The following is a 233,315-nucleotide window of genomic DNA, read 5'->3' on the forward strand; positions in this document are numbered from 1 at the left end:
GCAAAAATCGGTAAAAAAGGTTGCAAATATTAGAAGTTGGTTCATTGAGATAAGCAGTGAATGGCACTAATTCTCTAGTGAGGTGCCATTATACCGTTGTAGAAGAGGAGGGCGCAACGAGGCGAGGTAATTAAAAAGAGAGCCAGTCAAACCTGAAATGGTGAGAAAACATTTATGGCATTTACGTTTGCTTCATGTGTTCATTTGAGGAAGGTCACAGTCTCCTCATCCCTCCACCCAGATCTGATGTTTTTCACCTGCCGACTTTTTTAGTTTTTTTAGAGCGGAAGCGTCAGTGGACGTTTAAGTCACATGCTGCCTGTATGTCATGGTTAACTCACCGAGTCTGTTTCCATTCCACTGCTTTTATTGATACACCAACTTTTACACCTCAGCCAAGCATAAAAACGTTTTTGCGATATTTGTTTTGTGTCTTTATTTTAGGCGTTCACACGCGTTTTTTTAATGACAAAATTGAAAGTGCTGGATGGAAATGTACCGACTGTACCAAAATAATTTGTGGATAACATACTTACTGTACATACTTACTTACTTACATACTGTCTGGACTTGTGATTATAACAAAACTGAAATTTCATGGGGGTGAAAAGCTGCCTACACACATAGCCAGCTTCCTGGGCTTCACTAGTAAGGCTGTATTCTAGTCGTGGCGGTTCCTATATCATTGCTTAAGACTGTGTAACTCTCTCTACACCCAGAGGCAGAATGCAATGAGTTGAAATAACAACAAAAGAAACCGTGTTTAGACTCTGCAGCCTTCCAGTGCTTCCAGTGTCAATAAGCTCTCCCACATTAGATCTGGTGAGCTCCACAAGTTGTCTTGGAGCACCGACACTCTGACCGCTGTTATTGATTTATGTGAAAGAGGGCCAGGGATTATACTGTTGTCGACCCAGTGTAAAGTGGAGGCGGTGGATGAGGCGTGCCTTGACCTGATCATTTCAGGGGTTTGTTCACATATGCCGAGATGAATTCTGTGTGCTTGTGTGTGTACTTATTTGTTCATTCAGTGTTACTGTTGACGCTGTGTCTTTGTTTATGTGTTCATTTCCAAGCCACTGTATTTATGAATACATTTCATCTTTGTGAGATTTGAGGTATCCGATATTTATTGTAATTTACCCTCAACTTGTCTTAAATAGCTGCTAATCTCAATTTGGAGAGGGTCACTGTCCCATGATGTGCCAGCTGAATGCAGGTTCAGATGCTTTCCCACAAAGCTGATTATAAAATTCTTTGGAAAGCTCTTTTGAATGTTGAGGGCAAAGTATGCAATTTCAGTCCGTAAGTATCACATTTAAAACACTCTTAAACTTGCATGGCTTTTAACCCATTCCAGATGTTCATAGAATAGCAGACGACGGATTGTGTTGTCTTTGTCCTATTTTAGGGGTATTTTGTTTCAGGTTTCCACTCCCCTGTAAATTATAAGGCCACAGCCAGTTAGTTTAGCTCAGCATAAAGACTGGAAACAGGGGAAAACCACTAGCCTGCCTCTGTCCAGAGTTCTGAAAAATCTGCCCAGTAGAACCTCCAACGCTCAAAAATCCCTTCAAAAAGTGTGTTGGACTTTCTCTGCTTGGTGCCTGGCAACTTGGACACAGCCAGGCTAGCTGTTTCCCCCTGTTTCCAGTCTGTGTCCAATGCTAAGCTAAGCTAACTGGCTGCTGGCTATGGCTTCATATTTAATGGACAGACATGAGAGTGGTATTAATTGTCATCTAATTCTCGTCAAGAAAGCAAGTAAGCTTATTTCCCAAAATGTCCAACTATCTTGCAACAACTGGAAGGGAATGAAGGCAATCTGCATGTAAATATACAGGTGTTTGAGTGTGTGTTTGTGTGTGCATTTCAAAATGACAGGTCTTTGCCACCCTCTCATAGCTGTAATTGCAGAGAACAGAGAGAGAGCCCCTCTCATGTACATGAGCTCTAATTTCAACAAGCTCAACACTGAAGTGACCTGCAGAAATGTCCTCTATTATCTCCAGTGGAAACAACAGAACAATGCACATGAAGAGCACTTTGTATATGAAGGGCGCACATATGGGTCAAGAAGGACTTTAACGTTGTCGTGATGATGTATCATTGGACTACAATTTGGCTACACCCCTGAAAATGTCACGTATCGATGTGTTTCTTCTATTTACACCAAAGGAACTGGCCAGTAGCAGCATAGTCTTCCATCGATCAGCTCCGCTGTTGCAGCCGGTGGGTAAAGTGCTTCAGTGAAGGATATTTTGTTAACAGATACAGAGGGGAGCACCAGTTTATTCTTTCCCCTGATAAATTCTTTAGTTATTATCTTCCGTCTGACTTCGATGACTGTTTTTTTTAACAGACAAGGGAGGATCAAAACGTAACGCCGTGACGTCTTCTAGGCAGGAGCTGTGTCTGTTTGATTGCTGACGGGTGACAATTTCCCCCTTCACTGACTCCCACTATGGGCCCACAGCGAGACCTCCGGGCTTCAGAGGGACCACACATGGAGGTGGATAGGGGAGGTGGAGGTCGGCGGAGTCTCTGCCTCACAGTCATTGGTCTCTGTCATCCTTTTCAGGCGGCTTGTAGGCAGCTAAAGACTTATGCATGCTACACATTGTGCACGTCCGCCAACGGTCGATTTAGAGCTTTGGTGGCCGTGTCAGTGTCAGAAATATAGGATGTAACATTGTATGAGCCGTTTTTGAATAAGGTAAAACATAAAACATGAGATCGGCGCAGAGGAATGCTGAGGCACCACAATCCACAAGGTATTCATTTCACAATCTGACAGAGATTGCAACCAAGATTTTATTAGGCCCATCTCACATAGTGTGACACGCAATGAACCTGCAAGATTGCCGTTATCGCACAGTGTACAGTACAGGGGCCCATCTGTGAGTGTGTAAAGCTTGGGTTTAGAAGGAAGCACATGGTCAGATTGTCCAGTAGCCAAAGCAACACAACACTGTAGTTCATCCGACCAGGGCTGATCGTTTTCTATCAGCAATATTTCTACATCAGTGCACATTCTTGCATGCGTAGCTTTAAAGGAGAACTCCAGTGATTTAGTGTTGCACTCATACACAGTTGGAGGACTCGCAAAAACACTTTGTTTGTAGCACAGGTTTTCTGTTAAGAATGTAAATAGTCTCCAATAGACGTGACACAGCTCCTCCAGAGCCACTGAAGACATTATACCGCCATGGTACCGCCAATAAAGAGCAAATTTGATCTGTGTGTGTAAAAACCACTGGAGTGCCCTTTTAACATTACCTTTTGAAATAGAGAAGGAATTCCCATAAAGGGCCGGTGTGGTGAAGCATCACATGTATTTCAGAGGTGGTGATATCCAATAAAAGGGCCAGCTGATATTGGTCTTATGTGCACCTGTTCTCCAAAGCCAGATGATATAGAACAGTTAGAGTCCGACTGAAGGACCCCTCCCTCCTTCTCTCTCTCTCTCTGAATGAGAGAAGTGGAGTTGGGCCAGGGTTGACCGCTCCCCTTGATCCCCCTCACCTTCATTGTCCTCCCTTTATTCCCCCTCCGCGCTAAACGCCTCTGACGGCATCACCGCTCACATAGATCCCCCCCTCTCTGTTCTCCCCGTCCCCAAAGACCCGGAGTGGCCACTGAATGACCAGGGCGTCAAAAGAAGAGGAAAACAAAGTTCAGAAGTATTAGTGTTACTTCCCCTCATCTCCTGGGATACAGAGGGAGAATCAATAGTTTTTCATTAACCTGTCTTCCTCCCTGTAAACGAGTAGGTGTAGCCTCGGGTGCCAGTAAATGCTCCAGTGATAGTGTTGGGGGATGATATCTCTCTCTCTCTCTCTCTCTCACACACAAGCTACTATCCCTCTCCAGAAATTCAACTCCCTTTTACTGACATGTTGTTTGGAAAAAGTAGTGTCAAACCAGAGCGGTATAGTCTGTGATTCAATATTTGCAACCAAAGTTTACGCATTCCAACCATGCTGAGACGACATAATGTGATTTTACAGCCCACAAATATGCGTAAACTGATGGCAGTGGAATCAAGTCTATTAGTGTATTCATTTATATTATTATTATTAGATTATTTTATTCATTTTCTCCCTAAAGAAATAGATGATGAACTGAGAAAAAGTGTGTATAGAGCTTTGTGTGTGTGTGTGTGTGTGTGTGTGTGTTGCTTTCTCATTTAGTACATGTCTCCGTCTCTCCCTGCCAGGTCTAACATTATCTCACGTCTCTGTCTCTAAACACAATGTAGCCAGTGTTTGAGAATGACCTTGCTCCTTGTACAGCGCCAACCTCCCCTCCCTGTGATGTATTCATCTCCCTTTTTCCCCCCATGTGGGCTCGCACACTGTATCCCACGTGTTGCAAAAACAAGGTGACGCCGCCCGGCTTCACATTCTCTGTTAATGTTGTTTGTTTTGCTCAAGGCTCTCCGAGGATTGGCGCTAGCGGCACGTGTTCTAGAAACAGCATCTGTCACACACCTGAGTGTAGGGGAAGTGGTGTGTTTTGTTCGGGCACACCTGTCGCAGTTGTTGCAGCTGGCGTCGTCAACAAGTGCTGCGGCGATCGTGGCGGCGCAGAGTGGGTTTTATCTGGGCGTGCATGACCGCCGCTGCTTTTTCCTGTCCTCTGCCTTGTCAGCGCGTCTCTACTGATGCCACACACCTTGGGAGTGCTGAAAAGGGAGGCCAGACAGATCCCCTTGTCTGTTTCATAAAAACCAAGGGGGGGTGGAAAAAAAAAAAAAAAAGACAGAATGTCACTATGATGAGAAACCAAACATGGAAGTGATGCAGAGGCTGAATCATTTCTCACAGAGAACAACTGGTGAAATAATGAGTTCAAATGATCCAAGATGGAGAACTGATTCAGAGGAGGTGATTATCACAGCCAATGAAGGCTGAAATTGAGCAAATGATTAGGAATGAATGCATTATTAATGCTTACACAAGTGTGTGCAATACAGGGAGTCATGCCGCTTGTACAGAACGTTAGCCTCACACCACAATGGCAACCTCGACAACACGGGATCAGGACACCTGCTTTGACACGGAGCCCACAGCTCGGTCGAGTAAAGAAACTACACCGACTCATCCAGCCTTCAAAATCTGCCCAAAACTTTCGACATTTTGCCAACCGACTAGATTTTTAGTATAGAAAAGAACCTCCGAATGAGGTTGGTGACCTGCCAAAGTGGCTGGTAGAGCAGACAGATTTACTGGCCGCATCCAAAATTTATCAGCATTTGGCTGGTGGTAATTTGCTGCCCTGAAGGGGAGATGAAGGCGGGATGACTGCCATGGCATCGCCTGGATCCAGATGGCCCAAGACAGAAGGGGATGGATGCAAGCACTTTATCAGTAGCCTATGTTCCATAAGCCACTCAAAGGATCAAGTACAAACAAAGGCAACTATATGTAAGTTTGCCAAAGTTTCGCCATTCATTTCACTCTATGCTCTGCTGCCTGTTGAATGGCTGTACATAGTGTTGCGCACTTTGTCTTCTGTCGTCGTCTCCTGGGGAAGAGGTTCACTTTAATTCAGGGGGACATTGCACCCTTGATTTGATTTCAGGGGCATTTTGGAAGACTTTTACTGAACAATAAAATGACACACTGGCAGAGCACATTGGCCAAAACCACTTTGTTTAATTTAATCACACGCCTCACTTATTTCCCACTAGTGGAAACTGGTGAGTGTGGGGCTGGTTTCCCACCACACCTACTGTTCTGTGGTCGTCTCATCGACAATACTGGTCAATTTTTTCACGTTTCATGTTAATACGGTTGTTTGTGTCTGGCTGGCATGATTTTCTACTGGTGGTTGCGTGGTGCCAAGATTTCCTCTAGCCTCCGCCTGTGATTTCTGATCAAAAACCTGCTTTGTTTGCTCACCAAAAACACTGGAAAGAATTTCACAGTCATATGCTTCAATGATTAACCTATAGTGACCCAGCTAGATTTCTTCATCTGTATTGGCCATCTCATCGTGTACATTGACAACAGAGTTCAATGCAAAAATGACCAAGAGTTAGCCATGAGTTGTTTTTAATTTCACAAGCATTTAATGAACGGTCAAGGTGGGTTTATTTATGTTGCACATTTTCATAGAAAAGGCAATTCCAAGTGCTTTACACAACCCATGACACAAGATGGAATGAAAGCCTGAGGAAGAGAAATCAAATAGCGGCGAGAAAATATCGGCCAAAGTGCAAAATAAGGTTGGCTGAAATTGTCGTAAAATGCAGTGAAAAACAGAAACGTTTTAAACATTAACGTTTTAAAAGTAATCAGTGTTAGGGCAAGTGTCAGATCAGAAGAAATGCACAGACGGCGATGAGGAGAGCTCTTCAATCCAAAAAGAGTGAATTTTGACTCACAAAAAGCTTGATCATGCTTATCAGATTTCTGTTATATGACTGAAATGATAATCTGATGCTTTGAATTGTATCGTTATGAAACAAAGCAAACTCATTGCACTTACTTACACTATCATCAGTGGTGGAAGAAGTTTTCACATTCTCTTCTTCAATAAAAGTATAACATTACCACATTGTAAAAAATCCTGCATTCAAAATCTTACCTAAGTAAGTGTACAGAGGTATTATCAGCTAAATGTACTTCAAGTATCGAAAATAACGCAGTATTATGTGGCGAAACTGCTGCTGTCAGTGTTTTATTATTATATATTACATTATTAGATTCATTTTGTAGCTATTCCAGGTTGAGCTCCAATATTTTACTGTTGGGTAGTTTAATCTATAAAGACGCATCATATTTTATAATACAACAACAACTAAAGCAGTTAAAGGAGTAGTTTGACATGTTGGGATATATACTTATTTGCTTTTGCCGAGAGTGAGATGAGAAGGTTGATGTGGCACTCGTGTCTGTCTGTTAATTAGCTTAGCTTAGCATGCAGACTGAAAGCGGGGGAAACAGTAAGCCCGGCTCTGTCCAAGTGCAAGTTTTAAGGTATTTTGGCAGCAAGAGGGGCGGAGCAGTCTGACTCAGTGGGACGTCTTCGGGGATCACAAGGAGCATGAACTCACCTCGCAGCTCCCTGAGAGATGAAGCCTGTGTGAACCAGTCTGCACATCAGTATGGGTAATCTCCAGTCGTGCTCTGTGCGGCGCTGTGCCCCCGAGGACGCCCCAAAATAAGACGCCCGAGTGTGGAAAACAAGCGAGGGCGCCTGCATAACCGCGACTTGGCGATGAATGCCAGATTCAACCTTGCGTGACTGATGCGGAGGAGCTGAAGGAGAGCTGCAACCTCCGTCACTTCACATACCCTCTGTGATCTTAATGCTAATTAGGAGTTCTTTGTTTGCATCAACTTCCATTTGGGATTTACACAGTCTGCCGCAGATTTCACTGTCAGCACTTTGATCAAAGTGATTAGAATGAGGCCTTCTGTCTCACTCCTTCCCGGCGAAAGATATGAGCCTAATTTGTGTTTTGTTTTGGTGAAGCCCTACAGCTGCTGACTCTCAACCAGCTGCAGAGCCTCGCCATTGCAGCTATGGGCTTTCAGCTCTGATAAAGACGCTGTACGTGCATCATGTTGAAAGTGATGGCCATGTCTTTAGTTTGCCTTTATTTCCCCGGACACTTTGTAATTTGCCATTCTCAAAATGCTCTTTGATTCCTGTTGCCGTGTCGGGCAGCAATGTGCTATTGGCTCCATGTCAGGAATCGTTTTGGCTCATTTACGCTGCAAAACAATGCAATCCCATATTCCAGTAGTATATTGTCTGCCTGTTGTTTTTGAAAGCGTGAAGCATGTCTATCTTTGTTCTGATTTGATTGTGGGAATACGATACAGTGATGAAAGCCGATATCCTTTTTATAATCTGCGTTTGAACTTTTATCTTTGTCATCAGAGGCGTAATTCGGCTCCTGTGATTGGATTCGTCATCTCCGTGAGTCTTGAATGACGTGTTAACGCAGCTCTGTTAGACCTATTTCACTGCCATTTGCAACCGCAAAGAAGCTCCCTTTTTAACTAATCAATACTGTACATTGTGTGTGTAATCACATTTCGTGTAAAACATTGCCACAGTGCTGAGAAAAAAAAAGCTTTCCAAATCCAAAATGTGGCAAATGGCCTCCTTAAGATTCTGTCAATACTTGCTCTGTACTTAAGTGTAAATCTTTGATTTTTGGCTTTTGTTTCCTGCTGCTTTCCTCTCGGTTTCTGTTTGATTAGACCTCATTAAAGAGTTTCTCGCAGGTGCTGCTGGGACGCGTGCCGGCATTGCTCATTGCCGTCGAGACAGATCGGCCACGAGCGCGTGGCAGGTTATCCTTGTTTATGAACGAGGGCGGACATGCACTAGTTCAATCAATGCCACTTATGTCTCGGCTCATTTCCTCCTCCTCCTCCTCCTTCCTCCCGCTGCGGTGTTTTCTCCTCTTCCTCCTCCTGCACGTGCAGGGTAACAGTAGCTTTGCCGATACACACACAGAGTAATCCAGCTATTGGCCATACTTCGGTGAAGGGTTTATTTGGATTATGTTGTTTACACGTATCTTTTATGCTGTGTGATTGAGTCTCACTGTTGCCATGAATAAACCAATTATTAGAGCATTGCAGCCCACCGTTTCTGCTTCGACCGTGCAGTGGTTACCTGTAATACATAGAAAATAAGTAATCATCTTTATCCTCTTTGAGACATGCACTGTAATCTGTAAACATTATGGCAATTTTACTTTTTGGCTTCATGTTTGAGTCATTCTTCATAAAAGTTGCTGAAGCAATCTGCCTACTTAAAGTGGACCTATTATGCTTTTCCTTATTTTCTGTCATATATATATATATATATATATATATAATGTTACAACTTCTGAAGTGTGTCTGAGCACAGTGACGTTGTCAGTAAAGGCGCGCACGAGATTACAACTCTATCGATGAATTATAATGTGTGCTATTATAATGTGAGGCTACACCTTGATCAGGTGTGGGTCACGTTGAAACCGCAGATTTCATTCTGAAGGTACACTTTTGCATACGACGCAATACACAAGCTGAGCACGTTCGCTGTTGTAATTAGCAGCCCTGTCTGCCAGAAATCATATTTATGCTGCTAATTTGCAACAGCAATACGTTGCAATGCCCCTGGATTCCTTTTTTTTTTATTAACATAACAAGGAAATGAAAAACATTTAATGAATGTATCTACAAAGTCCTAAAAATGTTCATACAGAACGTATCTGAAGAACATTCACTGACAATGTAGTTTTCATTTGCTCGCCCTCTAATATCTGCTCTTGCAATACGATATCCACTTGTAGCAAGTAAAGCGTGATTCATGTCTTCATGCTCATGTTGAGGCCCCCACAGCACTCGGTTGACACCAAAATCGGCTGTTTTGCCGCCCTCTCTGGTTGAAAGTTTCAAAAACAAGACTTTCAGGGAGAGTTGAGTTATTGATTTGGTGAAATAGTGAGAAGGTTCAATCTAACCATATTCTCAGGATGTAAACCTGGTCTCCAGTGTCAAACGTCCTGTGCTTTGTATGCCCCCTCCCCCCCTCTATGACTTCTGTGTGTGGTACAAAAACGTATCCCTTCCTTCATTTGAAAACCTGTACTGTAAGAAATAGTTGTATATAAATGTAATTTCTGGGTGCTAGGGTTGTAATTAGAGAACTGCCCAGTATATTGTGGTAAAAATACTGTATTGCCTAATTTCACATGCCAGATACCAAATATTGTGTAAATATGATTCTGCATGAAACTTTTCCAGAACGAGGGTCCAACAGCTGTTGCTGTAACCCGACAGATGAACCCAACAATGTTTTCCGAGCAGATTCCATGTCTGAAAGGGGGTTTATATTAACAATAGTAATTGTTGCCATTTTTGACAGTAAAAGGAGATAATGACACCTTGAGCTTGCTCGAGAAGTGGAAGGAGTGGGTTGTTTCCATGCCGCAGGAACAGCAGGTAAAGGAAATCAAACAAAGGTTCAAGTCAGACACAGATCCATGTTGTTTGAATGGAGTTCCTAGTGTACAGTGTCTTTACCGTTCACTGCGAAAATAGGCCAGCAGCTGTTTGAAGAATAACTGGCATGTTGGTTATGCACAGTTTATCATAGGAATAAAGAGGCCCTTTAACTGTGTTTGAAGTCATGATGTCGGCTCATTTCATCCAGGTGGCTAACAGTCTGATCTTGATAACAACAGTTTTCATATGTGCTACTTTGTTCACTTTAACAGTTTGAGTGTCATAAAATTTAGCCTCTTGCAGTGTGACTCCATTAATCCTTATACTGAGGTGTGTGTGTGTGTGTGTGTGTGTTTGTTGCACAGTCCCCTTGAAAAGAGCAGCGGTACATTTTATTCCAGGAGGGGGCAAAGCTCTGACCCCAGGGGGAGCCGAGGCAGTGCAGGGTCAATCGAGATGTACCACCTCAGCTGCACAATCTGACAGACCTAATGAAGCTATTTGTAATGGGCTTCTCTCCCTTCAGCCCCTGTTATCAGCGGCCAAGCAAGCTTGCTGCTGCAGCGGGGCTGAGGCCAGCTCATCGCTGCGCCGTTCTCCCAGCGTCCTCTGGGTGCTGAGCAAATGATCAGGTTAGGCTGAGTGGACTGTGGCTGTGACTGCTGGTCACAATGTCACATCGATTCTTTGCAAAGAACGTCGCTGTCGCTGTTACAATCAACACATCTATTGCTCTGGTTTGGGACGAGATGCATTGGCGGTACTTCTTTACGCTGAACTACGTCTGCACATAAATAACACCATATGGTGCATTGAATGTAAGTGTCTTTTAAAGGAATCATTTGCCATTTTGGGTAATACACTGTAAATAAATACACTCCACATAAATATGAAGCTACAGCGAGCAGCTGATTAGCTTAGCTTAGTGCAAAGACTGGAAACAGGGGGAAACAGCTAGCCTGGCTCTGGCATACATTTCATCGTGAAGAATCGGCTAACTTCAACAATGAAATGATATAAATATATATATATATATACATATATATATACACACTTTGATATGGTAGCACTGGTAATATTGGCTCTCTCTGGCTCTCTCTGGGCTACAGCAGAACTGTGGTCAGCAAGGGCTGCTTGTTTTTCTCCTGCACGTTTACGGCGCCGGGCAATTGTTGATAGTGAAGACAACATTAAGCAAGTTGAAGAGAGACTCCGTTATCTGCTTCTTTTCAACAGCACATATCTAGCAAAGTCATCTCCACTGCAAACCTTCTGCTCACTGCAGCCACCGCTCTCTGTCACGGGAAACGAAAGAACGTAAACAGGGGGCGGTATTCTCCTATTCAGTAGTGAGAAAGGTGACCTTCCCATCGTCCCCCTGTATGTGCATGAAAGAATGTAAACCTAATTAATGTGGGTTAAATAATTAAAGCACAATATGGCCTGATCGCATACAAAACATCTGTCTGGTTTTACAAGAGTGCTAACGTGGGAAATTGCCGGTTTATATCCAGCTTTAGCGTAAATACTGTTTCCATTCCCTCTGTGTCATTGTCCCTGCACCGGCTGTACTAACCTTAGCTTACGATATAAACGCATTCTCAGATCAAATGAAAAGCTGAATTGCTCTCTCGCTCCGACAGGACGTTTTATCTCTCGAGAGTATAATTCGACATGTTGGTAAGTCTTGATTCGCCATCAACATGTCAACAGTATTGTGAGATTAATGTTTGCGTTCGTGGATCCGGGGTCACTCCCGGTGTTCACTTCTTCCGTGCCCACCTTGGCGAGGCTCTGCTCATCTCTGAAATATTAATTGCAGCCTCCAAATCGCCTGCCTGCTCCTCTCCATTGTAACCGAGGAAGCACTGTTTAATCACCCAGATAGTGCTGAGAGAGATTCTTCTGGGCTTTGCGCAGATTAAGAGGACATTACCTTGAAATGAGGGAGAGAAAATGGTCTGTGGGGTTTTAACTACTCACTGGGGAGCCTCAGTCTTAAGGTCTTTCATTTTGGCAATTTTGCTTTTTTTTGGGGGGGGGTTAGGTGCCTGGCTCAAAGGAGTGTTGCAGTGTAAAGCCTGCACTCTCTAGGCCTTCACCTCACGCGTTTGAGGACTCCTAGTGCCAAAGAGTACAGTAAGATGTTTTTGATCTTCCACACTGACAAATTTCCTGAAACACACGTCTTGTTTGGTTTTTTTTGTTGACATTTCTTCGCTGTGTCGATTTGTTATTGTTGACGACTGTTAAATTTGGGATGAATTTCTGTCATTGCCTCTCGATCTCTCCTCTCTGTAATGGCCAGTTGTTTGTCAGCGCTGATGCGTGTTTGTCACATGATGCCTATCGCGCAGCAGCGGCCAGCTTTCCGTCCGGCCCGATAAAGCTGCAAACACCAGCCAGAGAGCACAACAAAGGAAGGATGCAAATCTTTACAACGGCATTTTTTGGATTCATCACTCTGACTCTGGCGAACACTATCAACAATAGCCTTTTTGTAAACAAAATGGCCGGTAGTAGCTCTTCACCAGAGTGTTTTCCTTTTTCCAGAATGGTTCACGATTCATTTGCGTAAACAAGGATTTAATTGTCTCTCCGTGTGCAAAGCCCTGACATTTGATGTCAAATTATAGCTATAAAACTCTGGGCAACACTGAGGTTCACCTCAGTGCCAAGCTGGCATTGACTGTGGGACCTGTTCAATTCAAATCTGGACTGGATGGAGGTAAGGCAAAACGGTCGCGCTGACCTCACACATCTCAGAAGAGAAGGGCATATCGCAAATATTGGTTTTCATTTCGTTTTCTTCACCGGAGTTCATGATTTTATCTCAGAAACATGTAGTATAATACTCAATGCAAAGAAAGAATCAATCATTTTAATGATGAAAAACCCACATCGCCTTTGTTGGACAGCAGTGACATTTAGATTCAGCTGAATCTAGGCTGGACTGATTCGAGGTATGACTCTGCAAACACACGCGAAGGCAAAAAGGGAGTAGATGCGGGCCTTTGGTTTGGAGACTTTTTCGTCAATAGCGGAGGAGCAGAGCCGGGCGGAGCAGGCAGGACCGTATTGAAGACTGCGGAGTGATGGATTGAGGCTTCCTGTCTTGCAGAGTGACGGCTCAGAAGCAGCGTGTGTGCTACCTTTCCATCAGCCCCGCTCTTTCTCATCGGCCGTCCTACCACTTCCTGCCACCGCCCCGGCCCGCACGTCGGGAAAGAATATCGATACAATATAAATGAGAAGGTCTTTTAGCCTTCCCTACATTTCTCATCTCTCCCTCCATCACCTTCCACCTCTCCAAACTGAGGGCCGTCTCCTCCATTGCTGTCTCATAGAAGCTTGAAGGTGAAGGAGTGCACAGTGAAACTGACGACAGCAGCACTGGCGAGGCGGGCTGAAGTGTGGGGGGGGGGTGGGGTGGTCGACATGAATACTTCATAAAGCATTTCTCATCAAGCTGTCTGCCTGAAGAGCTCCATTTGCAGGGAGAAGTGCTTGGAATTGTTTCTTATACATATATATTAGAAAATCATTTTACATAAAACAAAACACGATAAGCTTGTAAAATATAATGTCTTGTTAAAGATTAGCTCAGCATAAAGACCGGAAACAGTGGGAAACCGCTAGCCTGGCTCTCTCCAAAGGTGACGTAGGCAAATAGTCGACCACACGACCCCCTGTGAAACCACAATATGTCACTTCCACACTTTGGTTTTTGTACAGATTAACCAAACGTGATATAACGTGTTGATTAGTGAACTTGGAGGTGCTTTTAGGCAGATTAGGCCTTTGGACAGACAGAGATAAACTCCCTGACTGTATATAAAGTAGCTCCACCTCGACCAGCTACAACAGTAAAATGCTGCATTCACAATGATGCTTGTGTAACAACAACGTAATAATATCACATATAATAATAGAACAGTCACAAGGGCCATTTTTTTTTTACACTTTGTCTTTTGTGTGGATTAAACCAACAAGATATAACATGTTATTAAGTGCTTTAGAGGTGCAGGTAGACGCATTTTGTTACCTTTGAGAGCTAACTGTTTCCCCCTGTTTCTAGTCTTTATGCTAAGCTAATCCAACCGGCTCCCAGTGGTAACTTCATATTGAATGTACAGACGTGAGAGTGGTACCAATGTCGAATTATTCCTTTCATCGGTATCTTGAATGCAGGACTTTTACTTGTAACAGTGTATTTGTTGTTAAAATTGTTGTATTGGTGCTTTTACGTAAGTAAAGGAAGTAGGAGCAGCCGTTATTCCGTCATGTCTGAAATGTTGCTGTCCAACAAGTTCTGCTCAAAGGTTTCTGTTTCAGCAGGTCTTCATATAGGCCACCGCCTGAGTAAGAGTGGTAATACCGGTCCCGAGTATATGAAAATGATGCAGAATGAAGTCTGCTCGAGTGCCCATATCCTTCAGAGAAATCCCTTGGCTGAGAATTTTCATTGTTGCAGTGAATTACTCCCTGAAAATGGAAATATGCAGAAGTCAAATAATTAAATCCGAGACTATGCGGATGCAAGTCTGGAAGTCTCATGAGTGGAGTTTTTCTTTCTGCAGGAATGAAAGGTGGCTGCGGGTTAGCCATGTAATCATACATGACTTGAAACGAGACAAGGGCCCCTTGTGAGACGCTGTAGCCGTTAACTTTGGTATGTTCTTCTAGTCTCCAGTGGCCAGTTTCACTCCAGTTGAGCCGCCTTTCCCTGCCCAGTTCAGGAAATTGGGCCTTATTCTCGTGTTGCTAAAAATAGCTGCTTTACTTTACCAGAAATGTGGTGGTGGCCAATTACATTTGGCTGAACTCCCTTCCTGCCCCGAGGGGGGAAAGTGCAGTCGCTTCGAGAGCCAAACCGTCACTCGGTGGATGTTAGAGGCTTCGACTGATTAGTAATCGCGTCCTCAGTCCAAAGCTGTCTGACGTTTGTTAGATGTAGATGTTGTATTTTGAGATGTAATTACCGCTTCCTTTTTTTGGGCACAGAAGTTAATTATCGAGGCTGACTTGACGACGAGAGATGCCGCTGTCAGTGTGGAGGCTCCAGTGGTGACCTTCACGCTGGAAGTCCACTCCGCACACACGCGCATGCATGTGTCAGGCCTCCCCTCGCATGAATGGCTGTGTTGTTGTTGTGTTTTTTCACCAGTTAACTGCAATTAGACTTAGGATTGTCAACAATTAATCAGTTGTTCTCCCCTGGAGTTTCCATCCGCTTGCTACTGCTAACAATATGTCCTTCTTAATTACACAGTAATCGGCATAAACAAAGTGTTTATTGTTGTGTAATGAACTGTGGCTCATAGCGAAAGAAAAACAAGAAAGAGAGGCAAAGCGGGAAGCATCTCGGTCACCTTTAATTCGGCGATGTTGGCTGGGATGTAGTGCGCCACTTAAACACACCTAGAGCCTTTTTTTATTTGCAGAATATCTTTTATCAAACATTTCAGACTGACATAAATGTTAATTGCTTAAAGCCTTTGCACATATGGTTTGGAGTCCCATCAGTCAGGGTCCATTAAGAGCACGCTTTTCTGAGAGTGTAATCCAGTTTTGGCCATATCAGTGTTTGCTCTATGATGACTCCAGTTCATATTTTAACCCACGTTTCATATACATTCAGTTATAAGAGTGTGACTTGCTCGGTGTGACGGCGCTTCTCCTCACCGCCGCTGCAAATAGAGGCAGCCGATAACATCCCAGAACAATGTTTGATCTCTTCACAGCTTTGACGTCCCCACCAACACACACACACACACACACAAACACACACACCTGCCTCCCTCTCTACCCATCTCACCGTCCCCCTCATCCACTTCTCATTCCCTGATACCCCAGATAAACTCCTCTGCTGTCTTTGTGGATAGCGATGAGAGGCGAGCGTTTCTCCAGGCTGCGGTGGTACCGATTACATAATTGACGAGCGCAGGGTTGGGGCTGCCCGCCATTCGCAAATCCCAGCACGGATCTTTTATTCAAAGCAGCAGTGCGTGAAAAAAGTCCTCCTCGCCAGGTTCTGTTGTTCCATCAGGGGGACTGAGCCTCCATATGCTTCATACGATGCTGAGGGTGACGGAGGTTGAATTCACAATAACCCTCCCTGGAGTGGACCTGCACACACACACACACACCTAAAACAAGTTCCAAAAAAATCTATACTTTAATCAATCATCACCTGAGTCTTATCATTCAATCCTGCTAAAACCGAGATTATCTGATACGCCAAAGTGTTGTCATGCAAGGGCTTTGCGTTACCTTCCATTCATCAGACTGTCAGGATTTGTTTTAGGTTGCTGCTATTAATCATTTTGAAGGAAAAGGGTGTCAGCTTTTTTCACCAAGGTTAGATGACTTAATTTGTACTCTCAACTGCAGGACATTATATTCTTTCATGCGGAAAAAATGATGGTGACTGATTTCCTGACAGTGAAGAGTGGAGAGCAGAGACTCCGGTAGTTACCGTTGTTACTACCACTGCCTCTAATCATTATACATCAATGTAAACCTACTGTAGAGAAAAGGTTCCCACTAACTTCACCTGCCAAGTCGAGTTCTGAATCTCTGTCCGTCAGCTGACAGAGTTATAACTCCGTGTCAGAGGAGAGATGAGTGGACTCAAGCAGCAAACTGACACGGTTCAGGTGGCAACAGATTTCTCACTGTGCCGGAGGTCTTATTAAGCCCTCTGCTCCGACCGGACGAAAGGCAGAGAGGATACTGTACTCAGTATGCGGCGGGTTACTGCTCTCTTAGGGCACAACCAGGAAGTTGGAGATGGGCCGGGAATTAATTAGACACAACTGTCTGTGGAAATGAACGCGTCGCCTTCAGCGTGATAATCAAATACCATGTGGTTTGTAGTAAAAATAAATTAATGACATTGTTTTTTTAATCAACTAGTAGTGAGAACAGATATAAAATATGTATGGACTACCTTTTGTATGAAATGTAACTAACATATTACATTAATAAAAATGTATAATTTAATAATCAAGTGGAGATACTGACGCACCACACAGCAATATTTGAAAATACCTTCTTTTAGAAATTGACTTGTTCTACAACAGATTAACAGCATTGTGAATTAGCACTACTTTTCAGCGGGCTATGAGACTATAAAGCTGTGTTCAAACCAACATCAGCATCCACCCGGCAATGCACACGATCTCCAAACAAACACTCATTTTCCAGCTGACTCTTGAGAAAGAAGAAGCCGATGAAGCATCACAAGTGAACGGAGAGCTAACTGACCAATTGCAATGAATAGCATAGAAGGGAGCTGTAAAACAAAGCAGTGTCCCTGTTTGCCCCTCTTCGTGCATTATCATGGTATTAATGATCGTGAAAAGTTAGCAGACTAACCAGCCGGCTTAGCTGAATAGCTTCAAGCTAATGTGGACAGTTTCACCCGAGATATTATATGGCAGGACTGCATTCTTCAAGCAAGTAGCACCAGGCTGCATAATGAATCTCCAGTCTGCCACTAGCTTCAACATCATTCTCTATTACAAGTTAAGTAAAAATTAATGACCTTCAGTCCATGCGTAACTAGTTCAATTTCCTTCACTTCCATAAAAATATCCACTTCCACGCTACCGGCTTCAGTTGAACAATTTAACAAGCTAATGGGTTTCTGCAGACATTTTCAAACCATTGTGGTTAGCTTAATCAAGGGCGGCATTGGACCACTGTGGTTGACGCGATTCTACTCTGGACGGAGACGAAGGTGACTTCTCTTTGACTGTTTTGCCAAGAAACTATTGTTGTGAATGACATCGACATGTTTTTCTGTTACCAGCTGGTCACGAGGTCAGTGAGTGCAGCGGGCAGCTCAAACGCTGCTGCATGAAGCAGGATGGTTCATGTTATCGTTAGGTGATGATGCCAAGGCCGTGGCCTGTGGATGGCATTGCTGATCACAGTCCGCCTGTAATGAACCCGTACCCAATTCAACGTTCACCCTGACCTGCTGAAATATGTAAGAAGACTGTGCACAGCCCAAAGAACAAACAATCAATGTCTGCTCTTCCTCTTATACCCTTCAAACTTCTCAGCGAGTGCTGTTACTTTGTTCTGGCAGGAAATCCTTCTGTCTTTGCCAGGGCATTTTTTTTTTTTTTCGACCAGTCTTTCTTTATTTACATCTTGAGAGGCGGTAAGCTCTGATGGGGCAGAATCACTTCTTCCTGCCTCAAATTAAAGGAGCGTGGGCCAGGGTCAGCTCTCGAGGACGAGTGCACGGAGTTCTAAAACCTGAACCACTCTTCTTTTCTCGTGTGACGCAGGCCTGCCTGTTTGTCTGGCCTAATGATGATGGACTGTCATTTTCTCGCAGAATATACAATTAGCCGCCGCTCTCTGAAAACACAGCCCGCGCACACAGGAAAGAGCGTTTGCGGTACAATGTGTCTTGGCTCTGCTTTCAGCTGAAAAATCGCCTGGAAATATAAAGAGTTATTAGGGGATTCTGTCGAAGCACAGAGTGCTCCAAACCACCTGCAATAAGTTGCAAGTTTTTCTGTTTTATTAGACTGCACACTGAGGAGAGATAGGAGAGAAGACGGAAGCAAAAGAGGCAAAGGATGGAATATGAGTCATATTTAAACCCGAGGCACAACAATACTCCGTGCCCTGGCTTTAGCTGCTGAGAAATGTCCACAAAGTCTGTAGATGTGTGTGTACAGTGGGGCTTCGTTATGGCTCAGTAAGCTAATATACATACTGTGGTGTGCAGATCCCTTCATCCCCTCTGTTGAGTTGACTCTGAATCCCGACCGCCTCCTGGTTTTTGTAGCTTGACATTATTATGCAGGTCAGAAAAGGAGAAAGATTCCCAGGTCGCTCTTCTTTTGGTATTGTTGTGTGTCATTCTCCACTGTATACAACTGGGAAAATACAGTTTAAAATAGTGTGGTGATTACACAGTAGTAGCTTATACAGAATACTTGATGTATCAGATTCATTTCGACATTAACCCGAGACTGTCCTCAGCAGAGAAATAACAGCGCTAGCCATATTTTGAAACACCCAGTGTATACTTGTGGTTGCAGCCTGTATCCTACCAACATTTAACATTTGTTTATTTCATAGGAATACTTTGACAGTTTTTGGAAGTACATTCATTTTTCTTGCCAAGAGTCAGGTTGAATGTGAGTGATATGGATCTTCTCATCTAACTCTCGGCTAGAAAGCTAATGAGTGTATTTCCCAAAATGTCCCAACTATTCCCCTAACCATTACCACAATCTTCCCACAACCGCGTTACAACCAAAACCTATTAGGGACGGCAGATCAGAAAATGCAAAGTTTTGTAATATTTTGTCATATGGGTTTTGCAAAGCACTGACACAAGATCAGAAACACTGTATGTGTCATTTTGGAGAGCCATGTCAAACTACGTGTTTTGTCATTTTGGTTGGAGGGCTTTTTGGAGATTAACCCACATGCACAGCAGTCTTGCATAATTAATGCTTCCACTTACATTTTAATTTTCGCATTCACATTTGGTGTTTCATTGACATAGTTGCCCAAACACTGCATTCACAAGTAACCTGTGTACAGAGGACGTATGGAACGACGCAGCTTTATGCATGCACAGACGCACACAAGCAGCGTCTGCCTATCCGCTCGGCCATTTATACGTGACTGCAGTTCTTCTGTGCGAGTGTGCAGAGACACTGACGGCTGAGGAAAGACGCTCATCAGTGTAGCATTCCCCAGACAGTCAGCCCTTCCGCCAGTCAGCCAGCTAACCCTCACTCTGCGTTCATTATTAATCACAGAATTACACTGGGGCACTCTCCGAACGATGTGGGTTGACGGGGAACAGGGTCGCGATAGAATATGCAATTGTCTGCATAATGCACAGCAGGTGAGATGAAGCGCAGATATTGCGCGAGGGTTCTGCAGATATTACTGTCAAACGATGGGGGCGGCGTCGGGGGGCAGTGGGGAGGATATTCAACACGTCGCACAGAACCAAGAGCAGAGAAAATGTATCTAAGTGCTGTGTAATGAATCTGATTGGACATGGGTATTGGGAGTATGAAATTCTATCTGCCTCAGGCATGGCCACTGATTTTTTTGTGTCTACATTTACCCCCGGAAGTGCTTTGTTGAGCATACGAGCTTCTTTACATCAATGTTATGTTATCCACACCATTTGGTTTTTTACCAACACCTCCTTAGCCACAGGAACCCTCGACTGCCCCCCAGAATAATCACAGTCTCTCACTGTTGACCTCTGATCAGCTCCACGGGACCGGCTGGGAGGTTAAGTGCCATTAGCTGAGGGCGGCGGGAGCATCGTTCATTCATTTATCACCATCACTGACCACCAATCTTACCGTCCCCAAACCTGCCAAAGCAAAGTAAAAACTCACTTACAAGAGCACTGCGTCATGCTAAGGAGAATAAAATGTGTATTAATCACTGTGCTACTGCGAGCTGCGACTGTGTGTCGAGATAATCTCCATTCAGGAGCGATGTAAGGACTCGCCCAGAACCGGAGAGAGAGAGACGGAGAGAGACGAGGTGATAACTAATGCGGCCGGGCTTAGCCTCACCTTTGATGTTTTTACCAGAAATCCAAGGTGCTCAGAGCCTATCTGTCCTTGAAGTGAACACACCCAGGAATCCCCGGAGAGGGAGATATATTCTAATCCCAGAGCCGGCAAAAACCTGGAGAGGAAAGTTGACTTTGTATCGATTTTTTTTTCAAACTCACTGTGGGTGTCCTCTGATCATAGTTAATGAAACATTGCATGGCTTCGCTACTCACTGATGTGTATTTTGCCCGCAGTCAGAGCTGCATCTGTAGATACTTATCATGTGGAGAGCTGCCTATACATTAAAACTTAAAGCAGTCGTCCATATTTATGATTTTAAGTATGAATTCATGCAGTTTAAACTCATGGAAGGTCAGTTGGCAATATTTGCTGCTTCACAGGTCTGTTTCAGTATTGAAAAACTGTGATAGAAATGTCACAAAAAAAACCCCAAGTAAGTAGGACATGTAGCTGTTGCTTTTTTTAAACAGTTTTTTTTTTTATATCAAGAATCAGTCTGAACCCCAGTTGCATCTATGCATAACAGCTTTGATATGAACTGCTGATGAACTCATTTGGGGATTTATATTTTTTTTAAGTAAATGTTTTACTGGAGCAAAGGGTTGCTTGAAATATGAGGCAATTTTTAAGGAACCATTACATCTTATTAAAACCATAGTCTTGAAATGGAAGTTGCGAGGACGCGTGCGTAAGGGCGCGTTTGATTTCATCATCGGTGACATCTTCAAGGGTGCAGTCGATCCAGCGGTTTTGCTGCCAGGCTTTTGTTTTCTCAGCCATCAAAGGCGGCAGAGCCTCTGGACAGGTTGGTGTGTATGACAGAATGATTCATCCCATGGTATGAAGCGTCAAAACCAATTTGCGCTGCAGTATTGGACACTGGTCTTTTTCTCTTTCTATGTGCCTGTGATGTCTATATTTCTGAGGTGGTGTGAATACTGAGCTGACATATTGGTTTGTTGAAAGTATCGAGTAAGTGTTGCCTCATTATTAACAATCACATATTGGCCAGACAACCTTCCACCTCACATATTTGCTGAGGAATTTAGCAGTAAAATAGTCCCCAAGTTCCTAGCCTGAAATTATTCTTATTATTCTTATAACAGCAGTAATAGCCATCATATTACTTGTTGCATACAATTGCATATTTGTATAATTATTCTCCTGGGTTGCTTGGAGAATATTCGTGTCTGAGATATATATTTTGTACAAAAATAGTAATAACAGTAACATTAATAACAAAAAAATAATTTAATTGATTTAGTACAATTCAGGGTACAAATAGGGTGCAAAATAGATCAATAAATAAATGAATAAAAATAACTAAAGATAGAAATAAAACATGTCTGAAAAACATTGATTAAATGTTTTGTTTTCAGACATCAGCACAACTTGTATCTACAGCAAACACCCTATGAAAATGCCCGTCTGAAGAAATATGTATTATGAATGGAAGTTGCAAGCCTAAGTTCCTCCGGTAAGGAATTCCTATGCTGGGAGCGTTCACAGCGAATGCGTGTCCGTTTCATACAGAAAATAATTCTGAACTCCAGATCAGAGGATAGAAGATGTCTATTTCTGGATAGGTTTTTTGAGTGAAGAAAGCTTAACTGTACAATGTTTTTGACTTGAGCATCAAAACTGAGGTCAGGACCAGATTTCTAGCCACAGGTTTAACATTCATGATGGCTCAGGTGAATGGAGGTGGTATGGCCGAATAAAATGATCTCTGATTTACTGTACACCAGGAAATTGTTTGATATCCAGCAGTTAATGAGAATGTCAACACTGCTATTATCACCAGGTGTTATGGGTGCAGCAGTGTGTCATCGGCATACAAATGAAAATGAATATTACATTTGCGAATAATGTCTCCAAAAGGAGGCATGTAAACAGAAAGCAGTAGTGGGCCTGAACGTGGGCCTTGTGGGACACCACAAGTGATGGACATAGAGGATGATGATTATCAACAGCTATTGAGATCAACTATCAGATTACAGTTGTGAACCCACTGTAATTGTTATATATATCTATATCTATCTATATCTATATGTATATATACATATATATCTGCATTACATAAGAGCCCTACATTAACAATGCACTGTCAGTGGGTTGGCTGAGTACTTATTTTCCATGTCCTTGTTTTTTTATCCACAGATCTCCCCAGGCGGACTGAACAAACGAGTCGACTCTAACAGAGCTACGCCTGTCCTCAGTCTACTTGTGGTCTGACGGCACTCACCAACATCAAAGGTACACCCGCCTCTCTCTCTACACCTCCAGCCTCCTTTAATCACTTTGTTCAGCTCATCATTGCAGTAATTACATTTCCTGACAGTTTTTTTGGTTTGCAAATCCAAGACTTCACTTTCTCTGTTATCTCTCCTCGAGGGAGCTTCACTTCACTTCACTTCACTTTGTCGCTGAGGTGCCTTGTATGATTTTTATTTCAATACATTCAGGAGCTCTTTCCTCCAGGAAATATGCTCTGATTTCAATAATTCACACAGTTGAATCAGCTCAGGTAAAAAGTCAGTTGAAAAGCGGTTTTAGTTCTCTTCACAGTTTTTAGTCTATTTTAGAGCTGAACAGGAGAGGATGTTTGTTCCGGTCCAGTTTCTGAAGACAGACTCAACTGTGTAATGGAGAGTTTGAAGTCTGTTACCTGTTGTGAGATACAACCCTGAGACACCTAATTGCAATTTGGATGTCTTATGTGCTGCAAAGGACTTTCTTTTTTGCCTTTTCTCTCTTAAAGAAGTAGGGCACATAGTGTATCAGGGCTAATTAAACATACTGGCTGATGTTCATGTCTATCAAAGCTTTGTGCATTGATTTTAGTGTGTTTCTTTAATCATTTTGATTGGCCTCACAATTAACAAACTTTTATCACATAAATATCTGGATGCTCCTCCACTCTGGACCTTGACCCTCTTACTGCTTATAATATAACTTCATTCTATAGTTCCTGCACAAGAATTGGGGTAAAACCTCAGAATGTAACGCAATGTTAATATTTGAAACGGAAGAGAAGGCATAAACAGTTTTATAGATTAAAACGGATTTTTGGAAGCTTTGTATATCCCAAGTACAGTATTCTCTTGCATGTTTCTGTTGTGATAAAGTATGAGTTTCTATAGGTCTTAGTAAACTGTTCCGTCTCTTCAAAGAGACTAACAAAGACAAGCATTTGCATGTAAAAGTATTTTGTGTATGTAGTCGTGTGTATGTGTGTGTGTGTGTGTGTTTGTCAGTGTTTTCCAGCCTGAAATCCTCCACATAGCTAGGCAGTTCAAAGAAAAAGGATAAAATAAAATATGGATGGTAAACAACAGCTGCGTTTCTTTTCTTCTAGCTGTGAAAGTGATCAGCTATGGACTCCACGCACCTCGCTAAGCTTTGCTTATCCTGGCATCACTCAGCAATACCCCTCTGGGCATTAACACTCACTTTAATGTTCCTCAAAGCCACGGCGACTGGAATCCTAAATTGAAGCGAGTTCATTCCTGGTGACAGTGCATTTCTTTTTTTTTTGTGTTCTGTTGCATAGCTTTAAAACGTTTGTCACTGACTGTGGCAGTCCAGTGCTACTTAGAACATTAGATATTCATTGGAAATGACAATCATCTTTCGTACAAGGTAGCCTGTGGAATATGGCGATTTTAGCTAATTCTCTGTGGTAAAGCTTGGACCCATTGTGCATTGTGTTTTATTTTCTTAAAATCAACCGATTAATAAAACATGTGGCATTCTTTCAAAGACAGTTGAAGGCTTGGCTTGGCTTTGCTACCGTTGCGCTTTAACGTTTTAATAAATGACAACACTTTTCGTGCAATTGTCATGTCTGTCGTGATGAATAAAAGCTTTGTTGGAGAGCTACACTGACTAAACTGACTTTCATGTGTGGCACTTTTAAAGCGTGGTGAACAGAAAGTCCCAACACAGCGGACTGTCATTATGATGAATCACTTGACTGTCAGTCACTCTCTGTAAGAGCTTTGACATATTGGACAACTCTCTTAAGAGCCTGAAATTAGTGGCTCTGAAATGACAGGGTTAGGCAGAGCAATGCCCCCTAATATCGCCAGTTTGTCTTCTGACTTTATGAATTTATTATCAGCACATGCAGGTAGATTGAAGACTGCTCCGCCACATCCATGCACTCACAGTAGGAGGAGGAGCAGGTGTTTTTAAGTACCCAATTGTGCCACTGAGAGCTGCATCCTCAGATGGGCATCAGATGGGTTTAGACAAGGAATTAATTTGAGATGCAATTACAGCCTCTGGAAAGGGGCAAATTGGCGGTGAGGGGGGAGGAAGGACCCCACCACCCACCTAGTCCCTAATCAGGTGAATGTTTCTAACTCAATATCAGGCACTGATGGTCACACTCAATTATCTTCATCCTTTGCCTCCCAATCTGGTCCTCCAACCCCTAATAACCCCCGACTCAAACCCCTCAAGACACACACCACATGCCGCTCCTGCTCTGGGCGTCCCCCTGTAGTCCTCCTTTGTCTCTGTTTTGATTCCTGATATAAGACAAAAGTTAAAGCAATGGTTTACATTTTTGGAAATACAGTTAGGCCCAGAAATATTTGGACAGTGACTCAAGTTTTGTTATTTTAGCTGTTTTACGAAAACATATTCAGGATACAGTTATATAATCAATATGGGCTTAAAGTGCAGACTCTCAGCTGTAATTTGAGAGTATCCACATTCAGATTGGAGGAAGGGTTTAGGAATTACAGCTCTTTAATATGTAGCCGCCTCTTTTTCAAGGGACCAAAAGTAATTGGACAATTGACTCAGAAGGCCGCATGGGCTCGTCCCTCGTTAACCTGTCATCAATTAAGCAGTTAAAAGGTCTGGAGTTGATTCCAGGTGTGGCATTTGCCTTTGGAAGCTGTTGCTGTGAACCCACAACATGAGGTCAAAGGAGCTCTCAATGGAAGTGAAACAGACCATCCTTAGGCTGAAAAAAAAGAAGAAATCCATCAGAGAGATAGCAGAAATGTTTGGAGTGGCCAAATCAACAGTTTAGTACATTCTGAGAAAAAGTGGTGGATGATCGCAGGATCCGTTCCATGGTGAAGAAAAACCCCTTCACAACATCCACCCAAGTGAAGAACACTCTCCAGGAAGTAGGTGTATCAGTATCTAAGTCTACCATAAAGAGAAGACTTAATGAGAGTAAATACAGAGGGTTCACCACAAGGTGCAAACCAGTAATCAGCCTCAAAAATAGAAAGGCCAGATTAGACTTTGCCAAAAAACATGTGAAGAAGCCAGCCCAGTTCTGGAACAGCATTCTTTGGGCAGATGAGACTGAGATCAACCTGTACCAGAATGATGGGAAGAAGAAAGTATGGAGAAGAATTGGAACAGCTCATGATCCAAAGCACGCCACATCTTCTGTAAAACATGGTGGAGGCAGCGTGATGGCATGGGCATGCATGGCTTCCAATGGCACTGGGTCACTAGTGTTTATTGATGATGTGACAGAAGACAGAAGCAGCCGGATGAATTCTGAAGTGTATAGGGATATACTTCCTGCTCAGATTCAGCCAAATGCAGCAAAGTTGATGGGACGGCACTACACAGTACAGATGGACAATGACCCAAAACATACTGCGAAAGCAACCCAGGAGTTTTTTAAGGCAAAGAAATGGAATATTCTGCAATGGCTGAGTCAATCACCAGATCTCTCTAAATATGAAGCTACAGTCAGCAGTCGGTTAGCTTAGCTTAGCCAAAAGACTGGAAACGGCTAACCTGGCTCTGTTCAAAGGTAACAAAATCCAGCTAGCAGCACCTCTGAAGCTCTCTAAACATGTTTAAATCTTGTTTGTCTGATCCATAGTCCCTGTGCCCAGGCAGCAAATATACATACATATACATAATCCCTCGCAAAATGCATTACACTTTTGATTTTGTACGAACAACATATAACAAGTTAATAAATAAGCTTTAGAGGTGCTTGTAGGCAAATTTCGGACAGACCCAGGTTAGCTGTTTAAACTAGGTTAACTAGGCCTGCTGGCGATAGCTTCATATTTAGCGTACAGACATCAGAGTGGTATCAATCTAATTCTTGAGCATAACATAAGAATGAGCATAACTAGCTTATTTCCCAAAACGTTAAACTATTGCTTTAAGATCAAATTATTGACAGGCTGCAAAGCATGAAGGGTTTAACACCAAGTCCTCAGTGGAATGACTGGTTCTCTTCAGAGATGTAGGGTGGCCTTGTGGTTAAAGCTGCATTTGGGATCTTTCCCCGTTGGTAGTTTCAAATGGCAGTGAAAGGGTAACAACCATAAATCTGGTTGTATAATGGCAGTCGACTTGCACACAGCAGACTCATACCAACCGGCCCAATTTGTGATGCTTTTCACCAGAGGAATGCCAAAGGAAGAAGAGAGGGGCAGATCAAGTGTTGGTTATTCCAGCTTGCTGTGGTCAGAGTGCTTGCATGCCGCTCAAGGCAGAAAAGTTTCCACATACACAAAACAAGAATTCCATCTTGGCAATGGGGAAATCACCAAGGTTTCAGTTCAGGCAGATAGGACATTCTTCTCCCTTGCAGCCCTGTTTTTGTGATTTCGTCGGTGTCATATTGCAAGATAACCAGACCTCTAGCTGCTTTTTGAGAATAACATCGCTTAAATGCTTGCCAGCTTACTACAGAGAGGGGTATGACGGCAGAGGGTCTTGTCACGGGAAGATTTGTTTTAGGGGAGTCCGGTGAAGCTGATGAACAAGGTGCCGTGGATTTATTACCGGGTTTTCCGGTAAGCAAGCCTTTGAAGTGAGCGAAGGCTGCATCTCATCTGCCGATCCACACTCAAAATTGTGGCTGCCTGTGTGTGAATATATTTATTGCTTGGTCTATTTTTAGAGCAGGAGGTTTGTGCCGAAGTGCATTCATACTTGAGGAAAAGCCTTGCAGCAGCACAAGTGAAGCTGGAAGTGAGGTGCTGCATCAACTGTACTCATGGAGCATGTTTTTTCTTTTTAATTAAAGGTGTTGAAGCCCTAAGAGAAGTCAAATCTAACACACTTCCCTTTGTGGATTTTTTTTATTGCATGTCTTTGATTAGTGATCATCCCTTCCACTCATAAACTTTCAATAGTGGCATCCACCAGTGACCCTCCTGCTCTTGATAGGTTTTCACCATATAAAGTTGGTACCAACTAGAGCGTGTGTAATTGGGGATGGGGTTAAATGTGCAGACCTTGGCAAGGTTTTTACCCCCTCTGATTCAGGCCATTAGCAAACATCTGCTGAACCAAAGCTTTAAAAGAACAGGGCCGTCATGGTGGCAGAGGGGAATTCTTCAGATGCCCCTCCCTGTGCTATTTTAAGTAGGCCCAGAAGTTGGTGTTTAATGATAAGCTGTGGGGCGTAGCTGACATGCCTGCCATATTATTCCCTTTATGACTCAGGAAGCAATGGCCATGTTGCCCCCCAACCCTCTAGGGGTGTGACTCATTAGAGTCCGTCATCAAGTATGTCCAATCAACATGGCTTATGGTGCCCTATTGCTGTCGGTTATCTCAAGTAGTGGATAGCTTTGGAAATAGACAAGGATGCTATTTTTGCAAGTAGTCATTACCCAGCGCTGTTTCCTTTTTGGAACTAAATCACCAGCTGATGACTATAATATATATATATATATATATATATATATATATATACATCATGCCAGTCAGGAATATTATTGAACGAGGATTTCAAAATGGTACTCCTAGACTCGTGATTTGAGAATGAAAAAAACCCCAAAAACAAGCTAAGAAATGAGAGCTCACTTTCCCATATAGAGGTACAGATAGAAAATGATCCTTCCCTTCCATTCACACGGATGTGGGGTTTTGCTCTGAAAACACAGGCTCCTCAGCGAGTGAAGGAAGAGTCGTGTCAGACGAGACTCCGCTCCAGATAAATAAATGATCAGCGTGCAACAAACATCAAAGAGGGATTGTGTGCTTCAAAGGGAATAAGGGCCTCACGCTCACCGGGTCCTATAGTGAAGAATGAATCCTGTGTATGCGCACACACACACACACACACACACACACACACACACACACACACACACACACACACACACACACTCTGTGTCTGTAATCCGACCTGTTTGAGATTCTAATGGTTGCATCTGCATTGATCATGCCCTGCTGAGCCAAACCACCCCTCCTCAATCTTTGTCTGTTTCGGTGGCAAGATCAGCTAGAAAATGCCCAAAATGCTTTGCTAAAATGTGCCTCAGTGGCCTTTCTTGGGTTTTGTAAAGTACCTTCTTGTTTAATAAATCCCTCTGGTGCCAAAATAAGCGCTCACCTTACATTTGTGTTTTAAAGCCTGTAATTCCTAATCACAATATCGGAGACATCTATTCTTCTCACCATAGTGTCACTCTCGAAATGATGCTGATTGGCCTAAGTTGACCCCAGGATGTTGGCTACTGCCTTGTGTTGTCACCCCCCCCACCCCCCATGACTGACTGCTTGACAAACGTGTCTTTCACTCTCTAATTGAGCTGTCTGGTCCAAGGCCAGAACATTACGTCACATCCTTACAATAAGTAGTGCGACTGATTCTTGGGGTCCGGGTCCCTCGGGTAGCTGCTACCGCTTTGCCAGCCTTGACAACAGACATGTACTTTGAGCAATGAAGATTTATGAAAACAGTAAAAAAAGTATTCTCTTGAAGATTATCTAAAGAAATATATATATATATATATATATATATATATATATATGCAAACTATGGATGTTTATTTTGAAATACTTTGAAATACTTTATGCACCTGTTTCACCAGGTTTGGGTTTACCATATAGTCAAATACAACCCAGTCAGAAGAACCATATGCTGTTTGTGGCTTTTCATTTCTGTTTTAACCTCTGGCTTTTTCTCTTTTGTCTTCCCTTTGTTTTTCTTCCCCCTCTCCCCCCCCCCCAGCTCTCAGCTCTTCTTGCTGTCTCATCCTTCTGCTTCTGTTAGAGTGGGGGATGTCTGTTTTCTAACACCTCTCAGCCTGCTTATCTACTAGGTCTGTATTGCCGTGGATTGGTATTTCCAACCCCATTTGTTCTTGTGCCGTCAACCCCCTTGATATCACGCCACCATCAGTTATGGATATCAGGGCGCGTGTGACAGTGATACGCATTGTGGCTTGCAACTGTTATCTAGAAATCATGATTGTTTATGATAGACAGTGTGTGTGTGTGTGTGTGTGTGTTTGTGTGTGCGTGCGATACCAGGCCCGGGTGTCCGTATGGCTGGCTGTGGGAAGCTTGCATGTGTTGGATTCGTGCCTGCAACAGCGCTTGTGTGTCAGAACGCATTATGGCTCTGTGCATGACTGTATCCAATGACAGCGCCACTCCTCCAAGCTGGCTATGATTGTTCATTTGTGGTCGGTGAGATCATTCCTTTTCCACCTTTTGGATGTCCAGGAACAAGAATCTTTGCTTTTGTGAGTGTGCACCGTGCTGTTTCATTCCCTTTGTTGTTGTACTTGCAATTGGTGGATGATATTTCCATTTTGCAAAACTGTATTTTTTTTCTGTGGTGCCAGGATTGTCTTAATTACAAGACAGGCTCAAACTTCTGAAAGCAAAATCATAATTGGCACCCAGCAGAGCATCCTCATTAATGTCTTTGCTATGCTGGGTTGGAGTATCAGAGACTTCCCCATGCAGTCACCCTTTGTGGGGAGAATTTGAGCTTGTCCCTTCAGGGTATTGGCTCAAGACACCTCAGTCTAACTTAAACAGATTTGACTGTAACAGACAGACTCTCTGTACTATGACCCTACTTCTCCATTCACCCAGTCAACCATCCTAATTGTTCCATTCTGATGTGTCGTGTTGGTCTTTTATTTAAAGATGATTATTTAAAGCGTGTGCTGTGTCCCATCTTGGCCAGTAAATAAGTCTTGTATTTGACTTCAAATTTGAGGCATGCGTCAGCCTGTTGATGCCACTCACCCAGCCTGCTGGGTCAGGGTGTGTTTAATGACCTGGTGCACCCCCCCCCCCCGCCCCTCTCTCTTCCCTCCCTTTCCGACTTGGAAGATCTGTACAACTGTGACCAACATTGGACATGGAGGACTATGATGTTCGCTCGGCCGCCAGCATCCTGGCCTCAGTGAAAGAGCAGGAGGCGCGTTTTGAGCAGCTGACCCGAGCCCTCGAGGAGGAGCGTCGCAACGTCACCCTGCAGCTAGAGCGCGCCAACCCCCCTACCAGCCAACCGCTGGCATGGCAGCAGGTGGTGATGCAGGTAAATGATGCCAGCCTGCTGGCCAACCTCCCGTCATTTCCAACCACCAACATGCGCTACCACGTGTCTGCCTCCCTGCCTGCCTCTCTAAATTCTCCTGCTCCCTCCTTCCATCTGAGCAAGCTCAGTCCATCGTAGTGTTTGCTCTCAGTCATTGCTTTTCATCACTGGTGGGACTCAATAATCTCTCTGTTCAATTTGTCTGTGATTTGGGACACTTGTTCCCTCTGTCTCGTACCCACTGTCCTGGATGTTGTGCAATAATCTGCCCTGTGGTGACTCATCTTTAAACGCGAGCTGATGAGATTCAACCTCTCATTCTGTCTTCCTTCGCCTCCTCCTTCTATGCCACTGCTTGCCATCCAATCCCATCTCCTCTCGCCCACTGGTCTTTGATATTGTCTGGTGGTGCTGCTGATTGGATGTGGCCTTTCGCCCAGCTCTGGCCAGCGTCTGGGTTACATTAGAGTCCTGGCCGGGGCTCCTGTCAATGCTGGCCGGCCCCGCAGGAACAGGAAATGTAAGATGTAGAAATGAGACAGCTGTAATCCCCTAAAAATGTCAACAGTCACAACAGCTCATTGATACACGCTTCAAACTGCTGGCTGCATCATTGACTGGAAAATGTTACAATTACAGTCAACGCTTCCTCTGCTAATAACTACGTATTTTCAGCCTGCTCTGACGGATGCACGTGCTTAGATATTCTAAGAGCTTTCTCCTGTTTTTACTCGTGGGTATGATAGCTTCTTTGAAGAAATCCATTCAGACTGTACACATGTTTTTCTAACGAAAATTTGAAAGCGCAATTTGGCGATGCAGCACCTGTAGCACTTGGATACGTCACCTTTAATCACGGCAAGGGAGGCAGTCTCATGTATTATTGATACAGCAAGACTTGCAGAGATGAAACTGTTTTGCCTACACTTGCCTGCAGTTGTATTTGCCCACAGTCACATTTTGTAAGTCTGTGTCAGTGTTAATTTTTAAAGGGCTTGCTGCCAATTTGGCTTCATAAAGGGATAATGAAGAGGATGCAGGGAAAGTATAGCAGGGTAAAGCAAACTTGTCATCCCCTCACCCCCCACAGGGGTAATGTTCTGCTTCTATATGTTTGTGTGTGTGTGTGTGTGTGTGTGGGGGGGGGGGGTGTAGAGAGAGAGAGTGAGATACCCTCCCCTCCTCATAAACTGATCCATGATTTACTGGACAGTGCTTAACATGGCAGGCAGTGAATTAACCTGCTCTCTCACGCTCTCACTCACAGATCAGATGCACAGATACCACCCCCCCCCACACACACACACACACACTGGCTGTTCGCACGCTGGGGGATCAGTTGGCCGTAATGGGGTACCGCTCACGTAACCATGCCCCATTTTGCATCATTTTAAAAATGTCATTCAGTCACCAGGCATTGGACCGTCCGCTTTATCTTGAACACCTATAAATGCCAAAGCAAATTGGATGTGGGGGGGTGGTTCATCAGTGTCTGCTCTAGGACAAACAGCACCTGAGTGCGTGGCACAGAAGGTGTGAAAGTGTGTGTGTGTGTGTGTGTGTGTGTGTGTGTGTGTGCTGCACCATGAGACCCACTCCATTCACATAATGAGGTGGTATGAGCGATGAGGAATGCATCAGGTTGTTCACTTTCTCCCTACCTCCTCCTTAGTTCCCCCCGCACACAATCCCCCGGCTGCATGATGGATTAAAATGGAGCATGGATCACTAACTGAAGGTTCAGATTCTCATCCCCAGGGCCAGACTCAATGAGGCCTGCCATTATTTAAAGTTGGGGTCAGAAAAGGAAAAGTGGACCAAGTCTGATTAATGAAATCAGATGGAAGTAGACGCTTAATGAGAGTGATAAGCCATTGATCTAGATAGCACTTCTGCTACACAGCGTTCACCTCGGAACGGATCGGGTCTAAACACCAGCAGGCGGCTAACACTTTTATCTGCCTTTCATCATTTAGATCAGTGTTGTCAGCGTTTTAACGGGGGCGAGCTAGAGAGAGCGGGCCCAGTGGGTAGCAAATGAACATGAGAAAAATGATCTTCAGTTCACAGAGATCGGTGCAGATTACTTCACACACATAAGCACAGCGCCACGCGATTGGTCACTTCAAACAGCCCCCAACCTCAGGGTGTTGACTTTACAGTAACACAGCAAGTTCTTCTGCCCAGTACAGCCTGGATGTGGAGCGAGGCATGGCCCTGGACAGCAGCCAAGTGCCTGAAGTAAATCACACAGTGATGGTTTGACAGTGTTATGCGGAAATATAGCAGTAATTTCCTCTTCAAAGTTAAAGTCATGAAGATTTGCAGCCTGTCTAGATGTTGAGTTAGGTGTCAAATCTTTTGGCTAATGTTCATGTGAACATAAACATTTTGCATAATACTGTGAGGAATCGTTTTTTAGCCGATGTAGAGGCGCCAGAGATGGCACTTTTGGTTGGTTGGTTGGCCGGTCCACCACTTTGGTCTTGACTGAAATATGGGATGAATCGCCATACAATTTTGCCATTATCAGGTCAAACTTTTCATTTGTCCAATACTTGGTCAATGACAACATACATGCAAAAAGAATGACATTACCATCAGCTTCAGCTGTACATTGTGTTAAGTGTTAGCATGCTAACACGCTAAACTAAAATGATGAAAGTGGTAAACATTACCTGCTAAATGTCAGCATGATAGCATTGTCATTGTGACAATTTTAGCATGCTGGAGTTAGCATTTAGCCCAAACCTCCACTGATCTTAATTACGGCTTCATAAAACCGCTACAGTAGCGTGGCTGTAGACTCGGCCTTGTTGAACCATAAAGAAAACTTGGGACTAATGTTGAAACTTTTCAAGAATCCCATGTTGTTTTCTTTGGCTTAAGATGCTGCATGCAGCTCACTGGTCTCTATGATTTGTATTTGTCCTACAGAGAGTGGAGACAACATAATCCCGAATAAAAAATAGTCCCGACCGTAAATATATCACTCTCTGATATTAACACAGGTCACCCTGCTTAGCTGGAGTGCACACAGCTGAATAGGTTTAAAGAGAATGGTGGTTCAGCATGTTTCAAATATAATTTTATGATATTTGTTTTGGCTCAGCATGATGTTAAAACAAGGTATAAAAAGGTAGAGCGCCACAAGACGCTTTGACCATTGTATTAGAACAATGAGAGTGGGAGAGCTTCTGGTAAACAGCACTGCCCCACTTTCAGAGACCGTACTAATTGAATTATGATCCTCATTCACTTCAATATAACACTTTATGAATTGCTGCCAAAGAGGAGAATTAGAGTGTTTACGCCGCGCCGTCCTTTGAGAAACATCAGAACAATGCTGTCGGACACTCCATTAGCTTTCATGATGAAATTATTAGTGGAGATTCAGTGACACGGACTCAAAGGCGCCTTTGAATCCGCATCCATCGAGAGCCCCAACATGTGCTAAGATCCTGCCCTTTCTTCATTTGATATTGCGTTTGCCTGTGGTAATAGATTTTTGCCTGAAGGAGCGTTATCGCCAAGGCTCTGAAAGGTCAAGTGGTGCATGGTGACAGTTCTATGTGTGGAGAAAGGCAGACAGCACTCAGACTACCACGTCTGTCTGGAGCTAAGGGAGAAGGTGACCTCATTTCATATACACCAGACACCTAATCTACCCACGGCCGCTGCCCAGCGCATGCACAGATCCCATCTCGTGGTGCGTATAATCACCCGGCTTCATTGAAAAGGAAACTCTGGATAATTTCTCGCACTCTGGATATCATTAAATGTTGGTGTTTGGTATTCAGATGGTACGTTCAGCTGGCTTCTAGCATTGCAAAGGCATATCATCCCCTTGTGCAAATGTTGAGGCAAGTTTTCAAAGGTTTGTGAGCTTTAAAGCGAGGGAACAGTGCAGCCTTTGATCTGCGCTGCTGTCTGTGCTGAAGATGTACAGGCCCTGCGATGGCACTACAGCACTCAACCAACAATCGCTCCAGCCGCCCTCCACCCACTTTCATCCGCACAGCCCCCCCAGCCCTGTGTAGGCACAATGGACACAAAGGGCTGAGGGTGCTATAGCGACAGAAGATCTATCCTTCCACTGGCAGGGCCCGGGAGCCCCTGTACCCTCGTAAATCACCTGCCTAACAATGAGCCTTAGTTTACCCCCTCCCCTCCTCTATCTTCCCCTGTCTTCTTCCCTCGCTGTGCCATCAGGAACCTTCTCTCCTCCCATAAACACCCTAATTACCTTGGTGTGAAAGTGCCTCCTTTGTTTATTTTTGTACACCACACTGTTACACCAGGTTCCTCTTATATTGTAGTTTCGTGGAGCAGCCTGCAGAAAAGTCATTTCAATTTTAATGATGTTGCTGCTTGTTTTCCATGTTTCCATATGGAACACCTAACCACGCTTCGTAGGAGTTTAAAGGTTACTTGGTCCTTTGGATATCAGGGCTGTAAAGGAATACAAATACATTGCGCATTCTGAACACACACGAACATCATCCGAATTTAGTCACACCACTTCTTCTCACAGTCACTGCTCAGTCAAATCGAAAAACACAGACCAATCAGAGAAGAGACAACGATATGCAGTATTTCATAAGAAATCCAGAATTTTTTTTCTTATTTTTCTTATTTTTTCTTATTTTTCTTATTTCTTTTCTTCTTTTCTACCTGTCTCTTGTGAGGGTCCTGAACTCCAGGTTGGGAATCACTGCTTTAGAGGCAGGTGTAAATGTGACAGACAGCGCTGGAGTTGAGGTGGAAGACAGGATTGTCCAATAATCTCGGGGTTAATTCTCGGGCTCCTCCTAACAGCGTGTCAGGGCCTATAGGACTCTAAAGGCAGTGCAACCCATTTACAAATCTAATAAATGTATCAAACATTTAAGGAGCAAAAAGCGACTGGCTTCTTCCCGCTACACTGCTTAAACTTAAGCTAAAATGCGTAGAGCGTGCCATTTATGTTCTAGGTTATCTTTTATTCACCCTGCTCCGACATTAGGAGTCAAGTTTGAGGCGAAGGCCCATGAATCACACAGCTAACTGCTCAAGGTAGAGGAGAAGTCCAGGGGCTGACATGGAAGGACAGGAATTTTTACTCAAGGTTGGGGTTTGAAGGGTAAGAAGCAGAAAAGCCTTTTGTACTGTGGGCTATTTATATTCCTCGGGGGCGGCTCAAACCTTCATCCTTCAAATCAGCCCCAATGTTGGTGGACTTAATGCCTGTCCTGGTGCACCTCCCTGCCATTTGATCACAATCCATTAAACCATTATGCTCACTAAAAGCACTAAGAGGGGTGTCCAAAGACGACTCCCATTTCCTTTACCAGACATCCTCTCCGTGCGCTCGCATAGGTGAACACACACAGGCGAGATATCTTTGAAGGGCACTGCCTCCGTCTGAAAGTTTCTGGAGCGCATGGAAGTCTGCATATGTACTTGAAGTCTAACTATGACCCTGTTAGTCTAAACAGACTGTTGGGCTTGGCCGTTCAGTCCAGAGACTAAATTGTAGCCCATGTGTTAAAAATAAAGCCTCTGTCCTTCACAGGACCCCAGTGCCACCTGAGGAATGTGACCTCACCCCTCCCAGTGTCCAGCAGATAACCAAACAAGGCTGGATGCTGACCCCTTTCAACTGAGAAGAAAAAAAATAAATTGAAAACAGTCTCAGAACTTTGCAGCAGGGCTGGAGGTGTTCTTCAAAGCCTTCATTTAATTATCCTCATCAGTTTAACATACTGGTGTGACATTTTTACTACTTGACTTACAAGCATATAAATGGTCATCAAATGAGGAACAGAGGCAGCCACTGAGTCTTGTTTTGGGAGGTTTGCAGGAGTAAATCTGCACTTTATTGGACAGAGAATTGCAAATGCAGTAATGGCAAAAGTTTCTTTTCAATTTCACCCCAGCGTGTTCTTCAATAAAGGTTGCTGCAATGTGAATATTCAGGTTTGTTGCCAAGTAAAGCAAATCAAAGAGTTTCGGCTAGGCTCTCCACAGTATAAACGGTGTCTCTCATATTATTGCCGCTCAGCAAATGCGTGAACTGGCTGTGGGATCTAATGTTAATTAAAAAAGTACAAATGGGCATTTGTGGAAAGCGTTTGGATGCCAGAGTTGCATCAACTATTCCCGAAAAAAAACAAAAAAACACAGCTAAAGCGGACAAATCAACGAAAGAAGTCTGGCAGTGTCCCCCCCAAGACCCACAGACTAATGAATCAACTCAGAAGGGGCAGCCGTAACTCTCAGCTGGGTACTTTACCTGGAATTAGCCTAAAATCTCTGTTCTATTTAAAGCTGATAGAGGCAAACCTCTCGGTATTTGCTGGCTCCAGTAAATCCACCTGTGTGCATTGGAGGGATTATCAGCACGAGTGTATGTGCAGCAACAGTCGTCTACAGGTGGTACACCATCAGATTAAAGCAATTAAGTCACCATACAGCCATTGATTTTGCACTCTGACTGACTGTATGTGTTGGCGATGCCTCAGGCTGAGGCACACGCAGGAATTTGCAAACCTTTGCTGCTTCGTGTCACGGAGTTGCACACACACACTTCGTCTTAAAAATTGTGTAATTTGTCTTCAGCTGAAGACAGGCTGTGGGGCCCTCTCTATATGTTGGCGCATTTGAAAAGGGTGAAAGAGGAAAGAAACGAGGCTTGGTATGTGAACTGTCTCACACGGAGTGTCTGAGAGTGATTCTCGTCGTGTCGAGGGTGTGCATTAGGCCATGGAACAACTGGTTAAATATGATCATTTTAAGACATACCTCTGAGCAACCAATAGAGTTGATGACAAAAAGTTGATGATTAGCTGCGTGTCAGCCTCAGACTGATTCAGATTCTGTTGTTTGTGCCTCATTCAGTGTCCCAATTACGCATGACAAGATAAAAAACTGACAAGCCTAATCCGGTTATAGTTGTATTACAAATCTCGCTGTGCAATTACAGTATTGCGACATAAAAACTGAAAATAGGACCTTTTGATCTGAAGTGATGTCATTTAAACAGAGCTTCATTTGCCTAAATGAAGGGAAAATTGCCTTTTTGCGAGACAAAAGCCACCAATAGATTGGACTCTAATCCTCTGCATCGCTGAGTAGCCATTTTTCAAGGGGAAAATAAAACATGATTGTAAGAGTCATTAGATAAGGGCTTTTTTTTTTTTTGCAGGCTGTGCCATTGTTAGAATAAACAGCAGTTAGCCTGTAGCAGAGCAGATCATCTTGGCCCTATAGACTCTCACACATACATCACTTTTGCATCAGGGCCCCAACACTGTGCAGTGATTGTCCTGAGGAACTTAGAGCAGCAAAGTCAGTATTATCTTTAAAATCACTTTTTTTTGTGGACCTGCTTTGTGTATAGTGGGATATTTGGTTGAACCCACTCACCTCTTGATTCAAGTTTGAAGGTTAAGTAGTGCTTCCCAAGAAATGTATTCTTGGGTGGCAGGGTGGAAAAGCTTTTGAAGTACAATTCGGAATTAAAGTCATTAAAGTCTCCTTTGAAACTGAAGATTACAAAAACAGTATTTTTTTGCATTGAAACGTCAGATACATTTTCCCGAACCGCTAGTCGCTCCTCCCTTCAGTCGACTTTGTGCATCTGCTTTTGCTCCCCTTTCGTTCTCTCTGTTTTTCCTGTGCACCAGGCATCTTGAACGGAAGCGAAAAAACATGATTTTAACAGATGCGGCTTCATTGGAGGTGTCTGGCTGTCAAAGCGCGCCTTGTCGCTGAACATTAACCTTTCCACCATCTGTTTCACACCGTACATCCTGACAGAGTAAAGCTGACTTCACCAGCTTTGATTACAACTCCTGGATTATTCATACACCTTGTACATTTATTTTACAAGGCCCAGGCGTGGGTAGGCTAGACTCAAGAGAATCTAGCTTTTGTCTGACAGTGGCAGGTATTCCTGGAAACACATTCCAGGAATTGTTTTGAAATTAAATATTCAATATTCTTCTTTTTTGGATACTTAGTTAACCTCAACCTGTCCTGTCTGTTTTCGTTTCCTACATTTTCCATGCCAGCAAGAGGATGAATCCTAATGACTGATCCGTGATCCGTTGACTTTCCATCTTGCTCCACCACCAAGTCAAAGTTTTAATTTGGCCAGTCAAATATCTCAACATGTAATTGAAGGATTGGTGCAAGATTTTGTACAAACATTTATAATTCCCAGAGGATGAATCCTAATGACTTTCCATGAAATTTGGTACAAAAATTCATGTTCCCCTCAGGATGAATTGTATGTTTGTCGATCCTTTAGCTTTCCATCATGCACCATCATCAGGTCAAAGTTCCCGACGTCTGACTTCAGCCTCGGCTGCACTTTGCGTTTAGTGGTAATTGACAAACGTTAACATGTTAAGCCAACACGTTAAACCAAGATGTTGACCATGTGAAACCGTATACCTCTCAAACATTAGCATATTAGCATTGTGAGCACGTTAGCATGCTGGCGTTAACATTTGGCGTGGCAGTAGACTTATAGTCCTGCATAAGTCGAAATGGTAATGGGAGTTTGGAAAATGTTCCTTCAAACTTTAATCATGACATTAAACTATGAAATGGACGTGGCAAAACACACATGCACAGATTTATAGAGAAAATAAAGAGTAACGCTTCTTTTCTCACCCGCTCCCATCAGTATTGCAAAGCACTTAATGGATTTTTAAACAGGGTTATGAAACTCACTCAAACCTTAAATGGCTCAAATGGAATGTGATATTGCAAATCACATAAGAGAAGGCAGCTGAAGTTACGAGACGTCTTTTTAAAACCACTTTTTGGAGCTAATGTTGGTTGGATGAAATCTTAATGGTATTGTTGAAAGTAAATAGATCTAAATGTAATGGTGCATGGCGGCCCAGGTCTTTCATTAAGAACAAATGGAGCAGTAACGTTCGGGGAGATGAAATGCCAGGCTTGTGGAATGCAAAACCTCAGCCATTTCCCCTCCGCTTGGGATTTCTCCTTTCTCTGTTTTCTCTTTTTAGTCCAGTCATTCTTTTTCTTTCTTCTGTAAATCCAGACGTCTCTCAAAGTTGTCCTTAGTTAAGCCTCCATCTACGTTATTAGATTAACATTCCTTCCCAGTCTTGGTCACAGTCATAGATATTTGAATGCGAATTCTTTCACGTAAGTCCCACCCCTCCCTTATATCAAGTGCAGCGAGAGGAACGGGACAAAGAGGTGGAGAAAAGGAGCTGTGTGTGCAGTGTGTGTGTGTGTGTGTGTAGGGTGTAAAAATTTGCAGAGTATTGGGTGCCTTTGCCTCAATAGGGGCAACTTTTGTTCAGTGTGTGAGCCCCTGTCCCCCACACCCCCCCCCCCCTTTTTTTTTCTCTTCTTCTCTCTCTGTCCATGCCAACAAGGGGGAGGGGTCGACGGGTTGACAGACAGACGCAGCTGGAGTGCATAGAGGGAGCTGGTCCCACCCCACTAAGATGCCAGACATAGGCCCAATGTGAGAGAGAGAGAGAGAGAGCTGCTACACTTCTAGCTCCTGCTGCCTGTCTGGGAAACCTCCTTTCTATTAGCACACCTCCCCCCCCCCCTTCCTCTCAGCCCTGGTGGGTTTTGTTCTCTCTCTGGCAAACTTTTTTATTGCTGAGTGAGTGCGTGCGAATTCGGTTGATTCCATTCCTTTTCTTGGATTCCTGCAGAGGCAACGTCTCCTTTTGCACCTCATCTCTCTCCTCTCCATACATGCATCCATACATCCATACATCCATACATACACACATCCATACATACATACATACATACACACATCCATACATACATACATACATACATACATGCATACACACAGCATCTCTGCAAAGGAGAAAGCAGTCCCTTTTTTTCCCTCAGCGGTGTCAAACCAGGCAGAGAGAGCCAAGATTGCACCGGATGTGGGGTGGTTTGTACTTTCAAAATAAAAGCATTACTGTTTCGTTTTGGAGCTCACACTCGTCAATCATGCTGCTTGAAATGATCCACCGGCCATGCTGCCACGGTTTGGTTATGAATCTTAATTCCTCGCAGTCCATTCGACATTTTTTGTGTCATTCAATGCAAATGCCTATTGTCAAGAAATAGTAATATACGCCTACTGCATTGTCATAGGTGTATGTGTCACCTGACCTTTAGACCTCCAGTATGGCCAACAGCAGGTGCATAATGTCACTGTTTTTGGAGAACGTCCTGCACTTGGTCAATGGTGACAGATTTTCTAATACCTCTGATTTTGTTGTTGTTGTTGTTTTTTAATGCAGGCGTTAGCTTTCACAATAAAACATTCACACACGTCTCTCAAGAAACAAAGTGCACCAACCGCTTTATAAGAAACGGTATTAAACTCACCCTTTTACTACAGCCGACATTTGTATGTGTTTGGTTACATTGGTTGGACCTGCATGGTTTGGTTTGTTGCTTTCTTTGCTAAATTAGCTTGTGGAACATGGTTGAAGGGTTTTGGATTTGAGACCTAAAGACATATCTTATACGACCGTTTTGACAACAACTTGTGACATAGTCTCAACCTACAACTTGAACCGTAAAAATGTTTTGGTTGTTTCAAATGTAACCGTTGTTCTGCAGTCATTAGCGGACATTCAACACAATATCTGCAAAAAGCGCGTCTTTCGCGGGCAGCGCGTGGTGGCGGCGCCTTTATTTTGAAAGGCGGCACTGCCACGCTTCCGGTGCTCCTCTCGCTGACTGTGCGGGGGCTGGACGCGGCTGAGCAGAGGATGGCTGCCCGCGTCTGAGCTGCTGCCTCTGCGCTCACAGAGGGGGGAGAAAACTCAACGTCAATAGACCAGGAGACGAGAGGAGGAGAGCAGGGAAAGTTTTTTTTTTTTTTCCTCCCGAGAGAAGGAAGTAGTTGTTCCACATTTCCCCGGGAGGTTTTTCTTTTTTCGGGACCGAACGGGGGGGATTTTGGACCATGCCTGCTGAAGTGAAACAGGTTAGTGCTGCTGTGCCTGCCGGTCTCTCCTCTCTCTCTGTCCTCTCATCGTATCTTCAGCCTCTCTTGACTCTTCTCGTCTTCCTCCTGCTCCTAATTGGTTCCTCATTGTTTGGATTCTGTTGCATACCTGGAACATCACTCTTTATGTCTTTTATATAGCCCCCCCCCCCCCATCGCAGTTTAATTCATGAGAGTAGACATTCTCAGATGTGTCGATGTCCTTCAGGAGGATAGTGCGCGTGTGTGTCATGTGCGTGCACATATGGACGCGTGGTTCTGTGCGCGTGCGGTGTTCATGCGTGTGTACAATAATAAGGAGGACCATGTACTTCCAACACTTGGTGACCATTTCATGCTGTAAATAGTAATGAGCCCGCGATATGTTTAGTGTGTGTGTGTGTGTGTGTGTGTGTGTGTGTGTGTGTGTGTGTGTGTTGGGCCATTGCCTTGCAGTTAAGCAGTGCTGTGACTTATGAGTCCCCCTGACACATTCATGGGTTCAGCCATGTCAGTGCCACCTATAGAATGACCGGTGTGATCCTGGGTCACGCAGTGAAGTATTGAAAGTTTGTCCCTGATCATCGCCTGTGAGGCTCTGAATGAGCCCAGGCCAGGATTTATAGCCCATGGGGCTGTAGTGCCAATTGTGTGAGAGGCATGGCATTAAACCCTTTTGTCTTTCACTTGCACAGATACCGCAGGAATGTGCTTTTGTTAGCTCTTGCGAGTGTGTTACTGTGCCTGCGTGGGTGTGTGCGTACCCGGGCATGATGTGCATACATTATTGGAAGTGTTCCCTGTGTTTGAAGCGCATCCACAGGCAGCCTACACCATTACAACGCTCTTTTCCCCGCCAAGCTTGGCAGCGCTCAGACGCATCAACAAAAAAAGAAAAAAAGAAGCAAGACAGACATCCAAAAAGAAAGGAGGAAAAAAAATGGAGGAAAAAAAAATCTGATTGAATAAGGTCAACTTCTCATCGGTGGCGCTCTCCTCTGCCGGGCTGAGAGGGGTGGAGTTATCAAACCCCTGTCTGGCAGACAGAAATATTCTGTCAGCTCTCCACGTTGCTCTGATAATAATACGTTAACAGTTGCCCCCGTGGATGAGTGCCACTAGATAACTGGAGGAGCCTCCACTAAAAAAAGACGCTGTTTTTCGCACACTCTTTGTTCTTTCCATCCCTTGGTTTTGATAAGGCTGTACTCTGAGTGCCAGCCGATGGGTCAAAAGCAGGGCAAAAGTAGCCTGTTGGAATCCTGGGCTTGGATTGTGTGTATGTGGTGAAATGCATCTGGAAAGGACAGGCTGTCATTGGTCAACGACATGAGACGTTGTCCTTGCATCCCAAAATGGGCCGGGGGGGGGGGGTTCAGGATCTCCCCGATGTCCGTGACCCCCGTAAGACCAAGATAGTTGGCATACTTGAGGGCAGGCCGGCATCGTGGCGCAACCTTTTCAACATAGCTTGACATTCCTCAGCTTGGGAACACCTGCTTGGGTGGTGCTATAGGGGAAAGGGGGTCAACGAGTGTCCAAGTCACACTGAAAGAAATAAATGGACTATATTTCAGTGTCTATGTTGTTCTTTTGGTCATTCTTCTTGCTCAGTTTTCGCTGTTAGACTTTTAAGATAAGTTTAGAACAGGAGCTGAGATGTCATTTGAACCTCTTCCAGCTGCCGCTATTAGCAGTGATGCTCTATACTGTACTCTATGTGTCTCTTAGTAGCCTAAAATCTTTATCCTTGGAAGTCTGTAGATAGCAAAGGGAGAGAAATGCTGATCTGCCTTGACCTCATCTTACTGCTGCTGCAGAGCTTACGGTACAATGAGTTTTAGCCCACTGAAGATTACTGCATAGCCCTCAATTAGTGGGGGAGCCTGCACCAGACCACGTCTGAGTTAAATATAAACCGCTTTTTATTTTAGAACTTTACACCAGCGGGGTAGCGCCCAAATCCTCCGAATTTAGTCGCAGGGCCCCGTAGCGTCTTCTGCTCATGAAAAATAGAAGAACAGATTTGTCGTGAAGGAGAAAGGAAAACATTATGAATAATCCAGTAGTCATCATCTTGCCAAGGTCTATCAAAACACTGACTTTACTTCTCCTCCGCAAGCTAGAAGGACCCGTCTGAATAACAAAATAATTCATCAGTGATTCAGCCAAAGACTAAAGGAGGTCTTGTCTTCAGACTGCGGGTTACTGCCAGATTCCTGACAGCTAGCGGGGCTTTCAGCTGCAGCAACTGAGTATCCCCCCCCCCCCCCCCCCCCTCCTGATGATGTTTGATTTCTTACGGAAATTAAAAATCCGTCAAACTCTTTTTTTTCTGTGGGGGTGTTTTTGTATGACAGCTCGACCTCGTCCTTGCGTGCTCTTTTCCATCCCTTTCCTCCCCTTTTGTGACGGCAGAAGATTTTCAGCAGATCAATACTTGAAGACATGTAGAGCATGAGGAGGGGCATTGTTTGGGGAGTGGAGGTCAAGAATAATGCCAGTGACCGGAAACATATGAACAGTCAATAGCTGTGCAGACTGCATCGATGCCCTTGGCGATTACTCGGGTGGGGGGGGGGGGCAGGATGAGAGAAAAGGGGGGGGGGTCATGAGTGCTGTAGTGTTTTGAAGGCGAAAGGGTCTTGGAAGAAGAGGCATGATCATATGGTGGCAGGTGCCTGGTGACTGGTGACACCAGATGGCCTTCCCGTCACACAGCCCGGCCATTCTGCCCAGTGTTTCCCATACCGTTCCCACGGCTGCTCTTATTGCATGACCCACGACACAACGTGGCTTGACATGTTAACGGTATCTGCCGCGCCGCCCACCGTCCACCCCAGAGCGGCCTGCCTACCACCCAGCCCGCCGACTTATTTCACTTGCCGCCTGTTTTTGGTTTTGAGTAACTGAATTTACACGTGAGCAGCTGAGACCATATATGCACCTCCACATGATAACTACACCCCCGCCATTCATATGGCACCCTCAGCACCCTGCATGTACTGTATATGCCCCTCAGTCCAGCATATAAGCAAGTACCAAAAGATGTATTATGGACAAAAAAACTTTATTATGCATGGTATCATAATTTGTCATTCGCAATATCAAATGTTTCATTACCTCAGTGTGCTTATAATTTTTTATTTTAATTTTCTTTTTTTAATCTGTTGGCTGAATGTTTCTATCCTCTAATGGCACATTAAGTACAAATGCCAAAATAATTAATTATTAATCCAGCTTCTCAAATGTATGGATTTGTTGCTTTTCTCTGGTTTATATATTCAAAATCAAATATCTTTCAACTATCCGTCAGACAGAACAAGCTATTCACAAATGCCACCTTGTGTAGGGCATTTATCACAATTTCTTTATAAGCAATTAACCAAAAAGCAACGAATCATTATTTTCACTATCGACTAATCTGCAAATTATTTTCCTGATTAATCCATTCATTGTTTAGTCCATGAACTGTCAGAAAATATTATAAAAAATGCACCTCACAAGTTCCCAGAACCCGGGGAACAATTGCACCCTTATTTTACATTGTATATTGTGATGGTCACATAAAGTACCGTGCTTCTAAAAACTGTGCTACAATCGCCATAGTTATTTTCTGTATTATTAGAAATATGATTGTTATCAGTTTGATTTACTTTATCTGAAATCTCCCGATGCAGCGTCATACCAGACATCTGGTCCACCAGCTGGGTTAAAACAAACACTAAGATTTATTTGCAAATTCTATTTGACCCCGGCAAGTATTACTCCTTACTATATATATATAACACACTGTATGTTCGGTGGAGCATTAGGGGTTTATGCCACTCAACCCTTGGCACTTCAGACCCCCACGCCACCCCCCGCCTCTGCCTTGGCTTCCCCTCTCTCTGTCCTAACCCATTTGGCGTGGCTGACAGTGTGACCGATGCAGGCCTGCACTCGCTCACTCACTGTCTGACCACTGGCGAGGACCGTAATGCTCTCTCAGCTTTCATCATCACGCTGATGGAATTAAAAAAAGGTGAGTGGCAGTAAATTGGAAGGCTGGAGGGGGTGCCAGGGATGCTGGAGATGGATGCTTTCATACTGCTATGTTTAGAAACGGCGTTGGGGAGAAGAAGCAGCGCATTAATGAGATGGCAGCTTATTATCTTGCTTGAGCTGCTGTTTTTTTACCTATTCAGCTCTACAGCGTGCCTGTTGTGGGCAGGGCTCATACAGTATGAATCCTGTATGCATGCATGTGGTTCATGCACATCCTTGAGAACATTACATGTGTGTTTCCCTGGATTACATTGTACAATTAACTTCCAATCACTTGTTAATGACTACTTGGCTGATTGAGAGTTTCTTGTGCTTTTCCTGCTGCCAAATACATTAAATCCTCCAGCGGTGAGGTGTAGACACAGTGTCAGCCCACTCTCCCTTCAACACACAAACACACACACACACACACAGGAGGCTACAGAGGAACATCAATTGGATCCCCGGCTTATTTACTCAGTGTTTGTCTGCAGGCTACGGACAGGGTCGCCCTGTTTATAAGGGAGTGGGATACATGGTTCCCCTGACTGTGTCCAATAAACACCTCCCTATGTGTGCTGCTAGAAGCCAGCAACAAGAGCCATGTTTTCGATCGGGCAGATAAGAAAGCTTCTTGCCCCAGAGAAAGCAGACGAGGCTCAGGCGCACAGTGGCAGAGGCTGACCGAAAAGCCGGGGAAGAAGCACTCATCACGCTTGAAATAAAGTTGTGCTTGTGGGCACATCAAGGCTGTAATTATTGTGGTGACAATATTTACAAGATAATCTCATATCCTAATGGGTGGGGTGGTTACATAACGGCAACAGTTTGGTTATTACACAACCTGATGCTCTAATTTAAGAGCTATAAACACCACTTTCCTGTTAGGAAGAAACCATGATCAGTCAGGTCTGATTATTAGTGATGCTGTCAAAAGACGTTTGTAGTGCTAACGATGGTGAAAACTGAGTTACTGAGCAGAGTAAAAGCAGTTTTATACAGGAGCGGTCTGAGGGTCACAAGAAAAGGACTCTTAATGAGCCAATATGCTGTCACTTTGAACTGTGCACATTTTCCAGCGCATATACTTGTGTGTGTGTGTGTGTGTGTGTCACCCCCGTAATTGGCTTTCCTGCTTAGACTGTAGGTAAAGTTGCAGACATGACAGTTCTTTGGGCAGCACCATGGACGAGTGAGGACCCCGGTGATCCTTAAAGCCGGTGATTGATGACACCATTGGCTCCAAATTCCCACTTTATCAGCATCTAGACCATAGAAAAACAGCTGGCAGTGTGAGCGGTGACGTGTAGAGGTGCTGTGGCTGAATTGATGACCAGACTGGACCATACAGGAACTGTCTTAGCATCACATTACAAGTAAAGATTTGATTTCTGCTAGGGGAAGAAAAGAATCGGTCAAGTGCATTAGATGGACTGCAGGAACAGAAACAGTACTCATGACGGCCCATAGGATTAGTGGATTCATTGATATGATATGTGCTATTTATTTTGGAGGGAGCATAAGACCATACAGAGTCCGCGAAGACCGTACAGGAGAAGTTCTTTCCTTTTTCCCTATCGGCGTGCACTCCACGCTGGGAACACTGCTGCCACCCAGACGTTCAATTGGAGAGGGGTCTGGTTCTGGGGCCTTTTCAAAAGAACTGGGGCTTCTTTGACAGTTATGTATAGTTCATATAGGCTCCACCCCCTCTGTCCTGCAGCTGGGGACCTCTTAGAGGGGCCCTGAGGGGGAAGGTCAAAGTCCTCCTAAAGCTTCCCTCAACCAGAAATGCAGGAACAAACGCCTCCCTACTTCTCCCTTTCTCTTTTTAACCCCCTCCAGCACCATCCACATTGTACTGGGCAGTACGTGCAGCGCAGCCGTGGGGGCTGGGGGAGCGGGAGATGGCTCAGGCTCCTCTTGCGTGTTTAGTCTGGAACTTTCTTTTGAGGGATTAGCCCACTTCCTGCCTCTGGGCTGGCCGCTGGAAGCAGTCGGGATGCCGGGGGAGAGCATCGATCCTCCATCATCGTACCATCTGTCTCATGCTGCCTTTGGGATTAATGATTCCCTCTGACAGCTCTTTAGTAGGGCTCTATCAGTGCCGGCTGACCATTCAGATTACACTGACATGTGGCAGTGCGAGGAGCTCGCGTGAGGCATCTCCGGGTTATTTAGTTCAACTATTGTAAGGAATCTTCGCAGTCATTGGGCTTTTAAAAACCGATTGAAGCCAAAACAGATATTTTTTGATGTAAAGCTGCCAGCTACAGACGTGTACAGTAACAGTGATACATTTCAAATCAAAATGAAAGAAAAATGAATTCAGTAAATCCACAGCGTTTCATCAGATATGTCATGTCATACGTACCTGACTAAATGTTGCCAAAATGGCCAAACCTCAACTTTTATCGAACATCTTATTTGTTCAGCACATTCATTCTGTCACAAACCTGGAGAGATATATTCCACTGTCTATGTGAACTCAGCACACTCAGAGTTTTGTTTTGTTTTTTGATCACATGAGGTAACATTCATCAGCAGTTGCAGTCAAATAGGTGAGAAGCTCATAATTGTAGACATTATATTGAATCAGTGTCTAAATTCTTTTTGTTTTTAGCTAAAGGCTCATATAGTCCCATTGCATCTCAAAAAAACAGTATGTATGTAACGGCAGTCGATCAGAGTTTTGCTTACTCAGAGCTCAGTCTCAAAGCCTGCAGGGAGTTTGAAGTGAGGACTGACTGTTGCTGCCCCGCTGGCGGTTGAAGTGCTCTGATGAGGTCCGGCACTTCATTAGAATGCTGCTCTGGACCTCACAACACACAATAGTGGCCGTTACTGCTGATGGCTTGGGTCCAGGGAGAAAAATAAAAGAGAATGATGGAGGAGGAAAGAGGGAAAGTCCAAACCACTGTAAACTGACCGGCCTTTGCGCCACAGCGGCCCCCGCTACAGGCAGCCTCTGCTGTAGCAGCCACAGCTCTGGCACCAACACGGCCTGCGCACAAACATTATGCTAACCAGTGGCAAGAGTTCAGCCAAACCAGGAGCAGAACCTCCAAAAAAGATAAACGAGTTCCTGGCATTCTCGGCGCTGATTCTCCACGCAGACACCGGTTTGTACAGTTCAGTGGTTTCTACAACAGAGGCATCGAGACACTGGGCTGGCTGTCATATGCCATTACATGTGATGGCACAGCATTGTTACTCATCTCCTCATCTTCTCTTAAAACGTGTTTAGCCCATTCCCAGAGGAGCCACTGGTGAACAATGGAGTGATGCGCCTCCTCGCACATTCCACAAGGCTCTATTGAGCAGTCTAATGAACCTCTACCGCATGCGCGGCCTGCGCTGGCTGCTGGGGCTCCACGAAAATACCATCTCGTCCCGTCACATCCCCTCATATTTAATTTGTTTGGAATGTGTAATAGGCTGTGAAGTGGAGCGTGGTGCAGTGTTGATCTGTGCCAACCAGGTCTGCGGATATGGAGGGACAGGTGCCAGCCATCCGTGGAAGGTGCTGTACTTAACACTCTGCGCTGGGTTGGAGAGTGTACAATCCTGGCCCTGTGGTGTAGGCTTTTAGAGCTGCCAGTATCCTGTCGCTTCAGCCAAGCAAGCTTTTAGCCTGGTAATAGGACATTGTAGCTGTGTGTTCCTTTTCAGATGAGGGGGGCCAGCTGAAAGTTGGAGAGAGGAGGTTGTGTCAGGATTCAATCGCAGGCTGGTAGAGCAACAGTGGGCATGAAACACAGTGTGAGTTACTTTCTTTGTGCTGCAACTCAATCCTGCACGATTAGAGGGACACGTAGAGGGAACATGGCGAAGGCAAAAAAAAACAAAAAAAAAACATTCTCAATAGTGGTCCCATTTGTCTACAGTCATTATACTCTGCTATCAGCATTAATTTGCAAATGATGTATTGATGTATCACTCTACATGCAGCAGCTTAAATGGCATTTTTGCTTTATTCGATAATGATATACTGTGAGAGTGTCAGTGTCTGAGAGAGAGGACAGTCATGACCTGATGGCGCAGGTACATTAGCTACTCAGCCACTAGAACACCCCGTTTTCTATCATTATTTGTGCTTTTACATGTCTCAAAAAGGCAGGCGGTGACACAAATAGCTCCGACCTCTGTACGTCTGCCGGCGTCAGTGGTTTTAACTGTGCTTGTAGACTTTGTGGAAGACTGCAAGTACATTGCCTCTAAAACACACCGAGCGCTGAAGAATCACAGCCTATATTTTCCTCAGTGGACCTTTTGGCTGCCATCACCATTACACTCAAATGGGTATTTATTTCCCTATGGCTGTTCTAAGTTGCCATTGGTTACCAAGCTGCTTTCCTTGATCCTTAGAGATTCAAAGAGGGTCTCAATTTAACACCCTGGTTGGTCAGCAGCTGTACTAAGGCATGTTTTTTTTCTTTTTCTTTTTTACCTCCTCAGATTTAGAACATGTGCAGAAAGTGCACTAAATCCTGCGACATTCTCAAAGTTAAGCAAACAAGGCCTGTTGACACAGACCTCCTTGGGTTCCCAAATTCTTTCCATCATATTCTAGTACAGTTAAGAGTGGCTTAATCCAATAAATCCACTCTTTGCCTGTTTTGTGCACTGTCTCTCTTGAATCTGGCTCTGAGTGTGAGTGTGTGTGTGTGTGTGTGGGGGGGGGGGGGGCTCTGTTGTTCAGGCCACAAGGGAACTCAGGGAGTGTTTTTGGGGTCATGGAGCAGCTACATTCCAGACTCGAATGCTCAGATGGGAGCACACATTCCTCAGTTTGCTCCAAGCCATAATCCACCTCCGCTGTTTTCCCTGTGTCACTTATCCATAGTCCTTGAAGCATAATGTCCCTGAAACACTGGTGCTAATTAAGGCTGCTGGTGTCTGTAACTAGCCAGCAGAACACGTATCAATGCCCTCCTCGTCTCGTCACTTACTGGTGAGCCTAAAGTCACGGGAGACCAGACTGAGTGCACCCTTTCCTGGATCCGTCATGTTCTCACACCGGTCATATTGTGACTTTAAAAAGGCTTTGTTATGGTCTTATACTGCTAATGGTGACGAAAGTGAAGTGCGCTGAGTGCTTTACTACCGTCTATGATTACCTGCAGAAATGCACTCAGATTGTACTTTCTACAGTTTCTACATTTGAAGGGGGGAAATGGAAATGTACTTTAATTCTGTGGTCTTAAGTGCAAGACACACCAGCAATGTCATATAGTGTTGCGTTATTTGACACATCAGACCCGCCATACATATAAGTAGCCAAGGTATGGCGGGAATGTGCTGACCTGGGGAGCAACTGTGATGAAATTGCTGCTTTTGTGGAGCGTTGATGCACATAGATGCCGACAAGTAGGACTGTGGTGTATCCTGACTGTTGCGCATAGTTCGGTCTGTTCATGTAGCCAACTGGACTGAGAAACCTTTTAGAAAATAAAACAATCTAATGGAAATGCTTGTTGATCCAGTGAATCAAATACCTGACTAATCAATGTACATCACTACATTGATGCGAAATCCCAATACTCCCATTATTCCGTCCACCTGCCCATTGATTGCCACCTTGCCTTCAATGGCCTAACATTAGCTACCTCATATCACAGTATATCGACATATATCCCAACCCTACCTACAACAATAACGTGATTGTGAGTTGTGGAATGTGAAGTGAATAAAGTGCATTATTTGCTGAGAGCATGGCTAGCTGTGACCTACTGAGAATGTTAGCGTATTACATTCTCAGTAGTGTGGGTAGTGTACCCACCCATGGCAAGTGTGTCAGTTTTAGTGTTTCTTGCAGCAATGCGTTAATCCTGATATATTGATTAAAAAACATTGTGGGCTTCGCCCCCTAAATAATTCATTACTGCTGTGTTTTTTGTAGTGCTACACTTTTACAAATGATGAATATGCAAATGTGTTCATGTTCCGCTACATTAGCGATGACAAATTGCCTGCGTTCTCCAAAGAGTCCAGAATTATTCCAACCAGTCTCACTGAAATATGGTCAACGCAGCAGGGGCTGAGAGTTGGATACTAAATCTGTGGGACGGCCTTCAAAGGGAAAGCTATTGTGTCCCCTGCTACGTTGCGGTGTGGAAATCACAGTGGGCACGTGCACAGAGACGATCTGAAATTACAGGCCTCTATCCGTGCTCTGCAATCTGAGGCTTGCAGGCAGCGGGACTGGCATGATGTCCCCCAGCCCTCCGACCCTGGAGGCCCCGAAGCCACAAGCTGCTGCTGTTGCGCTGCTATCCAGTCTCTGTGGCAAGCAAGCCTACCGTCTTCTCTATCCAACATACACCAACAAACCTAATTAACTTTCCCTTTCGGCTGAGCGCTCCTGCCGCTCCTCTACCACAGCTGTGCACTTTGAGTCCCCGCTACTTTGAATACTCTTTCTTCCTGAGCACTTAGATTCCCAAACGGTGGCTTTCCGGTGCCAGTTCATGCTCTCAGAGGTTTGTTTCAAAGTCAAACTTGGGCATATTGTGTTCGACTTGCCCTGTTTTGGGTGCAGAGGGGTGCCGAGGTCTGCAGTGTCTCGAGCAGGTGCTGCAGAGAAAGACTTTCTCTGTCTTTTCACTGCAGATAACCTCTCAAGGGAGGAGTTGAAGTCTGCAAGATGGAGTTTAAAACTAGGTTTCTTTGGTATGCTTACTATACAGAGGCAGCGTGTTTCTGTGTTTTTGTGCAGTGCAGATGCTGAGTGAATGTTACAGATGATTCTATGTATGAATTCCTGTGTGCTGTGTGCATTTGGCAGTGTTTGTGAACTTTGCTAGCGGCAGCACTGCAGTATTGTGCAGTGAGGTTTTGAAGTGGGTCAGCCACTCTGTTGTGCTGAGGCTCTTGTTAGCTCTCAGAGGAGCATGTGCATGTGAGAAATCCCCCCCCCATCCCCAAAGCGTATAGCCAGGAGAAATCTGCCACAGGCCGACTGTACCATCACTGTGACGGGGCACATTTCTGTCCCCTGTGGACGTAGTGAAGCTAAAAAATGATATAAGACAACCTAATGCTCCCTTGATGACTTATTCAGGAGATCTGTCTTTGCCATGCATATTCAAAAGTTGGATGTGCACATACTACTTCTCTACTATTCTCCCTGGTGTCACAGTAGGTCCAATTTGTTGAAGTGCAGCTTTATTTTAATTGGAATTAGAATATTGTCCTTGGGTTGCCTGTGAGCATGTTTCATAATGAAGCGATTGTAAACGTGCAGCAGAATCACTGCAGTCCATATGCTTTTTTTTTGTGTCTCTAGAAGTTACATCTTTTGGCTTGGGGTTTCAAACTTGGGTGCTTTGAATGATGAGCACTTGGCTGCTCATGGATCTTCAAGTCCTCCCTGGCAGGCAGAGCCTCCTTAATTGTTGCATGCCTCTGGAACGTGCCTCGCTAATGTGGCTGTTGGAGTCCCAATCAGTCAGCGGTGTGTTTTCTCTATCTAATATCCCGTCTTGAGCAAGCAGGGCAGCCTTGATGATGCAACAAACTGCTTTGGTTTGGTGACGACACTCAGGAGGCTGTGGCCTGAAGGAATGATATCTCTTTCATGCCTTTCTCAGGTCGTCTGGTGTCAAACTGGAATCCAGCAGAGATGGCGTTTTGTGTTAATGTCTGCTAGGTCTGTTTTTGTGTTTGTCGCCGGGACGGTCTTGTGAAACAACGGGTGTGATGAAATATGACAGCCGTGCACTCAGACGGTTACAGAGACTAATTTCTCAGACTGTGACAACCTAATTCAAGCTGGATGCGCAGAGAATCTGTTTTGATGTTACTTCAGAAAAGCCTCAATGGGTGGGGGGTGGGGGGGTGTTGTTTATGCCATTACTGATGCTGCCATACTCTAGTAAGGTAGCTCGATCATAGCCACTAATCCTCTTCCACATCGCTGAGCACTCACACAGGTACGAGGTCCTCCTCAGATTGCTGTCAGGGTAGGGCTTTTCCCGTAAAACTCCAGAGATTTGCATAACAAGAGCTTATTGCTCATTCCCTGGATTCATTGGGGATTGAATTGCGGGAATGTCACCATCTTTTCATTGAAAGTGTCCAAGGGCTGACTCATTGTGTTTTGTCCCACAAGTCTATAGAGGTGATTTGGGAAACTGGAACAACAGTAGCCTAATACCTCAAATGAGTCATGATCCATGTGACGGGCCCCTCCCGTTGCCCCTCTCCGTCCTCCTTTACCTACTTTACAGTCCAGGGCCTACTCTCGGAGCAGCGGATGATTCACTACAAAACTGCATGCCTTCTCCTTGCTCCACTCCGTTGCTTAATCTTTATTTTGGCTTTAGAACAAGCACTGGAACTCCTGGCAAGGAAAACGGACATCTAATAGGGGGAGATGTGAGCACCTTGTCACCATATGGGGCTCGGAATTCCACGGAATTGCTCACTAATCTCCACAACATGTTAGGAATTTGAAGCCTTTGTTTTTCAGGAGAAAATAGCAGTCCGCTCACCACGTGGCTTCTCTCTTGGCGTGCAGTGTGGAAGTGGCATTTGTAGCACCCCTGTAGGACTTTGACTTTTGAAACACGCACATGCACACACACGCAGGAAATGTAGCGTGTCTGTGTTGTGGGACACTCCTCTTCTTCAGGTTTGTAGTTTCGACTACTTTTAGCCCCCTTTCATCTGCTGTATGTTTTGAATCGAGTAGCCCGAGAATCTTCAAAAGCTGACAAGAGAACAATAGTTCATATTATATAAGTTATTCCTCTGCACAGGCCCTACATCTTGTGCCGGCAGATGCGGGCCGCGACGGGGCAGAGTTGGGAGTGCTGGTAGGGTTTATGATTTTGCTTTGGCTGATAAGGTGTCTACTCTGCTGAAGTGAAGAAGTTATGTGCCAGATATCATTGCCCCGTTCCTGTAGTGTGATGCACTGCCAGGCAGCGAAGCAGTTTATTAGCTTTGCTATTGTTCGGAGAGATCTTTCACTGACTCGCTAAATGGCTGCTGGTGATTCAAGGCTGTCTGCTTCCCAGACTAACCGATGGCCTCACCTCTAGCTTGGCTTTTCCTCCAGCTGGTGATCGTTAGGAGATTTTAAGTGAGATGGACTGGGTCAGCACAATGTATTGCATTACTTATCATTCTCAATATCTTGATTGTGCGATGGGGTTACGTTTTATGTCCTAGAGGGATTTCTGATCTCTCCCTTTAATTTTCCAAGTCTATTTTTGTGGTGATTTAAAATCAGTTCTTTGCAATCTTTTAGCAACATACAGTAGCTGTTATAGTGCCATTATCGACTTGGTGACATATTTGCTGTGTTTGGAAAAGACATTGCAATATTGCTTTCCCATGGCACAGTCAGATACAGTATGGCTTCTGTTGTGGTACAGCCTAGAGTCAACACAGATGCAGTTTATGTGACACAGCGTCAATCTTTGTTGTGAGATGCTGTTATTCGTGTGGGCATCGAATCTGGAGGAAACATTTCTCAGGGTTGTGTTTTTGAGGCTTTTAGGGTGGGGGTCTGTTGGCTTCTTATTACACGACACAGTAAGCTATGCGTAAACAGCGAGAGTCATCGTTTTCTTTCCCAGTGTGTGGAGAGCCATTTGTGGTGTTGTTGCATACAGTTTCTCTTTGCATCCTTGAGTCATAATCTGGAACAGGCTGTTCCCTGTTTGATGCATTCCACAGGTTTTACTGAGGTCCTCAGATATCATCCTTCTTCAGTCTTTGTTCACTGCGTCACTGGCCTGAAAAAGTTGTTTTCATCATTTTGAGATATTGCCTAGTTCCTTCCTGAGGCCAGTGGACTAATGGGCTTTGGTCTGTGGAACCCACTCCAGTGTTTTCTCCCTCATTGGGCCATTTGCTGAGGCCCCAGTGGGGCAGACAACAATAGGCTTCATATGAAATATTCACCATGACTGGGGCATTCCAGCAAGCAGTCGATCTGTTCACAGCAGTTTAGTGGTTGGATAAAAATCTGCTCCTATTGAATAGAAAAACACAACTGCAATGCTTCCAGGGATCCAAAATAAGATTGAGTGTTCATTTTGTTATTGGATTGTGCCTGCCTGCTATCTATCTAACCACTGTCTGGCATGCAATGCTTATGGCCCTGTCTTGTCTCTCTTTGTCTCAGTCAGAAATTCAGCCTAATGAAATGAGGGTACATCCGGAGTCCTGAATTAGAAGTGAAACAATTGTTGCACATCTTATTTATTTGCTGGAATTGCTGTGGCAGAGGGACCGGGCCCGCAGCTCTGCCGGGCGACGTTCCACAGTGCTCAGGTGGTTGCAGCCTGGATGGCGTGCAGATGCTCAGAGTAATTGCAGTGAAATCTGGGGACGTCTCAGGTAGGGGAGGTGGTGCGAGTCCCTTTTGGCGTCAGAGTTGTGTCTCTCTCCATGTTCCAGAGTCTGCTGTCAAACAAGAACTCATTCTGATTAAGCAACCGCCTGCATGGCTGAGCTGATGCAGACCAGAGAAGTCAGGTGTTGTTGCCAGTGCTCATAAATGCTGCAAAAACACTGCCTGCCGGCTTTGATGACAAACCCTCTTACCCGTGTGGCTATGAAGGGTGTAGACTGGAACTGACTTTAAAATAAATCAGCTGCGTGTCATGTCAGGACATGTATTTGAAGACTTAAAGGATTGAGCTTGACCAATGTAGATTTATTTATTTTTAATCCAAGAACTGAGTGTTTAGTCGAACGTTTTGTTCTGAGCCATCACCATATAGAGGGTTTCGGTGGGGGGGGGGGGTTGAAAAGAAACCAGAATGACCTGAGAGGAGAGCTCAACATGAGAAGTTGTTTTTGTGCCATACACTTGCAAAAGTCATCCCTAGGTCGCAGTTGATGGCACAACACAGTTCATTTCTCATTGCCTGCCAGAGCTAAATTCGTGTAGTCTGTGTTAGCGTCATCACTGCTGCTAGCTGCTGTTTGTCACTGGAATTTAATGTGCCAAGTTAGCTAGCTGGAACCAACAGATGTCTATCAAAGTGTGGTGGGGAGTAAAAAGGGTTTGGAAATGCGAGGATGAGTTGCACCTCCAAATTTTGCTCGAAACAGTCATTTTGCTGGTTTAACCAGTTTGAGCGCTGACATTTTCTTTTACCCCCCTGCCCAAGCATCGGGCACATGCTCGATATAAATGGGAAAACTCATCTACCTTTTTTTTTATAAAAGGACAGGACAGGACAGGACCGTTTTTTCATGCACATCATGTACAGTACTGACATGTAAATATCACCTCAAGAATACAGTATATCAGCGGGCGGTGTTGTTTCCTACACGGTTTGCAATATGTCAACGACCACCTTTGTGTGTGAATGAAGTTCACATTCCTGCAGAGGCATAAAGGAAGAGGACAATGCTAAGGCCACAAAAGCACAGGATGTCAGCGAGCATTGTAGTTCGCGCTGTTGGTGTCGTTCCAGCCCTCCAAGTCAGTTCCTACGCAGTGCTTTTTGTAACCTCTGCAATCCTGTGTGAAAAGCTGACTAGGACCTTTTCACAAACTTGCATATCTGCCTCCTTTCTAGCAGTGTAAAGCTGACAAAAAGCCCTGTGGTTATATTCCGTTTTCCCAGAGAAAGATTTGCTTTCGATTGTGTGCCTGCTTTTCTTTCTTCTCAAAGCTGGCTTCCTCAAGGTGGATTATTGGAAAAGGCTGTCACTGTCCAGTAAATATTTTTTTTATACTCGCAAATAAAAGTACTGTGGCAGTGGTCTGTGTGTGTGTGTGTGTGTGTGTGTGTGTGTGTGTGTTTGAGAGAAGAGAGAATTGCCCTACTGTTTGGCTGCTGCTGACAGAGATATCTTGTTAGAGAGAACCCCAGTGTGTTAGCCAGTATATTTAGACTTTGATTAAAAATTAGATATTGGCCAGTCACCCATGGATATGAAGGCTGTTCCTCTGTGACCACAGCTAGTGAAAGTTTTTATGATTATTATGATAATCATAAAAAACGATGTCTTACAGGGCAAATTACTCCGGTGTGGAATCTTTTATTCAGCAGATTGAGGAGTCTCGGTCTGTAAAACCCGCAGTGAAAGCTGCCTCACCCTGTTTTAAGGAGCTCCTGACACACCTTAAACAATTTCATGATTCTGGCTTTATTAGAAGTTTTTAGTGTCTGGTTTTGTAAATGCAGTTTGGGAAAGATTTTCCAGCCAGTCTCGCTTTAACCGTGAGGGACTTGTCTGTCTGTGTGTGTGTCTATGCAGTACGTGGATCTGGATCTGGATCCAACTTTGTAGTGAGTTATTTTTGGGCACCACTTACACGCTGCAGAACTCATTGCACAGCAGTAAGAGTTGTTGAATGCAGCAGCCCCCCCCCCCCCTCTCCACCACCGTCTGACAAAAGCTCTCCACACAGTCGTTCTGGCTACAGTCATCTCACACCCTCCACTCTATTTTAAGCCTTCAGACAGAGGCCCGCTCCCCCTTGAGTGGACCCCACTCTTTCTGTGTGGGCCAGAGCATGGGCCTCTGCTCACCCAAGACATTTACACACACACACACACACACACACACACACACACACACACACACACACACAAAGCAGCAGCTCCTGCCAGCTGGTGCAAAGGTAAAAGCAGAGGTTCCATTCCAGATGGTGCGGCCTCACTAAACCTCTGCCCTGGCCAAACACTGGAAGTCTGAGGATGCTCATTAAAGTTTGCAGGGGAGTTGACATGTTTGTCAGGGCTGTACCAGTCGGTCAGCACACAGGGGTGCACACCACGCTCTGAACAGCTCACTCTCTTTATTCAGTCTATGAATTTGGACTGAAGTAGGCTCAACTTGGACTGAATTTCTATGGACGTTTTATTTCGTTTAGATGGGAAATTATGGTCTTGTGTTATAAGGTAACAAACCATTGGTTAAATTGCAACTGCAGCAATAGCAAACTGCTATAGCCTACTCCTTCAGGACATTACTCATTTCCCCTGACAACTGGGACTGCTTTTTTTTCCAGTTTTTCCATAATTGTAATACTGAGGATACCAGCGTTGTGTTACTTCTTCAGAACTGTACCAGTTAGCCCCTCTTTCTTTATGAATCCAGCCTACCAGGGTGGGGTCGGATTCCACAGCGGGCAGACAGCAGGAAAGCGACGAGCACCCGTGTTTCCTTCCCGTCTGCGTACAGTTTGCTCAGCTCCTACATTGCCTAAGATACACAAGTACCCAGGGTTAAAGACATAGTCTGTTCCCACTCTGCGGACATTAGTATGAGTTGTCACAGCATGTTGACATGGCACAATAAGTGTTTCGCATTCACAACAGTGTTTTAAGTTGGTGGACAGGGCCTTTCATCGGATGATATTTATCCACTCCACAAATGTTAGGTGTTTGGAAGAACTTTAGGAGATTATTTGAACAGTACCCTTACAACTAGTTCTTAAATACATCTATAGTTTCCACAAATACACTAGAGTGAATAGCATACTGTGTCCTGGTTTCAGGTTTCAGCAAGTTTGCTAAACAGCCTTGGTCATCGACCCTGGGAAGTACCCGTATTTTGGTCAATTAAGAGAGGCAGATGAGGTTAAACTGATTTTGAGTGGCTGCACGGCATCAGAATTGTGGGTAATCAGATAGCTGGCGCGCACCGGACATCCTCTGTCTGACAGAGACAAAAACACACAAGCTCCTCAGTGTTCCTGGTAATCACAGCTGTAGACAGGGAGGCGCAGTGGCTCCATCAGCTGCTGGTGCAGTCGCTTCCTCCGGTGATGGACCAGCCTACAGCACCACTCACTGTAGTGTGCGATCACTGTTGTTCTTTGCATGATTACTATTAGATTACCCATGTTCCCCTGGGTTAAAATAGTTGTGCCGTGGCTGTATTACGAAGTGGAGTCTGGAGATCCCCAAAGGACCTTGAGGAGGTTCCAGGGGGTTCCCAGCAAAATGAGCAATAGTTCAATGTTTTCATTACTCGCTCCAAATGATCGTCAGTATAGTCTGTGTAAATGTGACTGTTATATTCACGTGTTTCCCTTCTTACAACTGTCATTCCCTCGTGGGCAGTGTACAAACTTTTTGGTCTGACAGACACTGAATGCATCGAATGCCCACAAAAAAATGTTTGAGCGCTCCTCATTTAATAATGTATGTGGAGCTCTGACACAACACAGGTTTATGGCTCTAAAATGAACCAGCTTTTGTTTGTCTCTACCTTCATCTACTGTAGATTCATTTGACGAGGGAGAGGTGAGTACAATGCTATTATTACCAATATTAATGATTGCCAAAATTGTGAATAATAACACTTAAGTTAAATCCTCCACTGTTAAGCCTCCGTAGGCAAAAAAATCAGAATGATTCTTTAATGTAAGTCCAAAGTGTCAGCAGTTCTAGGTAATATCTAGAAGCCAAGTACCAGACCCTGTAGAGCTGTGTGGGTTTAGGATTAGGAGCAGCTCTGGCTGATGTCCCAGAGGGCTCTGAAGGGCTGGGTTGAAACTTCCTTCCTGTAGGGAGTCTTCACCACGGTTTGGATGATATCTGTCGTCCAAACTACCCTGACCCATCTCTTAATAGGGCAGTTTAGAGTGTGTGGGCTGTCATCACTCCTCTTCCAGTTAACGGCTATTTTGGGTCAAGATCCTGTTTACTGGATACCTAAATCTTCAGAAGTCAGCATTTCCTGTTGCACAGAAAGCAGCAGTTGATGCAGGAGGGGATTGGGGGGGGGGGGGGGGGGGGGTTCATCATGGTGGGAGATGGATAGAGATGTTTGTGTGTGTGTTTTTGGTTGATTAAAGGCTGGGTGGGGGGTTAACAGCCAGATGCTAGGCCTGCAGCTGGCTGGCTGAGTGGGAGGGGAGCTACATTGAAAAGCAGCGGTGCCAGCAAAGTGGGGCTTAGCCAGACACTGAGAGGAGATAATCCATATTTCATCTGCATCCTCCTCTTCCTCCCAACCACCTGCAGAGCAACACAACACAGACCCAGAGCATGAATAGTGCATGACACAGAAATAAAATTTGAGAAGTGCCAACGCTTGAGTGGAAGTAAGAGACGCCCTTTCATATCCAACACCTTGGGGAGCTCTTCAGAGCTCGGGAATGACTCTATTAGACAGTGAGATACAAAGTTGCCCCACCCGCCAAACAACCCCCCCCCCCCCCCCCCCCCCCCAAAAAAAAACCCAACTCCACTCCCACCCACTCGCCCTTCCGTCTTTTGCAGCAGTGCAGCAGGCACCTCTTCAGGCTTTACTCCACATTCATAATATATACTCTCCTGATCATTCAAAATGCAGTTTTTCTGATATTTTTAATTCACCCAACAAATGTTTGGGATGAAAACCACACTTCACAGTGAAGGAGCCACAGCTTCAAAGACGCTATTTATTTTATACCGTGGCTCTTCCTCAAAATGTACTCTGCTTATTTAGCATGCGAAAAAAGGCATGGCACCAAAACTATATTTCAGATATCTGCCTCGTTTTAAATATTCATGATCAGCTTGCAGCTTTGAAAGTAAGCTTAAAAGACTCGCTCCCTCAGCCTCACGCACACGCATACACTCACACACACACACACACACACACACACACAGTCACACAGAACCAGAATGAGGGCCTTGTCTATTGTCTCTCTGCATTTTTTATCCCCTACTCAATATTCAGGGGAAATCAGGTAGACTTGTTTCCATTAGCTTGTAAATGAGCTGTTGTTTTTTTGCGGGCGCTATTAATTTCTGATTAAAAATCTTAACTGCAACACAGTGTCATCTGTAGCAAACCAATACAGATCCTGTTCAGATCCAATTTAGCCCTGTTTACCTCTTCAAGCTTGCCGTGGAATACATCAGGTGCAGATATGGTGGCCTCGCCTTTCTCTCCCTCTCACTTGAGCATTTTGCTACCATGAGGTGTTTCATGAGAAATGCTCTTTGTGCACACTCAGACTAAATGTTTTTCACTTCCAACACTGAGAGGGAGCTCTGTCTTTGTTTTGCAGTGATGTGGAGGGCACGGTGTGTGTGTACTCTGGTTGACCCGCAGATTTCAGATCTGTGGTAGTGTTTTAACAGTAAGCTCTGGCTCCAAACTGCTCACACTCTGATTGACTGTGTGTGTGTGTGTGTGTGTGTGTGATTGTGTGTGTAGGGGACTGCTCCAGTCCTCGGTCATTATCTGACTGTAAACGACTATTTTTTTAACGTTTAAAGTAATGGCTTTTATGCTATCAGACGGTAAAGACTGATATTAATGCAGAAACATCAGTCAGTTGATTGACAAAAAGGTCAAACGACAATTTGGCTGATTCTTTCATTGTCAAGTCAAGCAACATTTGTTGGTTCCAGCTTCTCGAAATGGAGGATTTATGTCATTGTAAATGGTCAGACAAAATAATCATTTTGAAGAAGGCTCCTGGGGCTCTGGCTTGTGATGATTTTTTTCACTTTTTTTTTTTTCCCATTTAAACAATTTATATATTCATCTAAAAATAATTTGTAGAATAATCGATCAGAAAAATGATTAGTTAGTTACAGCTCTGACTGATGCATTGGGATGTATTGTTCATATAGTTATTATTGTCGTTGTCATTTAGTGGACTGTGTCTGTCAGGTGATTCGGTTGCAAAAGTCCATATTGGCGTATGATGTATGCTCCTGTGCACACCTAGCTTACCTACTCTACCTACTCTTCACCACACAAGGCCTTTCGAGCCCAGCAGGGCAGTGTAGATGTAATAGCACATTTCTTTTCATCTGATTGAGAGAAAGAATAATAAATAAAGTAACTGGGCTGAAGCTCAAGCCTCCTCCGCTGCACAATGGTTCCTTTATGGGACACATATACATCCATCCTCACCTTATCTCAAGACCCGTTGAAGGTTAGCAGTAAATTGGTAGGGATTTCTCCGTCAGCCAGTTCTCGGGGCTTGTCCTCCGCCGCCGGCTCTGACGCCACGCCATTGCCCGCAAAATGAGCCTAATCCTTTACCAGGCTGTTGGCACAAGGCCGTAAAAATATCCCCAGAGGGGGGGTTAATCACGTTTGACTGAGTGCATATTTGAAAAGCAGTCGCAGTTATTGTGATTGACTGCGTTAGCTCTGCGAGGTGTTATCTATGTGTGCAACAGCGGCTTTTCAGAGCAGGGTTCTGGTGATGGCGGAGGAGCCTTGGGGTTCCAGGGCTCCTTCAGAAGGTTATTGGGGTTTCCTGTCAAGATGAGGAGTAGTTTAATTTGCTCCAAAATGTCTACAGAATGCGTTTGGGTGAATGCAGTCACAAGTTTCAGACTCGCGTTGATTACTTCCCTGGGGGCAGTGTAGATATTTATACAGTTTGGAAGTAAATCAGTAAAATCACAGATTTTGCCAAACAAGTTCACAGGGTCTGTTTTGGAGTTTGTGACATAAAACAGTTTGACAACTCTTAGCTTGTACTAAGAAATATGTCCTGCCTTCCTCTTGTAGAGAATCCACAACACACCACCACAGTGCCAAAGCAGGACATTTAGTATCTTTTGAGAGCACCCTGCTAAGCCTGTTAGTAGTCCCCCATTATAACTGCCCCAGGCTTCACTGTTTTCTACACAACAGAGACAGTCAGAAGCCAGTGATGGGGGGGGGGGGGGGTTAAATATCTGTTAAATGGGAGACCCTGCGGCTGCACATACAGATAGTTTTTGGAGAAACGGTGTCGGGGGGGGGGGGGGGTGCACTGGTCGGCCTGACAGGAAGTGGAACATATGTCCCCTTTCCAACTCCCTAAATCTCCAGTAGACCTCACATGAACTGAGCTTCTGGCAAAGCCTGTCTCATTGCCTCCTCCACACATTGCAACCCCCCCCCCCCCGTCCAATCACCAGTCCTCTGACAGAGTCATGCTGACAGTGATCCGTGAAGCAGAGGCTGAGGGGAGGGGCACTCCAAACAACCCGCCCTCCGGGAACCCAGAGTTACGCCACCACTGCAAACCCACCACCACCCCGCACTCCACCCACCAGCCGTTGACCGTGGCCAGCTACCGCTAATCTGCCTCTACACTGCTGAATCCTTATTTCTCTCTCTCTCTCATGGCCGCACCCGCTGTCCAAACAATCAAACCCTGGCCATGAGCACCGACCCCTCTCCAAGGCTCATTGTTTTAGTTTTACTCTACTGGCTCCATGTGGTTTCTCCTCCTTTTGTTTTTTCATTTATCATCCTCCTCCCCCTCTCTGTCTCTTTGGCTACTTACTGAAAATCTGCACAACTTATTTATCTTCCTCCTGCTGGAGTGCTACCATGAATTCCGTGTTGAGAGTGACTTTCTGCGTGCTTGACTCCTAATCTGACTCCAGGCCTCGAATTGCGAGGAAAACATATGTGGTATGTGACTCCATGTGTGCAAGTGTGTTTGTATGTACCGTGTATAATTGATGGCATATGTAAGAAATTACCCAAGATTTCAAAACATCTCCCTGCCAATTTGAATGGGAAAAGCAGTCTTTTCAGAGATTAAGGTGGTGTCGAATGTTGCAGAGGGTCGAGCTGGGGTTTCCATCTGTCACTACATAGTTGGTTCGCAGTGGGAAAATGTGGTCGCGGTGCCCCGTCGGGATGCAATCAAGCTTTAGCTGCAGGTCTTTTTTTCGGCTGGTCGGTCGGTTGGTTGTGAGGCTCGGAGATGGCCTCTGTCTTTGAGGGTCTGAGCCTGTCAAGCGGTCTGGCCAACCCGAGTTTTGTCTAGGCACTGGCGCAAAGGAACAAAAGGGCACGTCGACGGAGGCTTCAGGGAAGAGGTAGAAAAAGCAGGCAAGAAGGCTTGGGTGGGAAATGATGGAGGCGTCTGAAACCAGGAGGCCAAGCGTGAAAAGAGATGAGAGAGGGAGAGAAGCCCAGATTTGGCCCAGGATCAGTCGCCAGAGAAGGAGAGATTAAGGTCCCATCTTTCCCAGCTGCATCATCAGGGCATTGGCCCTCTCCCCTTATATGTGTGTGTGTTTGTGTGTGCTTTACCCCTACAAACAGTTGACTAGAAGGATCTTTAAAACTGCAGCACGCACATGAACACAAATACACAAACATCACCACTGCACACCCCAACACCAGGTCAGCTGGACTTCCAATCATTCCAGAGAGTTGGGACCTCTGCCCTGGCTGTAACTGAGATGAGGCCTGCCTGGCTGGCCTTGGATGGGACTGAATGCCCCTCTTCTCTTTTTTCACCCTGGGAGAGCATGCTGTTCTGGGCCTTTGCCATGCATTGTCAGCCTCTCTAGTTCCCCTTCCTCTACTTGACTTCCCTTCTGCCTCTGCTTCATCCCACAAACAAGCCTTGTTTTCGGCTGGATGTTTGGATCACACGGCCACGGTTCACAGTTGTTGTTTTTTTTTTTTACGGGTCACCCTAGTGCACTACGCTCTCACATGCTCCCTCTTTCTGTCTCATTTTCTTTTGAACTTCATCATGTGATTATTCGCGGTGGAGAGCTGCCGAGAGGGCAGGTGGTACAAACAGAAGGGGCTGATGGGAAATTGGACGACCCAAGGTTAGCCAGGCGATCTTTGCTGGAGGATTAATTGTGTAAGAGCCATGTAATGATTGCTGGCATGTCTCCGGAGTGAAATCCTGTTAGTCACTGCACAGGGGTCAGGCTAAGACTGAGCTTGTTGTGTGTGTGTGTGTGTGTGTGTGTGTGTGTGTGTGTGTGCATGCATCAGGAATGAAGGTTAGTCTAATCACGCCGGTATGCATGACCAGGTGTCGATCTGGCAGGTTTTGTTGTCTCAACCTGAAAGTAACCACAAGCCCCCTCCCACTGTGATCATCATCACAGAACATCATGTAATTTATGCTCACTGAGGTTGTGTAGGAGTGAGAGGGAGTTGTCCTCATGTATACCCGGAGTAACCGACAACAGGAAACATGTGGTGCTGTTCAGAGGAATCATTGCTTGTAGATGATTGGCTTTCTATGTCTCTTTTGTCTCCTCCACTAGTTTTAAAAGTTTAATCTCAATTAAAACGTATTTGAAGTAGTTTTCAGTACTGATCAAAATGCACATTGTCGCCCCTTGTATAAAAGACTGCCAAGTACCGAATGCCAACATTGAATGTCTGGTCAGATTCCTTTTGCTTTACTCATTAAGTAACAGTTCCTGATATGAATAATAATCTTGCCAGTTTTAGATTGTATTTTATTTCAGTCAGCCAACTCAGATTGAATGAATGATTATGTTAATAAGTACAGTGTTGATCTTTGGTGTCTAGCCTCATTACTCCCCACAAAGAAACTCCAAACTCAGCACAACAGGGAGTGGAAAGTGATGATGATAACTTCCCAAGAGGGAACTTATAATCAGAACTTACAGGTGGATGCTGAGGTGGAGGTGGAGCTTATAGTGAAGCTGGGAAATGCTATACAGCAGCAGTGCACGGCAGCAAAAGACTTAGCAGAGCACCGGCAGCTTAAGAAAGCTGTTTGTGAAACTGTTTAGACAGCATTTAACCTTTAAGAACCCTGTGAACTTGAACTTGTTATTGATACAGAGACTCAGGTATCGTATTGGAACTAGTTCTCAAAACGGATACCCAGCCCTTACTGTATGGCTGGGAATTGTTTGAAAATGTTGCAGATAAAATACTGGAGTTTTATTACCAATGCCGAAACAAGGTTGCTTTTGACACCTGAGTTTGGGAATATATGACATTAAACTCTTATTTGTCTTTCTTGGGGTATTTAGCCTTTATTGGATAGTGACAGTTTAGACGCAAACAGGAAGCATGGGGAGCGAGAGAGGGGTAGGACATAGAACTAAGGACGCTGCAGTTATACTGTCTGCGACGCGTCCTAACCACTAGACCACCAGGACAGGTCATTTAACAATAAACAACAACCTGCTCAATGTGGCAGTGAAGAACTTTTTTTTCTGAGACAAATCTGAAATTTGAAAAGTTGCCTGAGATCAGCAAACATCTGTTCAAAGTAAAGTGGAAAAGACATTTTTATAGTCAATGCTACAGACACATTTCAGTCAGTAGTACTCCAAACTGATTTTTAATACTAGCGCTATCACTACAACATCAGTAAAATGTGTGTACTATTTGTACCATACACCTTGGACACCTTCTGACGGGATGACTCGTTCTCTTAACTCCAACTAAAGTTGTCTTGTTGTGATTCAGTCCTGGGGAAAGGAAAGCCCCTTATCTGCGCGAGTTCTCTCCTTTTCCGTCATTTTACTCTATCTCGCTCTCCATCCTCAGACAACGCTGCGCAGCTTATTGAACACAGATGATGAATGGGTGTGGATTGGTGGCAGATAGCAGGCCACTGCTAATTGACACCGCTGTATCTCTTCATCTCCTGCCTTTGTATATCTTTTCGCAGCGCAGCAATCCATTACGGTTCAGATTAGTCCCTCTTGTACTCAACAGGAGATTGCTCAAGGGCTCTTTTCAAGGTTTTTTTTTGGAGGCATTGATCATTTTGTGCGTTGTTGAGTTATGGAAGTTCTTAAGTCCCCTCTCACTGTTGGGCTGATATACACACTGCTTTAATTTAGATCAATGTAGTGTTGCAAAAGTAGCTAGGAAATGTTATTTTCTTAGTGTAGTACAAGTACAAGCGCACTCATCCATCCAGGAGTTATCAAGTGTAATAGTCTTCTCTGGCACTGTTCAGAAAGGTGAGGTTTCATTATCCACCAACCCAGCCCTCTTCCTCATACTGCCAGCCTGAGCCAACCACACTGGACCGAGTAAAGTGCAGGGCTGTACAAATCCTCAGGCCTCCTTCAGAGCCAAATCCTCGTCTGTTTGACGCCTCAGCCTCTCTGATACCACTGGCCGAGCAGAAGTGATTTAAACTGGCAAAGCTCTTGCAAGCTCTTTTCTCCTCATCAAAAGTGGGGTCCAGCTCTTGGCAGGGCTTTTTAGGTTAGGCAAAGTGACACATATTCTCTCACATTTTCATGACATGCTGTTCAATGCAGCCATAGTTGCTCCAGGAGAACTGGTGTGTTGAGATGCTCTGCTCAAGGGATCCTTCGGGTAGTTTTTAGCTGTACTGTACAGAGCTGATATTCAGGCTTTCCCTTTTGTTTTTCCGATCCAGCTGATTGGGAATTTTAGGTCGCAACCATCGGATCACAAGCTCACCTATCCGACCCTGAGGTTTCCACTATTTTGCTGATGGCTAATACAAACCACCCTCACAAGATTTGCATGTGCGCAAACTTCCTCCTCCTCCCTTACCACATTCTCTTTCGTACCCGTACCCTTCTTCTGCTTCATCATTCATCTCCCTGAGATCAACCATTAACTCACTGTGCTCCTCTTCTCCCGCCCTTGACTAAAGGGTTTGCTTTCCTGAGTCTCCTCGACTCAGAATCAGCCTCGCAGTCCCCCGGGACCGGCACACAGCCGTGCTAGGCCACGGCCAGACGGCTTTTAATCATTTATTTAGGGGATGTAATGTCGAGTTCAACTCCACTCTCACTTAGTGCGCGCCAAGAAGAGAGGGAGCGAGCGAGGGAAGTGAGCGAGAGACACTGCATTAAGCTTGGATCAAGAAGCCGGTTTGTCAGCGAGCCTCTGAGGATCCCTCCTTCCTCTCTGTCCACTATGCGTTTTAAACTAGTGTAGGATGGTGCCGCTTTTATTGCACATTGCTGTTTTGACGGCGTCTCCTCTGGGTTCTGTGAGCCTTCAAAGGAATGAAACATCATAGGAATGCAGTTTACTTGTCCAGATTTCATTAGCAGAGAGCCGAAGAGGTGGAATATTCACAGTGATGGTGCTTACTTAGTAAGGAAGAGTTTATACAAATAGTATCTGCCTCATTCTGTACAGAAGGATAAATCATTTCAAACATGCGTATGTATGAATGTATATTCCGTCCATTTTCAGTGAACCTTGCATTTCGGTGTCTGAAAGAGACCATACTTTGCTTTTTAACTTGATCTTTAATTCACTTCCACGCAATAAGGCATTATCCATTGTTTTCAATACCGGGTGCCATGTCAGGAGGGTAATTCACCTTTATAATTGAACAGAACAAGGATGTTGATTGGAGGCAACTAATCGGCACTGACCTTTTCTGAATACCACTAGAAGGCCCTTCCCCGAAGAACAGGGCTGTTTAGCCTGAGGTCAGTTGTAAAAAAAAAAAAGCCATTTCCTCAGCTCAGCAATGGTTGTGTGTAAATAAATCTCTTTCTATGCAGCAGATCCCAGCCATTAACAGCATTAATGGGACTTAGGAACCTTTCTTCAAGTGTAGTGACCGAACTCAGCACAGTTGAGAGAACTAATTGACTCTAGGTTACTGGATAGAGTGGAGCAGGTACATAAAAAACGTTTTCATTTGCTTTGTGCTGCTGAAGGAGGTTGCACCCAGCGGGGGACATGGAGGCTGGAGGGTTGTGGGATATAGAGGAAAAGATCCTCAACATAAAAAGTGCAAACTTTTGACTGATCAGCAAGACGGACTGGAGATCAATGAGGTGTTTGTGGGGCTTTGAAGCCTGAGAGGAGTTGGCCAATCAATAGAGAACCTTTTCACTTGTTAGTGTCTTCCAAGATGTGAAGAAAACAAGCAGTCTCCCTCCATAAGGCGTCGCTTGTAGTGTTTCCACAAAACACAGTGGAGAACAACACTAAAACTTTTCCTCTTGGAGAGAGTCCTTGGCCTTCACTCTCTCCTTCCAGCTTGGTGTAATTGGTCAGACAAAAATAGTCTGCCTGGTTTAGTCCTTTTTTACTCTTTTTCTACATGAGGTGAATTTTCTAATAGTTTAAGATGGTGGGGGGGGACACTGGGGGAGGTTTTTTGTTTTACATAGCTTTGATCTTTTATCTAAGATTAATGGGGGTCAAAAAGTTTAAATTAAAAAACTGCATTTTGAATATAAATTGGTGTCTTGTCACATTTCCGAATGAAATGACATTTCCCCCCCACGCACTTAAAAGACCAGGAAGGGCATACAATAGAAATGGCATGTCAAACACCCTGAGAGAAATCCTTAAGGTCAGTTATCTTGACTATAAGTGTACAACACCCTCGCTTCCTCTTTTTCCTCTTTGAAAGAAAAACTCTAGTTTCTCCTACATCCTTTCCCTCTCCACCCTCTCCATTACTTTCAATTTCCTCTCCCTCCCTTGGCTCCGAGCTGTTTTGGTTATCAATGATTACCTCAAATGCCTTCCTTCCCCTCTCCATCACGAGAGCTGTAATTTTGTCACACTCATGCGCGGCAGCGGGCCACGCCAGGGCATTGCTCCTCCGACCCCTGACTTCATCTTCATTTTCTATCAGCAGGAAGCACATATTTCTCACGCATTCACACAGGGTCAGGTGGGGGTTTGAGGGACTCTATACTCACCTTCATCCTTAGCCCATGGACACTTCTTCAAATCCATGGCCTCCCAATGAAATATGAATCAAAAACAGTCCTCCAGGCTTTTACTCGCCTTGAAAGAAGCTTTAACTCAATTTGAAGTCTCAAGAGGTGGTGAGTTGCAAGCTACCCTGCATTGCAGTGTTTGGATATAATATCATGACCAAATAAGTTAGGACGAGAAAAACAAACTACAGAAACTATAAATCATAGTTTTCTTCTTGTATATTATAGCCATTGTCAAGAGTGTGTGAGCCTACAGGTGTATTGTTTTGTTCTGTTTCAAGCTATATTCTGTGGGACCTAATCTTGTTACACAGCAGGTGACAAGAAAGGTTGTGGAGATCAGGGATGTTGACTCCATTCCCCTACCTTACCAAGTGTTGTACTTCCCCAACCTTAACCATAGTTTATTTACCGTAGTCACGATCTTTTCATGACCATAACCTTTTTTTCTCTGCTGAATTCTAACATTTGTTGCTGCAATGGTCCAATTAAAGTTTCATCTTGTCATATATCTAATGGGGGATTACCTGGATGTTGCTGCTGTTTTTCTCCACGCTGGCTAACGACTGAATATGAAAATCGTATCCGTTAATTCCTGATTGCTTAACTCATCTCTCCCCCTGTCTGTGCAGGAGCAGAGCCCCAGTAACGCCACATCCCTGGCTATGATGCAGGAGCCGCAGGAGGTGGTGGAGGAGACGGTCACCATAGAGGAGGACCCCGGCACCCCCACCTCCCACGTCTCGGTGGTCACCTCCGATGACGGCACCACGCGGCGCACAGAAACCAAGGTAAGACACTGAGAGGTGCACTCAGCTCAGTGACAGTGTGTAGGCAGAGGGTGGCGCTGATCCTATGGAAATGTGATAAATGAATACTAGAAAAAGACTGTGCTCAAATGTTCATCGATTCCCAAAGATACTGTATTTTCAAGGTGTTGATTAACCAATTTTCATATCTGTTAGCTGTCAACTTTGGAAGGCTGCTTAGCAAAAAGACAGACTTAGAAAGTTAGCTGTGACCCGCAGGTAAAACTGAAGGACTGATGATCCTTTATATAATCTACTGTACAGTCGATATTCAGCCTGGTACCCACCATCCCACGTGAGCAAGACACCTCAGAGCAGTTGCATTGTTGTGGCAAAAAAAGATCATAGCTGCAAAACCCCCCAAAAGTCCCTTTGATCCATTTCAGTATTGCTTCAAATAATGGCTACGCTTCCAAACAGCGCGGTACTGTACCTCCACTCCCAGCCTTCAACCCCCGAAGAACTGTAAATCCCATAATCCTACAGCCCAAAGTGGTTTCGTCTCCCTCTCATGGCTTTATTTATTTGATTGTCGTGTTATTACGAGCCAACTCCCCTTGTGTTCTCCTAGTTTTGTGCTTCTTAAAAGCTCTTTTGTTGATTCGTCCTCTACTGTGTTCTGTTGTTTTTCTGTAAGGACATGTCGACTAACGTGAAGGTGAGTGGATCTTTATACCAGTATGGCTTTTCCCCACCATGCCACCATTTTATGTGTGCCCATACAGGCTACGGCAGCAGTATGCAACACAGTCTGCTTCATCACAAGCCAAACAATGCTCCAGTCTGTACTCTAAAGTACCTCTCAGTTCACTGCTTGTTGCTTTCACCTTCTGGGATGAGACCCATTCTCCTTTTTAGTGTTTCTTTTGCATGGTCTTCTGTCTCTCTCTAGCTCTCTCTCCCACCCTCTCTCTCTTTCTTTCTTTCTTTCTTTCTCTCTTACAAACTCTATCTTACAAAATACAAAATACCACTACTCAACACCAATAACGCGTTATACGTCCCCCTACGTAGGAATGTTGATATGAGATAGAAGGTGTCTCTAATTGGTAACTATAATCTTGCTATTACATCCATTTCGGTTATTTTTGAATGCATTTTGTACAACGGCGCTCCAAATACTGACAATTCATCTGTACAGTAATCTGCACTTGCTCGAACAAGAACGTCGGCCTGTTCATTGTGTTTTGGAAGACAGTAAGCCTTTCACTTCTAAGTTTGAATTCATCACTCTCTGTGCACAGAGAGGAATTCCCACCAGAATCCACACCAGTTTTCCGGTGAATCGACGACATCTCAGGAGTGAGGTGGGGGTTGGAAGCGCTTCCTTTTTACTTCTGCATTTCGAGACATCAGAGATAAGCTCATATTGCAGCATTTTGCTCGGGTTTTCAGATGTAAACGTGGCTTCAGTCAGCTGCTGCTGCTGCTGCTGCTGTAGGCTTCCAGAGGAGAGCACTGTGTGGAGCTCCTACTCTAGGGACTGTGAAACTGTAATTAAAAAGCCTGGTCTAATCCCTCATCAGGGAGGGCCCATTGCCCTCCAGCCTGTTTACTGCGAGGGGATTGGCCACACACACTCACTCACATGATTTTATGTATTCATACACAGAACTTCTTAGGGATTACGCACAGAAGCATGTGCAGTAAAACATCACACTAATCACGGGCTTTGCTGCTGAGGAAGGACGCTCCTTTAAAAGGCCCGCCATCCTGCTGGGAGGGATGGCGTGTTTTCTGGAAGTCACTTTGAGGAGAAAAGCAGATTAATGTTCAGGGTGAACTTCTGGAAGCCAACTTCTCTGTGGTGGCAAATGGATCCAGACCCAGCCGAGAGTTTACTCAAAGAAAACCCCCTCCACTTGTCTTCCTCACTTTCCCTCTGTCTTCTTTTCCTTTTCTGCGTCTCCTCTCTCCGACTGACTTTCATGTGTTGTTTTTCACTCTTTCCTTTCTATCTCTCTCTCTTCATTTCGCAGCAACTCACAGTTTTATTTATGTGCTTATCTGTTCTTTTGAACCAAAGTCTCGCCATACTGTCTAATGCTAACACACTCCTTTCCCTTGATGGTTATCCCCCATCCGACTGCTGGAAGATGAAACACAGCTTCTCCCATCTTCCTGATTTGCAGGCAAGAAAGTTTTATTCGGTGGTAAACATATTTCTAGCTGATTTAGTATCAGCAGTATTATTAGTTAGAATACTTGGAAAGGAGCAGAAGAATTGGAGCTACTGTATATGAGAATGTGTGTGTTTGTGCAGGTGGGGTCAGAGTTTCAGCCGACAAATTCAGTTAATGTAGAACGTTTTTCATATTCATCTGGAAAACAACTATTAATGGCCTTTCAATAGCAGATGAACTGCTGGTTCTATTTACGTTTTCAATCAATTCAACTCAAAGTGAATTGGCCCGGGCCCTGAATGTGTGTATGAGTCTGGGCGCATGTAGGCGCTCAATTAGATCCACGTCCGTCCTCCTGTCCCAGCATGCCATGCTTTCCCTTGGCCATCGTCCAGCTCTCTTTTCCTGCTGGCAGACACTCTGAATGGAGCAGCAGTCATGTAGGAAGAAGAGCGCAGTCGGGCCAATAAAAGCAGCGATCCTCCTCTTTCCTCTGGATATGAGCTAATGAGAGTCGAGGCAGGCCACACAAACAAACAAAAGCACTTTCACTACCCTGTGCACACTGGGGAGCCAACCTTGAGTTGGTAGGAATTAGTTTATCAGGCATGGCTGTTGTGAAAAATGTGTCACTGTTGAACAGACAGTGCATTACTTTCTTTTTCTTCAGACAGACTTTCTCGACTTCAGCAAGCAGTTTTTAAAAATAGTTACTGGAGCGCAGCAAGAACACACTCTATCCTCCCTCAACTTGCAAACAAGTCTATGTACCTCAAAAGTGTGCCAGGATGTCTCGACCCATGTACCTTACGGAGCCAAAACAACAGGGTCGATGTACATCCGTGCTTAATGAAATCTAATGCAGTTTTGCTGAGAGCTCTACCCACCCATCCCTCCAAATCTAGGTGACCAAAGTGGTCAAAACCATCACCCGCCGCACCTACCACCCGGTGATGGTGACTGACAACTTGATAGCGGAGTCCAGGCCTGCCACCCGAACCCCCACCCCGGTGTCCATCTCGACCCCGACGCTGTCGGAAACAGAACCAGTAAAGGATGCCGTACCCTGTGGGGTTTTTGCTGTGCCCCCCCCCCCCCCCCCCCCCCCCCCCCACCCTCGCCTGCCTCCCTGCTCCTCTAACATCATGTTTTAAAGAGGCCCACATTTATCCACTTGGACTTTCTAGCATTGCAAAGAAACTAACAATTTCTACTTCCGTCACCTTTGCAGATGGGATGAATCACGGGCTTCACTCTCACAGGCTTCTTTAACATCTGAATTACTACCTCATCCTCTCCCACTAACCCCCGGCCTCCATGTCCATTGAAGCTCTCAATAAAGCGAATGCCACAGAGGTTGTGAAACCTCTTACAGTGCTGTAAAGTGGACAGTTTGACGCCTGCTGCCTTTCCCTCCGTTTTTAACAGTTCGGTAAACAGTTAATGCCGGTGTCTGTGGTTGTTCCGAGCCCTTCTCAGGACAGCCGTGACTTTCCATGCACCCACACACGCATACAAATCTGTGGTGTTTCTAAACGTGCACATGCTCATGTTTACTCCCTATCCACAATTTTAGCGTTTCTCTTTTAGCCCTGTTTACCCCGCTTATGCATATTTCAGACGCCCCTTTTGAATCACAGGTCCCTCACCTCCCCCCACTTCCCCTTGCGCGACGGTTTTAACGCCTTGTGAACTTGAGCGCACATCAAAGAGTGTTTGAAAACTGTGTGATGGCTCCCTTCGCAGCCCTTGCAAATCGTCTGAGAAGCAGTGTTAGTACAAGGCAGCTGGGCATGTCAAGGCTGGGAAGCGGTAGCCTTCCTCTCAGCTCTGACAGCCATAATAGAATAGAATAGAATAGAATATGATGATAAATAAAAGCTGATTAAAATGACCAGATATGAATTGAAGCATTCTGACATTATCCTCCATCTGGAAGGCTCGGTTTCCCTTGTGAAGCTATATCTCTCAGGAAAATCAATAAAGCGTATCAAAACATTTAGTGAAATTGTTGTTTAATAAATGACATTTATTATGCCGACGCAACCGCTTCATGCAGGGTATGACATTCAGCCCCGGCCCCTGTGGTCCCCTTGAGGCCACGATGTGAACACCAGAGCAGTCTAGTTTGGGTTCCGTCATGCCTTACCACTGTGAATTAAGAGGATGGAAGTGAGCTTGTTATTCCCAGATCATACATATGCTTTAGCTAATGTGAATCAGGCAAATGAGTTCTTTATTTTTAACTGCACAAAGCCAAGGCGGAATGGCATCAGAAACAAACGTAAATTACTCAGTAATTACTCAGGACATGGAAATGAACCTTGGCGTTCCTGAAATAGGCTTTGTTATGTAGCTCACAGTCAGGGTGTAATCAAGAAACAAGGCCAGTGAAGATTTCTGTTTGTTTCAACCAATGAAGACGCTGTGTTGAACAACCGACATGTTGTTTGTGCTTCGGCTCTTCACTCCTCTTCATCGTGGTTTCTTGATATTATGACAGTCCGGATTCAAATCTACATTATGGCATTGATGGGAAAATAGAGAAAGCTTAATACAAATGAAAGTCGAAAATTAAACCCATCAGATGCGGGAATGAGCGAAGGGTCTCCCCCCAAGAAATACAGACTACGCTCGTCAAGTGGGAATGAACCTCTCTGCAACACCTTGTCAGGCACAACACGAATTGCATCAGACCTGCACCCTTGCAGATGACGATTAATTTTCATCAACCTCATTAATTTTGAAGATGAATTTATAGCCGCGGACAAAATAGCCAATTATCGGCCACAGCAGAATTCACTGGGCAGCAAATTGGTTTCTGTATGGGCGGAGAGCCCAGGGAAGGGGGGGGGGGGGGGGGGGGGGGGCTTGCTGTCTGTAGTTCTCCAGTCAGGCGGCCTCAGAGACGGCGGAGGAACTGGAGTTCTTCAGCTATAGGACGAAGTGAGCGTGAGAGACAGACGCATGCAGCTCTGGTTGTCACAGTCCTCCAGCTACAGTGCGATGCTACCCTGCTCCCTTAGGGACATGAAGGATTCAAGGTCCAGTGGAGCTGTAGCACGTCAAGATGGCTCTGTTACAACACAACCCAGGAGACTCAGTCTGTCAAGACACTTACTGTGTGTTTGCAATCAGTTTAGATTTGGCCGACAGATTATTATAGCATGTGTACGGTACTTTTTCCACTTTATAATTGAAGGTCACTGAGTACAGCCAGCACTTGTTTCTGTTATAATAAAAATTTTGTGTTGATGATCAGAGAATTAGTCCTAACCATAGACCGTATATAAAGATGGGCGACATGGCAGCTCCCCAAAAAAGGGGGTGTGACGTCATGATTGACAGCTGACTGTGTTGACTGTGGTGTGCTCGCGATTGGGTTGGTTGGGTGGGTGTATGCGTGGGACCTCGATACCGCGGCTCCTCTCGCCAATCGCTTCTGCGCAGACTCTGGCTCCAAACATTCGATTAACAAACTCCTAAGTTTTAAGAATTAACGTAAATGGATGAGTTTTCCTCTGCACTGGGTTTGAAATGCATAATCTGGACACCAGTAATCCTAATTTATCAGGTTTTTATTTGTCTGCTTTTTTCACCGTGTGGCATTCTAACACAGAGTCCTTTTCAGATAGCCAGAGAAGCTAAAATCTTTGTTTAGTAGACAGCACTTTAATCTGTGTATGTGTAGCCTGAAGACGACATATCCACATATCAGTTGAATCCAAATATAGGTTTGGTTAAACAGCATTCTGTCATGCCAGGCCATACTGTCTGACAGGCGTATCTGTTCCCCTCTACAGGTGACTAAGATGGTGAAGACGGTGACTACACGGACAGTGCGTCAGGTGCCCCTGGGCCCCGATGGCTTGCCCCTGCCTGAGGGCTCGTCCCCACTAGGCAGCTACACCGACTCCATTGACCGGCGCTACATGAAGAATGGAGGCGACCGCTTCATCACGCCTCAAGCAACCTCCACCCTGACGCGCTCCTACAACAACTCCTACAACGATTCATACGGCGAGACGCCCGAGAGCCAGTACGTCCGCCACTACGGCCTGCACGATGGCTACGCCGACTTGGTGGACAACTACGGCAGCCTGTCACGCGGTGTCAACTTCCGACCGCCGCGCTACCCTTACTTGCCCAACAGCTACCGGCCGGAGAACAGCTACACGCTTCCTATTCGCAAGGATGACTATGGCCATGTGGCCCAGCCCCAGGTGCCTATGGGTAGCAGCACTGTAGATCTGAACCGCTCACAGCCAGAGCGCTTCCAGCCCGAGCCATATGGCCTGGAGGATGATCGCCGCAGCTTGGGCCCTGAGGAGGAGGAGCCATATGAGCTGGAACCCGACTACTCCACTGCCAACCGACGCACCCTGCAGGGGGCCAACCGGGGTCGCACCCACCGGGAACCTCTTCGTGATGGGCCCCGAGTCAGGTGAGGATAAATGCAAGAGACTTTTCTGCTTTTAAACAGGAACACATGGTCTGCTATTCTACCTCAGAGCAAAGATATTACACAGATAAATATCCATAACAGTTGTTTTTATACACCTGATGTTATTGACAGATTGTGTTGAAGGATTCAGCCTACTGGAGCCTGCAGGAGATAATGGTTCCGTGAAGGTGTGCAAGTCCGTACAGTATCCATGTTATTCTTTTTGCATTGGACAGTGAGTTCTTGTTCATATGCCTGAGCGCAGACTTGACACGAGAGGAGATCAGGCCTGTTAAGATAAGAGAGAATAAAGAATACTTGTCTTGTTCTCGCCATAAAAAAGACTACATTACACCGCGCGCAAGTAAACAGATGTCTCTTGTCCTTGAGCAACTTGCTTGAGACAGGAAGCGAGGAAAAACAAGTCTTTGATTGCCGCTTTCCTGCAAATGGATAGTGAACAAGTGTCAGAGGTAAAGAGGCGGCAATGATTTGAGACGTGACAAGGGGGGGAAGGGAGGACGGAGGGAGAGTGGGAGAGGACGGGAGGCTTTCGTCAGTTATCTCTCAAAGCCTTTCCGTTTTTGCGAACCTTTGTTGAGCGGAGTATAACCCCTGGCTCCAGCAAGCCAAAAAAAAAAAAAGCCTGTTAGCCTCCAACAATAAGATCCCAAAATGGACTCTTGTCTCCTAATAGCTTCCAATCATTTCATTGCTGCCCAAAGTAAACCCTCAAGTAAATTGAAGCAGGGGTTTGAAGTTGAGTTTGTGCGTCTTTTTCGAGCAGTGATCTGTGGCAGATGGATATTTTTGGAATTCTCTGCTTTTTTCTTTCAATGTGAGGGCAAAATGTTTGGGCCAGAAGCCAGATCTAGAGGAGCAGAGCTGATAAGGACGAGAGGTAGGAAAGAGCAAGACAGGAAAGACTGTGTATCATAGTCTGCGTGTGTTTTGCTTTTTGTCATGATCACAATGAATCCAGGTTTCGTGAGTTTCACTCTTGGACCCTCCTTACAGATACATTCATGCATTCGCAACTAGCTGGATTTAAAGGCTCCTGCATTGATGTGCACGAGGCAGAGCAGATGCCTCATCAGACTTTTAACACTTTTAACTTAATTCTGACACTTACACATAACGTATCTCTCTCTCTCCCTCTCTCTCTCTCTCTCTCTCTCTCTCTCTCTCACACACACACACACACACACACACACACACACACACACACACACACACACACACTCTCACTCATAAAAAATCCACATCTTCAGAAAATGAGTCACTCCCCCATCCGCCTAGTGAGAGGTGCTTGCTGTGACAGGCAATTTGTAGCCTGCCTTACATGTGTCACAACACAGCCCTAACAGCCACATACACCCCTTCAGACACACACACACACACACACACACAGATGCACAAACATGCACACAGTGACAGCCGCTAACGTGGATGCCCAAACACAAACACGTGCGTTTGAAGCCACTCTTGACTGACTGACTGCTGCCTGGCTAATTGCGGCTGAAAATAAATCCCAAATATTCCTGTCTTTCGTCTTTCCTTCGTTTCCCCTGCACTCACGTCAGCTGCCATCAAAAAAAACTAAAAAACATCCGTTTTTCGTCTCACAGGAACGGTGACAATCAGCCCTCCCAAGGGGAGCCTGGGCACTCACACCGCGATTAGTATTCTTCCAAGAACGGAGCGGCGACTCCAAAGTGCTGTAATGAATCTGAGAATTAAAGCAGTTTAATTACAGCTTATCATTGCATTGCAAGCCCTCAATTATGCACAGACAAAAATGAAGATGTTTAGTACTAAAACAGCTTCCTGCAAACGCCAAGTGCTCATTTTGTGTCCGCCATGGAGTCCATCATGTGCTGGGAATGATGATGGATAATTTCTCACTGGAGTTCCTTGGATGCCTAATTCTTGGACTGTGGTGTTAAACCTACCTCTAATGTACAGATGGGTGACAAATGAGAGGAACAAGCTGAATGAATGAGTGGACACACATAGCGAATGCAGAGGTCACAATTTCTGAGCATGTGAAGATGACGATGTCGCTTAAGTCACCGCTCCTCTTGCAACAGCAGCCAGTTGAGCGGTCTCTCTGACAGAAGCCTCTCTCAAAGTCGCTTTTCTTCTTGCCATCTTGAACCAAAAAGCTCAACTGGCCTGTTTTTTTTTTCCTTCATCGCCTGTCTGTCGATAGTCAGGTGCAAAGAAATGGAACACATTCGGGGTCCTGCTGAATTTCTCTTCAGCAGGGCGTCATTAGCTGTGTTACCAGCCAGGTACTATATGTTTTTTTTGTGTAAGCTGTAATGTGTGAAATTAGAAAAGCTTGATGAAGATGGCAGAATTTTATTTTGAAAAACATTTTGACTTGAGGCAAACAGTATGTCAGTGCCTTGCTTGGAGGGCATCTCTTTTTCCCTTTATCCCTTCTCAGGTTTTGCAGATAATAAACTTTCCCCCCGTCCCAACCAATCCTTTATGTGTGTGACAGTGTGTGTGTGTGTCTGTGAGCACCTTTCTGCGTGTGTGTCCTCATGCCAGCGTGATTAATTGCTGCTTTTGAACTCAGACTACAGGGGCGTCTTTAAGCCAATCTCTAATGGCCCATCTCTCCTTGGGCGACCCGCTCCGCTGCACCTGCCCGCCTGCATCCAGGGGTCACCACACACATATATAGCCATATAAACACACACATGCTTAAGCACTTGAGCACACACACACACACACACTTATCCTTAGTTGAGAGGGGGGCTGTCTCATTCTAATCCAGTGGCGCCTGTAGGGAACGGCTCGTGGAAGTGATATGACACTAGCCAGCCCGACCCCCCTCCCCGTCCTCCTAGATCCTGCCAAGAGGCTTTCGCTGAGTTAAATACTCCATTTAATATTATACTTCCCTTCTGTCATGTTTGAGGTTTCTCAGAAGCATCTCCTAAATTATAGAAGAAACTTCTGAGCGATGTCACTCTCCTTTAATTGAATGAAAACAAGCAGTGGTGGCAGTCGCGAATGGCATCAAATCAGCCTGAGAAATTAGAAAGCAGCAAGACATAAACACTCCAGCTTTGCTGTTCCCCCCCCCTCTTCTTTCTTCTCTGTCCCGCAAACCCTCTTGTACATCATAAAACAATTATTGCCCATAATTCAAAATGAGCAATCTGCTCGGCAGGGACAGTCAGTGAAAAGCTCATAATCGCTGCGGAGATGTTAATGTGTACGTATGAGATGCAAACATCTTCCTGCAAGAGTCTAATCCTTTTCAATTGCTCTCCTTTTATGGGCCTGCCGAAGAAGAGGGTCAGGCACGGAAGAGATTGAAGGATGATGAAAGTATTTGACAAAAGATGAAGGAAAGGAAGAATAGCGCGGATGTGACAAAGTCCAGATGAATTAATGGGAGCTGAAGTTTGCGGACGTGCATACATCTCGTATCTACTCCATCTGTTTGTGTCTGTATCTTGTCTTCTATTCTTTGTGCACGCGTTTATAGACGACTGCACAGATATACAGAAATACCCTGGACATTTAGCAGCTCGATTAACATGAGGAGAGTGATCTGCTGTAATCATGCGCGGAGCATCGCGCCTGGCGGCGGAGAGCCCTTTCACATCCTATGAATATACCCCTCCCTGTACACACAATGGCGCCAATTTAAATGCAAATCCTGACATTCCCATCACTCAGCCTCACGACGCCTGCTTCACCAAAAGCCCCGCTGCATCGGCCAGATCTAAATGAGCCACGATCTGCACAACTGTACATCTTATCTATCTGTGTGTTGTGTGCGAGAGAAAGTGTGTGAGAAACACAGTGTGACAGATAATGAGAGAGAAAGTCAAAGAGAGAGAGTGAGAGACACTGTTCATGAAAGAGATGGTTGTTATTTATGCAGGTCTATGCGACGGTGGTGATGCTGAGATTGTGTACTGCCCTTCCTCGAGGAGGGTTATCCCTGCCCCCCGTTGCCTTGTCATGTCCAATATCTCGCAGCAATCGAACACTGCATGATGGCCCTTGAGTGTGGGAGTGTGTGTTTAGATCTCGTGTGTGCTAGGAAGCATTTAGTAACCACAAACACGTGCATACATACTCGCAAATTTCCCTCTTTTTCCATGCACACTGTCATGCCAAACCTCAAAGTTGTAGTCGTTCTCCAAATGATATGCTGTAATCAAGCTCTTGATTGGCCCCTCCTTCCATACTGTGGTTACAGGCTGCCTATAGAGGTTTGTGGCCCTCCAACATGGTTCCACAAAGCTGGAAAAAACTACTAAGAACAATAAGCAGCGATGATACACTAGATCCACTCACACGCGTTTAGGTTACCTGCGTTCTATTCAATGTCTTCTCTTTTTTCCCCTGGACGAACTCCTGTTTGAAAAGACATTCGACCTCCAGAGTCACAGCTGTTCTTGACATGTGCCCATGACACCCAAAACTTGTCCTGCAAAGTTTGCCACAACCTCTCAGCACCGTGGTTCTTGAACTTGGTTCATTTGCAGCATTTGGACATGGCCGTACTCCACTGCGGTGGTGCCTCACTCCATCTCTATTAATCCTCTTTCCACCCATCTGAATAGGGGATTTAGTATCTTGTTACATTGCTCGGGCAGGAGTTTTTCTCCCAGTTCATCTTGTATTGATTTCCCTGCCAGTAAAATGCACAAAGTCGTGCTATAAAAGCCAATATGTTACTGCAAGGCTTGTGTGAAAGAAAAATCAACAGAGGGATACACCAGAGCCGAGGCGAGATAGCATGCAGAGTCCCCCCTCCTTCCTCAGTGTGCCTGGGAAGAACTGTAAAAACACATAATTAACATAAAACTCATTAAAATTAGAGCTCGGTCTGGAATTCCCTGCCAACCACCGGCGTTGGCCACCATTTTGTTGCACCACCAACCACCATACATCAAAGATGGTGAGAGGAGACCAGCTGGATTATGTAACGAGGATAAACAAGTCTCAAGCTGTGGGGTGGGTGGGGGGATGATAAAGGCTGTGTACACAAGTATACAACCCTAATTAAATTCCTCTCCCCATGTCATAACTTTTCCTAACATTCTCCCACCCTTTTAGACAACTCAGTGTACTAAAAGAAGAATTTTTGTGAAAGAGATTCTATGCAACTTTTCTGCCAGCGTAAAATGTGACTCCCCTGACTCCATCCTAGGAGCTGGCCCTGCAAGAGAAAAATCGTTCATGTGATTAAAGAGCCTTAAGTAAAATAAGTAGCCTGCAACAAATGATCTGTCATTGGAATTGAGCGCCTATATTTTCACCCATGTTCCAGTAGAGAATTGATGAGACTGCCTTTGGAGTAAAGAACCCTGGAGAACAGAGCGTAAGTCATAGACTCTGAGAGGCTTGGGCAATAGAGATTCACTAAAGGGAACCCCCTACGAACCCTCAAAAAGCAACTCCCGTCTTCCTCCTCCAGAGGACAACACCTGTTTCCATCACCGAAAATGAGTCGAGCTCAATGCTGTTGAAGTCCCCATCCCTAACAGTAGTAATGCAAAGGAGGCTAATGCTAGCAGAGAAGTCCCAGAGAGATGGTCATTAACATTTTAGCAACTGCATGCTAGTGTTCGGCACTGTGAGGCAAAGGGAGCCCTGGGGGCATCATAGGGGCTCGTAGTCCTCCCAGGGGGGACAGCACAGCTCTTTTCTCCCTTCCCTGGGGGAAAATACATCAAATCCCTTCTCTATTTTATATGGTGGCTTCCTAAAAAAAAAAAAAAAAAACTTCACAAGACTTTCCTTCAAAGCATTTTCTTTGGTGTTGCCTTTGTCGCTGATTCTTTGTGAACTGCCTGGTTTTTCTTTGTGCAATCTCTTCCTGTTTCTCAATCACTCTCTCTTAGACTTTATGTTTGTTGAAGTCTGACATGTTTGTTGCTACCACCTGACAGGGAAGAATAATAAATGATAAGTAGAGTGTTGCTTACCGTATCATTCTTATTGCAAGGAATTGCCACCGCGTTCCCTCTGACAGACCTGTTAATAATAGATCCAAACCACAAATCACCATGTTCCCCCTTCACTCTCTGACCTGCACTCTTTCCTTTTCCCCCTCCATCCCCCACATCTTTTCACCTCTCACTCACACTGTCCTCTGCTTTCCCTTTTCCCCCCCATTAGTCAGTGGCTCTTACCTCAGTTGGCTTCTCTCTTTCCCCCAGCTGCCTAATTTTTCTCTCCGACAAGTCTGTCTGAGTCACCCTCGATTTACCTCGTCCATCTTCCTTGTCCTCAACGCTCTCTCTCTTCTTTCGGCTTACAGAGGGTACCCAGACGACCCCATTGAGGCAGAGCTGATCGATGAGCGCCACCCTTACATCCATGGCATGTATTCAGCACCGCTGGCCCAGCCGGAGAGGGGGAGCATGGCCAGTCTGGACCGCATGGGCGGCCGGCGCTCACCATCCATTGACAGCATCCGCAAGGACCCGCGTTGGCGTGACCCAGATCTCCCCGAGGTCATCGCCATGCTGGGCCACCCCATTGACCCGGTCAAGTCCAACGCCGCTGCCTACCTGCAGCACCTGTGCTACGAAAATGACAAGATCAAGAAGGACGTGCGTCAGCTGAAGGGGATTCCTGTTCTGGTGGGGCTTCTGGACCACCCCAAATCTGAAGTCCACCGCAAGGCTTGTGGTGCCCTGCGCAACATCTCCTATGGCAAGGACAATGACAACAAGGTCGCCATCAAGAACTGCGACGGCATCCCGGCCCTCGTCCGCCTGCTGAGGAAGACCAATGACATGGAAGTTCGAGAGCTCATCACCGGTAAGAATGAACATTTCTCAAAGTAATGTGATGAGGTTCACAAGCACTGTAACGTTATCCTTATCGAACTGTTAATCAATACGACTCATTATTAAAAGTACCTTGTCATCAGGAAACAAAACCACCTGTTTCATGTGTGATCAACATCAAGTTAAAACAATCCAAGCAGGTGATTGTGGTCTGACTTCTTGTTAATCCACTTTACTCCCACATCGCCACATAAAAAAACATTTTCTGATTGGATGAAATGATACAACAGATGTTGCACCGGAAAGCATGGCTGGCCAATAATTTGTCTTGGAATTGTGTCGTGTTCTTGTTTTACACACGAGAGTTCGGCGTCATTTTCGATAATGTGACACATCAATGTCAGAAACATATTCGACTAATATTGTGATTTCTGTTGTCTTAACCACATCACCCAGTTCTACAGCAAAACAGAGCATTTCATGAGTGACACATACATTCATATTTTCCATCTGTCATGTGGATGAAATTATTTGTGCTAAGGATATGTCTGATTGCGTATCCATAGGTAAAGGATTCTTATATTATGTAAAAAGCCACCCTCATAGCACTGTCGCAGCCAAGCCTGTTGGCTGCCTTCTCCACTAACTGTAGGATCCCTCTTTCTGTCCGCCTAATTAGTCTCAACTCTCTTTCACGTGTAGTACGTATAAAAGTGCTGCTTTGAAGACTTTTAAGCTGATATGATAGCGCCTTTGTATGCCAGTCCTTTCCAATCACTGGCTGCATACGTTCCCCATCGCTTATATATATATTCCATCCAGGAATATACTGAGTTGCCTGCCATAACCCCACACTCTGCATAGTAATGCGGGGCTGAGTCATACTATATTAAGAAGCACAGTTTTTTTTGTGTTTTCCACACGTCACACGTTTGCAGCAGTATTCACAGTGTGCCATTTTCTCATCTTAGGCGCCTTACATTATTTGATAAGTTTGAGCCCACAGGCGTTCCATATGGAAAGATACAGTACTTGCTGAATTATCATTGGATAGTGTAACTCCCTATATACCAGTGAGGGGAGATAACAACGCATTCAAAGCTGTAATTATTCCGCCATTCTTTTAATTCTAATGAAGACACATTTTGAGTGTATTGTCTTGGCCCTTCTTACCACTTGTGAAAAGAGTAACAAACGTTAATGAGCTAATTAGTCAGTTATAGAGCCATTTTCTTTCAATGAATGGTGACCAGGATCACAGTTAGAGTCAGAAATCAGAACAAACATTGTGATATTTGATTACTTTAGCCTTATCACATTGTACTGTAAGCAGAGAGAGACAGATAGAAAGTGGAGTGATTCTCCGTAGAGGAGCATGTGGCATATAAACATTGATTTTAGAAGGAAAGAGCTATGCATTGTATAATGAAATGTGTTTTAATTCCTCTAAGAGGAGGTATTGATTCAAATGCCATGATAGGGTTTCTTTTCCTTGACCTGGTAAGTGTCACAGCTGGGGAATACAGTGGTGTGTGTGTGTGTCTTTCGAAGTGCTCAGCTAATCCCCAACATGATTGGTTTGACCTGGCACACTTTGGCTGGTATGCACGCTTTGCCATCTGAGAAGGAGCTTTTGTTTTCAGCGCACGCGTGTGAAAAAGGAGAACCACTTTAAAGTGAGATACTTGACCTTTGCGAAGTAGCCGCCAAGTGTAAATGTACAGTATATGCACCACCCGAGACACAAAGGGGATTACTTGTTCGGTAGTTTTACAGTTTAGGGAAGAAATTATGTTTTCAAGCTGCGTTTTGGCAGCTGTCAATGGTTTGTGGCTGGATGTCATGCTGTGAAGATTGGCGAGGCTGTGGCCCTCAAGAGTGAATGTCAATTCAAGATATTGAGGTATTGATAGTCATACTGGTCCTTTAGTAAACATGTTTGTTGAACTGTAGTGTGCATGCATGTACAAGTGTGTGTGTGTGTGTGTGTGTAGCTTTCCTTTACTGTGACAGAGATGTCGCGGTGAGCGATGACTGTGCCGCAGCAGAAATGATTGCCTTTACAGCAGTGTGTTGCTCCCCATCGTAGCTAAAAATAACCCTGCACCACAAGACAAGGAGGACAGAATGGAGGGAGGGTTTTTTTTTTTCTCTCACTCATTATCCACCATCCCTCGCAAATCTAATTTTTTTCTCCCCTTCATTCATTATCTACACTCTTTCTGATTTTCTCTCTCTCTCTCTCTCTCTCTCTCTCTCTCTCTCTCTCTCCCCCCCCCCCCTCAGCTTTAGGTTTCCATTGCCAGTGCTCTGGCCCCGGTGAAAACAGTCACAATGCAAGCTCAGCTTACAGCCTCAGCCTGTGTGGCTAGAATTGGCCGTGTTTTTCTACAATTAAATATGGGTTTTAAATATAGGCCCCTTTTCTTAGTCCATGTGTTTTAAGAGTTTGCTGTTGGAGTTTCTGCTGTCCCTGTAAAACCACAGAGAGCTCTGTTTTCTGTGGGGGGAAACGGGTGACGTGGAAGGAACCAAGTGATTTTATTTTCCAACACACAAGACAGACAGACCAGTCGTTCATATTTTTAGAGCTTTGTACCGTTCAGAGCAATTCTATTTCCCCTCCCGGTAGGCTCTGGGCTGTTTGTGCCCTCCAGCAATTCCCACCCTGGAAATGTAGATTATTAAGCGGATTTGTCTCCTGTTTTCCCTGCAGGAGACGTCTGAGTGTTGTGGACTGACACTCAGGCAGGTGCTCGCTGCACGCTTTTGTCGTTTGAATGAAAAATGCATATAGGGCAAGTTGGCAGGCCTTTCAGCTAGAAGAGAGATGATGTCTAGACAAGCGTGTGTGTCTGTGCCAAGATTTTGTGGGGCTTTGTCTGGGTTTAACATAATGTATACAGAACTATTTTAGTGGACGTTTTGGTCTGAAGCACCTAAATGTTTTTTCTAAGTGCCCTTCATTTTTTGGGCTTCCGAGAACTAATGAAGAATGGTCAACTGTGGGGTTAAAGCAACCTGCAAAAACTATGTCTTCCAGTGTTTTTGAACTTAATTAAAATTCTCTTAAACCTGCATCAATTGATTTTTGGACAGCTTGGGGGCAACGCAGTAAGCTGTAAACACAGACTTATCATCTAATAACGCTGCTATGGCTAATGTGTTATCAAAAAGTTGCCTATTTACAGGCGCCGTGTTCGTGGCTACTCAATGAAAGTAAGCTCTTTAGCCGCAAAATGCTCCACCATGTTCACCCGCTAGTCGCTAACTTTTTTCTGTTTGGTCAATGCAGGTAGTGCACAGTGGTTTTATCAGGGCGTTGCTACATAGCTACGTGCTGCAGCTGGTAATGGGGTCGTTGAGAGCGGTGAGACTGAGCCAAAACAGTTCAGTTGCTGGCCGTAAAAACCAAACTAGTACTGGTACTGTAGCATATAGAAAAGCACAGGTGCAATTAAGAACATTAACTAATAATGGCCGCATTCCATTTACATGTTATGAGTCAAAATGTGTGCCGTGGAAAAGGTCTGTCATCGTCAATCCAACACGTGGATGCAGGGCTGCATTAGAAATGAGCTGGATCAAAGCGTTACTATAGGTAACTAGCGTAGCACTGAGCAGTGAGTTGACAGTAATTGTGTGATCAAACAAACTGCCGCATCTGATTTTCAACAGCAGGGTAGTTTGGGCATTTGGCGTTTATACAGTGTGGTCCTCGGTGTGCTGTTACACGGGACACACACACATGTTCACATACACGTGCGTGCGACTAAACCCCATGGACATGGTTCTTGCGATGATGTCGAGTACGGTGAAGTCATTTCCGAGAAGGGCAACATACCTGAGGCCCCCCACCGTGATTCATGAGACAACCTGCTGAGTTCATCATGGGCATGTGCTGTGTGTGTGTGTGTGTGTGTGTGTGTGTGTGTGTGTGTGTGTGTGTGTGTATGTGTGCTTTTTGCCTTGCCCTTCCTACCTCATTTCATTAACTGCTCTCTGGGAATCGACCTCAGCACCCTGCCTGACACACACACACACACACACACACACACCTTCCACTTCCCTTTCTTTAGTGGACGTTTGCCATAGCAGACAAAAGAGTGAGTCCACTTACTGAAGCCTCCTCCTCCTCCTCGTCTTCCTCCTCTCGTGTCTTTCGCATGCCCTCTCACTTTTTTCTAAACTGTGTCTCCCTCCTTCTTCACCACTGAGAGTGTGATGGATGGCACAAGGGGTGAGGAGGAGAAGGACAGGAGGGAGGGAGGAGGAGGAGGAGAGTGGTAATGGACAGAACTAAGTTAATAGCCCTGCTGGAAGAGCAACATGCCTGCCAGTGGTGCCTGGAACATTTAATTAGCCCTAGCCTCAGCTCCAGTCCCATTCCCAATCCTGGTCCCAGTTTCAGAGAGAGGGGGGATGGAGAGGAAAGGAAAAGGAGTCAATAGAGAAACAGGAGGTAACATTTGGTTAATACTCACAAATCGTCTCCTTTGCTTCCCATGTTGTCCTTTACTTTGACAAATACACATTTGGATGTTAGTATTGTTGGGTTATGTCAAGCTCTGACAAATGAAAACCGTCAGGTGATAATGTTCATGTTCCACTTGCCCTGCGGCTGGATTGGATTTAAAACAAAGGAAACAAAGGCAAATCACAGGTTTATGGGGAAACCCAAACGTAGTGAAAGATTGTTGTTACATACGTATCAGATTGCAATGTTTTTCTTCATGAGCTTTTTCCTGTTGAAGGAATTTGAAGCATAGCGTATGTATATAAGACTTGGGATCTATTTTTATAGCTGAATGAGTTCTATTTACGGGGATAAATCACAATGTATTTTACAACTTTCATTTCATTCCATGCTGCTTTCTCGATGGTCTCTGACTGTTGGCCCCTTTGTTAGCAGATAAACAGCATTAATAAACCAGAAAGGAATATCATTTTTAGATCTTGAAAGCAGTTTGAGTTAATTATGGACGGTCATGGGAAAGTCTTGGAATTGTATATTACAGTACAATTGAACTTGTGACTCCCTTTTCCACTGGGCATTAACATCCTGGATCTTACCATCCCGTATTAAGATGTATCACTGTATCACTGTAACACTTCCAGAAATCAGAGCTAAAAGTTTTTCTTCATCCTGCTGCTCAAAATAATGGCAGGCAGCCTTGACAGCATCGTTGTGTGAAGAAGAGGTGCGTTTGTTTGGGTTGATGAGTTCGTTGGTCGGTGTCAGGTCAGTTTCAGTAAATCGAATGCTAAGAAAACCAAGGAAATCATTTTTATTTCGGAACAAGCAGATTCACCAACACGTCTCTATTAATGGGGAGCGTACTTCTTGTAAATAGGACAACTTTAGAGTCACTGGGAGTTGCATTTCTCCTCTTTTGGTCGAGGTCAGCCGCGTCCCCCCGCCTTCAGCAGCCTGTCCTCTGAAGGCATAGAGAGAAGACGCTGACATCAACAAGTAGATATAACGTTACTCGTCACTGAAAAAGTGATCACAGTTACTAAGTAATCCGTTCCTGCCCAGCGCTGGTTACATGCTTGTTATTATCATATTCAGGATATGATTCCATGTTTACATGGAGCACACAGTAACCTTCATTCAGCTCCCTTTCTACTTGATTCTAATATTATCCAGGTCTCTGATCCTCCTCCTCCACAACTTAGACACTTTTTCATTTCTGGAATCACCTAGGTGCAGAATCAGAGTTTCACTTCCTGACCTAAATTTTCCCTAAACCAATGTTATTTTTAAATCAACTCTTGTTTGACTTTTTCTGCCTGATCCAGCTCACATGCATAGCCTACAAAAGGTCTATATTAAATATGAGTGAAGCTCAGTAGCTGTGCATCTAGAAATATAACCTAAATGATATCCTTTGCTGGTGTTATGGTGATGGTATAATATTTGTCCTCTGTATTTTGATTATTATCTGCTGACAGAGGAGTGTCATTGTGGATCTTGTGGTCATGTCAGAAAGGTTTGGACAGGATCCCGACATCCTTGTGTTTAACCCCCGGCTTGAAGATATTTATAGCAAAATGAAAGTTCCTCAGTTCCCAAGCAGCTCTGCATCCCTTTCACTGACGGTCGCTGTTGTTTCATCAGTTTAAACATTTGGCTGCTGTTTATCTGTTTGACAGCTGACATTCCTTTCTGTATGGACAGTAAACTAAAGCAACTGCAATAGTCTCCATTTTCTGACTGAAAGATAAATGTGGTTAGACTGCATGTGTTCTTGATGCTTTTTAAAATCAGATTTTGACGTGATCTAACGAATCCAATCACAGTCCTGAAAGTAAGATGTTTAAGGAGCCTTTGACGTCACAATTGCATGATGTCTGCCTCTCAGAGGTCCCCAACACGCCCACCTCTGACAAGCTGACAGAGGACAGCAAGCGGACTAAACCTGATATAAAGCCACTGGCCTGAAACAGTGGACGTGGGATGGAGATCGTCACTTCCACAGCACTCTGTCATCGTAAATAACATTGTGTCTGTGGGCTGTATGCCTGTCATACTTGATGGATCACAGCCACGGCAAAGACATACCTTTTCCCACCCCTCTGGCATATGTGATCTGTGTCGATCCGACTGATTCCACCGGCCCGAGCAGTGTTTCAGCTGGTATACTGGAAGTGTTGTCGAACACCTGGAGGGTGACAGAAAAAGTCTGCATGGTTGCACGGTACTTTTTGCATCAAGGCTCAGGTATCTCTCTTTACTTTGAAACATTGAGGTTTATAACTGAGCTATAAACTGAGCTTGTTTGTTTTTTTTGCAAATGGCTTTTTTGCTTATGTGCTGGACAAAAAGATAGATGCTGGTATATTTTACGTTTTACATACAGAAATACATTCCCAGCCATGTTGAATATGGGCTGTTGAACCTGTTTTACGATGGTGTAGAAACAATAGCGTGCAGAGCGTAAATTAGAGGCATCACGCGCCATTAATCTGATAGCAGGGCGTACACAAATGGATTTTACATCGGGCTTGAATGTTAAACTTTTTATCATACAAATGAGTGAGGAGGATTTATTTTGTGGATTATTAATGTACTGTTTGCTTCTTCCTCCTCAGCTCCTAAGTACTAAACATTTCCCGTGCAGTGTATGACCAAGACACCTCAGTCAGAAGCTTTCTGTCTTCTCTGCTTGTCTTCCTTAAGCTCACATTGCTCCACATGTGTTGGCTGCATGTTGAATGTTGCTGATGCTAATGACACAACAGTGGAGGTAATCAAGCTGTCAGCCTGGCAGGCAGGCATGAATGTTAGCTAGCTGTCATCATACCGGAGTACACGCACACACACACACACACACACACACACACACACACACACACACACACACACACACACACACCACCAGACCACATTTGTTTTTAATGTGATTCATGCCTGGATGCAGATACTTCCTCTCATAAGCTCTCATGCATGTGGTTGAAGTAAATGACAAAATTGACCCTTTTAAAAAGAGAGTGGACAAAATGTGCAGCAGGGAAGGAGCGGATGTTTGGCTAAAACATTAGTATGTGAGCGCCAGCAGTCAAATAATCACCACAAATTATAGATGTAGGCATAAAAGACCAAACAACCCCCCTTCAGATTTTAAAATGGCTTCCTTTGGACCAAAACATCCCATCTTGTTAACTTTTGGGTCATTCACTAGCAATCAACTCATAATTCTCAATAGTGTAGCTTTGGCTCTCTCGCTCCTGCCTACATGCAAATGTTTAAATTTAAATGCATGTGCTAATACTGTGCTACACTTACATTTTCATTTATTAATGGCCCACGTGAACCGTTGACAATGCGCAATGCGGAGGTTTCTGTGATACCTGGGTTGCTGATGTCTCGAGTAAAAGTTACAGGGTCCACTTTATTATTATCAAACCAAAAGCATGTAAATGTGGCAGGAAATAAAGGGGCACTTGAAGGTAGAATAAGCTACAACCTGAACCACTGACTCAACGCCTACACACACACACACACACACACACACACACACGCCTGGGTTGAACCATGGGTAGATAACAATATGCAATAAAGACAAGAAAACAAGCATGTAACTAATACTGGTGTAATTTCTTCAATCAGAGCTTCAATTATGCTGATTGCAGAACATCCATATGTTTGAATGACATCTCAGCTCCTTTCCGTTCAAGTTTAACGCACCATGAAAGTGCCTGTAAAAAGAAAAATCAATTTTGAATTTGTCGAGGTATGAAATTTACAGTAAACACATGAAGCACAAAATGAAACCAGCCTTCATTCAACGATGTAATTACCAGAATATTGCCCTGAAATGAGACTGTCAGGCAATGTTTACTCTCAGGACATGGTGTGTTCCCAACAAGCTCTGTGAATCAAGTGCATAGTTTGATGATGTTATTGATGGTCATAGACCTGGGTCTACAGGGATCTGTGAGGAATAAAAGAATTTAGTCAAATTACAGCAGGTCATCCACACTGTCCAACACGTTCAGTCTTCTCGCTGCACTGGACACTTCAAAAGTCCCATAAACATGATCTGTTAAGCACGCAGGATTATATAAAGTTGGCTTGAGGCTTTAATGTGCGTGTTCGATGCGATGTCCTGATTTGTGTGTGAAAGTGGCCCCCCGAGCGGAGCCGCGCCTCAGCTTACACATCTAATAGCTTCCCAGTAAGATACTGGTTGCCTGGTAGCCTCTGAAGCCAGTCTGGTCAACAACTGTAACCACAGAGAGAATAGAGGTGCAGTGTCGGGTTGCTTGGTTAGGTAATGCAGTTACCATAGAGATGTGACGGAGAGGGGCTGAAGTGACAAAGGTCATGGGGCCGCCCTCAAACTTGAAATATCACAAGAACACAGTATGTGGATTGGTCTAATGAGGTTTTCTTTTTTTTCCTCCTTTTTTCACTGTGTCGGTGAAGGAAACCAGTTTTCTCCAGGCACAACCACACCAGAAGGACTGGATTTATTTTTAGCGCGGGCCTGTCTGCCGAGACAGTTTTTTCCCCCCTGTGTGCGGAGGGCATGATTTAACAGAGGAAATATTGACCATCTGGAAAATGTACAGAAACCGTTTCGAAGAACAGGGCGAGGAAGTGTGACAGTTTCACTGCTCTGCTGATGGTCTGTTGTTGTGGGGCAAGAGGGAGTCACAGGCTGTGTCTGGGTGTCTGGGTTTCACTGCATTCATATATGCAAAGTGCACGCGTCTCTGAGCATCTCCGCGTGTGAATGTGTGTGTATTTAAACGTACTGCTCTTGCTGGTTGTTGTTCCTTTGGACCCCCCCCCCCCCCCCTCCCACAGCACAGGAGAGTTGAAGGCGGGTGTGTTGAGGGAGAGACGTCCGCCAGCACTGCCAGCAGTACTGGCTTTGACACACGGCTCATGGAGCCAATTAAGGCACATTAAATCCTTTAGCGCCCGTTTACTGCAATTTAAGTCCAAACTAGTACTTCTCGGAGTCATTACTCAAATCGAATCTGAACATTGAGACTTGACACGCATATTTTTAGATTCAGTTGGACTCTTTGAGGATAAACAAATAAATGTTCATAAATCAGCTCCTTATAACTCCGGAATTTGCCTGACAACCATCACGTTTTTAAGTGTTCTTCAGTATCAAAGTAATCTGGTGATAGTTATCTGTGCTTCCATAGGTACATTGCTACTTTGCTACATACTTTTAATGATGCCAATAGCGTCGACGTTGTAAGCCCCTGCTTTGGACTAACAAATCACTCGTTGTAAGTCGCTTCAGATAAGAATGTCAGCTAAATGCCTGAATTTAAAAGGAGACAGGAAAGACGGCGATAAATGATGAGAGACGGAGACAGAGGGAGGCCTGGGAGATGGGTTAATAAAAACAGAAACTCAGTCAAACATGGACTTCAGAGTTTTTTTTTTTCCTTTTTGGTGTAACATTTTTGTTCTCCTCAAACCAGAGTTCTGCCTCGCTCCAGAGCTTCCATGTGTCTTGAGTGAAAACCCATCTGATGCTGATGCTTTAACACAGCATTTTATTTTTGTGGGGTTGGCTGCCTGGCTACGCTGCCAAAAATGTCCTCCTCTGTGCTTTGTCTGCCTGCCTGCCTGCCTGCCTGCCTGCCTGCCTCTCTTTTGTGAGACCTCAGGATGCAACATACCCAGCTCAATTTAGTTTACCTCTTTTTGCAGAAGTTGAAGATAGGCTGCCTGTTGTAGAGATGTGCAGGTAAATAGAAAAAGCTCTTTCTCCTGCTTGGATTGGAAATGGAGGGAGGTTATGGGTACACACCATCTGTGTGCTAGAGTAGTTCATTTACATTCGTCCTGTACACACACACACACACACAGTATCTACAGAATATGTGTGCTTTAAGGTCCAAGTGGTATATTACGCCATTAGTGATGCTTCTCAAGTTAAAAAATGACATAAGGTATCATAAGGTAAATGTAACATCACTTTTCCTGTAGCAATATTATGAGAATATCATAGAAAGATCACTGTGATACGTCTTCAAAAGACTTGATTACAACATAGTGGTAGTCAGCTAAGCCCTCATAGGAGAATAATACAACTATTACAGTTATACATTGCGATGTGGCCGACTGATATTATCACTGGCTAATGAACAACCAATTTTCTTTTCTTTTTTTTTTTTTTCAAATGTGATTTTTCAGCCAATCTACAGTAAATGTGGTTTTGATTGCAATGAAGTCTGCACTACAGTATGTTTGCCTGCCATACAGTTGTCGTTACATTGCACCCCCCCCCCATCCTTTTGTCAGTTTCTTTCATTTTTCCTAACCTCCCTCCTTCTCCCTCTCTTTTAATTTCTTTCTCTCTATATATCTGTCCTCCTATCCATTCCTCTTTCCTCATCCCTCCTCTTCTTATTCCTCCTATAGCCTCCATTTTCCTCCCCATAATCCTCTTTCCAAATTACCTGTGTCTTTCCCCTTATCGCTGTCCTCTTGACATGTCTTTTAATTTCTCTCTCCTCTGCCCCCCGCCTCCCAACCCGCAGGAACCCTGTGGAATCTGTCGTCCTATGAACCCCTGAAGATGGTCATCATCAACCACGGCATGCAGACCCTGACCAACGAGGTCATCATCCCCCACTCGGGGTGGGAGCACGAGCCAAACGAGGACTCAAAGCCCCGCGACGCAGAGTGGACCACCGTCTTCAAGAACACCTCCGGCTGCCTCAGGTAGGGTTAGGGTTGATAGTCTCTCAATCATTTCAGTGATTTTTCAAGCAAAAATACCAACCACTTGCTGGTTTCAGCTTCTAAAATGTGAGGATTTGATGCTTTTCTTTGTTATATGTGATAGTAATGGATTTTGGACTCATGATCGGCTACAGCAAGCCATTTGAAGATTTTACCTTGGGCTCTGGGAAATTAAAATGGGCATTTTTTCACAATTTTCTGACATTTTACAGCCAAATTGATTAAGGGATTGATTGAAGAAAATAATCCACAGATTAGGCGGTGATAAATGTGCAGCCCTACACTAAATATCCCCTGATTATAAAGTCTGAAGTGGGAAAAATCAAGAAAATCTGCAATTTAAACAAGAAGTTCAAAACATACTTCTGAATATTGAACATGAAAATTTAGTAGCAACGATTGTTTGGCTTGCTTCTGTTAAACGGAATCCTGGAAGCTGTCTTTTGTCTTTTAGAGATCATCCTGGATTTTATGTAAGGGGACCCTTTGCACGTCCAGGGCCTTGAAAGTTTGTTTTTTTTCCTAAGATGCCAGTTGTAGCTGGGGACAGGTGTGACATATATGAGACTACATGTGTGCTCTTGTTGACCCTGGGCCATGGTCAGATGTAACTTCCTTGGTTACTGGGAGAATTTATGATGCGGCAGATGCTGTGTTCTGTGTGTATGTGAAGTATGTTGGATATCTGTCTGCAGGAGCGTTGCTGGGGGACTTTGGTCTGTCACTTTTGACCACATACAGGTGCAGCACAGTGTGTTACCACTTAAGATGTCTCTCCAGTCCATATCGGGAAATCGTTTGTAAATGTTTCTCTATTCGTCTCATGTCATTCTAATATGGGCTCACCCTGAGGCTTAGTTTGCAGCTAATGCTACTCATTGACAAGTTGCAATTAAATAATCACACATGAACCGGGAATGACTGAGTCATGCTGCTCTGCTTTGACTGTTTTCAGTGACTGCAACTGAAACCTCGAGCTGTTCTTAGGTCAGTCATCCACAGTGATGTAAACGTCTCCATTTCCATGTGGGGTGACTCACACAGCCACACCGCTGACCCTTTCTGGTCCGTTTGTTTTCAGAACCGAAGGTCTGCTCCAGTCCCCGGGGGGCTTGGGGGGGGGGCTCTAGTCTGAGATAATAGCTTGAATGTGCCCTTACTGAACCCCCTTATATACACATAAAGTGGAAGGCGACATAACAATTGTTCAGGCTTTGATGGTCTTTGCAAACCAGTCCCAGTGCTGATGAAAGAAAGCTACAGGATGATTGTTTGGCGTAAACCTGATAGTCATGACTATCACTGGAAGGTGCTGAATCCATTTTAAGTTTGACCTGTAGTCAAACATTGTCCACAATAACACAGGGTCATATCCACGCTGGTGTTTTCAGATTGTTTTCTAAAACTCAGGAACACCAAAAGAACACAAAACCCTTTTTCTTTCTCCTGTTTAGTTTATAATGTGTCAGTGGTTAAGTCACTTTGCAACGACCTTGGTTTGAAGGTTATTGTGCTCTTTGTTAATCACTGAATGTTCTGTCTATCACTGTATGAACCTATAGCGACAGCACCAAGGAAGCAATGGTCACAGGTTTATCTTCATTGGAATATTTCATCTTTCTTCTGCTATGTTGATGAGGCCCAGACCCAAACTGTCTGTGGTCACTTATGTTGTGTTTCAGCCAGACAACATGTGTTCTTACTGACAAGTCTTTCTTTTTCCGTTGTCACATGACCTACCTACGCTTCCTACCTGTTAGCCAAGGCTAACGCAAATGAAATCAATATTTTGCACTCATGTGGTTGTGTGACAGCATTAGCATATAGTGTTGCGTGATTGGCTTTATGGACATAGCAATGAGCAGTCAAAGGAGAAAGAACTATGGCCAAAGTCTTTGATAGGTTTACAATCAATACATCAGAGTGGAGCTGAAACGATTAGTCAATTAATCAATCAGCCGATCGACAGAAAGTAAATCTGTTTTTTCAGCTTGATAGTTGATTAACCGTTTCAAGTAAAGATAAACATCCCCTAGTGCCAGCTTTGTTATGAATGACAGTAAACGGAGTATATTTGGGTTTCAGACCGTCAGTCGGATAAAACAAGCTATTTGAAATGTTTTAAGAAATTGTAAGCGACATTTTTCACAGTTTTCTGACATTTTGTGAAGCGATCAATCTAGAAAATAATTGGCAACTGAATCGACGATGAAAATAAGGGTTAGTTGCAGCTCTACGTCAGAGTTATCCAAAAGCTTCCCTGTTTTTGAAATTATGGATTCGGCACGTTCTGTGGGAAAGAGCGTCAGCTTGAATACCTATTATTCAAATCGAATGCAATTTAAGTGTCAGGCAAAAATCAAGTGCACCTGAAAAACTGCAGAAAACCTCTCTGCCTCACTCTCTTACATGCTGTCATCAAGTGAGGGTGACAACTTGAGTGCAACGATCTTGAATTCCTGTTATTAACTTCCAAGTAGTCCCCCCCTCTCCAAGTATCTCCTCTCTTCTGCCTTCCCTGCTGAATCTGTCATTTTGGCTTCAACTCAGGATGACAGCCTGTAGTAAATTGAGAAAGAAAGAGAGTGTGTATGTGGGTTATCACGCCTGGCTGTGCTGTCTCCTCCCGGACCGGCCAAGCCCGTCTAGACTGTAATCCGGGGCAGAACGTCTCCGGGAGTAGACGCTGCGACGTGCTGGTTGACATCCAGAACAATATAACATCCAAATCCAGCTCAGACAGAAAGTACCAGAATGTATTTCACACATTATTGCTTTGCATTAGATGGTTCCAGACAGTTTTCTCGGGCTGTAGAAATGTGGAGACCTGCCGGAGATTTTAGAACATTTTCTGCTGAGTTGAAGAGCAGCATTAACGAACCAAGAGGGAATAAATGAGAGCGCTCTGTTATAGCCGAGGAAAGTCATAAAGAAGTCAAGGAAGCCTCTCACTGTTTCTCATTGTCTTTCTCCTGATTTCTGTCATCATCCGTCATACTCTGTCTTTCTGTTTGTGTGTGTGTGTGTGTGTGTGTACTGTATGTCTTTCACTATATCCCAACCTCATCATCTCTGATGCCACGTATCTCAGTGCTGTCACATATCACAATATCTCCCCGTCGCTCTCACTCCCTTGACCCTCGATGCAGGCACTGCTGACGAGAATTCGTCTCCATGGTAACTGGGACCAAGCCCACAGTTGCCTAGACGCAGGGTTTTGTGCGCTGGGGAGAAGTGCTGATGCCAGGGAGAATCTGTTTACTCACACCAACAGAGACGCAGCTTACACCTCAATAAAGCTGCGGATAGCTTTATTATAACGGCCTCCTCTGTCGATAGGGGCCGGCTTATTTACAGTGTTTACGCTGTGGGCTCAGTGAAGGGGAAACGTGTGTGTGTGTGTGTGTGTTGGTCATGTTGGGGGTGGGGGTGCACACCAGGGTTGCGTATCAAGATTTGGTTCTGAATTAGAACTGGTCCCAGTACAAGAATGGAAATGGAAAAGTGCTTTGCAGTTCTACAGTCAGCTGCTGGCCTTCCATGTGCGTCAGTGCTTGCACATGTATACTAGTGTGGCTAATTATAACAAAACAATAGAAAGATTCAGGGAAGTCTGTCATGGCAAGACAGACTGCGTTTATGTTGGTCTTGTTAGCTTTGCTAGCAGCATGTTTCTCAGGGGAAGGCGATGTTGGTACGTTCGGTTGGTACAAACATCCAGGTTGCCCAGACGATGAACCATAATCGTGAGGATGATCCCCTGAGTTTTCATCCAGCGCTACCAGCAGGTTAAAGTTTTCACTTGTCCAGTGAAGTATCTCAACATGTACTTGATGGATTGGCGCAGGCATTCATGGTCCCCAGACAATGAGTCCTAATGACTTTGGTGATCCCCTGAATTTTCATCTGGTGCCCCCATGAGGTGGATGGATTGTCATAAAACTTGGTTCCGACGTTCACGTTGGCCTCAGTATTGTAATAACTTTGATGAGACCCTGTAACTTTTCATTGCGCCATCATCAGATCACAATTCCACTTTGTTCAACACTTTGATACTTTGGTTTATGATGAAAATACCTGCAAAGCTAAAGACATTCTCATCAGCCTCAACTGTTCTTTGTGTTAAATTGGCAAATGTTAGCATGCTAACACGCTAAGCTAAGCGTCAACCATTACACTTGTTAAAGTAAGAATTATCATTGTGAGCATGTTAGCATTTACTCAAAGCACGGCTGTGCAGAAGTGCAGCCTCACAGAGGTGCTAGCATAGCTGTAGACCTTTGGCCTTTTTTTCACCTTAAAACTAAAATGAATCACCTCTGGTGTTGTGCTGTTGACTGTGTTTTCCAAACTGAAAAGGCTGATCAAAGCCTTGTAGGCAGGATTAACACTGGCGGCAGAGAAATGGTGACAGGAAAATTGCCACAAAAATGGCGAGAAGCATGGATGAGATCGAAGCAGCTGTAAGTCGACTTTACAAGTCGAGGTTACAACTCATATTTCTTTGATCAATATGACAACCTGTCCCAGCGACGACTTCCCAGCTTCTGTGTCAACTGAAAATGACGTTGCTGATTTTAGAGCAGCATAACCCCCACCTCCCAAACAGCAAAAGGCCCACATGAACACCATTTCAGACGGAATAACAAGCCTCCTGTTAACAGTAGCGATGGCTCTGTTCTATTCAAGTGCCCCAGTAAGCCACGACAGTGTGACAGTGAGCCATCATGCACAATACCGGGACCCAGAAAGTGAAGCAGCTAAATGGAATTCAGACTTCATTTTATTATTTAGACTTGTGCTTTTCCTACTGTGACATGTCAAAATGTCTTCAGTGAAGAAGGCCTGTGTGAGTTTCTATCAGCCAAAATCGGCTTTGGCTTTTAACATATTTTAGTTTATTTTCTTAGAATTTTAACAAGGATTAAATAAGAGGCGGCATCCACGAGCTGAATCAGAAATTAAATCAGAATCAATAAAACCTAAAGGATACCCAACCCCAGGGTGCACATATGGTCCCGCGGTGTTGCCATTGACCTTGCAGGGCGATAGCAGAGGTCAGCCATGTCTCCATCCATCTCCATCAGTCTCCGTCAGTCCTGCTCCAGTCTATTCGTCCCAGCTGCTCTATTGTCCTCTGATGGCCACATGACTCTGAGTGACCTTCACACCCACACTTCATCTGATAAAGCAGACACACTGAAGACACATCCAGATCACAGTGGCAGGCTGTCAGTGTCTCTGCGGACACGGACAGACGTCTGAATGCACACCTACTTATTCTTTAGCCTCTAATATTAAAATACTCCTCTCAGCTCTGTCACTGGGACAGACATAATGAGACCAGAAAAGGGACAAATTGTCCTGTTTTGGGAAATGCCACCAAAATGGTATACATGTACAATTTGATGGCCTGAATACTTTCAGAATGCTGCTGATGCATTGTGCTGTCCCCTTTTTCCCCCTGCCATTAAAAAAGAATGACAAGAGGGTAGCCACCATGTCTGAAAAACATTATTTTTCACAAAGCTAATTATTTCCTGATTAATAATAAAAGGCCTTGCGCTTTGCAGGAGATCTTTTCTTTAATTTCAGCACTCTTTCTCTTAGAACTGCAGTGTCATTGTATTTTGGTATTTTGTCATTGTGTGCTTTAACCATCAAAATATGACAGTAAACATGATGTCAGCGATGCCATGGGCCGAAAATCAATCTGCTGCTGAAGGAGGGGGAAGAAATGAAAAGAATCTCTGAAGGGGTGCCATGGTTTAAAATGATCTAAAGTGATAATGGATATGGTCGCTTGTATGGGGAGAAAGTGCAGTAACACAACAACACCACCAGATAACCTGACCAGTGACAACAGCACCGTCCCTCCACTGACAGATGCACCGTCCATAAACCTCCCACCAAGACAACTGCTCCCTGAAAGACTCCTGGAAATGAAACAGAAAACTCTTCTGTCTGTCTGCCCTGAAACACACTCCTGTCAAATAAATTTTCGAGGCCGGCGCTCCTCTGGATCCGTTTACAGGGGAGGTGGTGACCATCCTCTGACAGCTGAAGACGGACGGCTTTGGTTTTATGAGCGGGTCCAGATGGCCCGGTGCTGCCTGCCTGGTCTCTACCAAGGATTAGTTTCAGTTAGCACAAACTGCAGGTCGGTTCTGTGGGTCTTCACTCCATAGACAGATGGCAGAGATACTCAGACGCTGGCCGTGAAGATGACAAGCTGTAAGGCAGATGATGTGCTTGTGTGTATGGAGTTCTTCTCATTGTGGAGGTCAATAGGTGGAGGTGTACATCCATTGTGACTTGTAAATGAATAAAAACAATTCAAATGCAGCACAATATGCAGCTGTGTCCTTTCTTGTTAAACTGGAGTCTCCTCATGTGTAGCAGTGTTGGATGTGATATGCGTTTCAGTCCACACAGCACTATAAAGCAGCGCTGCTTACCTCCACAAGGCTGCCACTCTTCCACAGGACTAACTGGGGGTCGGCTAATGGGATTATGTGGGTTGGAAGCCCTCATAAATGAAGTCCCTGGTGAGGAGCGGGGAGCCCCAGCTATCCCTTAACCCTCTTTAAAGCCTCGCCTTTCACAGTCAGTCAGACAGCCGCGCTAAGACTGCACCAGCTCTGCTGCTGTGCTTATAGGAGCTGTGCTCCTGGCGCTGGCTGACGTAGCATGGATGGCATTTTCCTTTGTAATTTATATTAATCATTTTCCTAAGATTATTCATAAAGCCGTCGAGCTTTATTACATTTACTCGCGAGGCAGACAGGGAGGATAAAGGCCATAGATCACATGCAAACCCAGAAGATCACATTGTTGGGTTAGACTGGAATTGGTTCGCTCATATTGGGCTTTTTGAACTGTCACACATCTGTCAGTCATTGTCATCCAGCCTGTAAACGTCTTCCTGTGGGAGTCATTAAATCTGAGATGACAGTAATGATGCATACTGATGAAAAACAAAACAGAATACCAAAAAACAACAACTCACATCCTTTATTTTGTGTCTTGCTGTTTTTATGTTGTGTTGGTTTTTTATATCCGGTTCCTGACATTTCATTGAGCTATATTTTCAATGATTGCAATGACAAAATAAACTTAGGAAGAAGAACTTTCAAGATTCCTTGCAACTATGCAGAACGTAGTAGTAATAGTAGTTGTAGTAATGCTTGTAGTAAATCTTGCAAATGGAGAATTGTAGTGTGCTCCCTCTCAGATTTTGGGAGTTGTATGTGATAAAAGTGTTCAGATTTAAGATACTGACCATTGCCTCAAATATTATGGCAACTACAATTAAAAAACATCAATAAAATCTTAGTATGTTGTGCTGTATATACTTATAAGAAGTCTGAATTGTAAATAATACAATGCATCTGATTTGAATCATTGCAGCTGCTGCTGTTGCAGAAGAGCTGTATTGTGAATCCTATTTCTGCAGGTTTCACAGCAAGTTCAGAGCAGCTGCATGTCCTGACAACAGTGTAGTCATATCTGGTTGATGCTCCTCTACATGCCTCTCTCATGCTTACTGACAGAGTGTGTGTGTGTGTGTGTGTGTGTGTGTGTGTGTCTTTTTTCCTAAAGAAATGTGAGCTCGGACGGGGCCGAGGCTCGGCGCAGACTGAGGGAATGCGAGGGATTGGTGGACGCCCTGCTGCACGCTCTCCAGTCAGCTGTCGGGAAGAAAGACATGGACAACAAGGTAGGACGACGTTTGACTCGCCCGCTAAAACACAACTGTACAGGATTGTAGATAATAACTTCTCCGTCTTTGTCCCCCCTCAGTCTGTGGAGAACTGTGTTTGTATTATGAGGAACCTGTCCTACCACGTCCACAAAGAGGTGCCGGGGGCCGAAAAGTTCCAGGACCCCTCAACACTACAGGCCCCTGGCTCAGCGGGACCCCAGAGGAAGAAAAAGGATGATGCCGGCTGCTTCGGAGGCAAGAAGGCCAAAGGTGAGAAGGAGGAAGGAGGGAGACAGATAAAAATATGATCACTGATAAATTTGAGGAATTCCAAAAGAAAGACTAATAATCGTAGAACATTAAGATAAATGATTGTGATTTTTTTTTGCATAACAGGCAACTTTTAGGACAACAATTGGGAAAATTGAAGTGAAGTACGTCTTGCTTAAATGATTGGCAGGAGCTGCGTGTCATGTTTTCATATTCCTCACTATTGTTTTCACCTGTTTTTGCCTTCTTTTGCATTATTTTTCTCATGAAATCAGTTGGATGTAAAAAAGAGCAAACCAGAGAACAGAGCAGTGATTCAAACAGCTGGATCGCAGAGATACCATTCTTCCCTTTGTTGTTCCCGTCTCCTTTGTTTTTCGTGTTTCAGTTCTTCAGTTCATTGTTGGTTGTAGACGAGCGCTGGGCTCATACAAGTCCCCTCTGACAACAACATGTTAGAAAACGTGACGTAATCGGTCACATCTAACATATTAATACGCGATATATTTTGGATGTCCCAAATGCAATTCTCTCCTTCCCTTCTCGACATTCTCGTGAAAACAGGGTTTAAATTTGACATGAATTTGTTCAACTGTTTGCTCATTCGGTGACTGAGCCAGAAAACAAATAGCAAATTTTTTTTTTTTTATCAACTACATTAAACAACTCCACTTTCAGCGTTCTCGGTGGCGTTTGGTTTGTATACCAGATTGAAATGCTCTTTAAAATACATAAAACAGTAAGTAAAGACATCTCATATGGGGACACTTAATGCAAATCAGGTAAACAACAAGTGAAGGCCATCAGTTCTATATTTACTGTCACAGTAACCTCTCAGCAGCTTCCATACAAGACTATGACGAGACATACGTGTTGCGCCACTTCAGTAATGGACGTCTATCATGGCGCCGTCTGCCGCATCAGGAGAGCTTTTTGTCATTATTGACTCTCCTTAACAGATGTGCCATGTGCGCACGTGCTGTTAGCGGCGTCTTAATCAGCATCCTCCCAGGCTGTTAGCTAAACGACACTGTTATCTCCCTGCTGTACAACAATAATGGCTGCCATTAATCAGTCAGCCAATGAGGTGTGACCACCGGCCAGTGACCCTCGACTTCTAACGACTCACTGGAGGATCTTTGTAGTTCAGGGGTCAGGACAACACACTAGCTTACATGTACACAGATTTATAAAGACGCCAATTAACCACATGAATACTTCCATGTACACACACACACACACACACACATTGAATAATGAGATGTGTTTTGCTGCTGCATACCCTGAAGGTGTTCTTTGACTAAGCGGGGCTCAGGTACAGAAACATTAAACGCAGCTATAAAGGAGCATGGAGGCGGGTAGTTAAGCAACACTGTCTGCAATATGCTTGGTAATTTGTTACCTTAAGTGGGCTAAGTTTGGCCTCCTCTTTAGTTTAATGTCACATTCTGCATAAAATACACCATTATGATCAACACGCGCGTAGCAGCCGAAGCTTTGTTTTAGCTAATAAACCCTCTGATTCTTGGCTGTTACTTCCATCTCTTTGGGCACATTTCTGTTCTTCTCACGCAGAGATTTTAATGAAGCACTTGTACAGGCGCTGGCAGTTTCTGCAGTTTTTGTGTATATTGTTTACTGTGACTGTGTCTACGCTGCCCTGCTATCTGACTGTGGAAGCTGATTCCTTTCTTTCTGAGTCTTTTCCTCTCTTCCCTTTTCATTATTTTTCTTTCCCGCCTGCTAGCTTGTCTTCATATCCTTTCCTATTTTCCTTTATGCTTCACACTTCTCTGGCTATTTGACTGTGTCTCTCTCCCTCTCCCTTTCTCTCTAAAAAGCCACCCCACTGATGCCAACTCTTTGAACTTGCTTCCCAGAGAACACCTATGGACTGCTAATGGCTCCCCTCCCAGCCTCTTTCCTACCTCAAAAGTGCTCTTTGCTCTCTCCTATGTTTCTCTTTTCCTCCTTCGCCTTCACTCTTTCACCTTTCCTGTTCAGTAAAAGATGACTTCTGTTTGTGGAAACTGCTCACATCTATTGCACAGCTCCTTGACACACGTCTTTTTCACCATACCTCTCTCTTCTCCCTGCTTTGTGTTTTTTTGGCATTGCTGCTGCTTCCTTGGCTAACTATAGAGGAATGGTTTAATCAAGGTGAGTGTCCCCCCTTCAACCCTTCTCACTTCAGCTCTCCTCCTCTCCATACCGCCCCCCCCCCCCCCGGCTATAGAATATAGTTAGAAGTAGTTTTGGGTGTCCTCCAAAAACCTGAGTTTTCCTTGAAGGACTTCAGATAATTGGGGTGTTTCACTCATTCACCGTGCATTCCTTCACCATACACAGTATGCACAGTATTATAGACTCCACGCCTCCCAAGCTTACTTTGTTAGATTGTTAGTTGTTCCTTGGTCCTCTAAGATTGGTGGAAGGTAAAGCCAACACTTGGGGGAAAGAGGTAAGTCCGTCAGTGTCTGTCAGGATGTAAAGTAGAGCTTGACTGATCAAAAGAGTCAAAGACGCAGAATGGAAATTAAAACCTGAAGTCTATCCCCAACACGGGGTTTTGTCTGAATCTATGATTGAACTGAGGTGTACAGCCCGTTAGACTCGAGATAAAACTAATCCCAACAGCTGTGACAAACTGCTACTAACTGTATCCAACTTCACCTCTGATCCCTTTCTGTTGTGTTGAAGCATAAGTGTCAAGCTCTGCTGCAGACCCTGTTAGTGTGTGTGTGTGTGTGTGTGTGTGTGTGTGTGTGTAGAGGCTTTGATTGAAATGGATTATTGATACTGAAACAGATTTGCAGTGGCGCTGCCAGGATGTTAAAATTTGGGGGTTTCCCTGCAAAAATTTGGCTGTCATTGTTAGACCCAAGAAATACTCTAATAAAAAAAGGTCCTAAAGGAATATTCTGAGGTTTTGGGAAATACTCCTATATTCTTAGATGAGAAGAACTGATACCACTCTCATGTCTGTGCATTAACTATGAAGCTAGATCCAGAAGTCAATTAGCGTAGCTTCTGTAAAGATTGGAAGTGGTGGAAACAGCAAGCCTGGCTCTGTCCAAACTTTTAAAATATGCTAGGAGCACCTCCTAAAGCCTTTTTTTCAGTTTGAATACATGTTTTCCACAAGAGCGATACTGATATTATCATGAAACCCTCGACAAGTCAGTAAGTAAGTGTGTTTCCCAAAGTGTCGGGCTATTCCTTTGAGGTGCTGTCAGACAGCAGCGCTTGTGTTCTGTATTTTGAATGGGTGGCGGGGCACAGTTCTGTCGCCGTGGCTACTAACCACCCGTCCTTCCAACAACCTGTGTCATACAGTACGGGTTGCCGCTGTCCATCTCTTTTGGCGTGTAATGTGCGGACAGCCTCTCCTTTTCATTAGTTTGCCTCCCTCCTATCGTGGTGCCACTGTTGGTGGTGGAGGTAACTGCTTGCGGTCTAAAAGCACTTATAATTCATAATAATAACTCATAATTCAGATTGATTCCCATCATTTGTGTAATTTTGATCATTTATATATGAATTGCACTGTTAACAAGTCATTACATACATTATACTGGAGGAGACGGCACTGACTACACTGTTTCCCATTGATTTAGGCTTTTTAGCTTAAATGTATGAGCTTGTTGCAGTGACCGGAAATTTCACCTCCATCTAGTTGAGGAGCCTTTTTGTCTCTGCGTCTCTGCACTGTCCCATGGGCATGTCCATGTGCATGTGAGATGACCATTAGCTGGCAGAGCTGCAATCACCCGCACCCCTCCTACTCATTTCCCCCTCTTCCGCTGCATTATTCAAGGTGTTTGCCTGCTCAGGAAGTAATGCTGTTACAGTGGGAGAGTGAATGTATGTGGCTGTGGAAAGAAGGTGTATGCAGTTGTGTGTGTGTGTGTGTGTGGTCTTGGTATATATGCCAATCCATCTTTGTGAACACACTGGTGTTAAAGCCAACAGCAGACAGGGTGGAATTGATGTGTGTGTTTGAACATATCATGCTTCTAGCTCTGTGTACTGTGTATACATGCAAACTTTTCTTTTGTGGGTGGTTGTGTAGACCTGGATTAGGCCGATATGTCAGTTCAGAGATGGAGAGGCTCTTTTACCATAAAAAGAATGCGGTTGTTATGAAAACGGTTCAATTTAAAGACGCTGCATATAAGCTATTTGCAGCTTCAGTCCAAAAATATACATGTATCAGCCTTCCAAACCCATATCGGTCTAACGCTGGCGTCAACAACACTGTCCTTTATAATCCAGTTGTCTGAGGATGTGACACTGACATGGTCTTCCCTCCTCTCTCCTCCGCCCAGGCAGAAAAAACGGTGAGAACGACAAAAACTACGACACGTTGGATCTGCCCAAGCGCGCAGAGCCGTCAAAAGGTAGGCCTCTTCTGTCAACCAAAGCATCGCCCTGTTAACACTTTGGCTCCCGAGTGAGAATGCAAGTCTGAAAAGAACTGTGTTGGTCAACAGAGACAGAGGTGGTCTGTTAATTTAGCTTTGTTTTTTAGTGTGACGGTCGATTGTTGGCAGCTCATGAGAGCATCGACTGTGTAAGCCATCTTTTTGTTAAATACTTCAACAATTCAATAACAAGGACTTAACTAAACAAGTAGTCGATGGGCAGAATGGCTACGTTTTGGATAATCCATTAATCATTTGAGGCATTTTTCGAGCAGAAATGCATCATTTTCTGGTTCTAGCTTTTCATTTGTAATTTCTTTGTGTTTTAGACTGTTAGTTGGACAAAACAAGACATTCGATGAAGTCACATTGAGCTTATCTCCCATTTTATAGACCAAATGATGAATCGATTAGTTGGTAGTTGGAGATAGTTAGGCATATAACCCCTCACAAAGCAGCACATTTCTTAAGCTTCGGTTTTTGTACAGAAACAAACAGGATTGGTAGTTGGATTTTGTCCCTTTTGGACAGAGCCAGGCTAGCTCTTTCCCCCTGTTTCCAGTCTTTGTGCTAAGCTAAGCTAGCCAGCAGCTGGCATTAGCTTCCTATTAACCGTACAGAGATGAGAGCGGCGTCAGTCTTCTCAACTAACTCTCTACAAGAAAGTTAGCAAGCGTATGCCCAAAAAGTCATGGTATCCTGTAATGAAGACAATTGTTAGCTGCAGCCCCAGTTGGGCAGTTGATAAACTAACTAGATAGGAAAGTCTGTGGCTAATCTAGTGATTTAAATCCCTGACAAATCAAGGTACTACATCCCATTGATTCTAAAATCCCATAAATCTAATCCTACCACAAAGAGGGCCTGCTTATTGATTTGGGTTAGCCACCTTGGAAAGATTAGGCATGACTAGCTACCTTGGTATAAACAGCATAGAAACCCGTTGATGGTTGACACATTTCTATCATCTCAGGGCATGTGTCATCTTATTACCTAACTCTTATTACCTAACTCTAACAGACCTTAAAAGCCATAGTGCAGTATCTGCAGCCTTGGACCTATGTTGCAGAAATTATATGTCAGCAGCACGCAAAGCTGGATAGAAAAAGTTTTTTTTGCCGTTACTTGAAAAGTTGAATGCTGCTGTGGGAAAGATGTGGCTGTCTGAGGCCCTTATCGTTGGTCAGGAAGTTCAAGGAAGTGTGCTTTTATTCAGAGAACAGTGACAGATAAACGGACAAATCCTCCTCTCCGCTCCTGGTTTGTGTACCCCGCTGGCATGCTTCTCCTGCCTATCTACCATGTCTATAAGTACTGTGTTACAACATCAGTCATCAGTGATATGACGTAACGTAACCTGGCAAACTCACCATGTGGAGGTGCAACTGGTGCTCTCAAACTGTGTGTACGTGCACTCATTCTCTGTTTGCTTTTGCTTCTTGGCTCTGACAGGCAGTTGTAACAGTCATAAAAGCAAATTAGCATGCGGCACACATCAGTGCATCCGGGCGGTAATAGAACGCGCGTTTGCTTGTGTGTGCGTCCGTATAATACCTTCCTCTGTGGAAAGGTATGTGTGTGTGCGGCTGTCCATCTGTCTAGTGGTGCCTGTGGAATTTGCCTGCACTTGTTACACACCCCTATGTGGTATTTACACATCAGCACCTTCATCAATGTCTAGTGGCAGGCACTCAAAGTCAATACCACTTCCTGTTTGACTGTTAATTAGCCACATTAGCACAGCAAAGTGGGCTCTCATTAAACTAGATCACCATTAATTGCTGTGCTTTTCCAAGTTAAGCCGATTTTGCCTGTTTTTTTTTCTTTTTTTATCACTCCTAAAGTAAAGGAGAGCTGATGAGCTCCAAGGATGGTAATTAATATTTTCCACTCACCGGGTTTTTCATGGGTAAAAGCCAAGCTGGCATGCTGCAACCGTGGATCTATAGCGGTTACAATTGTGGTGCGATTACGTTACACAATGTGATAACAACACCCTTCGGAGTTTTGAATCTGGAGAAAGCAATTATCATTATAGGCCTAAATGTCAAACACAGTTGAAATGTGTGTGTGTGTGTGTGTGTGTGTGGGGGTGGGGGGGGTTCACGTTGGAGAGAGCGCTCGGCAAATCACATTTGACGTTTATTAGCTCACACAGGCCAGTAACAGCAGCGAGGTGCATGGATAATAAGCTCAATCACTAGAGCAAAAACCCACATTGACTTTTAAAGCTCATTTGTCACTTTTTCCTCTTCGGGAAACATCAGAGGTGAGACTGCGAGACCACAAAAGTCGCCCGGGTGCCTTGTTTGTTTGTTTGTTTGTTTGTCTATGAAAATGTATGTTTGGGTGGGTTCAGGCACGCACTCCACCCTCGGCCACCACATCCCCCTGGTCATCTGTGGAGAGTTTGCAGAGAGAGAGAGAGAGAGAGAGAGAGAGAGAGAGAGAGAGAGAGAGCAGCTCGCGTTCGGTGGCAATGGCTAAGGGAGATATGGGAGATTACATGTGTATCCCGGACCTGATCTGATGTCAGACAGAGAGAGGTCAACACCGGACCAGGCTGGACCTGGCAGTGGGCAATGATTAATCTTTTTCTTTGTGTGTGTGTGTGTGTGTGTGTGTGTGTGTGTGTGTGTGTGTGAAAAGGAAAGGAAATAGCAAAAGAACAAGGCAAGAGAACCGTACCTGACGGGTATATGTAGTTTCCCAACTGTTTTGAACGCAGTGCAGCTTGATGCGTTTTGAAGGTTGAAGCCAGTAGTCTTTTAATTGGAGAGAGCTATGAATATCTTTAAAGATGATTGATTTTTTTTTTCTTTTCTGCCTAATGAGGGCAGAGGAACAACATTGACATATTATCACCATATAAAGTTGTTGTGGAGAACAAACAGGCAACGCTTGCTTATTTACACATCCAGCAGTCACTGAGCAATGCCAGAATTTATTTGGGAGTCATGTTTCTGGCCACCTGGTGAATGTAAGTCCAATATTTTCTCTCCTTTTAGCTCTGTTTTGGTCTCCAAGATCTCCCGAGAATAAATATCTGTCTCTTGAGCTGCTCCACCAAATTCACCATCTAGTCCCTAACTGTGTGTGTCTGACGTTTGGTGCTGGGCAGGTAGCGTACAGCTGCCTGCTGTGCCTGGAATTGAAGCTATTGAGAACAGTGAGACTGAACAGTAAATGTGAGGGCTATAAAACATGTGAAGGAGCACTACTGTGTTTTGAAACCCAGACCTATGATGATTTTTCAGCCATTTTTGCAGCTTCTTAAAGAAATAGCGTGACATTTTTGGAAATAAACTTGTTCACTTTCTTGCAGAGTTAGATGAAAAGATCGACAGCACTCTCATGTCCGTACAGTAAATATGAAGCTACAGCTAGGAGACAATTAGCTTAGTGTAGCATTAAGACTGGAACCTCACCAATCAATAGATTTGTAATTCGTCAATTTGTAGTTTTATAGGGGGGTTATGTGTTGGACTATTTCTATTTTACAGTGACTTCTTGCAGTCTTGTCGTCATTTCACATGCAACATTGGTTTCTTTTAACCACGAAGTCCGACTTCAGCCCCGGGGACTGTGGTTCGCCTAATGTCTCCTATCAACAGCCAGTGTTAAGTTTCTTTTAACCATGACCTTCTTTTATCTTTCCCTAGACTTAGCCAAGTAGTTTTAGTTTTAGAAGGGACTGAAAAAAAACTATTTTGTCATTTAGATGTGGTAGGACAGTCTGACACCCCAGAAGCAACAAATTAAGTCAGCATGACTGAAGGTTGAAGGCCTATGAGCGTGAATCCAGACCCACATGCAGACGAAGCCTGCATATTCATATAAGCCAAATATCAATGGCTGCACTTATTAAAAACTCAGTTGACTATATCTCAAAAATCAATGCTGTGTTGCCAGTGTCTCAGTTGTTGTGATTTGTCCTTCTAGTTGATTTTGTCGCCACTTTGTCCGCCCTAATTGATTAAGTGAGTTATTCTGTCCATGCAGTTGCACCACCTGTTGCAGGCACGTTCGTCATCTGAGAAGTCCGGAGATACTGGCATTCATGTCGCCCAGAACAGAGGCAGACAAAGAGAGAGCACGCTGGCTGTAACAAAAGTAATTAAGAAGTGTGAAGAGACGCATTTCATTAAAGAGCCGGTGAGTGCGGCAGCCCCTGAGATTATGAAACGTTTTCCCAGCAGTTAATTGAAACCCCAGCGCAAGCCTTTAGACAGGAGAAAGGTCAGGTGAGGGGAGGAGGTGGTGTGTGATGAGCGCGTGCACACATCCTGCCTCCATTTCTCTGTGAGTGGAGGTACAAGAAAAAGGGAAGAAGGGAAAAAAAAGAAAAAGCTTCAGTACAAATGATGAGGTTTTCCTTTTTGCTGAGGTTTCCTCCAACCTGAGGAGGTTGAGAGAATGCAGAAACAGTTGTTGGCTGTCCTGAGAGAAACACAAATTAATTCGCTTTTACCTTTTATGCAGCCTTCATCTCTTCTTCCCCTCCCCTCTTCATCTGCTCTCTCTCTCTCTCTCTCGCTCTCTCTCTCTCTCTCCACTGTATTGTCAGAGCGGTGTCACGATGCAGGAGAGCAAAAAGAGCCTCGTATCCTCTCCGAGCATGTGGGTGTGTTTTTAATGAGCTCCAGCAGCCAAAGTAAATGAGTGCAAGCGCTCAGATCCCGGCAACACTAGGACGGGAATCATTTGACCTTGACAGATGAGGAAGGCGGGCTTTAGTCTTTTTTCTTGATGTATGTACAAAACACCTCAGCTTGTGAAAGCTTTTTTCAGAAGGGTTAAAATGACTTTAATTGTTGTCTGCAACAAGCCGACGTACTGTAAACACATGTTTGAACGTGTCTCCAGCAGACAGCGTGTACATTTCATCAGCGAGATCAGACTGCAGGGTGTACTCATTCAGCATCATCTTGTATCTTTTGTATTTTCTTTTTTGATCTTGCACATTGATGCAGCAACCATAACTTAGCCTTAAGAGCCTTAACAGCCAGCTCTGTGAAGCTGCACCCACAATGACAAAAATAGGATTGTTATTGTTTACCGTTTGGCGTGGTAGCGTGCATGTATTTGCTAATTAGCACTACAACAGTGAATAGCTGAAGCAGATGGAAATATGAAACTAAAAGACTGGACAAATCAAATATTCGACCTGATGCGTTAGATAACAAGTCAGGAGATCATCAGAGGTATTCAAATTCATCCTGTGGGGAGCATGAACGTTTGTACCGAATGTGACGACGAGATCCATCCGGTAGTTGTCGAGACAGTTCACTCAAAACGTCACCCTCGTGGTGGGGCTAGTCAAGTCAAGGGATCACCAAAGTCATTGGGACACATCCTCTGGGAACCATGAATGTCTGTACAAAATTGAACGGCAATACATTATGGAGCTTATATTTCAGTCCGGACCAAAGTGGTGGACCGGCAACCCACCTTGCCATCCTCAGAGCCCTTGTCTCTGACATTGCTAAGATAAAAAAAATGAAATGTGAGTTGTGGGTAGAAAGGTTCCTTTCTTACCACGTTAAGTTCATATATCAACCTACCCTTGATGCTGCATTATAGTGATGTTAATCAAAAGTACTTGAAAAATCCACACCAGTGAACTCCTGATTGCCTTTTACCTTTTACCTCTTGGCCAGCGCGCTCCCCACTAGCATATTCTTTATATGAGGAAGTTATTGGAAACTTTGTGGGTGAACGAGTCCTCTGGCAGAGCTTATTCCCACCGTGATGCGTCTTTTTGTCAAACTGCTTGTAGTTTTCAGTGAGGCCGATTGATCACAACTGCATTAGGTGGTCTGCGTTGGTCATATCTGACAATAATGGCAATCTGACTAAGCAATAAAAGCCTTGAGTTTGAAAGGCATCCGTGCTTTCCATGAGCTCTCTCTCTCTCTCTCTCTCTCGCTCTCTCTTTCTCTCTACCTCGCTTACTGATTCTCATTTCTCTTGCTCTCTGCCACTTCGGGTTGCTCTCTGCATCCCCGGGAGATTTATTGTGCTCCCCCTCGCCTCGCAAACGCACGGCGAGCAATTGAGAAAACGGCGGAGTTTACCAAGACTGCAGCTGTGTAGCGTGCCTCGCTGCTTTGTCTTGCAAGCTGAGGATTTAATGTGCGGAGAGGTCTTAGCGTTGACAAACAACACTAGTGCGAGTTGTTGTGTATTGCATTGTATAACCCTCTTTGATATCATCCCACTGGAGATCTCTATTTGTAGTATAATGAACACTGACTGTTTTGCTATCGGAGTCATCTCTGCCTCTGATGCATCTCGGCTCTTGAAGTCTGAGAAGTCAGAGGCTCAATTGAATTAAGGAAAACGGAGCTACACTTTCATTGTTTGCCTGCTGTTGTCACCGCACATGGAGGAGAAATATTACACTTAATATCTTCGGCGTGAATCGGATTCTTCTAATCCTCCCCGCAATATCATCATGGCTCATAAGCTATGGCAAGAAAAACAATCGTCTCGCCCAAGGGCACGATGAACTTCCTGCTGCAGTGAGCAAATATGTCCAAGAAGATCCATTTTTCAAAATAAAGCATCTCAGAGTCAGAGTAACACAATTCCAACGGGAGGGAAAGTTTTGGCCTGCTCTGAATCTATTTTACACCCCAAGTTAAAACCGAATATCATGAATAATTCCAAGTCTTATGTAGTCGCTCTCCGGAATTTAACACCCAGATAGCGAATGCTGACTCCTGGCCTTGCTGAGTCCTTGAGTCCTGTTGTCCAGAATAAACACGAGGCTCAATTGCTCCACTTGCGTCCCTCCTCCACCTCCTCTTCCTCACTTCCTGACGCCACATTTCACAGCGAAGTGAGACCTCCGAATCACGGCGGCTATTTCGCGAGCGTCTGCACCCCGGACGCACGGAGAATGGAATGTCACGCACACAAACAAAAAGCATGCACATAAACATGTAGCACTTACTAACATGTACAGACACACACTCATGCACGTTCACACATACTTTCTCGCTCTCTGCTTCTCTGCTATCTTGACACGTAAGCGTACCACTCACAGGGTTGGATCCAGACCGTCTGGCACCTTATATCACTTTCCATCCCTTTGTAGCCTCGGTCATTACATTTCCCTCGGCATTACACCTTCCTTATGCCAAATATACAGTGTGTTGCATCGCCTCTACCGTTTTTTTTTTTTTATACTGGATGTCGTCACGTCCAGAGAGAAATCTTATCTTCCTCTAAGAAAAGGAGGCCAGTGTATCACGAGGTGCGATGAGTAACTAATTGGTTCTATATTTTAGTTCCATTTCTGTCCTAACCTTCAAATGGAGAGGCAAAGCTGTATGGGAAACAAACAAACTAAAAGAGATATTGTATCTCAGGAGACTCTCTAGTCAAATAAAGGATGAATAAATACAAACTAAAACCTACAACCAAAACGTCAGATATAATCATGCTGTATGTGATTAGTTTCCTGCACTGAACAACTTTGCACGGGTGTGCCCCTAGTGGCAGCAGGAGATGAGTGACGCCTGGGAGTGAAGGCACGGATGTTATGTTGCCCCTTTTACACCCACTTCATGTATCCTGGGCAGATTGGATAGCTGTCTGATATCAAAAAACAAGTCAAGTGGAATTGCAGCCAAGGAGCATTCTAGCCAGATGTTGAAAAGATGTGGATTCATCCATCGTTGCAGGTTTCACAAGTAATCTCAACTCTGTCCAACTGTAAAAGTGGCTTCTTGAAATGAAACAGAAATGAGTCCCCTTTCTCCCTGTCACACTGAAGTGTCGGTCAGAAAAGCAACTCCGGCGATTTTGAAACTTGTGATCGCACAGTAGGCTTTACATGGATATGTAGTTTTAATCTGACCCTTGATCAGCCATTGAACGGGGCAGCACAATGATCTCTATCGGTGAGAGAGCGGCCTCGAGTTGAGTGCCCATGATGGCCAGCGGAACTTCAGTCGTTGTCGCCCACCTATGTGTTTGTTTGAGTTGTTAGCTAGCTAGCTAAACTGTATTTTTCTACTTCTGATCATTTCTGGCAGCTACCAAACAGCGTCAGGTGCCACCACCCTCTGGTGGGAACAGCAAGTTGGAGGCAATCAAATCTGGCCGTATAAGTGGTTAAGTGTAAACAAAAGTGTAGTAAATTGCATCTAGATGTCTGGATCTGGACACAAGATTCTGGAAATGTCAAGTGCAAATGAGTCCTCTTACCTTGATGTCATTTTAAGTAACCAGACCTAATTGTCTTCTTTGTGCCTGGTAATGGTGGAAGGACATACCGTACCTAGCTTTCACTGGATGGAGAAAGAACTATATCGGAATATATTTGTCTGTGAAGTATGACGTCATGTGGTTATACTGTATGCCAACATGTTAAAAGCACGCTCCAGAAGCTAAACGGCCCATTCACCCCACCCTCACCACCTCACCTGAGATTAAACCACCAGCTGTTTGGAGTGCCACCTGAGCCTGCTCAGCTGGCCTGACACTCCTCACATGCCAATCACTTTCCCTCCTTTGTTGTTGATAATAAAACTAAGCACAACAACGGAAAAAAGGGCTAATTATGTCAATAGCCGGCGGCTCGCAGCTGACATTTAAGCAACTGTAACCCCCCCCACCCCCACCCCCCTCCAGCTGCCCACCGTCTTCTCATCCGCCGTTTCACACAGGCGGTGATGAAAAGGAGTCATAATAAGGCGAGGAGGAGTGAAAAACAAATGAGGGGAGCGAGAGGTTTTATTTAAGTGGGACCACCTTGTGTTTTGTTGGAAATACAAAGAGTTTGCATAATAATACTATTCCTAGGAGGTCTCGTGGAGAGTGGCTGCTCTACACATCATTAGTGGAATGAAGTCCTTGCAGATTAGTGTGTGTGTTTGATGCATGGCAGCGTTTATCCACCTGTGTTTGGCAAAGGATAGCGGGGCACCTCTAATTCCCCTCACTCTTGTGGCCGTGCATAAACTTAACAGCACAGCAGCAAAGCAAGTTCTTTAAACTTTCTTTACCCCCAAAAATCTCAGTAGCCCCGATCACTGCTCCCCCTCCTACGAGGCTCGGTGGGGATGCTAAAAAGTGCCGGGAAGCCGGCAACATCAGGCTCTTCAGATGATTAACCATGTCGTTCGCCTCCCCCATCTCGCCGAACCTGAGCAGTTGGAGCAAAGTGATAATTATGAGACAACGACGATTCCAGGGAAGTAGGAGGAAGCGTGGTGAGATTTACTTGCCAATTGGAGCCTTTGTTTGGCCCCGTTTGAGGCACAAGAGCGCTGCTTCCTGTTTCTGCAAGAGACGCTTTAATCTAATTAAAAGCAGATTAATGGCGCTCTGACTGGCATTGCTAGTGCTACAACAGAGGCTTAGTGAGGGGAAAAAAACGCCACCCCCCCTCAAGAATTTGCCACTGTGCTGTTACTGGTAAACAGTAAATGCAATATTGGTCGTAAACAGTCTAGACTGTTGTAAACAGGAGCGCCTAAATGCACCCTGAGGACCGCTGTCCTTGCATACAATCGAAGGAGAGGGTCAGGTGGAGCAGAGACGAGTTCAGGCACCGGCAGGCGTCCAATCGAACTGTCCCTCTGCTGAGGTTTTACACTGAGAGTCAGAGTTGCATGGTATATCAGGCAAGCATGAAGCTTTAGATTATGTTTTAGGGATTTAACTGACGCTTATATATTCTACGGGACGTAAAATGTGTGCACTCCTTGCAAGCAAGTAAGCCGCAGAGTGGAAAGGCCAAGGTCTCAGTGCTTTTACAATATTCCTGTGACTATAGGACAGCCATGAAAGAGATGAGGAGAAGAAGGCGAAGTATAAACAGTCTAAGGAGAAAGATGTAAGCTTCTATTTATGTAAGGGAGCGAGAGGAGTGAGTGGGAAGAGGGCGACATGAAACGCTGTTTTGGTGGTGAGTTTTTCTGCATCCACAGCCAATCTGTTTGACTGGTCTATAATCACAAGTATTTTGGATTTTAATGTGCATTTGATTTGACGATGGGCTCATTTAAGCCGGCGGGGGCAGCTCATCTCATCCTAGCTGCCTTTCATTTGACTCTTATAAGCACACAAAAGCACACACACACACACACACACACACACACACACAAATCCTAATTCATACAGCTGTCCACAAACACAGTCACACACACACACAAACTCATTTACGCACACAAATGCTCAGTCAAACTCTGACAGTGAGGGTGGTATTATGTGGCTATTAGAGGTGGTGTTGTTTGTCAGGGTGTTGCAGAGAGAGAGAGAGTATTACCTGGGAAAACTGACCACAGCATCAGCTATGTGCCTGTGTGTGTATATGGGGAGAAAAGCATAGACTGTCATCCTCCAAGGCGAGAGTTAATCTGGAGTATCCATCACACTTGAGCGTGCCATTTCACGCGGGGGGGGTGGCTGGAGGGAGCGTTAAATGAGAGATGGGCGCTGACACCGACCCAGACAAAGGAAATCCCTCCACCGTCAAACACCATCACAGCCGTCATCGCGCATTCCAGATGCAGGCTGAAGCCGCAGACAGAGGGTGCGCTCGTGTAGGGGCCGCTGCTCGGCCCACCTTTTGATTAGTCTGAATAGACGTCGTGTGTAATTTCCTCATATTTGGTCTTGATTTATTGGGGTGCATAGCTTGTACATCAACACTCGGCAACTCCTCACCTCCTCCTCAATTTGTCACATAACGGCGTCGATGTTTACCATCGCCGTTGAATTACAGAAATGATTGCCTCCAAAATTTCGCGCGAACAAAACAACCCAAGCAAAACACGGTCCTGCACACCCACAGTTTTTGTTTTTTCTTCAATGAATTGGATGGAGCTGTGTGAGGCTTTAAATACTGTAGACAGAATACAGGTGGAAAACACACGCTGGGAGACGAAACACAAGTCGAACCACTAAACCTCAACTAAAGAGGACCTCCTGAGACAAAACATTCACCATTTAGAGGACATGAAACATAAACATAAATAAAGAAATACAAACTAGTTACTATTGTAGTTAGTTAATAATGTGCTGCCTGGCTTTGGAGTCCTGCGCAGTCACCACTGTAAGCAGTGAGCTCGTTAGCAGGACACGCTAGTGATTGCGGCTTACTTTACAGGAGATAAACATGACAAGTAATCCATTACACTTTTGCTCTTGTGTTTTTGGAAAGACTGACAAAGACAGCGCCTTCCAAGCTCTTCGAACGCAGAGTTTTGCTCTTATTAATCCTTAATGCACACCGCCTTTAATATCAAATACTTTACTTATTATTTTAGTTTTAGTTTCTATTTGTTGCCATCCAAACATCCAAGGATAGACATTAGTGCAACCCTAGTCTGTGTTTGTGTGTAAGCCTTATTCCTTTCCATCATCCGGACCACAGGCTCAGGCCACGATCAGCCCCCAACCCCCCCTGCCCCCACCCCACTCCATCCCCTTACTCCACATCTGCTTCAGTCTAAGGCCTCTATCTTCAGTCCTCGTTCCAGTCACTGCCATATCTCCATTAACCCCCCCCAGACACACACACACACACACACACCAGCAGTCCACAGGATTATCTAGGCTTATTCCCGAAGGATGGACACCCAAACTCAAAACCCCCATCCCAAACTGCCGAGTACATCGTTTAGCTTGTGCTGCAGTGCATCACTTTTTCTTAAGGTAGGCTGTAGATGGCTTCTTGTTTTTTATTTCCCTCTTATTACTGTCTTGTAGCCCTGACATGATCCACACATCTCTGTGGGCTATTTACCAGACAGCTGTCCCATCCACCATACAACATTCATAGCTCAAATCCACTCAGTCACGACTTCCTCCATCTGTATCCATCCAGCCCCCTTTACGCCTTCTACTATATTATTCCGTTCCTCCCGACTCCCTGCTCACCTGCTTTCCTTTCCTCCTCTGTCACTCTTGTTTGTTCCTCCTCTCTTCCTCTCTGTTTCTCATTCCCCCTATTCTCCTCCTCCTCCTCCTCCTCCTCTGTCCTCGGTTGATGCACAATTTCCCTGTGAAATCCCTGTCAGATGTAGGCAGATGTAGCATGTTGGGAATCGGCGGCACGTTGGAATTGGTGAAAGCACAACACCGCCCTGACAACTTAAGCTTGTTTTTCAGCTTTTCAGGCTCAGGTGAGCGACTAAAACTGCCAAACAGGAAATGGGAAACGTTGTCCGCCGCCCCCCAAAGCTTCTCTCTGCCCCCCCCCCTCTCCTCTTTATCTTTATCTCTTGCTCTGTCTACCTTTTTTCGTCCCCTCTATCGCTTTCTCTCTGGCTGACTCTTGGTGTTGCCTGAGTTTCTAGTTTCGTTTGTGTCTGGCTGAGGACGTGACTTGCCTGGGTAAAGACAGCAGGCACTCAAGGTGATGCTGAAACACTTTCTACTCTCACACACACACACACACGCACACAGTCATACACACTAATACTCTCCAAAGCAGATACACACGCCTCCCCAATCTGAAGCACTTGAGCGTCTGAGGGAGCTGCTGCTGCTAAACACAAACGTACATGGAGCATAAGCAGGGGCTCGGCCACTAATTGCAGCCCTCAGGCTAGCATTTTGGCCAGTCTCTGTGGAATTATGGGAATTGTAGGTGAGGTTGCGAAAGGTCTCCATTTAAAGCTACTTTGGTTGCCAGTCACTGTCTTCAACACATCACTTCTGAATGAAGCGCATCACCGAAATGTCCACGTTGCTGTGTTACGTGATAAGCAGTTTGTGCCTTTTCCCTGTGTCACTGCTGCTCGCCCAACTGTCTGACATGAGCGTCGACTGAACAGATTTGTTAGTGGCGTTGGAGAGGGGTTTCCATAGCAACCCCAGCGCTACCATCATGTACCCTTTCATCTCCACGCATTGTCTACATCAATAGGTAGAGCAGTTTTGGCCTGTCTGCTGCTTTTTGTGTTCGTGGAGGAGACACTGGAGGTTATGAGAGGGACAGGCTGAGAGGAAAGTAGAGAAAGCTGGTGGGAGAAGGCGAGAAAGGAGAGACGGAAGAGAGAAAAGAGAAACGGGGAGAGAAAATAAATGTTCTCAGCACAGCAGCAGGCTCCTCTGTATCTGTTCTCCATCTGCAGCCAACTTAATAGCGTAATCCAGACATGTATCTGTGTGTTAGTGTATGTGCGGTGTGGTGGATGCAGAGTCGTCTGGCAGCATCAGCTTCATGGTTGAGTGCACGCCAGTATAAGACCAGCTCTAAAGCTGCATTCACATCATTAGGGATGGAAGGTAGCAATAGGAAATAGCAGCGTGTTTACGACCTGCAAGGGTTCACATCATCCGACAGCTCAAGATGGCGGCAGTGTAGTTCCATCCACTTGACTGATAAACCAGATAATTGCACAGAAATGACGTCAAACTCTCCTTTCTCTCTCACATGCTTTTTTTCTTTTTCCTCTCTCCCTCTATCTTCATGTAGTTGGTTTAATGTGGGTGCTGAAATCACCCCTGCATTACGATGACTCCCACATAATGTGAACACGGCGTGACAACGATTCAGTGATGGTGGTGCTAGCTGTGAAAAAAATAAATGAATAAATACCAGCAGGATGCACACTTATCATGATCATATTGAGTATTATAAGCTATACTTTCACTTTTAAAAGACTCTAAACTGTTTGGTTACAGCGCTGTGTTCAAGTGCTGTGACACATATCGTAATTCAGATTTGCTGCACATGACTGGCCCAACAAAGTGGTAAATTCAACTTTGAAAATGGAATTTATGCTTTTCTCCCTCAGTCCATTCTGTTATTATTTCCACCACTAAAAGCACATGGATCCATGACATGCTGCTTTTACCTGTGGACAACATGGAGGTAGCAGCACTGTTAACAGTGTAAAACAGAGAGAGAGAACTTGTATCTTTGACAGGCAACTATGTCTACACATTAGACATTAACTTTGAAAGCCTTTTGTTGCGGCAAATTGTTATTAAAGGCTTTTTCATACTCGCAAAGTGACATATCTTGTCAATATGTTTTTCATCCGAAGGGAAATAATATCTCCACCTGACAGAGATTCTAATATAAACTAACACCTTCACCTCAGGCCCTGAAACACTATTACATTAGCAGGAGGAACATTGGAAACAAACAACCAGAGCATTACCACTGTTGATCCACTGAGAGGCCAGATAGCTGCGAGGCACATTCTTGAGCGAGCCGCAGAAAACGTAATACAACTATTGCTCAAGAGCTCAAGAGCCACTGGCTCTGTGTTTCTGTCTAAAGTTCAGGGGTTTCAGCGGGGGTGAGACGGAGCATTTCCGATGGATTTCGTTAAAGGAGTGCTTGGACGTTTCAGACAATTTGGTGTCACTTTGTCAGCGGGTTTTTGCTACCGGTGTTGATGTGTCCTCTCTGGACTAAAGGCCCACAGCAGGACTTTGCTGGCCTATCAACACAGGAAAGAGGAAGTACTCCCCTGTCACTGCAGTAGCAGCTTGCTGAATGGGGTCCTATTGTGCTAAATGGTAGGGAACGAGCTTTCATGGACTAGACTTTTGGTAGCGCTGGAGCAGGACCCCTGTTGTGAAATGGCAAAGAGGGAGGGAGGGAGGGAGGGATGGATGGAGGGGTCTGTGCTACATATTCGCCTTGTGCCTTCGGCGATATCTATCTTTCCCCAACTCCCTCTACCCTCTCTTAAATCACCCCATCACACCAGGACATCTTTGTGGCCCAAAGCTGATGGGTAGCTGTCCAAGAGATGGGCCAATTGCCACCTTCTGCCTCTCTTTGTCAACATCCAACAAACTAAGGCCAAACCACCGTGTGGGTATGCTAATGTGTGGTGGCCTGGGGCTGCCCATAGAGATGCCAATCTGGGGCAGGGGCCAACCGGGTACGAGGAGAAAATGAAGCTTCAGCTCCTGGAACCTGTCAGTCTGAAGGGGTGACCGGGGGGTGAACGGCCTTTGCAGCATGGCAGTGCACTCCGTTTTGGCTCCGGTCGGCTCCAAGTCTGACGGGAGGGCTGTGGAGAGAAAGGGAATGTGAGCCTCCATCACATGTTCTCCCTCCGGCTCAGGTTGAGGACACTTGCGTGTTTTAAATCAACTGAACCGGACATGGGTCAAACGGTATTTGCAAAAGAGTGTTTTGTTTTCAGTGCAACCTGCGTGGAGTAGCAGATTTACACGATGGTTCGCTCCACCAGAAAGAGCAGCGGAAAGAGAATTTCAAAGTCAATTAAGTGTACTTTTCTGTGATTTATACCCGGCATTCACATGCATCTCGTGTCCAGGCCTGATTACATTCACGCCTCACATTAAGATGCCTCTCCAGAACACAGATGGAATGAGAATGTTTCATCCCCCTGTCAATACTCACTTTTCAATGCATGTCACCTCCTCTAGTAGAATCGTCAGTAAAGATCAATTGTACCCAAATATACTGCCATCCATTCTTAACAAGTATGTTACGACCTAAACTGATTTATTGGCATGCGTTCCTCAATTGAAACCATTCAATGACAGTTTGTGTATAATTGCTGCCCCAAAAGAAAGAAATGGAACACTGCAGTAGTAATAAAAAGGGTCATGTCTTGATCAATTTGTGGTCATTTTATTGGCAATTTGACAAATAAAGCCGTCATCAGAGCATTCACTGTTTGTCCTTCTTATATGTAGATAAGAAACATAATGTGGCCCAATGAGACTCCAGAGCTGGTTTGTGTGTATTTCCAGATGATTCACATGCATTATGCCCTGTCCAATCATAATTAAGCGTCATGCATTTGAATACTGACACAGTCTGTCAACTCCATCCATCTGGTGCTCCTTCAAGCAGCGTAAATAGAATAGAAAAAAATAGAATGAAGCATAATTTGCAAACACTATATGACTCGAGGCAGAACTGTTGAAGGCATTTGTTGTGCCCCTGGGAACCCTGCCAGTTTACTTGTTTTGTTTACGTGGCTCCACCACTCACCTTTTGGTTTTTAATGAACCTGAGCGAGTCCCGGCGATTATTATACCGGTGGCATACTACTTTTAATGATGTGCTGTTTTAGCCATCGCCCCACTGTGGCTCTGCCCTGCGAAAGTCTTCATTAGCACTGGAGCACTCTCCTATGTGCCAGCATGTGCTTATATAAAGACAGTCTTACGTAAAAATGGAGCTGACGGGGTTAAATGTGCATGAGTTTCAGATGTGGAATGAGACTGGAGACTGGGCGACTTCAGGCTTCCCCACTGGAATGGCCTCATTTATTTATGCATGTGTTTCATAGGGGTAGAATGTGACCCTGTGGTCAGCACTGAGAGACAGAAAGCACCTTCTCCTACAGTGTTGGACGTCACCAGAATTTCAATGAACCAATAGTTAAATTAACCAGGAGTGCAAAGGTCAAAGTTTGTGCGTTATGACCTGTGTACCTGTGAGGCTAGAATGACTACACAGGAGAAAAAACCCGCCTTTACAGAGAATTGACTGAGGACGACAGACAGGAGGGATTTCTTTGTGCTTTCTGCTGCTTGTTTTCTATTTTTCCATCTGCCACTCTCTTTATCTTCCTCCATCTCTCTCTTTCACAGCGCTGTAAAACTCCCCCATGAGTTGTAGAAAGTGATACGCCATTATGTCCCCCTGTTGCGATGGAAGTGCTGTGTGTTGTAAGTGTGCTGGAAATGGAACAGTAAATAAATGGAGCTTGTGTAGAAGGAGGAAGAGACCCTGTACACAGACTGGATCGATGAACATCACTTTTTGACATGCCCGGGCGAGGGCTTAGTGTGTTTGTGGACTGGTGTGTGTGTGTGTGTGTTTGCAGAGTGTTCTGCACGAATGCAGCCAACTATCCTAGAGGAAGGCAGATGACCGAGAGAATTGAGTCAGTGAGGTGTTGAGGAGTGTGAGAGTCTTCATTATGTTCACATACATGTATGTGTGTGTATGTCCCTTCCTCACCCATCAGTTAATCCATTATCATTTACCAGCCTGTCACACCGCTACACCTAGACTTTAATCGCAGCCAATAGCGCAGCTACTTGAACCAAATGAATGCTATAACTCTGCACTGAGCATCACTCAATCACTTCAACTTAACTTTGTTTCTAACACAGTTTTCACGCACTGCAGCGCCACAGAGCCCCTTCTCTTCAGTGCCCGGGCGCTAATTGAGCTTCGCCTCAATTGCAGGAGTTGACACCGTCGTCTTCTGCTTTGAAAAGTAACGTGCTGCTCCTCCCCTCTCACCTCGTTGTGAGGATGAGCGTAGATCTCCTGAGCACTTTGTGCGTGCGTTGCCGGCGGTGCCAATTTGTATTTGCGTAGAGGCAAAGCCGGGTGTCTGTGTCTTTGTGTGTGTGTGTGTGTGTGTGTGTGTGTGTGTGTGTGTGTGTGTGTGTGTGTGTGTGTTTGTCCCTCAGCACGGGTGATGAAGCAGAGCTCAGCAGGAGTCTTGTAAGGGGGCCACAGTTGTGTGTGATGTTTGCCACTCCAACAGACAAGCAGGGGAAATAGACACGCTGGGCTCAGCTCACTGGGAGTTGGCACCATATAATATTCATTTATAGATGTTTTTCTATTTTTGTATCGTTGACTTGGTGTGTGTGTGTTAGGTGGATGAGGTCATTGGCAGCTTTGTGTACACGTGCCTGACAGTGGTGGTACGTAAAAGTTGTTTTTGGTTTTTTTTACTTTTTCCTCAAATACCATCCTGAAGTAAAAATCTTTGGCACTAGTAATTTTGTACTTTTTTACTCTCTCTAAGTGTCAGATTCATGTCTTTCATACAAAACATTGTGATCAACCTATAAATTGTTTGTTATAAATCAGTTGTTATACGTTATGTAAAGTAGTTAATAGAAAGCGCTCCACCTCGATTAAATGCTGCTTACACATCAGTGACAATCCAATATTAACATATATAATACAGTAATATACATGTAGCATGTATGTAGTACACAATGAGTGCTTTGACACATAATCAGCTTTGAAGTTGACATAGCAAACTTCTTTGCAAGAACTTTTCTTTCCTGTTTATGCATCCAGCAGATACGGAGCAACATTAGCATTCGTTTGGAGACGCGTTTTTTGCTTTGGCCTTGTCTCCACCTACTCCTGAGGGAAACATCTGGCTCTTTAGTGGCAAAGTTCTTCACCAGCTAGCTGCTAGCTTTGTCCGTCCGGTGTTTGGTGCTGGCCAGGTAGCGTAGGTTTATCAGAGCTTTTTAGTTGTAAAAAGCTGGAACGACACTGATGAGAGCGGTGAGAGTGAACCAAACCCAGTAAAGTTGCGGCCCGGAAAATCAAACAATGAGCTGAAAGAAGCTAAAATGCGCCGTAGAGCTGAAGAGACCTGCAGAGTCGGGTGATAATTCCCTGTGAGTTTGTCCCTTTCACATTACACGTCATTTGAGCCATATCAAAACATTGATTATAGCACGTTTAAACACATTTTGTCAACACACACAATCTTTTCAGTACAGAAATCTTTCTCCACACTGGTGCCTGAGCCTGTACCATATGTGTGGCTATTACTGGCTGTATGCCCCATGGATGCTTGAAAACAGGGTATACTCAGTGGTCTGTGCTAACTAAAAAAAGAAGTGCACCGTCATACACTCCACACTACACCACTGGATACATCCACATTTAAGTAATCTCATCATGTTTGCAGTCTGTCGCAGAATGTAGGGCTGCGGGTTGCCCTGAGCAAAGCCAAGGTCACGTCACACTGACAGCTCATCTCCCCCTCTGAATGGTAATTCTGCCTAACAAACTGACAACTAGCAGGCGAAAAGGCTAGCAGGGGATGACTGATGACAACAACAACACTAGAATATACGGTTGCCAACAGAGCTCGACCTGGCCAGTGCTGCTGGGAGAGACCTACAGCGCTTGGTGCTGACATTAAGCCCCCGCTAAGGAGGCTGATGAAACCTCTGGCAGAGATATTCTCTGGCTCAACAGCGAGAAATTCCACTCAGGATAAAAGAATTAGTTCAAAGGCTCAGTGAATTTCCCTCCTTTCTCATCTTCCTTTGTTGAACAGCACATGTCTTTTTTTTTTTTTTTTGTCTTGAGTCCTTCATTTGCAAAACGACAATTTCATAAGTCGCTTCAGTTGGTTGCCAGACCAAGACCCCAGGAATTACAAGAAGGAGGAAATGTGGATTTGCAGATTATGTGACAGAAATGCTTTCATGAAAAGGCACAGTCTTAGAGTGCAGGCGAACTTGGCAACAGAGGTTCAACATGGCTGACATTTTGTGCAGAGAGAGTCTGCCTTGGAGATGGAGTGTCTGTCAACAGGGCTGCCTGCAAGATGGTCTCCAGTTTGCTGAGTGTGCACCCAGTAGGCCCAGAAATATGAGGAGCATGCAGAATGTTGCTGAGTGTCTGGTTTGCAGACGCTCCCCTCTTGCGTTGCCCCCAAGAAAAGTGTGATTCATACTTTAGCACATGCTTATAACCAGGGTCTTGTGCGTGGCGGCTCCTGCTTCTGCTGCTTCTCTGAAAATAAGTTCGAGATTTCTCAAGCAGCACCTACAGTACCATGCTCCCGACCTGGCAGTCCCTCCCACACACATTCTGGAGCGGGCTTGGCGGTGATCTCAGGGTGGGAAACGCCGCAGGGATGAAAACCCTGCGTTTTGAGTGTTAACAACTATGTAGCTGTGTCTGAATCTGGCAATCTCAGAGCGCGCCCAGGCTTCCGCTCTCTGCAAATTACGGGTATGAGATGTGGATTTAGAGGCACAAATGTCAGTTTGTGTGTTTCCGTTGTACCTCACAAGCACACAAATGACACTCTTCCCTCTTTCACTGTTTCCTTTTCTTCTACTGAAAAAAAGTAAGTCAAAAAAAAGAAGGCGATGTTACCTTAAAATGCCCTCCTAAGGGTTTTGATTCATGCTTTTACACTTGGGCCCAGGTCACACTCATATTACAGAAACATTCTCTTTTTCTACAGCTCAAAAATGTACTGAGGGCCTTGTCAGCCCTTGCGCATCAATCAAATAGGGTTACTATATATCCCTGCCCACATAATACAGGGGTTTTCAAATAGAACCTTGGAAATACTGGCCTCAGAAGACATGGGAAGAAGTAGTTATATTTTCTTTAATTTGAGCCCGGAGGGATAGACGAAGAATTTGAAAGCTGCTCGTGTGCTTTTGTAGAGGATAGGAAGGAAGCTGCTGGTGAAATGGCATTTCTGTAATGCCGCCAGTTAGCATTAGCTAACTTGTGATCCGGACTGCAGAGGTCTGTTAAAGCCTTGGTGAGTAATAGCAGTGTGCCCCCCTGTTGAAGCGCTATGGCCTTACTCCTGGCTTTGTTTTGATTCCTCACTCTTAAGACATTTGCTTTGCACTATTTATACACATAGAGTGTCAATGTGACAGCCAAGCATGCATGCAGCAGAACAAGTATGTAGTCATCAAAGGTTGCCTTCAGGGTCATCACAATAGTCAAAGAATTGATTTGGCTCAAGCCATCAAAATCTGCCGAGATCTCTCCACTTCCTGTGCAGATCCCTATTATGAACAGCTCAAAAATGACCTTGACAGAAGAAATCTCTACCTTTTAATTGAATCGTCTCGTGTCTCGTTGATCCCTTGCAAAGCACTCACTGACGAACCTGTTGGTGCAAAATAAGAAAAACCCTGCATGAATAAATTTGATTTGATGTGATTCGACGCCTCTGCCTCTCCCCGTGCCGGTGCTGTCTAATAGCTGATAATGTAATTACGTTTCCATCAGAGGGAGGCCTAATGATTGACTGTGGTGGAATGTGTTATGTGCTAGCGAGATAAACCTCCCTCTCAAATACTCAATCAATAATTTCTCCTTCTTGTGTTGGCCTCATTTATAACACTGGAGTGTTTTCAATCATAATGCTTCAGTACTACTAAGAGGAAAGATACCAAGCAATGCTCCAGCGTGTCTTTGTGTAACCAAGTAGACAGCTAGGACTTGAATTTCCCGTCCTATGTATGCTGTTACCAGAGGTATTGTGCAATATGGTGAACCCAAGCTTCTTTCCTGTTTCTCCCTGCCAAAGAACTCTCCCTATGGTCCGAGATAAACCTCAGCACTGTACTGCCGGCACCTTCTCACAGCCTAATTGGCCCGTCTGTCTTCCCAGGGAGTCTAACCAGCGTCTGTGTGTGTGTGTGTGTGTGTGTGTGTGTGTCTCTGTATTTCCCTGCAGGCTTTGAGCTGCTGTATCAGCCGGAAGTGGTGAGGCTCTACCTATCTCTGCTGACGGAGAGCCAGAACTACAACACCCTGGAGGCCGCTGCCGGGGCTCTGCAAAACCTCAGCGCTGGACAGTGGACCGTGAGTCCAGGGTTGGGAAGGGAACGACAAGTAGACACTATGTTCTGTCTGTCTTATTGATTTTCTTATTCTGTCTCATTTTTATTTTTTTTTATATATGGCATTTTAGCAACTTTATTGACCTGGATTGCGATTGGAGCAAAAATACAGATTCTGATGGGCTTAGAAGGAAACAAGACCTGCCCCCAGAGGTGCTTAGGGTCACTTTAACAAGGTGCAGATGCACTGTCTCCTGAAACCATATAGCAACGTGTAACCTGACATAAACAAGACTGAGACACAATTGAATCAGGCAGCAGGTAGCTCAAACACGATCTTTTAAGTGATACTTTTCTTGGCCAACTAGATAAGGGTTAGATAACTTATACACACCAAACTTTCATCCCTCTCCGATGCTTCTGATAATGATATGAGTAGCTCTTCAGCCAGGATCAGACATTTAGTCCAGTTAGAGCGGCCGTGGAGCTGCTGAGAGGCTGTCTGGCTTGCAGGCAGCAGTGAATTATCAGCCGGGAAGGCTAGTTGTCAGATGCCAGTTTACGCGCAGCACCTCGGGCAAGAGCGGTCACTTATGTTTTCCAGCTCCTCTTAGCACCCGTGTGTCAGACTGTAAACACATCCTTCAGTGCTCTGAATTCATCTGCAGCACCGAGCCTTTCTACCTCCAGTGGGGGAAAAAAAAAACACCTGAACTCTTTTCATTTCTTTCTTTTGTTTCATGAGTTAACATCCAGCAGCCCTGAGTCTCACATTTAGTGTTAATAATTCAGTAGTAGTGATTTCAGCTAAGGTGAACATTTGGAGGAGAAATCCTTCTTTCCTGTAGCGTATTTTCTTTCCGTGTTGAAGCTGATCAGAATGCCCGGCAAGGCTCAGGAACCCGTGGAGCCGCTAACCCGTCACACTGTCACATCTGGTGGCTGGACAAAGCATGTCCCTGCTCCCTGGGAGGATATCAGAGCTTCTTCTTAAAATCCTCCTCATACTTTGCTACTGCTTAGTTCTGTGCCACTGGATTCACCTGTTTCTCAAGGCTTACTACTGCCACCTGGTGGTTCAGCTGGGCTTGTCCTCTGCTTAATTACATCTCTTGGGGTACTAGTGCTTAGAAGAGAAAACCCTTTTATGTCAAACTTAATGTTTCATGTTACAAAAAAAAAAAATGAGAAGTAAAATCCACTGATGTTTAAATTAAGACAAATTATATCACATGTCCATTCAGAGCCCCACTGTGTAATGTTGTGCATTAGTCAAGCCCAAGGAGCGGTGCTGAGCCATCTTGTAGTTAGTGAGTGGATGATTGAGTGTGTGTACAAGTGTGTGTGTGGGCAGGAAGGCATATATCAAAAATGGCCTCCCCTCCCTTGACTGGTGTCATGGAGGTGACCTGGACTCCTCCAGCGGAGCTTTCCCAGTGGTCCTGAGAAAAGATGTGTGTTCATGCTGGGCATCTCCCAGGTGGGAATGTGCAGGTCTGCATGAATGTCAAACAGGATGTGGCTGACAGCGTGTGCTCACTCAGCCTAGCCTAGTAAGGTTAAAGGTCGGAATTATAAAAAGCAGTCACGCCATGCCCTCCGTCTGCCCTCCCAGTGGTCCAACTACATCCGAGCCACGGTGCGTAAGGAGAAAGGCCTTCCCATCCTGGTGGAGCTGCTGCGCTCCGACTCTGACAAGGTGGTCCGAGCTGTGGCCATCGCCCTGCGCAACCTGTCCATTGACCGCCGCAACAAGGACCTGATCGGTACAAACCATGAGCAATACCGCACACACTGATTTGAGATCTAATCAAAAAGCAGATTTGTTTCATATTTGTTTCAAATGAACTCAAATATAGTGGGATCTTTCTTGTCTTAGGGTTAGGGTTACAATATTCACATGTACACTGGTTAACCTTAAACAAAAAAACACTTCACCTCACAGGAAGTTATGCCATGCGGGACTTGGTGAGCAACCTGCCCAGCGGCCAGCAGCGGCCTGCCAAAAACCTGGAGGAGGACACTGTGGTCGCCATCCTCAACACCATCCACGAGATCGTCACTGACAGTTCCGAAAACGCCCGCTCCCTCATCCAGGCCCAGGCCATCGAGAAGCTGGTCGCCATCAACAGGACCAGGTAAGACTTCATCGATGCAGTGCATCACATATCGTACCGTGAATGTCATTAATATGGCTTTAAAACATGTAAGGAATAACTATTAAATTCATTTTGTTGAGGAGTTCACGTATTAATTAGGCTATTTTTCCACAGAGGCAGCCCCCAATGTATACCCAATGTTATCCAAATACTCACTGTGTTCAGCGTATGTAAACTAAGAAGTGTGGGTATACCATGGAGACATTATACATGTAATGATTACAGTATGACCTCGAATGCAATTTGCATCATGAGCCTTTATATTAGTATTCGTGGAGGATAATATCATGCGTCTCTAATGGCCCAAGCTTGGCTACCACAATACGATACTCTTACAAGCCCACAGACACCACCTCGCACCACCCACCACACATTAATTAACAGGCTTGTAGAAGTGGAGGGCATTGTTATAGGGGTTACCTCTGAAGCTACTGCTTATACAAGTAGTCATCCACTTAATGCCGGCGCTCTCCTCAACAACTTGATAATGACAACTAACAGTTCTTAAGGCAGATATTCAACAGGTGCCTTACGTTACCACAGTGTCAACCATTCCAAAATGAAGTGCGTCCACGCCGCATTTTCAATTTAAGATCAAGAGCACTTTTCAAAGGCTCGTCCTTGTGCGGCGAAGTATTGATCATACGGAGAGTCACTCTAACTAGCATTGAACATACATAGTTCATTCACAGACCAAATAGCTGTGTTTCCTCTCAGCCTCATGAGATTAGCTTCCTTTGAAATGAGGGCCCCCACCCACGTGTAATTAATACTGGTGGCTCAGAGGTAGCTAATGAAAGGAAATGTGCACTCATCTGGCTGTGAATTAAAAACTAGACCCCGGAGCTGCTCAGGGGACTCAACGCCTTTGAATGAAGAGATTGATTGCAGCAGCGGTGTGCCAGCATGCCCGGCCATCACTGTTTTTGGGGGTTAGATGGTGTTTCTGACTTGAATTGCTGTCGTTATTTCTTCACCTATTTCCTCCTCCCCTCAGCCAATCGGCTCGTGAAACCAAGGCGGCGTCCCACGTGCTGCAGACAGTCTGGAGTTATAAGGAGCTGAGGAACGCTTTGACCAAGGACGGCTGGAACAAGAGCCACTTCCAGGTACAGAACTGTCACCATGTGGAAGTTATCCTTCGTATTGCTTCATATTACAGATATTACAAACATCAGAGCATTACTAACCCTTTCACACAGTCTTCATATTCTGTTGATATACGCGGACAGTTGATACTGACGACACCTTCTAAGATTTGTTTTAGTGCTTGTAAAATGTTAAGAATCAGTCTTTCCAATCCTAACCCAGCGTAAAGAGAGTTTTGCATGTGCCTGCGTGAGCTTTACGATGCTATGTTCACATGCTGCTTGCTCTGCTTCTTCTCTCAGCCCACAGTGACAACCACCCCTAAAGCAACCAAGAATGGTAAGCCAGGCTATGACGACACGACTCTACCCCTGATGGAGAAGAACCAAGGTCAGTTAAAGTGTCCGTCTGTTTGTACTTGTTGCTGTTTCCGCCTGTTTAGAGGACCAAGTGGGTGGGATAAGGTAGATGGTCCTCAGCAAATTGACTATTAAATGTCACTATGATTTAATTCACTAGAGACTTAAGACCACATGGGGGAATTTAAAGGAGGAGGCTGGCGATATTATAGATTTTTGTTACTGTCAACAAATCCCATGAAAAGACCAAAAACCTTCGAGTTCGTATCTCTTTTAGACTTCCCTACCTTGTCTTTGGCACTCAGCCCCAAGCCCATCGGTTCCTACTGAAGAAGTAAATCTTTAAAAACAGGTTATGAACATTGACTTCCATTTTTAAAAAAAAGGTTAAAGAATCTCCTAAAATAGCTGGCCACTTAAATGTTTGCAAATGTTACTCAAAGTGAAGTAAATAGTTTATTTTTTGGGGACTATTTTCTGTCACGGATGAATACACATTTAGTCCCATTTGGCTCTAATGAGGATTTTCAGCAGCAGGATGGTGTCAATGGGATTGACTCAAACAGTGCCCATGTTTATCGTAATGAGGTAACATGTCACCCAGTACAATGATGTTGTTCAGTGATGTGTTTTTAATAGTTTTTGGACACAAAATAGAGCAATAAGATATATCAGACTTTTGCTACACAGACAATACTTAGTAGCATCAATTCATTGGTAGTTTTTGTCTTTTCATGGGATTTATTGACAATAAGAAAAATATAGAATGTCACTAGATTCTTCCTTTAAGAAGCCCTGCATAACACAGTTAATAAATATATAAAGTATAGAAACTGTTACTTAACTGTATTTTATTTGTCAAATTAGTCCTGACATGAAGCGTCCCACCCGTATAGTCCTCAAAGCAGGTTCAGAGTAAATACTAACAGTCACTTGAAAACAGCGTGTGATTGTGAGTGTCCACTTTGCTGAGGACATGTCTCTCTTTTTTTTTTCTTTTTCTCATAGCTATATTGAAGCGCTGTGCTTGCCACATTACTACTCTCATCCTCTTTGTGGTGAAGCTGTGGTGTGTTACGTGTCGCAATAATGCCGTTCATAGGGGTCAAAAGTAAAGCACATGAAAGGGGAGACGGAGCTCTGAACAGCATACTGCTGCTGTTGAACCAAAACCTTCAACCCTCAAAACAGTTCTAAAGAAATGTCCGTATTACAGATGCTGGACTCTTTTTTTTTTATTTTCATCGTGGGTTTTAAATTGACGTAATAGGGTCGGAGATAATGAAAATTTCCCCACCCTTAAGAATGTGTCTATAGCTGTGTCCACAATCAAAAAACTGGGATAGGTTTTCTATAACAGCAGCAGTATATGTGGGGGAGGGCGGGGGACTTGTGCAGTACATTGGCCCAACAACAAACATCTCTTTGACAGAGGAGTCAATAGCATAGCAGCAGTTTAATGTCCTGATTTTTGGCCTTGTGCCCTCCCTTTTTTGTTTTGCATCCATACATGCACATGAATCGCGGCCCTCATGCCTACCCACTCTCAGTTCTGCATTATTCAATCACTGGCCGAGAACCATTATCCTGAAGAGCAGCAGCGTTTTGGCTCAGTGACTCAGTTTGTGTGTGTGCCTCTTTTGTACAAATGGCATATGAATGCTTTTCAGGCACCAGGAAATGTGGCAGTGGTGATATGATACCTATGGATGAGCTGGGTCCAGGTAAGAGCCAGACTCTGCATGATCGTCCTTCGCCAAACAGGAGCTAGCTCTCCGCTCATCATCTCTCCAGTGTCCGATAGTGTCTCATTTGATTCGACTTCTCTTCCACTAGCTCTTCACACGTTGCCAAGATGTTATTTTTAATCTGAGCATTCAAACCACTGAACACTCTGATCCCGGCATGATCATGACAGAGCTTCAGACATGACGCTCTTTGATGCTGTATGCAAGACCCCTCTCTTAACAAGATGTTTGTACAAAGCTGGGCCTTCATTAGAAGCTCAACCCCAACATATGTGGGTGTTTCCTTCAATAAATGCACTCTTAATGTATAATGTATGTCATAGGGCGGATTTCTTCTGCTGCACTTCTTTCAAAGTCAATAATCCTGCTGGTGTTAAAAATATAGAACTGCAACTTTGATACTTTTTTACGTCGGTGAAATCAAGAATTTTGTGACTCTTGGGGGTGATAGATAGATAGAATAAGAATTTTTGTCATGAAGGAGTAACCCCCCTCAGGGTATAGCATGCTGGTTTTCCTCCAAACCTTATTTATCAAGCGTCTAAGAAGCCCTCCAAGGAATTGTGCGGAAAGATAAACTAGGACTAAAAACACTCCTACTACAAAGTAGGGCGTGTATGAAGCTTCCTACATTGACTTTCAACAAGGAGAAGCACTCCCAGGAGAGAATGTGATCTTACTGTTTTACAACACTCACAGCTGTTAAGCAGAACTTATGATGACGTATGGTAGTTTTTCTTTTTTTTGTTGTTGTTTTTTTTTGCAGTTTGAAATATTGAAGTGGTAAAATGTGAAATGCAGAAAAACAGCAACATGGGCACCGTCTTTCGGCGACTCCTAACGGGTTAGGAAATCTCTGGAGCTCTCCTAATGATTTGCTATGACAGGAGGTCAAGGTGAAGAACGTTTAGGGATGACTTCTTACTCTGATGTTATTTATTTATTATTCATTATTAAGTTATGAGGACAGGGTCAAATACCACTTGTAGGTATTTCATCTAGTTTGTTTTAAACCTGCTGTGGTGGTAAATAGAAAGTTTAGACAAGCACAATGTGGAGGCATGTTTAGTCTACTTTTCTGCGTCCAACAACTTCCTGGGTCTCTCGTAAGTGTTCCAGGACAGAAAAACCTCTCAGTCCGTCACTCCACACAGGTTCAAACGACACTATCAATTATCTGGCACTGTTTTTATTTCAACGGGGGCGGAGAGCGAATTAGCTGATCGTTGTACTCTGACCTGACTTTAGATGGTTACTCCACCATTGACCAGAGGGACAAGGACTGCAAATACAAAGCAGGCGACGGCTCAGTGGACCTGACAGAACGGGAGCCATTAAAGGTACAGGCAGACCTCCTCTGGTCTCTCGGGGGGATCGGGGCGTCGAGGGTGAAATAATGATGTCTCATTGAAATGTTATCACATGTTCTCTCCCTCTGTGTCTCTCTCTTTCCCTCTCTCTCTTCGCGTTTTCTGTGGTGGTCCTCATTAGAAGCTCTTAATCCTATCGATTCTCTAAAGAGGCTGGAAGTTGTCGCTCTCTGTTAATATTGCCCCCCGCCACAGCTCAGCGCTGTGGACAGCCTCAGATCTGCGAGCCGCCAGTTAATTGAGCGTAAGCTTTTGGTGTCTGTAAAGTCATTAATCTGAGACTGATTAAAAGAACCGCCAACAAGCGCTCCTCGTGGGGGCGACCCTTGCCTTGGCAATGAACAGACTGCTGCATTATCAAGTGGTCGCCCGCTGATTATACTGCCGCTTCACGCTGCAGCCAAAGTTTGTTTGTTGTTTGAGTTGATTGGCCATCCAGCCTCAAAGAGGAGCCACAGGATAATGGCCTCAGAGGGTGTCCGACCTGTGTCAGATGACTCTCAAGTACTTTTTGTAGTTTATTTTTGATCCACTTCAGTGCTGGATGAAAGGGATTTTCCCTGTGGGATTTTAAAATGAATGCAATAGGACTGCACGTATGGTCATATATCTGCTTCTCCAGGCAGGTTACAACTAACTCCTAATGAATCTTTTACGAGGCACTGTCAGGGTGGCAATTAAGTCTGGAGCAGAGTTAATAGTCCTGTTAATAATCTGTGGCGTTTGTCTTTTTATCTGGTTTACGTCAACACATTATTTCACTGTTGGTATGTAGTTATTCATGTTTTATTCAAATGAAATGAAAATAGATAATTTACCCAGTTTTCTGGTTGCATTTCAGAATTTATTTTCTTCTTAAAGTTAAAGGCGCCGCTACAGTGATTTGTTTTGCTTAAAGGGGAACGTTTGTTGCATCTCTGACCTTTGGCTGGTCAGGCGTGTGCTCTGTCGCAGCCGTAACCACACCCAACAGTGATGTCACGGTGCACTGACCACACCCTGGAGCGCGCGTCGACGTGAAACCACTGGAGATCTCCGTAAACGAGATTTTCATCTGGTGTTAAGTTGCTCTCACAGCTTTCATTTTCAGTGTTGATTTGGATTTCAAGCAATGTCTTTCCTACGTTGACATTGTGTCAATATAGCTGTCTGCATTGAGAAAAACGTTTCAGATTCAGAGCTAAGAAGGAAGTGTACTTTTTAAGAATTATTACAAATCTATTTTAGAAACGAGCAAGCTCTCCGTACACAGCTTATGAATACATAAAACTTAAAATCAGGGAGATCATCAGTTTTGCGCAAGAGGATTTTACTCTTCAGGGTGTCCATTTGTAGAACCCTAATTGAAACCTGCTTTGTAACACAACTTTGTGTGGTTTTTAGTGGCAGATTTTAGAGTGGCACGGTAACTTATAGGCTTTTCCACCAAAACAAGTGCAAATTCTGTCCGGTTTAAAGATCAAATAAAGTAGCTAATATAGCAGCAAAGTATAGCGGCGCAGAATAGCAGCTATTGGCAGCTTCAGTGCTCAAAGCTGACCTCAGGCTTCAATAATCCATTTTGGTTGACACCTACTCGTCATCGTATTTAGGTCAACTACTAAGGCAGTTAGAGCCACAGTCATACTGTCACATCTTGAAAGGGCACATTGCAGGAGTAATCGCAGCAAACAGCCGTGTTTGTCTTCCGAGCGTACAGGCCTTCTAGCGTTACTCCAAAGCTGTCTTCTAAGTCTGCCGTCTGTACTTCCCAGAGGTGTTCTGCCCGCTTTGAATGCAACTTGGCTGTTGAAACTGCTCTCTCCCTCTTTCATTTGCATGGTTTGGTATGCTGTTTTGTAATCACTCTGACTTCTTTCCAAGCTTTCCTTAAGGCAGGGAACTAACACTGGTTTCTCTGATCCTGGATGCATGTGTGTGTGTGTGTGTGTGTGTGTGTGTGCGCGTGTGAGTGTGTTTGTGAAATGTATTGACCTCTTTTTGTTTTGCTGTGTTTTTTTTTTGTTTTTGTTTTTTAACCCGTCCTCCTGTGGCCACAGAATGACACAAATAGGAAACACTATATCAGGAGTAACAGGCCTGCGGTCAGTCTGGTGGACGCTTGTGATGTTAAGCCCCAGCCTGTTGACTCCTGGGTCTAAATGCATGCATGGTAGGTCTGAAAAATAAAAGCACAATTAAAAATGACGACCTTCACGTCTTGGGTCGGATTGTAGCATCCTTTTCATTCCCTGTTTGTTCATTGTTTTCCGCCTGTGTTCCTTTCACCCTCACACTGTGCCATGCAGACCCGCTGTCACCCTGCACCCAGACCAGTCAGCTGGAGAAGTCACCTTGTTCTTTACATGGCAATTTACACAATCCACTTGCAGCTCAATTGAAAACGATTTCAAAATGGTTTCGATTTTATGTTGAATTTCATAAATTCATACGTTGTATTTGAATTCTTCGTATTCACACAGGCTCTCACGTTGCACACACCGAAATACAACCACAACTTGAGGTCGATGTGCCAGGGTGGATTTCAATTTAAGCCTCATTTGTTATGCTTTAATTGACCGTTGGCCGTTCGCCGAACAGCAATTGTTCAGTCATAGCCTTAGCAACCGTAACTAGGCATAGAAGGCCTATCAAGCTTTGGCGTTCTCCACATGTTGAAGCAGTTTGCGTGGGTCTGTGATAAGAGTGACACTCTGCCCTTAAAGACTGCAGTGTCGTGGCTTTTAAAGTCAAAGCCGCAAGAGATAAAGTGTGAGGACTGCCGTGTGTTTATCTGCTAACGTACGCTGCAGTCTTAGCACTGCCAGCCGACTAGTTTGTGGGGGTTACAGTTTAAAAAAGACTTGGCCCTCGACTTGCGCACTCCACTTTATCTCATTTCACTGTGTGGAAGCTGGTCACGGGTGCTGTCCTCCTCTTTGTTGTATTCCAGCTGCCCTAGATAGCGTCACATTAACTGTTAATTAACTTCTACACTGTTATACAAAAACAAGCTGTTTCTTTATTCCCATGCCTTCTACGTGAATCATCAACCTGCGACGGTGCTCACTGTTTCCTGGAACATGAAGCTTTAGCCTCAGTCTTTTAGCATGATTTCATTTCTTGCAAGGCAGACAATAGCAGGCTTCTCATTTCTCGCTGGAAACTGTCGGTTTTGCTGTTAGAAGTGTAGAAATGAGAAGCCTGTACACAGGCGGTGGTCTCTGTTTACAATTCAGCAGCACCTGTCTGATTGAAATGTACGCCTAGCCTCACCGCATATGCTGAAATTGGTGGTAAATGATGAAGGGGAGTCATTCTTCTGCACTTCAGGTGGATCCTTCAGGGACTCAGTTATCCCTTAATGAAAAGCAGTAGGCAGAAAGATAAAAAAAAACTATGCGCACATAATCTCCTCTCTGACCACATTCGTCGTACACACCATTTCTTCCGTCAAAGCAAGACGACTTCAGATAAATAATTCATGCAAGTTGATAAGTTGATGATGGAAGCAAACACATATAATGTATGCACACACAAATCCTCACATTATCGACTCACATATAATATGTCAAAGGCAGAGATGTAATGGGCAGTGAGCTCGCATGAATTCAGTTTACACGCATTTGGAGGTCTGAATTGGTTGATTTGAATATTTTGTGTTTAAAAATTCATGGCATAAATGATTACTAAGTGCCTTATTATGTAACGTAGATGGGCATATTCCCATGTAGGTTACAGAAAGAAAGAAATTCAGCTTCTCTATGTGGTTGAGAGGTTCCCTGAAATGTCTTTCTTAGCGGAGAGAATCCAGTGTATTTCAGCAGAAAGCTTTCATCAGTTCCAGTGAATAGAGCTGCAACTGCAAACCTCTGAAATCTAATCAAGGCTTTCTGTTGAAACCTCCATTAGAAATACTGTTAGAACATCCCCCTGCATCCAAGAGCAGCTAAATTTCTCCTGTCTTCTCCATGTTTTCATGTCCTCAGCTGTGAGGCAACAGTTTGTCACACGTCACAAGGGAAGACATCTAAATTAGTAATGGCTGATCCACTATTTATTGTCCCACTGAATGACTTTCGCAAAGCTGCAAGCTGATCTGGGTGAGCTTCCGTAGTTGTCATCCCTCTTCCGCCAGCATGTATCTCCTCCTGCCTCCTCCTCACTGCTGTTGCACTCTCCTTTTGCAAGAGGCCTCTTGTCGGACTTCCCCGTCCTCCTCATCGTCACGTTCTTGCCTTAGTCGTCTCTGTAGGTGGCACCCGTTCATTCCTCTCATCTCCATCCATTGCATTATCATAGGAAACACATCGCAGGATAGCTATTGAGCCATGCAGTGGTATGATGCGTGGCATTCGTTGTGATTTTAGTCAAAACAAATGTTACATGAGCTATTAAGAACCATCAGGTAAGTCAGTGATGCATCCGTCTCTTGCCTCCATTCTGCCATCTTGACTGACAGGAAGTGTTTGTTTTCGTCAAGTACTGTGAAAATGCCAGCTGATTGTTGCTGTCCGACATAAAAGCACAACTGGAGAGTTTCATTCTAAATTCACAACCCAACATTGATTGCAAAAATGTGGCTCCTACTGTAAAAAAACCCCCAAAACATTTTAGTATGGAATGTTTAAGGAAAAGGCTGGTGATGTTTTTAATTGTTCTTGTTCTTGTCAACAAGTCCCATGCAAGGACCAAAACCAAAAGTGGTATATCGTATTCCTCTGTACCATAGAGGTCCACTTAAAAGCACGCCAATTGTGAAACCAGAGCAACATCATGGAATTTGACAGCAACAAAAAGCATCGAAATAATTCCACCTTATCCTTTAAATCACTGTATTGTTTTTAAGTTATTATTCGTCATGATGGATGTCTTTTTTTTTTTTTTTTTTTCTTTACAGTGGCTATGTAGCATTTTGGAGTGAAACTCTTTAATTTGTGTAAAACTGTATGGATGGTCCTCCTGATATGTCTCTCTCTTGTCCACGTGCTTCAGGCTTAAAACACGACAGTGCAAACGCCCCAGCTAGAGGAGGATCTCTCATATCACCACTGCCATTTCACGTGGAACTCATCTTTGGAGTTGGACTTTGTACAGAAAAGAGGATTTAAAAAAAGATAATAATCACAACAGCGACTACCCAGCAGCAGCCAGCGTTCTCTTGCTTTTCAGAAAAAGAAAAAAAAAGTGTTGAAAAAAAAGAATAAAAAGTGACTATTCCTACTACTTTCTCATATCTACATTCCCACTGGACATCATGTGAATTTTACAGTGTTGACTCTTGTTGAGCTCTGCCGGTGACGAGAAACGGACAGAGGCCGGTGCTGGTGAAGGACTGGACGTATGAAGGGCGGAAAAGGCGAGGTGAAGGAAGTGAATGGAAAAGGAGTCGAGAAGTGTGTCAGAAAGAAACCTGTAGGAGAGGAAATGGATGTTTTTTTCATTTCAGTTTTCACATCTGGAAGAAGCTCATGCCTCAATTTCGTGGGTTTGAGAGCATTTTCCTTTCAGTTTGTGATCAAGCTTTGGTATTTTGATGTGAACAGGTATGGGCTGGTGTGTTTGAAGGTCACAGGATGTTTGTTTTCAGATTGGTGGGACGGACACGAGGAAGGAAAAGTGAAAGGAGAGAAGCCGAGCCTGAGAAGAGCTATAGCATAGTGGATAAACATGTACTCCCAGCAGCCTGCGCACATACACTTACGATCCATTTGGTTCACTGTGTTTTTTCAACAACAAAAAATGAAATAAAATAAGTGCACTGAGATGCTTTTAAATCAAAAGTGGTTGACAGATTGATGTCCATTTTATGAAGTGAGGAGTCTGCAAGTTGTGGTCTGGAGAATGGAAAGTGAGATATTGTGTACACGATGGAGTAACAGTTTCTGTTCACGCTAAAAACGGAAAGGACACTTTCTGTGTATGAGCCAAGTGGCATGTTGACCCTCACTCACAGAGCTGTGGTTACTTGTGTAACCACTCAGGTTGTGTAGCAATGCAGTTTCACGAGTATCCTGGCCGGTTGTCAGAGATGTGTATTAAAGAGGATGTAAGGCATTTTGTTTATAGGTGATTTGTGTTTCTGAGAAGAGAAGCAGAAGATTGTTCTTCTTGTTGAAAGGATAGATCTAAAAGCATTTTTTATTTTTGTTGGGTTTTATATAAATGTATATAAGGGTCAAAAGGAAAAAAAATGGAAAAATTAAGGAAAAAACACGACAAAAAAGACAGACTTCTTAGTTGTATATTAATATCACATTGTTTGGAAAGCACATCTCATTTGATAAAGGCTCACCATGTTTGTAAACAAGAAATAACCACGTAACTTAAATGTGTGTCAAATATTGTCAAGTTACGCCGACGACCACCTATTTATATTTTGTATTTGTCAAAAGAAAAGTTACAGAAAACAAGTTTATCTGCAGTGTTCTTTCTAAAGGCGATGAATTCCCTGTTGTCTGACAGCCCCTGCATCTTCAAAAGAGAGGGCGTGGTGAAGGGGTCAGAGGTCAGACAGAGGTTATAGAACAGACAAGAGATGGCAATGTTACTAAGAGTCCCTTCATTTTTCTTCCCGATGCATTCAGACCAAGTTACCCTGAAACCCTCCTTCACCGGCGCATCTTAAAGAGACATATTCAGTCGTGAGCATGAAGAAAAACTGTACAGATGTTTATATTCTATTCTTTCCAAGTGCCAGTTTTTTTTGTGGTGTCATTTGGATATTAACTAATTCATTCGTGTGCAGGAAGAGAGTTCAGGTGGACGAGTGGATCCGGATGTTTGAGGCAAAATAGAAGAGTTGCATCACACTGTACAAAACAAAACATCAAGTTTGGTCATATAGTATATATTTTTACAATGCTTTAGGGTGGGCAGTGGAGATGTAGAAAAGCAGAGAGATACAGAATCATATTGCCATGTTTCTCTTGCTCGGTGAGACCGCACACAGAATCCAGTGATAGTGTGTACAGCGTCCTCTCCAGCCTCAGTCTGTCTCCTGTCTCAGCGTGGACGGGAGACAGAAAGAGAATCCCAAGTTGGTATCACTCATGCGTCATCAAGGCGAACGGCATGTGCCTGCATTGAAGTCTGATTTTTCTTTGTGGCGTGTGTGACTTTATAAAGCTTGCATATTTTACACAGTGTTTACAAAGATGTACGTTGTGGTAAAAATCAATAAACTACAAAAAAAACAAAACAACTTACTGTATAAATTTTAATTTCAGAGGTTAAAAAAAAAAAAAAAAGTTATAATGATACCCAGCATCCCTTTTGTGTGTCCTCAGAAGTGCGTGCTTTCATTGGACAATACTGAACCCTTGCAACAAAGACCCACATGACTGTCTATTCCCGACTGCACTTTGCAGTACCACAACCAAAGGATCTGGAGTTGTATTTACATGCATTCATAAATGGGGGGGGGGGGGGGGTGTTGGTTTTGTGGATGTGTAGCTCGTTTGTGCATTTACAAAACAAAGAGCCAAGCAAACTGTGCTGTAGAATAAATGCAGGACTCGGACACACATCGAATCAAACGAACCTACCTGTGTAGATATAACTGATTCAAGACCGTCAAAATAAAGTAACTGTACTACTCAGTAGCAGATGTGTTTGTACCTATCATGTGCCTTAACCTTTTCCATGGTAGATAAAGATAAGTGTGTTTTATATAACTTTATTCCTCCCTTTCAACTGTCATCTCTCCATCCCGTCTGTTCACCTCTCCCCCCTTCTCCTCCTGTGTCATCTTTCCTCCCTTCTTCCTCCACTCAACTCACTCCTTCATTCATCCTGCACCCCCACCCACCCCCACCCCAAACCCCAAGTAGTTTAGACTGTTGGTGGGTTTCTGCCTTGTATTACGTTGTATTATAAACTTTTAAAGAGATAGACTCATTCGAATAATGGTTTTGATTTCCTAGAGGAGTAAAGTTGTTGATGCTTTCGTAGCGAGCAGAAGCGATGCCACAGTGACAGAATGTATTATGTTAATTTTACTAATACCCAGAGGCAAATATTACGCTTGTTAAACATAACGGAAAAATACTGGTTTGTAGAGTATAAATTTGGTGTGTTTTCAATAAATCATGCCTGGAAAGAAGATGCTGCTCGACTCTGTGTCTTTTTATATTATGTTATTAATTTCCAGTTACGCTCAAGGTCCAAAGTCATGATAGCAGCCCCTAGAGGCTAAAATGCTCTTTACAACACACCCCAGAGTTTTGTAAGGGTCAGCTCACCCAAATTACGAAAATGGAATTTCATTTGTGGTGCTCACAGTTTTTGTTTTTGTTTTTACCAAGGAAATAGTCCTTATGATCAGTGTTGACTGTGGAGTAATGGGGAGGACACTTTCTGGAAAAAAGACGTTGCTGCTGAATTTTTACATTTATTTTTTCCAATGCTGTGACCACCACAAACACTATCCGGTTCACCTCCAATGTGTTGAGGCGGAAGCAGATATGTTAAAACCTGTACAATGTAAACCAAAGCTCTCTGCATGGCCGTACGGGCAAGTGACAAGATATGTCTTCTCAGCATTCAGGTGGACAGACCCTTTAAAGGGTTCAATCCAAAATGATTTAAAGCTCATGATACATGCACTCTAAGTTGTTAAGAACTATTTTCCTCAATTCGTTTATGTTCTTCTTTTTTTTTTTTTTTGTGGGTGTAGGTTGAGTAATCCACTCGGACAATATGATGTAGTGTATATGAGGTAGTGGGGGTGGTGTCATAACAGGGCAGTGTCAGTAAACCAGATGGCCGGGGTTCAAGCCTCAGTGTTTGAAAGCATTAGACCTAATGAATTATCCCTGAACAAGCCACTAAATTCCCTCCGGCAACCTGCACTTTCACTGGTGTGAGGACCTTTATTTCAGTTGGTTCTATTTTTAGTCTTGAAAGAGGGAAGTACAAGACCTGCCAGACAAAATGTTAGGTAATATGACTTTGAGCCAACAAGCGACAATTAGGAAATCCTCATGAAAGGCAGTGACGTAAGAGTGGGGGTGCGTTTGGAAAAATGTCTTCAAAAGCCTCCTCTCCATTTCCTGTCTTGGTGAAATTATTATGGGTGTAGATTTTTGTGTGAAACATATGTAAACTTGGGAGTTACAATGTTTGACTTTCAAAAGCGGTTACTGCTGTTTACCACTGTGAGTGAGAATATTAATAAACATTGCATCCTGTATCCCACAGGCCTTTGTAACAGCTGACATTAGGATGTTACCATATGTGAGGTGGCATACTCAGAAACCAATTAGCTTCTATAATCATTTTCAAGCACATTAGCTGATGTTTACAGCCTACATTTCCTTAGTATTATTTACACGCACTATATGGGAAACTGTGAGGCCTGCCAGTGTAACAGAAGGGACCATTTTCATGGTGGCCATGTCCTACAGGCGTATTATGTACATACACAATTACATCACATCTCAGGGTTATCCCGTCATATTTACTGAGAAATTATTTTTTGATGCAAAATGAACAATATATTATTCATGGACATATTTTATTTAATAGGCCATTAAAAAAAAAAAAAAGTTTAATTACAGTTTGAGTCGATTGCGTGCGACCCATTTCTTTTCAGGCACTTCTCTGGCCATCTCATACCCGGACAGGGTCCTTTCGTAACAACAACATGGCTGCCCTCTGTAGGGGCAGACACCGGTGGAAAGGGACTAACTTCTTGCATGTTTTGACAAGAAACCTGACGGGTAACACAATATGTCGTTCATATGTTATTTGTGTAGAAACGGTGAACAGAAGGGAGTTAGCTTAACGGTCGGAGGTGTTTCTGTTGGCGCGCTGCTGTAAATGAAGCCCTGTGGCTCTTTTTTAAAAAATGTTTTTATTCACGTTAATGACTCTAACTGACATTCAGCTCGTGTCCTCGGACACCCAGACCACATCCATGTCAATAAGCCGCCTTAATGCGAAAACGCAAATGACATTGGCCGAGGGTTTGGATGGTGGGGGTTTAGTGTGTTAGCCCAGTTTGTTATATGGCATAAAATACTGTAATATGTGAGGTAAATGTAACACTAATAGGATCGTATCTATGCTATTTACATCAGTTCTACTGTGGCTACTATTCATCATCCAATGTGCTCACACAGGGAGGTATGACTATGACCTGGTGGTTATTGGTGGTGGTTCAGGAGGCCTTGCCTGTTCCAAAGAAGGTGAGGTCTTTTGAAGTGTCTTGTTATTCCATCCATGCTTTACACAGTGATTTCTGTCCAATAATATTAATACGCTTTCCATATATTCACAGCGGCACAGTTGGGACAGAAAGTGGCTGTGTTAGATTACGTGGAGCCGTCTGTGAAAGGTGAAAATACATTGTTCTGGGCCTGTTGTACAAAAGCTACTACTTGTTGTTTGAAGATTTGAAGACACCATCGTGAAATGCTTTTCCAAACAGGTACCAAGTGGGGTCTCGGGGGCACATGTGTCAACGTTGGCTGCATTCCTAAGAAGCTCATGCACCAGACTGCTCTACTTGGCGCTGCAGTCAAGGATGCAAAGAAGTATGGCTGGCAGATCTCAGGGCCAATCTGCCATGACTGGTAGGTCAGGGGAAACCTCTTATCAGTTTAAGGGAGAAGTAATCAACAGATTATGAGAAGCCAAACGGCACCATCTAGTGGTGAAATCGCAGTAGAACAAATACACAAATTCTGTTCTTGGTCACTTCATTTATTTCCTTTTTGGGTGACCTTTTATGAACACAATTCATAAGGGAACAAGAGAATCCTTTAAGAAAAAAAAATGTCAAAAGAAAAGCAGCCAAAACCAAAACTGTGCATTCATGGTTCCCAGATGGCCAAAGAATAAGCAAAAAATATGAATATATGGTGGTGGTGTTTGGGCATTAGTTCCCATTGTTCCGCTATCCTTGTGAGCCAACCAAAGTGCCTGCTTGTGACCGCAGGCACTGCATGAAGCACTTTTTTTTTCTGTGCAGTGTCAGTTTGGTCAGGAATGCAGTGGCCAGGTCTGTTTACATTATTACCCTCTGGTGTGTTTTCCAGGGCCACCATGGCAGAGGCCGTTCAGAACCACGTCAGGTCTCTGAACTGGGGTCACAGAGTTCAGCTCCAGGACAAGTGAGTGACACCAGATCTGCTTGTTTTATCCGGACTTATTAAGACATTTCAGTGGAGAGTTTTTATGTCCCAGTGTAGTCGATGTAAACATTTAGACTCTAAATTTTACAAGAATAAAGGTGTCTATTCTTGTATATTTTTTCATTACTAAAAGAATGTCCATAAAATAATTTATTCATATATGCATATTTATATTCATGTCTATTCTACTTTAACTTTTTGCTCTTATTTTTATGACATGAGATATTGCTGAAGGCTGTACATTTCTGTTGGTACACAGCTGAAGGATTGATAGTCAGCGACCACATGTTGATTGAGTGGCTGGCTGGAGGGCAAACAGGTGTTAACCTTTATGTGAACGTGCCCAAGCTTAACCTTAAGTGTTTTTTCAATCCAGTGATATTGTTTGCTTCGACTCAGCTTATAAGTAATGCTTCTAATATGATTCAGTTTCCTTTTAATTAACAATTAGCCCTGAGAACAGCTTTCAGAACGGCTGAGAGACATTGTTAAACACAGTGCAAAGCAGTAATTTCACACAAGTGTATTAATTACAAATCTAACAATAAAGGGGCACAGATGTTAAATGAATGTCCCATATTTAATCAGAAATAATTAAGCTAGATTTCCCTGCAGCAATTAAGTTCTATTGGTGTAAGTAGCACTTAACAGTTGGCACATGAACATTTAAAGTAGCAGTTGTGGGTGAAGAGATTTGTGTGACCAAGAGTATCATTGCAAGGCACAAATTAGAATTAGTTATGCTCGTGCTAAATAATGAATTCAGAAAGGTATTTTTAAACAAATTCGTTTTGAAAATTAAAACCAATATTCACTCTTTAAATTAAATCAAGTGGATTGAAGCGAAACATCTAATCATTTAACGTCCAACAATCGATTCCAATCAAGTGTTTGCCAAATACAATCTCTGCATGGCAACAGCACAGCTTGTTTTTATTAAGTCCGAATCAATCAAATTACAATTAAAGCGCAAAGTCTGCCAGCTCTCGCCTCTCATCCTCGGCCCCTGTGCACTGTAAAATGTGTTTGCTTCTTAAAGGGGAACAGAGGCTGTGTTTATGACATTATAGTGGATTCTCGTTGTGTATTTTAGCTTTAGAATAAAAGTATCAAAAGGTCCGCAGAAACTTGTGAAACCACCCCTGTATTATAATAATAATAATAATAACAAATGCAGAACATAACCAGTAACAAATATTCCATAATCTCCTCCTCCATGCAACTAGATCATGCTTTTGTTGGTGTCCTTTTAAGTTAACATTGCAACAGTTCCCTTGCATTTCAGCCGATTAAATAATGATGAAATGTAGCGAGTGTGCAGTGGGAATTAGCAGGATATGAGTGAGAGAAGTGATGATGGGTGTTCCAGTTGCTGTACGTGATCTGCACTCCTCCAGTAGCTTAACGCACCGCCAGGAGCAACCAGCTGTTTATCCTCTGTTTTGCAGGAAGGTGAAGTATCTGAACCTCAAAGGAAGTCTGGTGGATGAGCACACTGTCAAAGGACTAACTAAAGCAGGGAAAGAGGTGGGCTGCTGATTCATGTTAAGACATTTACTTTATACTTTTGGTCAGTCCCAAACTGATCATCAGAGGCTGCAATTGAAAATGTATGAATTACCTTGTAGAGCATGTTTTTAATTCTTTTTTTATGTAGCTTATTATACAAGATCTATAAAAAAACGTGCGATATTATAGCATCCTGCTGTATGTTTGCATACAGTTCCCTTTTGTACATGTTTATAATGTCTCCTTTTCTCATTAGTACATTGTTAAATCTGCATTTAAATAAGTTTTTATGTGTTTTATTTTTATAATAATTATTATTCAATGATTAAATTGAAGCGTTACCTGTAAATTCAATCAACTTTGGAATCCTAATGTCTTAATAATATTCCTTATCTGGACACCTCCATACCTACTGAGAGCTGCCGTTACTTGTTTCAGTGTTTCCATCATCACCTTAATGCAGAATACTGTGGAGACCACTTGCTTTCATTTGACATTTCCTTGTTTTTTGACGGATATGAACAAAGGCTGTTACTTCACGTTTCCCCTCCTCTCGCACCCAGATGATCCTGACCGCCAAGAACATTGTGATCGCCACAGGCGGACGGCCCAAGTACCCCACCAACGTACGTACCGCTGCTCTCGTCGTTCCCCCGGGGTGTTTCTCTGCCAAGTGTGTGTGTTGTTTGGCTGATTGGTTACCGGGTAGACACACAAATGAGAAGGAGACAGAGTAGCCAAAACCGCCGAAGTGATGCAGAATGTGGTTTGGAGGCAGTGCCACACATGCAAGCCCTAACACACATAAAGCAGGTTTTTAGAGAGCATCATTGGTAGATCTGCTGATAGTTGTGTTCACAGCTTTAACTCTCATTGAAGGTCCCTGGAGCAGTGGAGCACGGCATCACCAGTGACGACATCTTCTGGCTGAAAGAGACGCCTGGGAAAACGTGAGGACGCCCTCCACCTACCTACACACACACACACACACACACACACACACACACACACACACACACACACACACACACACACACTCCTGTATATTAAATTTTATTATTAAGCAGATATTAACTAGTCAGTGCCCTCTACATCTGATTATATGCTACATCTGTATTTTATGATGCAGCTTTTATTTTGGTGATTTTTCTTCTACTCAGCTTCACAATAATAACATCCCTCTTGAATGCCTGCATTTTAGTATGTGTGGTTGTTGGCGTCGTTCTCTATACAATGAGCCACAAGGGAAACGGAACCCCTAACCTCTGCAGTATTAATGCCTTGCTTTAACTCACCGCGCCGCCTCGCTCGCTGACACGACACGTCCCACTGCCACGCACTGTAATCATTCATCAGTGACACGCGGTTTGTTTTTCTCCCTTCCTGTCAGCCTGTCCTCGCCTCATGATTCAGATTAGCGGCGTGCATCCTGACCTTCACAGAACAAGCCCTTTAATCCAGCCTTTTAGCCCCTGTCATCACCTGGTTAATTGGTCTTTCCCTGACGTTTCCTCTTGGCATAGCGCGCAGACGGTGACTAGTGGTTGTGGTGTACCTGCCTTGTGGTTGTTGTTTGCTTCGCGGTGACAGATGAGCGGAAATAATGATTCTGATATTTAAGCTTCATATGTATCTACGCAGTCTGCACCTGGGGCATGGAGTTTTTAATTGTTTTTAATTATATTCTTTTTGTCTGTTTTGGTTGATAATCAGCGCTTGTGTATTTTTGCCGATGGGCATGCATCACCTAATACCATTTGTTTTGTCTTGTTTTAGGACCGTCAGTTCCTCTATACTTTTAATTCTAATCTAAAAAGCATGGTATTCCAATGTAGTATGTGTATAGTAATGTATGCAGTTCCACGCTTTGACCACTTGGTGGCAATACAAAATAATTTACATCCACATGAGCGCACTGTAACCATCCTTAAACAATTACCCCTGTAGCATTCACCCATTCAACAAAACACCTTTGTACGTGAAGCAGAGTTATCCATTCAGAGAGACCACTTGAGCTCAGGAAGTCCTTTGATGTAGAGTGTGATGGTTAGTGGAGTCCTCTACCTCCCCGCAGGCTGTTAAGGGGTTAGCTGTGGGTTAGCATTAGCCTTAGCGTCCTCATAAGGGCACTCACCCTGCCGGAGCTGGAGATGCTGTCAGCTGTCAGCTGTGCAGGTGAGGTCCGAGAGGCTGTTTCTGCCGGCAGGGCTGGTGTGTGAGGGGGGTCCAGGTGAGTGATTGGTGTCTAATGGGTCTTGGAGCACATACACACCTGAGTGACAGATTTGGCCCCGGAGGCTGAAGCCCAGCGCAGGCTGCCATCATCATGCTATCAGGAGGAGGCCCTGAGCACGTGCCAGCAGGACTGTGATACTGGTCTAGGGATAGGCCACTACTTGAATGAGTTGGAGCAGTATGTAGGTGTGTGTTGTATAGTGGACAACGACGCACACTTCCCAGGAATATCTTTCAGCACTTTATTGCACAGCAACACAAGATGGCTCCAGTATAACTTCCCACCAACTGCACCAAAACAAAACATTCACAGGGTCTCTTTTGCATATATGCTCTCTGTGTCTGTGTAACACCATGAACAGAGTAACAAAATGTCCCATGCCAGCCAACAAGGTCTCAACAGTACGCTCAAGCATTACAAGCTACACAGCAGCTCTGCCACACAAATACCGCTGAATAGAAATTCAGGTCTGAAATGTAAAAATGTAAGTACATTTGCCAGACAGTTGTTTAAAGTCACTTCGAGGAAGTAAAGCTTTTGCAAAGTTTGTAAAATGAAACAGTCAGTATACTGCTATACAATATACTTTCTCCTTTATAGAAAAGCGTATGAATTCCACAAGAAAACACATTCAGAACTCTCCAGGAAGCCTCGGAAAGGTAGAAAATATGAACGTGGACGTGTTTTTATGTACCTGTCAAAATAAAAGGCTCTAAATCGACAGGCTTTCACAGGGATTTATAATGTTCATAGTTTATGCCAGAATAAATGCCTTTTATGAAAATTTTATATCGGCCAGTTAAGTGTCGTCCACTTCAGGACAGTAACTGGATGTGTTACAGTTTGTTCAAGTACAATATGCCTTAAGTGTATCAGAGTAATACTTTGTGCCTATCAGAAGCACTTTCAGAAGTTTTTCTTTTACTGACAAACATGGAACAAGAAAAATATTTGGAATTAAAAGTGGGGTCATTGACAGTTTCAGTGCACAGATCTGAAGTATTCCATGGTGACGTGCATGTAACTTGTTGTGTGGCTCTTTGTCCAGTTTGTTACTTCAATACAGTCTAGGCCGCCTTTCACAGTGATTCCCTTTATCACACACATTTATCGTTTTGACAGTTGATAGCTGGATTACCTTTTTTTGGGAGGTTGAATATATTTACTGATTTTTCCACAAAACAATATAATGCATGAAGCGTCCCCATGTTTTTGGGAATGTCTGTAGGGTGGCCTTTGGTGGCATCAGTTTTTCCACAGCCAGGCGGCTTGAGAGGCTTTTCAGTCATTGATTAACAGTGTTTCAGATTTATTTTTTTCCATTGAAGAAGAATATAATATCTTTCCTGTAGGATACAAAGATGCGTTCATGTTATTACTCTGCCGCTGCTTCTGTTTCTTGCCTGCATGCCCACCCCCCCACCCCAAATGTCATCTATAGCATCATCTTTTAGTTGAAAGATGTAGCAGCTGTAAAGACTTCAGACCAGTGTACAATGAGAAGGAAGAAGGACTAGGGGAAAGGAGACAGTTTCTCAGTGATGAAAGTGTAGAGTGGAGCTAAAGCTTTTTGCCTAATCTTCTTTAATCCACTTCACAATACGTGCTAAGTGCAGCGCTGCATTACACAGACGTAGAGAAGATGGGCACCGGGGCTTTTAGTGGTTCGTTTAGCGTGGACAGGGGGCAGGATGTGCCGCAGGCAGCCCGAGCTGTCAGGTGGAGCAGACCTAAGGGAAGGAGGCCTGGGTTGAAGAGGTAAAAACAAGGGAGAGAAGGGCCTCATCCATGCGGGTGACGGGCATCACTCAGCCGGCTGATGTGTGGCTTGAGCCCTGAACATGGCACACCCCATCTGCAGGGATTAGCCTAAACGCTGGCAATTAGCCTTCCTCAACGCCACAGATCTCAGGGCTGCATTAGAAGTGTGATTCACCTGGACCACACACACACACATACACCGACACTACACACACACATAGCTTTTACCGTCCCCGTTTTCTACATTTTCTTCACACCTCTTCACCTCCCTCTGAGGTTATGACGTTTAGTAATTCATCACCTCTCTAATTCTAGGATTTAAAGTAAACACTTTTCAACTTTGGACTTGCTTTGTTTTATTTGGCCAAAGTCTGCTGCACAAATGATGAAATGTATTTTTATTGTATTATTCGTTCAGCCAAGAGCTTCTCTTTATTTGTGTTTTGCAGGCTTGTGGTTGGAGCCAGCTGTATCCTTTGTCGGCCGGAGAGCTTGTAAATGGAGCTACTGTGTTATGTCCACTGGTAATCAGTAGAGAAATAGTGAAGTTATTAACTTAATAAAAAAAGTTCAAATAGTATTTCTGAGTAACTCTTGTAACGCTTGTTTTAAAGTCAAGGTGCCATATCTGCAATACTGCATGAAGACTCCTCACACAAGTCTTTAGTCTGATCCGATTCCAGTTTAACCATCATCTTTACCATTGTTTATATGCGAGTTTCCCTTCTTTTTAAGCTACCTTCATGTTGTGCCTTTAATGTGTTATGGTCACACATCAAGACGAGCACTGTAATCCTCAGCGTGGTGTTGTTCAGATGTGGCTCTGGAGTGCGCAGGCTTCCTCACTGGCATTGGCTTGGACACCACAGTGATGGTTCGCAGCATCGCCCTCCGGGGGTTTGATCAGGTACTGCTCCGTGTGCTACAGTCTGCACAATCTGGACATCACGATAGTGATTTTTGTTTAACGGCGGCTATTCTCTCTCGGGTTCATGCAGCAAATGGCAGGTCTAGTGACAGACTACATGGAGGCATATGGGACCAAGTTTGCGTGGAAGTGTGTCCCAAAGAGAGTGGACAAACTCTCCACAGGAGCCCTGCAGGTGACCTGGACTGACACCCACACAAACAACGAACACAAGGACACCTACGACTCCGTGTTATGGGCAGTTGGTGAGTCTGTGCGTTTCGCTGTGTGTGAATGGAATATTTCAGTAATATGGTAAAGGAACCCCTCGCACCCCCCCCCCCCCCTCGGAGGTCAGAGGTTTCAGGTTTAAGTCGAGAACAACATCCCTGAAGTGGCAGTGGCAGGCATAGACATGCTTTAGACCTATTTCGATTGACTTCAGACTTGACTTGGACTTGTCTCAGTTGAATAGAGACTTGTCTTGAGCTTGTCCCGAATTAACCTGACACTTGACTCGGACTTGTCTTGAATGGCTTGAGATTTGACTCAGATTTGTCTCGACTGACTCCAGACTTGACTGAATTTAGTTCAGACAGATGATTGAACCTTTAGTCGGGTACATTTCTTTAAATTATGAAGCCACCTTTCTACAACCATATGTTCGTTTTTATAAACCAGATATTAAAATGCCTGAACTTTTACAAAATCTCTATTGCAAAATGGTCAAATTGATAATGAAATTTTAAAACCTCTCTAGGGATTACATGTTTCCCACACTTATATCTGAAATAAAACACTGGTGTGACTTTTCTCCCTGCCACCATCAATTTCATTGTCATCCTCAATAGAGTGCAGTGTCAGCAGATAGCAGAGGAATCAAGGCTGAAAACAAAGTAATAAAGCCTGAGTGATGGGACTGGCCGGGGGAAGTGTTAATCACCCGCCGCTGGCTCTTTGGCTCTCTGGCTGGAGAGGGCCAGGACGGGGCAGGATGTACCCAGGCACAGGGTCACCGCGTTCCCCTCTTTGTTCTCCCTCACTGGGCCTTCCTGCCCGTGCCAGCCCTGCGGAAACCAGCCCCGCATCTGTCACTGCCATCCCTGCCCGCGGGCCCTCTGCCTGCCATTACTGCCAGCCCTCCTCCTCCTCCTCCTCGTCCTCTTTCTCATCCATCCATTCTCTGTTCTATCATTTCACTTCTCCCGTCCCATCGGCAGCATGAGTGACAATGGAAGGGAACATCCGTCAGGGCCTCTGCCGCCGGGTTTATTTGTGTTGAGCGGTTTCAAAGACGGGGCAGTGCTTCTGAAAATCTGACTACCAGCCTTTTCCAGTGCCTACTTCACCAGACTGTTGCTCTAGTTGAGTGCTGTGGGAGGGAGAGGGGGGAGAGCGTCCCCTCTTGCTCTATGCGTGTGACAGCGACAAGGATGTGCGTGACCCCGCAGCTGAGATGACGTTCGTTCTTTCCTCCTGTGACTCAACTCCCACATTGTCTCAGCGTGAGACGGCTGGTGAGAATGATATTTGCATTGAGTGCATGCATCAGTAGGTACTCTGACGTGCGTGAGATGCTGCAACCCTTGTGTTTCCTATATTCATCAGAGTGAGAGTTCTCACCCTAACTCAAAAAAGCACTTGACATTTTAGGACCCAGCAAAACATTCAAGTTGTTTTCGATTCTAATCCACAATGCACCAAACTATTAAGTATTTTAGCCTGTTTTTAGCCTCGTTCACATGATATTTTATATTAAATGCAGCAAATATTTTGTTTGTTTTTGTTATTCCAACAGCACCAGCAGCTTGATCACCACACGGTCCTCCATCTTATATCAAAACAGAGCTGCATATTAAAAGGTTTTCCCGGAATTGTCACAACACCAGCAGCCATATCCTTGTGTTAGTGCTACTAGCTCCAACCTTGCGAGGCCCCAGCTATATCCATGACACCTTTCGTTCCCATACAGCTTAGTGAGAACCAGTAACAACGTGGCCTCTGCTCTTTGATGTGTGCATGCAGGAGTTATGAGTACAAGGCCACTTCCCTTAACTGTGACCTTACACTAGGGGCCAGGCAGGGTCCCAGGCCTCTGTGGAGTTATTAAAGGCCAGAGGGGACCGGGGGACAGTATCACCACTGTCTGCCACATCCTTCTCCACGGCCCTGCCTCCCTCCACCTTTCCCCTGCTCCTTCCTGGCCTCATGGCCGCTCCCCTGTCCAGGTGTGCCTGCAGAAACACACCAGGAAACAGGACATTTCCACTCTTCCTGTCTGTATGTAGTCAGTGGGCACATTAGTCTTCCTCCTCACTGCGCGCTACAGTACTCAAGGATGCCATTTAAAAACATGTCCTTTTTTTCTTTTTTTTTGAGGACATTTGCCTGTCTCAGTTCTAAGTTACTGATGACATCGCTGGATGTTGCTCTTCTGTCTCTCAATCTGTCTGTATTACATCTGACATGTGGGTTTGCAAACACCACATCGCAGTGCAATTGGGAAATAACATTTGTCTTATATATAATTCCTATGAAAGAGATGGGTCTTTAGGCAAGAACACGGTTACAGCGAGGCACCTAATATCAGCTCCAAAATACTGTAGCAGTACTCAAAACCAAATACTGGCTGAACAGTAGTATATATATATATATATAACTGAACATCTAAAAATATATACAACACAATTCAATATTACTATCAAATTAAGGTGTGACTCTCAATGTTTAGCATTTTCGTTATCATGGCATAGCGTAGGTGTTTGATGAAACAAACAAGTGCATTATATAAAACTATTGTATTTTGAAGGCATTGTCCCCTTTCCTTCTAAGCTTCCATCAGTGTACAGTTAAACTCTCGCCGTATGAGTTTAAAGGTCTGAGGCGATCTTGCTGAGTCCATTTTAAAATCAACAGCTGTACTTGAGTCCTTTTAAACCTCCTGAACATTTGGTTTTAAATCCTGTAGGATTACTCTGTGGGCCTGATTTGATCAGATTTGATCGACAGCGCTGACGACATGAGCAAAGAACCCCACAGTTGTCATCACATTTTGATTCAAATGTTGCTTAAGTGTGATTGGTGCTCGGAGGTACATGACATCACCTTTTTTCTGACTGAGCCCCGCCCACTTTGAGCCAGTAAGAGAGCCTCAGACAGAAACACAAATGCAGAAATCTCTTCTTTGAAATAACCAAACAGTTCAAATACCATCTTGCTCACAGGAGAAGAATCGTGTTGTGATCAGTGAACAGAATGAATGGAACAGTGGCAACACTAAAACACACCAAACTGTCTAGAGAATAAAAGTAATGCGATGAGTCTTCATGACATTTCCCTCGACATCTTCTGGATTGCACTTGACGCTGCGCGTTTTTTCTACAGCTACAGAGCTCTTTATCGATTTGCATCTTAAAATCTTTCTTGGCCTGAAATAAAACACGGAATCAATTTTTGGCATCCTGTACGATCTATTCCCCCAAGAAAAACAGCCCCCCACCCCACCCACACACACACACACACACACATTGCTCTCCCTTTTGTCTTTGTTCATTCGATTGATCAGATAAGCGTTCAGCTCTCATTTCGACTTGTGAAGGGTTGTTGTGGCTAATTAGCCTAGCAGCTTCCTCTTAATGTCACAACAGGCTTTGTTCTGATTGACCTATCTTTTGGACCACTATGTGTGTGTGTGTGTGTGTGTGTGTGTGTGTGTGTGTGTGTGTGTCAGCTCCAACCAAGTCCCTTATCAGCCAGCCACTGTTGTTGTGTCCTCGTGATACAATGGAGCTACAGTACAGCACTGACTGGAGCTACAGACAGGAAGGCCAGATATGTAAAGAGAGGGCCTATACTTACCAGTCAGATTCTACAGATATGGCTTTTTTTTGTAGGCCAATGCTGATATTTTTGCTGTAACTGATGCTGAAATTCAATATTTTCAAAGCAGAAAATATCAAGTATTTAAGTTTTCAGCTGCAGAAATGTATTCTTGTCAGGGAGGTAAAGCCTCGACAGGATGTAGACCATTATGGAACACAAACTCCATGGAAACTCACTTTATTTTAACCCTCCCTTTTTAGCATTTTATATATAAACATTTCAGAAATTGTTTAACACACTTTATTGTAGTGTATATGTACTATCAAATAATATATTTGAAGCAACTGTAACTGGTGTATAAAGGTAATAAATACATGTATACACTAACATAGCTGTAATCATATTTATTGGTTTATACACACCAGCAAATATTACAATGTGTTATAAAGCATTTATTAACAGTTTATATACATGTATAAATCCTTCACAGGCAGGTTTAACTGTTTATAAATGTGTTCAAGGTCAAGATTTGAGGTTCATTCTTGACCCTGGAATTAATAGTTAGACGCCCCCCCCAAAACAAAACTTATGGTCCACATACTTAATTTCTCCAGGAGCTTTCACCCGCATCTCATGGCCTTCAGCAGCGGATAGAGTGAAGACATAGTATTTTTAAATAAATACTTTCGCTGGACAGCAAAATGTAAATAGCTGGAATTCACGAGAAATTCGGCCCATTGGAGAATGACATGTGTATGCAGACTGCTCCAGTGTTTTGAACGTATAGGACAAGAAAATATTTAGAGGTCTTGCTTGGGAATTGGTCATGCCTGCCTAACTTCCCCTCTCTTCCTTCTCTGTGCTCTCCATCGCCTTCAACCACCCATGCTGTGGAGCACTAGACAGGTCCCTGTAGCCCCCCTGGTCTGAGAAGAGGGGGAGGACGTTGTTCTTCGGCTCCAGCCAGGAAAAGGGGTCTCGGGGGTTTGTTATTTTTGCTGTCCGATAGCATCTACATGGGTAGCTCAGGGCTGGGTGTTTATTATGCTACCCAGGCAGGTTGTGAGGAGCTATGGAGAGGAGGAGGGGGGGTGGGGGGTGAGTGGTCCATGCACCATCACCATAGAGACTCCGTGTCGACAGTATCAGTCAGCTGTCCCCCAGGAAGTGTCAGAAATCACACCTTGGGGTGTCCCTGGGGTCGATGGGAGACCGATTCCCAGCTGCTCATCAGTTTCTCGTCCTCTGGAGCTCTCCCCCTCAGCCGGCCAGATGTTGTTGTTTTCTAATTCAAGAATTCCAAATTAGGTTTGAGCATCATTTGTATTGGTGTTGTACTGGTAATTGTTGATTAGTTCATTCCTTGTTTTCCCCAACCAGCAGTCCAAAACCCAGAGATATTAGAATTCTGTTCAACTCAATTCAATTCACAATGACATGACACAGAGAAAAGCAGCAGATCCTCACATTGGAGAGGCTGGTACCGGCAAATGTTTTTAGCCATACTAGTGGCATGGCTCTAGGGATGACAATGTCCGTCCACCACTTTTGTTCGGACTGAAATATCTCAACAACTATTGGATGGATTTCAGTGAAATTTGCTAGGGACAGTCATGGTTCCCAGAGGATGAACCTTAATGACTTACAAGCATGTTAGCATTGTCACTGTGACCATGCTAGTGTATTGACGTCAGCATTTAGCTCAAAGCACCACCGCGCCTAAGCTTCACAGAGGTGCTAGCATGACTGTAGTTGCTAAATAAATGAAAACAATAAATTGATGATCAGAACTGGTGGCAGTTAACATTTTTGTCAATTTGTCTCCAGAGTCTTATCGCCAGGTTGGGAAAGCTCTTATCATGCAAGACAATATGATGTTTGGTAGCTCCAGTTTGGGAGGTTCCATTGCAGTTTGGCACAGATAGTCACCAATGAAGATGAACCAGGGAACCTTATTGTTTTAGTAAGTCCTCTCACTTCGTGCTCCAGCTGTACAGATAACCCCCCTCTTTGCAGTATCTGCTAGGCTTTTGATATCTCCCGTAATTCTTTTCTGCGTGGGATAGGCAGTGGTGGCCTTAAACCCTCAGCAGAATGTGTTATGAACCCTGTACAGAGAGCCTCTCTCCTCTCCCACACGTCTAACTCTCCTGAGCTGTAATGTAATATTCTCCTCGTGTTGTTTCCTTCCATTGACCCCAGGCAGAGCCCCTGAAACCAAAGCCCTGGGTCTGGACAAGCTTGGTGTGCAACTCAACAAGGAGACAGGGAAAATAGCCGTGGGCGCTGACGAATCCACCTCGGTGCCAAACATCTACGCTTTTGGTGACATCGGCGAGGTAGGCACCGCGCGGCAGAAACAGCCCTGAGAACAGTCATGGTATTTATTAGTATTCATTTAGACCGTAAAAATCAACACTGTGCCAAAGTCCACACCCATCACAGTCAGTCAGCTGTATGAGAGGAATCTGGAATTAAACTTTCATAAACCCATGTAAGCACATATCAGATCTGGAGAATTTCCTCTGCACCGTAACAGAAAATGCTGCCATTTGCATGTCATGAACTGATTGGAATAAACCGTGCAGGGCAGATCTTGTTGACACTTCAGAGAGTCAGAGATGTAATAGGTGGTAAACAAACGTCGACCTCCAGCTTATGCGCAACACGAGGTAAATAAACGCCAATATGAGTTTTCCTTGCATCTGTTTTCTAGCACCAAGATATCGGTCCTGACCATGAATTAAAGTCTTAAAGATTTGTTGAATTGTTTCCTTTTCCTTTCCTCTGAACTTCAAACTCAATGCACAGAAAAGTTGAAGCGGTAACTCTTCCCTTTGCCACAAACTGAGCTTTGACCCTTTGATGAAGTGTGAGGTGACAAAATATAGAAGTGAACACAGTTATTGCGTATTACAGTACATTTCACCAAATAATAATCCTTATCTTCAAGGTAGGACATTTATTTGTGCACACACTATAAGACACATTGTAATCCAGCAGTACTTGGCAGAAGACTGAGGCTCTTCTAGCCCGTCTTCATGTCATCACTGGCGTTGCCACTGTGTGTTCCGAGCTGAAGCAGCCATGTTGATACTAGTTATATCTGCTGCATGTAATGTCAGTGTTGTTTTTTCACCACAACCAGCTGTGTGCTTCCTTCCTGCCTCCCAGGCCTCAAGACACACACACACACACACACACACACACACTCTTTTTGATTGACAGTTCACTTTGATGAGTCATGCTTCACTCCAATCTGTCTGTCAGCTTTTCACAGCACCAGGGAGGCTTTTTTTGTTGTTGTTATTATTCTTTTCAAAAGCAGGACGGTTGATATCTCAATTTGTCCGGTGCTTTCTTTTCGTTAGTTTTTTTTCTTCTCAGAATTTCGTGCCAAGAAATTCATTATAATGACGAATGACAGTTACTGGAATACCAGAGCACACATCCACATACATGCAGAGGTGCACGAGATGTTTTGGACGACAGGATGTTTGGTGGTAATTTAACAGGTTTAAGTCATGCCTTTAGAATTGCCCCGCAGCCCTGCTGTTTCCTGCACCATTCAGTTCTGTGTGTGTGTGTCTGTGTGTGTGTAACTATGTGTTTGTGTGTTTTGGCAGACATCCAGAACAATAAAGACAAAAACACAGAATCAGAGAAGTTTTTAACCGTGCCAAATGGTTTAAATGTTGAGCACTTATGTCAGTCACACTATTTCTGCACTATATTAGTATTAATTAGTATTAGTATTAATGTGTGTAGTCAGACGTTTTTGCAGATGACCAAATGGTTTAATCTAAACACATTTTTTTTAAATGATTTGCAGCTTTAAGAACTAGACTTGGATCTTATGTGTTCGATATACTGAAATTAATTCAATTGTCTCTCGTTTTAGGGTCGTCCTGAATTGACCCCAACGGCCATTAAAGCGGGAAAGCTTCTGGCCCGCAGACTGGCTGGTCACACCACTGAGCTCATGGACTATGACAACGTAAGACACACACACACACACACACACACACACAGAGGCTGACCATCTTTCCACAGCTTGTGTCTGTGTGGCTTTTTGAGATCCCTCCATAGTATGGAAATACATAGCAGAAGTAATCATTACTCCAAAATACATGGTTTAGCATTTTGGCTTGAAAAGTGCCTGAAACAAATATTTCATTATTATAATGGTTGCCGAATGTAATTAGCCAATTTAAGTGGCTAATTGTTGAAGCTGTAGTTTGAAGTTCTGTGTGTGTGTGTCTGTGTGTCTGTGTGTGTGTGTGTGTGTCTGTGTGTCTGTGTGTGTGTGTGTGTCAGGTGCCCACCACCGTCTTCACCCCCCTTGAGTACGGCTGTGTGGGTCTATCGGAGGAGGAGGCCGAGAAGAGGCATGGAAAGGACGGCATAGAGGTAAGATGTGTAATATGTATAATAATAGTATTTTCAGTAAAAGCCCAATAAAATGTTCAAGTTAAAATACAATTTAGTTCCTTCATAGTGACTCATTTCAATAAATATAAATGTACTTTTACCACTATATAGAAAATATAGTGGTAACAGAATGTTCATAGCTTTTTAATTCCACTCCAGAAAAGCCTGCGTTAAGTCGAGGAGGCCTTAGCGAGACCTGAATCCGTAACTTGGCAGTGTTAGTGGCATGTAGCAACTCCAGGGCCCACAATATAATTTATAATATGTTATAAAGGAAATAGCAGTGTTTGGATGAAAACTGCAACTTTAATTTTGAAATACAAAATGATCTGAAATCATATTTTTTATGTTAAAAGTCCTCAACTTACTGTGGAGTTAATTAAACAACAAATCTCATGATATGAAGAAGGAATTACAATTTGTAATATAACAACACAGAACTGGTGTAGCGTCGGCCCACAGTTGTGACTGTTACTGTCCTTTATTGTAAGTTTTGTTTCTTCACCAATAACTGAATGAACGCACGCCACACATGCACAAAGAAAGTTACTCAGGCAGTGTTAGTGACTTGTTGCTGCCATCAACCTGCATAAAAAACACAATGTTCCATAACCCCTAAACAAACATTGACACACGCATACAATGCAACAGCAAGCATGCATGCGTACGTGAGCTGTGTGCCAGATGCTAGCCAACACCTGCACGGGGCCGCCGATAAATGGTTTAGCCGGCGAGGTGGGGCTCCTTGCTGTGACTGACAGGCGAGCAGGAGGCCTGATTGAGGTGTGTATGGGGCGATGACAGGCGCGCTGAGATCTGAGGAGGAGCTGTAGCACCGCCCCCCCCCCCCAACAGCTGCATGGCCCTCACAACTTGTGTCGGCACGTTCGCCCGTAGAATCAAACGCACGGCGCACACGTTTTCAGTGAGGAGTTTGAAATCAATCACTATCGTGAGCGAGCATGGATGTTTTTATATTTATACAGTGTGTATGAATGCCGTGCTCGTCAGAAAGTGGTCACCATTAAACAAAATACAGTATGTAACTCAGGGGCTTTGTATTTGCCTGTAAAACGTATTGTCTCATTAGGCATGCACGTCATTATTGTCTGCAAAGTCTTATTTGTTTACCGTCCTTATTTTATTTCAGTTGCCATTTTAAGAAAAAGTGAATACATCACTTTGCAAAATGTGCTTAGGAAGAGAGTTCAGAGAGTAAGCTCTGCTGGTTAAAGCAAAGATCCACCAGAGGCTATCACCGCACAGTAATAATACATTATGTCCTCTGTTTTCTGTGTAGGTCTACCATGCTTTCTACAAGCCTCTGGAATGGACTGTCGCAGAGCGCGATGCCAGCCAGTGCTACTTAAAGGTAGGATTGAAGTGCAGACCTTGTCCTTCTCTACCAACCAAAATAATCAGAATTCTCCAAAAACGTGTTGCCTGGCAGACGAGGAAGCCATGTGCAGCAAAACAAGTGCAGGGTACAGCGTGGTTACCACTGTGTAACACCTCCTTCGCTTAAATTCAGTTTTTCTACCTCCTCAGGTGGTATGTGAGCGGGGTGGAGACCAGAAAATCCTGGGTCTGCACTTCACCGGTCCAAACGCTGGAGAAGTCACGCAGGGCTTTGCTTTGGGCTTCCAGTAAGTTCAATAAATCCGAGATTTTGTTTAAGGTAAAGTTGGGTGTTTTTACAGCATTTGTGTCCCATGGAACAACCATCCGAACAATTCTGGAGCCGAGTTGAGTTGATGTGTTTTAACTCTCTCAAAGTCACCAAGGTGTGCAGAATGGAATATTTTCGTAGGATTTGACTTCTTCTCACGCAGCGCTGATGCTTTCAGTTTATTTCTGTTATGTGAACGATGAACCGCCTCAATGAAACACGGATACACTTTATAGTCAGTTGTAAGCGCGCCTTGTATGACCTCTATGTGTGTTTGTATGTTTCTTAGATGTGGAGCAACATATTCCCACCTTCTGCAGACAGTAGGCATCCACCCGACCTGTGCGGAGGAGGTGATCAAGGCCAGCGTCACAAAGCGCTCCGGCTTGGACGCCACGGTCACCGGCTGCTGAGGTTAAGCACCTCGGCCACTGAACGCTAGTGAGCACACGGGGTCCTCTGTGATAGTAGCCTGGGTTTATCCTGCTCTCTCTCCTTGTCCCTCTCCTTCTATATTGCCCCAAAATGGACCCCATTTTGGGATTCTTCGTAGTCCAGTCATGCAGGTCATCGCTGGCTTCCCAGGTTAGCGTCACTGACACATCATGTGACAACCAACCGACTATGATTATCCCACATACGTCCATGTTGTGAGTGTATGCTCTTGAAGCACGGGGCTATAGATCAGGTTAGTGATCGCCCTGGCCGCAAAGCGAGCGTCCTTTAAACAAACAGGCTCATCAATCAGGATTAAGGCCTGCGCTCAGGGTTTTGTCGAAATCGTACGAGAACCGTGGACTGAGCCCTAAAGTTTTTTGAATCTATATTCTGCAAATATTGTTGTTTCTCCGGCTGTACTTCCTGTCCATTAGTCTTGGAGGTGACACATACCATACACCCCCACCCCACCCCACCCCCCGGCCCCGCATGACACTGATGGATAGCCCCAGGGCCGTCGCCACAGCGACACCGCCCCATTTCCCATGGACACACACAAACAGTCGGTGGGCCGCCTGTCAGTCAGCCAGCCGAGACTTGGATTGTTTAGGGCCCAGCAGACCTCAGACCCCCTTTCTTTTCCTCCCATGCCCTTCTCCACGCCAATGTACGAAAGATACAGTGGCACTACAAACATGGGCTGTCAAAAGCTGTGTGGATGCCACGGCTCGGGCACAGGGCAGCTCTACCTGTTGGTAACAGTGCTATAGCTGTACTACCCAGCCTCACCCAAAGGTGGCACTATTGCCCTCCAATTCTCCACTTGTTTTTTCTGAGCCAAGAACGGAAGACAGGATAAAGTAGTCACTGGATAAAACATAAGCCTGAATACATTCAGGTGGCACATTTAATCCCTTTAATCCCTACAACAGATATGTGCTTTTGGATGAAGTTGGAAAGCAGACTGGCTTTATTCTTGCCAAACTGATAAGGGTTATCTGTTGTGTATTTACATGGATGGCAGGTTAGGCCTAAAGAGTCATCACCCCGGAAGATAAGGCAAGTTGTTTATATCAATAGAGCAGTAATAGACCCCCACTGTTTCTGCTCAAATGTTCAACCTGCTGGCTGTACTGGACATCTTGGGTTTATTAAGTAGAGGAGGAAGAGGACTGTCAATAAAGTGGGTTGCTACAGAAATCAGGGGTCCTAAGAGGAGGCTGCTGGGCGTAGTTTATTTTTATTTGAAGGCTAATCTGCCCAGTCTGATTAATGATTTCAATGAGGGGAGTGACAGTGTGCCAGGAGATGGAGAGAGGAAAAAGAGAGAGAGAGAGAGGTACCAGGTTTATTTGGACCTGGGCCAGAGGAGGGAGAGCGCTGAGTTTCAGCCCTGGTTAGGGAGGGAAGGGGGATTCCTGTGTGCTCTGTTCAGGGCCGAGGTGCTGACTGAAGGACCCTGACCTCCGCTCAGCAGGAACAGCTTGACTCTATCACTCGGAGCACAGAGGGCTCACATGCTGCAGCGCTGCACGGCAGGGGCCTCGGGGTGTGTGTGTGTGTGGGGGGGGGGGCGCGGGGTAGGATGGCCAGAGAACGGACAGAGCCAACCAACCAGCCAACCAACACAGCACCGAGCGGTAGCGGTGTGTTTGCCCAGGGTAATTGAGTCGTTGTTCCTGTGCTTAACGAGCCACTTCAGAGACCCCAGGGTGGGCCCAAGGCAACCTGAGGGAAGTTATTGAGGCCATCAGTGTGACTGTAATGTCTGTTTGCTTTTTACCCTCCACTTCCCCTCTGCTTTTTCTCATCCGCTCTTATTATTTTATGCACAGTATGGCCGCTCACACGCACAAAAAAAATGTTTCTTAACAACATCTGTGTCATTTCAATGATACCTGTTCATTGTTGTTGCTCAGTCACTCCAGGCCCAAGACTTGACCAGTTAGCCTCAGCTGTGCCCCTTGGCGGGGGGGGGGTCAGGGTTCAACTTTCAGGTCGGCCAGCTAATGATGACCTGCACTAAAACCCAAAACTGGGGAGTGCAGGTCTGATGTCACCTGGCCGCCAACTTTAGTAGTTGTAAATAGAGAAGTGTAATTTTCCATTAAAGCTTTGTCATACATAATTTATACATGTTGGGTAATAACACATCGGAATGCACAGTGTCACCATTAAAGTAATGATGCCCGCTGACTGAGTGTCCTGTGTTTTTGTGCATGAACGTGTACACATTCACATAACACGTGTGTATAAAAAGTTCCTTTTCACTGCGTTTATTCTGTAAAAACAATGTATATACTTTTATACCTTCTGAGGGAAGATGGAACTGATGGCTGTGTTACAGAAAGAAAATAGCAGTGGGATGCAGTAAAAATAAATAAATGTAAGCACTTAAAGGAATAGTTCAACATTTTTGGAAATACACTTATTTCTTTTCTTGCCAAGAATTAGATGAGAGGATCAATACCAACTACCGCCAGTAGTCACTTAGCTTGGCATAGCAGAAAGACAACAAACAGCTAGCCTGGCTCTGTCCAAAAGTAACAACAACAAATGAGATGTAGCGTGTTCATTCGTGAGCATCAAAGTTGCCGGTATGTGGAATTTGTTACCCATGGACAGAACCAGGCGAGCCGTTTCCCCGCTTCCACTCTTTGTTCTAAATTAAGCTAAGTGGCGATATTCATCATTCATCATCTCAAAATGTTGAGAGATACTTAGAAAATCCCAGCTAAAAAAAAAAATCTAATCCAGACAAACACTGACAGTGTCGACGTAAATGTGCACCCCCGTGGATCTATACAGGTTTATCTTTAAAAAAAAAAAAGCTCTATGGCTCAGTCTTAATATTAAGCAGTGTCTCAAGGTGGGGGTCACACTTTGCCCCAGAGTTGTTTCTGCTGACAGGCAGCTCTGCTATGCAGCCCTGTCACTCAACCGTCTGCACCAACAATGGCAGAAATTCCACTGTGTTTGTTTGGTTAAGGACAGAGCTCTCTGAAACCCCTGAACCTCCTCAGGATCCACAGCAGCCTCACTCACCCTGAGAATGAAGCCGGTGTCAGTCCTAACCCAGACAGCGGGAGTAAAGTTCACCCGCCATCTCAAGAATAGTCAGTCCCATTTAGCAATTGTGTCTCTTCTGTCCCCCCCTCCACAATGGAGCAAACAAGCTAAATCCACCTTGAAATGCACTTAGTAGAACATGTCAACATGTCAGGGTGCGCTCGGTTCTACGCTCCGTCTTAATCCAGCCCATTGAACGCTGACAGTTGTCTGTGAGTCAGACATTCACGGAGCCTTTGTCACTCCGGGTCTTGAGCCCTCGCAGCCACGCTGGAAGGGCAGAACCCTCAGACACACGTTAAAACACACATGCTGGGTGTGCAGCCCCACAGCCGGAGCGAAAGCCTCAGGAGGAGAAGAAACCGATACATACCTTGTGTAAACATCAGCGAAAAAATAACGCTAAGAACAGAAAAGGCTCAACCTAGGTGAGGATTATCCCTGAGAAATGAATAGGGGCCAATTATGACTGCTCTGTTGTACTGCCAGTATCTGGCTCAAGAGCTGTCAGCCTGAGATGCCTGCAGGGCCTGGACAGGGTGGGGCGGGCCGGGAAGGGGGTCCTCGGGAGGCTTCATGTAGAAAAAGGGGCCCTCAGACTGGTAAGCCAAGGTGAGTCTCCACACTAGGTTTTGGTGCTCTCTCCCTCATCTGGCCTCCCAAGTTCAAGACAATTAGCTCAAAGAACCCGCTGAAGCCGCGCACTAAGCCTAATGGTCGGCGCACAAAAACAACCACGGCTGTCGAGACGAGGTTGTGTGCTTCTCCTGTCTTTCGCCGTACACATTTCCACAGCTTAGACACCACTTTCTTCTGTGGCGACTGACCAAAGGCATATTTTAATCTTGATGCTGGACTGTGACTGTGAGTCTGCAGTCTGAATACTCCCCATCAGGAATGTCAAGGTTGTCTTGTTCGTTTCAAAAGGTCTAAAGACTCCGCGTTTGATTTTGCTACTGTAGCTTCTAGAAAGATTCAGTCAACGTTACCACCCCCCCCCATCTTGACTCCTCATTCAACCGCAAACATTAAGGAAAAAGTCGATGAGGTCAGCTCTTGTCAGAGCGGGGTGCTGCTGGTAGCCCAGTAGAAGTGAGGGCCTGTGAAATGAGCTTATCTGACCCCTGATAAGAACAGGATACCCCCAGGAATGGTCCAAATTCAACACACATGGCTGCTCCAGTGGCCTTTATCTGAGGAGATGTGTGTGTGTTTGAAAAGGAGCTACATGTAGCGCTGCGGTTGGGTTTGGCCTATCTCGATCGGTCCAGCCGACCACAGCCCTGCGCAGAATACCAGTGCCTGTGGCCAACAGTAAAGAGGACGTGCCGCAATGTCATAGTTTGTGGTTCCGCTCCCAAGACGTCACTAAGAGAGCAATTACGATCAGCAACCTCAGCTCTTAAATCATTTAGTCAGATCTTTTCCCGCACAGGAAGCTACACAGAGATTTATTGAGAAAATGTTTGATGACCAAGCCACGCCGATTGGGACAATAGCAGTCTGCATGCTAAAGCCACACAACACGCTCTGATGTTTGGATCTAAACAAGACACATCTGGCACTCCCAGGAACTATGATTATGTTGCTGCACCTCTAACAACCTGTTTGATCAGCTACACTTAAAATAAAAATAAAAAAAATAAAAACAGAGTGACATGTAGATTCATTGCTCAGTTAATTCCATAGCAGTTCAGCACTGCGTTGCTTTGTTGTTGTATATGTTAGCGCTGGAATGAAACTTATTGCAAAGTACTGAAGTGTTGCAGCAGGGCTTGAAGTGGAAAGCCCGGCCTCAATGAGGCAGCTAACCTAAAGCTACTGTGATCAGATGGAGTAAAGCCAGGTTTAAGAACTGACTCATTAGGCCTCAGACAGGTGACAATATTTTACAGCAAGAAAATAAGGAACCAGAATTCAGTGTGATTTTTTTTTTTTCTGTTTGGTTTTACAGACATTCATTATCCTTTGGTGATCCTCTGACTGTTCCTTTAGCGCCCACCGTGAGGTTCACGTTTTAGTGTTTTTTCACGTCAGCCTCAGAATTAATGAACAACTCTGGCGACCCCTTATCTTTTCATCTCGCACCATCGCCAGGCGACAACTTGAAACACTTGATGACATTCCCATCAGCCCGTCGGCTGCATTTTGTTTTCACCGCGAATTCGCAAATGTTAGCATGCGAACGTGCTGAACCAAGACGGCTCACGTGGGAAACGCCCGCTCACATCGGCATGCTCGCATTGTCATTGTGAACATTTAGTTTATCGCATCGCTTTTTTTGTCAGATTTACCTGAAGCGAGCCAATGGTTAAAATGCTGCTTTTCGCTGCAAGGCTGCAAGTTTGTTATTTGTATTCAAATATTTTTTTTCAAGTTCATGTGGAGTCACATGAGGAATAGTGTGCAAACACCTGGGATTGACAAAGGTTTTCGGGTTACATTTTATGTCGGCAATAACTGCAGCCCACAGTGTGTCACATTGTGATAAATTAGAAAGGAACTGCAGTTTGATTTGAATCCTGTCCGCAATCATTACCGTAAAAAACAAAACAAAACAAAAAAGCGTGCTTCAGTCGGTCAGATTGATCATAAAACTGGTTAAGCCTTGGGTGAAGTTAAGTCTGACAACCAGCCTGAGTGGGAACAGCATCACACCCAAACGGTTCCTCAGAAATGACTCTAACGTGGCTGGATGCCACAGTTTTCTAGGCTTTCAGAGGATGGTCCCAGAGTTTAAATGCTCAGCTATGTTTATCAAATATCATCTTTTGATGTCTGAATTTGAAGACATGACCTTTAACATTCATCATCGCATTGATCCAACCCTGGTATTGATGGAGATAATCAACTTAACAAGCCGCTGCACAGGAAATAACAAACTACTTCATTGCATGTCCTAAAGGTTTTTCCCCAAACAATAGCAGAGCAGAGAGAGCATCAGTATAAACACCACCTTGACAGTTTCCCTCTGAGTGTGTCTGCTCAGGGGCTCTGGTGTTATCAGTCTGAGTCACATCACATAAATCATAGTGCCTTCCAGTGCCATGATGGCTTCCCGCTCTGCAGCCAAAACGTCTGGCTGGAGATGTGAGGAGCTGGCTGGACCTGAGCTGAGAATGTAATTGGCGCAGATTGCAATTCCTGCCGATGGCCCTGTCAATGAACATGCATGTAGTAAGAATGCACACACACACGCACACACACACACAGATGGACTGCGCGCTGGGCTCGCCCTCCGGCTGCTGTCGATGCCTCTCTGACTGATTCTGTCTTTCCTGTTTAGCCAATAAAAGCTCTGTGTGGTGGGACGAGTAACACACACACACACACACACACACACACACACACACACACACACACATTCTGCATGCAGTGTGTATCTGCCAGCTCTGCTTCTGCAGCTCACAGTTATGCCTGCCTGTATTTATTTGTTGGTCGCTGATCTAATGAGAGATGGCTTGCATGGTATGTTGCGTATGTGTGTGTGTGTGTGTGTGCGCGCTCGTATGAGGTGGTTTGTGTGGGGGCAGGTGGGAATGTGAATGCGTGGGTGTGTCTGCAACGTGAGCCCTCTTGTGTACGGCCTGTATTTGAGTGTCCACACACACTGCATGTTTGAATGGCATGGTGTGGGTATACTGTGAGCCTGCATTCAGTACACATGGACGTCCCCTAAAAATAAAGCTGTGGAGAGTTATACCTCTGCTTTGTCTTTCCAAAACAAATTCAACATTTTCTATAAAAGGAGTGTCACTGTCACAGCCAAACTATGGTATACACACACACACACACACACAGTCCAATGTATATATAACCTGCTCAGTAATTAGCCGTCACAAAGTAACCTTTGGCCTAAATGTTATCCTGTGTGACAAATGAAGTTGCGGCAGCAACATGGAGAGTGGTCATTACTGTATGAGACATGGCATGCGTCTCCACTCACTGATCTGGGTTCTCTCTCCACCCAGTGTCATTTTTAGACTGTCTTTATCGTTGCTCCTTTTTAAGTCTGAAGCTGGAGTTGGGGGGTGATTAGCTTAATTTAGCTAAAAATCTGGGAGCTAGGGGAAATAGCTAGCCTGCTTCTCTCCAAAGTTCAAAAATACAATATAACTTTTTTTATTTTGTGATTTTTCTACATTTCTGGAAAAACAAGATTGTTTAATAACTTCTTCAGTTAATTAGTGATCTTACAGGTGTCACGGTAGGTGTATTTCTGAACTTTGTGCAGAGCCAAGCTGTTTCCCCACGCTTCCAGTCTTTACGCTAGGCTAAGCTAATCGCCTCCTGGCTCCAGTTCCATACTGCGTGCTGCACCCGCGCACTCCCGGCAGCATGGAAAGAGCAGGACAACCTCCTGTTATTCCCGACTTTTTTTTGACAGTCCCGCATTATTCCAAGATTAACCTCCACGGCTAGCATTGTTGTCACAGCATCTAAATAACCAAAATGAGTTTCTTCTGTCTGTCAGCAGAAAGCTTTTAACCGTATCTTGGTGCCAAAGTTGAGGCAACATCTACAATCTTCACTGACCTGCACTGACCTAAAGAATACAGGCAATTGAACAAACGAGCAAGTTAAATACATACGTACACAACATATTGTTTCATCACATTTACGAGCGCGAGCTTGACATGTATTGATATATAAGACAGACTGTAATGGGTGACTAGGATAAACTTTTAAAAATGCTGACTCCTGAGTATAATTTTAGGGGTCAGACAGAATAACTTTCCTTGCCTGCAGCTCCCTGTGGACATGACCATGAGAAACAGCTCCATGATTAAAGAGCAGTTTCAAAAAGAAGTGATAAGAACGTCACTGTTCCAAGGGAGGATGGTTTTAGTGGTGCTGATAGCGCCGGTGCATCTGCTTTCTCCATCCTGCTACACGCTGATTCATTAAAGTTGTTCTTTATTCTGCGCCTCAAAGTGACAAGGCCAGTCACTCCTCGCCCTCCCTGAGATTTCTCCATTCACACCTGCACAGACGCCCAAGGAAAACATGAGCCGGGGGAGGCCTCGCCATCACATTTCATGACACCTGCACATTCAACACGCACTCCCACACACAGTATCTTCTCCTTCTGTTCTGATAACTTAATGCAGACTTGTCCACTGTCACGTGGAAAAAGTTCAGGGAGACATAAAGTTGCATATACACGTTCATTCTTGTGTCCAACTAGAAGTACAGCACCATACTTGAGGGGACCTTGAAATAACTCCAAATCCACCCTGTTTTGTTGATTGGTGGTGTTTTCTAACATCTAAAACATAGAAGACATCAAATCAATATGTTTCCACTGTAGCTTGCTCGAAGATAAATCTCTTTTTGCATTCAGTCCCCAAGGATACCACTTGCGGAGGTGCTATTTTGCAACAACATTAAGAATACAACATGTTTACAGCCTCAGTCACCCAGAATTCGATGCAATGATAAACCTGTTGTGTTTTGAGCAAGAGTAGGTCTGCAATGATTTTAACGCTTGTTTGTATTCACAGACCTGTTCATCCTTGCCTGAGGGAAAGACGACTCAAAATCACTTGCCTGTGTCGCTGCTGTAATGTTTTCTATTCAATTCAAAGTTCGCTTCGGTCCTTCTGATTGAGCCCACATTCTTCCCCTACATGATATTATTTTATGACAATGCCCTTATATAAACTGCTACATAGATTCATGAGTCAAGTCAATATGTGTCCATTTTGCATTCATAAAAGATGTCTTTCACCATCCCTTAAGTGAATAGTTTGACATTTTGGGAAATGCACTAATTGGCTTTCTAGCACCTCCAAAGCTCACTACAATTCGAACAAAAAAAAAAAAAAGCGTATAAATGACAATTTGGACAGAGCCAATCTAGCTATTTCCCTCTCTTTCCAGTCTTTGTGCCAAGCTAAGCTAACCAGCTGCTGTTAGGAGCTTCATATTAAGCGCACAGGTGTGAACTTCTCATCTGACTCTGCAAGACAGCCTGTCATTACATTACCCAGTGTCAAACTTTTGCTTGGTCCAATATACACAGTTTAATATTGAATGTACTTACACTTTATTGTTAGCATACTTTTTTTTTTACTTATTGTCTGGTTTGTAATAGTTTCACGTTTAAAAGCCCACTAGAAAAGCATTGCGTACTGTATTGTTGAGTATCTTATGTTGCTTTCATTCCCAGTGTGTCAGTAAAGAAAATTCCTCATGCTCATCAGTCTCCTGGTGCAGTAGCTGTCTGTGTCCGCACTATGTATTCATTACTTTATGGTCTGTCCCGGGGGACTTAAAAGCACTGTCTAGTGTTCCTCCCTGGAGCTTTGCCCTCCACGGTGCACAGCGCGGTCCTCTACCTCTCCCTGATGAGAGAGGAGCCTGGTGGACGAGCGCCAGCAGACTGCGTCGTAGCACTCCCATCTATTTCTATCTCTCTGTGGTCTGGCTGCGGCTCAGGCTGACCCACAGCCTTTCTAATTTGGTGATGAGCTGTAAAGTGACCTGCCTGCCCCCACGGCCGGGCGGCTGGAGCGAGACTGGGATTCCAGGGATTTCCTTACCATGGCAGTCTCTTGGGTTGGATGGATGATACTGTATACACACCCCAACCCTGTCACGGCACCCCACCCTCCTCTTTCTCCTCCTCAGAACCCCCCCCGCCCTCCCTGCCCATGGGTAAGCGGAGATGCCAGGAATAATTGATGATGATGTAGCCATGGTATCTGTCCAGGCAGGGCAGCAGACACTTTCTCCCACCTCCTGCTGAGGGGTTACTGTCCTGCCACCTCCATTTGCACTAATTGGTTTAAACTCACTGCTGCTCTACAACTGAGACTCACCCTTTCCATGTATGTCATTAAGTGCTTATGTATTTCATCGAGCCCATTAGTGAATTAGATACACTGGTAATCCTCCACTCTAAATCCAAAATATTGTATGTCTCGTTTAGTATAATTTGAGCACAGTATGTCCAGAAGGTAAGAATGTCATTCAAGTGGTTTCACATGTACATTAAAATTCATGTGCTGCACCCTAGTAAATACACCAAATACTATGGCTGGGGTGAGGCCTTGATGAAGGCTGCCTCGGCCAAAAATCACTTGCCCAAATAAATTCACGTGTACCCAAAATATTAATCCTCCCTGCTTTTTAAAGTTAAATGAGTTCTATCCTTAATCTTTGAGGGTTTTTTTTTTGTTGGTTGGACAAATAGATTATTTGGGTTTCTGACCCACTGTGCTCTACATGCTATGCACCTTCTCCCACTGAGGCATCCCATACTCCTTATTGTTTCATTTCAGAGTGCTGGGGGACTGTCTGACTCTAATCCACGGCCACAGAAGAGGTTTAAAACACTCTGGTTTCACCTAATCTTCCAGCTCAGACCTAGCCGAGCTTGAAACCCGCTTTCTCCATGATAGGAATGGACAAATAAAGGTCTCTCCCAGCCCTCCCATGAAAGGGCCCTGTGTGCTCTGTGGATTATGGCCCTGTGTTTTCTCTGTCTCTCTTTCTCCATTAGACTGAAAAGGATGAAAAAAAAATAAAGACTCTCCTGTTCGTGCAGTATTGTAAGGCTTTGCAAGTTCTATAGTTATCGTTTGGATGGTTTTGTAGGTAGTCAGAGTGTTTAGAAGCCCATTATAGACATAGTCGGAATTTAAAAGAAGAATGAAGGTTTTTTTTGAGTCTGAGTTGTCCAGTGACAATCAAACAGTCATCATAATCAGATGTTAAGGCCTATATCAGAGTTCTGTGCTGCTCTTTATTTATCCTACCTGCACCTACCTATTTATTTTTGTAGCCTAATGTTTAATCTTGAAAGAGATACCTCCTATTAGAAATACCCAGATGCACAACTCCTTGAAAAATGGAAGTGAACGCACACACACACACACACACACACACACACACACACACACACACACACACACACACACAGGCAGGGAGTCATACCAGTGGGGAGAGAAAGCTACAAGCTGAGCAGAGAGAGAGAGACAGGGAGCGCTGACTCTTCTATACAGGCACTTTCATGGACAGCTCATCTGCTGTAAATAGAGGTCCTTCAGGTCCTACGCGTGTTTTGAATCCCCTCCTTGCTAGCTGGGTCTTTCTGACAACTGTCAAAACGTCGGTGTCTCACTGAGTTTTTTTTTAAGTTTTCTGAAAGCTTCTTTTTTACTACAGTGACACCACGTTACCCGGCGTTAACGCCTGTCACGTAATAACAAGGTATATGTGTTGTTTGTAGCTGTTGTTGTAGGTAGTTGCTAGCTTGTTGCTAGCTTGTTGCTAACCTTCTTCTTGATAACAAGTGCTTATAGATGTAAGTTGTAGCCTTATCTTTTCTGCTTTCAGCCCAACACTTTAGTTAATGCTTACGCTTCAGCTTGGTAACTAATGAAGACCGCTGTGAGTATAATTAAGCCCTGATAACGCCCAGTAGAGTCGCATGTAGAAACGAGCATGCCAAACTCCATTCAAAACTGCGGCTGTTAAACGATCATTTCCACAGTTCTCAGCTCCGCTTGTCGTACATATCCCTTGTGTCCCTTTTGGATTGTTTGCGTCAGCAATACAAAGCAAATTGATCTTATTATAACGTTGTGACTCGTAGGCTAGTCGACTTAAGAATACTAGACAACAGTAAATGAAAATATGGAAGTAACAGACAATGAGTCTGTATGTAATATAAGAACAAAACCAGAGCAGTTAGCAGGGCGTATTATCATGAAAGTTGAGCTTAATTTAAAATAGTGCTGCTTGTGAATCCAATAGGGCTATATGATGACTCTCACCATTATTAAACGGCAGTGAGGTACATGCCTGCCAATTTCCAAAGCAACAGAAACTGCCTAATTTTTGAATGAAGTTTTGCGTGACTGATAGATAAGCACATGACATGTCTTGGAAGTTGCTGCAATGCAACCTAATTTAGGAATAAAGGTGTGTGTGTGGCAGATCCAAGTCCAGATGCAAATGTAAAATGTAAAAGCCAATTTAAATGATTGCGCCACCTTGATGGAGGTATGCATTGTGTGCTTTTTGGTTATGAAATTGATCATGGAGCGCCTGTATCCAGCTCACAGTATATCCCAAAAATAATGCACAAATGCTTAGAGTTGTACTACTTTTGGTTTTGTTCAGCTTGCCCTTTTATAGGAGCTTTTTAAATTCGGTAGGAGAGTTCTGGCTGAACTCCGGAAGCTGTTCACCATGTACAAATACAAATAGTTAGCGCTCTGTCAAACCTTTCACAGTCCATTACTTAGTCTTCATGCAATCACTCATCGCCCCCCTGAAGATGACTGACAGTTGTAACACTAGGGGATGTTCTGTTTGACAAAGTGTAACATCTTGTTGTCGTCCGTGTTCTTTATCCCCTGTTGCATGATGTCTTATTTGGACTGTGGCACAATTAACATGCATTTGTTTTCATACCTTCGCTGCATGGACAGCAAAATCCCTATAAATCTGATTTCCATCACACCCCTAATGCATGGAGATGTATGGCGACACTTGAGCTGTCGACTCTCTTGTGTCCCTTTATCCTCCAGTGTCCAGGTAAATGAACTCATGGAGGAAATGGGTGATAATGCAAACAGATAAGGCTCCTGGCACCTGTTGACCACAGTCAGGACCTCCTAAAACAGGACCCTCTGACACAGTGCTCCATCAGTGCCTGCCTCAATGACACCCACAAGGCATTTAACTCTTATCTGCTATGGCCCCTGCTTAGCATTCACGCCATTCACGCGAACAATGCCACCTCTTCCCACTCATTGGATCTGTGACTGACAGTGGGTGTTGGTGCGCTTGTGTCTGACTTCAGCCTCTATCTGACGCTGGGCTGTTTATCCAGTCCAGATAACCCCACCAAGACACAATAAAGGGCGTGTGTCTTCCTCGCCACTTCCCATGTTGTTTGTCTAACTGGACTTTTATAATAGACCTCGCTCTCTATTTGGAACGTTGGTTTCCTCCTCAGAAGGATCTGTATTAGTTGGGGGAGGGTTAGGGCAGGAGGGCTGACTACTGATCGTAGGGCTGGCTCACCACCCACTGACCAGCCAGCGAGGTGGAAATGCCCCCTTGGCGAGACGGTGAAAAGCAGGGAACCAGCAGATAAGACCATTGCCTGTGATAAACAGCTGAATGACTAATAGCTGAGGCATGATGTGGCAGCAATGGATGGATTTTGGGTCTTTTTTTTTTGAAGTTGGCAAAGATGTTACAGAAAAAAGAAAGAAATCCTATTGGTTTGAAAGGTTATGAAGTTGGCTTTTCATTGGAAGGCCTATCTAGAATGCAGCTTTTGAGTTATGTGTAATCTACTTTCATTTTTCATCATGCAGCTCAGATCTCATATTTGACGAGGCTGATATCAGCAGGGGATCTCGGGATCCCATGCCTCCATAATGGCTCCTGTGAAGCTGGGGCATTATAAAGCTTCTATAATAAACCCCTGTGATCAGTATATCCCTCCCTTTCTGCTCTTATTTATGAATGGCAGAATTTGACAAGGGGGGCAGCTCAGGTGGGTAGCTGCCGATCACATGATACCAGCACTAAAGAGCCAAGTGAGGAATGTGGACAGGACTCTCCCTTCACCTCAACTCAAAAAAAAAAACTTTGATGCCCCATATCATAACGAATACCCTCTCTGCCCCCTCCCTCCTCAATCCCTCATATGTGCAGCGATGTTGAGGAGGGGAACGAGGGCTGCAGTCGAGAGGAGAGGGGGGGGGTTGCACAGATAGTGGCTACGTTTGATCTGAAGGTCGCCAGCCCCTTGCTGGTGTTGAGAGATTCTTGGCGGACGAGGCTGGCTCTTATTTAATAACATGAAGGGGAAGCGGACCTTTCTCTCATAATTAGGCCTAATTACCCAGTAGGTGTGGACAGACGGCCCAAGAAGAGACAAACTGCCTTTATCCACGGACTTAGAGTCAGATTACCCCAGAGCTGTCTTATCTGTTACAGGGCCAGCAGGAGCCTCAGTCCTCCTCTCCTGCCTCTTCCCACTGGCTCCCATATCCAGCTCGAGGTATATTAGTCAGTCAGTCTGATTTATTATGCCCTGTCCAAGACACACAAGTTTCATTAAGCCTAGCTAGTTACCCCATTCTGTAATTTTCCCTGTGGACATTTTTAATAAGGAAGTTCACTGACCTATTGGTCTGTATGTTATCTGTTGCTCAATCACTTTATGTAAGCTTCTTAGGTTCATTAAAACGGCTGGGTGCAGAGAATCTTTGAAATCTGAGGAGAGTTAGAGACAAGTTACTTGTCCTTGAGGATCTTTGAGGATCACATTTATCCCAGCTACATACTGCCTCTGCTCCTCCAAGGTATCTTTGCTTTCACTAGAGATGGGGGTTTTTTTTCTGTCAAACATACAAACTTGACAAGTGAGGGGCTTGATTGTTTGCTGTCTTTGTTTGCAAGGAACAATTTGAGGGTCCTTGCAAATAGGACTGAGTGACATCCTGCCACCGTTTTGTTTGTTTACAGTGTCCGTCTCTCCCTTCCTGAGCTGCCTGCATGTTTGTATTTGGGTTTGCGGGTGACTCACTTGCAGCCACCACAACAGACCCATTGTTGGGGGCAATTCAGACGGTGGAAATGCTGATGCCTGGAAAACAGAAGGAGCGGTCCACTGGGGAGGTAGCGGCAGGAGAAAGTTGCCATTATGCTCATCTTTTGGATATATTTTGCAGTCCCCAAGTGACAGCTCCATCACTGTCCCCAATTGTTGTCTGTGATTGGCAGTGAGCAGCGGAAAGTCTCACAGCCCCTGGCCTTGAGACAATGAAAACAGCCGGTTTCAGACGGCTGTGTCCGTGACTCACAGCCACATGCAGGCCCGCCGCATCAGGACAATAAGGGACGCTTAATCCACCTGTTATCAGGGTGAGCCTCACCCTGTCACATACTCACACAGGCACAGGACTCTGGCTCAGGAATGCAGCCTTACCCACCCATTCACAGGAGAAGCAGCTTAACGGCGATGGACCCTCACAAAAACACTGTTGACGGGTTTTTGCCATTTTCTTCATACCACACAAAAACAAGTTTGTACAGTTGTTGGCCAAAGGGTTTCCTGTTGGTTTAGTTCAGAGATATGAGCGATACCTTACGGTCAATATCTTGTGCAAACAGCCACAGCTTGAACCATTTCAAATGCAAACCTATTATTGTCATGTTACATGTTTGGAGGGATGATAACGCTATCGTTTCTATAGTGAGCAGTGGGGGGAAAAAATGCTCCAGTTTGAGAGCATGCAGTACGTCTCTCCTATAGCGGTAAATTGATAGTAAAGCCGACGTGTTGACTGTTTCCTTGTGAGTCCATCAGACTGCAGCGTTGTGTCCTTAATTAGGCAGGCTGGTCAAGGGTCTCTGCCTCTTCGCTTCACAGATTCACATGGACAATTTAACCACTAACCTCCTGAAATGAGTTGCTCCTGAATGCCTCAGGCTCCAGTTTCAGCGTCTGCTGATCGCAGGGAGCAAGGGTTATGATAAGTAAAAGTGGGGGCGGGGGGGGGGGGGGCTCGTTAACTCAGATGACCTAAAATATATAGTTGCTGACATTGTGCTAGAATTGTTCGACATTTTTGGAAACACACTTACCCCTTTTCTTGCTGGACTTAGATGAGAAGATTGATACCACTCTCACATGTGAGAGCTTGAGTCAGGAGACAGTTAGCTTAGCTTAGCACAGAGGTAAAACATGGGGAAACCGCTAACCTGGCTTTGTCCAGATGGAAGCACACTAATCAACACATTATGTCCTGTTTTTTTTGTGTTGTTTTTTTTAAACTAAAGTTTAACAAGTTGTGGTTCTGTGCTGGGCTATTTCTTCCTGGAGTATCTGCAAGTATCACTTTGTTTTTTGTACAGATTAAACAAATGAAATTTAGAGGTACGGGTACCTGGATTTTTAGGCCGAGCCAGGCTAGTCTGTTTGCCCCTGTTCCCATTCTTTATGCTAAGCTAAGCTAATCGTCTCCTAGCTCCAGCTCCATATTGAACGGAATGATATATGATATAATCTAACTCTCTGCAAGAAGGCAAATAGACGTATTTCCCAGAATGTCAAAGTATTCTTTTAAGGTAAAGCCAGCTTGCATGTATTCTTGTGCGCGACTAAGTGTGGTTAGGCTGATCTCTTTGTAAAAGTCATATTTCCAATTTGTTCTGGTGTAGTTGGTGTTGTTGTTGTTATTGTTGTTTTTTTTTTCCCTAAAAAATGTCAAACGGGTTCAAGCCGTCTGTGATTCGAAACATGATAAGCAGTTTAGAAAATGGTTGTATATTAGCCTTTTGAAGCCAAACACCAAGAGTCACTTGTGATTGTGCCGCAATGTAATGTTGACGCATCATTTCCTTGCAGCATACCTGCGGTCGGTTGGGTTTCCTCGGCTGCCCGGCCTACAAACGACATAAAAGCCTGGGCTGTTGCCTCTGCCTCTGGGACAACGGCTGTTGATCACAAGAGGACTGAGAAGCCTGAATCTCTGTCTGTTTACTGTAATTAAGCTGTCGGGTTGTGATTTATGACGTATTGAGTAAGAGAGGTGTTATCATGTAGACTGGAAGGAGGAAGACAGAGAGCCAAAGGGTTTGTAGCTGCAAACAATAGAGAAAGCACCGACAGTGCATTAAACACAACTGTCTGCTGCGTGGAAGAGAAAGGCTTCCAGGCAAAATGGAGCTCCTTTCTGACAGTCTTTGCTCCGTGTTTGCGCACAAACAAAATGAGATGGAGTTTAGGCCTACACTTAACTTTCATCTTACTGTATTCTTCTTAGCACTTCTGCTGAAATGGCACAGTGTGTTTTTTTTATTTATCAGTCACAGGAGTTACTGTTAGTTACTCTCTTTTCTTGTTGTCTGTGTTTCAGTGGGTGTCATGACATGGGTCCGCGGCCTCCTTGCATCCATACGTTGATTGCATGACCCAGGGATGTCTCGTCCTGCTCCGCCCCCCATCTACACCCTGAGGGGGGCTGGCGGGCCCCTCAACACCCTCCACTTTAGCTGCCGTGGCGGGGACACTCCCCTCCTTTTTTCTGGGTGAGTCATTTGTCTCAACATTCATATTTTGACTCTTTATCTTCCTCAGACAGTGAAGTTTTTTTTGTTTATGGCTTCCTTGTTTTGTTAAGAGTTATGTTGTGAGTTTCCTAATTTAGTGCTTCATTAAGTCCATCATAAGAGACACACTGTGTGTGATAAGCAGATACCAAGCCAGCCAATCAGGATTCCCTTCTGTTTTAAAAACGGTTCCAGAGTTTGGGTGTGTAAGGCCAGCTGTTAAAGCACCACACGCCGAAAGCTTCAGTGTTATTTCTGTATTTGTTGGAGAGCAAATGTGAATATTTGGTATTTTCTTTCTATCGGGTGTCGGTGAGAGCAGAGCAGTGCTGTGTGATATGTTGCATGTACTGTATGAGTGATGTAAACAGCATCCTGTTGGGTTTTACAGGTCAGAGAAGGGTGCAATCCATATCTGGAACCTAAACACCAGGAGGGCGCAGAGGATTGTAGAAGGTCATTCTGGGAGCTCAGTCATCTGGGTCAGCACGCTGCAGGCGACAGATACCCTCATCAGGTGAGGATGACGGGTCTCTTAACTTCCTGATAAGATGTCTTATTCATCTTTCTCTCACTGTTACTGCTAGAGCATTTGGGAAAGTGAAATATTATTTGTACTTGGGATGTTGTTAACTACAAATGTATGGTTTTCTTTTTCAATAAGCTTTTCAATAGAGCCTGTGGGGATAACATGATTTAATAGCATGTGTTTTGAGATGACAGCCAGTAATATGTGTTTTGAAATCTGCAAATAACTGCAGCTTTTGTCTGTTTTTGTCCTGTCTGTTGGTGGAGCAGTCAGGGACGGGACATGCAGGTCTGTCTGTGGGATCTGAGCGGAGGTCGTAGTGAGGTGGTGGATTCTCTGTGGACCGGCAGCGTTGGATTCTGTCAGTGCTCCTTGCTGGAGACGAGCCCCGGGACGTTTCTGCTGGCCTTCGCGGGACAACAGACAGAGGAGGTTAGACGTCAGGAAACTTTAAATTCCCTGTTAGTGGGGATGTGAATGTGTGCAAAGTGTAGCCCATTTATAAATTAGCGAGAAATCCATTTTGTATCCTGCCTCTCACCCAGGATGAAAAGGATTAGTGCATATAAGAGACGCAGAGAATGCCACTTTTCAAGCTAAACGTTCACCAAAACTGCACATTCCCTGTGGAGTTTTACGCTTCAGTTTGGGGTTAATGGCCTGGAATAATGACAATATCAATAAGTTATCAATAAGTTCATATGTATACTTCTGCCAAATGTTGCAGTTTTAAATTCAGGTGAAGGGCTTTCCTCAGGCAGCCATTATAAAACTGATAAATACTACAATATGTATGGCTCAGTTTTCATTTTTTTACTTGTATGGTCTTTAGATATTTGAGAATAGTTTTCCATTTTAATGAGGGGAAATGAAGTGTCCACTGGCACATGTTGCTCTATGTTGAGCAGGAGGAAACATCCTTGAATGTATTGGCAGGTGGGAGGTGGGATGGTTAATTGGTTAAACAGTCTGACTTGAGTATAAAAAATGCCAACCTGTATGAGCCTGGCCAGACTTGCTGTTGTCAGTTTGCTGGATTGACTTTAAGTATTCTCACATATTTGTGGCTTTTAGCCCTGTTTAGTAAGTTACTGGAAAATTGGTCCCACAGCAAGAGTTCCAACATCAAACCCCTGTCTTCTTTTTTTTCTTTTTCCTGTTACCACACTGTGACTGTTTGCATGCCCTCTGAGCCATAAATATGAGATGACTTGAATGCAATCGGGTGTAATATTTTCAGCCGATCGTCGATGAATCAACAGCCAGGGACTGTCAAACAGCAATCTAAACGGCATCATTAACAAACCAGCCTTCATGTCATGAGTCAGCATGCACATTGCAAGGATAGGAACTTAATGCCAGCCACCAGCTAAATGTCGGTTCATGTTGGCTTTGATTAGCAACATGCCATTCAGTGAATCAGAACTGCTACTCTGGCTGATGAAATAGTCGAAAGTGGCTGTTTACATTTTTGATGTGTGACTGGGTTAAAAAGAGAGTTTCCCAGGCCTGCAGAGATTGCGCACTGAATTGAAAGTTCTGTCTGCACAGCGTGTCTCGAAGTTAATGCTCGACGCCCACGAGGATGGGGAGAGGGCAGCCAGCGCTCCAGCCATCTTTTATTGCCTCCAGATTCATGTTACTTGCTCCACTGTGGAGGAGCCACACTTGAAAGGGACAGAGCAGTCACCTGATCCAGCCAAACGTGCCTCTGTTAACCCCAGTCCAGCGGGCCAGGCATCAGGGCGCCTGTGACTCCCAGCACCTCAATAATGCCATTGTCCCAACAGACACAGACAGACAGAAACACACACACCCATACAAGTTGGACCAAAACAGACCACAGCCGATTTTGTCACCCGGTCTCCCCACCCCATTCCACAGACACAACTGGCCAAGATGAATGCTTATCATTTATCCGCTACAAAAAACACCCACATAAATGCATTCCCCCACGAAACAATACATATGCACTTGCCTCAAAACCTGCACAATGGCGTGATTTAGTGCCATAGGCAATATGCAGGTACGTCAATATTTAGGTATGTAACCAAGAAAACAGAATAACAGTTTCCTTCTTCTTCTCTAGCTATTTCTGGTGGTTTTACTGTTTACTGCTCACAGGGAGATTCCTGCCAGCAGATTGCTGCCATGGCAGGAACATTAATTAATAGTGTGGGTGTTTTATTTATGGGCAGCGTGATGCCACACAAGAACAGTGATCACCTGAGGCACAGAGAAGTCTTTAAAGGCCTTCTTTGTCAGGCACGCAGAGGTAAACACGCAGGACAGATGTGGCCTAGCGCTAAAATACAGATCGCTCCCTTAAAGGGCTGTTTAATCTGAGGCCTAATGAGGACGAATATGCGGATCATCAGCACGGAGGAAGTCGAAGGAATGAGTTTTGGTAGTGATGTGTGTACACACATACAGGCCCACACTTTATCACTGGCTTCATTAGGCTGTGTATTTTATCAGAATCAGTGCCAATGTGTGCAGGAAAACACCATTCATGTCGCGCGGTCGGGCTTTAGCAGGATTTATTATAGACAGTGGGGCGGCTGCTCTGCACTGATGGATGGTACTGTACTGCTGGTTGGAGGCACTCTGATCTGCGGAGGTCCTGAACCACAATGACAGATTCAGGTTGCGGCTTTGTTATTTGAGTTCAGAAGACAAACAAATCATGACTTTGGCAGACAGCTTGTAGGTATATATCCATGTACAAAAGCAGTGTGTGTGTGTGTGTGTGTGTCTCATAAATGAAAACATTAGAACAAAAGTAATGAAAACGGTTTAATTCAAACAAAAACACACCAGGATATATTGGATGAATTCCAAAGAAAAAAAATGTAAAAGAGGACTGATCACCGTTGGGTTCAGTCTAAAAACGACGCCGCTGGAGAGTGTGAGCATGTGCAAAGCAGTTGAGCATGTTGACAGCAAAAAATGTGTGATGATGCATAATAAGAAAAACAAAAAACAAAAAACAAATTAAAATTTTGCAATACTTTGGTTTATGACCAAACACCTGGAACCAGAGATATTGTCTTTTTTTATGTCACGCATTCTGGCGCCTGCATTGCAATTTGTCCAACAGCAGTTTGATGTGTTGTGTTCTTTGCAGATCAAGATTATTGAGCTACCCAGTAAGACCCCCGTCTGCACCCTGGAACCAGACGCTAAGCTGGGGATGGTCATGTGTATCAAACTGTGGCAGGTAAGCACCAGGCAGTCAGTAACGTGTCTCTCTATAACTACATCTCAAGTTCAACGAGTTCACCTTGGCAGCCATTATCAAAAGCAGGACATTCTCTACCTTCTCTTTCCTCCTCGTTTTAAATGGTACCTCTTTTTTTCCAATACTAACCTGCTTCATTCTGATTGGCCAGCGGCCCACAACGTGACGCAATAATAGAAAAGTCAACACAAATGCGCATGAGACGCGGCACATGATTTACAGCCCAACAACTCGTCCCGGGCCATTTTTCCGAGCGTTTCTTCTCAGCTGGCAGCGAGTCCCAACACTGTAATTAGAGCGTTTGGAAGGGCCGGGGGTTCACAGCCATATATCAGCCTGCAGCTGTACATCCAATCTGATCCGAGCAAAAAAAAAAAAGTTCGCTTTCTGTTTTGTAAATGCTGTCGAAAGTTAAGGGACCCTGTAATTATTTTCACGCTTAATTATTAACTCTTTTGGGTTTTGGGGCTTTGGGGGACGAAGCGGGGTTTTAGACTCATGCAAGACTGTGGATGGTTTGAATACATTTTATGGGATGTACAGTTTACAGGCAACAGAACTCCAAACACAGCTTGTGACTTTAAAGCCAGCGGGAGGCGAGTTGCTGGCTCATGCGCATTCAGTCCTGTATTCCTGTAATACTAATTAGAGTTAATTTAATAAGGTAACTACAGAGGCCCTTAAGGTGACATTGTGTGTGTGTGTGTGTGTGTGTGAGATTATTATAGAGCCATGTAGACAAGTTAGAGAGTCTCAGAGTGCATGTGGACATTGTATTTTTGTTTTTCTTTCTCTCCCTTTGATTTCACCGTTACACCCACCTTTCATCATCTGATTTATGAACCGGTTCAGCTGTTGAGTGCCAGGAAACATAATGCTCAATTATATCATTATGAATGATATAATATCATTGTAATACAGCACAGGCAGCTGTCTGACTTCAAAAGCCGAAGGGACCAGGTGATTCTAAATCGTTTCAGGCTGATTCGTTCACACACACACACACACACACACACACACACACACACACACACACACACACACACACACACACACACGAGCAAATTGGAAACCCACACATTCTGTCAGTCAGTCAGTCATAAGGGAAAAAAAATGCTCGTCTTGTCTTTCACTTCAAATGCTCATATGCTACCCACTGTTTCCTTAACCTCACACAGCAGGAGGCAACAACTGACACCGTCATCCTCCCTCTCCACCCCGTCTCTCTCTATCACGCACACACACACCATGAAGAAGCCACTGACAATTATCTCCCCTCTCCGTCTTCCCTCTCACCATCCCTCCCTCTTTTCTTCCCGCCGTTGAGACGAGAAGTGATTATCCTCCATTATTTCCAAGACAGACTCACCAACAGATTTATTGTCGGCCTTTAAGCCCTCTCTGCTGGAGTTTATGGAAAAGATTAAATGCGGTGTTAAACTGCGCTTTCTTCTCAATTCAGCCTCCCTTCAGCAAAATCCCACCCAGCCCTTAAGTCGATACGCTGGGATGTGTCTGAAAGGTGACAGAGCCTTCCATCTGATTTCTCTGAATCTGATTGCCTGTGAAGCGGTGAACAATACGGCGGACGCGGAGGAAGAAAGTGGCTCCACATGTGGGTATGAACGTGTGCGGGGGGATGCAGGCCTCGGCCAGGGGGACAGTATTGATGTATGATGTGCAAGGCTTTTAATGTGAACAGAGGCTGGCGGGGAAAAGGAAATGTTCCTATACAGATATCCATCACTCTCAGCTCATCACCTAGCTTCCTCGTGGCCATGACATCATGGTGGAAAGGGACGAAAACCGGAGGAAGCGATTGGTTCCTTATGTTGAAGCAGTGCCTGCCTGAGGCCTGTGGCGGCCACATCAGCAAACAAGCTGCTGGTCTCTGGGTTGTTCATGATTTTGGAAGGACTTACCACATAAGGAAATGAAATCGAAGTGTTTGCTGAATATACACTAGATGTCAGCCACATATTTCTCTCTAATTACATTTAGATTTTATTTATTCACGTTTTCTTTTTATTATATTTGTTTATTTGACAGGGACAACGCTCATTGATCAAAAGAGAACAAACATGTACATGAGCCAAAATTAGCCTAATATCCAGCTGTTGCTCCTGGCCAGATGTTAAAAAGGCACCCTAGAAATGGAATAAAACATCATATCCTTTAAAATGAATATATACAATATAATAAATACACACAAAATAGTACAGCAGGGCTACTGTAACAGTGTTAGAGTACTTATGTTAAGAGTTGATGACTTTATTCAATTCAAATCTTTTTTGTCACGCAAAACGTACACACAACAAAGTCACAGCTTTTTGGGGTTTTTTTTGCAAAAAACAAAAAAAAAAGGTGCAGAAACTGTGGAGGATTTAACCAATACACAAATTGTACATTTAAAGCTGCATTTTTGATCATTTTCAGCGTTCATGTAATCAGAAAAATAGCAACGCCTTCAGAGCGTCGGTGTGTAAAAAGACACGACATTGTCCTCGCGTGTCCTATGTCCGTGCCACAAACTGAACGGATCTGTTTTTTGAGAGGCCGCAGCTGCGCTTTCCTCTTCCTCCTCGCTCCTACAGCCGTCGTCCACTACACTACAGAAGGGTCCCTTTCAAAACGGGCTGAAATTCCCCGGCGATCACTTTTTAAAAATAATCTTCTCGAAATTAAAATTTATTTTGAGTTAATTACTGGGACAAAGTGTGTCTCTCTGCTGGGGAAAATGCTTGACATCATGACTTTCTCTATTTAATCAAGATGTCCGGTCATGCACGCTGGAAATGAGTGAAATCTAATAAACATGTTGCAGTAGAATTCAGTTCAGCTCAATTCAAGGGCTTCTTAATGAACGGCGAGCGTAGGAGCATGTAAGGAAAGTCTTTTGATTTATGACTCCAAGATAATGACATTGAGAAATTTTGTTTTGTATAAATTAGGAAATGGCAAGAAATAGAGCCGAAATGATTAGTCAACGAACAGTTGGTAACTTTATTGATAATCGATCGATGGTTTAAGCCATTTTTCAAGGCTAGAAGGCCAAACATCACCTAGTTCCATCTTCTCAGTTGTAAGGATCTGCTGCTTCTATGCGTCTTATGTGACAGTAAATTGAATGTATTTGAGTTTTGGGCTGTTGGTCAAAGACAGAACAAGGAATTTGAAGATGTCATCTTGGGCTGAAGGAAATTGTGATTGGCGTTTCCCCTCTTCTTTTCTGACATTTTATAGACCAAACCGTGAATGGATGAATCGAGGAATAATCAGCAAATTAATCCACTAGCAGAAAAAAAAGGTGATTATGGAGTTCTGTGTGTGTGCAGGGAATTTGTCTTGAGCTGGAATCTCGGAGGAACTAATGGTTCAGTAATTATAGTTTATGTTGTCTCTATTTGTTAGAGCTTATTTTAGTGTCTCCATTGGGTTACATCTTTGTAGTTTTTGTTGCCTCAGCAGCAGGGGGGGTTGTTCGCAATGCATTTTAACACACATTATGTACACAGATATTGTCACTTTAATGTGCCCCATAAGTACAGTTCAGTCACATGACTATTAACAGGTTAAGCCCCAACAAGTAGCCATTCTGGAGAAGACCCAGCTTCACGGCTCTCTCCACTGGTCCTGCCTCTTCAGCCAGCTTCCATCCATCTGTCTTTCCAGCTGTTCTGCGGTGATGAATCTCCTCCCAGAGCCCCAGCCCCACTCCAGCAGAGAGCCCTCTTGTAGAGAGGCCTGTGGAGGATATAATGAATTAGGTGTCTACCCAGGGTTCCCCGACCTCCGACCCATGACATCATCAATCAAGGAGGTCCTATACTTAAGTGAAACGGTGGGCCCCAAGCCTGGAACGCTTAGCCCGGGCCCTGCCAGCAAGCAGGGGCCACTGATTTTCACTTGTTTTTATTTGTTTTCATAATACTTTCGCGTTCGTCCTCGCTGATGTGTTTTGGAAGGAATACACGACTCTGTCTAGAATTTGTTTAAAGCTGGAAGAAGAGAAATATAGAGCGTTAAGTGAGAAGGGGACTTGAAGATGGATGAAAAAAATGGCAGACATGGCCCCCTCGCACATATGGAAAACATTTCTTCCCCGCCCTGCCTCTGCAGGGCACAGCGCTTTTTGCTGGGGGCCTATTTTGAAGCGAAAGGCTCGAGTCGGGACAGGAAGTGTGTATCTGCGCTGTGTTTTCATAGCTCTTCTGCAATGTGTTGTGTCGTTTCACAGGCCAGTGTGAAGTCTTTAAGCTTGAAAAAGTTTCAGTCATTGTTTAGATTACACCCCAGGCATATGATGATGTGTAGGTAGCAAGAGTCATGGTGCTTCATATATGTACACAGAAGTATTGTGGGATTTCTGGAACGCAGGATGGAGGTTAGATCTCACCAGTTGTCCCTCCCTTTTTCTCTTCATCCCTTCCTCCTCCTTCCCTTCTCTCTCCCCTTCAGTCCTCCTTTTCTTCCCTCCAGCGGTGCAAAGCTATACGAAGCCCCCAGTTTTTTTTATCAGTTCACCTTTTATGTTCTCATTCACAGAAGTGATTTACAAGCTCACTGTATACCTCCACACATCCTCTGTGCCTGTTTGATCCAACACACTCACGCAGAAGAAGCTCGCTAGCACTGAGAGGTTATCTGTGACTCCCACCAGTGGGAAGGCACCGCTTTATCATTCTTTTGAAATGTCATACTGCTTACCTTTCTCTTGTTTTTGTGCATAGAACTACTTTTTGTGCTCGGTACAGGTTGCTATATATATATATATATATATATATATATATGCGTTTAACAGAGGTAGCGTGGTTTAGGTTTTTGCGTCATATGCCTGTTTGTGCACCTGGTTTCATTTCATTTCATGTGATTTGAAAGATTTACTCTGATGGTTTCACCAGTTGTAAACATCGCAGCTGGATCTGTAATGTCCTGGGCTGAAATGGGGATGAAGCAATACTAGTGTGTTGTTTTTTATTTTGTATGTGAGCATGCGTAAGGTGTTTAGCGCTGAAACAGTAGGTTGATTAATCGGTTAGTCGATTGACAGAAAATTATTATTTAAGTCATTTGTTGAGCTAAAATGCCAAACATTTTCTGGTTCCAGCTCCTCCTATTTTGGGATTTGCTGCTTTTCTTTGTTTTATATGATTGTAAATAGATTTTGGGGGATTTTTAGGCAGTTGTAGTAGTAGTAGTCAAACAGCTGGGAATTTGCGACCAAATGGTAAACGATAAAAATCTATCACTTATGTGAGTTACACCTCTAATGTTGTGCCTCTAATTGTTGTAATCACTTTTTACTCAAGAATATTTTTTTTCATTTAGGTTTTTTTTTGTTTTTCGATAAAACTTGCAGCAGCATTAATATTAAGGATTAAGTTTCAGAAAATAGACTGCACATGTAAAAATATTGTAAATCAAGCCAATTTCAGCATCAAAGCATAAAAAAAGGAGGTCAGTAAAATAATAGAAAACTAACACATTAAAGAAAAATATGTAAAAATAACATACAATGAATTGAAAGATATGTTTTAAAAAAAATAAATCAATCAATGACCACTACACTTGAAGAGAAACAGTATTCCTGCAGTATTTTTACTCCTCTATACTTATCAGTGCCGGCAGCGAGGCCTGTGGCTCAGTAATATAGATGAGGAGCAAAGTGAGGAGTGGTGTAATGGAGTGCTGGAAAGGGAGAGCAGCAGGCTGACGAATGGAGCCCGCAGCGTCTCTCCGAGTGTCAGCGGGAGCTTCCAGGATGATAACCTCTGCTCCGCTCAGCTTCCAGCACCACGCAGCGGTTTCTGCGGTTTCTTACCACACAGCTCTCATCTCACATCGTACCTCACGCTACTCTTTGTGTTCTCTCTTCCCATCTTGCTGTCCCTCCTCCTCTCCTCTTATCACCCTCCCTCACTTCCAGCCAGACTCGGGGACCAGACCTCTCCTGCTGGCTGGATACGAGGACGGTTCCCTGTTGCTGTGGGACGTAACCCAGAGGTCCAAGCTGAGCCAAGCCAAAGTCCACCCTGAGCCTGTCATGTGCCTGACCTTTGACACCAAGCGTCTGAGGGGCACATCAGGCTCTTCTGAGAAGAAACTCTCCTCCTGGACGCTGGACAGACAGAACAACCTGCAGGTCAGCAGACGAAAGCCTTAGAGAGGGTAGTGGTGTTGTCTAAGTCCAGTGGTTCCCAAACGGTAAACATCAATACACAGCAAAATGGACCAGAATATGGGAGAGCATTCCTTTGGAAGCCCAGTATTCAGTGGATATTGTTACAATAGGTTTTGCATACATTTGAAAAGCTGATTTTTAGGTTGGTCAAGTTAGCTATCGTACTACTACCGAAGCCAAACATTTCAACCATGTATGCATTACTTTTAGCTTTTACTCTAATTTTCCAACACGTTAAGCTAACTTTATAACTGTTTATCCATTACTTTTAACTCTCCGTTTATTAATTGTCTTTAGCTACCTATTTCTACCATGTATCCAAGACTTTTAGATTAATATTGAAACGGTTTATCCATTACATTTAAGTTACTTAAAAATTGTAATAAATAGTTTATTGATTACTTTGAGCTATCTAGCTATGGAGTCTAAACAGTTAGCAGAAGTACCTTCTGTACGTTGGGTAACCATTATAATGTTCATGTGGCCTACTGAAGTGTCCCTGTTTAAGGTCCTGAACCCCCCCTACCTGCTAACTAATTGTTGCACAAGAGAGTCAGCTAAATGCCATAAAATCTTTTAAAAAGGTAAAGGTGGAGATGGGAGGAGAGGAGTGTTGCCTTTCTCCAGGCTCTCTTGGAAAACATCAGGGGCCAAAGAGGAAGAGGCTCAGCAGGGCTCCGGGGGCCATAAATCAGCTGCTGGTTACACAGCGTTGGCAGGGCCAGGGGCCAAGGGCCGGGCTGAGGCTGTCACTCCAGATTCAAACCACCCACACACACACACACACACACACACACACACACACACACACACACACACACACACACACACTGACACATGGTCACACATCGGGCCTGGATAATATATAGTCCTGGATGAAAACACATCACAATTGTTTTTTTTTAACTTATTATTGCAGAGTAATAAATAGGAAAAGGCATGTGTGCTTCATTTAGAAGTTAAAAAAAGTAACTAAGACAACGTTCCTCTTGACCGAGATACTATTATGATGCATACTTACCTTGAAAACACAGCACATACAGGTTCTCACACACACGCATACATATATATATACATACATACTTGGGAGTGGTCCAAACTATACACTAAAGCTCATACCAGTACATCTTCTGTCTCCGCAAAAGAGATCACATCAGCTTTTTACCATAATTCATTTTACATAACAGCCAACGCTTCAGAGACTTAACGCCTCATTTGAAGCTGTATTTTCTCTTGATTTCATGAGCAAAAGGGAATGCTCCCATTTTGCAGCCAACCCTCATGAATCAGAGCAGAAAGGAACCTGAGGCTGATATAGTACACTCCTGCACAGTGAAGGGCTATTATTCTTTCCAAGGCTTTTTACAAATGAATGCTTGAATTAGAAATATATATTTTTTTTCACCCCGAAAATGCGTCTAGAAAAACACTATTCAATATACCAAAAACAGGAGGAGAGTGGTTATTTGGTTTATTTTGCTCAAGCAACAAAATATTGATTCAGCATGTAATCCAGGATGAGGATGACAGGAAAAAAGCACAAGGAGAGGGAAAAGATCCAACAGGGGCTTTTAAATTATCCTGAAGTGCAGCTCAGTGTGACGTCCAGACAGCTATCCTCAGTTCTTCCCACAAAAGTATTTTTGTGTGGCAGCAGTAAGGGGGGGGGGGGTCTGCCGGGTGGCGGACCCGGGCCCTGGGTCCTGACGGATGACCCGTGAGAGGTAATAAAAATATCAAAACCTCGGAGGCCCCTTAACCAAACAAAAAACACATCTGCAGTAAAGGGAACAGTAGTTCACAGTGGGAGGCTGCAATAAAGGCTGAGGAGGCTATAAGTGCCACAGCATCCCACTTCCCACAAATTACCCCTGCGATACAGTCCAGTGTTGGAGCTGCCTGGGAAGGCAGATAGATGCTTTTTGTGAAATGGAGGGGAAACTGAATGTGACACAACACAGTGCAGTTATGATTTAGTGAAGCTGAAGGGCTGTGAAGTGAGCTTATCAAGCCCAGATAAAGACAGATAGCCCCAGGAATGGAGGTTAATGTATTACACATGGCTCCCAGAGGCCTTTATCTGCTGTTTGACCTGGCTGGCCTGATATCTTCGCATAGAAAGGAGGCATCATCTTCAGGTTGTTTTTTTTTTCTGCTTTCCTTCTAGCGTGCATTTTTGGGAATGTGTCAGGGTGAGACTATGAGGGCGTGGGTGTCGGGGTTTACAAGCTGTTAAGCCAGATGGACATATATTTAGGCGGCCACTCAAATGTATTGACAAGTGCAGTGACGGGCTCCTCCAGGACGAAGACAAAGGCAGAGGTCACGCACTGGAAAAATGGAAAGCAGCTATAGACGGAGGAAGATTAGCAGTGTACATCAAGCACGGCTGACAGCAAGCTGTTTCTGAGACTGATGACAGTTCTTTACAGGTGGAACTCCTGCCCCTCACCTTCACTACGATGTAAAAATACCCCCACTGTCTCCCCCCAGTAGTCACCTGCATGGTGTCTTGCACCCGTCTGCCAATCCTGATCTGACCTGACTTATGGGTCGTATCAGGCCCAACTTCAGCCTTCTATTAGACTGATGTATTTATGAGCTGCTGTCATAAAAATGATGGCACTTTTTTATCGAGCCCCCCCCCCCCCCCTCCCCCCTTCTCTCTTTTCTGAATGGGACTGCTCACCTGTTTGACACATCCATCTCCTGTCAACCGCAGCCAAGCTCTGACAGGCAAGGTGACAAAAGGCTGTAATCTCCCTGCTGCCGAGTGTGATTCAGGGACGTGGGGTGTGTCAGAAATACCTGCGAAAAGCTTCCCAGCCGTTAGGCTCGAGTGAGTGAGCGATGACGGGACGTTTCAGTCGATGAGCGTGAACGCCAAGATCCGTGCCAAGACTGAGGGGAAGGACGGGGGGAAAAGTGGAGCAAGGCTTGAGTGAGATCTGCCAAGTGGACGCTCCTTTTGAACGTCTCCTCTGTCGGTGAAAGGCTACAAAAGAGGATCCCGAAGTGTGAGTTTGTGTTGGATCTGTCGTAGGCCACAAAAACTGCAGTGGGCTCAGCTGCTGAGCAGAGCTGGTAGCCTCCTGACAGCTGAGAAAGCTGGCGTTCAGACAGCAAGCCTGCTCTGTGTGTGTGTGTGTGTCAGCATGCTGTAACACAGGCCAGGAAGGAGTGTTCAGACAAAAAAGCGATGAGATAGTAAGGAATCAAGAGGAAGAAAAATGGGACGTCAAATAAAACAAGCCGGCTAGAGCTAATGGATTTCATTACACACTAAGACCTGGTTTATGGCAGCGCTTGAAGAGAGCAGCGTTTTCTTGGTGTTCATTCAGCAGTGATGTGGCTCCACAGCAAGAACCACAATGCTGCTGCCAGAGAACATGGAATTAAAATAGTAACATTGAAAAAACAGAAATACGCTGCTTCGCTTTCTTGCCGAGAGTTTGTCGAGAGTATCGTTACCTCTCTTGTCTCTGTAGGATAAATATGTAGCAGCCCAGCCTAGCCTAGCCTGGCTTAGCTTAGCACAAACACTGGAAACGGGGGAAACGGGTGGCCTAGTGTTAACTAAACTATTACTTCAGAAAATGCTTTAAATGACTTAAATGATTAATCCGTTATCAAAGGTGTCGTCGATTAGTTTTCCGTCAGCCAACTAATTGATCGTCCCGTCGTTCCAACTCCAATGTTTGATACTATATTTGCAAAGAACTGTATGTCTTGTGCTGCAGTGTTAATCAAAACATGGGCAGATGCTGTATATGACCAAAGTAATATCACTGTCAGGCGGCAAGTAACGTTTGTTTTCACGATTGATTCATCTATTGCCTATTTTTGCCTTTTTGATGATACCGTCACATGCATTTCTTTTTGTCCAACTCACAATCCAAGAAATTCAATTTACGATTATATGAAACAGAGTCAAGCAGCAGAGCCGGCACATGTTTGGAATTGTACTTGATGAATGACGTTTAGACGATTAATTGAATTTCAAAATAGTTGGCCATTACTGTTTCTGTTGGTCAACTAATCAAATTGATTCACTAATCGTCTCGGCGCTGGTGCTGTCGAGCACCGCTGCCACATGAAATCATAGAGTAAACACTGATCCCTGGCAGCTCAGGAACCAGCATAGCTGCACGAGAGCACCATCAATTTCAAGTTATAATACAACCTTTTTTTTTTTCTCACCACTTGTCTTTTCGGCTTTCTCAGACTGTAGAAAGTAAAAACAGTTAGCCAGCCAGCCCCGCTGAATGACCATTACCACATCATTAGCCATTTGCTGCTTACAACTGACCCTTTAATGAAACAAATGCCTTTTCCTGACACAAACTATGGGAAGCAAAACAAACAAAAACAGACACTTAAACCCATCATTATCAGGCCTCTAATGCAAACCAGATGGAGAGAGGAAGGGGCATACCAACTTCTTGAGGTAATAACAAAGCTCCAAACGATCTTTCACCCCCCACCCCCCCCCCCCAGGTTTCTTTGTATCGGTGCATCTGGCTTGTTTGGTCTAACCAGCCATACTCTGTTTTCACACTGGTGGTACCGGCGATGATGGTTTGATGAACAAAAGAAATGAAATCACATCGCTGCCTGCTCTGAACTGAGCTTTCTCGCCCCGTTTTGATCAATGACATTCCTCCCCGCTCCCTCTCTCCCCTGCATTCCACTTTATCCACTTGGGCTATGAGTACCTGGTTTATATCTTCCACATGCAGCTTGCGGACGGTCCCTGCCCGGAACAGGAACACGCAGATAAATTCTCCCAACGTCTCCTCCCATCCAAGGCCATTAGTCTCCCCAGACACAACTTATGAAGTCAATTTTACGCTGTCCAGTTTGATTTCAGCTCCCACATCCAGATGTTTGTGTCCCATCTACAGGTTCAGCAGAGATCCCTAGCCCACAGGAAGAGCACGTTCGCTCCCCAGGAATGCCCACCACAGCAGGCCCTTTAGATAGTGATCTTAGCCGCCATTCATTATAATATGTCAGAATGTTGCCCCTTTAGAGAGATTGATACAGTCCTTGGGACACTGTAGATCACAGGGAGAGGGAGCTGTGGCTAATCATTAGCAGGCAGACGTTACAACAGTGTATTTATCGGGTCTCTTCTCCCGCTGACCAGACCTTTCAGTGTGAGTGTAATTCATCAGAGGCGCTTAAAGCAACAAGGCCTCTGCAAACAAGTATTTCAGCGAGACGGTCTCTCTCTCTCTCTCTTGCTCTTTCTTGCAAACTGTGACAAAGGTAACTCACGTCGCGCTTCCAGAACAGGCCTCCCTAACTCCAAACCAAATAGTGGGACGCGGAGAGATTTGCTCGCGGCCCTCGTGCCATAATGTTTTATGGCTGATGATTGAGTCCCAGGAGTCTACAGCCAGGTTCAACAGACATCCAGCCTCACACTTGGACCTCAGTCATCAGATCAGCTGATAGTCTCTCCCTGTCCGTGTTTGTGTTGGCCTCAGTTCCTTAGACGGCAGTTATTAATCGGCTCACTGACCTAATTAGTTTGATGATTCTTTTTCTCTCCTTATTTGGATGAGAACAATAGTTTAATTTGGTTTTAGATTTCTGTGACAGTTACCTCAAAAAAGTGTGCGTGGAAGTGCTTGTAATACATGTAAAGATGTCTAGGCGTGCAATGTTTGGTTCTAACCTGCAAGCACCTGCTGAGATCCTCTCCCTCTTTGTGGTTTTACAGCTCCAGGACTGTGTGACGCTGGTCAACCCTGGGGTTTCCCAGCTGTGTATCAGGGGGGACGGTAAGCTCCTGGCGTCGGCGGGCTGGGACCATCGGGTGCGGGTTTTCGGGTGGAAGAAGCTGCGACCACTGGCAGTGCTTCAGTACCACACTGACATGGTGCTAAGCGTGGCCTTTTCTGACCACCAGGACCCCAGACAAAGACTGCTGGCTGCTGGATCCAAGGACCAGCGGATCAGCCTGTGGTCAATATACAACGAGGGAACTGACACTGGCTGAGCCTCTGAGCTCTGGGAGGAACCTTTAATCAACACTTCCTTAACCCTCATCTGCACTGACGTTTGTGTGACCAAACTGGTGTCAGTGGCCAACGTTACAGCCGACACTGCATCCTGCTACAAGATCCATGAAAGTAGACACTGGTCGAACACGTTGCTTCCGCATAATCTCACTTGAATGAGGGTTGGTATTTGAAATCAACCTTAACTGATTTTCTTCAGATTTTAAATCAACTAAAATGACATTAGTAACTTTACGAGAGGCCTACGTTTACTGACTCCTCGCTATTCTTTCCTTAACAGATCCAAAATGCCCTTTCTCAATGCCTGCTGTTAACATCTGCAAAAATAAAAGTCAATATTTGTAACCTAATAACTGCAAAGCCTTGTTAACTTCTATTCGTGCAGTCTTTTTTTTTTTTTACACAGCGTTATGGCAGCTGTTGGAAGCTGTGGCGCCAACTAGCAGGACCTCAATAATGACAATGTGCAATGAATGTGAGGAAGATTATCATGAAACTTTTCTCATGACATAATATCATGAGCCTGTATGTATCCGTCAGAGCCGGGCAGGCACACACAGTCCAACCTAAACTGTGAGGTATATTTCAAATAGTTAATTAGGCACTTGGTGACTTTTTCAGCCCGCCGTGTGCTAAAGCCTTTTGTGAAGCTCTGCGCAGCTATGTGATTGTGTTGACTTATCTGATAGGAGATTTGCTCCAGTGGATTTGAATTTGAGGCGTACGGCGCACCTGAGAGGCTATGTAATCTGGTGTTGTTATTCTAGCAGGTCTTAGCTTAACACACCGGCCCTCCAGCCTGACCCGAGCTGTATTTGTCAAACAAGGTTAATCACAGCAGGGACACGAAGAACAGAGAGCTGTTGGTTTAGTCGACACGCTGATCTGCAGATGCTCTTCCTGGTCAGCGTGATCTGTTCATGTGCTGATTTTGTTTTCTTAAAAAAGTATGACCTCCTTTGTGAATAAAAACTGGAGAAACCTACATTAACCTAGCCATCAAGCTGAAGAATTTCAAAGAAGTGAAAAGTAAAAAAAAAAAAAAATAGCATGTCAGCATTTGCATGTTAAAATAAGGCCATTGTTAACTTCTACATTTACTTCACATGTAATGCCAAATACAGATGTCTTTTTAAGAAACAGACATTTGTCATGAACAAGGCCAGGGGTCTTGTTGTGGAAGTCCCGGAGAAAATAGAGAGGTGTTGTTTTTCTGTCCACTGTCTCTAATAATATCTCTGTGAGTCAATGGGCAGCATGGGAGCTCACGTGTTACAACACACCGTGCCGAGAGGCCGGGGCTTTCAAACGCTAGACGTTCTGCTTCGTAAAGGCTTTGTCTCCTGGGATGACCCCAAGTGGAGAGGCTCATCACGCTGTACAGGAAAGGCCTGAGAAATCAAAGAGCCGGACTAGCATAGTGGCCACGACTCATCAGCGAACGGAGGAAAGACGAGGTCATTTGCTCGACAAGCTGCCGTGGCGCTACTGCCGTTGAAGAAAAGTGTGCAACCTGGGGTTTGGTTGGCTCTTACTTGTATTCCAAGTTATGTTTTGGATGTACATGTTTAAAAACCCTTTGACATCGGTTTAAAAACGACCTGAAAAAAGAAGTAAGCAAAAGAAGTTCTTACCCCAAAGTGCCTGGTTTCAGTGACATGTTTTCCATGTCCCCCGCAGAGCTCCATCTATACCTTTTTGTCCCTGACCCCGCTGGTGACATCTTGCATTCATAACAGCTTCCTAAGTGTCCTGTTGGCTTTGAACAAACACCAGAGGTGGCGTGGGCCAGCTTCCGTCCATTCTCTGATAAATCAAATGCCGGGTCCATTGCTGCAGATGTCCGCTGAATGGAGCAGACAGCAACCCACCGGCCTTAGAAGTGCCTGCTGGGGTGGCGGTGGACCTCGTAAATCACTTCATAATGGATCATTTAGGAAGTCAATAAATGGACGGGGAGACCGTCTGCACAATAGGCCCTGTGCTTCACTTATCACCTAACGTGTGTCCTCCTTGGCCTCGAAGGTCAGAGGTCAGCCTGGCTTTGGGATAGGACATAATCCGTTGGGTTGTGTTGGTTTGTGTGTGTGTGTGTGTGTGTGTGTGTGGTTGACGCCGTCACTCCCTGAGCCTTTGGGCCTATTCGTGGACGTGTAAGACGTCACACTGAGCAAAAACATAAAAGGTGAACATAATGATTTGAAGAAAGTCATCTCGTCTGTTCAAGCCAAAACCAATGTTTCGCCTCACGGTTAAGTTGGTTTTATTTATTTTTTTTCTTCAAATGTGATTTCATACAAATGTATCAAGGCTCTTGCCCAGTGGTGGAGATGTGTTTTGATGTTCTGCACAAAATGTCCGTCAGCAGCCCCAGCCCCATGCACACCATAAACTGTAAGGGAGGAGGGGGGGGGGGGGGGGGTCTCTGGTTGGTTTACCTGGCTTGTTTTTAATAACTGTCCCCAGATACGGCAGGCAGGCGAGGCTCAGCGGCAGAAATGTACACAGAGGTGAAGGGAACGAATCAAGGCCCTGATAGGCCTGTCACAACAGATGTTCCAGATGCAGCCGAGTGTCAAATGATGCCTCAGGTCGCATTATCATCCATCCTCTACCTCTTCATACTTCAATGGCAAGTCCTTGGCACCGTGTCTCGTGGAGCCTCAGACATCTGGGCACATGAACGGCGCAGGTTGGTCTCTTCCTCTGTGTGAATGAAGGATACATTGAAAGTATTATGTTTGAAAATGGCAGAGGCCTGTTGAAAGCACGCCAGAGCCTATTGAGGTGCGTATGTAGAAATGTAATGTGGAAGATATTTTGCAATACAATATTAGTTGGTATTGAGGTGCAATTCATTATAATTCCTCCAGTAGGCACAATTTACCTCATTTGCCATTTAGAAAAAAATCACTTATGTAGTTTTTGCAAGGATTTAAATTATCTGTAATCTCAGCCTATTAAACTATATCTTTTCTTTTTCTTTTAATCTTAATACAATAAAACTAAGCTTCATTAAGGTGCTAAAGACTAATAAAAGAAAAGAAAAAAATCCTGTGTTCCGTATTTGTATAGGCTCTTAAAGGCCCCTTCAGACTGTAGAGCAGAGTTACTAAAGGAGGGCAACGTCGGGCATGTCAAGTCTCCCCAGACTGATGCATACCACACCAGGGACACCATTTATTAAGTGTTTCTGAGAGCGCGACATATGAAGAACATTTTCATTGCTGGATATGGTCTGGTACTAAATTGGGCAGCTGTTGCGGGTTGGTGGGGAGAGGAAAAACGAGAGGGCTGTTTTTTTTTGTTTTTTTTTTTATTGCAGTGGTGAAATGTAACAAAGTACATTTACTCAAATACTGCACTTAACTACAGATTTTCTTGAATATTTACATGTAATGCTACTTTATACACCCCGCCACAATCCAGAGGCAAATATTGTCATTACTTTACAGATTTAAAATGCCACATGTAAGATAATAATGCATTGTTATAGATGAAACTACCCAACAGTGAGCTATATAAAATAGTCAAAATTAGATCCACCTTGACAAACTACGACGGTAAAAGGCTTCTTAATGCATCATTAATAATAATCCAATAATGTGTTCTGTGATAGTATAACACTCTTTGCACTTTCCTGAGTTGTCATGACTTTTGCTTTTGATACATTAGACCTACATTTTGCTAATAACACTTCAGTTGCATTTTCATTGCAGAGCTCTTACTTGAGATGAAACATTTTTTTTAATTATTATTATTATTTTTATATAAAGGCCTATATCTGTTTTTACTCACGTAAAGCATCTGAATAGGTCCTCCTCCACTGCTTCATTGTTACCTCACTGTGCTGACTGTAAACTCACTTGGATAATACTGCAACCCTAACAGTGCCCCCCCCCATAGTGGGTCCTCAGCGGGTGCTTGGACACTGGAAGCCACACAACTGGACCTAATGGAGGGTATTAATGCATTTTTCTAGCAGGATGCGTTTATGAATATATTTCTGTATCTTGGTGGGAATGATGGGGGGCCCCAGGATCATTTGTACTATTAATGAGGGGATGGTTTTATTAAATGTCTGCAAATAAAAGTGGTGATCGTTTCCTTGTCGCGGTCAGTGACACTAAATACGATGTGCAGCCTTCACTGGTGTTTCTTCCGTGTTGTGAAACCTACAATTAGTCCGAATGTCGCCTTTTGACCCTTCTTCCCCCACGTGCGACCCTTGCCCCCCCCCCCCTCTTTCCGCGAGCGTCGTCTCGTGCTGCTTCTCGGCTTCAGACCGGCTGATCCTCCTGCACCTGCAGGCCGGCGTCGGTCCACTCCAGGCGGCTTCCTGACCACCAGACTACACAGGGACGCCGAATGTGACACGGGGGGCGAGTATACAGCATTTTAGCTAACATTTCAACGTCAGCCTGTTGTTCGCATTTCGGCTCAGTTATGACGAACTAAAATGACGTGAATACCTGACAGCCTATTAGAGATATATGAAATACCGTAATAGTCCGCATAATGTGGAATTATACTAAAATTAGAAATAGACACCATGTGAAACCCTCTGAATTTGAAATAAGTTGTCGCCAAACGGAGGACTGGCTAAGTAACTAGCATGCAGGCTAGCTTGAAATGAATTGTCAAATCGGTTGTGACGTCGTTGTCCACCGTTAGCTTCGCAATAACGGAAAGCAGCCCAAATGGCGCCAAAGCAATTATACATCCAATTAGTCTGCGTTTAAATGAGTGGAAACATTATTTAACCTCTGACACCTTTACAAGCCATTAAACAGTCAGAGGTCGGGCGCCCTCGGGCACCCCCCCCCCCCCCCCCCCCCCTCCCCGCTCTGCTCTCAGTGGCAGCTGGGTTCAAGGACAAAAAAAAAAAAAAAGATTATTGAAATGAATCATTAGGGTACGTTTCCCTTTGTATCGTGACAGGCGCAAATCCCAAAGCAGACGCTTTGTTTCCAACGAAATTAACCTTGACAACAAAGCGTTCCCCGCAGCACTTCAAATAGGAGATGGAAATGGCTGCGCAGAGAGGAGCCGGCGACATTCTTGAAATATCACCCAACTGTCCCATTAAATATGAGCAATGATATCCTTTTGGGGTGAGGGGAAATGTAAATGCTGTCTCTCTCTTTTTTTTTTTTCATTTTTTCCTTTCCCCCCCTCCATTTTGTATGACACATGACATGGGTTCTTATTTTCTGGAAAGTAGGCCCAAGTTCTTGAAAGCACACATTTGAGAATAAAAACAATAAATGTTTTACCAAATGATTTGCCTAATAACAGCCTATGATAGGCTTAACACATGCTTATTGAATGTCCAATAAGTCATAGTGTTCCAGTTACTTAACATTGTTATCACCTATCACCTTTTTTTATTTATTTATTTTAATGAAAACTCTCTGCAGTAATGACCTCTCGCTGCAGATTTTGTTCATTCATCAATAACAAAAAACTTGGTTTATCAAAACGAAGAGGGAGGAAGTGTGGTCAATGAGTGCATTTATGTGTGTATATGTTTTTTTTTTGTGTGTTTTTTTTCCATAGAACCAGGTGCAGATTTCAGCATTTGAACTATAGTACAGTCTAATGTTTAGACAGCCTCTATGTCCTGACTACCAGTGACTGCAGGAGCAGCGGACACCTCAACCCAATTCAACAGGGCAAATCCGGTCGGAGAAACCTGAACAATGCTATCACTGAGGTAAGCTTTTTTTTTTTTTTCTTTTTAACCCCCTCCCTCTTCAGCAGTGCAACAGCAGACAGAGCTTTGAATGGAAGATCTGCTCAAAGACCGTTTTATGAATTACAAGAATTTAATGTTTATTTTACAGATACAGAACAGTTCATTCTGCTTCATTTATTTACTTTGAATTGCTGCAAGTCAGTGCCATGGTACAAGCTTCTCAGAGATGTTCAGAACGTTTCAAAATGAAATCACGTTTTTTTTTCTTCCTTTTCTTTTTTTTTTTTTTTTCTCCTCAAACAAAAACATTTCGATGTGTTTCGACACCCTCTCTGATGAGCTCAACATGCAAACATCTCGTCTACCTAGAAGGTTGATGGACTATATAACATATGGCTTTTTTGAAAGCAATAAAAACAAGGCAAATCAAAAAGTGCATCCAACACAAAAAAAAAAAAGAAAAAAGAATTCAATTCCAGTCTGTGATCAAAGGTGTTGTCCGTGTTAAGTGGAGGTCCCTCCTGTCTCCTCTGTTTGCTGGCTCAATGTCTGCACCGCTCACCCACTATTGCCATTTGGGTTCAAAGGTCAAAGCAGACCTCTTCAAGGACTCAGAGCAGGTGCCCGTGCTTAACGCCAAGATGCGTTTCCTTTAAATAAATTACGGCAGGGTTTATCCAGCAGAAAGGAGTTTCAGCCCCTGAACACACCCCGCAGGTTGCATAAGCCATCAATAGACAGGACTGTGTTGCCTTTCCTGCCTGTTTCCATTCCCACAGTGCTGTGCGCCGTTAGCCCTGGTGGACAGCAGTCATTATCTGGGCCCGTAGTCATAGTTAGAGGGGCCACTAGTGGCTGAGTACATGTTAGCTGTGGCTGGGTTCATGTGGTGGTGGTACGTGTGTCCCCTGATACTGGGTATAGGATAGGGCGACGGCCTGGTCTTGGCTCCCAGGTAGTGTTCATAGGTGGTGGGGTACTTGTAAGGGTGGTGGTGTAGGGTGTCCGGGGGCAGAGGGTGGGGGTCTGACCGAAGGTCGTGAGGAGGGCTGGGTCGGCCACTGGTGAGTGGGACGGCGTGGAGGCCTCCCGGGACGGGCAAGGCGGGGCTGAGGACGCGGGACATCAGTTGGTGAGCAGGGTCGGCGTGTATGGGCGTGCCGCTGGGGTCTCGCTCGTACTCCCGCCTGTCTTCTGTGCAGGAACAGACATGACAACAGTCAGAGCTAGCCAATGTGTTGTGCATACTTTGTACCAGCAGGTTGTGTGTATTTTCCTAAACAGTGAGTGTGTTCGGTTCTGCACTCCAAACTACAGTAGGTTACGACAGAAACAGGTTTTTCTCATATTGAAAAAAAAAAGTGTTTTTAGGTTGAAGTCAGTAACTGTTTGCACTGATATATATAATATGATATATAATGCATTCTCATTTCACAATTGTAATACCCCCAAAATATCAATATCATTGGCAAGGTGAAAGCAGTGTTTAGATCACAACATGGTAAAAGGCTGCATTGAAGTTCAGGAAAAAAAATGTAAATATAAATTATTAATTATGTTATCATTCAAAATACTCATGCATATGAAATTATGCTGCAGAGTAAATTGTTCCAAATCAGAGCTTCCTAATAAAAACCATAGTTACAAAATTACTTCAGATGGATTAGAAATGTTTTCAAGCCAAGGTGAAACTCTCAAGTTAATCAATGTTTAATTTATCAAATTATGATTGTTAAACTACTAAATAAATCATAATAATAACGTCAAGAAAATTACATTTTCATTGCGGGTTTCACTGTGTTACAAAGCTGTGGTCACTTGCGTAACAGAAGAAGAACCTCTATTATGTCGGCATTGACTGGCTGATATTTGATGTTTAATTAAAAGCCAGTATTGGCCTGATACTGTGAATGCACCACTGCGCTTCAGTTAAGGATACCAAATTAAGAGAAAATGAGGTGAAATATGCCAACAACTGGGACAAAAAAAGAAACAAAATTCTTCTGAATGCTGATCAACTTAATGTGACTACGCTTCATGTTTGATAGCAGGCATGAGTTTGGAAATGAAACAAAGAGCGAGCTGCAGACCTTTTTCTGTGCCGTTCTGCTGAGGGGGAGATGACATTGGGTTTCTTGTTCTGGCAAAGGCACTCATTATTGGCAGAGAGCCTGGCCTGTGATTCCTGGGCCTGGAGCAGGGAGAATGGATTCAGTTACACACTCATTTAATGAATGTCATGGGCACAATTTCTTCTTCTTATATATTAAAATGATGAACGCACATTTAAGAGTTTACACTGATGCATGTAATGATCATTTACACATTGACAGGCCCCCAATTTACAATGAATGAACGTGAAGCAACCTATTACGTGACTCAGATTGGCCTGTTCTATAAAATAATCAGAAAACTCCCATAAACTTCAGCGTAATTGCTTCAGTTAAGGCTGTGTTGTTGCTGCGCTGAATGAACAGCTCTTTGGACCAAGCCTATGCGTTGGTTTCAGCTGCCTGACTTTAGATGGGTGGGGTTTACTCCACTGTGACAATTACGAGAGCGTCTGGTGATTCGTCAATGACAGAAAAGCACAGTCGATTGACTTTCCAACAATATCCAGTGATTTCCAAAACTCCATGACACTCATTGTGTTCTTTTATGTGTCAAACTCCACCCATCTGGCACCTGTGTGTGTGTGTGTGTGTGTGTGTGTGAGATAAAACAAACAGCAGAACTATTTTGCAAATGCTGTCTGAACTTTTTACACCATGCGGAAACATGCCAATAAGGCCGTGTTGCTTGAGTGTAAGCGCTCACCAGTCCTCTGGGTCACAGTCCCTGAAGCCCTTCGCAAAGGGATTGCTGGCTATCTTCAGCTGTGTGATCTGAAATCCAGAGACACAACATTACATAAACCTCAGTGCTGCTGACGCCGTAGTCACACACACTGTCATTCCCATTTCTGTTAGTCATTGCGTTCGATTTCCATCAGAAAGGACAGCAGGGACAGGAGGAGCAGCATGGACTCAAACGTTTGGGTGGAAAATCTGCCCTGTCACATTTGAAGGCACTGCTGTCTTTAATCAAACATCTAAGTAAACAGTTACAGGTCTGCAGCCTCATGTGCACTCACTGTCATTTAAAACACAAGGGGAGTCGTATCACTGCCAGCTGCCACAGGGTTTATATTGTTGTGGACTATATGTTTCATTCTCAACTCTTTTGTCACATTTCACATCTCACCGCGTTTTCAAATTCAATTCTGCAAAATATCAGTTTGTCAGAAAGGCCATAAATTGCACACAGTGACTGCAGCCAGCGGGGCTTCATGTAAAGAGGATTGACATTTAACATCAAATAGAACAGAGTTGTTTGACCCCCCCCCCCCCCCCCCCACGGCCATGGCAATGTCGCGACTACTACTTGGAAATTTGCTGACGGGAACGGGATTTTATTCCAATGCACCGCTGTGTGAATGCAAACAGAGCTGATGGAAAACAAGAGCAGGGACGGCGCAAATAAATAAATACATACATACATACATACGTAAATAAATAGATAGATAAATTTAAAAAAAAGGAGGAAATGATACCGAAGTGTTTCACCCACAATGTTTAAAGTAAATGTCTCCGCTCATGTGACAGCCTACATCCATGCCCTCAGGAGCCGGCCACGGAGCTGCTCAGGAAGGCCCTATTTCTTACCCGGTGGTTCTGGTACGCGGTGACCGCCGTGAAGCGGGTCTCCTCGAAGACAAAGGTTTTGTAGTTCTCCTCGGCGTATTTCTCGCTGTCCTTGCGGGGGTCCACATAAACCACGTGAAACCTGGGCTGGTAGCGGTGCATGGAGTTCAGGATGATCTGCACAAAGCAGAGGGTTCGTCAGCAACAGGGCGCGGAAGGACTGGGAGCTTATTATTAGGCCAGAATACATTAAGAATGAGATTTAGCAAATGAATTCCATAGAAAGATAGATCCATTTAAATAATGGACCTTTCGAGGTAGTTTGGCGACTCATACATGAACGTGGTCTTATTGACTAAATATTGCAAACAACCATCTCCAACATGCACATCTGTGTGTATCAGCGGGTTTGGTAACTCAACCGGAAACAACCTGCCGCCCCTATTCCTTTAAAAACAGCCGAGAAATGTACGAGCCTCGTTGAAAAGTCCAACCATGGAGCCACAACGACGGGGATAGCTGGAGGCCCACGGCGGACACTCCACCCGGCAGCGCGCGTCTCACACTTTCCGATATTTGCTCAGATACCCCCCCCCCCCCCCCCCCCCACCACCCCCGAAACTCTAAAAGATCTCTCGTTTTCTTTCTGATTTCACAAGTGGTGCGGTGGCAGGCGGAAACACACGGCGACACACACGAAACGCTGGAAAGGCTTCTGAAATCATTTCCAGTGGTGAAATGTTCCACTTCCCCTGATGCGCAGTTCCACTTGTGTGGACTGAAAATAGGCCTTTTTTTTATTTCTTTATTTTTTTATTTTGGCAACGTGTGACTATTAGTCACAATATCAAGGTTTATTACTGTGAAATCTCTAGTATCAATCAACTCCAGGGCGGATAAAAAAAACGGCCAGCCTCTCGTTACCGGTAATAATCTTTCTGCTGGGACTTATTGAGTCTAAGTGGTGCAGTCCGCACCGTGAATATGGTGACGCTGCTCTGTTGCAGCCCCCTCAGTTGTTGCATATATATATATATATATATATATAATATATACTTACATGGCCGTTGTCATCCAGCAGGTTGTTGGTGAGTTTGAGTTTATCGAAAGAGACAATCTGCTTCATCCACTGGGCTCCTTTGGCCGGAGAGTCCGGGTGGTAGTGGACCCTGCCCGGTGTGGCGGGGTCAGCTTTACCGGCAACCAGCCACGACGAGCTGTGGAAAGCATACCTGTAAAAAAATACAACAACAAAAAAAATAAATACATTTTTAGATTTTTTTAATGTCTGCATATCGTCACCAAACCATTTTCGGCATAAATGAAGTGTGGGAATATGAATGAATGTTCTAGTCTAAATATGTATAGTAATAGCAGGTATGCGTGTGTGTATTTGTTACACATGTTTCTGCTGTAGATTTGAATAGAAAGATGTGCGGGTTGTGTGTCGGCCTCCGGACTGGCGCAGCGGCGACAGATGCGCAGTGAGTTTTACCTGTAACGTTTGTCGTCTACAGGCAGGAAGTCCATCAGCAGCATGTAGTCTGCCATGGGATCCATCCCAAATATTTTCACTTGGAAAGTTGGAAACATTCTCCTGGCGAACAAAAAACAAAGCATGAAGCGGCTGTTAAATGGAGGCTTTGGTGCACATTTGGTTTGGTGGGCCCGTGTGTTTGCCGCGTTCGACCGTTTTCGTTATTTGGAATTCGTCAGAGGAGCCAACAAAGACGCGGCTCCACGGGCCTACAGGGCCGCAGGGCCGCAGGGCCGGAGGCTACAAGGAGATGATGGCGTGATTCAGTCCGTGCGCAACCAGATAACCCCCCCCCCCCCCCTCCTCCCTTCGCGTCTGTTGCTTTTTCAGCTCCGCTTTTGTATTTTCTGGCAAGACGCTTTAACATCTCTTCTCCTGACGAGTTCCAGACACACGTGGAGTGGAAACAACACGCGCGCGTTATTTGGGGGGGGCGAGGTGTGGTGCCACGCTTTAGAGAGTAGCAAGAGAGAGAGAGCGTTTTAACAACATCAGGAGAGAGAGGGGGGAATATCCAGAACTGTATGTATGGGGTGGGGGGGGGGGCATATAAATTTATTAACAATCATTTCTGTCCCCAGAAATGTGGCGCTTTTGGAAGTTTGGGGTCTTGCAGATGCGGCGGCTCGGTCCCCCCTCCACCTCGTCGAGGTTACAACGTGGGGCACCCCCCCCCCCCTGATATCCCCCAAGAAAGTCAGCTTGGAAGTTGAGTAATCCGCCGAGTCAGTGAAAGGGATCCTTAAAATCAACGCTCCATTACCGTCAGTGTCGTGGCTGGGTGAGGCTGCAGACCTCCTTCCTCCTGCCAGACAGCGCAGCACTTTCAGGATTAAACCAATTATTCTCTTTTATATTACTAGAACACGGGGGGGGGGCGAGTGTTCACTGGTGGAAGATAATAGCGTACTGAATATTAGTGGGACATTTTGTAGGCTTTCCACGAGGAGCAGGGGGGCATTCTGCGACTGAATATGGCCCCTCTAATTCGTCTAGAATTTTTGAAATTAAAAAGGCAAAAATCGACCAATCAGATCTCTTAAAATGGCCATATTCCGTTTTAATTAATAGCCAGATTTTGGTGTATTCATGCAATTTATGAAACCAAAAAAAGTGTTTTTTTGTGAGACAGAGGAGGGAAAGGGAGGGAAGCAGACAGACACTCCTAATAACGACGGAAGAAGAGAGGAGGTAAAACACGTGTGGAGGCCCGGATGGAAACAGGGCCGCCGCACTGAAACCAGCGGGGCCGGCCGTCGTTCACACGCGAGAGGACTAATGGACGGAAGGTTCCACGATGTTCCGTGAAAGTGAAAGTGACGGTGAAGAGAACCAGTCGTACTCAATGGATCCACGAAACTCATCAGGATCCGATCAACATGTGGTGTTTACAGCTGACACACACACACACACACACACACACACGTCTCCCGTGTGTTTGACCTCGGCTTTAAAACACCCGGCAGCAGGCCTGAACTGCTCACCTGCACTGCTTTAAATACATTAAATCAAACATATATATATATATATATATTTCTTTTTATTTTTATAAAGCTCATCAGTGTTCACTAATTTATGAATTTATGAATTTTGTAAACAAACATTTTCGGCCTGAATGTGCAAGAAGCAATATAATGATTTCTGTTCACTGTTCCAGTCAAGACTCATAAACATGTTTATCTGAAATAAGACAAAAAAAAAAAAAGTGTGTTCATTCTGAACTCCAGAAGAAGAAGAAGAAAAAAAAAAATCTGCAATATATTTAACGAAACTCCTTAATCCTTATTTGGTTCGGTGCGCTTTGCAATGACCTACATTTTCAAATGAAAAGGCGTCAACTAAATCGAAACGGACTGGAAATACTTCAATTATATAAACAAAACAAAAAAAACCCTGCAGCCTTTTTGATGCCACCGTGCTTCTTTTTGTGCCGAGCAATGCGACTTGTTGCACTCGTATTATTTGTCCGGTCCACCCAAACGCGCACGATGAGAAAAGCCGCTGTTATTAACACACAGTTTGTGCTCACCTGCCGGCCTTGGTGACGATCATCTCCGTCCCCAGCTGATTAAACTCGTCCCATAAAGCTTTCATCTCCAGCTGCACGTTAATGTTGGCCACTTTGGGGTTCTTCTTCACTATGCTTTTGCTGTTCGGTGTGGAGTTGGAGGACGACGAGGAGCAGTTGGGCGTCCCGTTGTCACTCGGCGGGGCCTGGCCCGGGTTAGACCCCGGGTAGTTGTAGTTGTGCTGGGCGGCCGGGCAGGGCTCGAAGTGGGACTCATGTTGGCTGTAGGGGTCCCCGGGCGACGGAGAGAGGTGGTAGCCCCCCGGCGTGTTGAGGCTGCTCAGGCTGCTCGTCGTGAAGGCTGCAACATCGCAAAAATGGGACAGCTGCGTCAGCCACGGACTGGATATGGCTGAAATCATCCCAAAAAAGTGGATTTACTAAATATGCCCTGCACGTTAGGTCGGTTAGAAGACAGAGAGTGAAAACAGAAGCAGGATTCAGTGAATCTCCAGATGAAGATGTCAAGCGCAAATGCACCCCTTCCCGTTTCAGAGTTTCCGTCTCGGCTGCGTATTAATCCCTGAGGTCGCATCCACTGCCAGCAGACTACGGGCTGCCCGGTCTAAAATAACAAACGTCCGAACAGTGACGGGGTGTTTCCAACAAAATACAACCGCGGGGGCTCGCGCACAAACTCTGGACTGGCTCGCAGAAGCGAGCTTCGGGTGCGCGTGGAGGAGCTGCTTTGCCTTTGGATCGATCGCGCAGTGAGCGGCCTCTGTTGTGCGCTGCTGCAGTGTGTTACACTGCAACCCAGTCCCCTCTCTTATCTGACGCGGAGGGCCTCCCCCCTCTGCGATAAAACCGGTTCTTATTTCTATTTAGATAAGGAACTGCAGGTAATGTGCCCTTTCCTCGCCTTGGGACGAGACTGATTGACAGGGAAGTGCGCCCCTTTTTAATGGGCTTTCCGGCACCCATTTAACTTTGGGGATAAGGGTATCGCCCACATCACCCCGTTAGCAAACAATAGGGGACCTGGCCGGCGGAGTGGAGTGCAAACGGTCTACAAGGTAAACACACGTTGCATTTGCATGAACAAACAAACAGGCAGCAGGTGACTGTTGCTTTCTCGTTATTGGACAAATAGATGTATGCAATGGACATACCCCAGCCCAACCCCCCCCCCCCACTCCCCTCCGAGGAGATTGCACATTATGGTCTGTTTTTACCATTACGCGCCCTGCCCGTGTAAACCCTCCTCCTCTTGGCTTCATTTTCATTGTATGTGATCCTGTCCACGAATTAAAGTTGACGCTTTGGGCTTTTTTTTTTTTTTTTTTTTTGCGAATGGGAACCCCCCCCCCACACACACACACACACACACTTGCTGCTTTGTATGCACACTTCTCCCTGATGGTGATCGCCAGGACTGAAATTGCATGACTTTTCACTGTGTCAGAATTCGAATTTGAATGCATTCAAAGCAGCGCGCCCGTATGTGGCGTTGCGCGTTGGTTTCAACTGCCTTTTGAAAATGTCGATTAACCGAGCCGACGCAAGGGCGGTATGTCATTTCGGGTGAGGTGTATACATGCTACGGCAGCTCTGTGGGCATCAACAAACAGATTTACCTTCCATTTCCCGGGTGACAGTGCTGTAGTGCATTTTAAAGGAACTGTGGTTGTGCAGGTCTGGCTTGTCCAGGCCGGCGCTCTGTTTGTCAAACGCTGCGTTTCCTGCTTGCTCTGCAGCCGAAATCAGAGAGGCAATACTGAAAGCATTTGCCTTTGGAGAGAGGGGACCGCCGTCGTCCATAGGCAAGGGGTCGAGTCGGGAAAAGCCGTCCCTCCTCCGCTTTCCAACCGAGCAGAAAGCAGGAGAAGTCTGCCCACAATGGAGAAGAGCATGCGCCAAAATGGGTTTTTTTTTCACGTTCAGCCACCGGCGCTCCGTGGGTGCGAGAGTCTTGGGTGGACTGTCCTCAAAGTATTCCCACGGCTATCGCGAGGACGCGGGAGGCTCCCCGGTGGTCAGATTCATTTGATGAACCCCTGAACGCGTCCTGGTGTCAAAACATAGTTCATCCGCGGAGAGAGAGAGAGAGAGAGAGAGAGAGAGCGCTTCCCTTGTTTCTCCTCTGGTCGGTGGCGGGGTGGTGTCATCTGAGTCCTGCCTTGAGGAGAAGCTACTACTGCTGCGAGAATGTCAAAAGTGAGCGAGATCCACGCCTCCCCCTGCACCACTAGGAAAAAAAAAAGTGTCTGCGCTCTGCACTGAATGTTTTATTTCAATAAGACCGTGTCAGTCATTCCAATTCAACTCCAACGTCACTGCAATGTCCGGCTCCAAAGTGCGGCCACTTTCCCGGCAAATTATAGGCCTATATGTGCGTTTGCATATTTTAGCTGTTCAAGCCCGGATGGAGCTGGTCCTGCCCCAGTTTGCCTGGAGCATCGGGGGCTGCGGCGCAAAACAAAGTCAAAAAACTTTGTCGTTCGCTCTGAAAATGTCGTTTTTCTTTAAGCAAGGCTGGAGAAAACAAACAAACAACAAAATGGGAACAGGGATGTGCAGTTCACACGTCACACTGTTTGCTCCAGTTTCACATGTGTGTGAGTGTTTTCCGGTAACACACGGAGAGAGAATGCACCAGGTTGTGGTTCAAACCAGATAGGCACGCAGACATGGAGACAGGCGCGAGGTGGCAGAGATGCCGCTTCATTTAGGAAAGGACTCACGAGACACTCATCCACGCGCGCGCTTGTTTATTTGTACACTTTGCCGAAAGCACTTTGATGTGTTGCGTGATTTCACCCGCTTTACCTTACCTGCTCTATAGTTGTACCTCGCCACACACACACACACACACACACACACACACACACACACACACACACACACACAAACGCCATCTGAGCAGCCGGTAAACAGAGACACACGTGGCGCTTGAGACCGGAGCTGGACTTGACCTCTCCGCCATCTCGCCTCGCAGCTTCTCGGCTTATCGAGGCTCCGCTTTAATGTGCGGCAACCGAATGTGCGTTTTGCCGGTGGCGGCCGGACAGTCTCATTTACACCGGAGCCATCGAGTTAAGCGCGGAGGCGAACGGCGGGGTTCTAATGGGATAACGCGGCGGGAGGATTAGCCCTATTTGTTTTTGGATGTGTCTCAATGGGAGGCAGCGAGCATGAATACACTCCCGCAATATGTTGTTAAGGGCAAATATTTAGATAGACAGATAGACAGAAGTGACTTTGCAACACACACTCAGAAAGTGGAGGCTTCTGCGCATTGATTACTGTATAAAAGAAATCCGGCATGGCGCAGTCAGACCCGGTGTAAACCACCGCATGATGTATTCCTTCCCAGTGTACGTCGGCCTTTTCCTTTTTTCTTTTTATCAGATACGATGCCATCGATACCGACTCACTTCATCATGGCCAAGTCGGAAGCCTCCTTTGTAAATGCCTCAGGTGATAACAGACAAAATACAGGAGCGGATCAGACTGGGAAGAGGCTGCGCTGGAATTCGCTCGCAGGCCTCAGAGCAGCGGCCAAAAGCGGAGCGCGTTCAGCGCCGCAGCGGCGGACGTAAAGGCCAACTTTAAGACAAACTTTAAAACGGAAGATTAAAAATAAACTTGTTAAACAGCGAGCTGCACCCCCCCCCCCCTCTCTCTCTCCCTCCCCCGCACCCAATTCGATAGCTCACATTAAATACAAATATTAAGTATCAGTATCACTTGTGAAATACACACTTCAAGTTTTCCATAAAGTATTAAAAAAAAATACCTGTAAACCTACAACAACAAGCACGTGAACGCCGCATGTGTTAATAGCTTGTAGTGATTTATTTATTTATTTTTCGTTGTAGCATTCAAGCGGCTTTAACGGGAGAGACGTTTTAAATGTTAGGGGGGGAAGAAAAAAATAGAGCTGCATGTTTTGTTTTTTAGCAGTGAACGGCCAAAGCCGACAGCAGCCAGGCAAAGCGAGCACAGCAGGCGAGCAGCCCTCGCTGGTTAGAGGATGCAGGCCTGAACGCCGGCGACACCGTCCCTCCATTCACTGGCCGACGGACAACGGAGCACCGCGGCCGTGCTGCTGCGGCTCTCTGTCCGTGTCTAATCACTCCGCTGCACGCTTGTTCGTTCTCGCTGCACATGTGGCGATGTTAAAGTGACTGCCGTGCAAAGTGCTCATGCAGAGGGGGAAACAGTGGTCCGTTTATCAGGAGTTACTGCTGAACCGACGTCTTTTTTTCTTTTTCTTTTTTCTTTTTTTTTTTAAATGGATTAAATCCAACATTTTGGTGTGAACACTTTTAATAAAAAAAAAAAATGGCAACACCTGTAGTCCACACCTAGGCTGCACGAAGTGCCTGTGGGCCCGGTGGGCCCTGCTGATGTGGAGGAGTATTAATTGCGACATGTTGTTTAATGTAGTTAATGTAGTGCATCCGCAAAATAAATGTGCTGTCTGTGAGTCAGAGGCCACGCTTCAGCTTTCCGAGTGTGCGCTCTCTGAGTTTCACATGGAGTTAAAATGCCGGACACCCTCCCGCTGCTTTCTATCTCCTTCTGTCCCCGAACCAGCGCTCTCGCCTCCGGACGGCACAAGTATACTGAGGTGCTGAACTGACGGGCGACGGGGGGCCAGCAGAACGCAGACCCGCGGGGGCCCCTCCGTGCCACATTTGGCGTTTTGCGCTTTTACGCATTTGTCCTATAAAAGGGGATATAACGAAAAAACCTCGGTGTGCTTTGCAGTAGTGTCTCACTAAGATTCGTTTGTCACGTGTTGACAAGCGTTCAGTCCCACACAGCACAGAACCCCCCCCCCCCCCCCCCCATGTTGCTGTGTTTCTCCCGCTTGTCTTTGACGTGAGAATCGGAGGCCTGTGTACTGTAGGAGAGGCCTGTGTGGTCCTGTGTGTCCTGTTGTGGTAACATGACAAATCACCAAACCACAAAAATCAAAAAAAATAATAAAATAAACAAACTGTGCCATCATGCCTCATTAAATGGCGCAGATCTCGTAAACGTCGAGGCTGAGAGATGTGATGAGGTCATCAGTGTATCAGTGTATCTGGAAGGACCTGCTTCTCCCCCTCTCTTTCTGCTCCCCCCCCAGACGCACAATAAAACCGCACACAGCCTCTCGGATGTTTCATTTCTCCAGTCTTTAATTTAACGAGCCCTTTCTCTGCCACAATCAGCCTGAAAATAATTCATGACACGCTCGCGTCACTTCACAGATAATAATTCACGGGTGATTCCACCGATCATAAAAAAACACACACACACACACACACACACAAACAATGATTCTCAGCTGTGCGCGCTCCACGCATAAAACCCTACCCTGTCTAAATATTAGTGTAAATCCCCGAATAAGAAGCAGAGGAAGCGCGCAGTTGACCGCTGACAGCAGAGGGCCCGGGGTGTCCCCTCTCTCTGCGGGGCTTTAGGGAAATGCGCGGAGAGACGCAGGTATGCGGGAGAGGAGGTGTTCAAAGAGGCGCCTCGACTATCTGTAGGACCTCAACAAAAAAATTTAATTTAAAATAAAAAAAATAAAAATGTGCTCCACATCCAGGAGAACATTTTTATTAGGGGCCTTTTAAGAAAGGACTTAAATAATAGTAAATCAATAGTGTTGAAATGACATAAACAGACATGAGAAATTGAATAATCTTATCGGGATTTTGTTGTTGTAAATTATGTGTTATTTATTTACGCTTACATGATGTAAATGTCCCTATATTATTTCTGGAATATTCCAACAGGGAACTGTGGTGACCTTGAATAAATAAACGAATAAGTAACACTAAGAATAGCTTCTGTTGTTCAACGGTGATCACAACAGCGACCGTTCACTCACTTTAATTTCATCATAATTTCATCATAATTAACTCATTTTTCCCCCCCCGCATGTGAGTCGTGTAAACTAGATAACACGCAAGGCTTTTTTTTTAAATGCAAATTTAAAATTCAAAAATGTAAAAGTTGTTTTTGTGTGTGTGTGTGTGCGCAGGTGCAAGCCGTCTGCTGCTTTACAGCACCAGCAGTTTGTCTAATTGTGTCTGTTAAGGCTGCGTGAAGCAACTCAATTTTAACAGCAAAAATATGTGTGAATGCCTTCATTCACTCCTCCGGTTAGAAAATGTCCACCTCCTTTCACCCCCCCCGAAAATGAAATGTCCACATCAGCGCGAATACTAATTGGAGGTTTTTCAGTGAAAACGTCCAAACGTTTGACCGCAGTGATGATTACTCGTCCGATGTCGATCTGTATTTGTTTTTCCTCGTTTGTAATTCCATTTCTATCGTCTGTCACTGAGCGGTCAGCTCATATTTATTCCCTTTCCGTGGCGTTGGTTGGTTGCCACCGTGAACGCATTCCAAAATAGCCGCTCCAGTGGTGCACAAGTGAAGTTATTATGTGCAAATATGCGCGCTGATATGGAAAAGAGATTGGGAGAGTGCAAACGGAGCTTATTTGGTCCAGTAATCCTGTAGTCAGCTTCACTAGATACAGTAATAATACAAAGGCATATTATAGGAATAAGATCTGCTCTAGAGTGCGTCCATGTTATTTGTATATGATTTTACAAATAGGTCAGACCCTCAGGGGAGCTTTGGTGGTAATTCTGTTTTATAACTGGGGGATTTATTTGACTCTTGTATTAGTCTATATTAACCTCTTGTAGATATAACAAGGAATTGCTCTATTTCTGCAAAAAAAAAAAAGAAGAAAAAAAAAAGAAAAAAAGAGCCCAAACACATTTCCTTGTTGGCATATAAATGTGGTTTTCCTGTTCAGCCCTGCTCTCTTTGTATTTTGGGGGTCATCATAAAAGGACATGCGCATAAAAAAACCCCCAAAACACAATGGAAATGAACACAATGGCTGACCAAAGGTGAAAATCATGATTCCCTTGTGTCTGTCCCAGGAAAATTCCACCATATATTCCCACACACATTGTTAAAACGCGGGGGAAATGGGCTGTGGACGTCACCTTTTTTTAATATTATTCATTTAGAAATCTCAGAGGAAGCGTGAACGTGTTTCTGAAAGAACATGTGCACCATCATGGAATATCAGGTCTCAAAATGACATTGTAACAAATTTCACTGTTTTTATTTTTAGTTTCTTTCAGTTGGTTTATACATTATAGTCCACAATGTGAAATATATGATTCATGCTTGCAACCCAGTTTCTTTCGCCTTTATGGATTCTGAGGTTTGACGACTTCACTGCCTGGGCTCTCTGTCCGAGCTGCCTTGTGGAAAGAAAAAGAGACAACGAAAGAAAAGCACAATTTTCACTTTCTCCCTCCCCCTTTGCAGTTGTCTGGGAAGATGTGTGCCACCGCTATTTGTTTATTTTGGGAAGGAAGGTCCTCTCTCCACATGTCCTCTCTGACTTAACGAATATAGGCCCGACAGCTGCCAACTGTGCCCTTCAACGGGCTCCGTGCAGCCTGGTCGATGCAGGCCGGCCTCGACACGCTGCCCCCTTTCAGTCCCACCGCACCTGGAGCAACGCTGTAACGGAGAGAGAGGGGAACCGGCAGTTATCATCCAACTACCAGGGGATTACTGTAAGACACAACCTGTGGCAGCGTAGGAAACTGCCTGAAAGTGTGTTCATGCAGTGTATGCATGTGATTGTGTGTATTTGCAGTACGAGTGGTACTGTTATACCACTGAATATTCCTTTCAGAGGTTGTTATCGGTATTAATCAAGTTGAATTCCTCATGAAAAGACTGAGAGAGAGCAAAAACAGTTCGGAATGTCTGTTGGAGGACATAGGAAGGGTGGGGCGGGGAGGGGGTTGCTTGGAGTCAGATCCCTTTTCAAAATCACTTCTTCTCTTTCCCTCCCGTCTTTGTTTTAAAACTGGGAAGCTTTTAGCTTTTGAAAAGTATCCTTTCCCTATCTGTTGCGCGGCGGCCCCAGTCGTCATCACCTCACCTCTCCCCGCAGCCCTATTGGAGCGCCGGTAAATAGCTGGCATTCCTGCCACAAAGAGCCGATGATGTGGGCCCGGGGCCTCCGTGATCTCCCCAAATTAATTAAGGCCTTTCTTCTCCCCCGAGCAGGATCCGCGGCCTTTGTCCCTCTAATACGTCTTAAGCCCGGTATTAAATGCGAGGGCAGAGTCTACGCTCATTATAAATCTGTCACTGCCTGCTTTGCTCTTCTCGGCCCGGCCCGTGATCCTAAATAGGCTTCAGTGTAGCAGGGAAGCCATCCTCCAGTCTGGCTCTCGCCCCATGCCTCCTCCTTATCTGCAGCCCCTCCGTGCTCCCCACTGGCTTGGTATTTATTTGAATATGAGAAGGCCTGCTTGTTGTTTCTGGCAGAGGGGGCTCGAGACTGAGACCCCACTCCCCACCACCACCACCACCACCACCACCACCACCTCATGTCCCTCAACCCCCCAACTTCTTCCATCCCTTCGTCCCTGCTACGCTCGCTCCGTCTGTCCCTCCTCGGCCACCCTGGCTTGTTCCCTCTTCACGAGCCTCTGCTTTCGTGAACTTGAACCACAGACCTCGAGTCAAAGGCCATTACAGACAGGCCCACAGCGAATGTGTGTAAGTGTGTGTCAGAGTGCATGTGTGCATATCCCATTAACTACTTTCCCTCTCTAGCTGAAATGAATAACTGTGTTGGTGGAGGTAGATTCTGCTCCTTTTCTTCCAAAAACTGCAGCTGAGTGAATATTTCCTTTAAAGTCACTCCGGTCAGTAAAGGCACCTTTTCATGGGCTGATCCTGATTCTTCCCCTCTTCCTCCTCCTCCTCATTTTTGCTTGCCCGCTAGCTTCATCCCTCTGCCCCACCTGACCTAACCTCAGGGGGTCGGTAAGATGACGAGACCTCCAGTAGGTCTCCAATTTGAAACACTGAAGGTGTTTAGTGGGGTTTTAACGTGGCAATTCGTTCCGTGACGGCAGGATCTGGATCGCCTCTTACCAGCAGCAGGAAGTGGGTCTAATGGACGCACATTAGAGAAGCCCCCACACCAGTGAAATTAGGGGATCAGAGGCGTGCTGAGATTTGACCTTGAGGAATGCCAATACCACACCCCCGGCTGGAAATGAGCGGCGGAGGAGACAGGAAAATGAGCTACAATGTGGCTTTTTGTTTGGGCGTACAGGAGATTTGGGTTGAGGGGGGACTTTCGGGCCTTCCTGTGCTCCTCTTCCAAGATGAAGAAGCAGGAAGTCACAAAGGAGGTAAACAATGTGCAGAATGGAGCAGATGCCAAGGACTGGAATGTACACCCCCATCATTCCTGTTGGCATGGCTCCGGGCCAGTTGATAATGGACACAGTGCCGACTAAACACCCGGCTTCCATGTTGCAAATATTTCCCCACCTTATATAATGTTTCCATTCAGCGGCGTGGAATGACCTGCAGACTTCGCTTGGCGGTGCTTTTGCTGGGATCAGCCACATCTCGGGTCTTTGGGCCGTGCTTCAGGGTCACAGATCTTGCTCTGTGCATCTTGTCACTCAGTCACTCAAGGGATCGGTCAAAAGGAGCCTCCACCAATTGGAGCGAGCGCTGGGCTGTCTGATACTGATTACAGCGATTCATCATGTCAGGCTCTCCCTGCCACCACATGTTTGTTTTGATCTCTTCCTCTCCAGCACTTTGACAGTGAAAGATGAGGGACCATGTGGCCGGGCCGGCACTGTGCCACGGAAACCGGCAGCACAAGCAGCCGGCTCTGGGTCCCTGTACGGAGCTCTGCGCGCTGGCCACGGCCCCCAGCTCGGAGCTCCATGTCAGGACTCGGAATGAGCGAGCTCAGTAGGGTGTGGGGGAGATTTGGCCGGCTGGCTAATTGCAGACCCAAAAGTGTAACTTTAGGTGATGGGGGGATTAAGGCATGTTGACTTGTGTTCACTGGGGGGCTAAACTGACACTCCGTTCCCCCAGAGCGGACAGTTCCTGAAACCCCCTGGAGTCGGCTGGGGGGTCTGGGTCACATTAAGGGGGTACTGTGTGGCCTGCAAGGGCAGACCACATGACCAGCTCCTCTAAAACAAGCACTGCTGTGTCCATAATGTCAAACACTTCCTCCATCTGCATCCATTAGCCAGCTCTGGAGGTGGCGAGGAACATTTGAGGGCTGAAGGAAAACAAAGGGTGCAGAGATTACAAGGCCCTTCTGTAATGAAAAGGTTCCCTCGCCTATTGTACTGAAGCAGTCACAGAATTTACTCAAGGAATCCATTCATTTTGAGAAATACTGATAGTTTAGAATATTATTCGATTGTATTGTCATTAGTATAATTTATAAAATCGGATCAGAAGAAATCACACACTGTTTCTAACATTTGTGGCTATATTTAAAATACATTGTTTACACCCCAATTTTTTAAAACAGAATTCTTGAATTTTTTAAAAAAGTTTTTTTAAAAATGTAATAAATAGAAATTGTATTTTATATAACTTGTAATATAGTACGGACAATTTAACTTATTTAATTTGAACTAATTGAAAATGTGATGAAATGAAAACCAGGTACTCCAATGATCGAAAGAAAAGTATAATACTTTTAGTCTTTCATAATGTATCCTTACAAAATTCTATATTTTCAAAGGAAAATGTTGGTCACATTAATAAAGAAAAGCTGCATCCTAACATGTGAAATAATTATTTTGTGGTTCATAAGCGAATTAAATTATCACACATCTTTCAGAATGCTCACCAGTAATTTCTTTTATTAAGCAGATTATTGAGAAGACATAAAACTGGAGTGATGAATTACTTGTGGAAAACATGTACAAAGTAGGCCTACATATACATTAAACATACAAAACCTAATATACTCTACAGTCATGTGGAATCTGACTAAATCACTAAATATATAAATACTTTTTTAATTATTTGAAAATAATTAAAAGAAAAACATTTATTTTTTGCAGATGGCACTAAAGAAAAATCTGAATGACAAACGAGACATAAAAAAAGGACCATAGAACCACAACGAGCAAAAGTTAGAGGATAACCTCAAGAAACAAAAGTTTTATAATCCAAAATCCTGATAACATAAATTTCAGCCAGTCCTAACCAGCGAGACCTCTGGTTTCACAGTAAAACTCTTAAGTACACGTTGGAGTTTTATTTACTGGACCACGTTTTCTGCTGGTTGGAAGTTCCTTGAGTGTGTGTCTGCCACAGTTTTAAATACCTTTATTTACACTGATGTTACTCTGCCTCACCCATGCTTTCATATAGGTATTCCACAGGCCCCTATCGTGCTCTGTAAAATATGGGTGGACCCTCTGACAGATGAACCAAGCCGCACAGACGAGCAGAAGTCTTTGTCATCGTGCGTGTTGCAGCAACCTCCCTGTGGCTTTCGCCGAGAGGACCTGAACATTTGAGTCAACTGGACGTGGAAAAAAAAAAAAAAAAATAGCCCTTGTGTTTGGATCTGATTTCTCAGCTCATTAATCTTGACTGTTGTCATACGGTGCGGCTCAAAGGCTGGCACATTTTCAGCCTGCGTGAATGTAATGATATTTATTAGAACATGTCCTCGCTTGCTGGATGTCTCTTACCGTATCTGACATCATTGTCCTGGATACCGACTTGTGTTTACATATGACTAAGAGGAAGAGGGTTGGACACCAATATTGTTCACTTTGCCCCCCCCCCCCCTTTTTGCAAAGAATTCCTTTAATTGAACCATTTTTTCTGACCTTTGCTGACCTGCCCATGAAAGCAACATGATATCAACCTGGGATTAAATAGCATGTACAGACGCAAAACTCCAACTAAAATACATAAACAAAATCAAAATTCACCATATGAATAAACCTCAGCCTCACACTCTAAATATTCTATACTGTAGAAAATGAATACAAACTTTTAGTCCTGTTGCTCTGCCTGTGAAGGCAACATTATAACAAACTTCTACATAGCTATGCACATAAAGTAAAAATACAACCTAAATGACGTTATTGGCTCGGACTAAATCTAGATATACCTAGATTTACATGGTATACTTAGCCCACTTTTACATACCAAATAGGGTATAATGTAGATAGGCAAGACAGTTTTCAGTGATTATTGATATTTCAGTAGCAACCAGAATTATTTATCAGTGATTAAAATCATTAAAAAAAAAAAAAAAGCAGAAGACAGCAGATGTAATGCTTGCATGCTATTTAGAAAATGTTATTCTTCTACCGGCTGCAAAGAGAAATCACTGCACTGAACCCTGTGCAGCAGGTTGACTGAGGAAAATGTTTGGCTGAGGAGACAGCGTGTGTGTGTGTGTGTGTATCTGTGTTACAGGCGTTGGAAAAAGCAGTAGCTCCCCTGTGTGGTTTGCTGGTGTAAGAGCACCTGGCACAGCAGGGGGAGGGGTGGGCATTTGGGTACCAAGACATAACCTGCACAGCTCCGCTGGCACAGCAAGAAGTAGGACTTTGAGTTCCGCGATGAAGCACGGACATGAATAAATGCAATCACTCCGCTGTAACATACCTGGATAAAAGCAGCCACTTAATTGGAAGTGAAGCATCGCTGGTAATCTTTAGAGCCTAGTCTGCTAACGAGTTAGCATGCAAATGCTACATGCGTTTCCCCCTCTGTGTTTTGCCCTCAGCCTGTGTTCTTGTTGTTGAAAACACACCTAGAAAAGCCTCTGTCATCGCCCGTCTCTCCATGTGACATATGACAACAACTCTCCCAAAACACACACACACACACACACACACACACACACGCCTGCATGCATACACATCCGCACAAGAATTAACAATTCAACAATTACTCAACTTCATGTTGCCAGCATCCATGTCTTTCACGTTTCTGTGATTTTTAGCTAACGTGCTGTACATGCAAGTTGAGGTCTTCGCTCTTATACGCACACGGAGTTATTTGGCTGGAGGCCCTTTGGTTCAAGTTGATGTGTGGGGTGAGTTGTGATATTGCATAGCTTCAGAGGCGGCCTAATGCAGGATCGGGTGTCTCCGTCCATATCAGATGCCTGCAGTGGAGTGGATGGATAGCTTCAGATGGCATGTGCCCTCTCTGGACACTGGACACTTCATCGCCCCCACCCACCCTACCCTCCAAATATTTACCTGACATGTCTCCGTGGGTGGCGGCCCATCTAAAGAAACATGTATACACGCACATTCACATTGATGGGTTTTTCAGCGTACAGATATACACACCAGAGTTTTACTGATTGTGTGTTTTGAAAGCCGATATGGACGCTGTTCGGGCTGAAGCTGTCAGTAGCCAGATAATATTCAGTATGCTTACGTTGACCATTTTCACAACAAAATGTGTGCAGTTATTTAAAAAGGACCACTGTGAAGGTTATAAATCCTCTAAAATAGCGGGTCGATCATCATGTGCCCACTGTACATTTAGATGAATGAGTATCCAGTGACAACCACAAATATTCCCAAATTCTCAGAAAGGTATTCCCATGATATAAAACCTAATACACACACTGGTAGATCAGTGCAGACACACACTTACACACACATGCCTGCACACATGCTTAAACACAAGTCCATTCCCGCGTCAGGCCTCATTGGTGTCGACACTTTGAAGTTGTCGGCTGCTTGTTTACTGATGCAAATTAGCAGGTAGGGGACCTTCAGAGGAGCAGAGAGCGTGGCAGCTTCGTGGGTGGTGGGTCCTCCTTCTAACACCGCACCCCAACTCATCTCCTTCCATCCATTCCCCTCTCTACCTCTACAACACCCCCCCCCCTCCCCAGTGAAGGAATGCTTTCAGCTGGACTCACCTGGTAGAAGGGCCGAGGTCAGGTCTCTGGAGGCTGAAGTGAGTGGACCTCAGAAGGGCTCAAACTTTACTGCCTGGCTAGGAGCAGCTTGTATGACTGTCCATGGATATATTTTTTGCAGCATATCCTCTCTGTCCAGTCAAAACCACTAATCTCTAAATAACCCGTGTCAAAATGCATTGTCACAAAGCTGAAAACAGGGTAACTCATAAAAAGCGATCCATTGTTTTCACAGGGCAGCAATGAAAGCTATATTTAATGTCTCCTATGTGTACAATTTATTCCCCCCCCCCCCTAAAGCTCAAGTCGCCGTATTTGCCCACAGAAATCATTAAACGCTACCATTAATCTTATCTAACTTCCTAACTTACAACATATTAACATCACGAGTAGGAAAAAAAGATGGTCGTAACAGCTTCATGGTAACCTAATGTGACGCAGAGACCCCATCAAGCATTTTACGCTGTAGTTGGGATGTTAACCCAGGACGTATCCAGGGAGGCATTGCAGAACACAAATATTATAAAGGTAAAAAAAAAGTCATAACTTGTCCGAATTGTTTTTTTTTTGTTTTTTTTTATTAGCCGAGCAGAAACGGGAAATGGGAATGAGCTTTCAAATGCTGGGACAGAGAGGCGTCTGCTTGACCAAATAAGAAGAGTAAACAGGAGTCAGTCCGCTGGGATCCCTGCTGCTGCTGCTTTCAATGGTGAGAACGCCACACTCCACCTTTTCCCACTTACTGACCCAAACACACAGCTAGTTGCATTGTGTGTGTGTGTGTGTGTGTGTGTGTGTGTGTGTGTGAATGATGAATGCAGCTGTGTGTGTTGTCATTAGAGTGTATAAGTTGTGTGTGTATTTGTTTGGGTGCAGGATAATAAATTGTGAAATGTTTTATTTAAAAATGTTTTATGTGCGGCTACCGCTTTCTGATGGGTGTGGGGGTGGGGGTGGGGGGCATACGTGCCGCTATGTTGTGTAGAAAAACACACCCGCATCAAGAAAACAACCCCCGACTAATGAGTAATGAGACGCATCATTCCATCACATTTTGTGAATACACAATTGATACACATTACAGTGCGTGACGAATATCCTAGCACCCCCTTTAGGCCAGTTGGTGTAGTTTTGGAAAAAGAGCACATCGTTCCCTAAGTTCTGTCACGGCGTAATCAGCTGCATGCCGGATGCTGGGAGTGATGGGCGGATTTTCTGATTTCACACCACTGGTCAGTTACTGGTGTACAGGAGGTTTCTGTATCTGTATGAGTGTGTGTGTGTGTGTGTGTGTGTGTGTGTGTGTGTGTCTCTATGGGTGGAGGAGAATTTGCTTTGAAGACAGGTCATTACTGTGGACAGAGATTATCTGACCCCCCCCCCCCCCCCCCCCCTCTCCGCCACTACTACTTCCACCCCCCAGCAGCTTGTGACAGCCGTCAGTGTCAGTCACTTAGTGCAGTGTGTGTGTGTGTAGGATTGTTTGCATTAGGGTTGGCTGAGTAAACAGGGCTCGGGTTACCTCCCAAGGCTTTTCCATATCATTCATTCCGATTTAAATGTGGAAAGAGATCACATAGGTGACGGGGGAGTCCATTACTTGGTAGCTCCAGATCACATTCGCTTTCACGTACAGCGAGGGGTCAGATGGCACGTTGGCATGCGATGAAGCTCTTAATACGTCCATGGATGAACCTCGGCATGCTGCCTGGGTCCTTTTAATGCGTTTGATATGCACTTTAATCATCCCTTTACATTTGGGAATGTGAGACTTCAGCTTGTATTTGCCACATCGAATCATATCGTGTGCGTACACATGTGCACACACACACAATTTTAAGAATTTGCTAACCATGCTAAAAGCTACAACTACAGAAACGCAGTTAATCCTGTTCTCTCTCCTCAAATAGTTCATTGGCAGTCGACAAAGAATAAAATGGCGCGTTGCATTTTGACAATCATGGCCAGTTACTCTGCTTAATCTCTGCCAGTGTGCTGGGTTAGCAAGGTTAACTCCGCCCGGTGAGGCTCAAATACAATGACGGATCTTGTATTTTGTGATCAGAGATGACAGTAAGTTGGCTTTTTTTTTTTTTGAGTGCAAGTACGCTGGCCGTGTTTTGCGAAAATGAAACCAATAGAGGTTGACCACAGTGACAGTCAATTTGTCAATTCTAAAAGAAGTTCTGCTTTTTATGTTTCTGGTTTCTTTAGAAAAGGAAGAAAGGAGCGATTGATAAGCAACAGCTGCCGACACACAAGTGACACAGCGTGCTGAGTAACGCGTCCTCCTCCTTTTCAGTGAGTGCAGTGGTTTTCACTGCCAGTTGATCTTCTCAAGCTATTTATTTTTTTACGCCATTTCAAAATTGAGCTGTAGTCACGTTGCAAACAGTTATTTTATTTCTATGTCTGATCCCTGTCAGCTCTGTGATTATCGCCAAGACACCTGTGAGCACAGGTGAGTGAGAGACACACACACACACACACACACACACACACACACACACACACACACATGCTAATAAGCCTGTGAGATCCCCCTGGCTATGTAATGTGCTTCCTCTCTTTACTTTTAGACATTCCTGAATGTGAAAAGAGAGTCATGGGGCTTGTGTCTATGTGAGTGTGATGTGTGTGTGTGTAGTAAAGCGCCATTCTTCAGACGCACATGTTAAAACAAGACATAATGCCACTTCCGCGCATCATGCTCCCAGCTAGTTTGCAACTAGAGCAGTGTAATAACCCAGTATATATGATTGTATTCCTTTGATTGCTTCTTTATTTTCTAATTGATATAGTACACCATTCGACAACAGGAATAGTATGTATTGCCACATTTGGATTAGATTCCATACAAGCAGATTCATGTCATTTGTAAAAGGGCCCAGTGTAAATATGAAGTGTTTAGACAATGTCATTTAAGTTTATATTGTGCTCACGTGGTTCCCCTGGCTTTCCTTCTCACTTTTACTCTATTTCCCTGTCTCGCTATCTGTCTCCCAGCTTCCCACCCACCATCCCTCTCTCTCCCCCCCTAGTCAGTTGATTTATCCCCCGCTCTGTTTTCCCTGGACCACATGGCCCGGCAGTTTGCCCTAGCTGCACTCATCCAGAACCGATGTCATTCAGATCCAGTTAAATAAATGGCCCTATAAATTTCCTCCAATAATAAGCCCGGGTGCTGCTGGAATGTGCGGCAGCTCGTTGGGGACGAGATGGGTGGGTGAGGGGGGGCGGGGGTCCACGCAACCCAAAGACCCAGACAGCTCGGACCAATGTGAGAAAGCATGGATGCTGTGTGGATGAAGAGGAATCTGAGTTCAGCGTGTGTGAGTTGAGTGTGTGTGTGTGTGTGTGTGTGTGGAGGGTGTGGGGGCTGGGTCTGCTCGCTGGGAGCCACAGTAGGAGTGGGTGTGAGGGAAGCAGGAGGGGGGGCTGAGTGGGGGATTCCAGGCCCCTGTCTGCCTCCCTACCTGGAACGAGACCTCAGGGACACTTTAAATCAGCCCACCCAGAGACAGAGACACCAATCAGGCCTCTGTCAAAGCCCGACTAAATCAAGTCAAGTCAAGTGTGTTTGTGCGTGCATGCGCGTGTGCATCTGTGCGTGTGTGTGTGTGTGTGTGTATCTGCACATGTGTGCCTAAAGATGTATGTGACTGGATCTCAGAGCAGTCCAGCCAACCCATCTACAAGCCTGCATTTATAATCACCGGCATCACTGTCATCACACAGCCAAGCCTCAGAGTCTAAATCTACTGTACATAAACATGGAAGCAATAAATTCAAATGTGAAACATGGACAATTTTTAACAAACCAACACAATACCTTTAAACTGGAAATGCATTCATGTAAAAACATAGAATTCCAGTTACAGTGTTTTTCTTATTTGGGCCTGGCTTAAATTAAACGTTTGAATGGATCATGACATGTAACTTTCATGGGTTTGATGGCATTTTATAAAATCTGAATTCAGTATGGAATCCGCCCGTTGAATCCAAATAAACCTGAATCCACTTGGATTTCGCTTTCAACATTTGTGAGCGTAGAATAGTTCGAAATAACTAAAACGGAGGTTCAACTGAGATCTTGAATCAGAAACGGCAGAAACGCTAAACTTAAGAGTAGTTAATGTTCACAACTTGCACATGCAGCGGGTTGCTGATGAGCAGCAGAAGGAAAGAAATGTTGATTCAATATGAATCAGAATTGTATAAATGTGTAAATAACACATCATTTGATAGGTGCAGCCTACATACATTTGCACACATTATTTTTTTCTTTTTGATAAAAGTACTTATTCACTTCAGGTGTAATGAAATAATAACATTCAGGACATTATTTTACCGCTCCCCTATCCCCACCCCTGGTCCCACATTGGTAATAATAATAATAAAAGAAAAAAAACATTTAAATAAAATAATAATAACATAAAGAAATAAAAGGAACTTAAGTAAATAGTAATAAATAACCAATCCTGCCTTTCCTACCTTTTAACAGTGGATAAGTGCAGGTGTGTATATATATATATATATATATACTGGAAAATACTGGTGTTTATCTGGGAGAGTTTGGAGTTGGTAAGATAGATGCGATGGACAACCTTAAATTGTGTCCGGTGGAGCCTGGAGCAAGACGTGCTGTCATTCACTCGAGCCGATGCACCGCCCCCAGTCATTGTCAACTATAGCTTTGCCGAGTTCACTTTCCCAATCTTTTGTGATTTTATCCCGAGAGGTCACTGTGAGATTAAGGAGTAAAATTTTGAGATGAGGCCTTTCTGATTGGCGGGAATGTCCAAAATTGAGTCAATGACTGAGTTAGGGGGCTGGAAGTATCGGACTTCATGAGATTTTGGGAGGTTGAATTTACCACAAAGTTCACTGAAGCCACAGAAGACATTGTCAATGTTAAGGTCCCTTAGCTTGACGGGGCCTGACCTCCGCCATAGAGAATAGGCCATATCACAGCCGGGGGGGAGAAATAGATGTGTTATTGTGAATGGGGCTGAGGACAGACAGTCCCTGAACACATTCTTTTTTTCTTCTCAAACAAATGATCTTTGGTCGAGCACAGACGCCAGCTTGTCGTTTACTTTCATGGCGAAAGGCCAACCAGCTGTAACGTACGTTTGATGGTGGCAGAATTTCTCATTTTAACCTAAAAGTGACGGTCGGCATTGACTGACACTGACAAGCCTGTCGCCTAAATGTTTTCTACGTCTCTCTTTGCCGATAAAAACAGGAGATAAAAGCTTCAACACGAGATTTGTTACCGTCGGAGCTTCGGGAATTGGAACCCAACCCTAGTTATTCCAGTTAAATCTCTAACTGAAAACTGAAGTCCTGCATCATCACTTGAACTTTGACCCTACAATCAAATCAACGAAGCACTTCACAGAGGGTGAATTCTGCTGTCACTTGTTGGTCTTATTCACTCAGTCACAGTCAGTGTGAGTACACACAGTGTGTGTTTACCTTCAGCTGATTTATTGGCCCTTCACTCCAGTAGCTGGCCGGCAGCACATGAGAAAAATGTCTGTCCGCCGCTACGAGTCTCTGTGGGAAACAGGGAAACTCAATATTATTTCTCCCACCAACAGAGGGATGCGCTTAATACAAGGGGGTCGGGTGGCTTGTGGTGGGCTGGTGTTGGTGTGGTGGGGTTGCGGGGGTCTGCGGTTGTCACGTTCATTTCACAGCACAGCAGCAATGACAGCTGAGAAACAGACATCAAAGAGCTCCCAGGCACCTCCTACCGTGTCATCGAAAATCTCATCGGGTGGCGCACATCCTGCCCTCCACCCACCGCGGCGCAAACGATATTACCTGGCACTGTAAAACAAACGTACCCAGCCTGGCTTTGAACTGAAGGGACTGAGCAACCGTTTCCACTGACATGGAGGTTCTGGAGGGGTGGGTGGTTGAAGGAGGTGGAGGGTGACCATCTCCCCCCTCCCCGCCCCTGCCTGACTCTGGCCTGTTCCCCCTACCTTGTCCAGTTACGGAGCTGAGTGACTGGCCCACTGTGCGATGCCAGTGACCCGAAACCCGTTTACTGCCTTAAATCGCTGCCCCTGTCCGCCGCCCCCACCTCCACCTCTCTCCAACGACACACTGCCACCCCTCCTGTCCGTCGCCTCCAGAAGATGACAAATCACCCTCAGCTCCTTAAATGGGGCTGAGACCCCGCAAGGCCCCCGGTCCCCTCCCTGCAGTCTGCCCTGTCTGCTTAGAGAGGGGATTCCTCATCCTGGAATGAGGCAGTGGACCTGGCCAGCCCCACACCCCTCCCCTCCACCCCCTCCACCCACGAGAGCTCTAGCGTATATCTATGTGTTTATCAAATCTACATGGAGAAAATAAACATTGTTTGAGCTTGATGTTGACTGATTGGCTGGAAATATGAACATCAGCCATAGTGGAAAGAAGTGGGCATTTATCACCAGGAGGATGGATACTGTTTCACGTGTGTTTGTGTGTGTGTATGTTACATCCCTGTTGCTTGAAATGATCCGTGTGTGTGTGTATTTGCATATCTGTCGCTGTGTAGCTTGTGTTTGCATACCTGTTGCATGAATTGGTCCGTGTGTGTGTGTGTGTGTGTGTGTACGTGTGCAGCTGTGCGCGCGTGCTTTCTACATAACCGTCTGGCTCCCATGTGAGGCAGTAAATCTATCATTCCCGCTGCGTTTACCCACCACTTCACAGAGCTGTATGTCCAGTGTAAACAACGTTTATCACTGCATGCAAATGAGCCTGTAAGCCGCAGCCTCCACAAAGGCTCCATTCACTCCCAGCACGGCGCTTCACCAGCGCGTTGAATCCGATACCCCAGATTACAGGGTTATTCGCCGGCTTTGTGTGCTGCTTTACTGTCACTCACGCTTTACAATGGCTCCCTCCGAACGTCATTTTTTAAATCTGCGTCTGCGTTTTCTGGAGCCATTATTAGAGTTATGACCAATACCAGTCCACATAAATGTCATGTTTCAACCTTGACGGGCCTGCTGTGAACACGGGAGACAAGATTTATCTCCTCTCCACCCTCTTCTCCTCCTTTTTTCACCTCCTATTTCCTCTTCTTGTCACTCCTCTCTCTCTCTCTCACTCTTACTCCTCCTTTTGTTTTTTTTTCTTTTCCCCCTTCCTGCCTCCTCTCAAGAAGGCGGTGGTATGTGTTGATTGTAGTAATTTTGCTGTTACAGTGAGCTGTGCACCGCTGCCCTTGGGAAACAGAACTATGGTTGGAGTGATATACTGTCATATCTATAAGGCCAATATTATCCTTTTAAAAACAAAAAAAAACAAAACTCTTATCCAGTTCACGTTAATCACCTCTGATGTGATGAAAACCTGGATTAAACCTGTAATGCATCAGTGATTGGGTTCCACATTAACATGTCAAGTGTAATAATTGGGACCACTACCGGATTTCACAGAGTTTTAGTGTCCCATGATGATCTTATCGTCTTTGGCATAAAGTTAGAGTTGGCCATCAGCAGCCATCAGCCTTCAAAAAAAAAAAAAAGCAGCACGTGTTGCTGTAAATTACGACATAGGGCCCCAGTGGGAGATAGAAGAGATTTATTGGACACTAATAGGCACTATCTCCTCAGCAGATCACACTACAAGACACTGTGTGTGTGTGTGTGTGTGTGTGTGTGTGTGTGTGTGAGAGAGAGAGAGGAACAAAACGTGTGCACTTACAGATACACAAGATAATGTAATATAATGTGACATTTTTTATCATTTACATGGGGAAGTGGAGCAGTAAAATAACAGCATACACAAAGACACATTGAAAATAACTGTGACTACACAGTAGAGCATGATTGGACATAATAACACAAATATGTCAAGAGCACGTGAAGTGAAAACGTGTGAATGACACAGTTAGTCACAGTTTTCGGAAGGTGCGCAGGGTAACTGCAGCAGTGAATGAGACAAAGCATAATAATAATAATAATAATAATAATAATAACGTGCACTCTGTTGAAGAGATGGATGTAATGTGTATGTTCAAATAAATATCTTAAAATGGCTAATATATACATTTACTGTTGAATCTTGGTGTTTTGAAGTTAGCAGAGGCTGACATGTCCCTAGTATGGACCAAGCTCCAAAACCACTGGATCCTACATTTCCCAGAATGCACCTGGAAAGCATTTGTTGTTAGACTTCCCCTGCCTAGTAAATGCCCACGTCTGTCACGCTCCATTTCCCAGAGATGACCCTGATGACATCATCATCGCAATGTATGCATGTTCGCAGCGTTAAACACACAGTTTTTTGCGGCAGCAACTTGCTAAGCCTTCTCCTCCCAAAAGGCCTTTTGACAGATCAGGCTTCTCTGCTCTGAGCCAGACACTTACTTTCTCAGAGGAATGGCTTTGATAAAGACGCCGCAGCTAAAACGCTGTCATACTCCGCCTGGCTCTGTGTGTATGTGTGAGCCGTGTGCGGGGGTCAGGGCGTGCTCCCTGTCCTGCGCCGCTCTTGGCTTGACATCGCTGCCTCCTTCCGAGGGCTGCCTTTGACAGACCAACAATACCATCAGGTCTGACTGAGGACACTCGCACACTAAAAGAGAGAAACGGGAGCTAATATGCCGACGCTGTGAGTGTGTGTGTGTGTGTGTGTGTGTGTGTTGTCTGCATATGTATAGCTGCACACCTATTTGCCAATATTTGTTGCATGTATGTGTGTGTGTGTGTGTGTGTGTTCACCTGTGGCCGTGGCCATTCATCAGAAAGACATGAGCTCATGAGGGTGGGTCCGACAGAGGGATTGGCGAGTGTATGGGCTTGCGGCCCCTTTCAAATCCAAGGTTAATCCTGGCCTTTCACACTGGAGAGTCTGGAGTTAACAGAGAGCGTGGTGGGTGGGTCGGGAATGGTGTTGCAGAAAGATACAGTACAATTGGATAGTACATGTTTCAAAACGGAGAGGATTTGAAGGTTTGAACTTTTTGTTGACAATCAGCACCATCACATGCAGCAAAACTGCTTCGAGCCTACAAAGTTGGTTTTTCCCTGGTATAAACTCTCATTCTAAAGTCTCATGTTAATACTATCCTTAATGTCCCTCAACACAGAAACAGCCTCGTGGATAATTGAACCGTACTCTGGTTATGGTTATGTTATGGCAGTTAGTTCAAGTGTTTCAACTTCATTTCTGAAAAATCATGCTTCGTTTAGTTGTTTTCAGTTGGTATGGCAGATAGCTTGAAAATACTACCTTTAAAGTCGAGAGTATCTGACGTCCGTAAGGTGACGCATATAGTGAACCGAGATCGGCGGGCGGGACGCACGTATCTTTAGACGGGGGGGGGGTGCGATCTAAAAGGGTTAAAGAGAATTTTTTCATTTCATCTCAACTTTAAACTTGCTATGAAGAAGAAGGTGTAACTCTGAGCTGTAGTATTAAAACTTTTGAAAGTTCCCCACTTCCCCCAGCGGCTTTTCATGTTTCATGCTCATCGAGGCCTCGGCAGTGCTCCAACTGTGAGCCCGCTGACGTTATATCTACGCACAACTTGAAG

At 44.6% G+C, this 233,315-nt stretch overlaps 4 protein-coding genes across 7 annotated transcripts; 3 read left to right on the plus strand and 1 right to left on the minus strand.

Moving 5' to 3' along the window:
• Window positions 1–30,662: 30,662 nt before the first annotated feature.
• On the plus strand, window positions 30,663–144,091 carry arvcfb (ARVCF delta catenin family member b). The gene is made up of 18 exons (XM_070905144.1): window positions 30,663–30,842; window positions 70,850–71,008; window positions 76,953–77,588; window positions 83,926–84,400; window positions 95,389–95,572; window positions 103,196–103,313; window positions 103,397–103,568; window positions 105,711–105,728; window positions 107,897–107,968; window positions 129,178–129,305; window positions 130,899–131,049; window positions 131,229–131,421; window positions 132,440–132,551; window positions 132,834–132,925; window positions 134,568–134,614; window positions 135,887–135,978; window positions 138,048–138,160; window positions 140,983–144,091. The coding sequence occupies exons 1-17, from the start codon at window positions 30,663–30,665 to the stop codon at window positions 138,147–138,149; spliced, it is 2,931 nt and encodes a 976-aa protein (XP_070761245.1). The 3' UTR covers window positions 138,150–138,160; window positions 140,983–144,091.
• A 2,178-nt stretch (window positions 144,092–146,269) lies between these two features.
• txnrd2.2 (thioredoxin reductase 2, tandem duplicate 2) lies at window positions 146,270–164,111 on the plus strand. Its single transcript, XM_070903626.1, has 15 exons — window positions 146,270–146,326; window positions 146,420–146,564; window positions 147,030–147,104; window positions 148,574–148,652; window positions 149,198–149,260; window positions 149,514–149,584; window positions 153,081–153,100; window positions 153,447–153,538; window positions 153,630–153,804; window positions 159,563–159,699; window positions 161,262–161,357; window positions 161,678–161,770; window positions 163,092–163,163; window positions 163,340–163,437; window positions 163,750–164,111. Exons 2-15 carry the CDS (start codon window positions 146,479–146,481, stop codon window positions 163,871–163,873), a joined length of 1,281 nt encoding a protein of 426 aa, XP_070759727.1. The 5' UTR covers window positions 146,270–146,326; window positions 146,420–146,478; the 3' UTR covers window positions 163,874–164,111.
• A 10,999-nt stretch (window positions 164,112–175,110) lies between these two features.
• On the plus strand, window positions 175,111–197,366 carry gnb1l (guanine nucleotide binding protein (G protein), beta polypeptide 1-like). Of its 2 annotated transcripts, XR_011597340.1 has the most exons (8): window positions 175,111–175,184; window positions 180,863–181,034; window positions 181,447–181,572; window positions 181,854–182,016; window positions 184,712–184,804; window positions 190,752–190,967; window positions 196,735–197,196; window positions 197,316–197,366. XR_011597340.1 is itself a non-coding variant. In XM_070904964.1 (7 exons), exons 2-7 carry the CDS (start codon window positions 180,925–180,927, stop codon window positions 197,011–197,013), a joined length of 987 nt encoding a protein of 328 aa, XP_070761065.1. In that variant the 5' UTR covers window positions 175,111–175,184; window positions 180,863–180,924; the 3' UTR covers window positions 197,014–197,358. The 2 variants fall into 2 exon arrangements, 1 of the variants encoding a protein (XP_070761065.1); XM_070904964.1 differs by having other exon boundaries at window positions 196,735–197,358.
• Window positions 197,367–202,869: 5,503 nt separating this feature from the next.
• tbx1 (T-box transcription factor 1) lies at window positions 202,870–212,133 on the minus strand. Of its 3 annotated transcripts, none has more exons than XM_070904067.1 (8): window positions 211,599–212,133; window positions 209,983–210,322; window positions 207,912–208,013; window positions 207,477–207,648; window positions 206,438–206,593; window positions 205,551–205,618; window positions 204,824–204,924; window positions 202,870–203,924 (listed from the first exon to the last, which is right to left on the minus strand). In XM_070904067.1, exons 1-8 carry the CDS (start codon window positions 211,780–211,782, stop codon window positions 203,548–203,550), a joined length of 1,500 nt encoding a protein of 499 aa, XP_070760168.1. In that variant the 5' UTR covers window positions 211,783–212,133; the 3' UTR covers window positions 202,870–203,547. The 3 variants fall into 3 exon arrangements, with proteins under 3 accessions (XP_070760168.1, XP_070760167.1, XP_070760166.1); XM_070904066.1 differs by having other exon boundaries at window positions 202,870–203,927; XM_070904065.1 differs by having other exon boundaries at window positions 202,870–203,927; window positions 209,983–210,373.
• Between the last annotated feature and the right edge of the window lie 21,182 nt (window positions 212,134–233,315).

Source organism: Enoplosus armatus, chromosome 4 (assembly GCF_043641665.1).
Source record: "Enoplosus armatus isolate fEnoArm2 chromosome 4, fEnoArm2.hap1, whole genome shotgun sequence".
Taxonomy (NCBI): domain Eukaryota; kingdom Metazoa; phylum Chordata; class Actinopteri; order Centrarchiformes; family Enoplosidae; genus Enoplosus; species Enoplosus armatus.

Excerpts from the sequence above, each read along its gene's own strand:
- arvcfb (XM_070905144.1), top strand. The coding sequence starts at position 30,663 with ATGGAGGACTATGATGTTCGCTCGGCCGCCAGCATCCTGGCCTCAGTG. Across the intron at positions 107,969-129,177 it reads GCGCGCAGAGCCGTCAAAAG|GCTTTGAGCTGCTGTATCAG; the intron begins GTAGGCCTCTTC and ends ATTTCCCTGCAG. Across the intron at positions 132,552-132,833 it reads GGAACAAGAGCCACTTCCAG|CCCACAGTGACAACCACCCC; the intron begins GTACAGAACTGT and ends TTCTTCTCTCAG.
- gnb1l (XM_070904964.1), top strand. The coding sequence starts at position 180,925 with ATGTCTCGTCCTGCTCCGCCCCCCATCTACACCCTGAGGGGGGCTGGC. Across the intron at positions 181,573-181,853 it reads GCGACAGATACCCTCATCAG|TCAGGGACGGGACATGCAGG; the intron begins GTGAGGATGACG and ends TTGGTGGAGCAG. Across the intron at positions 182,017-184,711 it reads CGGGACAACAGACAGAGGAG|ATCAAGATTATTGAGCTACC; the intron begins GTTAGACGTCAG and ends TGTTCTTTGCAG.
- txnrd2.2 (XM_070903626.1), top strand. The coding sequence starts at position 146,479 with ATGCACCAGACTGCTCTACTTGGCGCTGCAGTCAAGGATGCAAAGAAG. Across the intron at positions 146,565-147,029 it reads GGGCCAATCTGCCATGACTG|GGCCACCATGGCAGAGGCCG; the intron begins GTAGGTCAGGGG and ends TGTGTTTTCCAG. Across the intron at positions 161,358-161,677 it reads AGCTCATGGACTATGACAAC|GTGCCCACCACCGTCTTCAC; the intron begins GTAAGACACACA and ends TGTGTGTGTCAG.
- tbx1 (XM_070904065.1), bottom strand. The coding sequence starts at position 211,782 with ATGGACGACGGCGGTCCCCTCTCTCCAAAGGCAAATGCTTTCAGTATT. Across the intron at positions 210,374-211,598 it reads TGTCACCCGGGAAATGGAAG|CCATATCCAGTCCGTGGCTG; the intron begins GTAAATCTGTTT and ends GGATGATTTCAG. Across the intron at positions 207,649-207,911 it reads GTAGACGACAAACGTTACAG|GTATGCTTTCCACAGCTCGT; the intron begins GTAAAACTCACT and ends ATTTTTTTACAG.